This window comes from Phaenicophaeus curvirostris, chromosome 38 (assembly GCF_032191515.1).
Source record: "Phaenicophaeus curvirostris isolate KB17595 chromosome 38, BPBGC_Pcur_1.0, whole genome shotgun sequence".
In the NCBI taxonomy this organism is placed as follows: Eukaryota; Metazoa; Chordata; class Aves; order Cuculiformes; family Cuculidae; genus Phaenicophaeus; species Phaenicophaeus curvirostris.
In genome coordinates this window covers 1373027-1645424 of record NC_091429.1, presented here as the reverse complement: position 1 = coordinate 1645424, position 272398 = coordinate 1373027, and the positions used below count along the sequence as shown (strand labels likewise).

The 272398-nt window shown below is 55.1% G+C and overlaps 17 protein-coding genes and 1 long non-coding RNA gene across 31 annotated transcripts in view; 9 read left to right on the top strand and 9 right to left on the bottom strand.

The window, feature by feature from the left end:
* LOC138732776 (integrin alpha-7-like) overlaps nt 1-6803 on the top strand; it is a 17493-nt gene extending 10690 nt beyond the window's left edge. The window contains 14 exon segments of the mRNA XM_069879440.1: nt 23-192; nt 1270-1419; nt 1503-1615; nt 1698-1896; nt 2730-2813; nt 2896-2975; nt 3092-3169; nt 3249-3351; nt 3971-4147; nt 4231-4323; nt 5137-5250; nt 5351-5449; nt 5529-5654; nt 6447-6803. Coding sequence (XP_069735541.1) covers nt 23-192; nt 1270-1419; nt 1503-1615; nt 1698-1896; nt 2730-2813; nt 2896-2975; nt 3092-3169; nt 3249-3351; nt 3971-4147; nt 4231-4323; nt 5137-5250; nt 5351-5449; nt 5529-5654; nt 6447-6629 — 1769 coding nt within the window. The 3' untranslated portion in view covers nt 6630-6803.
* Nucleotides 6804-8306: 1503 nt separating this feature from the next.
* Nucleotides 8307-13318, top strand: MCRS1 (microspherule protein 1). The gene is made up of 14 exons (XM_069879414.1): nt 8307-8363; nt 8476-8605; nt 9612-9750; nt 9839-9997; nt 10283-10392; nt 10485-10593; nt 10694-10832; nt 11547-11622; nt 11767-11795; nt 11913-12005; nt 12279-12361; nt 12636-12723; nt 12815-12942; nt 13039-13318. Exons 2-14 carry the CDS (start codon nt 8496-8498, stop codon nt 13123-13125), a joined length of 1350 nt encoding a protein of 449 aa, XP_069735515.1. The 5' UTR covers nt 8307-8363; nt 8476-8495; the 3' UTR covers nt 13126-13318.
* Nucleotides 13319-13941: 623 nt separating this feature from the next.
* Nucleotides 13942-43032, bottom strand: SPATS2 (spermatogenesis associated serine rich 2). 2 transcript variants are annotated; one of them, XM_069879411.1, is made up of 13 exons: nt 42966-43032; nt 34354-34665; nt 28975-29054; nt 28596-28704; nt 27670-27719; nt 26338-26596; nt 25880-26089; nt 24512-24647; nt 19289-19347; nt 18581-18690; nt 16923-17025; nt 15975-16189; nt 13942-15008 (listed from the first exon to the last, which is right to left on the bottom strand). In XM_069879411.1, the coding sequence occupies exons 2-13, from the start codon at nt 34376-34378 to the stop codon at nt 14748-14750; spliced, it is 1617 nt and encodes a 538-aa protein (XP_069735512.1). In that variant the 5' UTR covers nt 34379-34665; nt 42966-43032; the 3' UTR covers nt 13942-14747. The 2 variants fall into 2 exon arrangements, with proteins under 2 accessions (XP_069735512.1, XP_069735511.1); XM_069879410.1 differs by having other exon boundaries at nt 25880-26092; nt 42966-43030.
* An 861-nt stretch (nt 43033-43893) lies between these two features.
* Nucleotides 43894-45376, bottom strand: DNAJC22 (DnaJ heat shock protein family (Hsp40) member C22). Its single transcript, XM_069879524.1, has 2 exons — nt 44591-45376; nt 43894-44103 (listed from the first exon to the last, which is right to left on the bottom strand). The coding sequence occupies exons 1-2, from the start codon at nt 45374-45376 to the stop codon at nt 43921-43923; spliced, it is 969 nt and encodes a 322-aa protein (XP_069735625.1). The 3' UTR covers nt 43894-43920.
* Nucleotides 45377-58383: 13007 nt separating this feature from the next.
* On the top strand, nt 58384-62653 carry C1QL4 (complement C1q like 4). Its single transcript, XM_069879509.1, has 2 exons — nt 58384-58943; nt 62420-62653. The coding sequence occupies exons 1-2, from the start codon at nt 58413-58415 to the stop codon at nt 62597-62599; spliced, it is 711 nt and encodes a 236-aa protein (XP_069735610.1). The 5' UTR covers nt 58384-58412; the 3' UTR covers nt 62600-62653.
* Nucleotides 62654-65019: 2366 nt separating this feature from the next.
* PRPH (peripherin) lies at nt 65020-69555 on the bottom strand. Its single transcript, XM_069879439.1, has 9 exons — nt 69191-69555; nt 67895-67955; nt 67239-67334; nt 67003-67164; nt 66269-66394; nt 65956-66176; nt 65352-65401; nt 65164-65240; nt 65020-65067 (listed from the first exon to the last, which is right to left on the bottom strand). The coding sequence occupies exons 1-9, from the start codon at nt 69553-69555 to the stop codon at nt 65020-65022; spliced, it is 1206 nt and encodes a 401-aa protein (XP_069735540.1).
* Nucleotides 69556-71375: 1820 nt separating this feature from the next.
* On the bottom strand, nt 71376-75477 carry LOC138732813 (tubulin alpha-1C chain). Its single transcript, XM_069879488.1, has 4 exons — nt 75383-75477; nt 74371-74593; nt 73361-73509; nt 71376-72365 (listed from the first exon to the last, which is right to left on the bottom strand). Exons 1-4 carry the CDS (start codon nt 75383-75385, stop codon nt 71391-71393), a joined length of 1350 nt encoding a protein of 449 aa, XP_069735589.1. The 5' UTR covers nt 75386-75477; the 3' UTR covers nt 71376-71390.
* A 5992-nt stretch (nt 75478-81469) lies between these two features.
* TUBA1A (tubulin alpha 1a) lies at nt 81470-85469 on the top strand. Its single transcript, XM_069879465.1, has 4 exons — nt 81470-81554; nt 82933-83155; nt 83581-83729; nt 84314-85469. The coding sequence occupies exons 1-4, from the start codon at nt 81552-81554 to the stop codon at nt 85292-85294; spliced, it is 1356 nt and encodes a 451-aa protein (XP_069735566.1). The 5' UTR covers nt 81470-81551; the 3' UTR covers nt 85295-85469.
* A 3157-nt stretch (nt 85470-88626) lies between these two features.
* On the top strand, nt 88627-93235 carry LOC138732802 (tubulin alpha-1B chain). The gene is made up of 4 exons (XM_069879475.1): nt 88627-88723; nt 90623-90845; nt 91215-91363; nt 92046-93235. Exons 1-4 carry the CDS (start codon nt 88721-88723, stop codon nt 93024-93026), a joined length of 1356 nt encoding a protein of 451 aa, XP_069735576.1. The 5' UTR covers nt 88627-88720; the 3' UTR covers nt 93027-93235.
* Nucleotides 93236-95382: 2147 nt separating this feature from the next.
* Nucleotides 95383-119214, bottom strand: LARP4 (La ribonucleoprotein 4). 7 transcript variants are annotated; one of them, XM_069879679.1, is made up of 16 exons: nt 119061-119214; nt 113296-113443; nt 111648-111806; nt 111253-111328; nt 110582-110718; nt 109772-109875; nt 108182-108292; nt 107820-107873; nt 106995-107204; nt 105382-105485; nt 102594-102827; nt 101813-101861; nt 101462-101620; nt 100791-100912; nt 99966-100128; nt 95383-99764 (listed from the first exon to the last, which is right to left on the bottom strand). In XM_069879679.1, exons 1-16 carry the CDS (start codon nt 119076-119078, stop codon nt 99426-99428), a joined length of 2187 nt encoding a protein of 728 aa, XP_069735780.1. In that variant the 5' UTR covers nt 119079-119214; the 3' UTR covers nt 95383-99425. The 7 variants fall into 7 exon arrangements, with proteins under 7 accessions (XP_069735780.1, XP_069735781.1, XP_069735778.1 ...); XM_069879680.1 differs by having other exon boundaries at nt 113296-113440; XM_069879677.1 differs by lacking the exon at nt 119061-119214 and adding an exon at nt 113641-113809.
* A 9265-nt stretch (nt 119215-128479) lies between these two features.
* LIMA1 (LIM domain and actin binding 1) lies at nt 128480-155335 on the top strand. 3 transcript variants are annotated; one of them, XM_069879404.1, is made up of 11 exons: nt 128480-128568; nt 132505-132640; nt 135065-135110; nt 137136-137552; nt 142849-142957; nt 144254-144414; nt 146876-146983; nt 148946-149003; nt 149607-149722; nt 152605-152738; nt 153132-155335. In XM_069879404.1, exons 2-11 carry the CDS (start codon nt 132522-132524, stop codon nt 154129-154131), a joined length of 2268 nt encoding a protein of 755 aa, XP_069735505.1. In that variant the 5' UTR covers nt 128480-128568; nt 132505-132521; the 3' UTR covers nt 154132-155335. The 3 variants fall into 3 exon arrangements, with proteins under 3 accessions (XP_069735505.1, XP_069735504.1, XP_069735506.1); XM_069879403.1 differs by having other exon boundaries at nt 142846-142957; XM_069879405.1 differs by lacking the exons at nt 128480-128568; nt 132505-132640; nt 135065-135110 and having other exon boundaries at nt 136792-137552; nt 142846-142957.
* Nucleotides 134724-251522, top strand: RACGAP1 (Rac GTPase activating protein 1). 2 transcript variants are annotated; one of them, XM_069879406.1, is made up of 17 exons: nt 134724-134728; nt 244445-244533; nt 245135-245337; nt 245697-245833; nt 246052-246121; nt 246339-246392; nt 247131-247208; nt 247345-247462; nt 247662-247792; nt 248020-248184; nt 248573-248668; nt 248901-249099; nt 249385-249490; nt 249701-249833; nt 249985-250120; nt 250383-250491; nt 250803-251522. In XM_069879406.1, the coding sequence occupies exons 2-17, from the start codon at nt 244449-244451 to the stop codon at nt 250876-250878; spliced, it is 1896 nt and encodes a 631-aa protein (XP_069735507.1). In that variant the 5' UTR covers nt 134724-134728; nt 244445-244448; the 3' UTR covers nt 250879-251522. The 2 variants fall into 2 exon arrangements, with proteins under 2 accessions (XP_069735507.1, XP_069735508.1); XM_069879407.1 differs by lacking the exon at nt 134724-134728 and adding an exon at nt 241871-241913.
* CERS5 (ceramide synthase 5) lies at nt 158702-179491 on the top strand. Of its 3 annotated transcripts, none has more exons than XR_011339320.1 (11): nt 158702-158894; nt 167213-167318; nt 168199-168329; nt 169198-169255; nt 169882-169932; nt 170452-170544; nt 172133-172261; nt 172545-172651; nt 174479-174635; nt 176080-176181; nt 178196-178315. XR_011339320.1 is itself a non-coding variant. In XM_069879416.1 (11 exons), exons 1-11 carry the CDS (start codon nt 158704-158706, stop codon nt 178346-178348), a joined length of 1206 nt encoding a protein of 401 aa, XP_069735517.1. In that variant the 5' UTR covers nt 158702-158703; the 3' UTR covers nt 178349-179491. The 3 variants fall into 3 exon arrangements, 2 of the variants coding, with proteins under 2 accessions (XP_069735517.1, XP_069735516.1); XM_069879416.1 differs by having other exon boundaries at nt 176152-176181; nt 178196-179491; XM_069879415.1 differs by lacking the exon at nt 176080-176181 and having other exon boundaries at nt 178196-179489.
* Nucleotides 180595-181472, bottom strand: COX14 (cytochrome c oxidase assembly factor COX14). Its single transcript, XM_069879507.1, has 2 exons — nt 181398-181472; nt 180595-180858 (listed from the first exon to the last, which is right to left on the bottom strand). The coding sequence occupies exon 2, from the start codon at nt 180848-180850 to the stop codon at nt 180695-180697; it is 156 nt and encodes a 51-aa protein (XP_069735608.1). The 5' UTR covers nt 180851-180858; nt 181398-181472; the 3' UTR covers nt 180595-180694.
* GPD1 (glycerol-3-phosphate dehydrogenase 1) lies at nt 184477-190097 on the bottom strand. The gene is made up of 8 exons (XM_069879417.1): nt 190034-190097; nt 189696-189873; nt 188808-188948; nt 188418-188556; nt 187395-187507; nt 186465-186698; nt 185908-186014; nt 184477-185587 (listed from the first exon to the last, which is right to left on the bottom strand). The coding sequence occupies exons 1-8, from the start codon at nt 190072-190074 to the stop codon at nt 185491-185493; spliced, it is 1050 nt and encodes a 349-aa protein (XP_069735518.1). The 5' UTR covers nt 190075-190097; the 3' UTR covers nt 184477-185490.
* On the bottom strand, nt 191522-198130 carry SMARCD1 (SWI/SNF related BAF chromatin remodeling complex subunit D1). Its single transcript, XM_069879412.1, has 13 exons — nt 197942-198130; nt 197659-197846; nt 196830-196872; nt 196620-196742; nt 196212-196334; nt 195609-195725; nt 195193-195294; nt 194947-195108; nt 194739-194836; nt 194206-194341; nt 193742-193864; nt 193397-193498; nt 191522-193205 (listed from the first exon to the last, which is right to left on the bottom strand). Exons 1-13 carry the CDS (start codon nt 198107-198109, stop codon nt 193152-193154), a joined length of 1539 nt encoding a protein of 512 aa, XP_069735513.1. The 5' UTR covers nt 198110-198130; the 3' UTR covers nt 191522-193151.
* ASIC1 (acid sensing ion channel subunit 1) lies at nt 204655-225216 on the bottom strand. Of its 2 annotated transcripts, XM_069879409.1 has the most exons (12): nt 225167-225216; nt 224372-224766; nt 223131-223326; nt 208386-208536; nt 207760-207887; nt 207401-207551; nt 207256-207312; nt 207022-207175; nt 206280-206371; nt 206017-206096; nt 205793-205897; nt 204655-205250 (listed from the first exon to the last, which is right to left on the bottom strand). In XM_069879409.1, the coding sequence occupies exons 2-12, from the start codon at nt 224734-224736 to the stop codon at nt 205146-205148; spliced, it is 1584 nt and encodes a 527-aa protein (XP_069735510.1). In that variant the 5' UTR covers nt 224737-224766; nt 225167-225216; the 3' UTR covers nt 204655-205145. The 2 variants fall into 2 exon arrangements, with proteins under 2 accessions (XP_069735510.1, XP_069735509.1); XM_069879408.1 differs by lacking the exons at nt 223131-223326; nt 224372-224766; nt 225167-225216 and adding an exon at nt 209259-209922.
* Nucleotides 251523-264906: 13384 nt separating the features above from the next.
* On the top strand, nt 264907-268554 carry LOC138732761 (uncharacterized). Its single transcript, XR_011339322.1, has 3 exons — nt 264907-265349; nt 265458-265565; nt 268462-268554. It is a non-coding gene; the product is annotated as an uncharacterized lncRNA (long non-coding RNA).
* The last annotated feature ends 3844 nt before the right edge of the window (nt 268555-272398 follow it).

The window sequence follows — 272398 nt, the reverse complement described above, 5'->3', positions numbered from 1 at the left end:
CGCCTGTCCCTGTCCCCCCCAGTGCTGGAGTACGTGCTGGACGCTGACAGCGAGCGCCGGCGGCTGGGCCACGCGCCCCGCGTCTCCTTCCTCGCCCGCCGGCCCTCGGACCCCGAGCACCAGTTCTCCGACACCGTGGAGCTGCCCCGGCAGCACGCACGAGCCTGCGTCAAAGCCACCTTCCAGCTCCACGTGGGTGGTCCTGACCCATCTCCATCCTCATCTCTGTCCCCATCCCATCCCTTTCCCTAACCTCATCTTCATCCCAGTCTCCATCCCTGTAGCCATCAGCAGCCTCATCCTCATCTCTGTCCCCATCTTCATCTCTGTCCCCATCCTCATCTTCATCCATCTCCATCCCCATCTTCATTTTCTCCCCATTCACGTCTCCATCCCCATTTCCTTCCCATCCTTGTCCTTGTCCCATCCCTGTCCCTGCCTCCAGTCCCCATCCTCATCCCTGTCCCCATCCCCATCTTCTTTTTCTCTCCATCCCTGTCCCCATCTTCATTTTCTCCCTGTCCCCATCTCCATCCTCATTCCTATTCCCATCCCCATTTTTATCTCACCCCAACCTTTCCCCATCCTCATCCCTATCCCCATCTTCATCCTTTTCCCCCGTCATCTTCATTTTCTCCCCATCCCTATCCCCGTTTCCATCCTCATCCCTATTCCCATCCCCATTTCTTCCCCATCCCTATCTCCATCTCCATCTCCACCTCCATCCTCATCCCTATCTCCATCTCCACCTCCATCCTCATCCATATCTCCATCTCCATCTCCATCCTCATCCCCATCTCCATCTCCATCTCCATCTCCATCCTCATCCCTATCTCCATCTCCACCTCCACCTCCATCTCCATCTCCATCCTCATCCCTATCTCCATCTCCATCTCCACCTCCACCTCCACCTCCACCTCCATCTCCATCCTCATCCCTATCTCCATCTCCATCTCCATCTCCAACTCCATCTCCACCTCCACCTCCACCTCCACCTCCATCCTCATCCCCATCTCCATCTCCATCTCCATCTCCATCTCCATCCTCATCCCTATCTCCATCTCCATCTCCATATCCACCTCCATCTCCATCTCCACCTCCATCCTTATCCCTATTTCTATCCCCATTTCCTCCCCATCCCTGTCCCCATCTCCATCCCCAACTTCATTTTCTCCCCATCCCCATGTTCTCCTCAGCCCTGTCCTTGTCCCCATCCCATCCTCTCCATCCCATCCATCCCACCCTCCTCACCTGTCCCCTTGCCCTCAGGACGGCATCCGTGACAAGCTGCGCCCTATCACCGTCACCCTCGCCTACGGCATCCGGGGCGCCGCGCCGGGGCGGCCGAGCCGGGGGGCCGCGCTGCCCCCCCTGAGCCCCGTGCTCAGCCCCCAGCAGCCCAGCAGCCACCGCAGCGAGGTGGGTGCCCATCGCGGGTTCCCCCTGCCAGGGGTCCAGGCTGCGTGGTCCCCGTCCCTGCAGCCACCCCCGTGTCCCCCCAGGTGCATTTCCTGAAACAAGGCTGCGGTGACGACAAGATCTGCCAAAGCAACCTCCAACTCAGCTTCCAGTTCTGCGCCCGCCTCGGTGATGCCGAATTCCAGCCCCTGCCCAGGTGACACCTCTGGGGGGTCTCGTCCCCACCCTACGTGGCTGTTGGGGACACCCAGGGGGGCTCACGGTGGCTCCGCTTGCAGGGGTGCCGATGGCACCGCCGTCTTCGCCATCAGCGACCAGAAGGACGTGGCCTTGGAGATCCAGGTCACCAACGAGCCCTCGGACCCCGAGTGGCCGCAGCGCGACGGGGACGATGCCCACGAGGCCCTGCTCACCGCCACCTTCCCACCCGAGCTGCCCTACTCCGCCATGCGGCCCTTCGACGGCAGGGTGGCACCGGTGGGGGACAGGGGGGCCTGGGGGCGCAGGGGGGTGGGATGGGATGGGATGGGATGGGATGGGATGGGATGGGATGGGATGGGATGGGATGGGATGGTCCTGGGGGTGCAGAGGGTTGGGGTCAGAGGGGACAGAATGATGGGGATGGTCTTCAGGATGCAGAAGGACGAGATGGTCCTCAGGATGGGGATGGAGGGGACAGAGGAATGGGGTGGTCCTCAGGATGCAGAGAGATGGGGATGGTCCTCAGGATGGGGATGGTCCTCAGGATGAGGACGGCAAAGGGATGGGGATGGTCCTGGGGGTGCAGAGGGATGGGGATGGTGGGGACAGAGGGATGGAATGGTCCTCAGGATGCAGAGGGTTGGGGATAGTCCTGGGGGTGCAGAAGGTTGCCAGTGGTTCTGGGGATGCTGAAGGGACAGAGATGGTCCTGGTGGTGTGGGATGGGGCTGGTTCTGGGGATGCAGGGAGCTGGGGATGGTCCCAAGGGTGCTGAGGGCAGAGGGACCGGAGCAAACTTGAGGATACAGAGACCTGGAGATGCTCCTGGAGGAGCAGGGAAGGTCCTGGGGGTGGTGGGGCTGTGGGATGGGGGCCAGATCTGGGGATGGAGAGGGATGGGGATGGAGGAGACAGAGGGATGGGGATGGAGGAGACGCGACGGGGATGATCCTGGAGATGCAGAGGGATGGGGACGGTTCTGGGGACACTGGAGGGACAGGGATGGTGCTGGAGGTGTGGGATGGGGGTGTGGGGGTGCAGAGTCGGGGGGTTCCTCCTGGGGCACAGGGGGCTGCGGTGCCATCGCGGGGCTCGCCCTGTGCCCGCAGGAGAAGCCGGTGTTCTGCCTCGCCAACCAGAACGGCTCGCAGGTGGAGTGCGAGCTGGGGAACCCCCTGAAACGCGGAGCCCAGGTGGGGCGCAGCTCCTCGCTCCCCACAACCCTCACCCCCAACCCAACCCTCACCCCTCACCCCTCACCCCCTGCCCCCCCAGGTTCGCTTCTACCTCATCCTCAGCACCCTCGGCGTCACCATCCAGACCACGGACCTGGCGGTGGAGCTGGCCTTGTCCACGTGAGCCTGGGGAGGGTCTTCACCATGGAGCCCCCGCTCTGCTCTCTGCTTTGGGGCACCCACAGGGGGAATTTGGGGTGATGCCCCCCCTAAATCCCCCTCCCACATCCTCCCAGGATCAGCGAGCAGCCGGGGCTGGAGCCGGTGGTGGCTCGTGCCCGCGTGGTCTTCGAGTTGCCCGTGTCTGTGACGGGGTGAGTGAGGGTGGGAAGGGATGGGGGGGTCTGGACCCCCCCTCCAGGAGCCGCCCTGACCCCCCAGGTCTCCCCACAGCGTGGCTGTGCCCCCCCGGCTCTTCTTCGGAGGGGTGGTGCGGGGCGAGAGCGCCATGCGGCGCGAGAGCCAGGTGGGCAGCGCCGTGCGCTTCGAGGTGACGGTGAGTGGTACCCGATGCTGAGCATCCCGGGGGATGCGGGATTCGGGGGGGCTCGGTCCCCTGCTCCCCTTCATCCCTGGGCTCCTGGGGATGCAGGATTTAGGGTTCTGGGTCCCCTTCCCACGTTGAACTGCTGAGGGTTGTGGGATTTGGGGGGCTAATTCCCCTGCTCCCCTTCATCCCTGGGTTCCTGGGGATGCAGGATTTGGGGTTCTGGGTTCCCTTCCCACCTTGGGCTGCTGAGGGCTGTGGGATTTGGGGGGCTCATTCCCCTGCTCCCCTTTGACCCCGGGCTCCTGGGGATGCAGGATTTGGGGTTCTGGGTCCCCTTCCCACCTTGAACCGCTGAGGGCTGTGGGATTTGGGGGGCTAATTCCCCTGCTCCCCTTCATCCCTGGGTTCCTGGGGATGCAGGATTTGGGGTTCTGGGTCCCCTTCCCACCTTGGGCTGCTGAGGGCTGTGGGATTTGGGGGGCTCATTCCCCTGCTCCCCTTCATCCCTGGGGTTCCTGGGGATGCAGGATTTGGGGTGCTGGGTCCCCTGCTCCCCTCCCCACCCTGGGCTGCTGGATGAAGGGGATTCCGTGCTGTCCCCCTCATTCCACCGTCCCCCCCCCAGGTCGCCAACCGGGGTCCCTCTCTGAAGACTTTGGGCTCCGCGTCCCTCACACTGCTCTGGCCCCACGAGCTCCGCAACGGCAAGTGGCTCCTGTACCCGCTGAGCCTGGAGCTGGCGGCGGGCGCGGGGCAGCGCGTGGCGTGCCAGCCCGCTGCCAACCCCCTGCGCCTGGCACTGGTACGAGCACCGGGACCTGTGGGGACACGGGGTTGGGGGGGCTGAGCTGCACCCCGAAATCCCCATCCTGCCCCCCCGTCCAGGAGCCACGAGGGGAGACGGACCCTGAGGTGCCCACACCAGGGTCCTGGTGGGTGCCGGCACCTGCGGAGAGGAGGAAGAGGAACGTCACGCTGGTGAGGGGTGAACCCATTCTTGGGGTGCCTCCCTACCCCTCTCCTGGGGTGCCCTTTCTCCTGGGGGCTCCCTGGGTCTGGATTCTCCCACTTCTGAGGTGCCCCTGCTTTTGGGGTGTCCCTGCTCCTGGGGGGCTCCTGTGCCTGAGATGCCCCCATTCCTGGGGAGCCCCCAATCTTGGGGTGCCCCTGTGCCTGAGATGCCCCCACTCCTGGGGAGCCCCCAGTCTTGGGGTTCTCCTGATCCTGAGATGCCCCCATTCCTGGGGAGCCCCCAATCTTGGGGTGCCCCTGTGCCTGAGATGCCCCCACTCCTGGGGAGCCCCCAGTCTTGGGGTTCTCCTGATCCTGAGATGCCCCCGTTCCTGGGGATTCCCTGCTCCTGGGGTTCTCCTGTGCCTGAGATGCCCCCTTTCCTGGGGACCCCTCAATCCTGGGGTGCCCTTGCTTCTGAGGTGCCCCTGCTCCTGTGCTTGGGGTGCCCCTATACCTGGGGTACCCCCGTTCTGGGGACCCCCCAATCCTGGGGGGCTCCTGTGCCTGAGATGCCCCCATTCCTGGGGTGTCCTTGCTTTTGGGGGGCTCCTGTGCCTGAGATGCCCCCATTCCTGGGGTGTCCTTGCTTTTGGGGGGCTCCTGTGCCTGAGATGCCCCCATTCTGAGAACCCCCAAATCCTGGGGTTGCCTTGCTTCGGAGATGCCCCTTCTCCTGGGCTGCTCCTGTGCTTGGGGCGCCCTTGTTCCTGGGGCTCCCCCCACCCCTCTTGGGGCCCCCAGCCCTGCTGACCCCCCCCCCTTTCTCCTGCTCCCCAGGACTGTGCCCAGGGCACCGCGCGCTGCCTCCCTTTCCGCTGCCCCCTGTCCAGCTTCGAGCGCGCGGCCGTGCTGACGGCCCGCGGGCGCCTCTGGAACAGCACCTTCCTGGAGGTAGGAGAGACGGGGGACACGGCTGGGACCCCCACAACGGGGACACGATAGGTGCCCCCCCTTATGGGGAAGGGGCTCACCTCACCCTTGGCACCACCAGGAGTACCTGGCCGTCACCTCGGTGGAGCTGATCGTCCGCGCCAGCGTCTCGGTGACCTCCTCCATCAAGAACCTGGTGTTGAAAGATGCCTCCACGCAGGTCTGGATCCTCCAGCCCCCTCGGAGCTCCCCAATAATCCCCCACCAGCATCCCCCTTGACCGCCCTCCCCTCCCCTAGATCTCCGTCTCCATCTACCTGGATCCCGGCGCGGCGGTGGCCGGCGGCGTGCCCTGGTGGGTCATCCTGCTGGCCGTGCTGGCCGGAGCCCTCGTCCTGGCCCTGCTGGTTGCCATCCTCTGGAAGGTGAGGGAGGGGACGGGGTCCCCAGGACATGCTGAGTGGTGACACCAGAGCCGTGTGGCCACACTGCGCCAATCCAGGCTGAACATGAGCCAGCAGCGTGGTTGATGGCCAACTGACCATGAGCCAGCAGGGGCCCAGGGGGCCAAGAAGGCCAAGGGCATCTTGGCTTGGATCAGACCCAGCGTGGCCAGCAGGGCCAGGGAGGTTCTTCTCCCTCTGGACTCGTCCCTGGGGAGACCGCTCCTCGAATCCTGGGGTCAGTTCTGGGCCCCTCAGCACAAGAAGGATGTTGAGGCTCTGGAGCGAGTCCAGAGAAGAGCAACGAAGCTGGGGAGGGGGCTGGAGAAGAAGAGGAGCGTCTGAGAGAGCTGGGGGGGTTTAGGCTGGAGAAGAGGAGGCTGAGGGAAGACCTCATTGCTCTCTGCAACTCCCTGAGAGGAGGTTGTGGAGAGGAGGGAGCTGGGCTCTTCTCCCAAGGGACAGGGGACAGGACGAGAGGGAATGGCTTCAAGCTCCACCAGGGGAGGGTCAGGCTGGACATCAGGAAAAATATTTCATGGAAAGGGTCATTGGGCCCTGTCCGAGGCTGCCCAGGGAGGGGGTTGAGTCGCCTTCCCTGGAGGGGTTTAAGGGATAGGTGGACGAGGTGCTGAGGGACATGGGTTAGTGATTGATGGGAATGGTTGGACTCGATGGTCCAGTGGGTCTTTCCCAACCTGGTGATTCTGTGATGACTTGGAGCCGATGCTGAAGCCGGGGTGCCGTGCCGTCCCTGACCGCCGCTCCCCACAGGTGGGCTTCTTCCGCCGTGCCCGCCGCGCGCCGCCGGCCGTGCCGCAGTACCACGCGGTGAAGATCCCACGGGAGGAGCGGCAGCAGTTCCGCGAGGGCAAGACGGGCACCATCCAGAGGAAGGAGTGGGCGGCCGGCCTCAGGGAGCAAAGCGACGGCCGCGTTGCCCCCAGCTCGGCGTAGCCAGGGGGACGCGGGACTCGGATTCTTCTCCTCGTCCCACAGAACCTCGAGCGGCACCGGGGGATGGAGACGCGTGTGCGGGCGCACGCCGGGAGCCGCAATGGGGCCCCACGGGGACTGCTGTGCCCCACGGCGATGTTGTCCCAATAAAAGGAGCAGCTCCTCTGTCACCAACATCAGGAGAAGAAGGTCCTTCACACCAAAGTGGTCTTAAGAAACGATGCCGATGAAAGGTTGTGGTTACGATGGTTATGAAACGATGGTTATGAAAGCAGAGATTTATACACTGAATTTATGCGTCTCTACACCTGGGTCGGGACAATCCGTGGTTTCAGTCCAGGATGGGGGATGATTGGGTGGAGAACAGTCCTGAGGACTCAGCGTGCCGGGCAATGAGAAGCTCGACATGAGCCGGCAACGTGCGCTCACAGCCCAGAAACCAACCTGGGCTGCATCAAAGCAACACGGCCAGCAGGGAGGGAGGGGATTCTGCCCCTCTGTGCCTCTCTGGTGGGACCTCAGCTGGAGGATCGGGTCCAGTTCTGGAATCCTCAACATAAGGAGGAGATGGAGCTGTTGGAACGGGTCTAGAGGAGGCTACAGAGATGATCCGAGGGCTGGGGAACCTTCCATACGAGGACAGGCTGAGAGAGTTGGGGTTGTTCAGCCTGGAGAAGGCTCTGAGGAGACCTTATAGAGACCTTCCAGACCTGAAAGGGGCTCCAAGAAAGCTGGGGAGGGGCTGTTCATAAAGGCTTGTGGTGATAGGACGAGGGGGAATGGGGATAAACTGGAGAGGGGCAGGTTTAGGCTCGATATAAGGAAGAATTTCTTCCCCATGAGGGTGGGGAGACACTGGAACAGGTTGCCCAGGGAAGTTGTGGCTGCCCCATCCCTGGAGGTGTCCGAGGCCAGGTTGGATGGGGCTTGGAGCCCCTGATCCAGTGGGAGGTGTCCCATTAATCGCCTTTCTCAGTTAATTATAACCGGTCCCCCCCACCCCATGCAAGCTCCCCAGTCCTTTATTGACGCTAAGCTCTGCAAAGCCGCCCCTGGCTCCATTTTCTTGCCCTCTGGCTTCATTTAAGGCCTCAGATAATGCCCACAATAAGGGGTATTTTGATTTCCCATCGTTCTGGCTCCTGAAGGGCCGTCTGGATGCTGTTTCTCTGCAGATTTGATGCTTCCCTGTGGTTCTGTGCCCCCAGTAGGGCAAAAGGAGAGGGCTCGGCTGTTCATTAACTCCCAGGACTGGATTAAAGACAGGGGAGGCAAAGCCACCACGATGGGAGATGTGGCCGCCATGATGGGGTGTGACCGCCATGATGGGGGTGGCATAGCCGCCATGATGGGGGGGGGGGGGCATAGCCGCCATGATGGGAGGGGTGGCGCGGCCGCCATGATGGTTGTGGCCGCGGCCGCCATGATGGTTGTGGCCGTTCCAACCACGCCTGCAGGGCTAACGGGGCCCCTGCCTCACCCCTACCCGTGGGTTCGGCTCGGCAGCTCCCGCCACGGCGGCAACGGCGGCCCGGAAAGGCGAGGAAGGGGGGAAGGGGCGGGGAGCGGGGCTCTGCCCTCAGTCAAGATGGCGGCGCCCTTAGCCAAGATGGCGCCGCGCTCTTCGCGGCGTCGGTGCCTCGTGATGCGGAAGTCCCCTCAACTTCCGGCGCGTTCCCGGAAGCGGCGCCGTCCATGGAGGCGGCGGGGCCGGAGCCGCCGCTGCTGCGGATGGTGAGGCCGCGGGTCGGCACCGGGCCGGGGGGATCCGAGACGCCCTGTTCCCCCTCTATTCCTTCCTATTCCCCCCCTATTCCTATTCCCCCCATCTCCCATGTCTCTGCAGCCTCGCTGCCCTCTGGCCTGATGGCGTCGGGCGCGACGAGCCGCTCGGAGGACGAGGAGTCGCTGGCGGGGCCGAAACGGGGCTCAAACCAGGCCTCGGGCGCCGTCCCCAAGCGCCGCAGCTCCTCCAGGTACTGGGGGGTGGGTGAAGGGACACAAAGGGGGTGACACCTTATCAATGACGTGGGTGAAGGCATCGAGGGCACCCTGAGCAAGTTTGGGGAGGACACTAAGCTGGGTGGAAGCTGGATCTGCTGGAGGGTCGGGAGGCTCCAAAGGGATCTGAACAGGCTGGATCCATGGGCTGAGACCAACGGCAGGAGGTTTAACAAGGCCAAATGCCGGGTCCTGCCCTTGGGGCACAACAACCCCGAGCAGCTCCAGCCTAGGAGAAGTCTGGCTGGAAAGTGCCTGGAGGAGAAGGACCTGGGGGGGTTGGTGGAACAGGAGCCAGCAGGGGCCCAGGTGGCCAAGAAGGCCAAGGGCATCTTGGCTCGGATCAGACCCGGCGTGGCCAGCAGGGCCAGGGAGGTTCTTCTCCCTCTGGCCTCGGCCCTGGGGAGACCGCTCCTCGAATCCTGGGGTCAGTTCTGGGCCCTCCCCACAAGAAGGATGTTGAGGCTCTGGAGTGAGTCCAGAGAAGAGCAAGGAAGCTGGGGAGGGGGCTGGAGAAGAAGAGGAGCAGCTGAGAGAGCTGGGGGTGTTTAGGCTGGAGAAGAGGAGGCTGAGGGGAGACCTCATTGCTCTCTGCAACTCCCTGAGAGGAGGTTGTGGAGAGGAGGGAGCTGGGCTCTTCTGCCAAGGGCCAGGGGGCAGGACGAGAGGGAATGGCCTCAAGCTCCACCAGGGGAGGGTCAGGATGGACATTAGGAAGAAATTTTTCCTGGAAAGGGTGATTGGTCCCTGTCCGAGGCTGCCCAGGGAGGGGGTTGAGTCCCCTTCCCTGGAGGGGTTTAAGGGCCGGGTGGACGAGGTGCTGAGGGACATGGGTTAGTGATTGATGGGAATGGTTGGACTCCATGATCCTGGGGGTCTTTTCCAACCTGGTGATTCTTCGATTCTATGATTCTATATGATTCTATGACCCCTCCCCGCTTCGGGGCTCCCTGAAACTCTGACCCCTCTCATTTCCTCCAGGTTCATCAAACGGAAGAAGTTTGATGATGAGCTGGTAGAGAGCAGCCTCGCCAAATCCTCCAGCCGTGCCAAGGGTGCCGGCAGCGTCGAGCCAGGGCGCTGCTCGGGCAGCGAGCCTTCCTCCAGCGAGAAGAAGAAGGTGAGGAGCCCATCGTGGACCTCTGGGACGGGGCTGAGGAGCTCAGGGAGCCCCCCCAAAAACCCTCCTGGTTTTTCACTCCACTCAGGTCTCCAAATCAGTGTCTGCACCCGTCGCGCCCAGCCCGGTGCCGACCGCTGGCCTGGCCAAGCGGATGAAGAAGAGCAAACAACCCCTGCAGGTGACCAAGGACCTGGGCCGCTGGAAACCCGCTGATGACCTCCTGCTAATTAATGCTGTGCTGCAGGTAACGACCTGGAGGGGGTGAGGTGGTGCTGGAGACCCTCGCTGGGGCAGAACCGCTGGGATTTCAGGGAGTTTCTTCATCTGGGGATTCTTGCTGGGACAAAACCTCTGGATTTTGGGGCTGTCCCCTCACCTGGTGGGGCTGGAGACACTCTCTGGGTTAGAACCACTGGGTTTTGGGGGTGTTTCCTCGCTGCTGGGGTGCTGCCCTCCCCCAGGGACCCTCGCTGGGGTAAACCCACTGATTTTTGGGGCCGTTTTCTTACCCTGGGGGGGGCTTTTCCAGACGAACGATTTAACCTCCGTGCACCTGGGGGTGAAGTTCAGCTGCCGCTTCAACCTGCGGGAGATCCAGGAGCGCTGGTACGCGCTGCTCTACGATCCCATCATCTCCAAGTGAGCACAGGGTGGGGTCCGGAGGGGACAGAGCCAGCTTGGGGGGGGTACAGGGGGGTCTCTAATGTCCCTTTGTCCCCATTCTCGTACAGGCTGGCCTGCCAGGCCATGCGGCAGCTGCACCCCGAGGCCATCGCTGCCATCCAGAGCAAAGTTCTCTTCAGCAAAGCCGAGGAGCGGCTGCTCAGCCAAGTGGGATCGGTACGAGGCAGCTAGAAGTGAGCTGGGGGGGGCTTGTCGGGAATTCAGGGGGCTGTTCTGGCTTCCATCCGTGTCCCTTTGTGTCCCCCCCGCCTCGCAGAGCAGCCAGCCCTCGCTCGACACCTTCCAGGAGCTGCTGCACAAACACCCCGACGTCTTCTACCCCTCGCGCACGGCCAAGGGGCTGCAGCTGCACTGGCAGCTCATGAAGCAGTACTACCTGCTGGCCGACCAGACCGGTGAGGCTGGGGACCCCTCTGTGTCCCCTCCGTGTCCCCGAGAGACCTCTCTGTCCCCTCCATGTCCCCAGGGGACGCCTCTGTCCCCCCCTGTCTCCCTATGTCCTTCCTCTGTCCCTCCCTGTGTCCTTGAGGGGCTTCTCTCTTCCCCCCGTCCCTCTGAGGGGCTTCTTGTTACCCTGAGGGTCCCTCGTGTCCCTTCCAGTGCCCCCCAAGTGCTCCCCTTGTCCCCACCCTGTCCCCTTCTGTCCCCCTAAAGGCTCCCCTGTCTCCCTGAGGGTCCCTCCTGTCCCTTCCAGTCCCCGCCAAGGGCTCCCCCTGTCCCCTTCTGTCCCCGTAAAGGCTCCCATCTCCCTGAGGGTCCCCCCCTTTTCCCTCTGTCCCCCCAGGGGGCTTCTTTTTCTCCCCCCTGTCTCCACTGAGGTTTCTCTGTCCCCACAGCCCCTCTGTCACCTCCAGTCCCCCCTCCTTGTCCCTACAAGGGACCCTCATGTCCCCACTATGTCCCCTCTCTGTTCCTTGTCCCCTCAAGAGGCTCCTCTGTCCCCCAGTCCCTCTTGTCCCCACAAGGCTCCCCCCTGTCCCCACAGTGGGCCCCCCAGTGTCCCCTTTTTCCCCTGAGGGGTCCCTCTGATCCCCCCTGTCCCCTCTGTGTCCCCCTGTGTCCCCCTTCCGTGTCCCCCAGCCCCTCACCCTGTCCTTTGCCTCTTCCAGTGCAGCCGCTTCCCAAGGGAGACCAAGTCCTGAATTTCTCAGATGCGGAGGAGATGCTCGATGACAGCAAACTCAAGTGAGGGGCTTTGGGGGGGGCCTGGGGTGGGGGGCGCTCTGGTGTGACAGCGAAGTCACCTGAGGGGGTTTTGGGGGGCTGCGGAGGGGGGACAGGGCCAGGCTGGGGGCGGCTCCATCTCATCCTGTGGCTTCTTCTCGGCAGGGACGTGCGAGACGAGGCGCTGGAGCACGGTGAGTCCGGCCTGGGATGGCAGGGAGTGGGCTGGGACCACCCCCGTCTGCGACAGGAGAGGGGGAGCCCCCCTAAACCCCCCCAAATCCCCCGACCCCCCTCTGCCCCCTCCCCAGAGCTGACGGTGGCCGATCGGCGGCAGAAGCGGGAGATCCGGCAGCTGGAGCAGGAGCTGCACAAGTGGCAGGTGCTGGTGGACAGCATCACAGGTCTGTCCCTCCCCTGTCCGTCTGTCCCCGAAACCCTCTGTCCGTCTCTCTTGCCGTCTGTCCACCCCTGTGTCCTTCTGTCCATCCCCAAAGCCATCCCTCTGTCTGTTCCCCTTGTCCCTCTGGATATTCCCAAAGCCGTCTGTCCTTCCCCACCCCTCTCTGTCCGTTCCCCTGTCCCTGAAGCCATCGATCCGTCCCTCTGTCCATCCCCCTGTCTGTCTGTCCGTCCCCAGCCCTTCTCTCTCTCTCTCTCCTCGCTCTTTCCCGCAGGGATGAGCTCCCCGGATTTCGACAGCCAGACGCTGGCCGTGCTGCGCGGCCGCATGGTGCGATACCTGATGCGCTCGCGAGAGGTGGGTCCCCCCCACCTTGTGTCCCCCCCCCAGCCCCCCAAAAACACCTCCCACCACTCCCCACGCCCCAAAACCACCTCCATTCCCCACCCCAGGCTCCCCACAGCCCCCCCACACCTTCATCTCTCTCCCAAAGCCCAACAAACACATCCCCCCCATCCCTGGGCTCCCTGCAGCCCCCCAACCCTTTCTTCTTTAGCCCCCCCAAACCTTCCTTGCTCCCCCCAGCCCCCCCCCAAATCTTTACCCCCCACCACCATCTTTGCCCCCCCAGATCACGCTGGGCAGAGCCACCAAGGACAACCAGATCGATGTGGACCTGGCGCTGGAGGGGCCGGCCTGGAAGATCTCCCGCAAACAGGGTAGGGATGGGGCTGGGGGGGCTCACAGGGTTCGGGGGGGGCTTCTATCCCGTGTCCCCCCCCCTTCCTTTCATCCCTTTTTTCCTTCCAGGTGTCATCAAATTGAAGAACAACGGCGAGTTCTTCATCGCTAACGAGGGCCGGCGCCCCATCTACATCGACGGGCGCCCCGTGCTGGGGGGCAACAAGTGGAAGCTGAACAACAACTCGGTGGTGGAGGTGAGAGGGGGGGTCTGGGGGGGGGTGCTGCTGGCCCCCCCCCAACTCACCTTTTCCCCCTGCCCTTCCCCTCACCCTTTGCCCCCTCCCCCTCAGATCGCCAGCCTTCGCTTCGTCTTCCTCATCAACCAGGACCTCATCGCCCTCATCAAGGCCGAGGCGGCTAAGCTGGCCCAGCAGTGACCACGGGAGGGGGGGGCTGTGCTCCTGGGACCCCCCCCCCAGCCCTGCAGCAGAGTGGGGGGGTCCCCACAACCCTCCTGTGCGGCGATGGGGACCCCCAACCCCTCCCTTCTCCCCCCAGCTCTGGGGCTGGGGGTATTTTCATCTAATAAAGGGGGAGGGCTGGGGAGGGCACAGCCCCCCAGGCTTAAAATGGCTTTTCTTGAAAAAGGGGGGGTTGGTCTGGGCCTGGGACCCCCCCCATTACGTCCTTGTCCCCCCATTTTGGGGCTGGGGGGCAGGGAGGGGTCCTGGGGTTGGTGGGCCAGTGGGAGCCAGGGTCAGTGGCCTATGGGGACCTGGGAGTCCTGGGGTTGGTGGCCTAGTGGGTCCTGGAGGTCCTGGGTTGGTGGCCCATTGGGACCCAGGGCCAGTGGCCTGTGGGGACCTGGGAGTCCTGGGGTTGGTGGCCCAGTGGGACCTGGGGATCCTGGGGTCGGTGGCCCAGTGGGTGCAGGTAGTCTCAGGATTCACAGCCCACCAGGAGCTGGGGGGCTCGGGATCGTGGCCCATGGGAACTTGGGGTCGGTGGCCCCGTCCTGGGTTGGTGGCCCAGTGGGATCTAGGCTCAGTGGCCTATGGGGACCTGGGAGGCCTGAGTGTGGTGGCCCATGGAGTCTTTGGCGGTCCTGGGTTGGTGGCCCACTGGGACCTGGGAGTGGTGGGGTTGGTGGCCCACTGGGAGCCAGGGGTCTCCGGGTTGGTTGCTCACAGGGACCCCACGGCCCCCGTCTGCGAGCAGAGCCAAGCGCCGGCAGCGAACGCTGGAGCTGGGAATGCTCAAAGTGGGGTTTCTTTTATTGAATTTGCTCAACCATCTAAAGAGAGAAACAAACCCCCCCCCGCAAGCTTCAACCCCCGGCACAGAAACCAGGGGGCAGCGAAGCCGGGAGCCCCCGGGGCTGCTCCAGCCTCTCTGAGCGCCAGAGCCGGGATTCACCGCACGGCAGAGCGCGACGCGTGGCTCACACCTCGTGCTTCCTCACGTGGCGCTGGAGACCGGCTGGTACAACCGGTACCTCCGGGAGCAGCTCGGCTACTGGCTATTGCTCTAAATTTAATTTAGGGATGAAGTGAGGAGCGGGGGGGAAAAGGAGAAGTGAGGGAAATGAAGAGATTCTCGACACAAAAACCAGCCAACAGGGCCCCACGGAGAAGAGGGAGCCAGGTTCTCGCCTGCCCGCAGCCCCAGGTTCGAGCTCCTCGCTGCCAGCACGAGGGGTGGGTCTGGAGGGGCCGGGATGGGCCAGCACCGGGCGCTGCTCGGGGGCTAAATCCAGAAGTGGGTGCCCGGAGAGGGCAGGCAGGAAGGGGATCGGCCAGTGCTGCCCACGATCCCGCAGAGAGAGGCGATTGTGAGAGAGAAAAGGAAGGAGCGAGGGAAAGGTGGCGGCACGGGGAGTCCAGACCCCGCTCAGCCGTGAGAGGAACACAAAGCGGCCCAAGGGAGGGAAGAGAGAAAAGAAAATGGCATGAGAACGGAGCAGTGTAAACGTTCCTTCGTTCGTATCATCCTAACTCGGAGCCTCCGACGGCCCGGGCCTCACCTGGGACTCGCGGCGCGAAGGGAGAGCCCGGGTGCCTCAGGAGTTGGCTCCCTCCTGCCGGCTGGCGCGAGGCTTCCGCTGCGGGAGCCCCTTGGTCTCTGTGCCGGAGGGCGAGGGGCCCGTGGGCTGAGTCTGGCTGGGGCCGGCGCCTGGGGACGAGGGCGGCTGCTGCCGGGCTGGGCCGGGCCTGGTTCTGTGCCGGTTGCCGCTGTTGTAGTGCCCGGAGGTGGCGGGGCCGGCGTGGCGCTGGCCCTGGGGCCTGTTCCCTGCTCCTGGTCTCCTGTTCCCCTGGGAAGCCTGGAAGAGAAGAGGGTGGGTGAGTGAGCGTGGGGTGGCAGAGGCAGCTCCGACCTCCTGGTCTGCATCCTCTTGCCAGCAAGAAGAGGGAAAACTTCCTGGGGGGAAACCTGGTTGGCTGGAGGGCCCAGAGAGTGGTGGGAAAGGGAGTTAACTCCAGCTGGAGGCCAGTTCCGAGTGGTGTCCCCAGGGCTCAGGGCTGGGTCCAGCCCTGTTCAATGTCTTTATCAATGACCTGGGTGAAGGCATCGAGGGCACCCTGAGCAAGTTTGGGGAGGACACTGAGCTGGGTGGAAGCTGGATCTGCTGGAGGGTCGGGAGGCTCCAAAGGAATCTGAACAGGCTGGATCCATGGGCTGAGACCAACGGCAGGAGGGTTAACGAGGCCAAATGGCGGGTCCTGCACTTGGGGCACAACAACCCTGAGCAGCTCCAGACTAGGAGAAGTCTGGCTGGAAAGTGCCTGGAGGAGAAGGACCTGGGGGTGTTGGTTGAACAGGAGCCAGCAGGGGCCCAGGTGGCCAAGAAGGCCAAGGGCATCTTGGCTTGGATCAGACACGGCGTGGCCAGCAGGGCCAGGGAGGTTCTTCTCCCTCTGGCCTCGGCCCTGGGGAGACCGCTCCTCGAATCCTGGGGTCAGTTCTGGGCCCTCCCCACAAGAAGGATGTTGAGGCTCTGGAGCGAGTCCAGAGAAGAGCAAGGAAGCTGGGGAGGGGGCTGGAGAAGAAGAGGAGCGGCTGAGAGAGCTGGGGGGGTTTAGGCTGGAGAAGAGGAGGCTGAGGGGAGACCTCATCGCTCTCTGCAACTCCCTGAGAGGAGGTTGTGGAGAGGAGGGAGCTGGGCTCTTCTCCCAAGGGACAGGGGACAGGACGAGAGGGAATGGCCTCAAGCTCCACCAGGGGAGGGTCAGGCTGGACATTAGGAACAAATTTTTCACAGAAAGGGTCTGTGCCAGGCTGTGGTTACCTCTCGGGCAGGCTGGGGAGCACGGCTGCCGGCGTTCCCCGTGGTTTGCTCCGTGGAGGCCGAGGGCTTCTTGCTGGCGGCGGTAAGGCTGGTGGCGGGCACAGAGGCACAGGCGGGCGCGGAGGGAGCGGGCGTCTCGCCGGGACGGCTCAGGGACGCGGCTGCAGCAGAGCCACAGCGAGACCGGCTGGAGTAGCTGTTCTTTGGATGGGAAACTGGAAGAGAAAGACCCCGAAATGTGCATTCTGGTAGCCAAGGGGAACCTGGGGGCCCTGGAGAGGAACGTGGGGAGCAGGCAAGGGGGTTCTCCTCCCACTGTGCTCTGCCCTAGGGAGGCCCCAGCCCAAGTCCTGTGTCCAGTTCTGGGCTCCCCAGCTCCACAAAGACCAGGAACGACTAGAGAGAGCCCAGCAAAGGGCACGGAGGTGAGAGGGGCTGGAGCAGCTGAGGAGGAGAAGGCAGAGAGAGGATCCCACCCATGCTGAGCCATCTCCAGGGCGTGGGGGGCAGGAGGAGGGGGATGGATTCTGCTCACTGGTGCCCAGCGACAGGACAAGGGGCACCGGGCACAAACTGCAGCCCGGGAAGTTCCACTTGGACATGAGAAAAAGCTGCTTTCCTGTGCAGGTGATGGATCTGTGGAACCGGCTGCCCAGGGAGGCGTGGAGTCTCCTTCTCTGGAGAGAATATGACCCTGCCTTAGCAGGGATGAGCTCCAGAGGGCCCTGCCAACCCTGATCAGTCAGATCCTCTCTCAGGGACCTTTGCTCAACAGCGAAGAGCAGGGGCACAGACTCCCTTTGGCCTAGGGCGGAGAGCCCACAGCAGCAGGGGAAGGGACGAAGGCTCCCGTTCCACCACTACCATGTTTCGAGGCACACACACAGGGTTTTGGCAACGGCAGGACTAGCAAAGCGGCGATGGATACCCTGGCACCACGCGGCTCACCTTGGCCGAAGGAGGCGATGCTCTTCTTCAGCGCATCGAGGTCGCAGGTGAAGCGCGCCACCCTGCCCAGGTCCTCATCGTATTTGCGCTCACTCACAAAGTGCTGGAAAAAAGTGAAATCACAGGTGTTAATTCAGAAATCGGGGGTGAAAGGCACCCGTCCCAACCCAGAAACAGGAATGTGAGCTGAGTGCTGCTTGGAAAAACCCTTGGGGAGAAGGTGAACGGCTGCAATGACACCTGGAAAGAGGAAATCAGGTGGTTTTCAGTGTGATTTGCCTACAGGAAAGCTGAGGAGGGGCTCTTGATCAGGGAGAGGATGAGGGGCAACGGTTCTGAGCTGAAAGAGAGGAGGTTGAGATGAGATCTTAGGGAGAAACGTTTTGCTGTGAGGGTGGGGAGGCCCTGGCCCAGGTTGCCCAGAGCAGGGGTGGCTGCCCCATCCCTAGAGGGGTTCAGGGCCAGGTTGGATGGGGCTTGGAGCCCCTGATCCAGTGGGAGGTGTCCCTGCCCAGGGCAGGGTTGGAACTGGATGGGCTTTGAGGTCCCTTCCAACGCAAACCATTCCAGGATTCGGATTCCATCATTTCCAGCTCTTACCCAGGCTCTAGCCGAGCTGTACATTGACCGGGTCCAAGAGCAGCTCGGCTCTAGCCATCTCAGAGCTGGAAAATCACCACGGCCCAGCCCTCTAGATGCTCCCAGGTTCCCAGCTGCACTAATCCTGCTGCGGGCTGAGCATCTGCACTGGAGTTTAGCGGATGCAACTTCGCACTGACCTCTCGTGGCAGCAGCTGGTGCGCTGGAGGTATTTTATGGGATATTAAAGTCCCTGGGGCACAGCGAGATGGCTCTCCCGATGTCAGGAAAAGGCAGATATCGGCCTGTGTCAGCTGGAGGTTTCACAAAGCTGTGGCCTCACCACGGTCCCTGCCCTCTGCTGGGTCCCAGTGAAAGCTGGGCTGCCCGCCTCAGAGTCCACGTTTGGATTAGTATTTTATAAATCTAATTATCTTAAATTAAGGCTCAGAGTGAGGTGTCCGGTGTCTTGTGTGTGGCTGCAGCGTGCAGAGCACCGAGGGGAAATTTGAGAAGCACGGACACAAGGAAAGGCTCGCACAGAACACCGAGCAGCACTCGGAGGTGTCAGAACCACTGGAGGTTCCAGAAACACTGGCTGCTGTCAAGAACTGTCAGAATTAACAGCGCTGGAAGCTGAAGTTGTTGAAGGCTGAGACTGCACTGTCCGGGAGCAAACCTTCTGCTAAAACCCACGCTGCCAACGCAGAACTGGCTGAATCCAGCAGATATGAATGGAATGAAGGGAAGAAGAACCAGGGAAGCAGTTCCAAGAGAATGAGGTCACTGCAGAAGGTCAGCAACCAAGAAAGCCAGTAGGGAATGGAGATCCCTGACCAGGATTGAGGGACGGGACGTGGTGTGGGTGTAAGGGGCGATCCAGGGCAGGGCTCCCTCCTCGGAGGCGCCAGCTCCAGCTGCTCTGCACGTCAGGTAAAGAAAAGGCTTATTTACTCAGCGGGCTGGCGACTCGCCTCCTTCGAGCAGGAACCGAGGGCCGGGCCCCGCTGACGTTGCACCCGCATAATTCCTGCACCACCACGTCTCGGGGAGATTAGGTTGGCTCAGACAGAGCTCACCTTTATGTCGGCTCGGAGCTCGACCAGCTGCTCCTCCGACATCCGCACCGCCACATCCGTCATCTTCTTCAAGGCTTCTGCCTTCTTCTGGCGGCTGACCAGAATTTCCACTGCAAACCAGACCACGGCTCAGGCGGCATCGGCACCGAGCCAGCCCCACCAGAGTTAAACCGGCCCCTTATTGGTAACCAACAGGTTCCTCGCTTGCCTCAACAGCCCCGGCTGCTCCCCGTGGCAGCGATTTCTGTCTCCTGGCACAGAAGGAGCCCGAGCTGACTGCACGAGGGGCACAGACGCAGCTTTGCTGCTCTCCCCAGGCTGCTTCCCTGCCACCCCTCAAACCCCTTAAACCCTTAAAGGGTTCCATGCTGCTTGGTGGGTGTCCTTGTGGATCACTGCCCGCCCTCACTGGGAAAAAGCCCTTTCCAGCTCACCGCAAATGCCAAGGTTTTCAGGAATGAGTGAAGGTCCCACCCTTTAAAGAGGGCACGGAGCAACGGCCTCGAAGAGGATGGGAACTGCCAGCTGTGAGAGCAGCAAACGTGACCCAGCTCGAGGCGTGTGGTCAGTTTTGTTCAGGGGTAGAGCCATGAATTTAAGAAAAGGGGGTAAATCACAGGAATCTGCTGCTGGGAGCTCTCTCTCCATGTGCAGCATCACCCACAGCTCCCCAGGCATGCACTTGTTGCGAGAAAGACGGAGCCTTACTTGCTTCTGCTTTCACTTTGTCCATCTCCGCCAGCAAAGCCACCTCTCGATCCATGAGGCTGGGGGAGAAATAGAGAAAAAGGGAAGAGATTTATTATTAAACAAAGAGGAGAAGGAGATCCCACTGCAAGGAGAGCGGCAGGAGGGTTTCCAGGCAGCAGGAGGGACCGGCAGATGGCAGCAGGAGCTCGTGTTGTGGCTCCCAGCTCTGGCTTTTGTTCTGGAAGCTGAGGAGTTGTGTGGTGGCATTAAACTTGCTCCGGCGTTCCCGACAACCCACCGGGTACATGGTCACCTTACTCCGATTAGGTCAGAGCCACCTTGGCAAGGGGAGCAGCAGCCGCGGTGCCAGGGGAAGCTGAGCTCCTCTGGACTTTATCACCAAAGAAAAACTGGGCACAGCGCTTCAGAGTCACTCGAAACACAGAACCAAGGAGCAGCGGGACAGGACGGGGATTCAAGAGAGCAGGAGTGGGGCGTTCAGGCCCCATCCCCTCCGAGTGTCATGCTGGGAAGGCATCTGACTGCAATGCTTTGCTCTTATGCCCTCATCCTCTCATTTCAGCCAACCAAACAGGCCTTCTAATCCCAAACCCCCAGTCCTGGTGCTTGGTGCTGCTTCTCAGGAAGTTTGTACCCCACAGATCCCCACGGGAACCTCACAAACCCTTCAGTCTGTACAGAAAGGATGAAGACACGGCCTCCAGCCGCCAGCTCACCTGCAGCCGCAGGGCTTCACCATCCAGGCCTCTCCGATGGCCTGGGGAGGCTTTGGCCTCAGTGGGAAACACAGGAGCGGGTCGGGAGCAGCAAAGCGGGTCGCAGGAAGCATCTCCCCTCACCAGCTTGCCTTGAGTGTGCCTGTTGCCATGAGACCACAGTTCCCGCGGGGAAGACGGCAGCTGCCTTTACGCAAGCAGAGCCGCAAGGCTACCGGCTGGCCAAATTTAGCAAATTGAGGCTATCGAGCACCTTCCAGAACGGCAGAGCAGCCAAGGAGCTCCCCGAAGGCCACGCCAAGAGAGCTCTTGCCCCTGGAGATGGGCACTTCAAGTAGCTCAGGTCACCAGGGAAGTAAGAGAGGAAATTTGAGTGATCTCACCCTAGCCGGGGGCAGGTACTGGTCAGGCTGTTCTTTACTGTAAAGAATCCTCGCAGACGCCCTCCCTGCAAACGCCGCTTTTGTGCTTCCCTCTCAGCTGCGCCTTCTGCACCCTCAGCCCCACTTGCTGCAGCTCAAATACATCCAGGCTGTTAACCGGGTTCATTCCAGTTTCTGCTCCCTAAAATAGTCCTTAGGAAGAAATACTTCACTATGATCATTTTTCCAGAGCAGGGGTGGCTGCCGCATCCCTGGAGGTGTTCGAGGCCAGGTTGGATGGGGCTTGGAGCCCCTGATCCAGTGGGAGGCATCCCTCCTGCTGGTGGCAGGGGGTTAGAACTGGATGGGCTTTGAAGTCCCTTTGAACCCAAACCATTCTGGGATTCTATGAAATAAAAAGCAAACTCCCCCTCCCACGCATCGGTTGGGTGACACAGCATCGACACGGAACGGGGCTGGGGTGCGGGGGGAGCCCCTCCACACCCACCACACACAGCTTTAGTGTGAAAGGTTTGCTTGAAAACAGGAAGAATTATTGATTCCCGAGACCATCTGAACGGGAAAGCAGAGCACATCTGAAATGCAAACTGGAACCGCCGCTCCCGCTCCTCCACGTGTCAGGGAGGGCTGAGGCAAGATCAATTTAAACAATTCCCTCTGAACAGCGGCTTTGACATTTGGCTTCTTCTGTTGATTTATCGCTCTGTCCATCTGCCTTTTCAGGGCAGGAATTGTTTCTGCTCGGAGCGCAGCGGGGGCCTGATCCAGGTCAGCTTCTCGCAGCCCAACTGCACAAATACAACAGCGTGTGTCAAAAGAGACGCTAATAAGACTTCACCTCCTTTCCAGCCATTCCCAGAGCGGAGCAGCCTGGCCCTGCAGGCAGGTTGAAGGGAGATACCCTAGTTGCCTCCCACCCAGCCCCACACCTGGAGCACGAACCGCTGGAGCTCGCAGAGATCCGGGTGTGAACGCAGCCTTAATGATTAATTCGAGTGCCTGAACAGCCTGGTGGCTCTGGTGCTGCAGAACGCGGTCGCGCCGCACCTTTCCCGCTGCCTCCTCCCTGAAGACGCAGAGCCAACACCCGCTTTCCGTGGGCCATTCCAGGCTCGTTCCGCCAGGCACGCACCTTGGCACAGCTCACAGGCCGCATCTCGCTCTGATTTAATTTACTCCGAGAGCTCAGCTGGAGGCCTTTACCCAATTTTACAGCTGGGCTGGCGGAGGAACAAAGGTCAAGTGGCTCTGCCTGGGGTGTGCGTGATGAGTGATTCCATCAGACCCCGGCGCTCCTCGTCCTGCACGGCTTCTCCTCAAACAAAATCGCTTCCTTCTGCTGGATCTGTTTGGATTCTGCCTCTCGCAAGCTCTCTGTGAGATGGGAACCCACACAGGATGGGATCCCACACAGGATGTGCAAGGACGAGAAAGGGGAAGCAGACGAACCGATAACCGAGATGAAATAAAGCTGAACATGCAGTCACGGCCCAAACATCCGAAGAGACGCACTCGGCTGCACGGCAGCTCAGTCAAGCAGGACTGTGCCTGCTTGGGAAAGAAAACGGCTGTTGGGGGTCACTTCCCTGGGGCTGGAAGGCAGGAATCTTGGAGACAGACTGCGACGCAGGGAGGTTGGAAGCAGGCCTGGCTGCTCTGCCACAGGGTGATGTGCAGCACAAGGCTCCCTGCAGCGAGACAGCTTGAACCCTGCACGCGGCACTGGAGCTGAATTCACCCTGCACCACTCGCAGAGGCTCGGGGGCTTTGGTTTCCTGATGGGCTGCTTTCCCTGTCAGCAGAAAGCAAGATATTCAGGACAATAAGGACTGTGAGGATTCCCTCGGTCAGGTTCCAGCTCAAAGGAATAAATCCTCTCAAAGTAGGAAGCCAAAGCAGCTGCTGATGCATGTGTGCTCCAAGAGGATGGATTCCAAAGACTGGGATACAGGCCAGGCACAACCCCAGCACTGGAGTCTCCTTCTCTGCCCTCGCCCACTGACAGAGCACGTTGGAGCGTGGGAGAAGATGAAGGGCAAGGACTCCAGGAGCCTCCCTGGTTCAAAGGGGATTGGGAGGGCAGCCCGGACAGGCAGAAGTTAAACCAGGCCAAGCGTTGCTACTCAAATATCTCGTTTCAGCTGAACAAACCTGCTCCTAAACCAGGTTCTCCTTTGGTAGGAAGCCAGCGGGAGAGGCAGCTCAGCAGGAAAACTGAACTATTGGATCCTGCCCAATTTAAAACCACACTAATTATTCTCTGGGTCGCAAGGGGAATTGGAAAAACAAAAACGCAACAAAAAATCGTGAAGGTACAACTGACACTTCACCTCCACAGTGACTGCGTCCCTCTCAGGAAAAGGAAAGTGAATCCACGGAGTCACCACGCATCGACCGCGCAGCCCCGGGATCCTGCTGGGCAGCTCCTCTATTTGGCATTTGCCAAAGGAGGTTCCTGGTGGCCCCATTCCAGCAGGCGCTTGCCTCCCCGCTCACGGAACCGCGTGTCCTGCTTCGCCCATTGCCGGCTCGGCTTATCGGAGCGAGAAACCAGACTCGAGTCTTTAACCTTCCCAAGCATGACGCACATGTTTTATAGGTGACAATATAAGTCGAAGGACGAGGAATTACTTAACCACACACGTTAGCCATGAGAATGACATTTTCCATAGCAGGGAGAGGCTTTTCCAGATGTTAGAACCACAGAGGGGCAGACAAAACTGAACAACAAACCCCACTGTATGCAGTGATGACACCGAATCAGTAGAGAAAGCCACTCACAAAGAAAGACATATTTCTAAACCCAAACCTGAGTCCCAGACACAAATTCCTCAGCTGCCGACGGGGTAAATCCCCTTACACTGCAGCTTTCCTAAAGGACCGGAGGTACCGGGAGCTCCACGTCCAGCTTTGGCTTGGAGACCCCCAACTCTCAGCACAAGAACACAGGGCAGAGCCCACTGATGCCTTGAACCCCATCCCTCTGGTTTGGTTTCACGTCCTCAAGATGTTTCAAAGTCACCTATGAAGAATTTAGCCTGTTTTTAGCACCAGACAGAATTCCACTGGCTTCAGGAGAGCCCTTCCTGGTGGCAAAGTTCAGCACAAGGACAAGCAGAGAAGCTTGTCCACGCTGAACAATGGCATCTGCTGAAGGTTTCAGCGCTCGGCTCCCTGCGTTCCCACCGCTAAACACTCCTGCTCTGAGGCCACAGCCAGTTTTTCCGACACAGACAGTTTCTGACACGGATCTGCACGGCTGCCAACTCCCTACTTCAACGCCTCGATGCAATAGCAGCACATTGGTTACTTGTCAAACGTTCCTGCAGGCACGGAGAGCTCGCTGCTTCTTATGAATATTTCTTTACCAAAGCAATCGTGTTTGTCTAACCAAGAACAATTCCTCAGTAATGGATTCAATCAGCGGGGACAGCGCGCGTACCTGAGGTTCGCCCTTTCGGAATCTCATCTTAAAGCACTTAGCCAAACCAATAAAGGCGTTCATTAAAACAAGACCCAATTAACTCAGAGGGAACATCACGCACAGTATTAAAGGTTTGTCTTCAAATGGAGGAGGCGATGCCGTGCAGGGTGATCTCTGATGTGTACTCACACCTTCAGAAGGATTCCTCTCTTCCACATTATATCGAGCCATGATTTGATGATTTAGAAACAAACATTTGTATTTAAGCGGACGCACGCTGCTGCCCCAAGCTCCCAGCAGGCCCCATCCACACAGAAACCCAGCTGACAACACGTTACCCGGCTGGCTCCTCGCGTTATCTGGGCTAAAGGGATTTTATGACAGTCAGGCCCACTGCCTTGTATCGACGCAGAGCTGCAGCTCATTGGAGACTTGATGGATGCACCCAAGCCCTGAACAGCACACGAGAATCCCACCACACGCGAGGGACGGCTGCTCAAACACAGGCCTCACAGAGCTGCCCACAGCGGCAGCTCCTAAACACTGTGGAGTGCAATTTAGACTCCAGTTTATTCTTTACAGACAGCGCTGGAGCAACCACCAGCAGGCTTTTAACCTAACTGAAGAGCTGGAGTCTTATTCCAGATGTACTGGTTTTAAGCCTTAATACCTGGATTTGTCCCCACGCTGAACTCACCTGCTCTGCAGCTCCGCAAAGGCCTGTTTCATCTTCTTGATGGACGCATCCATCTCTTCCTTCACCACCACCCGGTACCGAGCCAGCGAGACCGTGCAGCGCTGGAGATCCTTCACCGACTTTTCAATATTAGAACCTACCAAGAGACAGAGCAAACTCAACCAGCCACATCGAGGATAGCCAAACCCTCCCAGCAGGGCAAAATCCAGACAGCCCATTCCCTCTGATTTTAAACCCAGACACTGCTTGGGTTTACATTGCCCTTTCCCTTCCCCAGCAAGTTCAGCAGGGACAGCGTGAGAGATTTTCTTATCAGGGAAAGTTTCCCCAAGCCATGTTGAGTTTCTGTGAGCAGGGATGTTCCTCCACACCTTCAATTACTTGAGAGAAATCCAATGCACCTCAGAGTTGCTTTTGTGCTGGGGAGTGATGACAAGTGAAACACGGCCTGCTCCACAGACCCACACCGTATCGCTACATGGGATGAAAGGGATCTCGGAAACTAAAATTCAGGCTATTTCCTTAAACTGGGAGCTGAGAAGCCTGGTTATAGCTGCCAAGGTCAGTCCCTGCACGTCAGCTGACAGCAGGGAACATCACCCTGCCCAGAAAGTGGTAGCTGCTCCATCCCTGGAGGAGTTCAAAGCCAGGTTGGATGAACTTGAAGCCCCCTGACCCACGGGAGGTGTCCCTGCCCATGACAAGGGGTTGGAACTGGATGGCTTTGAGGTCCCTTCCAACCCAAACCATTCCAGTATTCTATGATTCTATCGCCCTGCCCACGCTCTCCCTGCCAGGCTACATCAACCACCACCCGTGAACTTCCATCACCCCATCTCCCTGCGCCGAGTACAACAACCGCCCTCACAGCCGGGGTCCCCGAGGTCCCTCCTGTCCCCATTTGTTATCGCAAGAACTCAGCTGTGGAGAAAGTACACGGAAGAGGGAAAAAAGAGGAGGCGGCTTGTCAGTTCTTGTAACAGGACTGGTCCCAAGTCCTGGCCTTGCGACAGATTCTCATAAAAGATGAGAAACAACCTAAAGGCTCCGTGATGGAGCCCTTAGAAGAATGGGATAAACGTATGCAGCGAGACTGGCTGCTGCCTCCCCGGCTTCGCTCACACATGGGTTTGCTGCTCCAGGCACTACATCTAAACTGCTGTCAAGATCCCCGCTGTGCACAGGGAAGAGGAGGAGCAGAGGGCGAGTCACTGGCCAGATAATAAGCAGCACGTTAGCTCGCATTAAAATCAAAGTCCGGTGCACCTCACGCTGTGTCTGACAGTGACACCACAGAAGAGACAGTGAGAATTTGGCCAGCAGCAACCTGCTCCAACATCGGAGAGCGTGCAGCCCCTCAGGCCTTACCCTGCTTCTTGTTTGTAGGTGAAACCGGAACATCTTCCAGCCGCGCGACAGACAGGGACGCAGGAGTTGTGTTGCTCGCTGCTGATCTGGACAGAGACCTGCTAGCGCTCCTCAGCTCAGGCCGCTGTCGGAGAGACGAGGGGCTCTGGGAAGGATGCATGGTGAGCGATTTTGTGTCAAAGCCTGCTATTCCATTCCCTAGGTCTGGCACTGCTGTAGAAAAGCAACTTGTTTAACGGGGAAGGAGAGGAGGACGGCAGAACGCTGACTGCCTCTTCACCACCACCAGCAAAACAATCAGAAACCAAGGCGAGCCGCTCTTTCCCAAAGAGCCATCCAAACAAATCAGTATTCCGAGCTGACCCAGCACAAAGAAGGGAGACAGAACAGCGGGAGGCAGCTCCTCTGCTTTTTAAACACCCGCTGCCCGTCTCCTGCGCCACTTCACACAGACTAACCTGTTCTATCAGGCATGTCCGGCACCGCAGACTCGCAATCCTCCAGCTCCTGGGCATCAATTGAAAGTGCATCCAAACCTTCGCTGAGCGAGTCCACAGACTCAGTGTCGTGGGCGCAGCCGTTGACATGGAAACCGTTCATTCCACCCTTCTCTGAGTTTGCCGCCTGCTCCTCTTCAGTGGACACCAATTTACTGGGGTCTGGGAGGCCAGGGCTCGATTCGGCTTGCGGTTTCGGTTTAGTTTTCTTCTTCTTGTTCTAAGGATTAGGCACCCGCACCACAAAGGGGATAAAAAACGTTCAGCTTAATTCCTGAAGGGAAAAATTAAGCTTACGCTCACTGGCTGAAAGTACGGAATTAAATGCTTTTCCAGCCAGTCTGGCTGTTGATCCCATTAATGGGAGGAGGGATTTGTTCAACAATGAGGATAGATACAACGGTATTAATGAGGCGTGAATTTATCCTCTCTGTGTGCCCAAAACATTGGTTAGGCTGGGAGACAGGGAGGTTGTGGCTGTGACCCTGGTGCGGAGCGGCTCCCAGGGCGCTGCCAGACCTCGCTCCGACAGAACTTCCCTCATTTCCCAGCACAGGGCCAGTCAGTCACATCGTTCCCTCTCCAGTTCACGTTGGTGCTTTTCACGTATTCAAAGGAGTCCTGTTGAATAATTATGATTTTGCTCTGGTCCTGGTGGATTTAGACGTTAGAATATCAAGTGCTGAAACTTTGCACATCTTTATTTAACCCTTTTGCCGAGGTCTGAGCGGAGAACCAGGCAAAACACTACAGAAAGCTTGTGTGTGACAAAGAAATCTATTTCCACAGAGCTCAGCATAAACCACAACTGTTCGGCTCCAAAGGTTACGGATGACAAATGGAACAGCGCGAGTCTCTGCACAGTGAATTACGGAGCTCTGTGGAAATAAATGGGCCTGATAGAGATTTACTTCAGTGTGAGGCTGCGTGCGGATTAGGGGTCCCGTACAGGGTCAGCGGAACAAAAGCGACTGCAGAGACACCAAGTCCAGACCCTTTTTTTTTTTTTTTTTCAGATGCCACATCCAACATGATGCATCTGACAACCAAATCGGATGTAAACGTGGCAGACGGTGATGTTTACAACTTGCACTGAAGGTACCGTGTAAATCTCTGCCCTGAGCAGCGAGGCACCCAATAACCCAGCGATCAGCCCCGCTCACACCAACTGACTCGTCTGCTATCTGGTTTCTCTTCCTCTCTAAACCCTCGGAATGCCAACTGTTCCCTGTGGTCTCAATCCTCACAGAAAAGAGATAAATGACTTAGCAAAGCATATTGAAAACATGTTACCTTCTTTTTGCCAGTCACAGTCCATTCTTTCAGCACTTCACTGGCGTTGCCTGCAATGAAATGCAGCTATGAGCGGTGGACACGGCACCCACCCCAATTCTTTCTCGGTCACCTGGAACATCTCCATATCTGCACCCACCTCTGACACTCCCTGCAGCTACCTTTCAGCTCTCTTGGTTGACATAATAAAAGGATGGGTTTCGTTTCTGCTTTGGGACACTCCCTCACCCCATAGTGCCAGCTCTTCCCAAGGGAAAATCTCTCCTCTTTAGCTCTGTCACACCAAGGTTTAGGAACCTGGCACTCTGCTGGCGCATGTTCTGAGCTCAAGAGGTTGTGCTCAGGTCAGATATCTGCTGGCCTTCCCTCCCCAGAGACAGGGACCGTGTCAGGATGCCTGCAGTCTGAGGAGGAGCTGTCACACCTTCTGCAGGCCGGAGGCAAAGCGTGGCTGGCAGTGATGGCCAGCATGGAAATCAGAGCCGCAAAGCGACAGGCACTGTCACCAGCAGCAGCCGGTTTTTCCAAGGTCAGAAGATCCATCTCCCGCAGCGCACCAGCCAGAACCAAGAGGAGGTTTGTGAGCCAGGTTTCAAAGTACAAACAGCGACCATTGGCGCTGAAGGCACTCCTGTTTCGTACACATGAACAAGAGTTTCTGTAACAGAGTACCAAACCTCCTTATCTAGGAAGCTATTGAATCTTTATCTCTGCCCTGACCCCTGGTTAACAAACACCAATGAAAACTTAGGAATCGAATCATGTGTTGGTTGCCTTTGTGGACAGAGTCTGGACTTGGATGCGCTGTGGAGCTGCACGGGCTTCTGCTCCCTGGTGTTCTTAGCATACGCAGCCTTTTCTGCGCATAAAAACAGCACATACGTGTCACGAAACCAAAGCCCCACCAGGAAACCACTCGCCGTTACCTTCCATAAATGCCTGCACTGTTTTGTCCACGCAGTTGTCAAAATGCTGCAGCACGAGGACGATCTCGTTGTTGCTCCTGTTGGGGACTATCGCACGCACGGCACTGATCTGGAGAGAAGTAAACAGGGAAACGTGTAAACCATCCGCTGTGTCCCGCACGGAGCCCACAGCCACCCTCCTGAAAGCAGTGACCGATGAATTCCTCATTGAACTTTAATGTGCCAGGACGATTTAGCCTGGATCAAATTTTGCCTTTGACAGAGCTGCAGTTTGCTTCTGGACAGAAACATCCTTCATCTCGGAGAGGAGATGAAGATGTAGCGCTCAGCAGCTCCTCCGCAGCATGCGGCGAGTTAAAGCCTCAGAAGACACATTTACCTTCTCCTTCATGTTTTCAAAGGTTCCTCCTTGGGCCATCACGGTGTTGGACTGCACATCAAAAATAAACCCAGACGGATCTGCAGAGACAGAGGAGAGGGAAGCGCTCTGAGCAACCGGGAGACGGTGGGAGAGACATGAAGCAAGAGGTCAGCACCGAGCTGTTCCCGTGCCAAGGAGAACATTTACATCCCACAGACGTGCAGCGTCTGCTGGCCGATTCCGCAACCCGGCTGGCAGGGGATCACTGGGAATCTGGGTGATATCCCAGCCTCGTTACGGACCAGGGTCCATTTAACCAGGCAACCCCAGCTGAGTCGGGTTTGCCAATGTCCCCCCTCAAGCTCATGAAGCAAATTGACTCCTCAGCTCCAGGCTGGTTTAAACCAACCAACAATGGGTCAAACCCACGCGTCTAAAACCTGGAACGCTGCAAAGCAGAAGATCACAGAAGCGGACCAGTGCCTCCATTCCCATATTCACCTTTTACCGAGCCCAGCAACAAAGAGTTAACAGAACCACCGAGCCTTCCAGTGGTGGTGAACAACTCCTCCGCAGGCAGATACAAATGGCAAGCAGACTGATGGATGGCTTTGAAGAGCCAGCAGGTTGTGTTCCCTGCCAGCCATAATCTCCGAGGTAATGCCGATATGTTCCAAAAGAGACCCATCATGGAGACAGGCATCACCGACGGGCTCGCTCCCCACCACGAGCAAAGGTCACATAAATCTGCAGGCCCGACTGTTCTTCGGTGTCACAAATTCGCCCTCGGTTTGCCTGCCAAGGGTCCTCGCAGGCTAAGTTTCAGGTTTGCTAATGAGAAGGGATAAAGCTGCTCGCCCCTCACCACAAGAAGAATATCGAGGCTCTGGAGTGAGTCCAGAGAAGAGCAACGAAGCTGGGGAGGGGGCTGGAGAAGAAGAGGAGCGGCTGAGAGAGCTGGGGGTGTTTAGCCTGGAGAAGAGGAGGCTGAGGGGAGACCTCATTGCTCTCTGCAACTCCCTGAGAGGAGGTTGTGGAGAGGAGGGAGCTGGGCTCTTCTCCCAAGGGACAGGGGACAGGACGAGAGGGAATGGCCTCAAGCTCCACCAGGGGAGGCTCAGGATGGACATTAGGAAGAAAAATTTCACAGAAAGGGTCATTGGGCAGAGGCAGAGGCTGCCCAGGGAGGGGGTTGAGTCGGGTGGACGGTGCTGAGGGACATGGTTTAGTGTTTGATAGGAATGGTTGGACTTGATGACCCGGTGGGTCTCTTTCAACCTGGTTATTCTATGATTCATGGATGTCTTTTACTATGGCAGAACACACTTCAAACCAGCATTGTAGCCACATTTGCTCTTGGAAAGCACACGCATCCCTGGGCAGAGGCAGAGGCCAGACCTGAGGGGGCTCCAAATGTCCCTGTTTGGCACCACCTCAGCCCAGAGAATTCCCACGCACGCGCAGCGCCACCGGCACAGTTCCCAGGCGGGCATTTTCATGAGCTTTGAGGACTCCAGCCCTCACAGAGTCAGAGACACACAGGACACCAGCTCTGCAAAGCTGCTGTGGGGTAAGGAGAGGCTGGAACGCTCTGTGGGGCTCAGCTGATATCTCGAGCTGCTGATTCATGTTCTTCCCCTCACCTCCTCTAAATAATTCGTACGTGGTTTGGAGACACACGATTGACTTCCGCGGCTCGCAGACATTGATGTAGCATTTAAACCACGATGCCTCCACGCCCGGTGACAGGATTGTGAGCATGATGGAAAGGTCAGCCTCTTATTACGGCTACAGCTGAGCAGGTGAATTCTCCCCTGCGCCACCCTTGCCTGTTTCAGCCCCATAAGCAAGATTTTCTCAGGTTTCCCAAGCTCACACAAGTTCCAGTTACTAACTTTCGAGCCCTCAATCTTGTAAATGGCTTCCAGGCTCCCATCACTGATAAGAATTCGCAATCTTTTATCAAAAATCTTCACCGCCAAGCAGCCACCGAGGAACCAGGTGCCAGGGAAGATGGAGTTCAGCTCCCCCGTGCAGCACATTCTCAACTACTCAATCCTAACCTTTTCCCACGTCTCCATTTGCACTTGGTCTTAGGGAGGACGTGTCAGGACGCAGCTCTGAGCTGCTTAGAATCCTGGAATGGTTTGGGTTGGAAGGAACCTCAAAGCCTATCCAGTTCCACCCTCTCACTGGATCAGGGGCTCCAAGCTCCATCCAACCTGGCCTTGAACACCTCCAGAGATGGGGCAGCCACCACTGCTCTGGGCAACCTGGGCCAGGGTCTCATCATTCTCACAGGAACTGATTCACGACAGGAGGAATTCACTCTGAGGTGAGCAAATTAAACCTTCCAGCCACCTGACTCCCAGCAGAAGTCAGAAGAGAGCGGAAGGGTGAGCCCTTGCATCAACACAGGCCCCTTAGAATCACAGAATCACTAGATTGGAGAAAGGTTTTTGGAAAGGCTCTGGGGTGCAGAGTCCCTGCTGCTTCGCTTTGTGCAGCCAAACCCCTCCTGTCCCATGTAGGAATTCGGTTTTCCATCCACTGAGATGGCTCCTCGATGCATCTAGATGAGGAGGAACCCGAGTGCTGCTTAATTCAGGAACCTGGCACACCTAAAACCACATCTGATGCCCGATGGGAACAAGATTGATGCAATTGCTTTGTATCCTGAGGTCACCAGGGATTCCCAAGCCTGGTGGCTGCTTTCACTTCAATCAATTAATCGAATCGGAAATGTGAGACTGCCCACATGTCATGTCGGGGGAAGAACAGCACCAAGAATCCTGGATCACTCCAGAGAGCAGCAAACCTGACCTACCAGACCACGAGGACCAGCTTTCCTCTGGATTTCCAAATGATCCCTTATAGAATATCAAGCTGCAACGAGCCACCCAGAGTAACCTTGACAGCACCTCCCGTAGGAGGACAGGCTGACAGAGTCAGGGATGTTCAGCCAGGAGAAGAGAAGGCTCCAGGGAGACCTTAGAGCAGCTTCCAGTACAGAAAGGTGTTCCAGGAAAGCTGGGGAGGGGCTCCTGATCAGGGACTGCAGTGAGAAGATGAGGGGGAACCGTTTTGAGCTGATAGAGAGGAGATTGAGATGAGATCTTGGGGAGAAATTCTTCACAATAAGGGTGAGGAGGTCCTGGCCCAGGTTGCCTAGAGCAGTGGTGGCTGCCCCACCCCTGGAGGGGTTCCAGGCCAGCTTGGATGGGGTTTGGAGCCCCTAATCCAGCAGGAGGTGTCCCTACCTATGGCAGTGGGTAGAACTGGATGGGCTTTGAGGTCCCTTCCAACCCAAACCACTTCACGATTCTTGATTCTATGACCAACGCGTGGCTGCAAGCGTCTGGATTCTGATTGCAGATGATGACACGACTGGTTTGCAGATGGAGCTGGTTTCTCCTCCGCTCCAAGTGCCAGGTTATTTACCACCAGTTTCATTCAGGAGCAGAGCACGGTTCTGTGCCCAGACTTTGCATAAGACTTAAAAATGCCCTTCTGGAGAGCTCCGGCTCTCACTCCGGTCCGTGCACTTCCAAGAAGAAACAAGTGGGCTTCTGGGTTGGTTTCCAACCTGCTGCATTATTCAAACCAGGTCGGCCTCGCTCCCTCTCCCAGCTCTTTGTTCGCTGCGGAGGGGCCAGGTTTAGCTTTCGGAAAGAAGAACCAAGGAGCCGTCCCTTACCTGGCCGAGGCACGCGCCTTCACAGAGCACTAGAAATCGTTTGGTGACCTCATTAATATTCCAGAGCAGCAGAAAAGCAGTAATTGAGAATTCAATCACAGCCCAAAGAGACGAGGGCACAGCCAGGAGGCTGCAGCTTTACCTTCCCCCTTTCCCTCGTGCCCCTCGGTGCCGCTGCGGTGCAGGCCATCAGCCTGTGGAACAAAGCTGGGTGGATGTTACATCCCTGGTGGCAGAGGAATTAAAGCTGCTCTGCATTCCTGCTCGGTGTCCGATATTGATGTCCAGGATCCCTTTACTTTTCCTCACAAACCCAGTGTTTGCCAGCACTTTCCAGTGGGTTCTCCCTGTGGCCCCCTCTGCCAAACAACCCCACGAGCGGCAGTCGCAACAGCTTCCTCGTTTAGCTGGGGATCTGCCAGACCCCCGATCTCTCTCACAGTAACAGCTTCCCATATTCTCCCCTCACTGTCCCCTTTCCAGCCCCATTAATTCTCCCCTGCTGTCTCATGGTGTGGTTTTCTCTCCCAGCGACTGCTGGGCTCCGTTTCCAGCCTCAGAGAGAAGTCCGTTTCTTAATGACTCGGACTGAGGCTCCCAAGAGCACAGATAGAAACACAGCGCTTTAAAAATCACTCCAAAATGATCCTATTCAGACATTTCCATAACGGCTACTAATTGCCATGGATCCTGCATGGGTCTGGCTGTCGGAGGACACCAGGCTCCTCAGGTAGAAACCGTTTCCATGCCAAAGCTGCTTGGAAAATATCATCTACAGAGAACAAAAGCTTCTCCTGAGGTAGAGGACATGAATTGTCAAACCCATTCGCTTTAAATTATTAATTAGGACTCAGTTCAAATAAAGAGAAAACCGTAACCCCCGCCCCAGCGCACGCACGCTTTGGAATTAATGTTTCACAGGCGACAAATGAGATCCCGTGCTGAAACCAGGTGCCTGACGCCGACACAGCTTTCCCACTTAACATGCGACAGCAGGAAAAGGAAAACCAGCCCGTGTGTTTGGAAACAAAGCAAGGGAAAAGCTCCCTGCAAACTCACTCGGTGCCCTCTGTGCCCACCTTGAAGGGAGAAGCTTTAAATGAGTCTGGCTGGGGTCACAATCCTAGGAGGGGAGGGCCTGAGCAGAGTGATCCCAGCGCAATTCCGTGGCTGGTTTCTTAACTGGATTCCTGGCAAGTAGTTGCCACAAGCAGCACAAACAAGTCCAAGGTAGATGCTTGTCCAGAGACCGTGGCATCCTCCAGGGACACCCTGTGGCTGGACAAGGGCTGCCTGGGAATAAGGCTTTGGGGAAAGAATTCCAGGCCCAGATAACACTCAAACCCACCTGAGCTGTGCCCAGCGAGGGGAAGCTGTACAATAAAACAGGTTGGCTCCCTAGCTCTTCAGTTTGTGGCCACTGTTCCTCTCTCCTGCTGTCTTGACTGTGACAGCAATGCAGTGTTAACATCGCACGGGCCCTCGTGGAATCAAAACTGTCCGGCAGGACAGCTGAGTGCTGCTCAAAATGCCACAAACCCCAGCAGGTTACACCCTGTCACCCGCAGAGTGACAATGAGCTGTCAAGTGACATCAGCAGCACTGAAAGGAGCATGCCAAGAGCAATTAACCCCTTCCCTAATTGCTAAACTCCGAATCCACAGTGCTGTTTGATTGCATCACGTGCAGATACACCTTACCTTTTGTATTCTGCTTTCTAGACATCTCAGCGCAGTTTGCTCTGATGTCCGGCTGTACGGGAAGGGGGGAAGAAAGAGTCCTCGGCCCTGCACAACGCAGCCAGCGGTTGCAATTCACACCCAGCCCCGTATCAGCGTGGGAAGCGGCAAAAGATCTGGATTGGGATGGCAAAATCCCAGCTGCGAGGGCAAGTGGGGTCTGAAGTTGTCAGCAATCTGCTGACAGCCGGCACAACGCTGCAGCTCCTGCCGCCCAAAAGCAGCTTCTTGTCACAAAGCCCGAGCGCAGCCACTGGTGTCGATCTTCAGGGTCTGGAAAAGAAAGAGGAATAAAAAGAAGGAGGGAAATAAGAGGATTGCTTCCCAGAGCCGTCCAGCTCCTGCTTTTTAAAAGTACAATTTGTGTTGCATTTAGAGGCCCAGTGAAACAACTAGCTGGAAAAAAGCAGCAGCGTTAAATATAAAGGAACAAGATCCCAACGACGTGGTGTGGTCTGAATGGGTTTAATGTAAAGCTGCCGTCACTTCAGAATGCAGGGAGGGTCAGAATCCGGCATAAAACTATTTACATAAACGTTTACAGACGCAGGAGCCGTCAGATGAAGCGGATGAGAGCGTGGGGCCCAGCGTGGCGACTCCAGGATCTGTGTTAATGCGTCCCGGGGAGGCAGAACCCACGCTGCTGCCAGCACCCAAACGCACCCATTGTCAGCGCTCGCTTCAGCTCCGCGTGGCACTGCGTACGTGGCTTTGCCCTGCGCCCCCAGCTCCTGCTTTCAGGAGGCAGCGAAAGCCAGGGCAGCCAGCCCCACGTCAAGCACGATGACAGGTTAAACAAAGAACAGCAGGATATGCAAGGTAGGGAAACAATGGAAACCCCGCTCTGAGCTGTGGAGCCTCAAGGAAAGACCTGGCCGCCCTACAAAACCTCACAACAGAGTGGGGCAAACACAAGAAACCCCATTTCCACGTGTAAAACGCAGGTAACCAAGAGGCAAAATGTTTCCACAAACATCAGGAGCCCTCGTGAATTTTAGAAAAGCCCACACACTCCTGGAAATGGAATGCTGGCACTGAGAAACACACACCAAATCTGCTCTCAAAATCACGAGAAGTTCAGCCCCGCTCACCCCGATCGGGATTGTTTTCAGGGATCTAGTTTGCGAGAGTGAGGAATGCAGCGAGGCTGCTGCCCGGCGACGCTGCCCCAGTGTCCACTTTAAACAGATGTTTCCTATCATTAGGGTTCTCCTTTTTAAGCCCCACAGTAGCTCTAAACTCATTCCTAGCCAGTGCCCCTCGCGATCTCAATCCAAGAGAGCCAACGCTCGCTGCCTGCCCAAAAACACTGTGCAAAAGGGATTTTACCTGCAAGCAGCGTCCTGCCCCGAGAGCTGGTTACAAACTCTGCCCCACAGCACTCCGAATCCAACGCCTTAATTCCCTGTGATGCCTCCAGGCACTAAATCCCACCTCACACAAACCCTGCCACGTGAAACTCTGCTCAGAAACACAGGAGCTGGAGAGTTTAGCGGCGGATGAGGCTGCGATATCGGACGCGAGCGGTGCAGGGAGGCTGCGGGCAGGCTAAGCAGAGAGCTCCGCCGGCCGAAGAGCTGCGGTTCGAGTGATTACACCGCAGTTTCACTTCCCTGCCAGCCTCCTGCGTGTTCCCTACCCGGAAAGGTGCGGCGGGCAGCGCAGACATCCAGCTCGGGGAGCGTCCAGCACCTCCCGCGGTGCTGATAACGCTGGGTTGCGGAGACAGAAAGGGCTCAGGAACTGACCTGTGATCCCGGAGCTGAGCGCCTGGGTCTCTACAGCTCAGGGTTTTAAAACCAAACGCACAATTGCGCTTTAGAGCCGGCTTTATAATCCCATTTATAGAAAAAGACAAGGATGTTTTAATCTGGAGGAAGAAGGAAAGACACCAGCACTGCTGGTAACATTGAGCTTGAGGAGGCTTTACCTGCACTCTCTCAAGTTGTCCCAAACTTAACAAAGGAACACTTTAACATCCCCAGAAAGCAAATCACACCAGAACAGCTCATTCCAAGAGTTTGGGAACACGCCGTGAAAAACTAAAGCTGCCAGGACAGAAGTTATTGGGAAATCTCAAAAAGCCTGAAAAACACTGCATCTTATTGCCCAAAATCACAGGTTTACCCACTTCAGAGAGGTAAAATAAAGAGTAATTAAGTCTTGAGGGGGAAAAACAACGGCTGCTTGGCAAAAAAATTCTAAGCACAAAAGGAATAAAATAACAGAGTGGAAACCAAACCCTGCCGGTATCCGAGGGTATAAACAGCAACAGCGCAATGAATGCTTCGTTCCAGTCTCCCGGTAAGAATCCAGGGCCAAGCAACCTTGGGTCAGAATCAGGGTCCAGGCTGCCACAGGCCCTGCCTGTGACTCCGTGTCTGGGAATTCCAGCGGGGCCATCAGCCGGGAGCCTCACGCAGAGCAGCACCAGGGGCTGTAAAACACACGAGCGGCTTTAAAACCCAAGTGGAAATGTCAAGGCTGGTAAAATAGCAAAGGTTAATGCGGGTTCAAATAAACTCGTTACTGGCAGGGAGCGCCTTCGGATTAAGGGCAATATACGGCTCACAGAGCGCTCAGATGTGTCTATGGAAACAGGGAAACATCCATGGGGAAACGTCGAGGGATCTACCTGCGGGATTACAATAAAATATCGTCACTGTAGCAGCACAGCCTCTTGCTGTGCCAGCTCCTGCTGCTTCCTCAGGAGCAACCGGTGCCTTCCCGGAGCCGCCGGCACTACAAACTGCTCCCAAATCACCCTCGGAACGCATGGGATTGTTAAATGCCTTAATATCAGCATGTTCCAAACAATTCCAAACGGGAGAAAACATTCAGAATTCTATAGAAAGTGAATTAAAAACGGAACGGCTCCCAAACCCCGCTGCACGCCAGTGTGCTGGGCTATTCCTGCTTTGTCTAGACAGGTAATTCCAGTCAACTTTCAGAGCTCAATAGCTCCCTGTTTGAAGGGGGAGAGGATAAACAGGGAGAAATGTGTCTGAATGTTGTAAATAGCCTACAGAAGACGCTTTGGTTGAGAAATATGGGGTTCAAGAGAACGAAACCTGCTTTTTGGGAGGGTTTTTCCTGGGGTTCTGAGAGCCCAGGCTGGTGGCTGGGTGGCTGTCCCAGAGCCGGAGCACAATTCCTGCTGTTTGGCAGCATCTGGCTAATTGGCTCTGGAGTTAAGTACTCCCTTAGCAGGCTATTTTAATCGCGTTGATCAAGCACGTAAGAGTCATCTCCGAGCACACACATCAGCCTTTCAGCAGGATCAATGATCCCATTTGGAATCATTCCCAAACAAAAATCCATTTTCCAAGACTCCGGTACCTCCGAGGTGCCGGGTGTTTTCCCACAACGCTGGATCCCCCTCCATGACGCACTCAAGCAAGAAGGGAATTAACTCAATTTTATAGCATGTCCTAAAAAAAAAAAAAAAATAAAGGCCACAATAACAGTGGGAACTCCGGAATTCCCTCTGCATCCCAGGCTAGAGGAGCTGGTTTCATCGCCCACTGCACGCAGGAACATCTCGATGTTCCCATCACCTTCACCAGGTGCTGCCAGCTTGTTTTTTCCCAGGTCTCTGTTGAATTCCTGGGGATTTTAGACAGTATTGAAACCCTGGGATTTGGGGGTTTTGGGCAAATCCCTGTGAAGCCGCAACAGACCCGAACGAGCCCATTCACCCTCCACAGCCATTTCTGCTCCCAGAAAAACCTTTTTTTGCCCTCAAAACAGCCCAGAGAATATCAGGCCAGCAGCTTTGTTACACTGCACCCATAAGGAAAGACACAAGCACAGCACAAACCACACCATAACTGGGTTTTACCTTTCTTTTTCCCTTTCAATCAAGCCCCTTGGCTTCCAGGAGCTCTTTCCAACCAACAACGGCCCAGCCGGAGCACACGGGGAAGCAACGTGGCCTCTTGGCCCCTCCGAGCGCAGCACTAACACCAGTTTCCCCAGCCAAATCCCAGCCTATACAGAGCTCCGGCTTTTCTCTATCCCACACGCATCCTTCCACAGCACCGGATGATGGATCGGAAAACTGGACAACACAAAGAACGACTGTAGGATTTAGGAAACCATTTCTTAATATTGCTCTGGGAGTTTGCGGGGGGGTTCAGTATTCCCTGGGGACCGAAGGGAACGTTCAACCTCCAGGATAATTAGCTGTCTATATTCCGCTTAAATCCAGGCATTTATTGTTCCTTCACCAAGCGCATTATGCAGAGCACGACCGGGCATCAGCTATTCTCAAACATCCACCACCGAGACGCTAATTGGGAGGGTTTGCAGCGCAGAGGGGTAAATCTGCCTATTCCAGAGGGCACAACCCCGCAAGGATGCTCCAAACCCTGCTCGGAGGGTGCACAAACACTCAACCAGGATCAAAGAGCCAACCACCAGGCTGTGTGTCCTTCAGGAGGGGTTGTGGACTGGGATTCCCGGTCGGACGCTGCTTTCCATGCTCACTTTCTAGAGCTCTCACACCAAACACCAATGCTCTCTTCCCTCTCTGCTCTACCTGACCTCCTCCAGGTCCTAAGTCTCCTGGATTTGGGGTTGTGTTCCAGCTGGATGGCAAAACGGGGTTCAGGTGAACAAAACCTGCTGGAGAATCCAATGGTCCCAGAGCCAGATAGCAGAGCAAAACAGCCCACACCCTCCTCCAGCAATTGCCGGGGCCTCAAGAACCTCAAACACTTCCAGAGATAGAATCATAGAATAACCAGGTTGGAAAAGACCCACCTGATCGAGTCCAACCATTCCTATCAAACACTAAAACACGTCCCTCAGCACCTCGTCCACCCGGCCCTTAAACCCCTCCAGGGAAGGGGACTCAACCCCCTCCCTGGGCAGCCTCGGACAGGGACCAATGACCCTTTCCATGAAAATTTTTTTCCTAATGTTCAGCCTAAACCTCCCCTGGTGGAGCTTGAGGCCATTCCCTCTCGTCCTGTCCCCTGTCCCTTGGGAGAAGAGCTCAGCTCCCTCCTCTCCACAACCTCCTTTCAGGGCCTTCTGATGGAAGCATCCAGCGGGAAACGCAGCCGTAACAGGCTCAAAGGGATGAAAATGGCTACCAGGCCGCAGCAGGACACGACGGCGGATCCTGCAAGCGGTCAGCTGGGAATTCTCTGTCCAAGTTTACTTCCCATCAATGAACCACAGCTCCGCAAGGAAGCATTTGCTTCCGTTTGGGCAACCGAGACTCCTCTGATGGCAAGAGAGGATTGATCAGACCACAAGTACAAACATAAAGGCACCCTCGGAAAGGGTTCAGTTCTGGGCCCTCCCCACAAGAAGGATGTTGAGGCTCTGGAGCGAGTCCAGAGAAGAGCAAGGAAGCTGGGGAGGGGGCTGGAGAAGAAGAGGAGCAGCTGAGAGAGCTGGGGGGGTTTAGGCTGGAGAAGAGGAGGCTGAGGGGAGACCTCATTGCTCTCTGCAACTCCCTGAGAGGAGGTTGTGGAGAGGAGGGAGCTGGGCTCTTCTCCCAAGGGACAGGGGCCAGGACGAGAGGGAATGGCCTCAAGCTCCACCAGGGGAGGGTCAGGCTGGACATTAGGAAAAAATATTTCACAGAAAGGGTGACTGGTCCCTGTCCGAGGCTGCCCAGGGAGGGGGTTGAGTCCCCTTCTCTGGAGGGGTTTAAGGGCCAGGTGGACGAGGTGCTGAGGGCCATGGGTTAGTGATTGATGGGAATGGTTGGACTCGATGATCTGGTGGGTCTTTTCCAACCTGGTGATTCTGTGATTCTATTCCTGACAGGATTTTCTCCCCTTTCCAAACCAACCTAAACCTTATCCTTCCCCTTCCTTCCCGTGGAACTGCGGTGTAGGGCGCGTTTCCACGGGGAACCAAGCTTCCCAACTTCTCTGCAACAGCTCCCTCTGCGGATACATAAACGCCTCCTTCTGCTCGCTTGGGATCACAAAACCAGAACGGCCTCGACGAGCGATGGGGGATGAGAGCAGGGAGCAGGCGGCGGGAGCCACCTCCTCGCTTTCTCCTAGAGAAAACCTCGAGCGGATAAGGGGGTGGGGGTGTCAAGCTCCCTCCTTGCAGCTCAGCCTGGTTTTCACCACTCCCGTTAGTTAATTATTTGTGTTACGGTAATACCTAAAGGCCGCAGAGCGAGATCTCCGAGTGTACCAGGAGAAGACTCCGACCCCTGGGATTTACGGGATGGATTGGGACGGGAGGAGCGCAGCGGAGGGAGGAAGGATGGCGGGAGGAAGCGCGCTGGGCTGTGTACGTGGACTGGCTGCGGCATAAATAATGGATTAACGCTCCTGACCCCACGCCCAGAGCCTGGCCCTGACTCACCCTGGGCTGCCCCGCTCCCCACACCCCACAAGAACCGCCCCCACTGCCCCAGCCCACCCCCTGGGACCCCCAAACCCCTGCCCACCGCCCCGCTCCCCAGTCAGGCTAGAATGATGGGAGGGGGGCACCCAGGCCTGCCCGCAGCCCCCCTCGCTGTCACCCTTCCCTCCCAAACCACGGTTCCTCCCTCCAGCACACGGCACCCCTCACCCCACACAGCACCCCTCCTGCCCCCCATTTCCCCACAGATACCACCCTAGGTTGTTCCCTCCTCCACAGAGCCCCCCTTCCCCTCACAAGGCCCCCCCTGACACCCACCCCAAGGCCCCTCAGCCCCTCTTTCCCCTCACAAGGCTAGTCTGGACCACCCCCTCCCCACACACGACCCCTCACAGGGGGGTCCTGACCCCCACCCACTCACAAGTCCCCACAGAAACCCCCTCTCCATCTCAAGCCCCTTCCTGGCCCCTCCACTTCTCACAAAGCCCTTCCTGACATGCACTCCAAGATCCCTCACAAGGCTTCTAAGCCCCCTCCTGCTTCACAAGGAAGCCCTGAACCCCCTCTCCCCACATACAACCCCTCACAAGGCCCCCCCCCCCGATCCCCTCCGCCCCACACAGTCTCTCCTGACCCCCTTCCCCACAGAAGACACCTCATCAGGCCTCTCACATCCTCACTCACAAAGCTCTTCCCGACGCCCCTCACCCCTCACAAGGCCCCTCAGCACCCCTTCCCGACACTGGGGTCCCCCATCAATGACTCACCCCCCACAAGGGCCCTCCTGAACCCCCCCCTCCCCACACAAGATCCCTCACAAGGCCTCACAGTCCCATCCCCCCACTTTAAGGCACCTCCTGACCCTTCCATATCTCACAAATCTGACCCCCCCCACCCCAAGGCCCGTCCCAACCATCCCCTCCCCACATAAGATCCTTCACAAAACCTCTCACACCCCTCACAAGGCCCCTCCTGACCCCCCTCCCCACATAAGACCCATCAGAAGGCCCTTCAGCCCCCTCTCCATCCTCACAAGGCCCCTCCTGATCCCCTCCTTCCCTTCACAAGGCCCCTCAGCCCCCCCTCCTCACAAAAGCCTCCCCCACCCAAGGCCCCTCTTGATCCCCACCCCAAGACCTCCCACCCCCTGTAAGACCCTTCCTGTCTCCCCCCCCCAGGGACCCACAGCGACCCCTCCCTACCTAGGGGCCCCTCCTGACAGCCCCCCCCACTGCCAAGGCCCCTCAGACCCCCCCGCCTCCTCACAGAAGACCCCCCCAATCCCTCATAAAGCCTCTCCTGGTCCCCCCCAGAAGGCTCCTCAGCCCCCCCCTCACAAGGCCTCTCAGCCCCCTCCTCCTAAGGCCACTCTCAAGCCCCCCCCCACCAAGGTGCCTCACCTCCCCCTCCTCAAAGGACCCCCCCACCCAAGGGCCTCTCTTGATCCTCACCCCAAGACCCCTCAATCCCCCTCACCACACAAGAGTCCCCCCTTCACAAGGCCTCTCAGGCCCCTCCTCACAAGCCCCCCCTGACCTCCCCACACAAGACCCCCCACTTCTCACAAGGTCCCCCCCACCTCCTCAAAAGACTCTCCCCACAAGGCCCCTTTTGACCCCCACCCCAAGACCCCTCAGCCCCTCCCAAGCCCCCCCTCCCCTCACAAGGCCCCTCCCCCTCCCCAAAAGATCCCCCCTCCCCACACAAGCCGCTTCTCAAGGCCCTTCAGCTCCACCTCCTCACAAGGCCCCTCCTGACCCCCCCCCCCAAGGCTTCTCAGCATCCCCCCCACTAAGATCCTCCCCCCTACCCCTCACGAGGCCTCTCAGGCCCCCCTTCACAACGCTCCCCCGACCCCCAACTCCTCAACAGACCCCCCTCGAGCCCCCTCCCCACATAAGGTCTCGCAGTCACCCTCACCCCTCCCCAAGGCCCTTCCTGACCCCCCCATCCCTCACAAGGCCCCTCCCCTCCTCAAAAGACGCCCCCTCCCCACACAAGAACCCTCCACCCCTCACGAGGCCCCTCAGCCCCCCCCTCACGAGGCTCCCCCCGACCTCCAACTCCTCAACCAACCCCCCGCGAGCCCCCTCCCCACACAAGGTCTCGCAGTCACCCCCACCCTTCCCCATGGCCCCTCTTGACGCCCACCCCAAGGTTTCTCAGCACCCCCCTCCCCACAAGCCCCCCCCTCGATGCCCCTCGCCCCCACAAGGCCCCCCACAGCTCACCGGCCCTGGCTCCGGTTCGGATCCCGCCGGGTCCAGGTGCCGCCGGCCCCCCCCTGCGCTTCAGGCCGCCGCGAAGCCCCGGCTGGGGAGGCGGGGCCTGGCGGCACCAGCCAATAAGGAGGCGCCCTGCGCTCGGCAGCCAATGGAGTCTCTGGGCCGCCGGGGCGAAGCAACCAATCAGAGAGCGCAGAGGGCCCCGCTTGGCCCGCCCCCTCGCTTTTAGCCAATCAGATGCGACCCAAGGGGCGGGGCCAAGCGCTCGCGGCCAATGAGATTGCAGAGCGCGGCGATGGGAGTCCAGCCAATAGCGAAGCGGCGTAACAGACACTGCGGAGGAAGCCACGCCTCCCCGCCGACTGCAGCCAATGGGAGGAGGCGATGCCGAGGCCACGCCCCCTCGCGAGGGGAGGGGCGAAAGGTGCCGAACGTGGACGGAAACTGCCGAGGGACGCCGCCCTGAGGCGGAAACACCCGAGCGCCTCCGGGAACGGCCGAAGCGAGGGGCGGCGGGGAGGCTGAGAGCGGGGAGAGGCGGGTTCGAGACCCCGCTCTGCCCTGAGCGCCTCCCTGCCCTGGGCTGTGGGGGCTGCAGCTCTGCAGGGTCCGCACAGATCGCTGTGTAACGGTTCCCGAACCCCCCATTCATTGCTTTAGAGACGCCCTTGTGCAGCGCATTCCCTGCAACACGCCATGCCCTCCACGCCGTCAACCCCCGCGACGCAACGTCAGATGGAATGGAGCAAAAGCAAGAGCAAAATCTCATGTTTACAAATACCAGCGCCCTCAGGGCAATGGGTGGTGTTGCCCCATGGATGCCCTCACCTCACGGTCACTCTCCCCCCATGGCCACTCTCCCCCATGGTCACTCTCCCCCCATGGTCACTCTCCCCCCATGGTCACTATCCCCCCATGGTCACTCTTGCCCCATGGCCACTTTCTTCTCCAGCAGCTGCTCTCACGCCGCCCCCGCTGCCCTCCTGGCCCTGGCCAGCTCCTCGTAGGCCTCTTGCAGCTCGATGAAGCGCCTCTCGGCCTCCTCCGCCTGCTGCCGGTTGTGGTCTGGGTGCCAAACCTTCACCAGCTCCCGGTAGCTCCGGTGCACGTCCTCGGCGGAGGAACCAGCCGGGATACCCAGGACCTGGGGACAAGAGGGGAACAGGAGGTGGAGACCCCGCTGAGCCTCCTTAGGGAACCCCAAAAAGGGGATTTGTCCCTCAAAAGACAAGGTATGGATCATAGAATCACAGAATCACCAGGTTGGAAAGAATCCACAGGATCATCGAGTCCAACCATTCCCATCAATCGCTAACCCATGTCCCTCAGCACCTCGTCCACCTTAAACCCCTCCAGGGAAGGGGACTCAACCCCCTCCCTGGGCAGCCTCTGCCACTGCCCAATCACCCTTTCCATGAAATTTTTTTTCCTAATATCCAGCCTGGAGGAGCTTGAGGCCATTCCCTCTCGTCCTGTCCCCTGTCCCTTGGGAGAAGAGCCCAGCTCCCTCCTCTCCACAACCTCCTCTCAGGGAGTTGCAGAGAGCAATGAGGTCTCCCCTCAGCCTCCTCTTCTCCAGCCTAAACCCCCCCAGCTCCCTCATCCTTTCAACATCATCCCCGGCGCCTCACCTCGTACGCCCAGCGCTGCCGCTGGCTCCAGCCTCTCGCTTTGAACCCGCTGCCAGTCTCGGGTGCCTCAGAGCCGCCCGCGATGCCCATCGCCCCTGCCACGAGCCGTATGGCGCGGAGCGGCAGGAGCAGGAGCTCGGTGGCGGCTCGGGCCAGGGCCAGCGCGGTGCCCAGCGCCTCGGCGGCGCCGCTGAGCCCGCGGTAGGCGAGCGGGGCGCCGAACGCCAAGCACGCCAAGCCTAGATGGTAAAGGCGAGCGGGCAGCCGGGGCGGTGGCACCGTCCGGCGGCTCTCGTAGCGCCGGTGCCGCTGGGCAGCGATGCTGGCGGCCAGGCTGGCGGGCAGCACGGCCAGCAGCCGCCCTTGGAAGAGGAGGGAGGCGAGGAAGGCTGCTGCCAAGACTCGGAGCGCCCGCGTGGCCTGGTTACCCACCGAGGCCACCAGCAAGACCCCCAGCGCCACGGCCAGCGGCTGCGCCACCAGCGCCGGCACCCACGGCAGCGCCAAAGCGGCCGCCAGCCCGAAATACGTCCCCACGGCCGCCTGCCCCGCGGCGCGGAGGGGGCTGAGGGGCGGCACGGAGCCAGCGCGCTCCCCGCGGGCCCCGTTGGCCTCGGCCACCCAGGCTGGGAGGTGCCAGGCGTCGCAGAGCCAGCCGCCCCCGAAGCCGCCCAGGGTCAGCAGCCAGAGCAGCGCGTGGCTGTCGCGGCCCAGGTAGAGGTGGTGCAGCCCCAGCGGCCCCCCCAGCGCCCACAGCCCGTAGGCCACCAGCAGCCGCTTGGCCATCGGCCCCCGGCGGCTCAGCTCGGCATCGGCGCCCTGCGGGGTGGATGGGGCCGTCAGGGACCCCCCCCCAGTCACAGGGACCCCCCGGTCACTGGGACCCCCACCCCATGTCGGAGATGTGCGGCCGCCTGCACACCCAGCCGGGGCCAGTGTGTGCCCACCCAGAGCCCCCACGCCCCCCCAGGTTCCCCTGAACCCACCCAGAGCCCCTTGAGTCCCCCAGGATCCCCTGAACCCACCCAGAGCCCCCTGAGCCCCCCCGGGATCCCCTGAACCCACCCAGAGCCCCCCCAGGATGCCTTGAGTACCCCAGGATCCCCTCAACCCACACAGAGCCCCCTGAACACCCCCTGCCAGGATCCCTTGAGTCCCCCAGGATCCTCTGAACCCACCCAGAGCCCCCTGAACCCCAACTCAGGATCCCTTCAGTCCCCCAGGATCACCTGAACCCACACAGAGCCCCCTGAGACCCCCCAGGATCCCCTGAACCCACCCAGAGCCCCTTGAGTCCCCCAGGATCCCCTGAACCCACCCAGAGCCCCCTGAGCCCCCCACCAGGATCCCCTGAACCCACCGAGAGCCCCCTGAACCACCCCAGGAACACCTGAACCCACCCAGAGCCCCCTGAACCCCCCCAGGGGCCCTTGAGTCCCCCAGGATCCCCTGAACCCACCCAGAGCCCCCTGAACCCCCCCAGGGTCCCTTGAGTCCCCCAGGATCCCCTGAACCCACCCAGAGCCCCCTGAACCCCAACCCAGGGTCCCTTGAGCCCACCTGGCTCCCACATGCCCACCCGGAGCCCCTGGAGCCCCCCAGGATCCCACACCCCCAGCCAGCACCCCATGAACCCCCCCAGAGCCCCCCTGAGCCCTCCAGGATCCTACATCTCTCTCCAGCACCTCATGAGCCCCCCCCAGAGCCCCCTGAGCCCCCCAGGATCCCACACCCCCAGCCAGCACCCCATGAACTCCCCCAGAGCCTCCTGAGCTCCCCTAGGATCCACACCCGCTCCCAGCACCCCCTGAGCCCACCCAGAGCCCCCTGAGCTCCCCCAGAATCCCATGACCCCCCCTCAGGTTCCCCCAGGCCCCCCCATCCCCCCCCAAGTCCCCTCTGAGCCTCCCAGCACCCCATGAGCCCCCCCAGGGTCCCCCCTTTCCATCCAGGATCCCCAGACCCCCCCAGTACCCCCCCCAGCACCCCATGAGCCCCCCCAGGGTCCCCCCTCTCCATTCAGGATCCCCAGACCTCCCCAGCACCCCCCCAGCACCCCATGAGCCCCCCCAGGGTCCCCCCTCTCCATTCAGGATCCCCAGACCCCCCCAGTACCCCCCCAGCACCCCATGAGCCCCCCCAGGGTCCCCCCTCTCCATTCAGGATCCCCAGACCCCCCATCCTCCCCCCCAGCACCCCATGAGCCCCCCCAGGGTCCCCCCTTTCCATTCAGGGTCCCCAGACCCCCCCCATACCCCCCAGCACCCCATAAGCCCTCCCAGCACCCCATGACCCCCTCCAGGCCCCCCCAACCCCCCCCCAGTCTCCTCTGAGCCCCCCAAAACCCCCCAATCTCCCCCCCAGTCCTCTCTGAGCCCCCCCAGCACCCTGTGACAGCCCCCCCCCGACCCCCCCATCTCCACCCAGGGTCCCCTGAGCCCTCCCAGCACCCCCTGACCCCCCCCACCGACCCCCCCATCCCCACCTGGGGTCCCCCTGACCCCCGTCTCCCCACGCCGCTGCCGCTGCCACCGTGTCCCCCCCCCCTCCAGACTTTGCCCCCCCCCGCCCCACGGGCAAAGGGCATCAGAGTCACCCTGGGGGGGGGGGGGGCTTTGGGGTCTGGGGGGGGGCACAGGGCACCCCCCACCTGCCCCCCCAGCCCCACACATCCATCTGGGGGGGGGTTGAGTGTGGGGTAGGGGCTGGGGGGGGGGCTGTGACCCCCCCCCCCCAACGAGATCCTGCCCCCCCCCCATCTGCTTTCAGGCCTTGTTTGCTCAGCGTGTTTGCTGGGATTAACGAACCTGCCCCCGCAAATTGGGCTCATCTATAATTAACGACCCCCCACCCCGAGAAGAGGGGGGGCTGTGATACCCTCCCCACCCCAGCTCTGCAACCCCAGGAGGAGCAGCTGGACTGGCTTTGGGGGTGCAACCCCCCCCCCCCCCACTGTCCTGATGCCCCATGGGGACCCCCAGCCCCCCCTTCCATAATTTGGGGGTGCAACCCCCCCCCACTGCTGCCCTAGGGATCAATGAGGACCCCCCAGCCCTCCCTTTCTATAATTTAGGGGTGCAAACTCCCCCATACTGCCCTGAGGCTCCATGGGGACCCCCCAGCCCCCCCTTCCATAATTTGGGGGTGCAAACCCCCCCACTGCTGCCCTAGGGATCAATGGGGACCCCCTAGCCCCCCCCTTTCCATAATTTGGGGGTGCAAACCCCCCCACTGCTGCCCTAGGGATCAATGGGGACCCCCCAGCCCCCCCCTTTCCATAATTTGGGGGTGCAACCCCCCCTCACTGCTGCCCTAGGGATGAATAGGGACGCCCAGCCCCCCCCTTTTTCATAATTTGGGGGTGCAGCCCCCCCATTCCCTTCTTTCCAGGGCTGGATGGGGACCCCTCAACTCCCCTGCATGATTTCGGGGTACAGCTGCCCCCTCACCGCTGCCCTGAGGCTCAATGGAGGCCCCCAGCCCCCCCTTTTCCATAATTTGGGGGTGCAGCCCCCCCCATTCCCTGCTTCCCAGGGCTGGATGCCCCCCCCCCTCAAGATTTGGGGTGCAATGCAGCAAATCCCCGGTTTCGGGGGTGTTGAGAGGCCGGCAGGGGGGGGGTCCCTGGGGTCCCCCCCGGGATGCTGAGCCCCCCCCCTCGCTGCCCATCAGACCGGCTGACAGCCCCCCCCTCCCCCCCCCTCGCTGACAGCGGCTCCCGGGGGACCCCACGCTCCGCTGCCCCCGCCCTAAAGGGGGGGTTAACCCCCCCCAACCTGCACCGAGCGGGGGGACCGGCCTCGGGGGGGGAGCACCCGACCCCCCACTGCAGCCCCAGGACCCTCGGGGGTCTCATTCTGATCGATTGGGGGGGACTGGGGGGGTCTCCTTCTGATTGATTGGGGGGGTCTCAACCTCATCAATACTGGGGGGCCAGGGGGTCTTATTCCTATCGATTGGGGGGGGCTCATCCCTATCGATGCAGGGGCAGGGGGCGTCTCATCCTGATCAATAGGAGGGAATGGTGGGGGTGTCTCATCCCTATCGATTAGGGGGAGCAGGAGGGTATCTTATTCTGATCGATTGGGGGGGGTCCCATCTCTATCTATTGGGGGGCGGGGGGGTCCTATCCCTATGGATTAGGGGAAGTGGGGGGGTGGCCATTCCTATCGATTAGGGTGAGTGGGGGGGCCCCATCCCTATTGATTAGGGGGAGCGGGGAGGTCCCATCCCTATTGATTAGGGGGAGCAGGGGCGTCCCATCCCTATCGATTAGGGGAAGTGGGGGGGGGGGGCATCCCTATTGATTAGGGGGAGCAGGGGTTCCCATCCCTATTGATTAGAGGGAGCTGGGGTGTCCTATCCCTATCGATTAGGGGGAGCAGGGGTTCCCATCCCTATCGATTAGGGGGAGTGGGGGGGTCCCATCCCTATCTATTGGGGGGGGCGGGGGGTCCTATCCCTATCGATTAGGGGGAGTGGAGGAGGACCCATCCCTATTGATTAGGGGGAGCGAGGGGGTCTCATCCCTATCGATTAGGGGGAGCGGGGGGGTCCCATCCCTATTGATTATGGGGAGAGGAGGGTCCTATCCCTATCGATTAGAGGGAGCGGGGGGGTCTCATCCCTATCGATTAGGGGGAGCAAGGGGGTCTCATCCCTATCGATTAGGGGGAGCGGAGTGGGTCTCATTCTGATCAATTTGAGGGTCTCATCCTGATCAATACTGGGGGGGGGGGTGTCTCATCCTGTACACACACAGCTGCCCCCCCTGGGTGCTACCACCACGACGCACACGCTTGCACACGCGTGTCACCACCATCCCACCACCAGCTGCCCCCCAGCTCCCTTTCCTCACCCCCCCCCCCCCCCAGGATCCGTGCGATGCACACGCGTGCACACGGCATGTAGCGCGCTCACGCGTGTCGCGTTGCCGTGTCACTTTTGCTGGTAATTAATGCGAGCGAGGGGCTGGGGGGTCCCCCCGGCCTCGTCCATCACTGCCAGCGCCGCGGACGCTCCCCACGCGTTTCTGGGGGGGCTCGGCCCCCCCCCCCCAGCCGGGGATGCACATTAATACATTAAAAATGTCAGCGGCGAGGCCCGGCTAATTGTCTGATTTAAATGTCTATTTGTCAGCGCCCGCCTCGCGGGGCCATGAGGAGAATCAGCAATGAGCCCCCAGCCTCGCCCAGGAGGAACAGGGTGGGGGGGGGGCCAGCACCCCACAGAGGGATCCCAGGGTGGGGGGCACCCAAGGAACCCCCAATATCCCACAGAGGGACCCCAGGGTGGGAGGCACCCAAGGAACCCCCAACATCCCATAGCTGGACCCCAGGGTGGGGGGCACCCAAGGAACCCCCAACATCCCATAGCTGGACCCCAGGGTGGGGGGCACCCAAGGAACCCCCAGCATCCCATAGCTGGACCGCAGGGTGGGGGGCACCCAAGGAACCCCTGGCACCCTATAGTGGGACCCCAGCGTGGGGGGCACCCAAAGAGGCCCCAGCCCCACCACAGTGAGACCCCAGGGGTGGGTGCTGATTGAGGGGCTGGGGGCTCATTGGGGGCTCATTGAGAGTGGGGGGCTCATTGGGGGCTGGGGGCTCATTGGGGCTTTATTGAGGGGGGGCTCCTTGAGGGCTGGGGACTCATTGGAGGGTGGGGGCTCATCGAGGGTTTATTGAGGGGGGAATCATTGAGGGTGGGGGGCTCCTTGGGGGCCCAATGTGGGGGTGACCGGGCTGGCACTGGTGCCCAAAGAAGGGGGGGACATTGCGGTGATCCCCCTAGTGCCCACTTGGCGCTGAGGGGTGCACCTGAATGGCCCTTGACACCCCCCTCCCCAGTTCTGAGGTGTCCTGGGCTCCATCCTGACCCATCCCACACCGGGGTCCCCCCCCAGGATGGGGGCGCCCCCCACCTCCCCCCACCAGCCCTGGGTGCTGTTTTCTTGTCAGCACTCAAGGACAATTTTGATGCAATTCCAGCCGCTCTGGTTTATTGCGAACGCGCCCTGGCTGGACGCGCAGCGCCCGGCCGCATCCAGCCCATCGATATTCATTTGGGCATCGCTCCCTCCCGGCACGCGCGGCCTGCGCTGACAACACGCAACCTGCCTGCAGCCCCGCATGCTGCGGGGGGGGCTGGTGCATGGGGGGAGCAGGGGGAGAGGAAGGGGGATGGCTCCAGGGCTCCAGGAATCATGCACTGGTGCTGGGTGCCATGCACTGGAGGCTAAGGACTGGGCATCAGCACTGGGTGCCATGCAGTGAGCACTGGGGACCATGCACTGGTGCTGGGTGCCATGCACTGGAAGCTAAGGACCATGCACCAGCACTGGGTGCCATGCAGTGAGCACTGGGGACCATGCACTGGGTGCCAAGGACCATGCACCAGCACTGGGTGCCATGCAGTGAGCACTGGGGCCCATGCACTGGTGCTGGGTGCCATGCAACAAGCACTGGGGACCATGCACTGGGAGCTAAGGACCATGCACCAGCGCTGGGTGCCAAGCAGGGAGCACTGGGGACCATGCACTGGTGCTGGGTGCCATGCAACGGGTACTGGGAACCATGCACTGGGTGCTAAGGACCATGCACCAGCACTGGGTGCCATGCAGGGAGCACTGGGTGCCATGCAGTGAGCACTGGGGACCGTGCACTGGGAGCTAAGGACCATGCACCAGCACCGGGTGCCATGCAGGGAGCACTGGGAACCATGCACTGGTGCTGGGTGCCATGCAACAAGCACTGGGGACCATGCACTGGGTGCTAAGGACCATGCACCAGCACTGGGTGCCATGCAGGGAGCACTGGGGACCATGCACTGGGTGCCATGCAGTGAGCACTGGGAACCATGCACTGGTGCTGGGTGCCATGCACTGGGTGCTAAGGACCATGCACCAGCACTGGGTGCCATGCAATGGGTACTGGGAACCATGCACTGGTGCTGGGTGCCATGCAATGAGCACTGGGGACCATGCGCTAGGTGCTAAGGACATTGCACCAGCACTGGGTGCCATGCAACGAGTATTGGGAACCATGCACTGGATGCCAAGAACCATGCACCAGCACTGGGTGCCATGCAGGGAGCACTGGGAACCATGCACTGGTGCTGGGTGCCATGCACTGGATGCTAAGGACTGGGCATCAGCACTGGGTGCCACGCAGTGAGCACTGGGAACCATGCACCAGCACTGGGTGCCATGCAACGGGTACTGGGAACCATGCACTGGGTGCTAAGGACCATGCACCAGCACTGGGTGCCAAGGACCATGCACCAGCACTGGGTGCCATGCAGTGAGCACTGGGGACCATGCACTGGGAGCTAAGGACCATGCACCAGCACTGGGTGCCAAGGACCATGCACCAGCACTGGGTGCCATGCAGTGAGCACTGGGAGCCATGCACTGGTGCTGAGTGCCATGCACTGGGTGCCAAAGACCATGCAGCAGGCACTGGGCATGCACTGGGGCCATCCTGGTGCAGGACGCCGCACGCTGCTGCGCCAACCGTCGGGTCCTCAGATGGCGAACGCGGAGTCACCGGGTGGCTGCACCGGAGCCCCCTCCCCGAGCCGGTGCAGCGGGGGCTGCGGGGCTGCAGCGCAATGCGTTTATTCATGCCCTGCGCCCCAGCACCGCGCTGCACCGCTCAGCACCCACAGCTGGGCCCAGAGCTGCTGCCGAGGCTGGGGGGGACACGTCTGTCCCAATCAGGGGGGCACAGCACCATCCCAGGTTCCTGCTGGACCCCCAGCGCCATCCCAGGTCCTGCTGGACCCTCAGAACCATCCCAGGTCCTGCTGGATCTCCAGCACCATCCCAGGCCCTGCTGGATCCCCAGCACCATCCCAGGTCCTGATGTATCCCCAGCACCATCCCAGGATCCTGCTGGACCCCCAGAACCATCCCAGGTCCTGCTGGATCTCCAGCACCATCCCAGGTCCTGCTGGATCCCCAGCATCACTCCAGGTCCTGCTGGATCCCCAGCACCACCCCAGGATCCTGCTGGACCCTCAACACCATCCCAGGATCCTGCTGGACCCCCAACATCACCCCAGGTCCTGCTGGACCCCCAACATCACCCCAGGTCCTGCTGGACCCCCAACACCATCCCAGGATCCTGGTGGATCCCCAGCACCATCCCGGGATCCTGCTGGACCCCCAGCGCTGGAGCCGAGGGCAGGATGCGACCCTCCCCCCGCCCCCCCCCCGCAGCTCCCTCTGGGCTCGACCTTTTCAGCTGCCCCCCCACCTCTGCCCCCCCCCCCCGCAGCCGGGACCCCCGCGCCCCCCTCCTCCCCCCTGAGCGCGCTAATTAGCACTCGGGCTTCCCCGGCAGCCTGGCTAATTAATCCGCTGTTGCTGCTCGTTAGGCTCAGTGCATGGGTCTGCATGGATCTACATGTATGTGCATGGGGGTATGTGCTCTCTGCATGGGTCTGCATGCGTGTGCATGGGTCTGCATGCGTGTGCATGCTCTCTGCATGGGTCTGCATGCGTGTGCATGGGTCTGCATGTGTGTGCATGGGTCTGCATGGAGGTGCATGCTCTCTGCATGGGTCTACATGCGTGTGCATGGGTCTGCATGGAGGTGCATGCTCTCTGCATGGGTCTACATGCGTGTGCATGGGTCTGCATGGAGGTGCATGCTCTCTGCATGGGTCTACATGCGTGTGCATGGGTCTGCATGCGTGTGCATGGGGGTACGTGCTCTCTGCATGGGTCTGCATGCGTGTGCATGCTCTGTGCATGGGTCTGCACGGTTGTGCATGCATGTATGTAGGTGTGCATGCTCAGAGTATACGTGTCCATGTGTGCACATGCTCTCTGCATGCGTCTGCATGCGTGTGCATGCTCAACACATGCATGCGCAGACGTGTGCTTGGCTCTGCGTGCTGCATTTGTGCGCAGAGATGGGGTACGGGGGGTTCAGGCACTCCTGGGGGTGGCATCCCCCCCCCCAGGTCCCCTCCGTGTCCCCGTGGGAGCCCGCGGGCGCTGCTGCGGCGCCGTAATTTGTTGCACAAACATTGCGGGGCTGGGGGGGCGGGCTGCGCATCGATCCCCGCATCCCGCGGCCATAAATCCATCCCGCAGCCCCGCGGATCGATCGGCGCCCGCCGGAGCGAGCGCGGCCCGCAGGCCCCACCGGGCCCATAAATTATCCAGCAGGATGGCACTGGGCGAGCATCGCCCCCGCTGCCCCCCCCTCCGGCCTGCGGGGGAGCGATTGCAGCACGCACACGCATGTGCATGTGTGCGGACACGCACTGAGCACGCACACGCATGCATGTACATACACTGAGCGCACACACACAGGTGCACTGAGCATGCAGACACATGCAGTGAGCATGCACACCCGCACAGACACATGCAGACATGTGTACTGAGCATGCACACCCGCACAGACACATGTGGATGCATGCAGTGAGCATGCACACCCACACAGACACATGCAGTGAGCATGCACACCCGCATAGACACATGCAGTGAGCATGCACACCCGCACAGACACGTGGATGCATGCAGTGAGCATGGAGACCCGCACAGACACATGCAGACACGTGTACTGAGCATGCACACTCGCACAGACACATGCAGTGAGCACGCACACCCGCACAGACACATGTGGATGCATGCAGTGAGCATGCACACCCGCACAGACACATGCAGACATGTGTACTGAGCATGCACACTCGCACAGACACATGCAGTGAGCACACACACCCGCACAGACACATGTGGATGCATGCAGTGAGCATGCAAACCAGCACAGACACATGCAGACACGTGTACTGAGCATGCACACTCGCACAGACACATGTGGATGCGTGCAGTGAGCATGCACACCTGCACAAACACACGCAGTGAGCATGCACAGCCACACAGACACACGCAGACACATGCAGTGAGCATGCAGACACATGCACTGAGCACGCACACCCTCACAGACACATGCAAACACATGCACTGAGCATGCACACCTGCACAGACACACGTACTGAGCATGCACACCCACACAGACACATGCACTGAGCATGCACACCCACACAGACACATGCAAACACACGCACTGAGCACGCACACCTGCACAGACACATGCACTGAGCATGCACACCCTCACAGACACATGCAGATGCCTGCACCGAGCATGCACACCTGCACAGACACATGCACTGAGCATGCACACCCACACAGACACATGCAAACACACGCACTGAGCACGCACACCTGCACAGACACACGTACTGAGCATGCACACTCACACAGACACATGTGGACACACCACATGCGTGCACCCCCGTGCACCGAAACACGCATCCCTTGCACACACACCCCAGTCTGTGCACCCTACGCCCTCCCTTGCACGCCTAAGGACCCCATGCACCCCGCACACACACACGCATCCCCTCCATGCTCTGACACACCCCCCCCGTGCACCCCCCCAATCTGTGCCCCCTGCACCCGCCCTTGCACACATCCACCCCCCTGCTCACACACAGCCCCCCTGGATCCCTTCCACACTTATCCCTCAGACCCCTTTCACACTCCTGTCCCCCTATCCTTTGCACACTGACCCCCACGCACCCTTTTCCCACTCACCCCTTCATCCCTTGCACACTCAGCCCCCAGCATCACCCCTCACCCCTCGCACATGCATTCCCTGAACCCCTTCACACCCTTGCACGTTCACTCCTTCCTCCCTTGCACACTCACCCCCACACCCCTTCCCCACTCAACCCCCAGAATCCCCCTGCACCCCTTGCACATGCATTCCTTGAACCCCCTCACATCCTTTTCCCACTCATCCCTTCCTCCCTTGCACACTCACCCCCACACCCCTTCCCCACTCAACCCCCAGAATCCCCCTGCACCCCTTGCACATGCATTCCTTGAACCCCCTCACACCCTTTTCCCACTCACCCCTTCATCCCTTGCACACACACCCCCTTCCCCCCTTGCACACTCACCCCCACACCCCTTTCCCACTCAGCATCCCCCTGCACCCCTTGAACATACATTCCTTGAACCCCTTCGCACCCTTTTCCCACTCACCCCTTCCACCCTTGCACATTCACCCCCTACACCCTTTTCCCACTTACTCCTGCACCCCTTGCACACTCAGCCCCTGGCATCCCCCCGCACCCCATGCACACGCATTCCTCGACCTCCCCTGCACCCCTTACACACTCCCCCCTTCCTCCTTTGCACACTCCCCCCACACACCCTTTCCCCCTCACTCCTGCACCCTTTGCACACTCAGCCCCCACCATCCCCCCTCACCCCTTGCACATGCATTCCTCAACCTCCCCTGCATCCCTTGCACACTCCCCCCTTCCTCCTTTGCACACTCACCCCCCAAACCCTTTTCCCACTCACTCTTGCACCCCTTGCACATTCACCCCTGCACCCCTTGCACGCTCAGCCCCCACCATCCCCCTCACCCCTTGCACACGCATTCCTTGGACCCCCTTGCACACTCCCCCCTTCCTCCTTTGCACACTCACCCCCCACACCCTTTTCCCACTCACTCCTGCCCCCCTTGCGCACTCAGCCCCCACCATCCCCCTCACCCCTCGCACTCGCATTCCTCGCCCCCCCCCGCACCCCTTGCACACTCACCCCCCCCCCTCCCCACCCCCCCCCGCTCCCCCCGTCCCGTCCCGCCCCCCCGGTGCCGTCGGGCGGGGCTGCGGGAGGAGCGGCGGCCCCGGCACGTGGCTCCCGGCGCCGCGGGCGGCAGGTACCGGGGGTACCGGGGGTACCGGGGGCACCGGGGGACACCGGAGGGTGGGGGGGGGGGTGGGATAGGATGGGATGGAGGGTGAGGAGGGGGCTCCCCGCGGGCACCGGGGATCCCGGCGGGGTCGGTACCGGGAGAGCCGCCCCGGGGCCGCTGCTCGTTGCCGGTGAGGAGCGCTCCCGGGGGACCGGGGGGGCTGTTCCCGGGGGAGGAGAGGGGCTGTTCCCGGGCAACTTGGCAACTTCCAGCCCGGTTCCATCGCGGTTCATCTCGTTCCATCCCGGCTCGGTCCCATCCCGGTTCCACATCTGCTCCACCCCGGCTCATCTCGTTCCATCCCGGTTCTCGATCTGCTCCGTAACGGCTCACCCCGTTTCTATACCTGCTTCATCCCGGTTCATCCCGTTTCTGTACCTGTTCCATCCCGGTTCATCCCGTTTCTGTACCTGCTTCATCCCGGTTCATCCCGTTTATGTACCTGCTCCATCCCGGTTCCATCCCGGTTCATCCCATTTCTCTATCTGCTCCATCCCGGCTCATCCCGGTTCTATCCCGGCTCGGCTCGTTCCCCTCCCGGCTCGGTCCCGGCTCCGGTTACATCACCAGCTCCAACCCCGGCTCCGGTCGCATCCTCGGCTCCGGTCCCGACTCCGACCCCGGTCCCGGCTGCTGCAGGAGCTCCGCTCTCCGCTCCGTCGGTGGCTTCGCTCCCGGTTCCATCAGCGGCTCCAGTCTCGTCCCCTTCAGCAGCGCAAGTCCCGGCTCCAGCCCCGCTCCCGGTCCCAACCTCGTCCTTCTCCTCTTCTCACTCTCCTCCCGGCTCCAGCCCCATCCTCATCCCTGTCCCCACATCCCCATCCCTGTCTCCACATCCTCATCCCTGTCCCCACATCCCCATCCCTGCTCCCATCCTCATCCCTGCTCCCATCCTCGTCCCTGTCCCCACACCCCCATCCCTGCTCCCGGCTCCACTCCCAGCCCTGTCACTGTGACCATCCTATTCCCCATCCTCATCTCTCTCCTTCTTCCCGTCTCCGTCCCCATCCTCGCTCCTGTTCCCCCTTCCAGCCCTGCTGCCGGCTCCATTCCCATTGCTGTGACCGTTCCCATCCTCATCCCCATCCTCACATCTTCATCCTCATCCCTGCTGCTGTGACCATTCTTACCCCCATCCTCGTCTCTGTCCCCACGTCTCTGTCCACATCCCTGCTCCTGTCCTCACTCCCAGCCCTCCTGCTGTGACTGTCCTCGTCCCCATCCTCTTTCTCATCCCTGGCCCCATCTCCATCCCCATCCCTGCTCCCGTCTTCGCTCCCAGCCCCGCAGCTGGATCTATTCCCAACCCTGCTGCTGTGACCCTTCCCTTCCTCATCCTCATCCCCGTCCCCAGCCCCTCTTCCAGCTTCATCCCCAGCCTCGCTGCTGTCTCCATCCCTGTTTCGGATCCCATTCCTGCTCCTGTCCCTGCTCCCAGCTCTGCTGCTTTCTCCATCCTCATTCCCAGTCCCACTCCCATCTCCATCCCTATTCCTGCTCCTGCCCCTGCTCCAAGCTCTGCTGTTGTCTCCATCCTCGCTCCCAGCCCCATTCCCGTCTCCATCCTCACTCCCAGCCCTATTCCCATCTCCATCCCCACTCCCAGCCCCGTCCCCATCTCCACCCTCACTCCCAGTCCCGTTCCCATCTCCATCCACGTTCCTTCTCCCAGCCCCACTGCCACCTCCATCCCTATTCCCACTCCTGTTCCCAGCCCCGTTCCCATCTCCATCCTCTCTCCCAGCCCCGTTCCCATCCCCATCCCTATTCCCACTCCTTCTCCCAGCCCCACCGTCACCTCCATCCCCATTCCCAGTCCCATTCCCGGCCCCATTCCCGTCTCCGGCCCCATCCCACCCCGTCCCCCGTCCCACCCCGTTCCCCACCGGGGCTCGAGGCTGGGTGGGCGGCCGCGTGCCGTCCACCCCCGCGGCGGCGTCACCATCGCGGCCAAGGGCGAGGAAGACCTGCTGGCGTTGGCCGCCTCCCGGCTGAGCCGCAGGAAGCGCGTGGCCGGCGCGGCCATCGGCGTGGCCATGGTCTTGGTTCTCCTGGTGGCCATCCCGCTGCTGGTCCACAGCTCCAAGGCGGCCGCGCACTACGAGATGCTGGGCAGCTGCCGCATGGTCTGCGACCCCTACCCAGGCCCCGAGCTCCCCGTCGCCTCCTCCTCCTCCTCGCCGCCCTTCTTGCCCGGTGCCAAGGGCGAACCGGGGCGCAAAGGCCGCGCCGGAGTGCGGGGACCCCCTGGACCCCCAGGACCGCGGGGGCCGCCGGGTGAACCGGGTCGTCCGGGGCCACCGGGACCGCCGGGACCGGGTCCCGGGGGGTACATCCCATCCTTCTACAGCCCCAAAATCGCTTTCTACGCGGGCCTGCGGAAGCCGCACGAGGGCTACGAGGTGCTGCGCTTTGACGACGTGGTCACCAACGTGGGCAACTACTACGAGCCCTCGAGCGGCAAGTTCACCTGCCCCCTGCCCGGCATCTACTTCTTCACCTACCACGTCCTCATGCGCGGAGGTGACGGCACCAGCATGTGGGCTGATCTCATGAAGAACGGGCAGGTACGGGACAGGACCCCCCTGGAGGCTCTTCCCAGTGCCCCCCACCCCGCTCCCCATCATCCCAGTCTGCCCAGCTGGTCCCTCGCCCCGGTCCAGTCTGGCTCCTCCAGCCCCGTTTCTCTGTCTCCATCCAGATCGCGGCTCTCCCTGCCTGCTCCCCCCCATCCCAACCTCCCCCCATCTGCTCCTCCATCCATCTCTCCATCCCAGTTTTCTCACCTCAGTTTTCCCATCCCAGTTTCCCCATCCCAGTCTCCCATCCATCCCAGTCTCTTCCCATCCCAGCGTTTTCCCATCCCAGTGTTTCCCCATCCCAGCATTTCCTCATCCCAGTTTTTCCCCATCCCAGTCTCCCCATCCCAGTGTTTCCCCATCCCAGTGTTTCCCCATCCCAGTGTTTCCCCATCCCTCCTGGAAACCTGGGATGGGAAGAAACCAGATGGGAACACCAAGATACCCTTAATTCCCCTTCTTGTTTCCTCCCATCCCAGTTTTCCCACTCTGGTTTCCCTTAATCACAATTCCCTCCATCCAGAATTCCGCCCCCCCCCAATTCCCATTCCCTCCCATCCCTCATTCCCCATCCCTGCTCCTCCCATCCCAGTTTCCCCATCCCAGTGTTTCCCCATCCCTCCTGGAAACCTGGGATGGGAAGAAACCAGATGGGAACACCAAGATACCCCTAATTCCCCTTCTTGTTTCCTCTCATCCCAGTTTCCCCACTCTGCTTACCCTTCATCTCAGTTCCCTCATCCCTGTTCCTCCCATCCCCATTCCCACCCCCCAGATCCAACTACCCCCCCTCCAATTCTCATTCTTTCCTCCCCACCCCTCTCCTCCCATCCCAATTTCTCCATCCTGCTTCCTCTAGCTTGATTTTCCCATCTTGTTTCCTCCCATCCCAGTTTTCCCATTCTGGTTTCCCTTAATCCCAGTTCCCCCTATCCCCAGTTCCCCCTCAATTCCCACATTCCATTTCCCCCACTGGATTTCCCCCCCCCCCACAATTCCCATTCCCCCCCCATCCCTCATTCCCCATCCCTGCTCCTCCCATCCCGGTTTCCCCTGGTTCGGTTTTCCCATCCCAGTTTTCCCATTCTGGTTTCCCTTAATCTCAATTCCCCCATCCCAGTTCCTTCCCTTTCCAATCCCCCCCCCATTTCCCACATTCCATTCCCCTATCCAACCCCCCCCCAATTCCCATCCTCTCCCCCCACCTCAGACCATGAGAGGCATCCCTGTATCCACCCCCCTCTCAGCCTTGGGGACAATCGGGGGGGCTGGATGTGCCCCCCCCCCTTTGGGACACCCACCAGCATTAGGGGGGACACAGGTGGTGCCCCCCCTTTTGGGCTGGGGGGGGACACAGGGCGGTGCCCCCACCCCCCCCCTTTGTTCACCAAGCGCATCCCGGTTCGCTTCCCATTTATTACGGGAGAACCAGGGATCAATCCTGCGCAGCCCCTGCCCCCCCCCCCCAAACTATCCCTGCACAACCCCCTCGGGGCATCCCCCCCCCCGCCCCGGGGTCCCCCAGGGCTCCCCCCACCCTGAATCTGGTCCCCAGCGGGTCCTGAGCACCCTGAGAGCCCCCCAAGGGTGCAGGGAGGGGGGGCCGTGTCCTGGGGGGGGGCTGGGGGGCTGGGGGGGCTGTCCCTGTCCCCCCCCCCATCACCCCGGGAGCAGCTGAGGGGAAGGGGGGCGCTGACGCCCTGATCCTGCTCTGCTGCAGGTGGGGGCCGTGACCTTGAGCGGGATGGATGAGGGGCCGGGATTCCTGAGCAGCTCAGCACCCCCATCCCAGCAGCTCAGCACCCCCATTCCTAGCAGGGTCTGAGTGGATTTGGGGGGGTCCTGAGCAGCTCAGCACCCCTATTCCCAACCAGGGGATCCAAAGCAGCTCAGCACCCCCCATCCCAGCAGGGTCTGAGTGGATTTGAGGGGGTCCTGAGCAGCTCAGCACCCCCATCCCAGCACCTCAGCACCCTCATTCCTAGCTAAGGGGTCCTGAGCAGCTCAGCACCCCTATCCCAGCAGCTCATTACCCCCTTTCCCAGCGGCTCAGCACCCTAATTCCCAGCCTGGGGGTCCAAAGCATCTTGGAACCCCCATTCCCAACCAGGGGGTCCTGAGCAGCTCAGCACCCCCCTTCCTAACCAGGAGCTCCAAAGCAACTCAGCACCCCCTTTCCCAGCATCTCAGCATCCCCATTCCTAGCAAAGGGATCCAGAGCAGCTCAGCACCCCCATCCCCAACCAGGGGGTCCAAGCAGCTCAGCACCCCCATCCCAGCACCTCAGCACCCTCATTCCTAGCCAAGGGGTCCTGAGCTGCTCAGCATCCCTATTCCAGCAGCTCAGCACCCCCTTTCCCAGCAGCTCAGCACCCCCATTCCAAACCAGGGGGTCCTGAGCAGCTCAGCACCCCCCTTCCTAACCAGGAGCTCCAAAGCAGCTCAGCACCCCCATTCCTAGCATCTCAGCACCCCCATTCCAAACCAGGGGGTCCTGAGCAGCTCAGCACCCCCCTTCCTAACCAGGACCTCCAAAGCAGCTCAGCACCCCCATCCCAGCATCTCAGCGCCCCCATTCCCAGCCAGGGGATCCAGAGCAGCTCAGCACCCGTATCTCAGCAGCTCAGCACCCCCATTCCCAGCCAGAGGATCTAGAGCAGCTTAGCACCATCATCCCAGCCAGGGGATCCAGAGCAGCTCAGCACCCCCATTCCCAGCATCTCAGCGCTCCCATTCCCAGCCGGGGCCATCCAGAGCTGCTCAGCACCCCCATTCCAAACCAGGGGGTCCTGAGCAGCTCAGCACCCCCCTTCCTAACCAGGAGCTCCAAAGCAGCTCAGCACCCCCATTCCCAGCCAAAGGATCCAGAGCAGCTCAGCACCCCCATCCCAGCAGCTCAGCACCCCCATTCCCAGCCAGGGGATCCAGAGCTGCTCAGCACCCCCATTCCAAACCAGGCGGTCCTGAGCAGCTCAGCACCCCCCTTCCCAACCAGGACCTCCAAAGAAGCTCAGCACCCCCATTCCTAGCAAAGGGATCCAAAGCATCTCAGCACCCCCATTCCCAGCCAAAGGATCCAGAGCAGCTCAGCACCCCCATTCCCAGCCAGAGGATCTAGAGCAGCTTAGCACCATCATCCCAGCCAGAGGATCCAGAGCAGCTCAGCACCCCTATCCCAGCAGCTCAGCGCCCCCATCCCAGCATCTCAGCATCCCCATTCCCAGCCAGAGGATCTAGAGCAGCTCAGCACCCCTATCTCAGCAGCTCAGCACCCCCATTCCCAACAAGTGGCTGGGGGATCCAGAGCAGCTCAGCACCCTCATCCCAGCCAGGGGGTCCTGAGCAGCTCAGCACCCCCATCCCAGCCCCGCTCGCAGTCTCCCCTTGGGGACACGGTGCCATAGGGCTGGGGGGTGTGGAGTGGGGTGTGGGGGTGTCCTGAGATCCGTGCCCCCCCTCTCCAGGTTCGGGCCAGCGCCATCGCGCAGGATGCGGACCAGAACTACGACTACGCCAGCAACAGCGTCATCCTGCACCTGGACGTGGGCGACGAGGTCTTCGTGAAGCTGGACGGGGGCAAAGTGCACGGCGGCAACACCAACAAGTACAGCACCTTCTCCGGCTTCATCATCTACCCCGACTGACCCCCCCAAAAAAACGGGATGGGGGGGTCCCCAACTCCCGCTGGGGTCCCCAACTCCAGAGCTGCAGCCCCACACCCCCTCCCGCTGCCTCCCCCACCTCGCATGCCAGCACCCCCCAAAGGGCACCCCGGAAAGAATTGGGGTGTCCCAGTGCTGTCCCCACCCGAGGCACCCCCCCCAAGAGAAATTGGTGCTGTCCCCACCCTTGGGGCACCCTGAAAGAGAATTGGGGTGTCCCAGTGCTGGGCCCACCCTTGGGGCAACGTCAAAGAAATTGGGGTGTCCCATTGATGTCCCCCACCCAGAGAACCCCCAAAAAGAAATTGGGGTGTCCCAGTGCTGTCCCCACCCTTGGGGCACCCCCAAAGGAATCGGGGTGTCCTAGCGCTGTCCCCCACCCAGTACACCCCCCAAAAGAAATTGGGGTGTCCCAGCGCTGTCCCCACCCTTGGGACACCCCCAAAGGAATCGGGGTGTCCTAGTGCTGTCCCCCACCCAGTACACCCCCCAAAAGAAATTGGGGTGTCCCAGTGCTTTCCCCACCCTTGGGGCAGCCCCAAAAGAAATTGGGATGCCCCAAGAGAATCGGGGCATCCCAGTGCTGTCCCCCACCCAGGGAACTCCCCCCAAAAGAAATTGGGGTGTCCCATTGATGTCCCCCACCCAGAGCACCCCCAACAAAATAAATAAATAAATAAATCACCCTGGGTTTGGATGCGCAGCTGCCACCTTCGCCTTCCTGGGGGGGGGGGGGGGGACACTGGGGTGGGGGGCCCATTGTCACCGTCCCCCCTGCTATTAGGGACAGGGACCCCCCCCCCCCCCCCCAATATGTGTGGGCAGGGGCACAGCCCCCACCCTGCCACGGGACCCCCCCCCCCCCTTGCCGGGAGTGTTGGGGGGTCCCTGGGATGGGGATGGAGCTGCAGGACACTGTGTCCCCCCCAATCCCTGTGCCCCCCCCCATCCCTGTGTCCCCCCCATCCCATCCCTGTCCCCCCCAATCCCTGTGTCCCCCCCAGTCCCAGTCTCCGGTACCCGGTTCTGTGCTGCCACCTCGTGGCCATGTCTGGTACTACAAGAGGCGGGGGGGATGTACAGCATGGGGACCCCCAGGATGGGCTTGGAGGATGGGGGGGGGGGGGGGGGGGCGGGTTGAGAGGACCCCCCCGTTGCCCACCCAGCCCCTAAAGGAGGTGCAAGTAGGATTTGTGCAGCGTCTGTCCCCATCTATATCATGCCCCCCCCCGCCATGGGTGGGGGTCCTGGCTGTCCTCCGGGGAGGGGGGTGTGTGTTTGGGGTTGGGGGGGGGGGGCTCCTCTGTTAGCACTCCAATCACAGAGACACATTATGGGGGGAGGATACTGAGACCCCCCCCAGCTGGGCATATCCCCTTCCCCATGGTGACCCCCACTTCCCAGCCCCCCCCCCCGACCCCAAATGCCCCCCCCCCAGATTCCTGACCCCCCCCAACCCCCCCCAATGTCCCTCTCTGCCCCTAAATACCCTGAAGGGAGAACTTGGGGAGGACACAGGGATGTGCACAAGCCCCCCCTGCACCACAGTGCACCCCCCCCATCTCCATCACAGCACCCCAGTAGGTGCCCCCCCCCCCCCAAATGCATGAACATATACAGCCCCAGGTGACCCCCCCATGCACCTCGGTGCCCCCCCACCCCAGTGCACACAGAAAGCCCTCCAGGTGACCCCCCCCTTCCACCCAGGTGCCCCCCCAGCTCCTCCCTGCCCCCCCGCGCAGTGACTCAGACCCAGCCTCACCCCAGTCTTTATTCATCACTCAAGCAGGAGGGGGGGGACAGCCCCCAGAGCCCCCCCCCCCCCAAACTCTTCACACCCCCCAAAGGGGCTGGGGAGGAGGGGGAAGGGTCCTTAGAGACCCTGGGGACAGCTGGTGCACCCCCCCGCCCCAGATCAGTGAGGGGGGAGCAGGGACCCCCCCAAGCCTGGGGGGTATAGGGTGTTGCCAGAGGAAGAGAAGGAAAGAGGAATAAATGGGAATAAAGAGGAATAAATGGGAATATTAGGGGAATAAAATGGGAATAAATTGGAATAAAGAGGAATAAAATAGGAATACATGGGAATAAAGAAGAATACATGGGAATAAAAGGACAATAAATAGGAATAAAAAGGAATAAAAAGGAATAAATTGGAGTAAAAGGACAATAAATAGGAATAAAAAGGAATAAATTGGAGTAAAAGGACAATAAATAGGAATAAAAAGGAATAAATTGGAGTAAAAGGACAATAAATAGGAATATTGGGGGAATATCGGGGGGGTCAAGGCACCAGGTTGCCCCGCAGCATCGCGCCGCTGGCCGCAGGGATGGGGGAGCAGCCGTCACCCCCCCAGTTCCGTGACCCCCCCAGGACGCAGGGGGGTCCCCTCAGGTCCCCTCCGTCACTTCCCTGGCTCCGCTCGCTCCTTGGGCACCTCGGTCACCACCTGCTGCAGGGGGAGAATGGGGGGGTCAGCCCCACGGTGGGATTGAACCCCCCCCCCCCCAAAAAAAAGAAGTAAGGACCCCCCCATCTCCATCCTCACCTTCCCATCCTGTGTCTCAATAGTTTTGATGAGAACCACCCTCCGTGCTGGGGTCTCCGCGGGCTGCGAATCCATCACTGGGGGGGGTTAGAGATGCTGTGAGCCCCCTCCCAGGGGGGAAGACACCCCCTTTGCCCCCCCAAAAGGGAGGAAAGACCCCCCCCAGCACTCCCCCCCCCCCCCCTCACCTGAGCTCCTGATGCTGAAGGAGGTGGTGGGGTACAGAGGGACCGTGATCCTGGGGAAATTCCAAAGGGGGGAAAAAATAAATCCCCAAACCAGATTAAAAAAAAAAAAAAAAGCCAAACAAAAAATAACCAAACAGGAGAAACTCTCATAAATCAGGAGAAAATCCCAAGAAAAGCAGAAGAACCCCACGCCCCCCAGAAAAAGGCAGGAGAAACCACCCCTAAAGCCAGAAGAAAGTCCTGTAAAGCAGGAGAAACTCCAAAAATAAAGGAGAAACTAAAAAAAAAAAAAAAAAAAGCAGGAGAAACTCCCATACCAACCAGGAGAAATCCCCATAATCCAGGAGAAATCCCCATAATCCAGGACAAACTCCCCCAAAACCGGGAGAAATTCCCATAATCCAGGAGAAACTCCCCCAAAACCAGGAGAAATCCCCATAGTCCAGGAGAAACTCCCCCAAAACCGGGAGAAATTCCCATAATCCAGGAGAAACTCCCCCAAGACCAGGAGAAATTCCCATAATTCAGGAGAACCTTCCCCAAAACCAGGAGAACCCCAACCGAGGGGACCTTCTCCCCACCCCGCGGCACAGAGCAGCCTCACCGGCTCTCCTCGCCCTCCAGCAGCTTGCGGTACGTGGCGATCTCGATGTCCAGGGCCATCTTGACGTTGAGAAGGTCCTGGTACTCGCGCAGGTGCCTCGCCATCTCCTCCTTCATCTGCTGGATCTCCTGCTCCAGCCGCCCCACCACGTCCTGGTAGCCCCCGACCTCCTCCCCAAACTCAGCCTCCATCTCCCGCATCTGCCGCTGCAGCGCCTCGTTCTGCGGGGGGAGACGGCGCCGCGTGGGGCTGGATTTGGGGGTCCAGTGGCTGGAAAGCTCCCCCCCGGACCCTCATATCTCCTGGGTCTCACCATGCCCTTCAGCCCGTCCACCTCGCAGGTGAGACTCTGGATCTGCCGCCGCGACTCGTTCATCTCCTGCTTGGCCAGGCGAACCGCCTCGTGGTTGCGGTTGGCCGCATCCGAGAGGTCGGCGAACTGCGAGGGTTGGGGGAGTCAAGGCTGCATCCCTCGTCCCAGTGCATCCCAGCGCATCCCATGGTCCCCACCCTGATGCATCCCTCATCCCTGAGCATCCCAGAGCATCCCATGGTCCCCACCCTGATGCATCCCTCATCCTAGAGCATCCCAGAGCATCCAACGGTCCCCACCCTGATGCATCCCCCATCCCAGAGCATCCCAGGGCATCCCATGGTCCCCACCCTGATGCATCCCTCATCCCTGAGCATCCCAGAGCATCCCAGCGCATCCTATGGTCCCCACCCTGATGCATCCCTCATCCCAGAGCATCCCAGAGCATCCCGTGGTCCCCACCCTGATGCATCCCTCATCCAAGGACATCCCACGATTCCCAGTGCATTCCATGGTCCTCATCCCAGTATGGCCCCTGATCCCGGTGCATCCCCCAGTCCCCATCCTAGCGCACCCCTCATCCCAGCGCATCCCCAAATTCCCATCCCAGTGCATCCCACGGTCACCATCGCGCTGCATCCCCCATCCCAGTGCACCCCCCAGTCCCCACGCCAGGACATCCCTCATCCCAGGCCCCCCTCTGGTCCCCATCCCAGTCCTCCCAGTGCCGGTACCTTGGACTTGTACCACTCCTCGGCCTCCTGCAGGTTCTTGACGGCGATGCTCTCGTACTGGGTGCGGATCTCCCGCAGCGCAGCCGTCAGCTCCGGCTTGCACACCTCCACCTCCACCGGCACCGCGGGGCCCGGGGCGCTCACCTCCAGGTCCCGCAGCTCCTGCGCGGGCGCACGGGACCATCACGGCACGTGGACCCAACCCGCTGCTCTCCACCCCACCAGAGACCCTCTACCTCCTCATGGAGCTTCTTGAGGAAGCCGATCTCGTCCATCAGCAGCTCCACCTTGCGCTCCAGCTCCAGGCGGGACAGCGTGGCGTGGTCCACGTCCTGCGGGGAGAGGTTGGGATGAGCTGAGGGGCAGCGCAGAGGGGACACAGCCCCCCTGGGATCCCCTCAGGTGGTGCAGGACGGGGAATACTTGGAATCATGGAATCCTGGGATGGTTTGGAAGAGAATAGACCTCAAAGTCCATTCAGTTCCACTCCTGCCATGGGCAGGGACACCTCCCACTGCATCAGGGGCTCCGAGCCCCATCCAACCTGGCCTTGAACCCCTCCAGGGATGAGGCACCCTGCGTGAAATCCTCAAAATGAAGAATTTCTTCCCACGTTCTCATCTCAATCTCCCCTCTTCCAGCTCAAAACCTTTCCTCCTCGTCCTCTCCCTGCCCTTCCCAATCAAGAGCCCCTCCCCAGCTCTCCTGGAGCCCCTTTCAGCACTGGAAGCTGCTCTAACGTCTCCCTAGAACCTTCTCTTCTCCAGCCTCTCAGCCCATCCTTGTACAGGAGGTTCTCCAGCCCTCAGATCATCTCTGTGGCCTCCTCTGGCCTCGCTCCAACAGCTCCATGTCCTCCTGCACAGACACCCCCCACCCCAGCCCCCCTCACCTTGCGGAACAGCACCAGGCTCTTCTCCGCATCCTCCCGCTTCTGCATCTCATCCTCCAGCCTGTGGAACACGAGATATGATGGGGGAGGGGACAGGGTGCAGCCCCCCCCCCTCACTGCAGACACATGGGGATGGAGGAAGAGGAACCCCCACCCCAAGCCTGAGCCACCCCCCATCTCAGCCCCTAAGGGTCTGCAGACCCCCCAGAGCCCTGTGATGGGATGCTCTGCCCCCCCACCCCCAGGGGTTCAGCCCTGTCCTGGATCCAGCTCCCCCCTCCCAGTGCTCGTCCCAGTCCCCCCCAGTGCCCCACCCACCGCAGAGCCCTGCTCTCCCAGTTCACCCCAGTTCACACAATGCCCCCCTCCCCACTGGTCCCAGTGCGACCCTCGAGCCCCACCCCAACATTCCCAGGGCACCCCCATCCCCACCCTGCTGCAGCCCTGCTCCCACCCCAGCGCATCCCAGGGCACCCCCTGCTCCCCACCCCAAAGTTCTCCACCACATTTCCCAGTCCCTGTCGCCCCCACATCCCCCAGTGCAGCCCCCATCCCCATCTCAGAGCATCCCCTGGTCCCCACCCCGCTGCATCCCAAATCCCAGGGATCCTGATCCCCGTCTCTGTTCATCCCGCATCCCAGTGCATCCTCCGGTCCCCACCCCGCTGCATCCCGTATCCCAGTTCATCCCGCTGTCCCCACCCCGTGGCATCCTGCATCCCAGTTCATCCCGCGGTCCCCACCCCGCTGCATCCCGCATCGCGGGGCATCCCGGTGCATCCCCTGCTCCCCACCCCGCTGCATCCCTCATCCCAGCGCATCCTCTGGTCCCCATCCCACTGCATCCTGCATCCCGGGGCATCTCCCGGTCCCCACCCCGCTGCATCCCGGGACATCCTGCTGCACCCCCTGCTTCCCACCCCCCTGTATCCCTCTTCACGGTGCATCCCGCATCCCGGTGCATCCCTCGGTCCCTATCCCGCTGCATCCCTCATCCCAGCGCATCCCCTGGTCCCCACCCCGCCTCCTCCCAGTGCATCCCCCCGTCCCCATCCCGCTGCATCCTGCATCCCAGTGCATCCTCCGGTCCCCATCCCGCTGCATCCTGCATCCCAGTGCATCCTCCGGTCCCCATCCCGCTACATCCCTCATCCCAGTGCATCCTCCGGTCCCCACCCTACTGCATCCCGCCTCCCAGTGCATCCCCCGGTCCCCACCCCTCCGCATCCGTTATCCCGGTGCCCCCCCCCTCCCGGTACACCCCTCCCCCGGCCCCCCCCGGCGCTGCGGGCGCACCGGTGCCGCAGGGCGGCCAGCTCAGCCGCCAGCCCGTCCCTCTCGGCCTGCAGCCGGTCCCGGTCGCAGCTCAGGAGCTGCAGCCGCTCCCGCAGCCCCCGCAGCTCCCCCTGCACCAACCCGGCGGCGCGGGGCGGGGGGCCGGGCCGGTTCAGGGCTGCTCGCAGAGCCCCGTTTTGCCGTTCCAGCGCTCGCACCCGCTCCAAGAAAGCGGCGAAACGATCGTTGAGAGCCGCCAGCTCCTCCCGTTCCGCCGCCCGAGCGGCCGCCGCCCCCGACAGCCGCCCCGAGGCCACGGGGATGGGCGGCGGCGGAGCCCGGAGGGGAGCTCGGCGAGGGCCCCCAGCGACCCCGCCGCGGCTCATGGTCAAACCGGGGAAGGCGGCGGCCGCTGCCGGGACCGGTTGTTTATAACGGGAGGCGGCTCCGCCCCGCCCGGGGGCACCCGGGGCTGCGGGAGCGAGGGGAGGGGTCTCCGGGGCGGAGGGGGCGGGGGGACAGAGGGGGCTGCAAGAACCCCCCCCTTGGGAGGGGCCGGGGGTCCCAATTGGGATGGGAGGACACGGGGGGGTTGCGGGAATTACCCCATCGGGAGGGGCCGGGGACCCCGGTTGGGATGGGGGGGCAGGAGGGGCTGGGGGGGGACAGGGGCTGCAGGAATTGTCACCTCGGGAGGTGCCAGGAACCCCACTTGGGATGCGGGGAGATAGGGGGCTGCAGGGGAATGGGGGGGGGCAGGAACCCCACTTGGGATGCGGGGAGATAGGGGGCTGCAGGGGAAGGGGGGGGCCAGGAACCCCACTTGGGATGCAGGAACCCCACTTGGGGTGTGAGCAGAGAGATAGGGGGCTGCAGGGGAAGGGGGTGCCAGGAACCCCACTTGGGATGCGGGGAGATAGGGGGCTGCAGGGGAATGGGGGGGCAGGAACCCCACTTGGGATGCGGGGAGATAGGGGGCTGCAGGGGAATGGGGGGGGTGAGGAACCCCACTTGGGATGTGGGGAGATAGGGGGCTGCAGGGGAATGGGGGGGGCAGGGATTGCCCCATCGGGAGGGGCTGAGGACCCCGCTCGGGATGCGGGGAGGGGCCGGGGACCCCAATTGGGATGGAGGAGGGGACGAGGGGCTGGGGGGGGGGGGGCAGCGGGCTGAGGACCCCACTCGGGTTGCACAGCAGGAGCTGCAGGGGGACAGGGGGCTGTGTTCCCCTTGGGGAGAAGCCGGGGACCCCAGTGAGGATGCAGGGGGAATGGAATCTGCAGGAATTCCCCTCTCAGAGTGGGGGGGCTGCAGGGTCCCCCCCTCATTGGTGCAGGTAGAGGAGCTCAGTAACATGGGGGCGGTGGGAACAAGGGGTGCAGCCCCCCAACTTGGTCAGGGTCTCCCCTCGCTAGGATGCAGGAGAGGGGCTGGGGGCCCTGTGGGGTGCAGGGCAGCACCGGGGGGGTTATGGGGTTCCCCCCCTCCAAGATGCATGGGGAGATTGGAGTGCAGGGCTCAGCACAGCCCCCCTCGGGGTCCCATCCTGCCTGGGGAGCACCCAGGGAGCACCCAGGGTGGGGGGAGCCCTGTGTCCCCCCTTTTTGTAGAGGCAGCAGTGACTCGGCTCTGCCCGAGCTGCCATGCGCAGGGGGGTGATGGGCTTTGCCCCCCCCCCCGACTCCCCCTTCCCGGACAGCCAGGGCGGCGCTTACAGGAAGGGGTCAGCGGGATGCAAGGGGGGGGGTCCCTCCTCCCCAGGACCACCCCCCCCCACCATCCCTCACGCTGCAGAGCATCAGCTCCGTGCCAGGAGCAGTGCGACACCACGTAGAGAACGTCTGCACCAGCCGTGCCCGGGGTCGGATCCTGCCCACAAGCAGGGGATGGAGCCGAGGGTGGCTGCGGGGGCAGGCGAGGACGGGGGGGGGGCTGTTCCCAAAGATCCTCGCTCCCTTGTGACAGGGACAACAAGGGGGGGGGACATGAACCCCCCCCCAGCTCACAGCACAGGACTCAGTGAAGGGATTCCAGCCCCTGCCAGCTGGCAGCGATGCTGGGCAGGGAGCCCAGGCCAGCTCAGCACCACCAGGTCCCCCCCCCACCACCTCCAATCAGGACATCTCCCCCCAGGTCACCACCATGCAGATGGCATCGGGACAATAAACGAGGCCAGCATGGAAAGAGCAATTTTAATGAGCGGCAAAGAAGAGCCAAGGCACTAGAATTCCTCCCCGTCCTCCTCCCCATCCACGCTGTCGGCCCCCACCTCCTCGTAATCCTTCTCCAGAGCCGCCATGTCCTCCCGCGCCTCCGAGAACTCGCCCTCCTCCATGCCCTCCCCCACGTACCAGTGCACGAACGCCCGCTTGGCGTACATCAGGTCAAACTTGTGGTCCAGGCGGGCCCAGGCCTCGGCGATGGCCGTGGTGTTGCTCAGCATGCACACCGCGCGCTGCACCTTGGCCAGGTCCCCCCCGGGCACCACCGTGGGCGGCTGGTAGTTGATCCCCACCTTGAAACCAGTAGGGCACCAGTCCACAAACTGGATGCTGCGCTTGGTTTTGATGGTGGCGATGGCGGCGTTGACATCCTTGGGCACCACGTCCCCGCGGTACAGCAGGCAGCACGCCATGTACTTGCCGTGCCGCGGGTCGCACTTCACCATCTGGTTGGCCGGCTCGAAGCAGGCGTTGGTGATCTCGGCCACCGAGAGCTGCTCGTGGTAAGCCTTCTCGGCAGAGATCACCGGCGCGTAGGTGGCCAGCGGGAAGTGGATGCGCGGGTACGGCACCAGGTTGGTCTGGAACTCCGTCAGGTCGACGTTGAGGGCCCCGTCGAAGCGCAGCGAGGCCGTGATGGACGACACGATCTGGCCGATCAACCTGTTGAGGTTGGTGTAGGTGGGCCTCTCGATGTCCAGGTTGCGGCGGCAGATGTCGTAGATGGCTTCGTTGTCCACCATGAAGGCGCAGTCGGAGTGCTCCAGGGTGGTGTGGGTGGTGAGGATGGAGTTGTAGGGCTCCACCACGGCCGTGGACACCTGCGGGGCCGGGTAGATGGAGAACTCCAGCTTGGACTTCTTGCCGTAGTCGACCGAGAGGCGCTCCATGAGCAGCGAGGTGAAGCCGGAGCCGGTGCCGCCCCCGAAGCTGTGGAAGACCAGGAAGCCCTGCAGCCCCGTGCACTGGTCAGCCTGGAAGGAGGGAAGAGAAAACACGATGGGTCCATCAGGAACTCAAACTGGAGCTGCTGCTGAGTTGCCCAGGAAGGCCAATTGCCCCTTGGCAAAGGGTCTGGGGACACTCGGCACATTCCTGGTGCAGGATCTGACCATGGCAGTTGCTGTGGGGAAGAGGAAATCCCTGTTTCTTTATAGAAGGGGTCAGACCACCCAGAGCCCCATCCTGGGGCACCCATCGAGTTCACACATTGGAAGATGCTTCCCAGTGAAGTCGCCATCCCTGGAGGGATTGAAAAGCCACGTGGATGTGGCACTTGGGGACATGGATGAATGGTAGACTTGGCAGTGTTTGATTTACCGTTGGACTCAGTGATCTTGGGTCTTCTCCAACCTAAATGGTTCTGGGAGGTCTGCAGACACCATAACCCACGTGGCGATGGAGCCGTTGCTGCCTCCAGAGCCATGGAAACCTCACAGCCCCATGCAGTGACCCACTGGGAAGAGTCTCCAGCAGGTTCCCAAGCCATCAGCCGTGCCTTTGCATCCTCATCCTCGCCAGGATGGGTGCAGCTGGAGCCACCAGGCCCACGCAAGCCCACGGGCAACCAGCTCAGCCTTTGATGTGCCAGGAGCTCCCCGAGCGGAGCCGGCGGCACAGCTGGTCCAGCCAGCCCCGGCGCCAGCCCCGGCGTGGGAACCACAGGTTCAAAGAGCTTGGGGAGCCGCACCAGTCAAACCAGTGGTGCATCAGCACCCAAACCAGTGGTGCACAAACCCCTTGGGCATGGGGCTTCGCATCCTCCTCCCCAAAAGAGGGCTGGGGCCGCGCTGAGCCCGGGGCACCGACGCCGTGCGGGCACTGGGGACAGCCCAGACCTTCCCCCATGCATGGGGCAGCCCCACCTTCTGCCCCACAGCGCTGACAGGGCAAGAAGGACCTGCTGATCACCTCCCCAGGGACACCCCGCGGATGAAGCCACCCCACGGGACCCCCATGGGATGCCCACCAGCTTGCGGATGCGGTCGAGGACCAGGTCGATGATCTCCTTGCCGATGGTGTAGTGCCCGCGGGCGTAGTTGTTGGCGGCATCTTCCTTGCCCGTGATCAGCTGCTCCGGGTGGAAGAGCTGCCGGTACGTCCCGGTGCGAACCTCGTCTGCAGGGAGAGCCCCCCAGTAACACCAGGAACCCCATTAGCCCCCAGCACCCCATTAAAACTGGGAACCCCATTAGCACTGGGAGCCTTCATTAGCCCCCAGCACCCCATCAGTACTGGGAACCTCGTTAGTACCCAGCACCCCATCAGCACTGGGAACCCCATTAGCACTGGGAGCCTCATTAGCCCCCAGCACCCCATTAATACTGGGAACCCCATTAGCACTGGGAGCCTTCATTAGCCCCCAGCACCCCATCAGTACTGGGAACCTCGTTAGTACCCAGCACCCCATCAGCACTGGGAACCCCATTAGCACTGGGAGCCTTCGTTAGCCTCCAGCACCCCATTAATACTGGGAACCCCATTAGCACTGGGAGCCTTCATTAGCCTCCAGCACCCCATCAGTACTGGAAGCCTCGTTAGTCCCCAGCACCCCATCAGCACTGGGAACCCCATCAGCACTGGGAGCCTTCATTAGCCCCCAACACCCCATCAGCACTGGGAACCCCATTAGCACTAGGAGCCTCGTTATCCCCCAGCACCCCATTAATACTGGGAGCCCCATTAATACTGGGAGCCCCATTAGCACTGGGAGCCCCATCAGCCCCCAGCACCCTATTAATACCGGGAACCCCATTAGCCCCCAGCACCTCATTAATACTGGAAGCCCCATTAGCAACAGGCACCCCATTAATACTGGGAACCCCTTTGCCCCCAGCACCCCCTCAACACTGGGAGCCCCATTAGGACTGTGAACCCCGTCAGCCCCCAGCACCCCAGCTACACTCACAGCCCCACTAGCCCCCTGCACCCTGGGAGCCCCCATTAACCCCTGCCAGCCCGCAGCCCCCCCGCGCTCACCGATCACCGTGGGCTCCAGGTCCACGAAGACGGCCCGCGGCACGTGTTTGCCGGCGCCGGTCTCGCTGAAGAAGGTGTTGAAGGAGTCGTCTCCCCCGCCGATGGTCTTGTCGCTGGGCATCTGCCCATCGGGCTGGATGCCGTGCTCCAGGCAGTACAGCTCCCAGCAGGCGTTCCCGATCTGCACGCCCGCTTGGCCCACATGGATGGAGATGCACTCACGCTGCGGGGGGGGACACGGAGGGGTCACCACTGCCCCACAGCCCCATGGGGGCCCCCAGCCCCACGGGGTGTCCTATACACGCAAGAAGCCTTCGCAACGTCGAACCACAGACCCTCGTGCTTCCTTGAATATGGGGTGTGCGGGGGACACCTGGCACCCCCCGTGACCCACAGGGTCCCCCAGCCTCACAGGGCATCCTGAGCATGGGATTTGGGGGGGACACACCTGGTGCCCTCCGTGCTCCCTAGCCCCACAGGGTTCCAGAGCATCACAGGGCATCCTGAGCATGGGATCTGGGTGGACACACCTGGTGTCCTCCGTGCTCTCCAGCCCCACAGGGTCCCAGAGCATCACGGGGTATCCTGAACATGGGATTTGGGGGGGACACACCTGGTGTCCTCCGTGCTCTCCAGCCCCACAGGGTCCCAGAGCATCACAGGGCATCCTGAACATGGGATTTGGGGGGGACACACCTGGTGTCCTCCGTGCTCTCCAGTCCCACAGGGTCCCCCCGCCTCACGGGACATCCTGAACACACCAAGGGCTTTCCCCCTCCTTGGATATGGGGCTGGGGGGGGGCAAGCTAGTACTCCCCTTGCCCCACAGCTCCAGGGGGACTCCCAGCCCCATAGGGTGTCATGAAAATGGGATTGGGGGGGAGGGAGACACAGACCTAGCCCCCCACCCCCCCCAGCCCCACGTGCTGCCCTGGACATGAGGGGGGTGACACCGACCTGACACCCACCTCCTAACCCCCAGCCCCATGGGGCTCCCCCCCCCAGCCCTCACCATAGCCGCTCACTGCCCGACCCGTCACGGAGCCGCTGAGGAGGGAGGCGAGGGGAGCCCCGAGGGGCCCCCCCTGCAATAAACCCGGGGGGGCGGTGCTATTTTCCTAGGGGGGCGTGGTCTGAAGGGGGCGTGGCCTCTGAGTACCCACCTCCATTCATTTTGGCCACGCCTCCTCCATATGACCACTCCCCCTTTCTATGACCACGCATCCTTCCCTTCTGACCACGCCCCCTTCCCCTCTGGCCACACCCCCTTCCACTCTGACCACGCCCCTTTTCTGTGACCACGCCCCCTTCCCCCTCTGACCACGCCCCCTCGATTGTGATTGGTCGGTTCGAAAGCGGGCGAGGACGCGTGGGCGGTGACGTCACCAGAGAGGAATGTGCGGGGGGGTGGGCTGGGGGGGAGGGGGAGGGGGAGGATCAGGAGGGGCTGGGGGGGGCATTAAAGGGACATTAGAGGGGTTTGGGGGGGCATTGGAGGGGTGTTAGGAGGGGCTTGAGGGGCATTAGAGGGGCTCTGGAGGGGTTTTGGGGAACATTGAAGGGGCTTCTGGGGGTTATTAGAGGATTTAGGGGGCATTGGAGGGGCTTTGGGGGTCATTAGAGGAGCTAGGGAGCATTAAAGAGGCTTTGGAGGGGCTTTTGGGGTCCTGGGGGCATTGGAGGGGCTTTGGGGGGTCAGAAGATCTGGGGGGCTTTAGAGGGGCTTTAGAAGGACATTAGAAGGACATTGGAGGGGGCTTGGGGGGCATTAGAGGGGGATTGGAGGGGCTTGGGGGGCATTGGAGGGGCTTTGGGGGTCGAGGAGCTGGGGTATTGGAAGGGCATTGGAGGGGGCTTGGGGGGCATTAGAGGGGCATTGGAGGGGCTTGGGGGGCATTGGAGGGGTTTTGGGGGTCATTAGAGGAGCTGGGGGGTATTGGAAGGGCTTTGGGGGGCTTTTGGGGGGCATTGGAGGGGTTTTGCAGGGCTTTGGGGGGCATTAGAGGGGCTTTGGGGGGTCATTAGAGGAGCTGGGGGGCATTAGAGGGGCTTTGGAGGGGCTTTTAGGGCACGGGGGCATTAGAGGAGCTTGGGGGGGGGCTGTAGAAAGGGAAGAGTGGGGGGGGTCCCTGTACCACGGCCCAGCTGGGCTGGGGGTCCCAGGGGTCCAATGGGCCCATTCCCATCCTTTTCCATCCCATCCCCTTCCCCATCCCCTTCCCCTTCCCCATCCCCATTCAATCCCATTCCCATCACCATCCCATCCCATCTCTGTTGGGGGGTGGGGGGGGGCTGTGAGAAGGTGGAGGGGGGGGCTGTGGGGAGGAGAGGGAGCTGGGGGGGGCCGGAGGGAGAGGAGGGGGCTAGGGGGGTGCTGGAGGGAGGGGAGGGGGCTGGAGGAGGGGCTGGAGGGAGCTGGAGGGGGGGCTGGAGGGGGGGAGGGGGCTGGGGGGGCCTGGAGGGAGGGGAGGGGGCTGGGGGGGGGCTGCAGCACCGCTGGCAGCTCCGCATTGCGGCAAAGGCTGCAAGAAAAGAGCAGGGCGGTGGCTGGCGGGGGGGGGCGATGAAGCAGAGAGACATCAGTCCTTAGGGGGGGGCACACCCACCTGCTCCATCCGACCCCCCCAAAACACCCCCTGACCCTTGGGGTGCCCAGGGAATGGGGGGGGGGACACAGGGAGGGGGGGGACAATAGGGGTGCCCAGGTAATTTGGGGGACACAAGGGAGGGGGGGCAAGGAGAGGGGGGTGTCCACCATTCCCAGTATCCCTGGTGAGGAGCGGGACCCCCCCCTTTTGACACCCCCCCCCCCAATTCCTGTCTCCCCGTTTCGATGCACCCGACACATCGATGGTGGCGGGGATGGACAGACAGACAGACACAGGCAGACACAGAAGGGCAGATGTGGCTGGACAGACAGACAGACGTGGACAGACAGGCCCAGACAGGCACACGGACACGCACAGACAGACAGACAGACACATTCTGCAGGCAAACAGGTTAAAAATAGCAGCCCCCCCCCACCGCCAGCTCCAGCCCTGGTGCCTGGGTTGCCCCCCCCCCTCCTCCTCAGGCACCACTATGGGGCTGGGACCCCTGTTTTTTTGGGGGGGTGGCGGGTGAGGCCCAGCTATGGGGTGCGGGACCCCCAAAAAGGACCTAAACTTTGGGGGGGGGGGGGAACTTGGCTGGGAAATGGGGGGGCAGAGAGGGACTCCAGCTCTTGGAGACCCCCTGAGATGCCCACCTGCTGGATGGGGATGCTGGGGCTCCGGGGGGGGTGGGAAAGGGGGGATCCTGGGGGGGGGGACACGGCCCTGGAGATGGTGGGGGGGGGGGATGCGGGGGGCAGCAACCGTCACCGGGAGCCGTTGCTACCAACAGAAAACACAGCACGGGCAGCTGGGAAAGAATGGGGGGGGGGGGCTGGGAGGCAAGGGGGGGGCGCTGGGGAGCTGGGACAGACCCTCACCCCCCCCCTCACTGCACAAATGGGGGGCCCAGGGGTCATATGCACCCCCCTGGACAGCACAGTGGGGGGACCCAGCCCCACTTTTTTGCACACACACACCCCCCCGCAATCTCACCAGGCCTTTGGGATGGAAATTGTGATTGGGGGGGGGGTCCCAGGCTGTCTCCTAGCAACCGGTCTCCTAGCAACCCCAGTGGTTGCCTGGCAGCAGTCGGTGAGGGGGCAAGCGGCCTCCTATAGTGAATGAGATGAGGGGGGCTGAGGGGGGGGCACCCAGAGCCCCCCCCACCCTGCACCCCGCATTGCCCTGGGAGGGGGCTCTGAGCCATCCGTCACCCCTTGAGGCACCCCCTGCCCCCAGCTTGGGGAGATTGGGGGGGGGTAGGGGATCCCCCCCCAGGTTGGAGAGGGGTCCCTGAAGGAGGGGAAGGGGGGATGCTGTGGGGCCCCCCTCACCTCAGGTTTTGGGGACCCCCTGGGCACACACCCAGACCCTCAGACTGGGAGCTCAGGGGCTGGGGGGAAACAAAGGTGGTGTGGGGGGGGGTCCCATATGAGGTGTGGGGCTGGGGGGCTGAGCTGCTTTGGGGGTCAGGGTCTCCCTGACCCCCCCTTTTGTGATGAGAACCCCCCGAATCGCCTGGTTTTCTCCGTTTGGCATCACCGGGGCCACCGGGTTCTTTGTTCTGGTGGGCGATGCCCGCATCCCAGCCCTTCTTTGTCTGCAGCCCCGAAACCCCCCCCGGAGCCGAGCCCCTCGCTGCACCCCCCAAGTGGGGCTGGGGGACAGGGCTGTGGGGCTGGGGACAGGGCTGTGGGGCTGGGGACAGGGATGTGGGGCTGGGGACAGGGATATGGGGCTGGGGACAGGGATGTGGGGCTGGGGGACAGGGCTGTGGGGCTAGGGACAGGGCTGTGGGGCTGGGGACAGGGATGTGGGGGCTCAGGACAGGGATGTGGGGCTGGGGACAGGGCTGTGGGGCTAGGGACAGGGCTGTGGGGCTGGGGACAGGGATGTGGGGCTCAGGACAGGGATGTGGGGCTCAGGACAGGGATATGGGGCCAGGGACAGGGATATGGGGCTAGGGACAGGGACATGGGGCTGGCAGTGGGGACGTGGGGCTGAGGGGAGGATGTGGGGGGATGTGGGGCAGGCAGTGGGGCTGGGGACAGGGACATGGAGCTGGGGACAGGGATATGGGGCTGGGGACAGGGGCTGTGGGGCTGGGGACAGGGACATGGGGCTGGGGACAGGGCTGTGGGGCTGTGGGGCTGGGAGCTGCCTCAAATTCTGCGTAATGGGGGAAATGCAGGGGGAAAAAATAATGTGATTTCTCAGCACAGGGGGGTGCTGGGATCCTCGGCCCCCACAGCTCCGTCTGTGCCGTGGGGGTCACCCCTCGGTAGGGACCGAGACCCCCAGACCCCCCCCCACAGCCTCTGGACCATCCCCAGCCACCATGGGGCTTCGTCCTTGTGTCCCCCCCATCCCCTACCATCATGGGGCTTTGTCCCTACTGTCCCCAACCACCGTGGGGCTTTGTCCTTGTGCCTACAAGGACAAAACTACAAAACTACACATTTTATACCTTCCTTGCTGAAGCAAGCCATTGTTTTACAAGCTGATTTGACGATTCTTCATTAGCAACAAGTAACCGTTGGTTACAATACATTATTCTATTTTATCATGAGAAATAGCTGAGTGAGCATTTCAGTCTCCAAATGGATAGACTACTAAGTAACAAGTCAAGGACTACTGAGGAAAGCTTCCCGTGAGAAATGAGAGGAGTAGAAGGTAGAACAACTCTATTGTTGCAAAAAGAAACCTTGAAGACAGTGTGTCAGTTACAGCAGCTGCTTCTTCTGCAAAGTTAGCTTGAATTCTGGTGCAAAAGCTGTGAGGCCTTATGCTAAGGTGCCTTTATTTCATTTAGCATAAGCTGCTCAGTGCTTGGGGTGCTCAGGAAATGTCCTCTGGTTCGCAACCATCCATCACCCCCAACCACCTCCCTGTCCCCATCCCCAAGGCCACTGTCCCCGAGCGTGGCGATGCCCCAGTGCCCTGCTTCCCAGCCACGTCTTGGCCCCCGTCCCCGCGTGGCCCCATGCCCGGTCTGGCCCTTGCCCCGTCCTGCCAGCTCCTCTTTGTCCTCAGGACCCCCCCGTGGGGCCACCAGGCCACAAACCATCGTCAGTTGGGAACAGCGGTGGGGACACAAGGGACAAAGCCCCAGGGCAGTTGGGGACAGCATGGGGGGGACACAAGGGACAAAGCCCCAAGGTGGTTGGGAACAGCAGGGGGGCACATGGGGGACAAAGCCCCAAGGTGTTTGGGGACAGTAGAGACAAAGCCCCAAGGTGGTTGGGGACATGGGGGACAAAGCCCCAAGGTGGTTGGGGAGAGGAGGGGGGGGACATAGGGGACAAAGCCCCGAGGTGGTTGGGGACATGGGGGACAAAGCCCCAAGGTGGTTGGGGACAGGGGGGGGGGGGACATGGGGGACAAAGTCCCAAAGTGGTTGGGGACAGTGGGGAGGCACAGGGGACAAAGAGACAAGGCTGGCGATGGGGACCAGGGCGTGGCTGGGGACAGGGATGTAGGAAACATGGGGACAGGGATGTGACTGGGATGCAGACCAGGGCGTGACAGGGATGGGGACGGGGACAGGGACAGAACGGGGAGCCAGGGCGGTGGCACTTGGCCAGACTGGGGACCGTGACACAGCTGGGGATGGGAACCAGGGCGGGGCTGGGGGACAGGGGTAGTGGCACAACTGGGGGATGGGGACCAGAGTGTGACCAAGGGATGGGGACAGGGACAGAACCGGGAGCCAGGGCGGTGGCACAAGCGGGATGAGAGCCAGGGCGTGGCTGAGGATGGGGACAGGGACAATGGGGAGCAGTGGCACTGGCCAGACTGGGAACGGTGGCACAAGCAGGGATGGGGACAGGGACAAAACCGAGGCTGGGGACAAAACCGGGTCTGGGGACAAAACCGAGGCTGGGGACAGGGACAAAACAGGGTCTGGAGACAGGGATGGGGCTGGGGACAGGGCTGGGGACAGGGATGGGGTTGGGGCTGGGGATAAGGCTGGGGCTGGGGACAAAACCAAGGATGGGGACAGGGATGGGGGGTCTGGAGACCGGGATGGGGTTGGGGACAGGGATGGGGCTGGGGACAGGGACAGGGACAAAACCAGGTCTGGGGACAGGGATGGGGTTGGGGACAAAAACGGGGTTGGGGACAGGAACAAAACTGGGGCTGGGGACAGGGATGGGTCTGGGGACAGGGATGGGTCTGGGGACAGGGATGGAGCTGGGGACAGGGATGGGGTTGGGGCTGGGGACAAAACCGAGGATGGGGACAGGGATGGGTCTGGGGACAGGGATGGAGCTGGGGACAGGGACAAAACCAGGTCTGGGGACAGGGATGGGGCTGGGGTTGGGGACAAACCCGGCTCTGGGGCAGGACGAGTGTCGGGGCGGGTCGGTGCCTGCCGCAGCCCGCACCCCCCCCCGCCCCGCCCGCCTTTGTCTGCGGCCCCGGGGGGGCCATTACCTCATCCCCCCCCGCCAATGGCCGCGGCCGCCGCCCCCCCGGCCGCCCCGCCCCCCGGGCGCTATAAAGCCCCGCACCGAGCCCCGCGCTCCGCCGCGACTCTTACATCGACCGCCTCAGCGTCGGGCTGTGAGACCCCGGACCGCCGACATGGTGAGGGGGGGGGACGGGGAGGGGGCTCCCGGGCATCGCCCTCCACCCTCAGCCCCCGCTTCCCATCCTCCGGGCCGCCCGGTGCCTCCTCATCCCTCCCCGGTCCCCATCCTCCGGTCCTCGTCGTTATCCCCTCTCCCCAGCCTCCCGTACCGCCCTTCTCCCACCCTCCTCTCCCCATCCTCGGGGTCCCCCCCTTTCCCCGGTCCCCGCCCCCTCCCGTTACCTCCCGGTCCCCATCCCCCAGGCTCCCCCATCCCCGGTCTCCGTTTCTCTTCACTCCCCATCCCCGGGTCCCCCCCATCCCCGGTCCCCGCCTTTCTCCTCGCTTCCCGTACCCCGGGCCCCGCCCCTCCCCGGTCTCCTCCGTTTCTCCTCGCTCTGAACCCCCCCAGCCCCCCCCCCCCCCCCGTTCTCTCCGTTCCAACCCCAGGAAGAGCGGAGCCCGCACCGGGCGTGGCTCCCGTTAAACGGGACTGGATGGGTCCCCCTGGTGCTGAGCCCCGAGCCCGCACTGGGCGTGGCCCCCGTTAAAACGGGGGGGGATCAAACCCCTGGTGGTGGGGGGGGGGGGGCAGCACCGGGAGTCGTTCCCGTTAAACCGGTCAGGATGGATCCCCGGGGCTGAGCACCGGGAGTCGTTCCCGTTAAACCGGTCGGGATGGGTTCCTGGGGCCGAGTCCCGAGCCCTTACTGGGCGTGGCACCAGTTTAACCAGCCAGGATCGGGCCCCCCCACCCGTTAAACCAGGCAGACAGACAGACAGACACCCCCCCCACCCCCCCCTCCCGGTGCTGAGCTCTCAGCCCGCACTGGGCGCGGCCCCGGTTTAACGGGGCAGGAGGAGGCTCCGCGGTGCTGAGCTCCCTCTGCCTCGCTGAGAACAAAAAAAGGGATGAATCCCAGTCCCACACTGGGTGTGGCTCAATGGGGACCCGAGGCGGCAGGATGAGCCCCTTGGTGCTGAGCCCTCCCCCCCACCGAGCAGGATGGGACCCTCGGGGCTCCCTGTCTTGTCCTGCGTGTGGTCCTGGTCCCTTGGGGCAGGATGAGTGCCTGGTGCTGAGCTCACCATCCCATAATAGGCAGGGACTCAGCACCCTCAGGGGGTGCAGGATGAGACCCCAGGAGCTGAGCACCCCCACGCACTGGGTGTGGCCGTGGAGCGCCCTCTCCTCCGCAGCCCTCGGAGCCTGGAACAATAGGATGAGGCTGAGCAGGATGCGGCCCCTGGCATGAGCTGGTCTCATCCAGCCCTGGGGAGGGATCCCTGCAGGCTCATCCCTGGAGGCAGCATCCCCCGAGGTCCTGGAGGGGGGGAACGGGACAACTGGGGGAGCCCGGGGGGGTGACGCAGCACCGTGTTCTGTCCCCGCAGCGTGAGTGCATCTCCATCCATGTGGGCCAAGCGGGCGTGCAGATCGGGAACGCCTGCTGGGAGCTGTACTGCCTGGAGCACGGCATCCAGCCCGATGGGCAGATGCCCAGCGACAAGACCATCGGCGGGGGAGACGACTCCTTCAACACCTTCTTCAGCGAGACCGGCGCCGGCAAACACGTGCCGCGGGCCGTCTTCGTGGACCTGGAGCCCACGGTGATCGGTGAGCGCGGGGGGGCTGCGGGCTGGCAGGGGTTAATGGGGGCTCCCAGGGTGCAGGGGGCTAGTGGGGCTGTGAGTGTAGCTGGGGTGCTGGGGGCTGACGGGGTTCACAGTCCTAATGGGGCTCCCAGTGTTGAGGGGGTGCTGGGGGCAAAGGGGTTCCCAGTATTAATGGGGTGCCTGTTGCTAATGGGGCTTCCAGTATTAATGAGGTGCTGTGGGCTAATGGGGTTCCCGGTATTAATAGGGTGCTGGGGGCTGATGGGGCTCCCAGTACTGATGGGGTGCTGGGGACTAATGAGGTTCCCAGTACTGATGGGGTGTTGGAGGCTAATGAAGGCTCCCAGTGCTAATGGGGTTCCCAGTATTAATGGGGTGCTGGGGGCTAATGGGGTTCCTGGTGTTACCGGGGGGCTCTCCCTGCAGACGAGGTTCGCACCGGGACATACCGGCAGCTCTTCCACCCGGAGCAGCTGATCACGGGCAAGGAAGATGCCGCCAACAACTACGCCCGTGGGCACTACACCATCGGCAAGGAGATCATCGACCTGGTCCTCGACCGCATCCGCAAGCTGGTAGGGACGGGGGAGTCACGGGTGCTGAGCCAAGGACAAAGCCGCTGTTCTTGGTCTCGCCCTCCCCATCCAGACTCACCCGGCTGGATTTAATTTATTAATTAATGTTAATCCTATTCTGCAGCGGCTGCTATTGGCTGGGCCCCGGCGCAGCTGCGGGGTTGGAGCAGCTCCATGGCGCCGCAGCCCCCGGCGCTGCTGAGCTGTGCAATTCCTTCTTTGTTCCTGCTTGGCTCTCGCTGCGGCTGAGTCCAGCTGCGTGCAGTTGGGGATGGGCATCCTGTGGCCCCAAAACCCCTGTGTCCCCCCCAAAAAAACTATATCCCTTCTGCTGCCAGTGGAACCCAGCCCCTATGCTGGTTCTTCTAGCCGCTCTCCTCCCCAAGGGGGTTCCCTGGAGGATTCACTGTCCCCATGAGTCAATGTCCAAATGATGAGGTCATGGCCACCCTGTTACCGGCCTGGTGGCTTCTGCTCTGCTGCTGGAGATCCCCCAAAGGTCCTCATGGGGAGCACGGAGAGGAAGGAGGAATTTCTGCTGATGCCTGGAGTAAATGTGTCCCCCTCTTCTCTCTCCTCACCAGGCTGACCAGTGCACGGGGCTGCAGGGCTTCCTGGTCTTCCACAGCTTCGGGGGCGGCACCGGCTCCGGCTTCACCTCGCTGCTCATGGAGCGCCTCTCGGTCGACTACGGCAAGAAGTCCAAGCTGGAGTTCTCCATCTACCCGGCCCCGCAGGTGTCCACGGCCGTGGTGGAGCCCTACAACTCCATCCTCACCACCCACACCACCCTGGAGCACTCCGACTGCGCCTTCATGGTGGACAACGAAGCCATCTACGACATCTGCCGCCGCAACCTGGACATCGAGAGGCCCACCTACACCAACCTCAACAGGTTGATCGGCCAGATCGTGTCGTCCATCACGGCCTCGCTGCGCTTCGATGGGGCCCTCAACGTCGACCTGACGGAGTTCCAGACCAACCTGGTGCCGTACCCGCGCATCCACTTCCCGCTGGCCACCTACGCGCCGGTGATCTCTGCCGAGAAGGCTTACCACGAGCAGCTCTCGGTGGCCGAGATCACCAACGCCTGCTTCGAGCCGGCCAACCAGATGGTGAAGTGCGACCCGCGGCACGGCAAGTACATGGCGTGCTGCCTGCTGTACCGCGGGGACGTGGTGCCCAAGGATGTCAACGCCGCCATCGCCACCATCAAAACCAAGCGCACCATCCAGTTTGTGGACTGGTGCCCTACTGGTTTCAAGGTGGGGATCAACTACCAGCCGCCCACGGTGGTGCCCGGGGGGGACCTGGCCAAGGTGCAGCGCGCGGTGTGCATGCTGAGCAACACCACGGCCATCGCCGAGGCCTGGGCCCGCCTGGACCACAAGTTTGACCTGATGTACGCCAAGCGGGCGTTCGTGCACTGGTACGTGGGGGAGGGCATGGAGGAGGGCGAGTTCTCGGAGGCGCGGGAGGACATGGCGGCTCTGGAGAAGGATTACGAGGAGGTGGGGGTGGATTCTGTGGAAGGGGAAGGAGAAGAGGAAGGAGAGGAGTACTAAACTCCTTCCCGAGGGTGCTGCTCTCTGGGGAAACATAACCTAGTTGAGACCCCCCCCCTTGAGGGTCCGTAGCAGTGTGTGCGCCACGGTCTGTCCTGTCTGTGCTTCAGTGGAAGAGTCTGTCATGGGCCCACCCGTCCTCTTCTGTGGGTCCAAATAAAAAGCATTCCCTTTCTCCCTGGCTCTGGTGTCTTCACTCTGTGCTGCGTTTTCGTGCCGTGATGTCCCTCCAGCCCGAGGCCGAGGCTGGTGGGGTCCCTGCCTGCACCCAGGGGCTGCACCCTGGTCCTGAGCATCTCCCTGGGGTGGTGCTGAGCCCCCTGCAGCACCCCCAGAATGGTCCACCTGCCCCATCCTGCTGCTGTGGTGCGCCCCCCCCTCTTTTTGTGTACCCCCCCCTTGCCATGGTTCTACAGGGGGGGTTCTGGTGGGGTGGGGGGACCATGACCAGGAGCTGATGAGCAACTTGGGGGGCTTTTAACTCCTCTTGGGAAGGGTTGAGGGCTCTGTCCCCCCCCACCTTGCAAGGGGGGGGTTCTTCTCCCCCTGCTATGCTTGGGAGGGGGCTGCATTGCCCTTGAGGGGGGTCCCTGGGGCTTTGTGGCCCTTTCATCCAGGGGTGGGTGGGGGTCTCCCCCCTCCTCAACCCCCCATGCTGTGTCCTGATGTCTCTCCATCCCCTATCGCGGGGTAGAGGAGCAGGCCTGGCCCCCCAAGTTATGGGGAGGGGGGGGGATATGCAGCAGCCCCCCCGGCCCTGCCAGGGTGTGGGGAGCACCCAGGGTGCCTCCCCCCTCCGCCCTCGCTGCTCCTGTGGATCCAGTCAGGGATAAATAATGAAGGGAAAGATGAACACGGAGTGAAACCTGAGCGGGTGCTGCAGTGAGGGGCACAGAGTACTGAGGGGGAGGGGGGGGCACCCTGGGACCCACACCCCCCATCTTGGGACCCTGCAGCCCTCGGGGACAGAAATTTTGTTTTGCAGTGGGATGGTGACCAGCGGGGCTGGGAATGGTTCTGCTCCGACCACTGTGTTGGTATTCCATGAAGCTGGCCCCAAGGGCCAACTGGGACCCCCCCACACACACCTGAGGGGAGGTGTGGGGGCTCGGGCAGAGAGAACCCCATCGTGGTGGGAGAAACCCTCATCTCTGTGGGAAAGAACTCCCGTCCCAGTGGGAATGAGCCCCCCTTCCAGTGGGATCAAAGTCTCATCCTGATGGGAATGAGCCCTGATCCTGGATGGATGAGCCCCCATCCCAGTGGGAATAAGCCCCCCATCCTGGTAGGAAAGAACCTTCATCCCAGCAAGAGCAAAGCCCCTTCCTGGTGGGATCGAACCCCACCCCACGAAGAGTGAAACCCCATCCTGGGATTGAGCCCTATCCCAGTAGGATCAAACCCCCATCCTGATGAGAATGAAGCCCATCCCATAAGGAGTGAACTCTTGTCTTGATGGGAATGAAACTCATCACGGTGGGATCAAACCCCATCCCAGTAGGATTGAACCCCCATCCTGGTGGGATCGAGCCCCACCCCATGAGGAGTGAACCCCATCCTGGTGGGTTTGAACCCCATCCCATGAGGAGTGAACCCCGTCCTGGTGGCATCAAACCCCATCCCATGAGGAGTGAACCCCCATCCTGGTGGGATCGAGCCCCATCCCATGAGGAGTGAACCCCATCCTGGTGGGATCGAGCCCCATCCCATGAGGAGTGAACCCCATCCTGGTGGGAATGAACCCCATCCCATGAGGAGTGAACCCCATCCTGATGGGTTTGAACCCCATCCTGGTGGGAATGAACCCCATCCCATGAGGAATGAACCCCCATCCTGGTGGGATCAAACCCCATCCCATGAGGAGTGAACCCCATCCTGATGGGTTTGAACCCCATCCTGGTGGGAATGACCCCCATCCCATGAGGAATGAACCCCCATCCCGGTGGGAACGCCGTCCATCCCGGCAGCAGCGGAGGTGCCGTGTCGGCCATGTGGCGCCCGGGCGAGGCAAATGGCGGGCGGCCACGTCACCGGCCGCATTGCAGCTGCGGCGGCGGCTGCTGCACCAGCCCTGAGGGGGGGTCAAGGCTTTGGGGTGCCCCCCCCGGCTGTGTTGGGGGGTCTTGGGGGGGGAGCGGGGTGGCCTTTAGCGCATGGCAATATGCGGTGCTGAAGGGACCTCTTGGTTAGCCACAAAGCTCTTGGCACAAGCGGAAGGCGGATTATGGGGAGCAAAGAGCTTCAGGGATTAGAGAGGGGGAGGCTGGGCCCCCCCGAGCCCCCCCCCCCCCCGAGCCAGGCACCTCATGGCCTCACAGCCAGGCAGGGAGCAGCACCCAGCAAGGTGCAAGACCCAGCGCATCCCCCATTTTTTCGGGGGGGGGTGCACAAGGGTGGTGGGAGCTCAGTGCTGTGGATGTGGCTGAGACAAAGCTCAGTTCAGGGAGTGGGGGGGCTGCACCCCCAACCCCCCCAGGTGTAGATTCAGTGGGGTGCAGGGACACAGAGCCCCCCAATCTCGGCAGGGGGGGCACCTGCAGATTCGGGGGTGTGTGTGCATAGGGTACAGGTGGGCTGGGGGTGCTTGGGGGGTGCAGATAGGGTGGGAGGGATGCCAAAAGGGGGGGTTCCCCAGGCTGCAGATGGACCGGGGGGGGGCTTTTAGGGTGGAGACGAGCTGGGGGCGGTGGTAGGGAGGGGGCCCTGGGGTGCACATGGGAGGGGGGTGTTAGGGAGGGGGGTGTTGGGGTGCAGATGGGGGGGGTCTGGTGCTAGGGAGGAGCTCCTGAGGCACGGATGGGGAGGTGCTGGGGGGCTCCCCATGCTGCAAATGGGCTGGGGGGGGCTCTTGGGGTGCAGATAAGTGGGGGGGGGGGCACCCTGGGGTGCAGATGGGGTGGGGGGGGAGGGCGGTGCAGATGGACCGGGGGTGGGATCTGGCTTCAGAAGCCGATTACTGACCGCGGGGTGGGGGGGGATTTGGGAGTTGGGCCCCCCCCACACCATGTCGCAGTTTTCCTCTGCAGAGAAGCCGCACCGGGTGGGAGGGGCAGGATGGGGGGGGCGGGGAGCGGCTGACACCCCCCCAGCAAACATTTTCTTGGGGGGGGGCTGAGCATCACAGAGGGGGGGTGTTCATCCCCTGTACCCCCTCTTTGCGGGGTGGGGGGCTTCTGAAACCCCCCGAAAAGCCCCGCAATGTTGGGGGGGGGAAGAAAGGGGGGAGCTCCTCATTATTCGCAGCCAATCAAGGCGGGGGGGCAGGGATGGGCGGGTGCGGCGGCCAATGGGGATGTGGGGCGGGGGTGGGGTGGGGGGGGTCCGCCCCCCCGGTTTGTATAAAGAGGGTGGGGCCAGCGGGGGTGGCTTTAGCCTGGTACTTGCGTCGATTCCTTGCTTGTCGGGACGAGTAACCGAGCTGCAGCCATGGTGAGGGGGGGGGCCTGCAGCGGGGGGGGGGGGGGGTCGGAGGGTGGGGGGAGTTGCAAAATGGGGGGGCTGGGGGGTGCAAAATTGAGAGGGGCTGGAGCTGCGAGCTGGGGAGGGGCAGGGGATGGGAGGAAAGGGGGGGGTTGCAAAATGGGGGGGTTGGAGCTGTGGGGGGGGCTGGAAAATGGGGGTGTTTGGAGCTGGGGGGTTGGAGGATGGGTGAAAATAGGGGGCTGGAGCTGGGGAGAAGCCCCAAATTGGGGGGTGGGGGGGCTAGAGCTGTTGGGGGGCTGGAGGAAGGAAATGGGGGTGAAAAGGGGCTGGAGCTCGGGGGGGACGGAGGATGGGGGGGCTGTAAAATGGGGGGGCAGAAGGTGGAAGGAAATGGGGGGCTTGGAGCTGAGGGGCTGTAAAATGGTGGGGGGGGAAGGAGTGGAGGGAGCGGAGACCTGGGGCGGGGGGGGGATAGGGGTTCGGGGGGGGGACAGTAGGGAACGTGGGGATCGAAGAGGGGGAGATGGGGGGTTACAGGAGGAGGGGGGTGGTCAGAGCATGGACTGGGGGTGTCAGTCTTGCTGGGGGGGGGAGGGAGGGGGAGCAGCACGTGGTCCTGGGTCCCATCACCCGCCCCCCCCCCCCCCCCCCCCCCGCTCTTCCCCTTTGGGACCGCCCAGCCCCGACCGTTACGGTTCCCGCGCGCGGGAAAGTCTGAGGGGAAGTGGGGGAGGGGTGCTGCCCATCCCCCACCCCTGCAACGCTGGCTCCCTCAGATCCAGCCCTGAACCCCCAAATCCAGCCCTGAGACCCCATCCACCCCCCGCCCCAGCTCTGAACCCCCAAATCTAGCCTTGAGCTCTCAAATCCTGCCCTGAACCCCCAACCTCAGGCACCCCTATGCGACTAGATCCCCCAAATCCAGCCCTGAGACCCCGATCTTGGTCCCCACCAGCCCTAAATCCCCAAATCCAGCCCTGAGACCCCCCAGTCTCAAGCGCCACCAGCCCTAAACCCCCAAATCTAGCCTTGAGCTCTCAAATCCTGCCCTGAACCCCCAACCTCAGGCACCTCCACGCCACTAGATCCCCCCAAATCCAGCCCTGAGGCCCCAGTCTCGGGCACCACCAACCCTAACCCCCCAAATCCAGCCCTGAGACCCCAATCTCGGGCACCCCTCCACCACTGGCTCCCCGCAGTCCAGCCCTGAACCCCCAAATCCAACGATGACTTGCCAAATCCTATTGAACCCCCAACCTCCCACCCCCCTGTGCCACCAGCTCCCCCAAGTTCAGCCCTGAACCCCAAAATCCACCCCTCAGACCCCAAGTTTGGGCACCTCCAGTGCCCCCCACCCTCCCGACACCCACCCCACAGGGCTCGTCCCCCTCTGTGGCTTTTGGGGGGGCCCCACATGAGCTGCCACATCCCTCCCTCCCGCGCGGGAGGAATGCGCGGGAGCAGGTGCCGCGGTTCAGGGCGCGGCTGGAATGTGCTGGAAGGGTGGGGGGCAGAGGGGACCCCCCGAGGGGGGGGTGACGCCATCAGCCAGGCTGGCGCAGTCGCTTCCCCTCTGCTGCGCCCTCTGCTTCCTCCTCCTCCTCTTCCTCCTCCTGCGGCGCCGCCTCGCCCTGCGCGCAAAATGTCCTCCCCGAGCGCCATTTGGGAATGATGGAGGGCAAGACAGGGTGGGGGTGGACCCCAAAACCCTCAGAGCTGGACCTAAACATGTGCCCCCTTCCCTGGGGGGCTTAAATTGTGGGCTCCCCCCGTGCTGCTTAGCTAGGAATTCGTGGTCGCGTGGTGCCAGGTGCTGCTCCCAGCCAAGGTGCAACCGGTGTTCTGGAGGGGGGCTGATCCGAGCCAAACCTGACACCCCAACTTCTGTGTCCCCCCGCCCTGCAGCGTGAGTGCATCTCCATCCATGTGGGCCAAGCGGGCGTGCAGATCGGGAACGCCTGCTGGGAGCTGTACTGCCTGGAGCACGGCATCCAGCCCGATGGGCAGATGCCCAGCGACAAGACCATCGGCGGGGGAGACGACTCCTTCAACACCTTCTTCAGCGAGACCGGCGCCGGCAAACACGTGCCGCGGGCTGTCTTCGTGGACCTGGAGCCCACGGTGATCGGTGAGCGCGGGGGGGCTGCGGGCTGGCAGGGGTTAATGGGGGCTCCCAGTATTAATGGGGAGCTGGGAGGCTAAAGGAGCTCCTGTTGCTAATGGGGTTCCCAGTGTAGATGGGGTACTGGGAGCTAATTGGGTTCCCAGTGCTAACGGGGTGCCTGTTGCTAATGGGGTTCCCAGTATTAATGGGGTGCTGGGGGCTAACAGGGTTCCCAGTCCTAATGGGGCTCCCAGTGTTAATGGGATGCTGGGAGCTAAAGAGGTTCCTGGTGTTAACAAGGTGCCTAGTACTAATGAGGCTCTGAGTATTAATTGACTCCTGGGGGCTAACGGAGCTCCCGATGTTAATGGGGCTCCTGGGCTCTCCCTGCAGACGAGGTTCGCACCGGGACGTACCGGCAGCTCTTCCACCCGGAGCAGCTGATCACGGGCAAGGAAGATGCCGCCAACAACTACGCCCGCGGGCACTACACCATCGGCAAGGAGATCATCGACCTGGTCCTCGACCGCATCCGCAAGCTGGTGGGTGCAAACCCCAGATGGGGCTGGTGCCACCACAGCCACTGGGAAGGGAGGAACCCTCTGGTGGGACCTGGGTGGCAAGGAGGAGCCAGGCTGGGGCTCCCTGTGGGGTCTGGATCCTGTGAGTGGAGATCAGGATCAGCCCCTTCCCATCCCTGTGGGCTGAGTCTGCATCCTGGGGGTCTTGCAAGCCCAGGATCCACATCCTGGGAGCGAGATGGGGTTTAGAGGAGGCTGGCTTGATTCTGCTCTTAGGGAAAGCCTTATTTGACCCAATTTTTAAGGGTCATGTAAGGTTTCTCCATGATCTGGACTCTGATCCTTCTTGATCGACAGCTTATGAGCTGTACAGAGTGTTTAACTCATGTGGGGCTGGGGAGAGTGGTGCCTGCAGAGCTTGATGAGTGCCAGCTTCCTCCCTGGGTGGGAATGAGCCAGTTGTCCCTCAGTCCCTGGGGGAAAGGCCCCTTTCCTGAGGGCCGGTTGTGACAGTGCCCAAGGTTCCTGGGCTGGAAGTAAAGCTGAAGTGCTTGGGAAGGTCCTGCTCCTGCCAGCGTCGCCAAGACCAGAGTCCCCAAAGGCTGTAGATCTTCAGGAAACACTGCCCTTCCCAGGCAACTCAGCAGCAGCTCCAGTTTGAGTTCCTGATGGACCCATCGTGTTTTCTCTTCCCTCCTCCCAGGCTGACCAGTGCACGGGGCTGCAGGGCTTCCTGGTCTTCCACAGCTTCGGGGGCGGCACCGGCTCCGGCTTCACCTCGCTGCTCATGGAGCGCCTCTCGGTCGACTACGGCAAGAAGTCCAAGCTGGAGTTCTCCATCTACCCGGCCCCGCAGGTGTCCACGGCCGTGGTGGAGCCCTACAACTCCATCCTCACCACCCACACCACCCTGGAGCACTCCGACTGCGCCTTCATGGTGGACAACGAAGCCATCTACGACATCTGCCGCCGCAACCTGGACATCGAGAGGCCCACCTACACCAACCTCAACCGCCTCATCAGCCAGATCGTGTCGTCCATCACGGCCTCGCTGCGCTTCGATGGGGCCCTCAACGTCGACCTGACGGAGTTCCAGACCAACCTGGTGCCGTACCCGCGCATCCACTTCCCGCTGGCCACCTACGCGCCGGTGATCTCTGCCGAGAAGGCTTACCACGAGCAGCTCTCGGTGGCCGAGATCACCAACGCCTGCTTTGAGCCGGCCAACCAGATGGTGAAGTGCGACCCGCGGCACGGCAAGTACATGGCGTGCTGCCTGCTGTACCGCGGGGACGTGGTGCCCAAGGATGTCAACGCTGCCATCGCCACCATCAAAACCAAGCGCAGCATCCAGTTCGTGGACTGGTGCCCTACTGGTTTCAAGGTGGGGATCAACTACCAGCCGCCCACGGTGGTGCCCGGGGGGGACCTGGCCAAGGTGCAGCGCGCGGTGTGCATGCTGAGCAACACCACGGCCATCGCCGAGGCCTGGGCCCGCCTGGACCACAAGTTTGACCTGATGTACGCCAAGCGGGCGTTCGTGCACTGGTACGTGGGGGAGGGCATGGAGGAGGGCGAGTTCTCGGAGGCGCGGGAGGACATGGCGGCTCTGGAGAAGGATTATGAGGAGGTGGGGGTGGATTCTGTGGAAGGGGAAGGAGAAGAGGAAGGAGAGGAGTATTAAACGCTGAGCTCCTTGTGTTGCTGTAGCATGTCCACAAAATGTCCGCTTCAAACACTTCAGCTTTTTGTGCACTGGGGGGGGTTCAGCCCTGTCGGCCCGGCTGGAGGGGTGGGGGGCGCTGCCCTGGCTGGGCTCCTGCTCTCTCCAATGTGATCTCGTTGGTTTTCCATGTGTCTGCACCATGTCTGTGAATAAAAGGCTTTAAGAGACGCTGCCTCTGGGGTGGTTGCAAACCCTCTGTGTCAGCGCCTGTTTTTGCTGCAGCCGCCTGGCCCCATCCCCTGGGAACAGAGTGTCCCTATTGTCTGTGCCCAGTGACAGGAGGGGGAAGGCAGCGCTCCTGCTCTGAGCTGCCTCTGTCCCCTTCTTCCCTTCCTCCCTAGGAGCAAGATGCTCCTCTCCTGGGAGTGCTACAGCGGGAGGGGCTCTGCCTAGGGCCCTTGCGTGCTGCTGCTCTCCTCCGGGGGTTGCATTTCATAGAATCACCAGGTTGGAAAAGAACCATTGGATCATCGAGTCCAACCATTCCCATCAATCACTAATCCATGTCCCTCACCACCTCGTCCACCCGGCCCTTAAACCCCTCCCTGGGCAGCCTGTTGCAGTGTCCCATGCCCCTTTCTGTGAAATGAGGTCTCCCCTCAGCTCTCTCAGCCGCTCCTCTTCTCCAGCCCCCTCATCAGCTTCGTTGCTCTTCTCTGGACTCACTCCAGAGCCTCAACATCCTTCTGCTGAGGGGCCCAGCACTGACCCCAGGATTTGAGGTGCTGCTGCCCCTGGGTCCCTCTCCGAGCATCCCTGGGGGCCTCTGGCTTCTCCTGCCCCGCTGGCAGCCCCTACAAACCTGCATCTTGGGTGCTGGGGCCCCTCCTGAGCGACCTTGGCTGCTTCCTCTGGGTTCTGCTGCCCTCCTGGCTCCCTCCCGGAGCTGCCTCTAGGGTGCTGCCCCCCACCAGGGGCGCCCCAACCGCTCTGGGTGCCCCCCCCGCGCTCTCCCAAGCCGGCCCTGCGGATTAACCCCGTCCCCGCGTTGATCCCGTCCTCGCTCCTAATCCCTGAGGCCGCGCTGCGGCCGCTGCCCCCGTGGGAAGAGGCCGGCGGGCGCGGGGCTCGCCCTCAGCCAATGGGAACGCGCCGCATCGCCCTCGGCCAATCAGCGGCGCCTCATTCACCGCCGCAGCCAATGGGAGACGAGGGGCGGGGATATAAAGTAGAGGGGCGGGGCCTCCATTCATAGTGGGGCGGGGCCCATTCATTGAGGGGCGGGGCCTCCATTCATTGAGGGGCGGGGCCCATTCATCCCGCGGCGCCTCCCGCGCTCCCGGCGGTTCCCAGCTCGGTTCCGGCCCCCGCTCTCTCCCGGCCCTCTGGGACACCGGCCCGGCCCTGCTGGCGCTGCGGGAGCGGCTCTCCCACCCGTTTAGGGATCCCCAGAACCTGCCAGGGGCCACCAGGACCCCTCAGCTTTACCCCAGAGCCCCTTCAGGGACCACCCCGACCGTTCTAGGGACTCCCAAGACCACCCTATGACCCCCCCGGACTACTTTAGGGACCCTGAGGACCCCCTCAACTAACCCCGGGACCCCTTAGAGGCCCCAGAACCCCTTTTGGACTCCCCCCCGGACCTGTTTAGGGAACATTAGTCCCTATTTGGGGACACCAGAACCTCTCTAGAGCCCCCCAAGAATCACCAAAACCCATTTAGGGACCTCCAGGAACCCTCTAGTACCCCAAGGATCTCTTTCGGGACCCCCAGGACCCTTCTAAGACCTCCAGGTCCAATTTAAGGACCCCAAAGACCTCTCTAGAACCCCCTGGACCCATTTAGGGACCCCTCTAGAGACCCTCGGGACCCTATAGCGACACCCAGGACTCCATTTGGATCCATCTAGGAGCCCCAGGACCCTCTTATAGTGCCCTGGGGATCATTGTAGACACCCCCAAGATTCCTTTAGGGATACAAAGATCCCCTAAAAGGACCCGTAGGCCCCTTCCAGGGACCCCCAGGAGCGCATGAAGCTTCTATACAACTCCAAGAACCCCTTTAGAAAACCCCAGGACCTCTCTGGAGTCCCCCAGGACCCATCTGGGTACCCCCAGACGTCTTTCTGGTGCCCCAGGCTCCTTCTTGGGCTCCCTTGACTGCTCTAGGACCCCAAGGATCCCTTTAGGAAACCCCAGGATCCCTCCCTCTAGTGCCCCCTGGTCCCTTCTTTGGCCCCCAAGGAGCCCCAGGGGCAAACCCCAAAGGTGCTGGGGCCACAGAGCATTGAGCTCTGGGGAAAGAACATCACGTGTTCAGAGAAAAAGGGCAACAGAGGCAAAAACTTTGGGGTTTTTTTTGTTGTTTTGGTGGTTTTTTTTCTTTTAAATCAGCTTTATTTTTTCTACCTTTATTTTTCAATTTCCCATAGCACCTTGGCAATGTCAAAAACAAATACAAATACATGTATTATCATTTTAACATTTAAAGCATGAACCTACTTCACACAAATTTCGGTTTTGACAGGTTCGACAACAGGAAGATACCAGAACAGACAAAGTCTAGAAGCCAGATAGGTTGCTTTTTTCTCTCCTTTCACTGAAGCCCTAAACTTTAAAGAGAGACCAGAAATGCCAAGGGGAAGCTGGATTCATCTGGGAGGAACGAGATGGCTGTAGGAACTTGAGCTCAATATATTATCTGAATATTTTGTATTCTATAAAAATTAGAACAAAACCCATTTATGCACAGTCTGTTTACATTTGAAGTTGCTTCTTTTTTTTTTTTTCTTTTTTGGAAACGGTATCCACAACTGAAGCTCCATAAAAATAAACCTCTGGTTCTTAAATATAAAATTTTAAAGTTGTTACAGGTTCGTTTGCAGGTGGATTTTTTTTTTTTTCAGAAATAAGTTGCTTTAAACTCCATTTCAAGTCCTCCCCCAACTGTACATTAAAAAGAGACTCGATGAACACCCCCGAGCGCCTTTGCTAAAGGCACCGAAGAGAAGAGCCAACTCAACTACAACAAATCAAAATGATGTACCCTCCTAAAGGAAGCTCAAAACTAGCTAGAATATATACACACAAAGAAAGAGCATGAGAAATCATTCAGATTAATGGCAACAATCTTATGTTTCCGAAGGAAATATCAAAATTAGAAACAAAAATTCTATTGCATATCTGTAGTAATCAAGGATTTACAAAAAAAAAAACAACAAAACAACAAAACCCAACAAAAAAACAACTTATTGGAAGCGATTCCCACCCCCCCGAACCCCGAAGTGCATCTCTTGTTGCATCATCTGTAAGAGAATGGCGTGGTTTATTTAAAATATCCTCTGTACACAGCAGATTTTCTCCCCCAGGCAAACGTTCCCGCGGGTAACAGTAAAAATCGCAGACATTTTCAAGACAATTAAGCCGCTATCGACAAGGTAGTAAGGCCATAGCTATGGAACTACAGTAAAGCATCAATTAAGTCACTTATTTGCTACTGATCTGCCACAGGATCATCATCATCTTCTGGTTAATAGAGTGGGTTACTTTTTTTTTTTTATTATTTTTACTCTTTTTTTTTTTAAATCTACTGCTAAAACTGCACCATCAGACCGTGCCAGGCTAATTTTTTCTTTAAAAAACAAAGATAGCAGGAATGTAAGATACTAGAAAACTAACTTAAGTCAAGAAATCAAAAGAAAAAAAAAGAAACTTTTTTTTTTTTTGCACTTTTAATTTTACTATCACATGCAAATAATGATTGATTTCTCTTTTCGCTTCCCCCGAAAGAAGGACAAGAGAGCAGCCCCATCTTTTCCAGGCACAGTAATTTGGAAAAGAGCTTCACTGGGGGAGTTTGGTTTTCACAGCCTATTTTAATCGGTTATTTCCCCTCCCACAGAAAATAGAAAGGGAAAATCCAAAGCCCCCAGTCCAAAATGGCAGAGGGAGGGGGGAGAAGGGAAGCACTAATGGTAAATCCTCACACGCAGGTATTAAATAAATAATTACGAGTGCCCCGAAGCCCTCAGGGTTACAGATTTCTTTGCGGACGCTGCACAAGGGCCACGAGTTGCTGCTGGGAAACGCGCCCCCGGGCCCAACGAAGCCTCCGTTCCTTCCCCCAGCCAAGTTCTCCCCATCCCAAGAGGAGAAAAACTCCCCACGTGATAGAAGAAGTTTCATTTCACAACTGTTGAAACCTCAGATTCCCTTCCCAGCACTACGAGGTGACGCTGCAGGGTAAGTGGATGCTGCGTGGAGCAGAGTTAACGAGATACCTTGATCAGGGAGGTCAGAAAGCAGCAGCAGCAGCGATTCCTTACCGAGTGACTCAATCTCTGACAGCCAAGAGCTCAAAGCATCCATCGGTACCTCAACGCGGATCCGAATTCACAGCACGGTGCCCACCCACCCCCCCAAAACGTCTGCAACGGCCTCACAGGTTCCTCTCATCCAGTTTGACCGCAATTAATTGTTTCTAGCCTTGAAAATGATTCAAGACGAGCCCCGAATTCATCGCGTTTCAGAACCTCAACACTTCTAAACCCAGTACAGGTCGTTTCAAAGTGAATAATGATTTTGGTTTTCTTTATATATATGTATATAATATATATAACATGCGTAGAAATGAACAGTTAACTGCATAAATACATCCTATCGTGTTATGAATCAAACCAAAGCGATTGCCAAGCTGAATAATAAGTTAGAGAAATGACAACTCTGCCTTTATATATATATTTATAAAAATAGATATGAGTGTTCTCAAAGCAGTTGATAGAGAATGCCTACCGAGTCCAAAGCCGCCAAGGGTTTATCTGGCTAAGAAATCAGAAGATGAGAACGTTCACAGTTATTCAAACTGCCACTTACATTCATTCTAACAGCAACGCTAGCGTTATATCACTAAGATGGTTACGGTAGAGATCACAATTGAGTTTTCCAGTGTTCACAACTTACGACTTCAGATTTCTACACCTGCTATTCACTAAAAACAGAAAAGAAAAAAAAAAAGAAAAAGAAAGGTGTGATTCTTACCACTGGAAGCTACCTTTCCCTAAGGTTTCACACAGAACTTTGAAACCTGACGTGCTGATTTTGGCAGATTAATTCATGGATTTTCCTATTTTGGTTGTTAATCACCTTCAACCGAATCATTTCGAGGCAATACCACTGCAAATTCTCTCAGCACACAGCTAGGCAAGACGCTGCCTCTCAAGTAGCTTCTCTGAACATGAGTTTTGCTTAACCCTTTCTCTCTAGTTCACTTAAAACAGTTAAAAGAAGTCAAGTCGCTACTAAAGCGGCTGTAAAAGGAGTTCCAGGAGACAAACCCCAGCTCCGGGCACACAGCACGAGCTACCCTGCTCCGAGATAGGTCAGTGTATGGAAATCCAGCCACGTCTCTGAGATGTCGGCTTGACCCTGGCACAACTCCACACCCAGAGCTTCCCCCTGCAAGGCCAAATTTCACATCTGCAACTGGAATTCCAGGCTCTTTACCTGTGAAGCAAAGATCCTGCCCTGTGTAGCCACCCAGCAACCCCGCGCTGGGCCTGCCTCCAGCAAACACACCACAACAAATGCATAAAAGTCTGCAAAAAAGAGATCAGAGAAAGGAACAAGCAAGAAAAAAAAGAACAAAAACGAAACTAAGAAGTTGCCCTCAAAAGGAGGCGAGGACAAATTAAAGATTCTGACGTCCTCCCTTCTGCCTCCTTCCAATTGTGTCCAGAAGACCATTTTTGCTGTCCATGTGCTCTGACCTACAAGCGGGTATTCCCATCAATATAATCATGTAAAAAGCTTGCTGAATGCATCATTAGTGAAGTCAAGAGACTATCGTGTCCACCCCGCGCTGGAAACACGGGGCTCACTACAGCGGAACATTCAGGTTTCTCATCAGTGACTGCATCGTGACAACAAGATCCAGCTGCACTCACTCCACTTTCACGCCAACCCCACACCTCAGACGCGCTGCGATGCGAGGCCAGACACCCCACCTGCCAAGCCAAGTGTTAAATAGGTTAAAAAAAGTTCTAATTGTACAGAAATGCTCTTTTTTTTTTTTTTTCCAAAAATAATATTCTCTTATCCTTTTCTCCTCCTCTGCCGAGGGACAGGTTAATTTGTCAAAACGCTACTTTCGCAATCCCAAAACTGATTTCAAACAGGAAACCCTCTGCAAATTAAAAACAAAAATACAAAAATTATAATCTCTATATTTATAGTGATTGGAATCCTCCAGCATTTGCGAAATAACTTTCCGAGATGAATTTTGGGACCCTCCACATCTTCTCCACGCAAGCCACGCTCCGGTTCAGTGTTCCCCTTCACAAACGCTTCTTTCCTCAGTCTCCTTTGCTGCTTCTTAGTCCACAGCTCAAATTCAATCGCGAACAAGCGGTGGGATAAGAGTTACTTTGGTGAGCGGGGTGGCACGTACTGCTCCTTGCCGACACGTCGAGGTGCTCCCTGAGGCGACGATCTGCGTCCAAACTGGCGCCTCTGTTCCCTGATTTTCCCAGCAGCTCCCCCCCTGGGAGGCCCGTTGCCTCGGAACCCCGAGAAATCCTTCATTCGGCCTTCAGCCCTGTCGTGCGGCTTCTCCGAAGCCTTCTCCGCGGCGCCGTTCTCTTCGCTTTTGGCAGGGGGAACTATGTTGGTGCGATGCTCCCGAAGCGGCTGAACGGGGATTGGAGGAGGCTCCTTCGGGGGCTTCTGGCAAACTTCAGCGTAACTCAGCTTGCGCGGCTCCTTCAGGACATCAAGGGAGAAAAGCACAGTTTAAAGAAAGGAATAACCACGCTCTGCTCCTTCAGATCATCCCAGGAACAGCAGCGAGATGTACGGCGAGCGATCGCACCACAGCCACGGTAAACTGCACAAAAGAAGGTCCCAAAATGCTCCCTCAGCCCATCTAAGAGCACCCCTCACGCTCCCTGCTCCGGGCCTTACCTGCATCGACGAAGCAGGAGCCGCACTTGCATTAGCAGAAGGTGAAGTGGTGTTTGTCCTTGGTGGCTTCGCAGCACTGACAGGACAGACGGACACTGGCGGGGAAGCCAGAACATCTTTCTGAGCAGTTACTTCTTCTGGTTTGCTGTCTGGCTGCACTGTGCTGTCAAACCCAGAACAATTTAACATTAAAATCTCCTTGCACAGAAATTAAGGTGTGAGAAAGAGTTTTCTGACCACTCCTTGAATCCTGGGGTCAGTTCTGGGCCCTCCCCACAAGAAGGATGTTGAGGCTCTGGAGCGAGTCCAGAGAAGAGCAAGGAAGCTGGGGAGGGGGCTGGAGAAGAAGAGGAGCGGCTGAGAGAGCTGGGGGGGTTTAGCCTGGAGAAGAGGAGGCTGAGGGGAGACCTCATTGCTCTCTGCAACTCCCTGAGAGGAGGTTGTGGAGAGGAGGGAAGAAAAAGTCTCTCACGGAAAGGGTCCCTGTCCGAGGCTGCCCAGGGAGGGGGTTGAGTCCCCTTCCCTGGAGGGGTTTAAGGGCTGGGTGGACGAGGTGCTGAGGGACATGGGTTAGTGATTGATGGGAATGGTTGGACTCAATGATCCAGTGGGTCTCTTCCAACCTGGTGATTCTATGATTCTATGTCACTACTGCATTTTTTGCATAACAGGGTGGTGTAGCCACTTCCACCACAACACATTATTTGGATCTAGTGGCCCCCAGAGAAGCTGCCCACACTGACAGAGCAGAAACAGCAAACACCAGCTGGAGTTTTTGCTAGAACATCCCAATTCTAATACCCTTGATGCGCGTAAGCCGAGTACCTCAGCACCACAGCTTCAGTGTGGCTTGGTGAACTTGTACTCGTCACCGGCTGCTGGACAGGACTGTCCATCGGTTCTTCCTGAGCAGGAGCCGGAGAGCTGGGCAGCAGATCTTTGCTTTCCTGGACAGAAAACAGAAGTTGCAAAATAGGGAAAGATCAAAGATGTGTTTTAATTGCTCCTTAATTTTGCAGTTCAAGAAGGAGGGCATTATCAAAGTCCTGATTATAAAAATTCTACTTCTTTTAGAGCATCACCTCCAAAGGTATCACCCTTTCTATAGGCAAAACAAATAATGGGTAAAAGGCAAAGCGAGGCCGCATCACCCCTATTACCAAAGCCTCGTTCCATCAGCTCAAACAGATCTGTCTGGAACAGCCCCTGCTGACCCTACACACAAACTGCTCCTCCTCCAACAGCCAATGCTCCCTGTTTTATTCCAAAAGAGCAGCAAGCTTACAACAACGTAATTACAGAAACTTCAGCTAAATAGCCACCAAAAGCCAAGGAAAACCAAGACCAAAAGGACAGCAAATACATTAAACACACACAGCATGACTTTTGGGTTTAAAGCATCCCAGCGTGGAGCCCTAACATGAACTAGATCTTTAAGCAGGGAGAAAGGAGATGCAGGCAGCGCACACGCGCTACTATGATATAAAAGCTGGTACCTTCTCTTTGCAGACTCCTTTAACGATATCGGACATCCTGCTCTCCAGCACAGGCTCTCCTGCGATTTTTGCTGTGCTGCCAGGCAAAGGTGGGAAATTTGATGCTAGCAAGTCAAACTTTGGTGTCTGAGTCTTTGTTTCTGCTGAAGGCTGAGGTCTCTAGAGAAGGAAAACGTCCATTAACGGAGCTGGAACACCCAGCATGAAAAGCAAGGGGCACGGAAATTCCTAGAAACACTCAATATCCACAACGTGATCTGAGAATGTAAGGACTCTGCCTGTCCTTCAGTAAATGCAAGGCTGACACACTGCACTTTGTGTGACTCTGCAATAAAAGGAAGCAGAACTTACTGAAACCCGTTCATCTTCTCGCCTCCTCCGACCTCGGAAAACGTTCCTCCTTTAAAGGCAAAACAGAGCCAGTCAGTGCATTCATCCAGTTGAAGAGCACACTCATCCATACAAAGGGGTGCCCTGTGACAGAGGATTTACAGCAGCTTCCCAATGCTTCCCAAAATACAGTTCTGGGAGGTTCTCCACCTTCAGGAAGGGCCAAAACTCTTGGAACATGGTCCATAGTGGGAAGAAGTTCTCTTTTTCCCTCCCCTGGACGGGGTAACCTAGAGCACCGTACCTGAACATGGATAATTGGACTGTTATATTAGTGTCCTACAGTTTTATAGTAATCAATTTATCCATCCAAGTTCACAAATATCATTCTTGGTCTCTATTTTTAAATGCCCAAACCCTGAACTAACAGACAAAAGACAACACCAGTTGATCTTACAGCTTTTAGGAGCACAAAATTCTCCAGCTGAGGATTTGCTCATTATTTACAGTGATACCATCTTTACTTCAGCAACTGCTTTCATTCTGGGAACAGAGCAGTTATTTTGAAATAAAGATACCTCGCTACCTCACCACAAGGTGTTTGTGAGGACCATGAATGAACGTATAGTCAAGCAGGAAACGTTCACGCTCCCAGTTTAGTATTTATCATTTATTTAAAAGCCATTTTTGCCCTGGTCAGTCTTTACAGGAACATATATTGCATCACGAGTTGTCTGAACTCCAAGACCACGTCCCACTGCGTTAAAGCAAAAAGCAAAAAGAAGGACACGCAGTTCTTTACCTGCCCCTGCCAATGCCATAATCTCCATTCTGCTCCATCTGTGTGGCTGAAGAATCCTTCTGGGAATAACCTTGCTCTTGGTGCCCAGTTAGGGGACTGCCGTGTCGCTCCATCACAAAATTCCTTGAGTTGGTTCTGTTCAGAGGTCCTTCCCCCGCTGGCACGGCGCCGACGGAGGCCGGACCCTCTGCTGCGTGCTCCGAGCTGCTCGACGAGCGGAAGTGAGGCTTCACGCTGCAGAACACAGAGCAGAGCTGGGGAACCCAGAGCTGGGGAACAAGATGCAAACCTACCACCAACTACAGGTAATTCGGAGCTGACAAGAAGGGGGGAGCTCAGTGAGCACTGGAGCTCCAGCAGAGAACTCGTTTCCTACACAGGTTTGGAAAGAACAACGGAATTCTTCTTTACCACCATTTATTCTAGTTTTCTTGCAACCTTCCCTCCTTATCAAGTGTTGCCACTTGAAGAAAACATCAAAATTGCTGCCCAACAGACACTAAAGCAGGGGAAAAAAAAAACAACTACCCTCCCAAAACCTAGAGGTGGTAGAAGATCCAGAAGAACCCAGAAGGATTCTTTGTCTCTCTGAGCCTGCAGAGAAGCACAGGGAGATTGGTCTGGAGAACTAAGCTAAGCCCCAGGAACAAACTTGTCTGCCTGCAAGCAAAAAATTGAACCGAAACAAGAAGCTGGTGACTGCAAGGACTGAAGAGAACAGGGAAGATGAGGCTGGAGTAGCCAAGAAGGTCAGGGTCTCAGCCTCACTGTTCCTGTTATCAAACACCCACAATGCTGACCCTGCAGCTTACAACATCCCAGACATTTTACCCACTTATTGATCATTCAGCATTAAAGGATTCTGTAACAAAGACTCAGCCTGCCCTTCCCACAAGGGTGTTGCAACAAGTCAGGGCAAAATAAATATGACTGGCTTGAACAAATGTTTAGCTACAGAGAAAAACCCAATACTTAAATATCAACTGCCTGAAAGACAAAAACAAATCGCTAGGCCAGAAACCTGAAAGCAGCAGCTGGACGAACCTCTCTGAACAAACTCTTCTGCTGTTCAAGAGAAAATGCACTAAACAAAGATTAATTCACACTTCACAGCTTCAAGAAGCATCAAGTTGGTTTCGAGACGCCAATAAGGTTACATTTTCCACGAGCAAAACCCACAGGGAGGTGGAAAGCAAATCAGACACTTGCATTTTGTTCAAATCATTCTTTAAACAGATGATTCTCGAGACATCGTTCAGCCCTCAGATCTCATAATCTTACCCGTCACTGAGAAGGCCACAATCTTGTCTGGGCAGAAGAGCAAAGCAGAAAAGATGGGGAAAGATGAGGAAGAAAAAAAAAGCAGAGGGAAGGAGAGATGATGAGAGAGAGCAAAGAAAAAAGAAGGAAAAGCAAGAAGTGCAGGCCGCCCAGACAATCGATTGTTGGACCTGATCTCTCTTAGCGCGATACTTGATCATCACTGGGCCGAACCTGAGGCTGTGTCTCGCCGTAACCTCCTCACTCTCCTGTTTGCAAAGGAATCTGGAGCATAACTAACATCTGCTTCCAGAATAGGGAGGTTTATTACTGCAAACCCAGAGCTCTGCAGCGGCACAAAGGCTAAGCAAGACCGGCAGGAAAGACAGGACAGCAGAGACTGAGCAGCAGAACCTGCCCACGCTTGACCCAAAAGCTTTAACTTCACAGCAACTGAAGTTTCACAAGTTAAAGTCTTAACTTCACCAAGAGTCTCAAAAGCTTAAAGATTATACAGATGTTTTCTACAAGGAGGCAGTGAATATGTGGTCATTTCCAGATGTTAAAATTTGGGTACATACAACTCTCATACAGTTTCAGCATCCAGACTTCTCAGAAGATGCAGATGCCTCAGAGCTTTATAAGGTTTAAAGTCTGGGCACAATTTAAGGCAAAAAAACCAAAAAACCAAGCCCTTTATAAGAAGGTCTTGGCTGGGAACTGAGCTGCTGTAAGCAAGTCAGCTGCCTCATCTCCGAGCAGTCGCACTGCCAGCCTTCCCGGACTCTGCTGAGTCACCACAGAGCAAATTTCAAAGTTCACCTTTTGCCAACGGCCACAAACCTTCACTGCATCTCAAACCACTCACGGTACCAGCACTTGTCAGCGATGCCCAAGCTACCAGCCCGCCCAGGCTGAATACAGCGCGACAGCCTGCAGAATAAAACCATTCCCACCCACACAAAGGGATTACGGCTCCGTTGCATTTACAGAGCACCCTTCCAACAAATATAAAGCTGCTTCCTCCTCCCTGGTGTTTATATCCTTACAGTAATCAGAGAAGAGGGAGATAAAGCAAATAAATCAGAGTAACCGACTCAGCAGCAGGCGGTTGTAACAGAGCAGCCAGGGCACACGATTCAGCTGCATAAACCGAATGGCTCTCTGCAAGACTAAATCAAACAACAGGAAAAGCTTATATTTGTGCTGCACGATTTTATAATCTGCACACAGCAAACATAAGAAGGGTTACCTTAACGGGAGGTCATTATTTGTCTGCAGAAACTCCTCTGAGGCTGCTAGAGGCGATACTTCTGCTCTCTCCAGCATATATGCCTTATTTTAGCATCTTAAGCTTGATTTTAGCTTTACTTTATGAATCAAGTAGTAAAACATCACAGAGATTTGATAAACAAAATAAATAACCCAGTCCCATCGCAAAGCACAGCATATGACAAGGGCAAGGAACACATCAGGATCCCAACACCACGAGTTCTCAGATCACAAAAGGTGTGAAGAGCAGTCTTACCGATTTCTGTGGAATGGGCGACCTATACTCAAAGAAGCAGCATTTGTTTTATACGATCCTGGTGTGTTAAAGCCATTCACAAATCCACCGTTCGGGAAGGGGGCCTGCAACAGACAACAGTCTCAATTGCTGAGAAAAGAGAAACCTTTGCAGTGTTACGAGATCAGCTTCGGCATTATTCACCTGCTCTGTGTGTGCTACCACATCCCACGTGCTGTAAACTCGCTATGGAAGCAAAATCCCCACCAGGGTCACAGCCTGCACAGCTACTTGAGCATCAGAGTCCTCCTGCTGCTGGAAGAGTTACAAGGCTACAAAGCTCTTTCAACACCATCAGCTACTGGATAATGGAATTCAACACAAAATTTCTTGAAATAGATGGCAGCCAACGGTGAGAGATAAAGCCATGGCTGTCAGAGAGGCTGCATCGAGCCCGTTCAGACTAGACATCTGGAAAAATTTCTTCACCAAAAGGGTTCTCACGCCCTGGCAGGGGCTGCCCAGGGAGGTGGTGGAGTCTCCATCCCTGAAGGTGTTTAAAGGACAGGGTGGATGGGGTGTTCACGGAGCTGGTTAGTAGTGGACAGACATGGTTGGACTCAACCTCAGAGGTCTTTTCTAGTCAAGCGATTCTATGATTCTATAACATGAGGCATCACAAAACAGAGGAGCCCCATTAGAAAAAACTGTGCATTCTACGACTAAAAAGCCCTCCATGATCACAGAACCATAGAATGGTTTGGGTTGGAAGGGAACCCCAAAGCCCATCCAGTTCCACACCCCCTGCCATGGGCAGGGACACCTCCCACTGGATCAGGGGCTCCAAGCCCCATCCAACCTGGCCTTGAACCCCTCCAGGGATGGGGCAGCCACCCCTGCTCTGGGCAACCTGGGCCAGGGCCTCCCTGACGGAAGAAAATATGGGACAACACGCAGTGATCAATATGATCCAAGTGAAGCCATTTAATCGAAGTTCACTACACATTTTATACCTTACTTGCTGAAGCAAGCCATTGTTTTACAAGCTGATTTGACGATTCTTCATTAGTAACAAGTAATCGTTGGTTACAATACATTATTATATTTTCCCATGAGAAACAGCTATGTGAGCATTTCAGTCTACAAATTGATAGACTACAAAGTAACAAGTCAAGGACTACTGAGGAAAGCTTCCCGTGAGAAATGAGAGGAGTAGAAGGTAGAAAACCTCTCTATTGTTGCAAAGAAAAACCTTGAAGACAGTGTGTCAGTTACAGCAGCTGCTTCTTCTGCAAAGTTAGCTTGAATTCTGGTGCAAAAGCTGTGAGGCCTTATGCTAAGGTGCCTTTATTTCATTTAGCATAAGCTGCTCAGTGCTTGGGGTGCTCAGGAAATGTCCTCTGGTTCGCAACCATCCATCACCTCCCCACAGGAAAACATTTCTTCCTAAGATCTCATCTCAATCTACCCTCTTTCAGCTTAAAACCATTTCCCCTCATCCCATCCCTGATTGAGGGCCCCTCCTCAGCTTTCCTGGAGCCCCTCTCAGTACTGGAAGCTGCAATAAAGTCTCTCAGAAGCCTTCTGTTCTCCAAGCTCTCTCTCTCTCCTCCTTTTCATCAGCCGTTACTCACCAGTGGTGTTTCAAAGTAAGGTGCGGGATTTGGAGACCACGTCTGAGGCACGATGCTGTAAATTGAGTACTGCTGAGGACTATATACAGGCTGCATGAAGAGCGGCGAGGCAAACTGTGCTTGGGCCTGCACTGGCTGCGTGTAGACACTGGAATCTACTACCCGGTAACCATTCTTAGCGAAAAAAGTGTTGATGGCTTTTATCCTTGCCTGCAAGACATCAAATCACATCACGTATATTAGCTGGGAGAAGAAAGAAAGCACAAAAGGAAATCTTTCTTGCCTCCTGGAATGACAGCAACAGGGATGCGAGGAGGAAGCAGGCTGGTTATTGTTTACCAATAGACACTCTGATAAAAATCAGTAATGATTATATTCCTACAGCACGCTAAAGGGATGAGGGCACGTGCTGCTTGTGCTCAAGAATCTGTCAAGTTTAAGATAAACATTTCTTCCTACAGCAGGAACTGCCCAGACTCCAATTCTGGCAGCTCCTCTTGGTCCAAGTGGCTCCATTCAGCTGTATTTAGAGAGTAACAAGCTCCAGCTAGAGACTTGCAATGCCCAGAGTTCCTCTCCCGAGTTCTGCAGACCCAGATTCTGGGGAAGGGGAGAAGGGAAGATGGAACAGGAATGTATTTCATACCTCAAGGGAAGCAGCAAACACCAGCAGCCATTTAATGCTTTTCCAAAGGTGCCCATGACCTCATTTAAGCTAACGGCTACAGAGCAAGCGCGATGGCCAGTCCCACCGCTGATTCCTTCGTTTCCCCCCATACACACAGCGCATCATTCAAACAGAAACCTCCCATCAAGCAGCCTTACCATTACTGGCTTGCCCTGAAAAGTTTTCACTTCTTCCCTTAAGTATTTAAACGCCTGCAAGTACAAAAAGGATGAATGTTAAGAGTATCTTGATCCAACCGTACTTTTCAGAGGATATTAAATGGTTTAATACTGCTGTGTAGCAATGTGCTTCCCCATCAGCCCAGATAAAGTCAATAACGCATCAAACCCAGGACACACGATGCCTGTTACGGCCAGAGAGCTTGACTCAAGGGGCAAATGAGAGAACTAAAATCCTACAAGCTCTGAGCTTTTACCTCTATTAACTAGAATATGCCAATAACCTCTTAAAATAACAAAGGAGAGATCAGTAAAGTGCAGTTGAAGGCAGCCTCACTCACCTGTTGCGCATCCGTATCCGACTGGAATGTAACGTACCAGTTGTTGTTGTGAGCAAACTCACAGCTGATCACTTTGGGGCAGTTCTCATTTTTGAAGAGAGCTTTAACCTCCTAGGGGAGAGAATAAGGTGGGCAGTGAGGGGGGACCCAGCTCCAAGCTGCAAATAGAACACTACGCCAAGCACAGTTCACCCTTCAGCTCCTCAGCTGCAATCTTCCCTTGACCAGGGATGTTCTTTTAACTCCCTTGATGAATCTGCCAGGCACCAAGTTCTCCTCTACTTCTTTCTGAACCCAAGCTCCTCAAATAAAAAGTAGCAGGCCCAAACAGTTAAAAACCCCCAAAACTAAACCCAAAATCAGTGTAGAACTGGTGAGATAGCTACTTGAAAGAGGTAGTAAAAATGTGGGTTTAGATTGGGAGAGTCAGCCAGAAAAAAAAATGATTCCACAAAATATTTCTAAATCATGGCAAACTGGCAGCTTCATAATAATCAGATTTTAAAGCGAAGGAAAAGCAGCTGCTCAGCGTTTGCATAAGAACTCATTAAAAATGCCAGGAGACAAACACCCTGTGTTACAACTTTAAAAAAAAAAAAAAAAAAAGACCTAAATCATTCTGTTCGCCAAATATCAGCAGGAATTTTATTATCCTCCCTTCTCTGAAGATAATGAGCTCAGCTTGCACTGGGTCACAATGAACAAGAAATGGTTGGTAAAGTTTCTTGCTGCCAAAACAACATCTGACTGCAAGTAAAGTTACTTCTGTGACAAAAATTCAGCCTGAATTCCAAGCTATGCCCTGGGACAATTTATTTTTGGATCTCAAAAGAGACTAGTTCAAACCTCCTTCCAGAAAAGCTCAGTGAGCACAATTTTTGGTTGGGGAAAAAAAAAAGCTCACTTGAAAGAATTTTGATAAATTGGTGAATAATGGGAAGGGACAAAGAATGAGAATCACAGAATCCTGAAATGGCTGAGGTTGGAAGGGACCTCAAAGCCCATCCAGTTCCACCCCTGCCACGGGCAGGGACATCTCCCACTGGATCAAGGGCTCCAAGCCCCATCCAACCTGGCCTCAAACCCCTCCAGGGATGGGGCAGCCACCCCTGCTCTGGGAAACCTGGGCCAGGGCCTCCCCACCCTCACTGTGAAGAATTTCTTTCGATTGACTAATCTAAATATTGCCCTTTCCAATTTAAAACCATCCTCCCTCATCCTATTGCTCCAGGCCCTCGTAAAAAAGTCCCTCCCCAGCTTTCCTAGAGCCCCCTTTATGTACTGGAAGCTGCTCTAAGGTCTCCCTGGAGCCTTTTCTTCTCCAGGCTGAACAACCCCAACTCTCTCAGCGTGCCCTCATAGCTGAGGTGCTCCAGCCCTTGGATCATCTTCATGGCCCTCCTACAAGTTTTTGCTTTGGCTTTTTTGTCAATACATCCAGGCAGAAAAAACTCCTTACGTAGCTTACAAGAAAAATATCTGTGTTTAATCAAATCCAATACCAGTTGACCTTTCAAGCAATGCTTTCTGGTGCTGCTTGAAGCACCACTGGGGATACCAATGGGCTTCTGTTTCTCTCTGCTTTTTTACCTCAATAGGTGTTGTTTCGGGGATCTCGCGGAGAATGATAATACATCGTTTGTGGTTTGGTCTCACTTTCTCCCCTCTCTCATCCACTTGTACCATAGGAGAAGCTAAAATTAAAAGACAAACAGCAGTTTAACACTGGATACCGTGCACTGTGAAACATGTCAGCAACACCAGGGTTCATTACCCAGTGTGGAACTAGGAGGGGCTGCTCAAGGAACCAGGTTTCCTGACCCAGGGGAGCAGGATTTGCTCCACCAGCCACACTCTGTTTGCTCCTCAGAACATCTGAACCGTTGGCCTGATGTCACCTCCACCTACAGCTCAGATATCCAAAACACTCCATCCCAAAGTCAATACCCAATATTCAATCTAAACCTCCCCTGGCACAACTTGAGGCCATTTCCTCTCATCCTATCATTTGTTCCTTTGGAGAAGAGGCCAACACTTGCCTGGCTCCAACCTCCTTTCTGGAAGCTGCAGAGAGCTATGAGGACTCCTCTCAGCCTCCTCTTCTCCAGACTAACACCCACCCCAGGTCCCTCAACTGCTCCCAGAACGACTAGGCTCCAAACCCTCACATGATATCCCCAAGCAGCCTCTTTCCGGGGCAGATTTACGCAGATTTCTATAAACCAGCTAAAGCTGAAGTTCAGGAGTCTAGAACAGTCACTTAGAAACACCTCTGCACACCCAGGTTCCCGTCACCATTGACCAGAACAACGCACCACGACCAGCACAGAGACCAGCGCGTTTCTCTCAAGCACAGGATTCTTTGTTCTATCTATACAGACACCAAACACCCAGACTTACATCTCAAAACTTCAAGAATAAGGTCCATATCAGTCGTCAGCTTCTTAATACCCTCCATGTTGGCGATTGTCCATATCGGAACAAACTGGTCACTGTCCATTTGAGACATCAAGTAGAGATCCTTTGAGAGGTTCTCACTGAAAAGACACAAGTTCTTTATTTTATAAAAACCCTGATCTTTACTTACAGAAGCCTCAAAACTGTGGCATTACTGGAGGCTTAGACGTTCCCCAATAGCATTCACAGCCAGAACATGTTCAGATTTTTCTCTCCTGGCCAAAATCTGAGCAGATCAACACAAAGTAGATCATTAAAAAGATCATTAAAAAACTTAATGATAAGTTACGGTGCTCTACGTGCTTGCAAGAAGGATCTTGCCCAAGAGACCTCCTGTGGTACCCTACAGCTAAATGAACTCAAAGCTAAATGACCTCAACACTCGACAGTTGTGAAGCACACAAATCATTCATTATGGGACAAGGAGGCAGAAACAGGATTGAAACAGCTGAAAGACACCATAGGGTTTCTACAGCAAACTTTGATTTGTATCACAAACAACTCAAAGTTAAGACTTTGATGAAAATGATAGCACAAAAAGCCAAGAAAAGAGAAAAGATTTGTCAATGACTTTACTAACAGGTCTATACGATGCTGAGGTAATGGCAACGTACCGGGAGAAGCAAAATTCAAGTTGTTTTTTCAAGCATTCTCTAATGTCTTCCGTGGTCACAGCCGAGCTGCTTTCACCTGGAATTCACCACAACCACCATCAGGTCCCAGTTTCACGGTAAGAACACAACGCAAGAACACATTTCATTGTAGGATAAAAGCACGACTCCCTTCTGGGTAAGCCATGAGGGAAAAGGTCACTCGAGAGAAGCTTAGAGACCTCCACTCCAGACAGTCTCGAAGTGACTCCCATCACACAGCTTTCACCTACGTGGCCAAGTTCTACAGCAGGTTTGGATTTTAACTACACGTGGAACATTTCAAAGCTCGTCAAGTCTGATGTGATTAAACAGAAGACTCCAGCTACTGGCAGCAATGTTTTAACGTGGATACTCACCAGACACTTCATAGATTTGGTATCCGAGATCTTCAGCTGCCAGGACAATTCCATTTGCAGATGCTTCATCGACTCCTGTGCCATTTCTTGGGGCTTCACAGTTGGGGGAATACATCACTTCATACTGCTTGCAGCTCTCCTCCGAGATCTCTACGTTACCTGGCAAAAGGACACTTCATCACCAGAAAACCTGCTAGGAGCTTCAGAATATTCTCCACTTGAAAAGTTTTGGCTACCTACAGTAAACCAAATCCTCAAGGATTGAAAGTGCCCAGGCCAAGTACACCTTTCTTAGACTTCTGGTCTCTACTTTGTATCAGACAGCACCTTCTACCTCGCCGATCTCAGAAAGACCTTCTTATAGGCACTAGCATCTCAGGGATAAATAATTAATTGGATCATGAAATTCTAAGGCCCCCAAAAGCAGCTGACGACGTAAAAACCAAGACTTTCCCTCTGAAATTTGAAATATTTAAACAAGGTTCCTAAAAACTAAAGCACTACAATAGTTTACACCACCTCCTCAACACATTACATGATTCTTACTTACATAAAGGACTGGGGATTATCTGGTAATTGTTCTAAACCAACTCCCTACGTTAGGATCTGCTTAAAAGCACGAACAACCTCTATGCAAAAATTGCCTTTAACTTCCCAGGAGTGAAGCGCTGCCAGGATTGCTTCATGTTGTTGCAAAGCAGCACATGAGTTTCCACCCGTCAATGCACAAACTCCATACTCTCTCTCCACTTCTGCTGACTTATCAGAAGCTTTTGACAGGGCCCCCACAAACCCAATCCTCACCTCTGCCGCAGAGCAACCGCAGCTGGGCTGTCGGCTTCCTATCAAGTCTAATAAAAACAGCACAGCTGAACCATTTGAATATACAGTTCTGCACAACAGGACTGCCATGAGGTGAGAAAGGAAAACGAGCACTGAATGGGAACACAGACTCAACTGAACCCGCAGATGCTCGGTGGTTTCTGCTCCAGCACAAAGGCTGCTGCCTAACAGTTTTGGCAGCACCTCAGTGCTCTCCCAGGATCGCAGGTGCCCTCAGACCTTATCTTCCTGTTCACAGGGTCAATTCTGCATCCCTCTTAGCGCGTTACATAGTCATCACCGGGCCACTGGGATCCTGTTGCCTGCTGAAGCGTTCCAGCCTAGCACAGCTCTGGACACCTCCTTGAATCCCCAGCTCACTGCTCATCATCTCTGTAAACCGCCTGCCACTTTCATAGAATCACCAGGTTGGAAGAGATCCACCGGATCATCGAGTCCAACCATTCCCATCAATCACTAACCCATGTCCCTCAGCACCTCGTCCACCCGGCCCTTAAACCCCTCCAGGGAAGGGGACTCAACGCCCTCCCTGGGCAGCCTCTGCCACTGCCCAACGCCCCTTTCCATGAATTTTTTTTTCCTAATGTCCAGCCTGACCCTCCCCTGGCGGAGCTTGAGGCCGTTCCCTCTCGTCCTGTCCCCTTTCTCGTGTTCATTTCACCCTCACTGTTACCTCGGCACAAACAGCTCCAAGGAGAAGAGCAAGAGGCTGCTTCTCACTGCTGAAGGTTCACAGAGAAGCCTCAGCACTACCCAGCAAGGGACGCGTTCTGGCGAGTGCTAACCACGGCCCGCGATGTCTCACCCTCAGAATGAGTCCCCGGGGCAGCCGCCGAGTCCTGCCACGAGTGCTCCGTGCCATTTGTGGGCGGCACAGCCTCTCCGCTCCCTTGGGGTACTTCTTGCCACACTTTGGCGTTAGGGTTTAAGCCAGCACCTTTCGATGTTACCTGCTAGAGAGACCAAGACAGTTTCATTAGGAACGTGAAGCCAAAGCTGCTTTAGAAGCCAAGCCAGACAACAGAGGTGAATTTATTGACTTTCTAGAGTTCCGCATCTCGAGGGTCTAAGCAGCAAGTAAATGCCTATGTGATTTGTCATTAATCAAAATGGGAAAATCCTTGGTGTTTGCCAAGTATTTCATTTCTACCTCCATTGGAAGTGTTGCCTTCAACCTCTCTGTTGACATCCGACAACATCAGCAGAGGCAGCGACTAGCCGGCAAGGACTCTGGGAACTCACAAGCTTTTAAAGACTTGACTGTCATAATGCTCCAGTCCCCTTTCACCAGAGAGGGAAATTTTCCCTCCTCCAGACCCCTTCCTGGAAAGGAAGGTAAAAAAACATATTTCAAGGAAAAGAAACTAATGACTTGTGGTATCGGTGACATCCAAACCAAGCAAGCATCATCGGTGCTGCACCAGGATTCCTCACGGATTTACCTGACCCAGTTTCCCCATGAGTTTCCCTACACCTCACACACCCCAGCGTGTGCTGGACCTGTAGCTGAGGAGGTTAACAGCTCTCAAGTGCCAAGACAAAGACAAACACGGCCTGCTGAGGGGGACAGGAGCATCACACACTAAAACCAGGCAACAAGGACCAGAAGCGGAGTCAGAGGGAAAAGAGCGAGGCAGACAGAAGGAACTGCTGGACTCCAGCCTGGAGCCCCACACAAACATCCATCTCTACAGCAAAGACAGCCCCCTCCAAGGTCCCTTTCCAAGAGATGCTTGGAGGTGTTTGGGGAAAGAGTCAACAACTCAGCAAAGACAAAGCACAAGCATCATAATGGCTTTTGCCCTATCGTGATAAACCCAATCTCTTCCATGTTGGTAAAATGATGCTTTTGTAAAAGTTCTCCTCCCAAGAATTCCCAAACACCACAAGCCCCGAGCGCTGCTTCCTCTACCCAGGCTCCTTCCACCACCAAGCAGCAATCTGCATCGTTCACGCCATCTGCTTGAATTTCAAAGGCGAAAGCCATTAACCCCAGTGCGTATCTCAAATTCACAAACAGGGAAGTCTGATATTTTTGAGGCTGCCTCCCAGGTTCTGAAATGACGGAGTCGTTCCTGCCAGGCCTCAAACAAAGCAAAAGGATAAGGAAGCAGTTGCAACAGGGGCAGAGATAATTCCTCTGCCAAGGTCACACCAAGCTCCGAAGCTTTTGGCTCCAAGGACAAACCCAAATTCAGCAACAAAAAGCCTCCAAACATCGGAGAGGTTCAAGATGATTGTGAGAGAATGCAAAACAAACATCACAGCTTCTGCAAGGCTCTCTTTGGGATTCAACCCTCCCTCCCTGCCCCGCGCAACTGAGTTAATCCATGCAGCAATAGAGCTTTCCCCCATCCTTAAGGCAAGCAGCACAACACAGCTGGAAACAAAAAGAACTGGAAACAGCTCTGTATGAAAGCACACGTGCACAGTCCCCTCCTTAGTTCTCAGGATGGATAACCTCCAACAAAACCTTGGAACAACATCCTGGTCACCTACCCTCTTTCAGCATAAAATCATTCCCCCTCATCCTATCCCTGCACTCTCTGATCAAGAGCCCCACCCCAGCTTTCCTGTAGGTCTCCTTTGAGTATCATCGATGTAGTTTAAGTTCAAGATGTAACTCTGCTTAGCAGCCAGCGGCTCTTTCGCCTCATGGCCAGTTCTAGCACATGCTCAAGAGCGGAAAACCAGCAGTGCCCATCTCCTCAAATTTACTTTCTATCAAAGCAAGAAAGAAAAGACGCCTCCAGGAGGTGACTCATTATTTTACACAAATAAACCCTACCTTACGTCTTTGAGGTTGGCGTTTAGCTCAATCTGAAAGTAATTTTAAGGAATAAGGACGATAAAGTGAAACTGAAACACGTCAGGGAGATAACCTCAGCTCTGGAGGTGATCAGGAGCGAAAAGCAACTCTGAAGTGGCAGATGATGTTTCTCACTGTAGAAAATACTGAGCAACACATGGTACTGGGGAAGGAAGCTCAGAAATCCCAGGACCAAGTAAAAAGCGCTTAGAAACTGAAGCAGGTTCTGGCTGATGAAGCCATGAATGATCTATTAATGCAACAGGTGAAACCCGCGCCTGGAAAAGCGTGTGGGCTCCTTCCTCTCTGCACTAGAAACACCTCATGACACATCACACAGTTCTGCAAGACCCAGCCCTGATGTCAAGGCTCTTAATAGCAAGATACCACAGGCTCCGAGAGGATAAAGAGTCCCTGATTTAAACAAGCTTTTGAAAATCCCACACGCTGCACTCCCGGGGCAGCCCCGCTCCGTCCTGGCACTCGGCTCTTCTGAAGAGAAGGCCAAAAAATCAATTTGTGCTTATTTAACCACAGCTAACGAAGCCCAAGCCCGTTCGATTGGCTGCGCAAGAACCCGCCCAGCTGCTATCGGGAACTTTCATGACGAGGTTAAAGCTTTACAGAGTGACAAAGGTTAGGAACACTCGCTGGGATCGGCGCGCTGACAAAGCTGTCCTCTGCAGCACAGCTTCCCTCCAGTCTACATCACAAACACGGATCAACGATTCTTCTCCTTCAATTCCTCAAAACTGAGCATCGAAGCATCTGGCTCCTCTTGAAAGGCTGGCAAAGAATATTTTTCTTACAACAGTCTAAATTACATTTAACAGACTCAATTCAGCCAAGAAAAATTGAAGTACTCACATTTTCATTTAAACCATTCGATTTTCATGTTCATCCCAATTACCCTGCAACCAAACTCTTAACACTGGGCTTGTGACAAACTGATTCTCTGAAAGGAAACCCAGAAGATAATTTAATAAAACTCATGAGGTGAGAATCTGAACGTTTCCAGAAGTGGAAAAGCAGAGGGGAAACCCTCAAACGTCAGCAAATCTCTGGGAGGTGAAGCCTTGTGCTGGTGGGAACCCAGGAGGCAGGGAACCCCACATCCACAGTGGATTTGGGGGCACGGCAGCGCGGTTCCTTGTCACCTCTTCAAGGCCAACTCAGGCTGCGAAGGAAACCAAACCGGAGAGCGTGCTGATGTCCAAGCAAAAGCACAAAGAACTCACAGGGGATGGACCACGGGGTATCACGTAACCACAGGTCCACGCTCAGAACATCCCACGTAAAACAGACCTGAATTTCAGTGGTGTGGAGAGGCAGCTCAGCTGAATGCAGCCCAGTCTTCCTGGGCCAGAACTCTAGAGCGCTTCTCATCCCTGTGAATGCTCTGCTGCTCCATGAGGAGCTGCTGCCACCCTCCCTGGGCCACCAGCACCTCTCACTCCTGTGGCAACAGCGTGGAATTTGTCACCTGGAGGGAAGCAGGAACCCAGTAAAAGAGGACAGAAATACCCAGTGCTTCACACGGGTCTGGTTTTCCAGCTAGGAAACATCGCTGGCAAACACCAGGGCAGCGTTCCAGCCATCAAAATACAAAAATTCCCATTTTCACAATAAATCTCTAATGTAATGAATGAAGAACACGCACCTGCCTGACCAAAACCCAAAGCAAGCCATTCCCAATTAATTTTTTCACAATGCATTTAATATTCAGTTAATTATCATTAACAGCCTGCTGGCCCTTGCTGCATATGAAGAACAAGACCTATCCCAAACACAAAACCAGCACAAGTCTTGCACCGCTCCCTTGCTGCAAATAGTTTTGTGAGCTAGAAGATATTCAAGGAGAACAGAATCCCACGGTGTGGAGGAATTGATTCCCAGTCACCACACGCACGCTTGAGTCTAACGCAGCGCTGGCAGCGAATGCAAGTCAGCTCATCTTCTTGAAAGCCACAAGGCTGCCAACACATCCCTGTCCTGCACCTTATTCGCACACAGCCCCGAAGATCCCAAGGTAAAAGCTGCTGTCTGCTTCCAAGCGCCCGACTGCAGCGTTTCAGAACATCTGGCCTCAAGTCCCTTGGCCTGGTAGTGAAAAGACACCTACAGAAAGTCGAGATTGTCCTCAAGGAAACATTATTGATGCTTCCCAAACACAGACCACAGAAACTAACAGGCAGCGTTAGCAGTGGGAGAGAACGGAGATGAAACACTGGAACCAGAGTCAGGTCCGTGATTTAAAGAAATTCACTGAGGCCACAGGCGTGTGGCCTGTTTGAAGGCCCCTAATCTGCTCCAGCTCCCCCTGAGGAGCCCTGACCCCAGCCCCACCTGCAGCCTAACTGCTCGGGATCACCGCTGCGGGTTCCAGCCCCAGCATCGCGTGCCGCTGTTCAAGGGGCCAGTGTGGCTCCTCCAGGCACAGGGCTGCCTGCTCGCAGCTCCACGCTGCGGCTCCCACTGGCTCAGGCACCTCCTCTTCAAATCAAGGATTAAAACTGAACTCTTGGGACCCACCGTTCCGCATCTTATCCAACTCACAGTGTAAGACAAAGTAACCCTCAAACCAGACCTGAGGAAGAGAAAGCGTTTCCCAAACCTTTTCATTCCAAGGCTCCTAACCACAGAATGTGAGCTGGTATCCGTGTCGGAGACTGCACTGGGACTGGACACACCGTTAACGGCCCTCAGCTCTCCTTGGCGAGTTCTGAATTATCCCAGCAGTGTTTGCTCCTTGCGTTTTTTGGATCAAACGCAGCGCAGAGTTCACTGCAGCTACGCTGCTGCCAGGGTTTGTCTGGCAAACGCTGAAGCTGCTGCTCCGAACTCCACAAAACGCCGCGAGGTGAGAGGGCAAAGAGACAGCCGGGGCAGCCCTGACCAGCACGCAGGAGGGACAAGGAGACCCGGGGGGGACGGACAGATGGACACACATGGACACCAGGGGACGGGGACACAGACACGGGGGGAACACCGAAGGGGAGCAAGGGGGAACCACATGGGCAATGGGGGGTAGGGGAAGGGGGGCCGCATCGGGGGGGGGACGAGGGGTTTATCAGGTATGGGGAGTGGGAAAGGAGGAAGAGCAGGAGGAGACCCAGACAAACAGACACTGGGGAAGGGAGATCACGGAAACGGGGAGCGGGAGAGGGACGTGGATACCGGGTGGGACACAGCCACCGGGAAGGGGGAGGGTGTGCAGACACACGGACACTAGGAGGGAAGGCAGGTGTGTGTGTGGAGGGGGGGGACACACGGACGCCAGGTGGGGGGGAGAGGCTGGACACACGGACAGCAGGAGGAGCGCTGGCCCCCGCCGCCCGGTGACCTCCAGGCCGAGGACGGGCCGGCTCGGCCGCCGGGCTCCTCCTCCCCTGCTCCAGCCGTACACCCCTCTTTCCCCACCAAACTCGACTATTTCATTAACATAATTAACGCGTTTCCCGCCCCCGCCACGCACGGGCCGCGCCGAGCGCTCCCGCGGGGCCCGGTCCACCCCACCCCCCACCGGCCCCGCCGCCCCCGGGCCCCGCGTAACCTTCACGGCGGCTCCCGGGAAGGTCACGGCGGTGCCTCTCACCCCGGCGGAACCTTCCAGAGCGCCGGGCCGCCCCCCCTCCCCGCCGCCCCCGGATTTGCTGTGTCAGCCCCGTCCCCACCCCTCGGCGCGGCCCTTCCCGCCGCATGGCCCGGCCAGGCCCCGCCGTCCCGCTTCCCCCGCTGCCGCCGCCGCCGCCGCTCCGCACCTCCACGAAGAGCAGCATGGTGCCGTCCGCGGCCAGCCCGGCGGGGCCGCGATGGGGGCGGCGATCGGCGCTGCCCGGCGGCGGCCGCGCCAGCGCCAGCGGGGAGGACACCCGGGCGCCGCCTCCTCGCCCGCCTCCGCCTCTTCCGGGGCCGCGCGCCGAGCGCTTCCGGGGCTGCGGCCGAGCGCTTCCGGTTCGCGCCGGGGAGCCGGGCCGGGCCGGACCATTCCGTGCGTGGAGGGGAGGGGGGAAGGGGAGAGGAATGGGTGGATCCGGCCAGCAGGGGGCGCGGCGAGTGCGGCGCGACGCGGAGAGCGACCTCCCCCCACCGCGTGGGTGGAATTGGGCTGCGCCGCGCTACCCACGGCCAAAGAGTCATAGAGTCACAGGATCAACAGGGTGGGAAAGACCCACCGGATCACCGAGTCCAACCATTCCTCAGCACCTCGTCCACCCGGCCCTTAAACCCCTCCAGGGAAGGGGACTCAACCCCCTCCCTGGGCAGCCTCTGCCACTGCCCAAGGACCCTTTCTGTGAAAAATTTTCTCTGTGTTCAGCCTGACCCTCCCCTGGTGGAGCTTGAGGCCATTCCCTCTCGTCCTGTCCCCTGGCCCTTGGCAGAAGAGCCCAGCTCCCTCCTCTCCACAACCTCCTCTCAGGGAGTTGCAGAGAGCAATGAGGTCTCCCCTCAGCCTCCTCTGAAGGGATGGGATGGGAAAGGGATTTGAGAACATCGAGTGCAGCCATCCCTGGGCACCACTAAACTGTGATTGAAGCTGGTGAAGGGGCTGGAGAACAAGAGGAGCGGTTGAGGGAACTGGGGTTGTTTAGCCTGGAGAAGAGGAGGCTGAGGGGAGACCTCATTGCTCTCTCCAACTCCCTGAGAGGAGGTTGTGGAGAGGAGGGAGCTGGGCTCTTCTCCCAAGTGATGGGACAGGACAAGGGGGAACAGCCTCAAGCTGCACTAGGGGAGGTTCAGGCTAGATATCAGAAAGACATTTTTCACAGAAAGGGGCATCAGGCACTGGCAGAGGCTGCCCAGGGATGTGGTTGAGTCACCATCGCTGGAAGTATTTAGAAAGGGGGTAGATGAGGTGCTGAGGGACATGGGTTAGTGATTGATGGGAATGGTTGGACTCGATGGTCCAGTGGGTCTTTTCCAACCTGGTGATTCTATGATTCTATGATTTGTCCCAGGGCATCACTAAACCATCCCAGGGAATCACTAAACCGTCCCAGGGCACCACTAAACCATCCCTAGGCACCTCAGCTGTCCATCTTGTAAACCCCTCCAGGGATGGGGACTCCACCACTGCCCTGGGCAGCTTCTGCCAGTGCCCTTTGTGGGAAGGAATTCTTCCCAATATCCAGTAAACCTGCCCTGGCACAACTTCAGGCCATTTCCTCAAGAGAGAAGACTGTAGAGCAGCCTTCGCGTACTGAAAGGGGCTGCAGGAAAGCTGGGGAGGGGCTCTTTATCGGGGAGTGCAGGGACAGGACGAGGGGGAATGGGGTTTGAGCTGAAAGAGGGGAGATTGAGATGAGATCTTAGGAAGAAATGTTCTCCTGTGAGGGTGGGGAGGCCCTGGCCCAGGCTGCCCAGAGAAGCTGCGGTTGCCCCATCCCTGGAGGGGTTCAAGGGCAGGTTGGATGGGGCTTGGAGCACCACTTCTCTGGGGAGCCTCTTCCAGTACCTCCTGCACTTTTCTGTGCAGTTTTTCCTGCTATCAAATCGAAACCTCCCCTGGCACAACTCAAGGCCGTGTCCTCTTGTCTTATCGCTTGTTACTTGGGAAAAGAGACCAGCGCACACCTCACTACAACCTCCTTTTAGGTGGCTGCAGAGAGCGACGAGGGCTCCCCTCAGCTTCCTCTTCTCCAGACTAAACACCCCCAGAAGCCGTGTGCTCCAGCCCCTTCCCCAGCCTCCTCTGGACACGAAGAAAGAATCGATGCACACACTGAGACGAGATGTCGTGTTGTGAGAACAAACGATGGGCGCGACAGAAAGCTCATTTGCTTTGTGGGATGGGACTGCAGAAGGATTTGTTATAGGTGAAATTATCTGATATGAGCGGGTGCCAGTAAAAACTGGGATTTCCTGCCACTGAACCTTCCCCTGCTCTATTTGCTTTTGCTTGCTTCGGGCACACCTTCTGAATTTCTCCTTATTCCTAGCAGAAGACAGGGATCTGGTGGCACATTGAGCCTCAGGGGGACCTCACCTGCTAGTCCAGAGCAGTGAGCATCGTGGCAGCCGGGATGGGGCAGGGGAAAAGTGAGGACCATGACTTGTCCTTCTAAAAGAGCCTTTCCCAGCCGTGGGAGCCAACAGGACGTTTTCAGCACTCGCTGAATTCACAAGAGGAAACTCCACCTCGAGGTAGCGCCAAGGGCACAGCACCAGGAATTCGTCCCTAGGAGGCTGAATGTTATACCCACCAGGCAGACGGAGGAAGGCGAGAGAGCAACAACACCTATTGTGGTCAGAAGCCTGGAGCAGCTCCGCTGGCAAAGTGATTAATGACCTCCGGGTGTGAGCTGGAGCCGCACGCCCAACAGCCCTGAGGTTTTGGTTACTCCCTAGCAAAGTGGGAAACGCTGCTCCCTCCCTTATTGTGCTGAGGGAAGCATCCAGCTTCCCTTTTCCTGGTATTTTCCGTCTGTTCTACCCACACTGGAATGGCCCTCAGCCGAACACCCCCCCCACACGGAGAGGCAAGGATATATTCTCCCTGGCTCTGAGGAAGTCCCTGTGCGGCACACGCTCTCCCTGGCTGTGAGGCTGACCATCAATCCATCTGAAGGCCTCCAAGGCTGGTACCTGAGACAGGGATGATGTTCTGGACTCCCTAAACCACGACACGCTGCCCCATGAAGAAACAGACCTGATGCCAGCACACCTGGACCGCCTTTTGTGGCTAAATCTGGTTCCTACGCCCTTTCTGCCGTCACCGTTATCAGTGAGGAATAAATATATTGAAACACTGACTAAATATTGAGCTGGCAGCACTATCTCTGCCTCAGCTCCTGCACGCTGGCCTGTCAGGCAGCCGGGAGGAGCTGTTTGGCTCACAGGGTGTTCCCCACGCCGAGCTCTGCAGGCGCTGGCTGGGCCTCCTTGGTGGCTCGGTAAATCTGTCAGAAAGGGCTGGTCTCAGCAGGCCTGTTGGAAAACATCTGGCTTTAATTCTTCTAGAAAGCCATGAGATTCATTTGGACACCAAACCACTTTCCTTTCATCTCTCTGGAGGACCAAGGCCGTGGCAGTGTCGCTGACTTTCCGCCTGCTATTATCCGATGGAAGAAAGAGGTCATGGAGGAGCCGGGGCCGCACTCTTGGCAGGAGGAGAGATCTTGGGAGAGGGTGGCAGCTCACAACTGACACTTCCTGGCTCTTCTCCCTCCCCTGAGTTCTTTTCAAATTATTTCAAGGCATACATTTCTCTGCCAACATGTCTTAGACCTGATTTCTCCCTGAATTCACTGGGCTGAGAACCCAAATGCTTGCAGGACAGACAGACGGCACGGCACGCTGTCCTGAGGAGGCAAGAGAGTGTCTGGAGGGAGAAGCTGTGTCTATGTAGAAATCCCTTGGCTGAGGACGCCGAAGGCTTTGTGGATGGGCTGGGATGCTGGGAAGAAGCCTGTGAGAATCCGGAACATCAGCAGAAGAGTTTCCTCGACAACTCTTGATCAATAATTCTCACATCAATAAATGACGACCCTAGCAAGGAGACGGTGTTTTGACCTCTGTCTTACTGTGCACCAGAAGAGACCTAAAAGCAAGAAGGCTGCATATTGGAAGGATCAGCCACACCAACACGTGATCCCACAACGCCTGTAACCACAGCGAAGTTTTATGCAAAACCAGCGCAACTCTTGGCTCTGCTTCTAGGTGTGAGCTCAGCAGAGATCGCGCAGTTGCATTTGCACAAACTTCCATCCATGATGTAGTAAAAGATTTATTTTCCAGGTAAAACTCAGTCCCACTATCACAGGAGAGGTGCCCGGGGCAGCCTTGGAACTGAGGAGCAGCAATCACTGGGTCCTTTTCCAAGACACTTCAGCATGAGGCAAACAGCGCAGAGCTAGGGGCAGACGGGCAACAGGACAGAACAATCAATTTTCCATGTCAGACTCTGGCTACACCCAAGGATTTGGCAGTGTGGAAGTGTATATATTGCAGCAATAATATTGAATACACCAGCTCCTCTCATCTGCCAACCCTCCTTCCCGGCTACCGGACAACTCTCTTGAAAGGGCCACAGTTAAAAGGATTTACCTTTCTATTTAAAGTGCCTGTATTAAACCGTCCAGGCAGAGGACACGGTGCACGATGAGAACAAGGTGCCCTGTGACTTCACAACCCATTGCCCAGTGCTGGAAAGGGGCATAATCCTGCTGTGTGGCACGAGCGTGGTGATTCTCCACCTCTATAACACTCTTATGGACACCACCTGGAGCTCCTGTGTCCAGTTCTGGAGTCCCCAACATAAGAAGGAGATGGAACTGTTGGAATGGGTCCAGGGGAGGCCACAAAGATGATCCGAGGGCTGGAGAACCTCTTGCCTGGAGCCTGGAGCGATAGGACAAGGGGGAAAGGCTTTACATTGGAAGGGGGAAGTTTTGCATTAGACATTAGGAGGAAATTCTTCACGATGAGGGTGGGGAGGCCCTGGCCCAGGTTGCCCAGAGCAGGGGTGGCTGCTCCATCCCTGGAGATGCTCAAGGCCAGGTTGGATGGGGCTTGGAACCCCCTGATTTGGTGGTGGGTGACCCTGCCCATGGCAGGGGGTGGAACTGGATGGCCTTTGAGGTTCCTTCCAACACAAACCATTCTACGATCCTCTGAAATTCCTCTTTTGGTGCTCATAAGCCTCCCTTCTTGTCACACTGAGATTACTTGTAGGTCAGCCAGGAAACCCATCAGGGGACGAAGCTATAGGGAGGTGATCTCCAATGGCACGGTGCAGGATAGCTGATGTATCCCTCTGTCTCATCCCTTATTGTCTCATCCAGGACTAAGACTTCCTGGCAGAGAGGAGGAGCCGGTGAATCATGCAGACGGAGGAGAAGCTGGAGCAGGAAAAGGAGCTGCCAGGCTGAGTCAGCCTGGCTTCCCTCTTGACCCTTGAACAGCCAGGGCGGTGAGGGATGTTAACGTTTAACTCCATCAAAAATCCCTCTTTACTAAAAGTCATCTGCAAGTCCTCTGCTTCGAGCAGATGTTTTGCCTCAGCAGGAGCTTTGCCAGGGACAGCACCTCCCTGGCCAGGGCAGCAACTGTGCTTTTCGAAAGGCGATGAAGTCCAAAGGGCCTGACAACAACCGACACCAGGAATAAGGAAAAGCTCATGGGCTGTTTGGGAAGTAACGTTATCACTGAAGAGCCACTCAGTGCTCTCCTCTCTTTCTCCACCTCTCATTCTTCTTCTCAAGGGCATTTAAATCCTGACATGGCTGCCTTGTTAAGAAAGAGCATGTCCTACCTAAAAGACAGGGCTGGGACCCTCGACTTTAACCCCAGCTCTGGTTGCTCAACAGCCATTTCAGATTCCTGTTCCTCACTTTGGCCCTTGTAAAGTGGGCATGGTGCTTCCTGACCCTCTGTGATTCACCTAATGAGCGCTAATTAGGAAGATCCAAAACCAAATCAGTGGCTATGAAATACTCGTTAGATAAGTGCCCAGTGGAGCCTTTTGGAGGGGAACCAGGGTTTATATGCTCCAAGGGCTCCAGCTGCTGATGCCAAGAACAGCCAGCAGCTGCCAGGAAAGGGCTCTGCAAGAACTACTCAGCAGTCTGGCTTTGTCCCACAGAGGACACACCTACTGCAGGGAATCTATTCATTCTTTCTATTTATTGTCTTTTAACAACCCTAAATGTGTAGAACAGGGAAGAAATCCATAACTGTGTTCAATAGGCAGATCCAGTATCTGTCTCAGACCCCAAGGGGGCTGAAAGAGAATGAATTCTGTAATTCAAGAGAAAGAAGCAACTGTGCGTGTCCAAGACTGAAAGAGTCACAGCGAGCAACCACAGTGGTTAAAGTTACCTGCAGACAAAAAGGGGCTCACGGTGCACCAGGGAGAGATCGGCCTGTCCCAGTCATGGTGCTGGGAAACGGTGCTGCCGTGCGGAGGAACAGGCCTTATCCTCTTGCTTTGTGGAACGGTGGCTTTTCCTAGAGCTAAAAGTTTCTGTTCTTCAGCCCCAAAGCCACCATATGGAATCATAGAATGGGATGGGTTGGAAGGGACCTCAAAGCCCATCCAGTCCCACCTCCCCTGCCATGGGCAGGGACACCTCCCACTGGATCAGGGGCTCCAAGCAACATCCAACCTGGCCTCGAACCCCTCCAGGGATGGGGCAGCCACCACTGCTCCAGGGCCTCCCCACCCTCACAGTGAAGAATTTCTTCCTAATATCTAATCTAAAACTTCCCCCTTCCAGTTTAAAGCCATTCCCCCTTGTCCTGTCACTCCAGGCCCTCAGTGATGCCTCCTCAGTAGAATTATGCCATGAGACTTCGATGATTGTTGTGTTTTTTCTTTTGCCTTGGCTTTATGAAAAAACAAAAAAGGGAATGCAAGGACTGACAGAGTATGTTTGGAAATGGAAGTAGAATTCCAGTGTAATCACTGATTAAACAAAGCAGCAGCGCTGAGGGAGGGGTGACCCACAGTTCACTGCTTGGGTGGAGATCTCAACACAAAAAAAAAAGCCATGTGGGTGTCGGAGCATCGCTCTTCAAACTGGGTGTTTCTCCAGCAGCTGCCTTCCCAGTCTGCTGGTGCTGGACCTCTCTGGAGGAAGCTCAGCAGCCCCAGCAACCGGTGAAGTCATAGAATCATGGAATCGTAGAATCACCAGGTTGGAAAAGACATTCCCAAAGGGAATATCAAGAAGATTGGAGATGTTTCTTTGGATTCTCCTCTCCGGTCCAGATCGACCAGGGGAGCTGCATTTTGCTGCTCCAGGAGTGGCACTAGGAAAGGTGCCATCCTGTGAACGCACCATAAACGTGTTAATAATTACACCTGGGATTGTTTTCCTGGAACAGGCTGTTCGTATATGATTGACTCACCACCCTTGGTACCTGCAGCTCACAACTCCTAGCAAACCAGCACAAAACACGTATTAAATCAGTGCTGAGTTGAGAGCTGGCGTTGAATCTGGAGTCCTCAGCATAGGAAGGACATGGATCTGCTGGAGCGAGTCCAGAGGAGGCCACAAAGGTGATCTGAGGGCTGGAGAACCTCCTGTACGAGGACAGGCTGAGAGAGTTGGGCTTGTTCAGCCTGGAGAAGGCTCTGAGGAGACCTTAGAACAGCCTGAAAGGGGCTCCAGGAAAGCCCAGCAGGGAGGGCTTTGACCAGGGAGTGCAGGGATAGCATTTTATGATGTCTTGGACAGTGTAGGATGTCCAAAGCCACAGCAGACACCTCTGCTTCAGCAATGGAACCAAACTTGAAATGTCCTGCTCATATAACCCAGATAAACAGGCAGTTCCCTGGACAGGTCACGCATTTAATGCCAGCAGCATCACTTTACCTGCTGTCACAACGGCATCACGGCTGCTCCACCCGGACGGTCTCCAGCACGTGGATCCCTCTCCCAGCTGTTTAAGCTCCGGAGCCTGTAATTTCCAGTGCGTGTTCTCTGGGCCATTATCCAGGCTTTTGACTGCAACGAGTCCATTTCACCTGTCAACACAGGAGATTGCTGAGATATGAACGCCTGCAGATTAATTTTAACTCATCATTTCCTGTCGTAATGGTCAGGGATCTGGTGGAGGCTCATGAGCTGCTCCGCAATGTGGAACACGGGGCTTGGGAATCTGGGGCAGCTCAGAGCAGATGTGAGCTGTGGGTTAGACAAAGGCCACATTAAACCCCAGGCCGAGCGACAGCACTGAGGACGCACAAATATTTTTTTTTTTAATCTTGGCAATCTGGTACTTTACACATTAGGAAGAATAACATGGAAACGAAAAGAACCCCCCTGCGCCTCCAGTTCCTCCTGAAAATACGCCGTTCAGACAAACACCTTGAGGAGCTGCTGTGCAGCCTGGAAAGCGAGCACTGATGTCTTGCTGATGCTGAACACCACACTTCCCATACCTCAGGAATTCTGGCTGTGAAGTCTGGCTGCTGACAGTCTTTTTTCTTGTTCTCAGACAAACCAAGCCTGCAGAAGACCCCATTGCCTAGCACGGGGTCCTTCCCCTCGGCACGTCGCCCCTTCCCACAACCCAGCACCTTCTGGACACCAGGGAACCACAGAGAACAAGGTCCTGTGCTCTACCCTGGCTTCCCTGGACTCGGAGAAGCCTTGTGGGACCCCCAAGCCCCAGCCGACCCTCACAATGCCCAGGGCTGTGCGCACGGATGGGCAGGACACAGCAGCATGGGGAGCAGCCCAGAAGAGGCCCCTCTGCACCCCTATGACAGAATCATAGAACGGTTTGGGTTGGAAGTGACCTCAAAGCCCATCCAGTCCCACCTCCCACTGGATCGGGGGCTCCAAGCCCCATCCAACCTGGCCTTGAACCCCTCCAGGGACGGGGCAGCCACCCCTGCTCTGGGCAACCTGGGCCTTCCCACCCTCAGCATAAAACATTTCTTCCTAATACCCAGTCTAAATCTCTCTTCTTTTAGTCTAAAACCATCAACCCTTGTCCCATTGCTGCAGACCCTGTTAAAAGGTTTCTCCTCATCTTTCCTATAAGCTTCCTTCCAGTCCTGGAAGCTGCTGTAAGGTCTCCCTGGAGCCCTCTCATCTCCAGCCTGAACAACCCCAACTCTCCCAGCCTGGTCCTTGTACAGGAGGTTCTCTAGCCCTCAGATCATCTCCGTGGCCTCCTCTGGCCTCGCTCCACCAGCTCCAAGCCCTCCCTGAGCTGAGGCCTCCACAACTGGACCCAGAGCTCCAGGTTGGGCCTCACAGAGCGGAGCAGAGGGGCACAACCCCCTCCCTCCCTGCTCCTCCTGCTGCTTGGGGTGCAGCCCAGTCCACGGCTGGTTCCCGAGCTATGATTACCCTTTCCCAGCCCATGTGGGGCTCCATCACTCCCACCCCCTTCTCCTGGAATCAGCTCCCAATCCTTCCCCCCCCCCCCCCAACTTTCCCAGCCCACACTGGGCCTCGCACCACCCTCAGCACGAGACCGGGGGGGGGAGGGGAGCGCTCTGCGCATGCGCGGGGGCCGGGGGGGCGTGGTCTCTGCGCTGGAGGCGTGTCCACGCGCCTTATATAGACCGTGGGCACGCACAGGGGGCGTGGGCACGCACAGGGGGCGTGGCCAAAGGGGTCGAGAGGCGCGCAGTCGCGTGCAGGGGGCGTGGCCATGAGCATGAAAAGGGGGCGTGGTTAGGGGAACGAGGTGGGCGTGGCCACGGGGAAGGGGGCGTGGCCAGAGCCGCTGTCTCCCGCCGGCGCCGCGCGGAGGGGCAGTCGCCGCGGCGGCCGCGACAGGTGCGCGCGGGACCCGCCTCCTCCGCAGGTGCGTGGGGCGCGCGCTCCCGGGGCTGGAGCCGGGGTGGGAGGGGGGGTGTGGGGGTGTGTGTGTCGGGGCAGGGAGGTGAGAGCACCGGGACAGCCCCGCAACAGCCCCAGGGGGGCTGTTGCGGGGCTGTCCCGGTGCTCTCACCTCCAGCTTCCCCTCCCCGGGCCCGGGTCTCACCCCACCGGGAGCCCCACGAACCCCCGTTCGGCTCCCGCAGGAAGGTGGTGGCGAAGCGCTTCGCCTCGGGATCCTGCCTGACCCTCCCCGTAAACTCGTCGTAAAGTTATTGGAGGCGGATTTGATGCTGAATCCCTGCCCTCCGCCTCCTTAATGCCCCGCGCGGCTCCGCGGTCCCCCTCGTCCTCCCCCATCTCTGCTTGAGTTGGTGTCTAACCCATCTCTGCCTGCTTGGGGTCTCAGTTAAATGTTAATAGAATCATAGAATAATCAGGTTGGAAGAGACCCACCGGATCATCGAGTCCAACCATTCCCATCAATCACTAACCCATGGCCCTCAGCACCTCGTCCACCCGGCCCTTAAACCCCTCCAGGGAAGGGGACTCAACCCCCTCTGGACCAATGACCTTTGCCATGAAATTTGTTCCTAATGTCCAGCCTGACCCTCCCCTGGTGGAGCTTGAGGCCATTCCCTCTCGTCCTGTCCCCTGTCCCTTGGGAGAAGAGCCCAGCTCCCTCCTCTCCACACCCTCCTCTCAGGGAGTTGCAGAGAGCAATGAGGTCTCCCCTCAGCCTCCTCTTCTCCAGGCTGAACACCCCCAGCTCTTTCAGCCGCTCCTCTTCTTCTCCAGCCCCCTCCCCAGCTTCCTTGCTCTTCTCTGGACTCACTCCAGAGCCTCAACATCCTTCTTGTGCTGAGGGGCCCAGAACTGACCCCACAATAAAGGACTGAAATGACTTGGAATAGTCACAGGATAGTTTGGATTGGAAGGAACCATAGAGCCTGTCTGGTCCAACCCCCCTGCAGTGAGCAGGGGCATCTTAGACCAAATGGGGTTGCTCAGAGCCCCGTTCCAACCCTGAATATTTCCAGGGAAGGGGCATTCCCAGCTTCTTTGGGCCGGTATCTCCCCAGCCTTGTTCAGATTTAGAAGGAGCAGCAAAAATGTGCAGAGAAGCTCAAGCGTGAATGTATGGGAAAGTGCTAAGAATGTGGAATGGTGTTAAGAATGCGGGAGCGCAGGTTTGGGGGCATCTTAGAGTTCTGTTTTACCTCCTTTCTGTGACAGAAATTCCAAATACGCTGCTCGGCTTTCCATGTGAGCATTAGGAAAAAAAAATTCATGGAAAGGGTCGTTGGGCAGTGGCAGAGGCTGCCCAGGGAGGGGGTTGAGTCCCCTTCCCTGGAGGGGTTTAAGGTGTATGAGGTGCTGAGGGACATGGGTTAGTGATTGATGGGAATGGTTGGACTCGATGATCCGGTGGGTCTCTTCCAACCTGGTGATTCTGTGATTGCAGCAGTGGCTGCTGCCTTTCCAGAGATGCGTTCTGAAGCAGGCCAGATTGTTTTCCTGGACCTGGGGCTGTAATGGGGAAACCAGTGGGAAAACAGAACAGCACCACCACAGGGAGATGATGTGTCCACAAAGAGAGGTCTCTACAAGCTGCGATGGATGCTCAGGCATCAAAGATGGTCTTATTTTCTGCACAATTAACCTAGGTGCTGCTGTTCTCAGTATTTCAGCAGAGCTGCCCTTCCGCCTATGGTGCAAGTCAATGAGCAACCTGTGCTCCGTGCCAAGGGAGGCGTCCAGCGCCGGCCTCGCTGCCGCTCCCTGGGCAGGACGGGCTCTGCTCTGAAACCACAAAACAGGGCTCCAGGTGACCTCCTTTTGCCTCAAGATAATCATGGAACGGTTTGTGTTGAAAGGGACTGTAAAGCTCATCCAATTCCAGCCCCCTGCTGTGGGCAGGGACACCTCCCACTGGATTAGGGGGCTCAAAGCCCCATCCAACCTGGCCTTGAGCACCTCCAGGGATGGGTGATAAATCATAAACCAGTTTAAACTGTACCATTACGTGGCTATGTTCTCTTTTAACACAGACTTCTGCTTTTCAGGAGTGTATTCTCTCCATTATCTCTACTTATGCGTTCCATGGTTTTATTAAATTAGTTGGTAAACACTTACCTCTAGGCATCGACACCAGGGACTGTGTCCTGCAAGCACAGAAACATAGATCTGTTTCCATGTGCAGTACGCGTGTTGAAAATGGAGAACGCTGAGCACTCCTATATTGTAATCAGCTCCTTTTTCTTTGTGGGTTATAATTTAAGCAGTTGGCAAAGACTGGTGGTTGTTTTAAACTAGCCAAATGGAAAGCATCCGTCTCTTAGCGCAGCTGGGACAAAAGCTCATGGGTTAATGGCAGCGGGTGGCTTGGGGATACAAAATATTTTCGGGAAAGCATGGGTTTTGGGAAGTAATTCTGCAGCTTGAGTTACTTTTGGTGATTGGAAGAGGCAGTGGATGCTTCTCGGGGAGTGCTGGAAGGAGGAGATGCGAGTCTGAGGCTGGGAGCGTGGATAAGGAGTTTTGAGGCGTTTCAATATCACAACACAAGAGCATCACTTTCGTTTGCTGCGATAGTTGAACTTGTGTATCTAAAAGTCACTATCTTGATAAAGCCTGTGCTGGCACAGCACGTTATTCTCTTCGTTCCGTCAGGAGTCCTGCTCATCCACCACGGCTGCAGCGTGCTCCTCTGCCTCCTGTTTTCTCTCTGCGCAGCAGCAGGGTGCAGCACCAGAGAGGCTCCTCCGCTTCCAGCACCCAGCGGGCACCTCGCAGACCCAGAGCTCCCTTTTCACGCTGAAAGTCACCGGGACACACGACTCCCGTGGGTTCTGCTTGCTGCAGTGGAATCCTTTCAGATGGAGGCGTTACGGAATCCCAAGTCTTTGCTGGTTTTGAGCAGCCGCATTATCTGCCTACGAGGCTGTTGGAAATGTGGTCTTTGCTATGTTTGTTTGTTGATAGCGAGTTGTCTTCAGCTGCTTCCACTGCCTCATGGTCAGGTCAGGCTCCTGGAGTTCTGTGGCCTAACGATGTGAGTCAATTAAAGCAATCGAGGGAAAATGAGCTGCCTGTGTTAGCTCAGGCCAGTTAGTGCACTCGCTGCAGTCATTGTGTGATGTGAGACCAGGGATGAAAAAAAGAGAGGAGAAAAGGAAAGGCGTTGCCCTACAAGCTTTATTTTTGCCTTATCAGAGAACTCTTTAAATTAATCTTTCCTCCTTTCCTCCTCCACAAAATAGAACTCAATGTGTAAAAAAAGAATCTGATATAGTCTTGTTGGCTTAGGTGGTGAAAAGTTGTACCCAATCTCTTCCCCGTTTCCAGCAGGACGGGGTGGTTTGAGCTGTTCCTTTAGGCAGCGGAGAGGTCCTGCTGCGTGAAGTTCACGGCTACTGTGAGCAGGCAGCTTGTTTTGGCTCCCCGAGGAAACCGCTGCTGCATTAGGAATGAGCGCCTCGAGAGTGAATGAAAAATGTTTGCATGGGAATTACACCCTCTTAGGTTTCATAACCTGCTTACATAAATGCCAGCGCGTTTGGTTTAGAAACCAGAACAAGACAGGGCACCTGAGAGCTTCCTGAAGCCCCTGCGTGTGCAGGAATAGAGTGTTTCATGTTAGCATCTTTAATCACCGCTTGCTGGTGACCCCTGCTCAGGCGTGGGGCTCGTTCCCTCGTGGCTGGTGTTTATCGGGGGCACCATCTCAATGGCATCTGCAGAGGAAATTCGAATTTTAATCTGATGCTTTTTTTTAAAGTCAGTTGATGGAGCAGATCTGAATGATCAGGACTAGAACCTGGGAGCATCTGAATGGTGACTTAGAATGGAATCCCTTTGTGAAACTCCCTTTCTGCTCACAGAATTCGTGGTGCTGATGCTTTGCTTTCTTCCTGAGCAGGTGTTTGGGGTGATAAGATGGAGCCTTCCCCGTTTAATAGAAGACAATGGACTTCCCAGTCTTTGAAAATCACTGCGAAAGAGCTTTCTCTGGTCAACAAGAATAAATCATCAGCTCTCGTGGAGAGGTTCTCCAAGTAAGTGCAGTGGGGCTGCTGGACGCGGCTGTGCCTGGGCTGGGAACCGGTACCTGGGGCGCCGACTACTGCACTGACAGTTGGTTTGCTTCTTAAAAAGATCAGAGCTCTGCAGGCACTTCAGTTTCTGCTTTAATACGTGCTGGGCAAGAGTTGTTTTAGTTGCTGCGCTTGTTTTAGCAGTCCGAATTAGAATATCTTTTATTTCTGCTGTCAGAAAATAAAGCAGAATGGTTTCTGTCAAATGACAAACAGCAGAGAGTTGGTGTTGGAGGGGGTTAGTCTTGGATTGCTCTATCCTAGGGAGAAGCTGCTTGCTTTGACCGCTCTCCTTAAGGTAATTTATTCACTCGTTGAAGCTTGATTACAGGACCTGGTCATCTTGCTAAATGTCGATAATCCTTTGAAAAGGGTTTACTGGGAGTAATCCAAACTGCAATTCCTTAATCGAGTAGGGGCCCTCAGCATAAGCTCTGTTAGTTCCTTAGAAAGACACAGTCCTGCTCACTGGCTTGACACTCACAGCGAGGAACATAATTTTTCTACGTTGCTGTTAATTAAACATTTGTATCTGAAAAAGTTAGGTTTCGTTCCATCATCCAGTGTTGATATTATCAATTTTGCTGGTCACAGACATGCAAATTGCCTCGCAAAGGGCTGCGTGGCAGAGCGAGCACTGCCTGGGGCTCTTTGGTTCCCATCCTTGCCCAGTGGGGTATTTGACTTCCACCCCCGGGTCTCTCTTTGTTGCTTCTTCCAGGATTGATCACTCTTATTCCATAAAATTACTCTTGCAGTGTGTCTTGCTCAAATCTTGGAGCCTTTGTAGTACAGAGATACAGGTTAACGGGTTTGTGTTGGTTAAAGAGGGGCAGCTCAGTCCTTTAGCAGCTTCCAGCCTGTATGGTAAACGCAGCTCGTAGAGCAGAAGGAGTAAGGATGTGATTTGTCTGCTCTTCAGCGTAACAGGAGAGATCTACATAGGAACACACTGCTCAGCAGGAAAAAAACTGTAATTCCTGTAAAGAAAAACTGAGTAATAGAGCCGGTACCTACACATCAGCATCTTTTTTCTTAGAAGGAACTGAGCCCAAATCATCCCTTCAGTTATAGGTTTGATACCAGCAGTAATTAAATGTGAAGCTGATGAGTGTTACGATATTAGTGTCTCATTTACTGTGTGTACTGTACAGAAGTAGATTTGCATGGATAAGAAAGACAGCAACGCTGTTTGTCCAAGCAGATGTTGAGTTTCTCCCGTTTGAAAAACACTTAGAAATGGCAGAACTGCTGAGTCCCCACCTGGAGTCCTGTGTCCAGTTCTGGAATTCTCAAAATAAGGAGGAGATGGAACTGTTGGAACGGTCCAGGGGAAGCCACAGAGATAATCTGGTGGCTGGAGAACCTCTGCTATGAAGGCAGGCTGAGAAGTTGGGCTTCTCCAGCCTGGAGAAGAGAAGGCTCCAGGGAGACCTTAGAGCAGCTTCCAGTGCTGAAAGGGGCTCTGGGAAAGCTGGGGAGGGGCTTTTACAAGGGTTTGGAGTGACAGAACGAGGGAGGATGGCTTAAAATTGGAAGGGGGAAGATTTAGGTTAGACCTTAGGAAGAAAATCTTCACAATGAGGTGTTCAAGGCCAAGTTGGATGTTGCTTGGAGCCCCTGATCCAGTGGGAGGTTTCCCTGCCAGGGGAGCTGGGACAGGATAGGCTTTGAGGTCCCTTCCAACCCAAACCGTTCTACGATTCTTTGAAAATTGGTCCCATCTGACTGCTTTGTGCATTTTGGCAGCAGAGTGCAGCTTCCCCTGTGCTGTCAGCGATCGGCACGGTCTGCGTGCTCCTCGCTGGGGAGGGGTGTGCAGATTGCTGAGAGTTTTCTATAGCTTCTTAAAGGACTTTGATTCATGATCCGGAGTGGCTTATCTTGCGAAGGCTGCGATTACCGCTTCCACTGCTGGGCTGCTTCAGCTGCTCGTGGAGCAACTGCTGAATGGGTGCAGTTTACAACCCAGCGTGGTGAAATAAACTGGCACTTCTGTAGGTTTTCTGCGTATGCCAAGCTGTAATTTGTTACGGTTCGGCAGCTGCTGTATAAATAGCCGAGTTATTCCTGCGAGGGGGCACAGCAGACAGCCGGGTGGCAGGAACAATACAGCTATTCCGAGGTAAATGGTCTGTGTTTCAGCATTAGAGTGCTTAGATAATGAAAAATATTAATGTATGCTATTATTGTAAACTGGATGACTTAACATTTCCATCACTTTGCATTGTTCTGGTACTATTTTTTTTCCAGACTCTGGTTACGTTGGGTAGGTCTGGGAAGTGCACAGAGTCTGTGGTGGGGGAAATAGTCATGTTGTCTTCAAGAGCTTTCAGTATTTTAAAAAGTGTCAGTGGTTTTTAATCTCTTTCCTCTTTCTCAAAGGTATCAGAAAGCAGCTGAGGAGGCCACTGCTGACAAAAGAAGAAGCGTAAGTATTTGATTCCCAGGCAATAGGCACCAGCCTGTGATTGGGATGGATGTTGCTGTGACAGTGGGTTTTTGGAATATCCAGGTTGCTGCCACGTGTCCTACAGAACACTTGGCTTAGGCGTAGAGTTTGCTTTTGCCTCCTTCCCTCTGTCCTTTCCCAGTGGCAACGAAAGGAAAAAAAAACAAGTGCCTTGCCCAGAGCCACGTGTTGAAGCACCAATTTGCTCCTAAGCAAAAGGCAAAATGAGTTAACCACAACCCATGAATATCCACCTCATGTTCTTAGCTGGAGGGCATTGTAGGTGCCTCTCCCTTTCTTAACTGAATTTAAAAGCCTGCTTAGAAGCAGCTCCCAGCCTCTCTGAAATCCAGGTGATCTGAGTGTGCCTGTGGTAGCTGTAGGAGCCAATAAGGGGCATGTCTGGAGTGGCTTAGGGGGTTCAAAATGCCCCTGGATGTGGGATAGCCCCATCCTTTTGGCTCTGTTATAGCCTCGCATCCCTCTTGTCAACCCTGCTTTCTGGTCTGGGGTCAGGGGCCCAGGCTGCAATACCAGGCGCTGAGTTCGCAGGTCACTCTATGAGCATATGTGCAGTTCGATTTTTACTTTAAAAAGGGGCAGCATTTTCAGGATGTGTCAGTGAGTCTGGGTTAGACCACGGCGCCTTCATCTCTTTCGTGCTATGAAGCCACGCTGAGAGATTTGGAGCCCTTCACCCTGGGGAAGAGAAGGATCCAGGGAGGTCTTAGAGCAGCTTCCAGTACTGAAAGGGGTTCCGGGAAAGCTGGGGAGGGACATAGAGTGATAGGACAGGGGGGAATGGCTTTAAATTGGGAGGGGGAAGATTTAGGTTAGACTTTAGGGAGGGATTGTTTGTGATAAGGGTGGGGAGGCCCTGGCCCAGGTTGCCCTGAGCAGGGGTGGCTGCCCCATCGCTGGAGGGGTTCAAGGCCAGGCTGGATGGGGCTTGGAGCCCCTGATCCAGTGGGAGGTGTCGCTGCCCATGGTGGGACAGTGCTTTGTTTTAGGCACAGTCAGCGAGCATCTCGTCCCTGTGGAAGTCTAGGTGAATTCAAGTTAATTTGCAAAGCGGCGTTCAAAATGTGACCAGCAGAGTAATAGGGTGAGAGACTTAAATCCGAATATAGCTGCTAATCCTGTTTAATTCCTGTAAGCCTTGCAGACCTGTTCCACTTGCTGCGAGTTGGATACGCAGTGGTCTCCGTAAGAAAGAGGCAGCAAAAATACAGTGGCAGCAGGAAATAGCTGGGAGTGAGTCAACCCGGGGCTGGTTTGTTGATGTGGGGAGAGGGGAAACTCCTCTGGAAAGCACTCAGATGCCAGGTATTGCCACTGAGGCAGCGCCCGTGACTTGTGTGCGTGCATCCTGCTGGGAGCTTGCTGCGTGGTGGGGGAGACAGGGAAAATTCCAGCACATGATGGGGCGTTTATAAATGGGAGCAAAAACACAATTGATGGTGGTGCTCAGCTGGAGCCTTAACCTGTAAAGTATTGGAGAGGGATCTCTGGTGGCTCAAACACTGCTGGGAGGCAAGAGTGGAGAGCCAGGACTCCCAAGGAGAGGTGGTTTCTGAAAGCTCCTCTAGAGTTTTTGGGAAGGCTGGGAATTGCTGTCTCCTGCCACATCTGGCGCCCCAGCTGGCCCCTCTGGTGCCATCGTCTTCCTGTTGTGGGACTGGAGACCCTTGTCTGGATGTTGGTTCCCTTCCCTTGGAGTGTGGATTCAAGCCTTTTGTCTGTCATTTAACTCTTTAGGGCTCGGCTCCCTTTTCCCTTATAAGGCCATCCTGTTTGCTCACTTCCTGCTGCAGCTCCTGACTTTTTCTCTTCTCCCCCCTCCTTCCTTCCCTATCCTGGATGCTTTCTCCATGCGGCACAGTTGTAACTATTCACAGCTGGCTGAAAGAGCTCAGGACTGAGCCTTTAACTTCCTTTCCCTTCGAAAGGAAGCGCTTTAATGCTTCACCACGCGTAAAAGTGGAATTGACTTCTTCTTTGTAGACCACAGAAACTCTTCCTCCTCATTTTAAACGGGGAAATCTGAGCGTCTTGAAGAAGAAGTGGGAGAATCCGGTGCTGGAAACGGGGGCTCGGAAGGAAACGCAACGCAGCGGCTGTGCTGAGGTTGGCTACAAAGCCGGCAGCTCCGCTTCGTCCCGGGACACGGAGCAGAACCCAGAGGTCAGTGTCCCTACAGGCACCTCTGTCCAACCGCAGTGTTCTGGGAGGGACAGCGGGAAGGTTCGAAGCTGCTCACCAGAGAGCGGCGACATGGAAAACGGTCCCAGAGAGCCCAGAGAGGTGGAGAAGCCCGAAGCCGGCGAGAACACGGACTCTTCGGCGAAGATTGAGAAATACAACGTCCCGCTAAACAAGCTCAAGATGATGTTTGAAAGGGGCGAAGCGTCTGCCAGCAAGGTAAGGATCCATCCCATCAAATCTCGAGAGGAACGAAAGCTCTGCTGCCTCTCCGGCACTGGGACGAGTCCTGGGAGGGAGTAGCTCCCAACTATTGCCTCTGCAAATATTATATCCCTTGTTTTAGCGGAGACAGCGTTTCTGGTGTTAATAACTTATTTGAGCTGTAGAATGTGTGCAGAGTGCTTGGAGCTGGGGCTGTTTGTGAGCGCCTGAAGTGAATTTGCTTGTGAAAGGGTACGAGTTAATGGAGAAAAATCAGCGTGGAATATATTAAGAGTTGCTGAAGTGAGCTGGGCGATCTGGGGTGGAAGCATTTGCCGGAGTTCAGAAAGGTTTTATGTACGAATCGGTGCGTGAATCACAATCTGTGAAGAGACAGAGAGCTGTACGTTCCATGAAATACTCCCGTCCCTTCCTTGCTCTTCTCTCATCGTGGTATCTTAACCCATGTTTCTTATCAGAGAAAAGAAAAACCAATCCCTCACGGGGAAAACCAAGCATAGACGCTGCCAAGCCCCTGCTTTCACCAGTTTTGACTTGCAAATGCACAGGGCTTGCATTTTCCTAGGGCTGCTCATGAAATCTGATCCGGCATGTGGAGCGCAGACTGCGTGTCCCGGGGGAGAATTGCCAAACGAGAAAATGAGTTGCATATGTTGGGGACTTGCAACACAGTCCAGAGGCCTTGATGCGGGTGGATTTTCCAGTTTTCTCATAGTTTCCTAGACTTCTGGCTTTGTTTTCCCGTGGGTGGTTTTCTTGCAGTAAAACAAACACATTTTGTACAGGAGTTGTTGGAATATGTAACAATTAAGGGCTTCCGAGGAGCTCGTCTTGTGTTGCAGGGAGTTTTGGGTCTGTAGGCAGTCATTTCCCAATTTAGATTTTTGTAGCCTTTGTCATCCTGCCGGAGCTGCCCTTATCCCACCCATCGAAAGGGTGGAGGGGATCTCCTGATAGCGCTTCTCTGAACTCTCGCTGTGGGATTAATCAGCTTGAATTCCACAGGAAGGTACCGAGTTGCAGATGGGCTCAGAGTTACTTTATCTCAGCCTGGGCAATAGATTGTTTTGGAGCTGACTGAGACTGGAACCGATATTTCTGTCAAGCTTAATAATTTAAATATTGTTGAAAACCGATTGAACAGAGAAAAATACCATGTAAAAGGTGTGAAACCATTCAGATTAGGTTCAAATTATGTTCTGATTCTAGGTTCATGTGGTTGCTCTTTAGTTGTAGAAGGGGAAATGCATGAAGTGCTCTAAAATTTCAGTGTACAGGAGGGTGTCTTTGTGATCAGAAAGCGCGATGGTAAGATTTCTGGTTCTGGGAATTGATCTGAGGGGTGGGGTTGATGTCCAATGATGATAATCAAGTGCTGTGGGGACACAGGCCTTTCCCACCAAGGTAGGAAGCAGCTGCAGCGATGGGGTCGGTTTGGCTGACGGCAGTTGCCGATTCCACGTGTGCTTTTCCTGAGCTCTGTCCGGTTGAAGCGCAAGCCAGGCCGTTTCCCTTGGCATTTACTTTAGCCTTTAGGTGTAGGTGCTGTCAGAGCTTTGCTGGGAAAACATCTGCACGAGCTCAGCAGCGATGTGGCTGTAACTCTGGCAATAAGGATGAAATGGCTTGCCTGGTCGCTGGGCAAGTCTCTGGCAAGAATCCAGATTAGAGCCTGGATTTTCTGACTCAGTCACTCGCTCTAAACTAAAACCTATTCTCATTTTCAGGGTTATATGCAAAGCCTCCTAGTTTATTCATTTATTCACTTAGATTGTGCTCTGTCTTTGGCCCTTTGGGTCCAAAGCAGGTCTGGTTTATTGCTTCTTGAAGGAAAAATGCTCTGATGGCATTTGGGGTGGGGGCTCTGAGCTGGGTCAGTGCTGAGTAAAAGCTGAATTTCAGGTCTTTTATTGATTTTAAAGAATTATTATGGAATCACAGAATCATTATGGTTGGAAAAGACCTCTAAGATCATCCAGGCTGATCATCACTTCTCCCCGCAAGTGACAGCGAGAGCAAACACAAAGAAGTTCAGAAGAAAAGAAAGAACAAGGGGATCTACGGTGTTTCTTACAAAGTTGTATCCAGGCTTGTTTGTGGTTTTCCTTCAACGCTGACCTTACTGTCCCGTGTAGCCCAGCTTCTATTGCAGAGTCACACTCAGCACAGTCAGTATGGACTGAAAGAGGTGTGACTTTGATTTGGTCTTCTACCCTCTTTCAGCATAAAATCATTCCCCCTCATCCTCTCCCTGCCCTCCCTGATCAAGAGCCCCTCCCCAGCTTTCCTGGAGCCCCTTTCAGTCCTGGAAGCTGCTCTAAGGTCTCCCTGGAGCCTTTTCTTCTCCAGGCTTAAGATGTTCTTCAGGTGAAGTTGTAACACCTGTAGATGTCTGAGGTGGTGAAAAGGAGAGGAGCTCACAGGACTGTGGAGGCAATTCGGTTAACAGCTGGAGTACTCGTTAACTCAGTCTGGTTTAGCTGGTCAGGAGATGGCAGCCTCTGGTAACTGACCTGCTGCGGTGGAAAGCTCTTGCAGTTGGAACTCACCAGGTCCTGCCAAGTTGAGCAGAAGAGTCTGTTTCTGACGAGCGTTGAATCCTTCACTGCTGGTGAAAACATGGAGGGTTTGTTTCCTTGGAAAACAGCCTGGATTTTGTGTATCCATCTAGATGAGGAGTTGGACCCTGATCGGGGAATTCCTGTTGGTGGCGCTGACTTGACACATATCATAACTATTTGGCAACACGTTTGCCCTTTGCCAACTGTTACTTAGAGGTTTAATTTGTTTCAGAGTTAATTCCAGTTATAATTGAGAATTCTTTTAATTCTCAACGCGGTGGCAGTTCAGCGTGGTGTTACTGGAGAAAGCCTAGAGGGAAAATAAATAGAAATTAGATTCTGAAGCAGAGAATGAGAAGAGGCAAACCAAGCAAGTTTCCCATCTCTCTTTCTAACTCTCTTTCTGGTGGAGAGTGCTAACGGGCTCTTTCAGCGAGGTTGGAATCCCAGATGCTGGATCTGTTACTTGATTTAAGACCGTTGTTTCCCTAGTTGTGAAAGCTTCCTTGTGCGCTCTGCTGCTTAAACATCCTTGTTCTTTTCAGTTGTAGCTTTGTCGCTCCCGCTCTGTGCAAGAAAATGCTTGTGGGGCTTTCTTAAAGAAACAAACCGAAACCCAGGGCAATGTTAAAATAGGGGTTTAAGTGGGCTCATAAACGTGTTTTTGCCTTCTGCATCCTTGAAGGGTCTTGTCTTCAAGTGTACTCTGCCCATAAGGATCATCTTTGCGTGCTAGTCAAAAGCCAGACCCTTTAAATGATGAAACGCTGAGTTGTGAGAGCCTCAGATGGGTGGGCTCGTGGTGATGTGAAAGGAGACACAGGCTGAGTCAGAGTCATCTCGGGATCATTTGCAGAGAATGCAGAATCTGCAGGTTCTCACAAGCGTGCAGACACTCCCAACCTGAACCTATCAGCACACCCTGGGACGGAAAAGACTTGTCACAGTGAAGCTCCTTTCCAGTAAGAAAAATTACCAAAATCTTAAACCACAGAAATAGAAACTGTTTCCCACGCTAATGGAAAAACAGGTTTTCCAGCTGCCTTTTCCTTTCCTGGTGAAGTGGCTGGTTTGTATGCCAAAGCAGGCGGATTTTTCACAGGGATTGTCTTACCAGGCAGTTCTGTTACATTAAAACCATGGAATTTCCTTTGGTTTGGTGACCAGCAAATAAGAAGCTTCACGGGGAGTGGGAAGGCAGAATGTGTGGTTGGAGCATCTTGCCAAACCTGCCTTTTTCCTTGCAGTAGCCTCAACCTTACTTTCCAGCCGTCTCAGTGATTTAACTCCTCCTAGGGATGGAACAGAGATCGATTGCCTTCCTGTAGTTTGAAGGTTGACTTTCAGCTGTGAAAACATCCGATCTTGATGAAATCAAATTAAACCCTGCCCTTCATGAGCATTTATCACAGCTGCTGAAGTTTCTACTCATGGTTTCTTTTCTTGTGTGTTAGATTTTGGGGAGTTGGCCTCAACAAACGGATATGGAATTGGAGTGAGGCAGCTGGAGCGTTGGTGTGGAGGTGCTATGAACACCTTGTCCAGCGCTGCAGCCTTGCAGATAGCGATTAGCCTGGTGATCTCAGAATATAGCACTCTACTGCTTAAGCTTCAGCCCTATCAGACCTAATTAGGGAATTGGCCCAGCAGGTTGACTGTATCCTGTGCTGTATCAAAAGAAACGTGGCCAGCAGGCCGAGGGAGGAGGTTCTCCCTCTCTTCTCTGCTCTCGTGAGACCACACTTGGAGTATTGTCTCCAGTTCTGGAATCCCCAGCTTAAGAAGGATATGGAACAGGTCCAGAGGAGCCCATGGAGATGATCCAAAGGCTGGAGCACCTCTGGTATGAGGCCAGGCTGTGAGAGTTGGGGTTCTTCAGCCTGGAGAACAGAGGGCTCTGGGGAGACCTTACAGCATCCTTCTAGTACCTGAAGGGAGCTACAAGAAAACTGGGGAAGGACTTTTTACAAAGGCGTGGAGTGATAGGATGAGGGAGAATGGCTTTGAATTGGAAGGAAGAAGGTTTAGATTAGACATCAGGGAGAAAGTCTTTGCAATGAGGGTGGGGAGGCCCTGGCCCGAGTTGCCCCGGGAAGTGGTGGCTGCCCCATCCCTGGAGGAGTTCAAGGCCAGGCTGGATGGGGCTTGGAGCCCCTGATCCAGTGGGAGGTGTCCCTCCTCATGGATGGGCTTTGAGGTCCCTTCCAACCCAAACTGTGATTTGTTACCAAATGCACGTTCTGTTTCAATCGAAACAAGTAACTTCAGGTAACTTTTATTACCACATATTTATGCTTCTTTCTGTAGCTGAAAATCAGTGCTGGTTTGTGATAACTTACTCCTTTCACTTATTCTCTGTTTTCTAAATCTATATAAAATGCTTTTGAACCTAATTTCAAAAGAAATTGTATGAAATGCAAAATTCTCAACCAGAGTTTTGTATTTGCAGTGGTAAAGACATGAAACCCTGATCTTTGTGGCTCTCTGACCTTTCAGCAAAGATAACGAGTCACGGGGCATCTACCAACCTCTTTTCTTAAATATTTTGTAGGTGCCAGAGGGTCAGGTATTCTGTGATCAAACTTTATATTGGTTAAATAAGATGTCACCTGCTCGACTTGTTTATTCCAGTAAAGCAGATTTGCTAGTGACACCTGTGCATCTTAACGGATTATCGGGGACAACCATGGCTGGCTGGGTGGTTGATGAGCGAGTCGTGTCTCCAGCAGGTCCCCAGGGAGCAGAGGAAGGTAGCAGGCAGCTGGAGGATTTCTGAAAATAGCCTCTCTTCGGAGGACCTTGATGTTGGCCAAGGAGAAAAGAGCCACAGCGCAGCAGGTCAGTAAACCTCATGGTTTGTTGTTTGGTTTTGGTAGGGGTTTTTTAGTTTATAAAATAAACCTCCTTTGTACAATGTGCTGGAAATCCCTTTGCCTTGCAGAAATGGCAGGAGGTGCAGCCATCTTCCATCTGTGAAGTCCGTGAGAGCGTCGAGTTTAATGAATTAAGTCTTGCTGTGAAATTTAAACCATTATCCTCTTAAGCCCGGAAAACCCAGGCGTATGAGATAACCAGCAAGCTAAGGAATAGAACCTGTTTTGTCCCTAGGACAACCCTAGAACTACTTCTACTCAGACTAACGTAGAAAGCAGTGAACAGATAAGGCATGATGCCTTCTTCCTTCTTGTTTTAATTCTCATCCCTCCTGCCTTGTCCAGACGTGGGTGACCGCAGCTAGCCTTGTGACTTGAGCAAATAATGTATTTTTATATGATTGGAGACTCTTTTCCAACAAAGCGTTCAGTCTTTTATGTTTTCCCCCTATGGCAAATATTCTGTCTCACTAGTGATGCACGTTGTGTTCTTCTTTGAGCAATGCTGGAGAGAGTGGCAAGAACTCACATTTGTTTCTTGTCCCTAAGAGGGATCTCACTGATTCATAAAAGGTTTTAGTCATTTGAGGGTACTTGCTAGTGAAAGGTTGTATTTTTATTGTTCTTTATTGAATAATTAAGCTGTCGCCAGTTGTATCCTGGGCCACATCAAAAGAAGTGTTGCCAGCAGGTTGAGGGAGGTAATTCTCTGCCTCTACTCTGCTCTTGTGAGACCCCACCCGGAATCCTGTGTCCTGTTCTGGAATCCCCGACGTAAGATGGAGATGGAACTGTTGGAATGGTCCAGAGGAGGCCACAGAGATGATCCGAGGGCTGGAGCACCTCTGCTATGAGGCCAGGCTGAGAGAGTTGGGGTTCTTCAGCCTGGAGAAGAGAAGGCTCCAGGGAGACCTTAGAGCAGCTTCCAGTAATGAAAGGGGCTCCAGGAAAACTGGAGAGGGACTTTTTACAAGGGCCTGGAGTGATAGGACAAGGGGGAAAGGCTTTGAATTGGAAGGGGGAAGATTTAGATTAGACATTAGGATGAAATTCTTCACGATGAGGGTGGGGAGGCCCTGGCCCAGGTTGCCCAGAGCAGGGGTGGCTGCTCCATCCCTGGAGGGGTTCAAGGCCAGGTTGGATGGGGCTTGGAACAACCTGATCCAGTGTTGAGGGGATGCGATTTGTAAATCTTTCTGTAGATGGGTTTACTGGTGTTCCTGAAAGTTGCACTTTACTCATGTAGTTCTTTTTTTTCCAGGATATCTTGTCGATACCAGTCCAGTGCTCAGTCCAGAGAAGACAGAGACCAAGAAAAGCCTGGACATGCCTCGTTTAACAGAAACCTCAATAAAGGACAGGCTGGCAAAGTATCAGGCAGCTGTGTCCAAGCACGGCAGCTCCCCAGGCCTCACCATCATGGTAAGTTTGTCCTTTGGCTTGTCTAGAAGAGAATTTTTGTCCCAACCTGAGACTGGAAAGAAGATCTTAAAGAAAATGGGCTTTTGAGGATAATGCGATCTTCTTTTGAAAATAACTTTGTGCCCATAGGAGTCCTTTCTCATCAAAAGGTGCCTTTACTGCGGGAAGAAATAAGTGTTTGTGTCTTCCTGAAGTAGTCTTGAAAGGAAAGGAATGAATTGCTGGCACCCTTTCTCTTTCTGCATATCTGTAGCTCTCTGCACGTTTGTTGTTGTTAAAAAAACCCAAACTCGATTCTGTATTGTAAATTGGCTGTAAACTAGGGGAAACTGAGGCACGGTAAAAGGGAGTGACTTTCAATGCCATCCAGTGCATAGAACCTGGATTTCTTGGTCTGCAGCTTTGGGATCTCCAATCAGTTTTCCTCTTTTTTGCTTTTCACCTCCCTTCAAGTCTTTTCATCCATTATCCGAATCCAATTAGACTCTTGCAGTGAATGAACCTCTGTGAGTTTTGCAGCTATTTGATCAGGAGATGAGCAATAAATGAATCCTGGTAAACTGTTACAGCTGAAGAGACTGCAAGAATCTAAGCTGTTGTTAAAATATGTTTAAGCACATCTGGAACTGCCCGATCCTTTTGCTTAACCATGGGAACTTATATTGCTTAAGTAGGACTTTATTAACCAGAGTGATAAGTTTTAAGAGAATAGACTTTAAGTTTTCCCAGTCTTAAGCTGGGTAGCTTGCGCTGGAAATAAAAGCTGGAAATGATGGTTCTAAGCTTTGGAAGAGTCTGTGCTTTCTGGGTGTCCTTATAGAGAGGCAAAAGTCCCTACCAAGCTTCTGAGCTCAGATTTCTGGGTTTTCTGTGCAGTGTGGGTAAGACTTCTCTGCATGAATGGAAAGTAACTGCAGCCAGTGCAACAAATCTGATTAACTGCTAATTACTGATTTTCGCATCCTGTTTCTCACCTGGATTCAGTTTGCTAGACTGCCTTTTCCATTTTGTGGTAGCTGATCCATTAAATTATGTCCTCGTGGTGGAGATTTACCATAGGTTCCTCTGGAGATTCCTGTTTGCAGATCCCCAAGCTCTCGATCTGAGCATCAGTCCAGCCTGATGCTCTGGGGATGTTTGGCAGAATCTCTTTTGGTTACGTCCTGGCACGTGGACAGGGCAGGATGTAAGATGGAGCCAACTAGGGTTTCTGAGGCTAATGTTTGCAGTACTTCTGTGTTCCAAGAGCAGCCATCGCTCTTGGATGTTCTCCTTCCCTGCTGACAAAGCAACCAGGGCTCTTTTGATATGGTAGTGTGGTATTTGTACTTCCCTTCTCTTCAACTCTGTCACAGCTGCTCTACAAAGGGAAGCCATAATCTGTCTTGGGAACAAGTATTTTAAGGGTGTTGTGGTGTAATTGCCGGATAGTCCCTGTTACAGTTGGTTAGAGCAAGGGGGAGAAGCTGGTTTTGTGCGATGCAGATGGTGCAGGGAGGGAGGGAGAGACCGTGGGCAGCATCTTTAGCGATCTATGCCTTAAAATAAGGGTGAGGCCCTGGCCCAGGTTGCCCAGAGCAGGGGTGGCTGCCCCATCCCTGGAGGGGTTCAAGGCCAGGTTGGATGGGGCTTGGAGCCCCTGATCCACTGGGAGGTGTCCCTGCCCACTGCAGGGGATGGAGCTGGATGGGCTTAGAGATCCCTCCCAATCCAAACAATTCCATGATTCTATGATTAAAATCCTACCATTCCGTACCTGGTAGACACAGTTGGGTTTGCGTAGACTTGTTTACAACATCTGGTGAGATGCTGAGGCTGGCATTGGGCTGTTTCTCTTTCATGTTGCGGAGGAGATGCCTTGTGAAAGGCACGAGTCTGTCTCCAATTATCTTGTATCCTGTGGCAATGAAAAAAACACGAGGTTTCACTGGATTTTGTTTAAGTCTGAAAGATTCTCTTGTGGAAATCCTAAACAAGTCAGTTTGTCAAGAAGAAAAGCCTCGGTGAATAACAGAATTGGTACTGAAGCAAGGGTAGGGGTTGTACTGATGTCAAATGGCATTTTTCAGTGCTTTCAATAGTGCTCGTCTTGAACTACACGTAACTTCAAATGAAAAGTTAACATTTCTGGAAAAGGAAGATGGGGATTGAGCTAGGGAAACGAGAGCTGATTTTAAACAGGAATCTTGAGAGTAGAGAAAAGGAGTTGCTTGGGAAAATGCTGGCATTACCTCCACAAATCATAATAAAATTCTACAGCCCCTCCTTTTTTTCTTCATTAGGATGTATAGCTTACCAAGTTTGTACATATTTTTATGCCTCTAGTTCTCACTGTATATCCTTTAATTATCACTGTATATACTTGGAAGACAGTTTAAGGAAGAGTTTTTAAGACAAATAGACAGCAAATACTTTCCTAGGTGAAAAGAACCTGTCACCTTTCAAGTACTTTATTCTACAGAATGAGATTCAAGGCAGCGAGAGTGAACTCAAATATTACAGATCTGAGCAGAAGGAGAATGTGCCACCAAGTCCTGAGGATTCAGTTTCCCATCAGGATGGGGAGAAGGTAAGGTGCTCGCGCTGGTGATGATAGAGATCTTCGCTTTAAGTGAAAATTGAACAAGCATAGCCAATTAACTTGTTCCGTATGAATATGAGCAGCAGATATGGGATCCAGTGGGAGGTGTCCCTGCCCGTGGCCGGGGGTTGGAACTGGATGATCTTTAAGGTCCCTTCCAACCCAAACCATTCCATGATTCTGTGATTCATTCTATGATCCTAGGGGGTTCCCTCTAACTCAGGGCATTCTATGGTTCTACAGAATCTAAACTCTTTTGTCATCATGGACATGTGGTGGGATGAATCCCATGACTGGAGTGTGGCTATTGACAGCTACAGGCTGTTCGGAAGGGACAGACTAGGAAGGAGAGGTGGAGGTGTTGCCCTCTATCTCAGAAAAGGGATAGAAACAAAAAAAAAACCACCACCACACACACAAAATCGCCATTGAGAAGCTTTCTGTGATGCAAGTAAAAGGAGTTTGTCAGTGTTTCTTCTGTATTTAGTGGCTAAGTTTTGATTGAGGTAACTGAGAATGGGTTTGTTCCTGGGTTTGAGCTCCAGCTGTAAATGGAGACTGAATTGCTCTGTGAATCAGAGATGATAAAGCATGCTTGAGCGTTTGTATCCCAAACCGGGGACAGCAGATGAGATGAAAGTAGCTGGATAATAATTGGAGTACTGTGTATCCTAACCATACCGAGCACGTGGCAGCCTAATGCCGGGAGGCTTTTAGAGCTTTCCAGCCTCTGTGGGCAAAGGGCCAGGCTGGTGCTTTCAGCTGCTCCTGGCTGACAGCTGAGCAGCTCCACGTTCAGCCCTCGGGGTGGCTTTTTGGTGAGAGGTGAGTTCACAGAAAACACCTGCAAAGTCAGCTCACGTCCCTGCTGGGGAGCAGAGGATTTGAGGACAATTTCTTGCATTCAGCCGTAGCTGGGAAGTTTCTTGTTGAGGTGCCCCAGGTGCGGGAAAGAACCTGCACCGAGAGCACCATTGTTTGAGTGCCAGGATTGTCCTTTAGAAAGGACTCGAGAAACCTCAGAAATGAGCCTAATTAAGACTACTAGCAGAAAGTGTCAGAAACAGGAATCCTCTAGCAAAGGGGCAATGGAAGGAACTTTATTGACCTCCTCTGTTTTTCATACCAAATCTAAAGGATTTAGTAGCCAAATATGTGGCTCTGTAACAGCCTGCAGATGCACATCCCTGTGTACTCATGCAGCAGTTTTTCAGTAGACCAGAGTATGTTAATGTGTCTCTCTCCCTTCCTCATTACCTCATTAATTTGCAAACTTCAGTTGCTTGCAGTGGGCCTTTCAATCATTAAAGTAAATTAGTGATGATTTGCAGTTAATCTTGTTACAGCACTTCAGTTTCTCAGTGTAGCTGCTTACAACTATTTGATTGAATAGCAACAATGCCAGGTTTAATCAAGAAATACACATCAAGAGCTTTATCTTCAACATGTGTGGTATCTGAAATTGGTTTATACTCAGCCTTTCAAAGAAGTTGGGTTGTTTTTTTTTTTTTTTTAAAATATGCTTCTGTTTCTGAAGGAGAGTGAACAGGAGCGGCTCAGGTGTGATTGTTGAAAACCTGGGAAGGTCCATGGATGACAACTACGAGGACTTCTGCAGGCTAATAAATAGCAGCATGCAAGCTGCAGGTGTTTGGGAAAACAAAAATGCAATGTTTGGGTGTGTGAACACTATGGCAGATGATCATAATATTGCCAGAGCTGTGAAATGATGCAGATGTCTACCTTGTAGTGAGGACAGATGCTCTTGGCAGTCAGTTAGACTCTGTCTTGTGCCTTACAGAACTCCAAAATACCTTGAGGTGTAGCTCAGCGTGGCCAGTCTCTTCCTGTTCCAGTGCTGGCTGTGTCAGTGCCTGCTGTGCTGCTCAGGCTCTCATTATTCAGGCTTCAGAAGGTCAGAAGTGCTCAGTGTCTCATGTTCCCTTGCAGGGTTCTGCAGGGGAAAACAGCTTGTCTTCCCATGCTGCTCTTCTGGAGGATGGCAATGGTAAGCACGCGGTCTCTGCTTCAGCCACAGTAAAGTACGTGGCCAAGGAAAAGCACTCTGCCTAGTCAAGCGTAGGATCCTGAAATCAGTCCTGTCAAACGATGAGTTTGATCCTATAAAAACCTGTCTGGTACTAAAAATGTGTCCTGTGCCTGACTCATAGCTCGTAAGAATTTCTTTCAGGTTTAGAAGTTCATTTGCAGCTGTAATTCTAAGACACCTGTAACTCTTGTTTGCTCTTATTGAAGGCTTTTAAGTGCAGCATTTGGACTTCAACTCATAGCTCTGGTGGCTTCTGTACCCGTCAGGAGGCTGAGGAGGTCCTTGTTAGCACCCTTTGCAGAAATAAAGAACAGTTCCTGGAAGTTAGATGTTGGATGCCCGTGTATTAATTTCCATTACATATCAATTTATCTCTCCTGGTAAATGGGAAAAGTAGGATGATCATGTTTAAATATTGAGATCTAAAGGTTTAACAGCAGATGCTCAGCAGAAAAAGTGGTAGTCCTCAGCTGGCAGAGTTGCTATTCGGTCTTATAAGCATGAGTTTTCATGGTTTTAAAGTAATTGTGATTGTGTTTTCTTCTTCCTCTGCCCCCTTAGTTGGACAAAATTTGGAGAATGAGACAGAAGTGCAGAAACCGGTCGGCGTGAAGCAGCAAAACTTTGGTTCTAAACCAACTGGGCAGACAGAGGCATCTCTGCCAAAAGCAGTGAAGGTAGGGCAGGTATTTGTTCTCAAACACTGGTGACTTAAACCCAACTGACTTCTGTGTTTAATATTGAAAAGCCTTGATGCAACCTGTGGGGTCGCAAGGGTCTGACGGCAGATGTGTCCATATCTGACCTGTCTTCGTCAGGCTGTGCTCACGAGGGAACCGTAATTTGATTGGGAAGCACGTGAAAACTGCTCGGTTATCAAAAATGAATTAGTGGCTTGCTGGGAGCTGCCCTGCTGCTGTCCCAGCAGCCTGGCCCTGAGGCAGAGGCTGTTTCTCTGCAGTGTGGGAAAAGGGGCTTGAGCAGGGGATGGTATTGGGGCTTGTCTATGGCTCTTGTCAGCACTCCTGGAGGCTGGTGCTGTGCTCCTTATACTCGAAGCATTTAGGAGGCTGGGTCTTGGCTTTCTAGCCTCCTCTTCCAGCTGTTCCCAAGGCGACTGCAATCAGTAGCAACTGTACAGTAAGGACACCGCAGCGCTGACTCCCCAAAGACCGAATCTGATGTTCTGATTAACCAGTCCTTAATGTCCCATTTTCCTTAGTGGGAGCACAGCAGATGGAGAACTTCTTGGAGAGAAGCGTATTTGCTAATCTTATTAGATGCACAAAGGGCAGTGCTGAACATTTGGATCACGCTGTACTTTCTTGTCACGTGTGCTGTCTGGACTTAGGATGCCTGTTCCCTGGGCTGCCACAGGCTTCCTGGCTCGCTCCTGAGGAAACAACTGTGCTCTTGTTGTTTTCCCCATCTTGGAGAGGAGCAGCACAGGCCTCACTAAGACCAGTGAGATGCAGCTTCCCAGTGTGCTGAGTTTAAATGCCAGTAGGTGAAATTACAGCTGTGTGTAACATCTGTGTATCTCAGTCCATTACAGCACACAAGCTACAGGCAGGCTGCATGTCCTGGTGTTCTCCGCTCTCTTTATATTGTTAGAACCACTTTAGTCCTCTACCTTGTTGCTGCTTTAGATGCTGCGCTGCCAAGATAGAAACCCAGATGCTGTTTATTCATGTGAGGTTCCTATTTGTCTCTTCCAGCTTCTGTTTTCTGCTCTTGGTTCCTAACCTCTACTCCTGCCTTCTGCTTCCCTCCTAATGTGAACTCAACTCTCAGCTTTCTCTCGAGCTTGTTACGCTTCTCGGGCCTCACCTTCCTCCTGTAGCTCCTATTTGTAGTGTGCCTGGAAAGAAGTTTGTCTCTTCACACCCCAAAGCGTCTCTCCATCAGACATAGGGCTCCTTGGTGGACAAGTAAGTTCCTCCTCATGGATGGGGATACGCATTGCAGAAAGCGTGAGCCAGCACCGTAACGTCATCTTACAAAACTCAGCTGTTGGGGAGAGTTACTTTTGGATGGGCAAGCAAATTGTTGTTGCCTTTGCTTCCTGTGGAAAGCAAGGATGGTGAGATTTTTCTTTGAATTGGTAAAATCTCCTGTTTTGAGATTTCATTTAGTGACTCTCAATGTTCAGGTTTCATGCGCAGTTTTAGCAGCTCGAGAGCTTTTTGTTCAGAAGGAACTTGCGTTGATCAAGCTGTCACCGTAATTAGAACTTTAATCTACTGTAACCTCAAGCAATGCCTTAACTAAATTGAAATGCCTGTAAACTGGACTCGAACTGGCAGCACACATGGTTGTGACAAAGCAGCTTCAGCTGGCTCTGTCTTCCACAGTCTGTCCCCCATGCAGTGTAACTTTCCTTGCTAACCATTGTTTCTGGTCTGTTATAAATAAATTGCTGTAATTGTGTTTTCCTGTGACCTTCCTGTTTTTTTCTTCAGCCATCGTATTTTTCCATAAAGCTCTTTACTAACCACGCAGCAGGTAATTTGTTATCAAAGAACAGCTATGGTACCGATGTGGCTGTGCAGACCCTCAGTTTGGAGCCTCAGCCCTCTCTGACCCTGCTGCCACAGTGGCTCTGGTCAATGCGCAGCCTGAGAGTGCCAGTTTTTCAACTGCAAGCCATTTAATTTTGCCTTTAAAGTGTTTTAACTATTGTCCAAGCTTAATTGATTCCAAGAAGTGAATGGCATCAAGTGACCTTTTTTCCTGGACAAGGTACTTGCTTCCTTGATGCTCTCAGAAACAAAACGTGAAGCCGTTGCCAATACTGCGCAGTGGTGGCACTTGGCTCCTTCATGCTTCAGTTTACCCTTACGCTAAACTCTCAGGAAATTCTCTTAGTGAGTAGGTAAACAATTTTAGCTGTTTACCCTCAAAGCTCTGCCCTTTGTAAATCTTGAGGGCTGCGTGTTCTGAAAACTGAGAATAGTTCCTTTGCGACAGAACTGGAACATGTTACAAACAAAGTCCATGCTGAGTCTGTTTTCTCCCCTCTAAGAGAGGCTTTTAGCCAAAGCAGATAATTTCAAACCTTGATGCTGAGGTTCTGCTCCTTCCCCCTCCCACCCTCTACCTTTTATTTTGAGGTTAGTTAAGCTCTTTTTCTGTGCTGCTTGTGTAATTGTGGTGCTGACTGCAATCTACCTGAATTCTTTTCCATTTTCCTATGAAGGAAAACTGAGGTTGCAGAAATAGATGGGGCAGCATTTGGGAACTGGCTCAACGTTCTAAATGAGTTCCAGTATTTCATTGTTACTTCTCAGCCATTGCTCAACTTGTGGTGCTTCAGCTGTGGAATTCACTGGGGCTAAATCGTGGCTCGCTGTCAAGCCGCAACAGTCCTCTGGGCCTGCTGTAGCCTCTCCCTCGCTCGCTGCCCACCAGACCCCATTCTAATGTGATGAGCACCGAGTTGCAGAAATAGAATAGCTGTAATTTTTCTGCGCTCTCTGGAAGCTGCGCGTGAACCCAAGCCAAGTCCCCTCTCGGCTGATTCATTTTCCAGTTAACTCACTTTCCCTTCTTCCCGTAGAAGTTTCAGCTGCCCATGAAGGAAACCTGCGTGGGGTGTCAGAAGACTGTGTACCCCATGGAAAGGCTCTTTGCCAACCAGCAGGTGTTTCACGTCAGCTGTTTCCGCTGCTCCTATTGCAACAGTAAACTCAGGTAAAGGTGCTACTCGGTTTGGCTGCTGTCTAGGAAATGAGGCATTCATAGTAAGATGTTTGGGCTTAGCTGAGCTGAAGGCAAGCGTAATCTGTCAGACTGGGGAGGAGCAGTAACACGGAGCTTTGCTAGTGCCTTTTGTACTTGATGCAGTCTGGTTTTAAACTCTTAATACAATTTTATGGGAGGATGAATATAATATTCAACTTTGTAGAGAGTGCCTGATGTTTGAAGAGTGGGCCAGGCAGACTCGTGCGAGTTGTAAGCTTGTCTTTTCAAAGCGTTTTTGGAAGACTGAAATCGGATCTGTTTAGTAAGATAACTAAAATCTACACCCACCTTGGTGGCTCAGATGCAGGATGCTAACATTTGATTTTGTATTTCCCTGAACAGTCTTGGGACGTATGCATCCCTGCGAGGAAATATTTATTGCAAGCCTCACTTCAATCAGCTTTTTAAATCTAAAGGCAATTACGATGAAGGCTTTGGACACAAACAGCACAAGGAATTATGGGCAGGCAAAACTGAATGTGAGGAATCCCCAGAGAAAACTGCCCACGGTGTAAATGCGGCAGAAAGTCCACAAAGCCCAGGAGTAGAGGATGCTCCAATTGCAAAAGTAGGAGTTCTGGCAGCAAGTATGGAAGCAAAGGCTTCAGCTTTACCTGAAAGAGAAGAGAGACCAGCAGAGACAAAAAAGCTCAGGATTGCCTGGCCGCCTCCATCTGACCAAAGTACTCAAGGAAGTGCCTTGGATGAGGGCATCAAAGTATTGAAACCCAAATGGCCTCCAGAAGAAGAGACTTCCAAGCCAGATCTGCTGGAGGATGTGGATCTGGATCTCAAAAAGCTAAGAAGATCTTCCTCGCTGAAGGAAAGAAGTCGTCCCTTTACAGTAGCAGCCTCATTTAGAACAATATCTGTTAAAGGCCATAAAGCAGAGAATTCATCTTCTCCTTCTAAGGCAGAGAGAGACGTGTCGAAAAGAAGTGAAGAACTGGAGAGAGAGATTGTGGTAGAGAAAAAGCAAAAGGAAAAGAAGTCTGAGAATAGGAACATCCAAAGTGCTGAAGAGAAGAATGTAGAGGAAGAACAGGAATCATCCGGTAGCAAAACAGTAGAGCACAGCTTTGTAGAAAATGGCCAGGTAAATGCAGAGACAGATGAGGAAGGACCTGCTATGGAAGAGCAGATGCCAAATGAAGAATTTCTTGAACCAAATTCTCCGAAACATTCCAGTGTAGCCAATGTTGTGACTGCTAAGGAGTTGTCTCCTAACCAGAATCGCAAATCCCAGGATGTTGGCTTCTGGGAGGGTGAAGATATGGAAGATCTGTCTGTGGAAGAACAGATCAAAAGGAATCGTTACTACGAAGAAGATGATGAAGAATAAATCAGCCTTTTACTAGAAAACTCGCTGCAAGGTGCTTGGCCTTTTTGAATTGGTGTTTTTAGCTTTAACAAACATCTGTCCTCCATGAAAGTGATGCTATACTGCACAGGGACAGTAAGGGAATGCAACAAATTATCTCAACTGGAACCACACTCTGGACGCCTGCAGAGAGTCTATTTAGGTGCATGGGAAGGAGTATCTGGCTGTGGGATGGCTTCAACCTCTGTCCACAGCACGAGAGCAGAGCTGCTCTCTGCTCCTGCTGTCTTATCCTTTTTGAGCTTCAATATGTGCTTCACTAATCATTTCTGGAATCCCACTGTACTCCCAGCAGTGGTGTGAAACAGCCTTCCTGTGAAACGCTACTTGACCACTACAAATGCTACTGCAGCGCTTAGGGACCAATATCAAAGGGACTTTCTGGCCTGCTTTAAAAATGGTGACTTAATGCACTTTAATACATGTAAAGGGCACAACTGGGATTTCTTTTAATAATGAAAATGTTTATGTGCTTAGTATCCAACAACTGTGGCATCTTAAACTGAGTGCAATGTGATTTTTTTTTTTTTTTCTTTCTCAGAACTGCCTGTGATCAATTAAAAACTCCCTCCTCTATTTTGTGCACCCGGAGCAGTGTGCCTGTTGCTGGAACAGAGGTATTTTAGTGCTTACCCAGAAGCTGTGCTGACTGAGAGATCTCTGGGAAGACAAGTCAACAGTTTCGCAGTAGCCTGCAGGGCATTACTTTTACATTCCATATGCATTTGAAGTGGGGGGTTGTTTTGTTTTCATTTTTTACTTGGAGTTCATCATTCATTTTAAACTGCAAACAATATTTTTAAGGCTGTTTTGACAACTTTGAAATCCTGCTTGTACCGAGCTGCCATGAATCTTTTCATTTATGGCTATGAAATTACGCTGCGTTGCAAAAAAATCTCTGGAATAAAACCACGTGAACAGTGAAACTTCTTGATTTCTCGCATTGAAGCTTCGTACCTTTTTAAACTTGACTTCGGATATTTTGCAAATAATGCAATCTTGAACAGGGGAGGAGGATGCCCTTTTTTATTAGCTTTTTATTTGTACTGTATACCCATGAGAATTAGCTCTTAAGTGTACTTGAGGTGTAAAATAATCTGCTTTCTTAACATTCCTACTAACTACAAAACCTTCAATAAAGTTTGGACGTTTGCATTAAAGTTTATCTGAAGCCTGGATTTGTACTTATTTCGCAAAGAGGCAGCATTTTAAAAAGACCAGGGGGAAAAAATAGGTGAGATGCCAGTGTTCCTGCTTGAAGCTGGGGTCCCCACTAGGTGCCGCTGTGTGCCTGCTGTATCCCTGGCTACCTCTCGCAAGGAGAAAGATAGTAAAAGAAATCAAGAACTGCTGGTATTTTCATAGAATCGCAACATGGGTTGGGTTGGAAGGGACCTCAAAGCCCATCCAGTTCCAACCCTCCTGCCCTGGGCAGGGACACCTCCCACTGGATCAGGGGCTCCAAGCCCCATCCAACCTGGCCTTGAACACCTCTATGGGAGTTTATCTCATTTAAATCTCCCCTCTTGCAGTTCAAAACCATTCCCTTCATCCTCTCCTTGCACTCTCAGAACAAGAGCCCCTCCCCAGATTTCCTTGCGCCTCTTTCAGTACAGGAGGGCTGCTCTAAGGTCTCCCTGGAGCCTTCTCTTTAATTGAAAGGACTGACTGCAAATCCAGCTGGATTCAATTTGTATGAGGGATTTTGAGCCTTGGGAAGCAGGTTGGATATTGCTTGGAGCCCCTGATCCAGTGGGAGGTGTCCCTGCCTGTGGCAGGGGAGTTGGAACTCTGCGGGCTTTGAGATCCCTTCCAACTCAAACCATTCTATGAAAAAAAAAACCAAACCCAAAACGTGAGCAGGTCTCGAACTCGCCTGTCCTTGCATCTATTCTTTATCATAGTATTCAAGTGCTTAATGGGCCATTTAATTTGCTCTCCACTGGATAGATGCCAAAAGCGCTATTATGTGAAAGACAGATCATTGGCTGCAACGTACAAGGAACCTGAGGCCAAGCACCTTTAGGGTTTGAGAACCTTTCTTGAGGAGCTTACAGAAAGGCCAGGCTGTTGCTTGGTAACCCTGGTCCCAAGGCTGCCAAACCCTAACACAAATTTCTCGGAATGTTTGAAAAGCTATAAGGTATATCTTAAATGTTGCCAACCAGTGTAACTCTTGCTGGTTTGTGCTTAAATGTTAAACCACATTGCTATTTGTAAAAGTGATCATAGAATTCCAGAGTGGTGGGGGTTGGAAGGTACCTCTGGAGCTTGTTTGGTCCAACTTCCTTACTAAAGCAGGGTCGCCTCCAGCAGATTGCACAGGAGTGTGTCCAGTTGGGCTTGAATATCTCCCGGGAAGACAATTCCACAACTTCTCTGGGCAGCCAGTTCCAGGGATCAGTTTCTCTCACAGGAATGAAGTTTTTCCTCATGTTCAAGTGGAACTTCCCATGTTCCTGTCTGTGCTCAGTGCCCCTTGTCCTGGTGCTGGGCACCACTGAGGAGAGCCTGGAACCCTTCTCCTGCCCCCTTCCTATTTGATGTGGATCAGCACTGATGAGATTCTCTTCTCTTCTCTTCTCTTCTCTTCTCTTCTCTTCTCTTCTCTTCTCTTCTCTTCTCTTCTCTTCTCTTCTCTTCTCTTCTCTTCTCTTCTCTTCTCTTCTCTTCTCTTCTCTTCTCTTCTCTTCTCTTCTCTTCTCTTCTCTTCTCTTCTCTTCAACACACCCAGGGCTCTCAGCCTCTCCACCTAAGAGAGATGCTCCAAGTCCCCTTCACTTCATGCCTTCCAGTAGTTCCTGGTCTTTCTTGAGCTGGGGAGCCCACAGCTGAACACACAGCTCCAGATGTGGCCTCCCTAGGGCAGAGCAGAGCTATTTTGTCTACAAAACCCCTGAAATATGAATTTGAGATGCCAAAATATTGCTCAACAGAATCTCACTGATGCATCGTGTCCTGGACCTGTTAAATCTCATTTTTTTTCAAACCAATTTGCTAAGGTGCCATAGATGGGGTTCAGAGCAGACAGGATGGCAACCACAGCTGATAGAGGAACAAAACATCATAATGTTGCTCTTGAATGTTATTTTTCAGGCTTGAGAGCACTGTCAAATAACCCTCTTCTGATTCCCAAAGCTTGCTGGGTGTATTTGTGAAGGCAAAGTCCTTTTTTCTGGGTAATAACGAAAGCTTCTGCTTTTCAGTCAGTCTGGAATTCCTTGCCTGACATCAATGCCTGCTGAGCCTCCTGAATAACCCGAGAATAACCCCCATGAAAGCCACACCAGCCTCTAGGTTCCTACCCACTTGGGATCAAGGCATTCTCCCAAGGGGAAGAAGCCCTAAAAGTGGGGATTCAGTGAAGCCTTTTATTGTATTTACAGCGTAAACCACTATAGCTCTCGGTGTATGGACGTTGTATTCGATCCTGGAATGGGTTAGGTTGGCAGGGACCTCCAAACCCACCCCGTTCCACCCGTCGCCAAGGGCAGCGACACCTCCCAGTGGATCAGGGGGCTCAAAGTCCCACTCAGCCTGCGGGAAGAAGCCCTAAAAGGGGGGATTCAGCGAAGCCTGATCCTTGTATTTTCTTTCCCGGCGTCCCCACCGTGCCCTGAGGCAGGCAGCGCTCTGCCAGCCCCCCAGGTCCTTTTCCACGGGTGAGAAGCTTGTGAGGGGCAGCGCTCCCCCCTCAGCCAGCGCCTTCCCGCCTCACGCTCCCCCCTCAGCCAGCGCCTTCCCGCCACGCCCTGAGGCGAGGGCTCTCGCGCCGCGGGGAGCCAGCCCGCGCTAAAAGGCGGGGGCGGGGCCACGATAAGCCACGCCCACTCTTAACACGCCAACCTACCGTGTGCGCTGGGGGGCGTGGCCAAGCAGCCAATCCCCGCCCACATCCCACGGCGTTTACGCGGGGAGGGGGCGTGGCCATTAAAAGCCACGCCCACACACAAGGCGCGTCAACCTACTGCCTCGGCGGCGGGCGTGGCTTCATTTAGCCACGCCCCCTTTCTTTGCTTAGTCCAAGGGGTCGTGGCCAAATAAAGCCTCTCCTATTCCCAGTATCGTCGGAGGCGTAGCTAAACGAAGCACCGCCTATTCATGGTATAGTAGGATGAGTAGGCGTGGCTAAAACCCAGACCCATTCACTGTGTGGTATGAGGAGGCGGCGTGGCTAAAGCAAGCACCGCCCCTTCACAGTATAATCGGAAAAGGGGCGTGGCTAAAGGAAGCACCACCCCTTCGCAGTATAATCAGAAGGGGCGTGACTAAAGGAAGCCCCGCCCCTTCGTTGTAAATCTGAGAAGGGGGCGTGGCTAAACGGAAGCCACGCCCACTCATTGAATAGCGGAGGGGGCGTGGTTAAACAGCACCCGGTGTTAAACAATGCAGTGGGGGCGTGGCTAAAACGAGGCCCCGCCCACTCGCACCGCCCCCCGCGCATGCGCCGTCGCGCCGCCCGCCGGGAGCTGCGGTGGCCGCCTCCGCTGCGGCCGCCGGCGGGGGGGGGGGGCGGAGGCGGCGGGGGGGAAGATGGCGGCGGCCGCGGCGGCGGCGCTGCGGGCCTGGTTCTGGAACGAGCGGTTCTGGCTGCCGCACAACGTGACGTGGGCGGATTTAGCCGGGGAAGCGGGCCCCGGGTTGCGGTACCCGCGGGCGGGACACGTCCTCTCCGCCTTCCCGCTGGCCCTCGGCATCTTCGCCGTCAGGCTGCTCTTCGAGAGGTGAGCGCGGCGCGGGTCTCTTAGCAACGGGGACCGCGGGGCTCAGGGGAGGAGGGAGGGAGGAGGTGGGAGATGCCAAGAGGCGGGGGGGGCTCGGTAGGAGGAGAGGGATCTCGGCTGGGAGAAGGGTGGGGGGCTCTATCGGGAATGGGGGGGTTTGGGAGGGCGAGGTGTGGCCTGGTGGGGAGGGTTGGGGGTTCTGATGGAAGCGGGGGGGGCAGAAGGATGGAGGGGGGTGGCTTGACCGCGCTAGGGGGTGCTCAGGAGGAGTGGGGAGCTCGGCCGGGATCCCCAAACGCCTCTCGGGCAGCACCGAGGCCCTTGTTCGGGGGCTGAGTTGGGATCCGCGCCTGTGGTGTCCCCCAAGGCTCTTTCAAGTCTCTGGACCCCGAGGGGCTCCCCTCTTTTCTCTCTGGACCCTGAAGAGGCTCCCCTCTCCTCTCTCTGGACCCCGAGGGGTCTCCACTCTCTGAACCCCGAGAGGTCTCCCCTCTCTGCTTTCTGAACCCCGAGTGGCTCCCCTCTCCTCTCTCTGGACCCCGAAGAGGCTCCCCTCTCCTCTCTCTGGACCCCGAAGAGGCTCCCCTCTCCCCTCTCTGGACCCCGAAGAGGCTCCCCTCTCCCCTCTCTGGACCCCGAAGAGGCTCCCCTCTCCCCTCTCTGGACCCCGAAGAGGCTCCCCTCTCTGGACCCGAGGGGCTCCCCTCTCCCCTCTCTGGACCCCGAGGGGCTCCCCTCTCCGCTCTCTGGACCCCGAAGAGGCTCCCCTCTCCGCTCTCTGGACCCCGAAGAGGCTCCCCTCTCCTCTCTCTGGACCCCGAAGGGGCTCCCCTCTCCTCTCTCTGGACCCCGAGGGGGCTCCCCTCTCCTCTCTCTGGACCCCGAGGGGGCTCCCCTCTCCTCTCTCTGGACCCCGAGGGGGCTCCCCTCTCCTCTCTCTGGACCCCGAGGGGGCTCCCCTCTCCTCTCTCTGGACCCCGAGGGGGCTCCCCTCTCCTCTCTCTGGACCCCGAGGGGGCTCCCCTCTCCTCTCTCTGGACCCCGAAGAGGCTCCCCTCTCCTCTCTCTGGACCCCGAGGGGCTCCCCTCTCCTCTCTCTGGACCCCAAAGAGGCTCCCCTCTCCTCTCTCTGGACCCCAAAGAGGCTCCCCTCTCCGCTCTCTGGACCCCAAAGAGGCTCCCCTCTCCGCTCTCTGGACCCCGAGGAGCTCCCCTCTCCTCTCTCCGGACCCCGAAGAGGCTCCCCTCTCCGCTCTCCGGACCCCGAAGAGGCTCCCCTCTCCGCTCTCCGGACCCCGAAGAGGCTCCCCTCTCCGCTCTCCGGACCCCGAAGAGGCTCCCCTCTCCGCTCTCCGGACCCCGAAGAGGCTCCCCTCTCCGCTCTCCGGACCCCGAAGAGGCTCCCCTCTCCGCTCTCCGGACCCCGAAGAGGCTCCCCTCTCCGCTCTCCGGACCCCCAAGAGGCTCCCCTCTCCGCTCTCCGGACCCCGAAGAGGCTCCCCTCTCCCCTCTCCGGACCCCGAAGAGGCTCCCCTCTCCCCTCTCCGGACCCCGAAGAGGCTCCCCTCTCCCCGAAGAGGCTCCCCTCTCCCCTCTCCGGACCCCGAAGAGGCTCCCCTCTCCCCTCTCCGGACCCCGAAGAGGCTCCCCTCTCCCCTCTCCGGACCCCGAAGAGGCTCCCCTCTCCCCTCTCCGGACCCCGAAGAGGCTCCCCTCTCCCCTCTCCGGACCCCGAAGAGGCTCCCCTCTCCCCTCTCCGGACCCCGAAGAGGCTCCCCTCTCCCCTCTCCGGACCCCGAAGAGGCTCCCCTCTCCCCTCTCCGGACCCCGAAGAGGCTCCCCTCTCCCCTCTCCGGACCCCGAAGAGGCTCCCCTCTCCGCTCTCCGGACCCCGAAGAGGCTCCCCTCTCCCCTCTCCGGACCCCGAAGAGGCTCCCCTCTCCGCTCTCCGGACCCCGAAGAGGCTCCCCTCTCCCCTCTCCGGACCCCGAAGAGGCTCCCCTCTCCCCTCTCCGGACCCCGAAGAGGCTCCCCTCTCCGCTCTCCGGACCCCGAGGGGCTCCCCTCTCCGCTCTCCGGACCCCGAGGGGCTCCCCTCTCCCCTCTCCGGACCCCGAAGAGGCTCCCCTCTCCCCTCTCCGGACCCCGAAGAGGCTCCCCTCTCCCCTCTCCGGACCCCGAAGAGGCTCCCCTCTCCTCTCTCCGGACGCCGAGGGGCTCCCCTCTCCGCTCTCCGGACCCCGAGGGGGCTCCCCTCTCCCCTCTCTGGACCCCGAGGGGGCTCCCCTCTCCCCTCTCTGGACCCCGAGGGGCTCCCCTCTCCCCTCTCTGGACCCCGAGGGGCTCCCCTCTCCCCTCTCTGGACCCCGAAGAGGCTCCCCTCTCCCCTCTCTGGACCCCGAAGAGGCTCCCCTCTCCGCTCTCTGGACGCCGAGGGGCTCCCCTCTCCGCTCTCTGGACCCCGAGGGGCTCCCCTCTCCTCTCTCTGGACCCCGAGGGGCTCTTTTCTCCCTGGGGCCCAGCAGAGGCCCGGCTGGAGCAGCAGAAGGCAGCTGGCAGCTGCTGCTCCGTGTTGGTTTGCTTGTGTGGCTGGGCTCTGCCTTTATTGCACTTTCCTTGCGAGTGCCTGGATGAGGAAATGGGATTTGTTCCCCTGGCCCTGGTGTATTATTAAACAGTCGGTGGATCCCGTGCATCCCAGGCTTGATGGAAGCGCGTGCCGATCATCCTGTCTGCCCATAAACATGGAATACGGCGGCGGTCCTTCACCTGAGCATCCATCGCCGGAGGATACGAGCTCTTCACACACGCAGAGGTTTATCCTCTCCGCGATGTGGGTTCCTTACGGCCACACACCGAGCAGGCTCTGCGGATGACAGAGATCCTAATTAGCAAAGCAGCTTATTTAGGTGGAACGCTAGGTGAAGCAGACTAAGGCACCTTGTATTCCTGCTTATATAGTTTATTAAAGATTGATTTAATCTTCAGTTTTCTCATTAAAAGGACAGAAGTATTTCTAGGCATGTAAAGGGCTGCAGGACTAATGCGAGTAGGAGTCGAGTTGGTTTTGTTCTGTGGCTTTTTGTAAGAAGAGCCGCAAAACAGTTCTGTAAGAAATTAATTTTCTTGTGCCTCCAGGAACTGAGAAGAGGGGACTGGGGTGAAGTAAAAAGACAGCTGAAGTGTGGAGAAAAATGAAGCAAGTCAGCACAGTAAGAGAGAAATTTGAGAGGCTCTTTTTTTAATTCCGTCTTATCTTTCGGCCCTCAAAAACCAAAAAAATAAGCCAAACCAAAAGAAGGTTCAGAAAAGAAGAAATTATTTCCAGAAAAATTAGGAAGAAATTCTTTACAATGAGTGTGAGGAGACCCTGGCCTAGGGTGCCCAGAGCAGGGCTGGCTGCCCCATCCCTGGAGGGGTTCAAGGCCAGGCTGGATGGGGCTTGGAGCCCCTGATCCAGTGGGAGGTGGAACTGGATGGGCTTTGAGGTGCCTTCCAACCCAAACTTTGCTATGAAACCTCCTGTTGGCTGCGAGCAGCGCAGAGGACCCGGGAACACACGTGGCAGTGCCAGAATCTCAGCTCAGCTCAGCTTGCTGCTGCTGCTCTGGGCCAAGTGGTCACCCTTGCCAGCAGAGAAGGGAAGGAAGTCAGGAGAGAGAGCGATAACGCCGAGAGGGATGTTGTAGGAAGGTCTCCTCACTTTCCACACCCTGTTTAGTCCAGGTGTCTTTGAGGAAAGAGTGCCAAAACTTCTCCTTTCCCTGGAGTACGAGATGTTAGGAGAGATACGGTGCATCCCGCTGTGCTGTAACACAGCCCTGGAGCGGTTACTTAATCCTGGTAGTGTCTACCTGGTTTGTGAGATTGTGGTGGTAATTGAGGGAGGAGTCAAATAACAAATTAGTTCTTCCACCTACACAGTAAAACCTAGGACCCAGGGCCTGGCTCCTGCGAGGGCTGTTCCTGTTTTTCATCCGTGTCTGTCTCCGTGGTGGCATCCCGAAGTGAAAGTAGATTGCGACAGCAGCTGCCAGGGCAGCTTCTTGTCTCTTTGTTTTAAAAGACCATATTCTTTAAGAAATTCTTTTCTCTTTCCTCCTGCTGCTTTGAACGTGTTCTGAAAGTTCAGATTTGTCTTAAAATCCCGTTGTGCGCAGAGCCTGATTCAGGCTTTGGAAGCCTGTGTCAGACGTCTTTCTCAACACTCATTTGGCAGTCGGACTTGATGACTCAGAACTTGAATTCTACCCTTTTGCAGCTCTTTTGTTTTAACTTCTCTTCAATTCTTTCTCTTTCCGTCTCCTTTTGCTGTAGATCTTCAGCGTGAGGCCAGGCTTTGGTGACACTTGTAGCGCTGACACATATTTCTATTAGCAAAATTCCTATAAATCAACCTTTGCATCACGGTGTGGGTAGAATATTCCTTAAACTGACTGTCTGTGGGATGTGTGTGACTGCAGAGATGAGGAGAGACTTGTGGAGGAAGGTAAAGTCCTGGCTCAGTGGTAGAGGGTGGATTGTTTTACAGCCAAGCTACAAAAGGACTTCTGCCCACAGCTTTGATTTTCTTGGTTATACTTGCTGTTATTTCTCCCTACACATCTTGTTCCACTGCAGCCACAAATTAATTCCCAGGTATCTGTGAAAACCTGAAGCTCGTTATTCATAGGATGTGTTTATAATTTCAGTGGGATGCCCTTCAGTAACAGATACGTTTGATGCTCTGCAGGTCTGGGGAGGAATCTGCAGCTTGTGCTCAAGCTGGGGGGGAGAAAAGAGTGGTTTGGGATGTTGCTCCATCAGATCTGCCTGGAAAAATAGGGACAATTGTGGAATGAGATGGTTTTATCTTAATATTCTGGCAAGACAAGTGCTTGCTTTGAGTGCATGCTTCATAAATCTGACTGTTTTGCAGATTATTCCTTTTCAGAGCTGTAATAGGGAGTCACCAGGCAGACTTGGGTGCTCTGTAAAGAAGGATTCTGCCTTGCGTTTGTGAAGTACAATATGCCTGAGAAATATGTGTTATAAAAATGAATCTGTGTACTCGAAAATCGGTGCTGGTCCCTCTATCTTAGTAGTAACTAGCGTAACAAAGGCAGCTTGGTAGGTATGAGTTAAACCCGTGAGCAGATAACCGTTCAGAAAGGTGTAATAGAAGTATTGAAGTGAGGATAATTCTGTGCTGGGAAGGCGTGGCAGTCCAGTGGCCTCGGGACTAGTTGCTGCAGTTCAGATTTCTGTGGAATCATAAAATAATTTAGATTAAAAGGTACTTCTGGAGGTCACCTTGGCCAATCCTCTCCTCAGAGCAAGGCCTGTGTTTTAGTCAAGTCAGGTTGCTGGTGGTCTTGTGCTGCTCAGTTATTTCCTACCCCCAAGAACGGAAATCCTGCTGTCTGGGCAGCTTTTTTTGGGTGCTGAGCTGCTAGTGCTACACAGATTTTTTTATTTTTTTTTTTTTCCTCTGTGAGATGCGGTGCGAAAGTCACACATGTGAAAAACCTGTTCCGGGGCCAATAAATTTGAGATGCCGCAGATGTTACCAGTGTGTCTCTTCCTTAACAGACACCTAAAGGAAGTAGCATGTCATGGTGTTTTTCTGATTGACAACTGGATTGATCGTTTGCTTCATGTTCCACCTGCAAGGCAGTAACTGAGCAAGGTGGTTGGATTGTGACTGTTGCACCGTGTCCTGAGCGTGTGCCAGCCGTACCCAGCCCACGTGAATCCACAGGGAGCCCTGCAGAAGGACAGGAGTTCATAGAATCACAGAATCACCAGGTTGGAAAGGACCCATTGGATCATCGAGTCCAACCGTTCCCATCAATCACTAACCCATGGCCCTCAGCACCTCGTCCACCCGGCCCTTAAACCCCTCCAGGGAAGGGGACTCAACCCCCTCCCTGGGCAGCCTCGGACAGGGACCAAGGACCCTTTCTGTGAAAAATTTTTTCCTAATGTTCAGCCTAAGTTCTGTTGCAAGAAGCCATTCCTTGTGGAGTTAGAGAAGCTGCGTTATAGCATTGGCTTAGACTTCCTTAAAAATACTGAAATCCACTGATACCATCCTTTTTCCTTCCTGTTTCTGTGGCCGGGGCGGCCTCCCTCGTCTCCATCGTTATTGATGTCTCTGCTTCTGTGCACACAGAAGTGTTTGCAGGTTTTTGTGGCTTCCTCTTCGGCCACCCGCGTGCTGGACTGAGTCCTGTGCTGTGTCTGTAGCCTGAGGCTTAGTCTTGATTTTGATCTTTTCCCCTTGATCTCTGAAAATGCCTCTGTTTTTTAACTCAGGCTGTGAACGAAGGAAGCTCTCAGTAATAATTTCATGCAAAGTTTTGAGTTTGGCTTGGGTTTGGTTTTTTTTATCCGTGTACGAGGAGATGCTGTTTCTTCTTTTCTTGATGCTTCAAGTTTTGGATTCTAGAGTAATACCAAAACTTTCTATGGATCAAGGTGAGCTTTCTTACCCACGCAGTCAAAGAATCGTAGAATGCCAGGTTGGAAGGGACCTCGAGGATCATCTGGTCATTCCTTCTCTTCTTTACTTGTTCTTAAAACAAAGGAAGACTCTCCTAAATAATAAGGACATTGATCTGTTGGAGCAAGACCAGAGGAGGCCATGGAGATGATATGAGACCAGGCTGAGAGTTGCGGTTGTTGAGCCTGGAGAAGCGAAGGCTCCAGGGACACCTTAGAGCAGCTTCCAGTACTGAAAGGGGCTCCAGGAAAGCTGGATTTAAATTTAAATTATTTAAATGAGATACTAGGATGAAATCTTTTCCTGTGAGGGTGGGGAGGCCCTGGCCCAGGTTGCCCAGAGCAGAGGTGGCTGCCCCATCCCTGGAGGGGTTCAAGGCCAGGTTGGATGGGGCTTGGAGCCCCTGATCCAGTGGGAGGTGTCCCTGCCCATGGGCTTGGAACTGGATGGGCTTTGAGGTCCCTTCCAACCCAAAGCATCCTGTGATTCTATAATAAACTAATTGAATGTGCAGATTTTTAGGGTTTTCAGGTTTCCTCACTGACCCAAACTTTTTCAGGGTTTTTCAGAGCAGGATTTTTTTGATCGAGCTGTGAGCGCTGTGTCCCAGACAAAGAAATAAAAACATCTGGCATCCTGTAATTGCACATGGGTAGTTATTTGCTGTTGTTGTGGTACATCCTGTAGGAAAGAAGAGTATAACGGTGGACGCCTTTGTAGGGTGGCAGCCAATAATTTTGTAACATCAGAAAATGGTCTCTGGCTGGTGGTTGTAGAGGAAGCAGGGAGCCCTTCGAGCCAGGCTGGAAGGAAATCACCTTTTCCTTTTTATTTTAAAGCTCTGACGGTTGAAATGAACAGGATGGAGAGAGAAACCGGGCAGGACAGCGAACCTGAGGCCACTACGTCTGAGTTATTTAGTGTTTTCTGAGAGCAGAGGGAGTTCCTTTGGGATTAGTCAGGAGCTGGTCTGTGATTCCTCAAGGGGAAAACCCCACAACCTGCGTGTATTCTTCAGCACAGTCGTTGCTGGCTGTTACTAAGGCACTAACGATGTGCTCCCGAGAGTGATTGCTGTTGGAACACTTGTGGTCATGGATTTTCATCTCCTTTTAAACACAAAGAGAAATTGTAACGAATGTAGTGGATGGCAAAAAGCAGCATTTTCTGCTTGATGGCACTGAGTCCACTAGGTGGAATATGCATGCGTAATTCCTTGTCTTCAGTTGTCCCTGAAACCATCTGTTTTGAAGCAAAATAGATTTAATGGTGCAAATCGTAGAACATTAAATGGTTTGAGTTGGAAAGGACCTCAAAGCTCATCCAGTTCCAAACTCCTTGCCACAGACAGGGACACCTCCCACTGGATCAGCGGCTCCAAGCCCTATCCAACCTGGCCTGGAACCCCTCCAGGGATGGGGCAGCTGCCACTACTCTGGTCAACCTGGGCCAGGACTTCCCTGATCTTAAGATCTCATCTAAATCTTTCTTCTTTCAGCTTAAAACCATTCCCTTCGTCCTCTCCCTGTGCTCCCTGATCAAGACCCCCTCCCCAGCTTTCCTGCAGCCCCTTTCAGTATTGGAAGCTGCTCTAAGGTCTCCCTGGAGCCTTCTCTTCTCCAGGTTGAACAACCCCAACTCTCCGAGCCTGTCCTCACAGCAGAGGGGCTCCAGGCCTCAGATCATCTCCGTGGCCTTCTCTGGACTCGCTCCTGTCCAAAGCCTTTTTGGACAGGTTTTGCAGTTGCTTACGAGTCAGGATCTGTGTGATTTAGGCAGAGGAGGGACAGTTATGTCTTGTTTTAACCTGCCTCTTTCTTTGCAACTCTTTCAGGTTTATTGCCAAGCCCTGTGCCATAAACCTTGGCATTCAGGACAGCGGCCCTCACAGAGCCCAGCCCAACGCGATTCTAGAGAAAGTGTTTACATCCATCACCAAGGTGAGTCAGGCTTCCAGTCCTGCTAGAAACAGAGGCCAGTAAGAGTGCAGGACAGGGGCTTTTTGCTTCCACTTCTCTCGTTTGAGCAAAATACATTTAGAACGAAAGAATCACAGAATAACCAGGTTGGAAGAGACCCACCGGATCATCGAGTCCAACCGTTCCTATCAAACACTAAACCATATCCCTCAGCACCTCGTCCACCCGTGCCTTAAACACCTCCAGGGAAGGTGACTCAACCCCCTCCCTGGGCAGCCTCTGCCAGTGCCCAATGACCCTTTCTGTAAAGAATTTTTTCCTATGGTTTGGGTTTGGGTTGGAAGGGACCTCAAAGCCCATCCAGTTCCACCCCACTGCCATGGTCCAGGGCATCTCCCACAGGATCTGGGGGCTTAAAGAGCCATCCAGCCTGGCTCTGAACACCTCAGATATCAAGTGTGTTAAATCTACTTGTAAAGGCTCCCTAGCCTTGCAGGGAATAGCAGCCCCTAAGTGTATTCAGCCTTGATATTCCTGAGTTCTGGACTGTTTGAGCTGATGTGCAAGTTTTAACAGGTAGAACAGGATGTTTTAAAAGCTTCTCCCTGCCAATGAAGAAACAGAACAATTGCATTCTTGTCCTAATGTGCTATCAAATGGGGAAATAGATGAGAAAATGTTGAACCAAAAGCATTCTGAATAATTAAGTCATTAGTGGCTTACGAAGGTGAAACTTGAATGAATGTTCATGATGGGTTGAATGGTGATGGGTTCCTGCTTGATGCCTTTCTGGTGCGTGGGGTTTGTTATCTGCATCATTTCTATCACAGTGTGGAGGGGATCTCAGCCTGAAAGCAGTTTGAGAAGTAGGAGAAATGACACTTGTTTCATTTTCCTTCAGTATCCAGATGGAAAAAGGTTAGAAGGCTTGTCAAAGCAGCTGGACTGGGATGTTCGAAAGGTCCAGCGCTGGTTTCGTCATCGGAGGAACCAGGACAAACCCACCACCCTCACTAAATTTTGTGAGAGCATGTATGTTTGTGCAGAGGCCAAGATGTGGCTTCATCTCAAAGCTCTGGCTGTATGTTCTCTTTTCTAACTGAAACTGGGTTCAGCGGCTGATTTAAACGGGTGTTTTGGGGTTGGCTGGTGGAAGAGAAATTCTTATATAAGCAAATGAAAGACCTTAGAAGGGCTCTTTAGAATTTGGTATTATAAAATCATAGAATTATAGAATGGTTTGGGTTGGAAGGGACCTTAAAGCCCATCCAGTTCCACCCTGCCATGGGCAGGGACACCTCCTACTGGATCTGTTCCTAGCCAGAAGGACCTCATGGCTTTCCCAGTGATGTGTATCCTTGTATACAGACGCTTCCTGGATTCCTTTTCTGTTCATTTTGGTTCATTCCTTTGCTCTGTGTTTCTCTCTGAAGGCTTGCAATGACTTCAGTTAGTGTAGTGCCATCTGGATATTTTTTTTCCTGACTTGTTACTTCTTCTGTGCTCGTTTCTTTCCTTTCCAGTAACTTTCTTCATATTAATTCTTCCCTCCAGTATGGTTTTGTCTACTTAAAGCCACAAGGTAAGAAGGACAAATACATGTCTTAGGATACCTTCTGGATAACACTGATTTTTCTTGTTGTTTATTAAAGCAAATGAAAGATGCATGTTTGCTCTGAACTTTATTTCAAACTTGGCTCTTGATGCAAACTCGTGTGTGGTGTGAAAACACTTAGATAGGTTTGTCCTGACATGAAATGCTTAAAAATGATGGGTGAAAGTTTTTCAGGTGTCAGAAGTTGGTTATGTCAACTGTTCTAGTTTTGATTACAAATGTTAACCAGAAGCTATTTCTATTTTAGAAGTTTAATTTTTACTTCTTCTTTTTTTTTTTCTCCAGGTGGAGATTTACATTTTATTTAAGTATATTTTTTTATGGAATCAGGTTTCTCTGGACGGTGAGTTGGTCTGTTACCCCTACCCCCCTGGTTGTTCTGGGTGGTGTGCAGCTGCGTTATGGCTGTCCTGCTGGATTACAGGGGGGTGACAGCCAGTGTCACCTCTTCAGTGCTTTCATCCAGCTTAAAATAAGGGGGGTCTGGTGGTGCTGGTCATCTTTATGCTCCCTTATTTGAGATCCTGGGGTTTCTGATTAAGGACCTTCTTCACTCTATAGGAAAACTTCTGTACAGATCTGTCCTTGTGGAAATAGAATCCTGGAATGGTTTGGGTTGGAAAGGGCCTCAAAGCCCATCCACCTCCCACTGGATCAGGGGCTCCAAGCCCCGTCCATCCTGGCCTTGAACACCTCCAGGGATGAGGCAGCTACCACTTGTCTGGGCAGCCTGGGCCAGGGCCTCCCCACCCTCTCAGGAAAACATTTCTTCCTAAAATCTTGTCTCAATCTCCCCTCTTTCAACTGAAAACCTCTCCCTGCACTCCCTGATCAAGAGCCTCTCCCCAGCTTTCCTGGAGCCCCTTTCAGTCCTGGAAGCTGCTCTAAGGTCTCCCCAGAGCCTTCTCTTCTCCAGGCTGAACAACCCCAAGAACAACCCAGAAGAATAACTGCTGTTTTTCCCTTTAGGCACCCTGGTTTTGGGACACACGACAGTGCTGGTACAACTACCCTTTCGAGGTAGGAGAGAAACAATTTCTAGATTCCAGCTTTCAGGTTTTATTTTTTTGTTAACAGCAGCAGATTGAAATGTGGTAGAGTTCAGTGCTTCTCATTATTCCACGCAGTAGATGCTGCCCAGGCTGCATGGTGGCGAATAAGCTTTTTGGAAGGCACAGAGATGGCATTTACTCCTTATGTCTTCAGGTCCTGGTTAGGTTTGTCAGCAGCAGCATTTCCTCAGAAAGAGCGAACTCAGTTCATATTTGTTTTATCATAGAATGGTTTGGGTTGGAAGGGACCTCTAAATCTTACTACTTTTGAATAAAGCTCAAACACACAAGTATATTTGTGTGACTAAGCCTAGAGCAAGGTTTCTGTCACTTAAGCTTGTTTTGACTAAACCTTAATTCTGGATCTTTTCATTTGTGCCTTGGCACTCTGGAGGAACAGAGTGGGAAGGAAGGAAGGAAAGAAGTTGATTTTAATGTAAAATTTTGAAGTTCTTTGTCTTCTAACTGTGCTATCTTTGTTTTCCAGCCTCTAACATCCAGGCTTTATTACTACTATATCTCGGAGCTGGCCTTCTATTGGTCTCTCATGTTTTCTCAGTTTACAGACATTAAACGGAAGGTGAGATGAACCAAAATTGCATGAACCACTTTGCTAAATACATGGGACTAACAGAAAATGGGATTGTATCTGGCCAGGAGAGCTAAAGCACAGCAATAACTGTATTTATTTCTGTATTCCCATCTTTGTGTAGCCCACTTCTGTCTGTAATCACTCCCTTTCTTGGGGAACAGGGAGGAGCCAGCTTGATGTGCAGCCTGGGAGATCCTTAAGAGAGCCCCTTTTGCCTTCCAGGGCACAGAGGGGAAGGAACAGAATCGCTTGATGCTTTCCAGTTAAAAGTTACCGAGTTATTGCATAAAATTAGATTTGCAAGAAAGCATGAAAATGAGATGCCCAAAGAATTGTAGAATTACAGAATCCTTAAGTTTGGGAAAGGCTTCTAAGCTCACCCAGTCCAACCATCAGCCCAACCCCACTGTGCCTGCTTAAACCATGTCCTGAAGTGCCACATCTACATTTTTTGAACCCCTCCAGGGATGGACACTCCACCACTGCCCTGCGCAGCCTCTGCCAGTGCTTCACCACTCTGTCAGTAAACAGATTTTCCCTAATATCCCATCTAAACTCTCCCTGGCACAACTTGAGGCCATAAAGCAGCTCCTTGCTGAGCCAGGTGAGAAAATGGCAAACACTAAAGCAATAGTAAATGTTTTTTTGTAAGTAATTTTTCACCTGTGTGTGTAGCAGAATGAGGACTGCTCGCAATTGCCTGAGTCTAACTCCGTTGCGCTGCGTTCTAGGATTTCATTTATTGTTGCTGTTGAGAAACAGTTCACGGTAAATCATGGTTTATTGCTCCTGTTTTACAAACTGCAAAGTAACAAATTATCCCAATCCTTGCATTGACTGTTCAAAATGAAAAGTTTGCCTGTTTTTTTTTTTTTTTCCTGTACTGAAATATTAGCAGGTGAGGCATTACAGGATATCTCAGAGTGGTTAACAGCATCTGTTATAGTGATTATAGAACCACAGAATGGCTGGAGTTGGAAGAGACCTCAAAGCCCATCCAGTTCCACCCCTGCCATGGGCAGGGACACCTCCCACTGGATCAGGGGCTCCAAGCCCCATCCAACCTGGCCTTGAACCCCTCCAGGGACAGGGCAACCTGGACCAGGGTGTCACCATCCTCCCAGGAAAACATTTCTTCCTGAGATGTCATCTCCATCTCCCCTCTTTCAGCTGAAAACCATTCCCCCTCATCCTCTCCCTGATCAAGAACCTCTCCCCGGCTTTCCTGGAGCCCCTTTCGGTCCTGGAAGGATCCTTCTCTTCTCCAGTTGAGGACTCCAGAACTCCTCAATCCTGTCACTCTTTTCGCTGGGATCTGCAGGGAGACTTATCTTTACCTTGCACCAAAGTCTGCGCTGTGCCTGTGTGCAGTTCTGAGCCCACAGGGGCACAGATCCTGGGAAGCACCTTTCTGCAGCCTTGGTTGATGTGATGAGCTGTGCTTTATATGAAGTGGAGTCAAGCCTGAATTGAAGTAATCCTGTTACCTTAGTCAGTTTTGTGGCTCTGTTCCAAACTTTTCTATTTTTTTGAGAGCCAAAGAGTCTTCATTCATTTATTTTTTTCCTGTTTCCAGGACTTCCTGATCATGTTCGTCCATCATTTGGCTACAATTGGACTCATTACATTCTCTTACATGAATAACATGGTGCGGGTTGGAACTCTGGTGCTGTGCCTCCACGATGCATCAGATTTCCTTTTAGAGGTGAGTTCTTTCAAATCTTTGCGTATCTAATGCTAGTGTGATCTCAGGGGAGCCAGCTGACTTTCCCTTTCTTGATAAACTGCATTAAATACACCATAAAACTCTTGCTGCTGATCCTGCCTTGTCAGCTTTTCCTCAGAACTGCTTTAGCGCAGAGAATAATCCCCAAATGTTCCCAACTCCTTACAAATGTGATGGTTTGAGGGTTTTTGAAGCTCTACAGCCTGGTAATTACATGAGCGCACAAAGGGAATAATACTCTTATGTTTCTTGTCTCTTCCAGGCTGCAAAGCTAGCCAATTATGCCAAGTACCAACGTCTCTGTGATGCCTTCTTCATGCTCTTTGGTGTCGTATTCATTGTCACACGGTTGGGCATTTACCCTTTCTGGTAAGCACCTTGAGCTGTAAGGTCTGCTTTGTTCTTTCAGTCCTTTAAGCAGAGCCTTTGTATTTCCTTCTCGCAAGCATTCCAGCCTGCCCCTCGAGGCAGCCTGGAGCTGCAGACAACCCCAACGCTGTTTTGAGCAGTGCGTTCACAGGGCACGTGAAGAAACCTCTCTGCAGTCAGCTGAGGGAGTGTGAAAAGTGCTCGGAATCCTAATTGCACGGCTGGCCCCTCTCCTCTCACTGCAAAGTGATGACTGTGCTGCTTAGCTGGAGCCGACGCAGCTGCTTTCTGCTCTGAAAGACTTGAAGGGTTCTTTGCTGCTCCCAAGAAGTGTTGGAAATAGTTACAAATGAGGCATCTCTCTTGAGGTTAATTTGATCTTCGAGTATGTGGCTTAGTCATCATTACAGTTTCTGATTGCCTAGAACAGTCCTGTCCTGTCCTTGTGTCGTGACTGTTCAGAGCCTGAAATAGGTCTTGGGTTTCTTGGGAGGTAAAACCCTGCCTAAATGCCTTATAGCTAATCATCCTTTAATGAGATTCCTGCTCCCCTCGGCCAGGCTCGAGGAGGCTCTTCTGTTGATGAGCTGTTATCCACTTCTTGCGAGTGTGGTGAGAATTTGGTTACACCTGATTGTTACTCAGTTTCTTCAGTTTTACTGCCTATATTCATTTCCTAGGCAGTGGGCAGCCTGCCTTCCTGTTCTTTTTTGGGTGCCTTGACAGGGGGTGGAAACAATGCGTAATGCTTCGGTATTGGGGTTGCAATTAAAGCTCTTTGCTTTGTTTTCCAGTAAATGCATTAAAGGAGTCTGGATAAGGAAGAGCTTTCATTCTTGTGTCTTCATAGGCTCCTTCCAGTGAGAGATGAGATGGTTGTCATTGGTTTTATTGCTGTTGTCTCTCGTGAGGTGATGCTCTTGCATCACGCTATCGCTCGGCAGTCTAAATCTTTCATGTTTGTTCCACTGGCTGTAATGTAATTCCTCAGCTTTGTTGAGAGAAGTGGCGAGCTGGCAGCAGTGCTGCAGACCCTGTGCTGTTCCACTTTGTATGTTCCCTTCCCTAATTAGTGGTATAAAGCATCAACAGACCTCTGGAACTGCATTTTAATCATTCATCAACCAGCTGTGAACGAGCTGTTTCTGTAGCTGTGTTTTAGGGGAGCTGGGTGGTTCAGCGTTGTTTTTCTTTTCTGTTGAAGTATTAAAAGCTGTGTGAAATTACTGACTTTAGCACTCTCCCCATACCTCCCTACTTCATAAAATCTAAAGTGTTTATTAAATTACTTAAGTACTGGCAATAACTCCCAGTGACAAGAACAGCAAAACAGTAATGAAAGCAGCACAAAGCTTTGTCCATAAAGCAGTTTCTGGTCCTCCAGCTTGGCAGGAGGAATGTCTAAAAAGGGAAGGCTGGGATCAGAATGCCATCCTGATCCGTAAATACGAGCGAAGGCTGCTTGAACCTGAGTCTGTTAACAGTTGTTTTGATGACCAGTGCAGCTCAACATCACTTCCTGTAAAGTTATTATGGAACGTTCGTGCTTTTGAGAAGGAAATTGGCAGCAGATCCATATGTGTGACCAAACTGCAGAACGTTCAAGCCTCCTCCTGTTTGTTGCTGAGTTCAAATGTTTCTCATTAGCTGTAGCTTCTCCTGACACTGACAAGAGAGCAGCCCCACCGCTGCTCCGACAGGAGCAAAGCAACAGATGCTTAAATGGGATACAAACGGTTGTGCATCTGGCCAGTCATCTTGATTTTCGAGCTGGAAGCCGTGTTAGCAGCACAGCCGGTCTGTGACGCGTTTCTGCATCTCTTTTAGGATTTTGAACACAACCCTGTTTGAGAGCTGGGAGCTGATCGGTCCTTACCCTTCGTGGTGGCTCTTCAATGGCTTGTTGGTAACCCTGCAGATCTTGCATATTATCTGGTCCTATCTCATTGTTCGCACCGCCTACAAGGCCCTGATGCGGGGAAAGGTAAGGTTGCTGGGGAGTGCTTGAGGCCCTCTTTCCTACAAGCCCTGGGAAACTGTTTTGCGGAATCAAACTCTCTAACTCCGTTAAGGGTTATAGAGCAGGTATGCGTTTATTCGCCGGTGGGTGCGAGGGGCTAATCCTCCTAACTTGCACACCGTATGGTCTAACAAGCAGATAGTTATAGTGTAAAGACAGGCCTATTTATAAATGCCTATTACATATTCATGACCTTTCCCCGCTTCTTATTATAATTAGATTCAAGAAGCTTCTCCCATGGTGGTGTCGTGGTCTGGGGCTCAGGGCTGGAGTAGCCTTCATCTTCCTCGTGAATCGTCCCTGAGCCCAATCTGTGCGCAGGCGCGTTCTCACCCTGGTCGAGCTCCAGGACTGCAGAGATAGGTGCAGTCACCTTTCTGCTGTTGTGCACGTTTCAGCTTTCCCTTATCAGTGAATGTCTGCGAATGAGCTCCTCCCTTATCAACAGCCAGGGGCTTCAAGGCCTTTACTAGCAGACAGTGTGTGTTACAGTGAGCTAAGCCTTCTAAGTTTTTCTAACTTTTCCCCCTATATCATATGCCTGCACATCCCAAACCATCATGAGAAACTGGGCCCTGCAGGGAGGGCTGGTGCTGCTTCTCACGGGGCTTGTGCCAGGAGGGCTTTATGGGTGTTTTTACTTTGGTTGCTCTGCAGCCTCGAGTTGTCAGGCGTCTAGAAAGGCAGGGATGCTTTCCTCTCAGTTCTGGTCATGCAGTGAAATAACACCATTTTCCACGTACATTCAGCTGGTGTAGTAATAGTGATGATGACAGACTTATGTAGGTCATTTGGAGTTTAAGGTGGTACCAGGCTCTTTTTCTGAACAATCATAATGGACACGGATCTGTTGGAGCGAGTCCAGAGGAGGCTGCGGAGATGATCCAAGGGCTGGAGCACCTCCCACACAAGGCCAGGCTGAGAGAGTTGGGGTTGTTCAGCATGGAGAAGGCTCCGGGGAGACCTTAGAGCAGCTTCCAGTATGGAAAGGGGCTGGAGGAAAGCTGGGGAGGGGCTCTTGGTCAGGGAGCACAGGGAGAGGATGAAGGGAACGGTTTTAAGCTGAAAGAGGGGAGACTGAGATGAGACCTCAAGAGCTCAACATTATTTTGTGTTTGACTTCTTAGCTGCCCCTACACAGAGAGTGTAACCTTGAAAAATATTTATCCTGTCGCTTTCTGTGGCAGTGGCTGTCAGGGGGAGGCTGTTGCAGAGCACACATGTAGCTTTTCATCTGTTCCCTACAGCTGCTACTGCAAATGTCGTATTTTCTGTCTGCACAGCTGTTTCTGTATCCCGAGCTCTACATCTTGGAATGGTTGGACTCGATGATCTGGTGGGTCTCTTCCAACCTGGTTATTCTATGATTCTATGATCTTTCTCCTTTCCTTGGTTCTCTCCTGCCCAGGTGACCTAGCCAGAGAGAAGACTCTAGGCTCTGTCTTCCTCATTCTTTTCTCACTCCTTTTCTCTGTGCCAGATCGGAGCTGGACGGTTTCACCCTTTGCATGTAAGTGTGACCTGTGCTTCTGTTTGCTCGCTCAAACACGTCTGTATCAAGGCTGAGACAAAAGCTGAGCTGCTTTCTTGGTGCTTTGGATGGCTGCTGCCTTCTCTTAAAGTTTTCCTCTGCCAGTGCTGTTTCTGACATGCTGAAATGGAGGGTTTTCCAAAGGTCAAAGCAGTGTCCTGGGGTTTGTTCTTATCTGCTGTCAGCCGGCTGTACGGCCTTCACCTTTCTGCTTTTATACGCCCACAGATGCCAATATCCATCCCTAGTGCTCGTTAATGCTCTGCTGAGTGGAAAAAAGAAAGGAGAAGCGTGGGGCTTTTAGGAAAAAAGAACAGTCGCTTGTCCCTTGGGAACAAGGAAATGTTGGGAAAATTTTGAGAGATTTCTGCTTCCTTCCAATGACTTTTTGACCCTCCAACGTAGCAGGAGCGTGGGCTCAGATATTGGAAGCTTTGGCAACAGAAAGAAGCCAACGCATCTGTCAGGCCTGTCGATTCCAATCCTGGAGATCATTAACTTTACCTGGCGTTCTGCCAGATCATCCTTTCACTTCAAAAACTTCCTCTCCGCTGCTGTTCAAAAGCCCTGACCCTGCTTCAGAGCAAACCTAACAGGATGAAATCCTGAAACCCTTGGGAAGGTGCTAGCCGCAAAGTGCTTGCTCACGGAGCAGATGAGGGCTGTTAATTGCAGAGGTGTGAGTGCCTGCCTTGGGGTTACGGAATTCACGCAGCCGCTGCTCGGCACTGCTGAGCTCATGGCTTTGGCACCCACCACCGGCCAAGGTGCCTGTTTGCACTTAGGGCTGGGCTTAGGATCCCTTTCTTCCCCTCCTGGGGTGTCTGGCTCTGCGGTGCTGGTGCAGTGCCCTCCCGTGGCACTCGGAGCCGCCGGCAGCAACGGGCACCTGCATCTGCTTCCCAAGGCTCAAAATCCCACATACAAATTGAGTCCAGCTGGATTCGCAGTTAGTCCTTTTAACTAAAGAGAAGGCTCCAGGGAGACCTTAGAGCTGCTTCCAGTACTAAAACGGGTGCCAGGAAATCTGGGGAGGGGCTCTTGATTGGGGAGTGCAGGGAGAGGATGAGAGGGAACGGTTTTGAATTGAAAGAGGGGAGATTGAGATGAGATCTTGGGAAGAAATTTCTTGTGAGGCCCAGGTTGCCCAGAGCAGTGGTGTCTGCCCCATCCCTGGAGGGGTTCAAGGCTGGGTTGGATGAGACTTGGAGCCCCTGATCCAGTGGGAGGTGTCCCTGCCTGTGGGCTTGAAACTGGATGAGCTTTGAGGTCCTTTCCAACCCAAACCATTCCGTGATTCTAAAGGCACAGCTCTGTAAAGCAGATCCAGGTCTTTGGGCTGAGATGCTCCTTCGGTTCCAGAGTGGGTGTTTGCTGGATTGTTTGCCTGTCTTTGTTTTATGGCCCACTGTCCAAACAAGCTTCTGCTCATGAATGAGTTCTCATCTATGAACAACAGGCTGTGAAAATGGGAGGCGCTTTGTTCAAACAGTAATTTGATAAATATAGCTGGTTAATTTTTAAAATATCAAAGCCGCTCCCTGTAGGACAAAATGTTCTCTCTCAAACCAATACATACATGAGTTTTGACCATTGTACCTGCTGATGATCATGGCATAAGAGGGTTTTTTTGATTCAAAACCAATCTGTTGTTTGGAAGAGCAGCCTTTAACCAATCCAGAATGCAGATCTTGGAAGACAGGAACAACCAGAGATCTATGGTATCCTCTGGTCTGGTGAGAGCAGAACAGCATAGAGTATTTGGAGCATGTATCTTGTGTTTCCAGTTGTCTTTTTCAATGTCTGTGCCTTGCATTCTGTACGTGATGACAGGTTCTTCATCATGACTTTGACGTCATCCAGTGTAGAAAGTCATTGTACCTGAGTCGAGCTGGTTGATCCCATGGACACAACCTTCTAACGACTGCTTTCTTGGATTTTCTCAACTTCCCTTCTCCCTTTTCCGGTACTGAATCTCATTTGAAATGTTTAGGTATCAAAAGACGACCGCAGTGATGTGGAGAGCAGCTCTGAAGAGGAGGACGTGACTTCCAACAGCACAAAAGGAGTTTTCAGCACTTCAAGCAACGGCTCCAACCGCATCAATGGCCACGTGGCCAGCGGCCAGTGGACAGAAGAGGAGTAAAGCTGTGGCTTGGCCTTGAGTGAACATGAACTTATCTTTAAATATCTAGATGTGTTGAACTCCACATTCCCAAGTGATCTTTAATCAAGAGACCCCTTCCCCAGAAACCTCCAGCAAATCCGAAATGAGCACAATCCAGACCAGTCGGAGGCTTTGCGCAGCAGAAGGGATAAAGCCAACGACTCAGCCTAAAACAGAGCTGCAAATTTCACTTCAAGCCATTTTGTACGTAAATCTTTGTCCCGTCGATATTTGCAGAGGTTTCTTTGTGACAAACTGGTTTTTACTCGGATCAACTCAAGGCGGAACGCGTTTGGAGCAGGGTTACGGTGCTGCTTCCGTGCTGGTTGGCTCCCAGGTTCAACACATCTCCTTGATGCACTCCAGAAGCCACTTAAGAGCACAGAGAATGCAGGGTCCCGTGGCTCCGTGTCCAGCCTCCCCTGGCTGCAACAGAGACTCTGTCCTCCTGCGAGCGCTCTGGGCTGTGGCCAAGCCCAGACTGGACTGTGCTACGACAGAAACATCGTTCTAACGCGCCGCTGGCATGCTACACGTGAAGGTTATAGCTTGAATCTCCGCTGTCACGAGGGACCAGGCCAGCGTTCCCTGCCTACTTTGGTGCTGCAAGCCCCTCTGAAGTCTCGACTGCAGCCTTCTGAAACGGGGAGGGGGGTGGTTTATTCCCCCGAGACAACTCTCACAATTCAGGCCTCTTAAATTGCCTTTTTTTTTTTTTTCCTGTTGCAAGTTGTGGGTTTGAAGACTCTTGTGGACCTCCTGGATGCAGCTGGCTGAGCTGGGACCGGAGCACAGATCAGCGCTGATGGACTGAGTTTAACTTTCCCTAAAAAGAAAATATTTCAGTCCTGCCTGTCTGTACTCCAAGAAAACCGAACGTTGCTGCTCTGACTTTGCAGCTGGGTGGAGGTATCACCAGGCTGGAAAGGCAGTCACGCCGTAGGCTTTGCTTCTTTGTTTTACTCAATGGTACCTGGGGGGTGATGGAGATGTGTGTCAGTGATGACCAGCATCGTGGAAACTTCTTGAGTTGTTACCATTTTATACCATTGTTTACTCTTATCTCTGATTAAAAGATGCTTCAGTAACTTGGCTGACGTGCTTGAGGAAATAAAACCAAGGACAAGGTGCGTTTCTCCTGGAGAAACCGGCTGCTCCTGGCTTGGATGGGCGCAGTCTTTGCTGGGTAAAAACCTGGCTGGATGCTGGGTCAAAGAGTTGTGGGGAATGGGGTTAAATCCTCTGGTGTCTGGGCATAAGTGGTGTCCCCAGGGCTCGGTGTTGGAGCCAGTTGTGTGTAACATCTTTGTGATCTGGGCGAGGGAATCGAGTGCTTCCTTGGATAATTTGCAGATGGACACCAGGCTGGGTGGAAGTTTTGATCTGCTGGAGGGCAGGAGGCTCTGCAGAGGGATCGGGGCAGGCTGGATCCATGGGCCACGGCCAACGGGATGGGGTTCAACCAGGCCAAGGGCCGAGTCCAGCACCTGGGCCACAAGAACCCCACGCGGCTCCGGGCTTGGGGAAGAGCGGCTGGAAAGCTGCTTGGCAGAAAAAGACCTGGGGGTGCTGGTCAACGGTGGCTGAATATGAGCCAGCAGTGGCCAAGAGGCCACCAGCATCCTGGCTGGGATCAGCCACGGGGTGGCCAGCAGGAGCAGGGAAGGGATCATCCCTCAGCGCTCTGCACTGGGGAGGCTGCACTGCGAATCCTGGGTTATGGGCTCTCACTCCAAGACTTTGAGGGGCTGGAGCGTGTCTGGAGAAGGGAACTGAGCTGGGAAAGGGGCTGGAGATCAGGGGTTGTGGCTGAGGGACCTGGAGGGGGTTGGTCTGGAGAAGAGGAGGCTGAAGGGAGACCTCATTGCTCTCTGCAGCTCCTGGAAAGGTTGGAGTCAAGCAGGTGTTGGGCTTTTCTCCCAAGTAACAGGTAAGGGGATGAGAGGAATGGGCCTCAAGTTGCACCAAGGGAGGTTTAGATTGGATATTGGGGAAAAATTCCAAAGCTGTGGGGCTGTGCTTAGGACCAGAGTTCAGTAGTAGAGCTGGCAGTGCTGGGTGGAGGGTTGGACTTGATGATCTGAATGGTCTTTTGCAACCTCAAACACCCCATGACTCCATGTGCCCCCTTTTCTGTGGCTTTGAGGAACCAGACAGACACAAGTCCAAGGGCTGTGTCTGTGAAGCCCCTTTGGAAGCCAATCGCAGCCCCGCTCGGACTAGCACAGACGTTCTAACATGGATTTTATTGTGCTCCATCTCCCCTCGCAGCCTGTGGAGGCCCAGCAGCCGTTTCCCGTCTCCCCCCAGCGTCCTGGGCTGCCCTCAGGTGTTGGGGCCACCCGCCTGCCGCTCCTGGCGGCGCTGGAGGAGGCGATAGGCGCGAACGCCGCACAGGTACCCGCCGTAGAGCGTCAGCAGCATCATGGAGCCCGAGAAGGCCTTGTAGCCGAAGTCAGCCAGCTGCTTGCCAGACACCATGGCTGTGCCTGCAGCAGAAGGTTGGTGGTCAGCCAGGATCATCTCCCCCCATGCCTGTACCTGCTCCTTCCAGCGCCCCATCCCATAGGAACTTCCCTCCCCATCCCCAAAGCTGCTTTCTCCTGCACCCCATCCTGCTGGGATCACCCCCCACCCAGGTACCTGCTCCCTCCAGTGCCCCATTCCTGCTGGCATCCCCCTTATCGTCCTTCCTGTTCCCGCTGGGATCTCACCCCAATCCCTGGGCCCCCCTACAACCCATCCCACTGGGATCCCCCTCAATCCCCACTCCCATTCCCACTGGGATTCCCCACCCCATCACCGCTCCCATTCCTGCTAGGATCCCCCTTCATTCCCACTGGGATCCTCCCCATCCCTGCTCCCATTCCCACTGGGATCCCCCTTCATTCCCACTGGGATCCGCCCCCCTCCCCGCTCCCATTCCCACTGGGATCCCCCACTCCCCGCTCCCATTCCCACTGGGATCCCCCGCTCCCATTCCCACTGGGATCCCCCCCATCCCCATTGGGATCCCCCCTCCTCGTGCCTGGTCACCGGTACCACCAGCGCTCCCTTCCACCGCCCTGCACTTCCGGCCAGCGCCCCACCCACTTCCTGTCACGTGGCGACGCGCCCGCCGCGCTGCCTCCTGGGACTTGTAGTTCCTGGCGAGGGCGGCAGCGCCCTCTGGCGCCGCTCCTTCTGCTCCTCGGCGCGTGCAGCCGCCCCGGGCTCCGCTTTGGGGCTCCTCACTCAGACCTTGAGGGGCTGGAGCGCGTCCAGAGGAGGGAACGGAGCTGGGGAAGGGGCTGGAGAACAGGAATTCTGGGCAGATGAGGGGCCTTGGGGGGGTTTGGCCTGGCGGATCGGGGCAGGCTGGATCCATGGGCCGAGGCCAGCGGGATGGGGTTCAACCAGGCCAAGGGCCGAGTCCAGCACCTGGGCCACGAGAACCCCACACGGCTCCGGGCTTGGGGAAGAGCGGCTGGAACAATGCCTGATGGAAAAGGACCTGGGGTGCTGGTCAATGGTGGCTGAATATGAGCCAGCGGTGGCCAAGAGGCCACCAGCATCCTGGCTGGGGTCAGCCACGGGGTGGCCAGCAGCAGCAGGGAAGGGATCGTCCCTCAGCGCTCGGCACTGGGGAGGCTGCACCGCCAATCCTGGGTTGTTTTGGGCCCCTCACTCCAAGACTTTGAGGGGCTGGAGCGTGTCTGGAGAAGGGAACGGAGCTGGGAAAGGGGCTGGAGATCAGGGGTTGTGGCTGAGGGACCTGGGGGGGGTTTGGTCTGGAGAAGAGGAGGCTGAAGGGAGACCTCATTGCTCTCTGCAGCTCCTGGAAAGGTTGGAGTCAAGCAGGTGTTGGGCTTTTCTCCCAAGTAACAAGTGATGGGATGAGAGGAAAGGGCCTCAAGTTGTGCCACGGGAGGTTTAGATTGGATATTGGGGAAAAATTCTTTCATGGAAAGGGCTCTTGGGCACTGGAAGAAGCTGCCCAGGGCACCCCGTCCCGGGAGAGCTTTAAAAGCCATGGGGATGAAGTGCTCAGGGATGTGGTTTAGTAGTGGATTTAATTGGACTCGATGATCTCAAAGGTCTTTTCCAACGAAACAATTCTATGATTTCTGAGCCCCCTTCCAGAGGAGGCTGTGCTCCTCCTAGAGCACTGGGGCAGCCGCTGGCACCCAGCGGTGCTGTCAGAGCTCCTTCCTGGTGGTTGAATTCTGCTGTCACAACCCTGCTCTGCTCCGAGGGTTCTGTCAAGCCCTGGGGCTGCAGTTTTCCGTCCCCCCCCTCGCCCCTGTCCTCTTCCCAGGCTGCTGCACAGCAGCAGCTCCCCGGGCTGCGCAGCCCTGCAGCGCCGGGATGTGCTGAGGCTGCAGAACATAACTCCAAATGGCAAAGGGAAGACTTTTTATAGCTCAGGAACTCTAGCACTAGCGTGAAGCAAGGGCTGGCTAAAAGCAAGAGAATTGGAGAATCATAGATTGCCCCGAGATGGAAGGGAACCCCCAAGGCCCATCGAGTGTGACCCCTGTCCCTACACAGGACAGCCCCAGCGTTCACACCGTGTGTCTGAGGGTGTTAGCCAAGCGTGTCTGGAATATTGACAGGTTTGGTTCCATGACTGTGTCTATGGGGAGCTGTTCCAGTGCTCCACCACCCTTGGCGTGAAGAACCTTTACCTAATGTCCTCCCTAATCCTCCCCTGGCGCGTCTTTCTGTCATTCCCTTGGCTCCAGACAGAAGAGATCAGCACCTGCTCCTCTTCCTCCCCTTGTGAGGAAGCTGCAGACTGTGATGAGGTCTCCCCTCAATCTCCTCTTCTCCAGGCTGAACAGACCAATAGAATCACCAGGTTGGAAAATACCTCTTGGATCAACAAGTCCAACCATCATCTGCCACTAAACCATGTCCCTGAGCACTTCGTCTGCCTGTCTTTTAAAAGAAGGATGCACCAAGCACTGATACAGCAGAAATGTAAGTCTGAAACTCAATTCCAGACCCTGTTGCAGGTGCTGGCAGGAGCTGCATCAAGGGAGAAGAGCTGGAAGTCCCTCTCGCCTAGATAAGCCTCATGTCCAAATACTTGAGCTGGAATTCCTGAAGCACATCAAGACAAAAGGAACTGGAAGTTGTGCCAACCCTACAGGAACGTGCTGGACTTGCTTTTTCTTCCCTCCAACCTCAATGAAGTTCCTCATTAGAGGAATCCCATGCTGGCTACTTTCTGTATGATATCTTGGTTGAATTTAAAGGTCGTAGGGTGCACGGTGAGAAAGCGTAGCTAATAAAAGGCACAGAAACAACTGCTGTGCCAGCAGATTGAATTCCCCGAGCAAGGGGCTGAGCAGAGAGCTAGCGGTCCTGGAAAGGTCACTCAGTACGAGACGCATTTCAAAGGAAGACAGGGACAAGGCAAGCCTGGGAAAAGCAGCTGGGAAGAGATCAGAGAGGGGGAGGCCTGGGTACGCGGGGTGGCCGAGCTCCACCTGGAAGAGTCAGGATTCTGTACCCAGTTCAACATTGCAACCTCAACCCTCTTTTTGGCCCTGCAGCCAAACTCTGACACTGGAACCACCGCTGAGAAACAGCAAGTGGGACACTGTGCTGCGTTGTGGCTGCTGAACAGTGGAATTCCTGCTGTTTCTGGGACAGCACACGGGTGCGGAGCCTGGAGGGAGCTGAGAGTGCCCTGTTCTGCGCTCTTAGCAGGCACCAACCCAAAGACAACGATGCACCGGAACCACAGAGCGTGTCTCCCCCACTCCTCTCCAAGTTTATTATTAATGTAAAGGTTCATAAAGTACACTGCTGCTCAGGGACCCAAAGAGGACCCAAGAACAAGGGTGGACAGCAGCAGCTCCGGCTCACGGACAGGGATCAGTGAACCGCTGGACACGCTGACCTGAGCAAACATGAGCAGAGCGAGCCAACTTCAGAGGACCAGAGAGGGACGTGGCACCTGGCTGGACAAGGGGCAAGTTCCAAAGGCACAGCAGGAGACCTCTGTCCTCTCCTGTGATGTTGGAGGTCTCGTTATTCCTCTTGTGGATCAAATCCATTGCTGCCCCTTGTGCTTGGGGGCAGTTTCCATGAGGGGCAAAGGAAAAATATGGAACCTGCTTTCTCAGCTCCTATAAAGCCACCCGTAGAAGCAAAGAGCAGGCTGAGGCACAGAGTGGAGCAAACCAGGGAGAAGGCAAAAAGCTGCTGTGGATCATTTGTCTAAAAGCAACGTGACCCGACTGCTTTGTCAGGTTTGCTGCCAAGGGCTGCCCAGCCTGCCAGCTGCTCAGAAAGACTTTGGGGCAGTTGGTCCCTGCATTGCTGAAGCGAACCAGAGGACAAACTGATGTGAGGGAGAAAGGCTGTCCGGAGGCAGTGGGCACGGAATTAGCACAGGCAAATCTGTGACAACAGGCGAGTTTCCCTGTGTGCAGGGGCCAGGTTTGATTGCAAGAGCAAAAAACCTAAATAAACAAGCTCTAACGTCTCACCCTGGGGCTGCCCTCACACACGGAGCGTTGGCTGGAGAAGCAGCCCCTGGCAGGGTGGTGAAAAATCCTGTTTTCTGTGCTGGTGCTTCTTAGAAAGCAGGGTGATTCTCAGCCCCTTCGAAAGTCCTGAGGAGCTTTGCTTACGCTGCTGAAGCCTGGCAGGGAGCTGTGCCCTCTCCGTGAGGCAGTTAAGCCAAAAGCAGCAGCAACAAGCAGGAGAGGGCTGGTTCCATGCAAAGTGGCCCCATGGGACTAACAATGAAGCTTGTCCTTCCAGGCAGAGTCTTCCTGTATTGATCAAGATGACCTGGCGGAGTCCTTCCAAGAACTTAATCCATCACCGCAAGAGAAAGCCAAAGGAGGAAGGTGCTCGGCCCTGCTCAGGACAGACCCTAGACAGCAGCAGAAGCTAAACAAGCCCTTCAAAGAGAGACAGGGAGACTAGCAGGTACCTCTGTGCGGATGCCAGGCTCGGGCTGCCGGTGTCCAGGGCTGAGAAAGGGAACCTCTACCCTTGCAGCACTCTGCAAAGGCTCCCAGGAAATCCGGAGTCCTTACAAAGCTGTAGCAGCAGCAAGTTGGTGCAGTCAGCTCTCTGCTCACCTTGGCAGGATGGGTGGCTTTGCAGGCAGAGCCTGCTTACATGTGCTCAGGGTGGTTCTGGAGACACCTGATGATATCTGTAGTGGGTTTGCCCTCGTAGCAGATCTGATACACGGCTGTGAAGAGGGGGAACCTGCGGGCAGACGAACACAGTCACCCCTCAGCTGGAGGAGTCAGGGCACCTCAGCTTCCACTGCGATGTGCAGGAGCTGGTGGGACAGCAGAACTGCCCCTCGTCCCACAGGCCGTTCCTACCCAGCTGCTTAGACACGGGCAGTGCAGAGACTGACCTGAACAGCTGAGATGCTGAGGGTGGGTTTCCCCCTCCCTACAATTGCAGGAAAAACCCCAGCCCCACCCCAAATGAATCCTAGAATCACCAGGTTGGAAGAGACCCACCGGATCATCGAGTGATGCAACATAATGAGCGACAAGGGAGATGAGAGCACTCACTTCTCCACTGCGTTCTTGCTTTTAAGGATGCGATGCAGCTCTGCAGACGTCGGGGGACCCTGCAGCTTCTGCCCATTCAGCAGTTCCTTCTCTAGCTGCTCAATAGACTGAAAAATCCCAACGGTGAGGGAGCTGGACTCTGCAACCCTCCCACTGCCCCATGTTCCTTCTCTGGAGCCAGATTGTAGCACTTGGTGAGTGAAAGCAGGTTGCTGTGGGATCATCTTGCTGCCAGCTCAGCAGGTTAGTGCAGATATAGAGTCACGGAATCGTGGAATGGTTTGGGTTGTAAGAGACCTCAAAGCCCATCCAGTTCCAAGCCCATGGGCAGGGACACCTCCCACTGGATCAGGGGCTCCAAGCCCCATCCAGCCTGGCCTTGAACCCCTCCAGGGATGGGGCAGCCACCCCTGCTCTGGGCAACCTGGGCCAGGGCCTCCCCACCCTCACAGGAAAACATTTCTTCCTAAGATCTCACTTAAATCTTCCCTCTCAGCTGAAAACCATCCCCCCTCATAACAGTATCAATGTTGCCTGCTCCCAGCTCTGCTGCTTACCTTCCCAGTCTTGGCAAAAGCCTCAGCCACCTTCCTGTTGCGGCCACCGTAGCAGGTAGTGATGAGGTCCGCGACCCCACAGCTCTCCAGGAAGGTGGAGGAGTTAACTGGGCCTTTACAAAACAGTTTGGCAAAGGCAATCATCTCCATCAGTCCCAGACGGATCACGGCAGCTTTTGTGTTGTCTCCATAGCCGAGCCCGTCACAGAAACCAGCTCCTACAGCCACAATGTTCTGGAAAACAACAGCAGAATGGGGGGGATCTGTTCGAAATGGAGCTCAGGGCTTTGCTGTGTCCATGAATCATAGAATCATAGAATCACCAGGTTGGAGAAGACCCACTGGATCACTGAGTCCAACCATTCCCATCAAACACTAACCCATGTCCCTCAGCACCTCGTCCACCCATCCCTTAAACCCCTCCAGGGAAGGGGACTCAACCCCCTCCCTGGGCAGCCTCTGCCACTGCCCACTGACCCTTTCCATGAAAAATTTTTAACTTATGTTGAGCCTGACCCTCCCCTGGTGGAGCTTGAGGCCATTCCCTCTCGTCCTGTCCCCTGTCCCTTGGGAGAAGAGCCCAGCTCCCTCCTCTCCACAACCTCCTCTCAGGGAGTTGGAGAGAGCAATGAGGTCTCCCCTCAGCCTCCTCTTCTCCAGGCTAAACACCCCCAGCTCTCTCAGCCTCTGATCCCAAGCACAAGGCTCCTGCCTGCCTCTGTCTCTGCCAGTGATTTTCAGACCCTCAGAGCAGCTGAAGAGGACTCATCCGCAGCTCCCTTTGACCCAGCGGTCTCGGTGAGCCACAGGGCAGCACCCCATGGGGTTCATTCAGCTGGCAGCCTCCTTCCCAGAGCTCCCTTCTCAGCCCTGGAGAACTGCAGGCTCTGCTTACCGAGACCTACAACCCCCAGCAAGCGGCTCACCCACCTTGAGAGCCCCACAGATCTCCACGGTGTCGGCGTCCTGCACCACCGTCACGCGGAAGTTGGGTGTCTGCATCAGCTCCTTCAGCGTCTGCCCGTGCTGCACGTTCTTGCAGCCTGATGGGACAAAGAGAGGAGGAAGGTGATGGGGGAAAGCCTAGGACAGCGATGCTCTCCTGCCTGGTGTCACATTCCTGCAGCACAATGAGGAGAACCTATTGCCCAGCTGATGGACGTTGCTAAACATTTGCAGGACCATAAAGTGCCAAGCACACTTTTCCTTGCAAATAAGCAAGGTTTAACCTTGGAATTCTCAGAAGGCAGGGACAATCCCTACTGTTTTGTCAAGCAAGGCACAACTGATGTGCCAGCAGATGAAAGGCATCTTCGGAGGATGCAAATTTGGGGTTGGAGGCTGCTGTTCTCCTTGTTCCTGCAGTGTCCTTTGTGCTCAGAGTGACAGCTCGCTTTGCGCACACCTCCAGACTAGGCAGCCTCTGGCACAGTGAGTTTGCTTTTGTTTAAAATACAGACATTTTAAATCCCACAAACTCCAACCCAGCAAAGCATTTTGTGGGGTTTGGCTGCTGCGCATGGATCTCAAACAGCGTGGAGGACTTTAGGAACAGGCACCAGATGAACTTTCAAGCAGCCCCGGCTGACGGTATCATGAGATCCAGGTGAGCATCCCTGGAAGCCCAAGGAAATGAAGGTAAAAACTCTATTTCTCAGGGTCCTCTTGGTGTCCACCCCTTCAATTTGTGCCAGGCAGACTGTCTGATGCTCACAGTCCACGCTGGCAGGAACTTTTAGACACACAACTCTGTTTGTAATGAAGTGAGTGATCACATCGTAGACCTTGGGAATGAATTCCTCCAGCTCCTCTGGAGTCTCGCTGCCTCCGCAGGGAACAAACGCCAGCTCCCCGAAGGCAGCAGCACTTTAAGCTGCACCATGGTCACCCCTTTGCCTCTTCCTACTCATTAGAAATGAAGGCTGCTAACGAGCAGGGATGTTGGCTCCTTACCGATGGTCGTCTCACAGAACTTCTCTTCTGCCACTTCATTAGCGATGTTGGCCCCCATGAGTACGCTCATCTCTATTCCCAGTTTCTCGTGGATGATGTCCGAGATCAGCCTCAGCCCATCCGGTCCTTCATCCACGCCCTGGGACACAGCCAGGGACACAGATGAGCACCTTTCCCCGCTGGACACCTGCCCCACCTGCCCCAATCCCAACGAACTCGCGGTGCTGAGCTGCGCCACGTTCCTCACAGCGCTGGGAATCGCCCTTCTCTGTCTCTGAATCCCCACAAAGACTCTGCCCCCACTTCCCACTCTCACTCCCATAACCCTGGAGCCCAGATTCTGCTCCAAAACCCCAGGAACCCCTTTGCAGCCTCTTTGATCAGCGACACCTTGATCAGCGACACCCCAACAGCATCTTTCTTCACGTGGCCCTTGAGCTGGTCGCAGACTTTGCCGATAAACTGATGGGGCACCACGAACAGGAGGATGTCGGCCCCGGCGCAGGCTTTCAGCAGGTCTGCCTCTGCTACCTGCGGAGAACACGACTCATCAGCGATTTGGGTGCCTGGAGCTGTGCAGGGAACGTGTCCTGAATCCACAGGGAGCAGGAGCTTGGGAGCAGCTACTGGGGGCTTCCCTGGGAGGGAAGAGAGGGCACAGGGGTAAATTTAGACTGGAAATAAGGAAGAAATCTTTCACAATAAAACACCAGCACAGGTTGCCCAGGGAGGCAGTGGATGCCTCATCCCTGGAAACATCCAAAGTCAGGCTGGATGGGTCTTTGAGCAACCTGACCTGGTTGAAGATGCCCCTGCACCTGCAGAGCTTGGACTGGCTGACCTGTAAAAGTTCCTTTTAACCTGAAGCGTTCTCTGATTCCATAAAACCACTGACCTGTGGTCCCCTTCCAGGGCTGGAGCAGAGCAGGGCAGGGCAAAAGCAGCCCAAGCGGGTCCCCCAAGGGCGGTGCAAGGAGCTGGGGTCATTCTGGTGAGCTCAGAATGCAGCTGAGGGGCTGGCGCTGCCAGCTCAGACACAGCCACATGGCCTCAAGCCCAGCCTGCGGGATGCCGGAGCCGGGGCAAAGGTGGGCAGCGAGAGCAGCCGGGGCTGCAGTTTCTCCAAGCGCAGACCAAGGTCACCGGGAGCAAGCCCGGTGCATCCCCTGCTTTGAACACCCTGGAGCTCCAGCGGCTTCCAGCACGGCCATTTATTACCTTGCACCAGAGAGCCGAGCTGCCAGCACCAGAGCTCGCGCTCAGCAGAGCCGCACTCACCACGTTGGGGGGCAGCTTGTGCCCTGGCAGGTACTTCACATTCTCGTGCTCCGTGTTGATGATCTCCGTGAGCCGGCGCCCGTTCACGTCCTCCTCCAGCACCCACATGTCCACCCGGCTCTCGAAGGTGTTGAGCCGCTCGGCGTTGCTGCCGGCGATCTTGGCGATGGCCGAGCCCCTGCGTGGGCAAAGCAGAGCCGGGGGCAACGGGCACTGAGGCCACCAGTAAACCCAGCGCGGCCACAGGGCGCTTGCACGGGGGTTCTGGTGACCACGCAGCACGAGGGAGGACGGGATCCGTGCTGTGCTCACGCGGCTGGGAGGCGGCAGGTGCTCACCAGTTGCCGGAGCCCACGACGCAGACTTTCTTGCCACCCATGGTGCCGGGAGCCGGGGCGCCGTGCGGCACCGAGCCCACAGCTGGTATTTCAAGGCTGCCTGGAGCAGGGGCGGCTCCGTCCCGCCTCCCGCTCCGCCTCGCCCCGGGGGAACCGGGTACCCGTGCCCCGGGGCGGCCGAACTGCGCTGCAAGGCCAACTGCTCCCCAAGGCCAAGGAGAAACAGCTCAGATCCCAAAGGCTGGCAGCCACACGTCCTGCTTCTGCCAAGCCTCTCTCACCCATTTCCTGCCTAAAAGCTTTTTATTTAAGTGCCGCTTCCCCTATCCCAGTGAAGAAATATGAGCAACGAAGCTGGTGAGGGGGCTGGAGAAGAAGAGGAGCGGCTGAGAGAGCTGGGGGGGTTTAGGCTGGAGAAGAGGAGGCTGAGGGGAGACCTCATTGCTCTCTGCAACTCCCTGAGAGGAGGTTGTGGAGAGGAGGGAGCTGGGCTCTTCTCCCAAGGGCCAGGACGAGAGGGAACAGCCTCAAGCTCCACCAGGGGAGGGTCAGGCTGGACATTTGGAGAAAATTTTTCCTGGAAAGGGTCATTGGGCAGTGGCAGAGGCTGCCCAGGGAGGGGGTTGAGTCCCCTTCCCTGGAGGGGTTTAAGGGCCGGGTGGACGAGGTGCTGAGGGACATGGGTTAGTGATTGATGGGAATGGTTGGACTCGATGATCCTGTGGGTCTTCTCCAACCTGGTGATTCTATGAAACTGCTCCTTCTCGACCTGGATGAGCTCTCCCTTGCAACAAGGGCTTAGAGGTTTTGCATAAACCTTCACAGTTCTGCTTTTATAAACAAGGCAGGCTGAGGACAGCAATGCCCCCTCCTCTGCACGGCTTTAAACCCTTGTATGTGATAGTTCCCTCATAATTAGGCCTCAAATTTCCTGTGAGGGTGGGGAGGCCCTGGCCCAGGTTGCCCAGAGCAGGGGTAGCTGCCTCATCCCTGGAGGGGTTCAAGGCCAGGTTGGATGGGGCTTGGAGCCCCTGAGCCAGTGGGAGGTGTCCCTGCCCATGGCAGGGGTGGGACTGGGTGGGCTTTGGGGTCCCTTCCAACACAAACCATTCCAGGATTCTATGACTCCCACGGGGCTTGTCAGAGGCCGTCACCCTTCAAGGCAGCAGTGTGGCAACAGGGCTCTGAAGATTTTATCAGCAGCTTGGCCCCTGGCTTCCCAGTTTTGCTCAAGTTAATTTGTTTACCACGAAAGCATTTTGCCAGGGCTCAGCAGACTCTGCGAGCCAGGCCCTTACATGAAAGGCTCTCTATAAAAGGCCAAAATATTCAGAACATTTTCTCTCCACATCCTTAACTCACTTGGCTTTGTTAAAAAAGCAAAGTGGAAATAATCCTATCCCTTCCCAGGGAGGAAACATGAAGTGTCACCCACTAGGCAGCTGCGAAGAGAAAGCGTGCTGTCAGCACAGAAGGAGGGAGGACAGCTTCCTTCACAGGAGGCTTTTATTAAAACTGGGTGACGTCTACAAGGATACAGTACAAAAAAAAAAAAATTTGGTCCATGGAAAAAAACAGAATATTCAGTTCAGAAAAGCAGTTACTCTGCACCAGCTACGCTCGCCTACGCGGTACTCGGCGCCCTTCACGTGCGAGTACCCTGAGGAGTCAGGGGGCTGCTCTGTCAGCGCCAAGACCTTCCCCCCAGTACCACAGCGCTAATTCATTGGGGGGCAAAGGAGAAAGGGGGTCTGGTCTGTGAGTCTATCACTCGCAGACAGGTAGGAACGAAGACACAAAGAACAGGGCCACCCAGGCTCCCAGATAGTGACCTTCCCAACCACACCGGAGCTGGGGGTGGGATAAGGAGGGTCTGTCAGTAACATAACCTTGCAGCTACTCCAGGAGAACGTGACCGACATTCAAGTCCATTTGCATTATGGTCCCGAGCAGAAATACCAAAATCTAGGTTGAGAGAAGCTGTTCTTGTACACCTGACTAGTTCACTTGTAATTCATTCCATGAATTCCATGTGGGCTGCCACTCCCCACAGCAGAGAAAATGTAGTTGTACATTCCCGACTCATGTGGGCCTCGTGGCAGCTCCAGAATCTAAAACTTGACTAAAATCCATGGGTGCTTCAGCATGGAACCACCTGCTAATGCGCATAAGCTGGGAGCTAAGTCCATTCCTAAGGACTGTCCTGTTATGCCCACAAACCCACACGAAGGCGCCTCTGGTCTCCACAGCAACGAGACAGGATCATCGTCCTAAAGAATGAGCCTACACACAATTCCACCGAGAGCTGCTGCATTCCTTGTTCCTGCTACAGGGAAAACATGCAGCCGGATGGCTCGCTGGAACCGCACGAGGAGGTCTTTAGACGAGCAGAGAAGTCTCGCTGCTCCAATGCTTCCACATCCCTGCAGCCAGTCAGCGCCTCACCTCCCCTGCGATCCCAGCCTAGGCCAGTCTGTCAACAAACACAAAGGGAACAAGGCAGAGAAACGGGAACGAGGGAAGAAGCAATTCTCTATGCAGTCCAGTAACTCCCTCGAGTTGGGGAGTGACCGATGAGGCAGCCCAGTGCAGCAGCACCCTCGGAGCGAGGGAGTCAGGGCAGGGAGGTAATTCAGCTCACGGCATCCTGCCCCCTATGGCACCTGGCACCTTGCTACGACACGAGGCAGAGGAGAGACCAACGACACAGCAGATCCGAGTTCCACGCGTGCCACGACAAGATGCCAGCTGGGGAGGAATGGGCTGTGGTTCCTGAACTTGAGAAAGCCTCCAAGGCAGCAGTCGGACTGGCTACTGGGGACACTACAGGCAGTGTGGAGTCAAGGGGAGGCTCTCTCGGAAGCCTTGGGACTGACAAGGCAACAGTCACGAAGAAAATCAGGTAGAAATGTGTGCTCGTTGGAGCCCGTCCGCTTGCCACACCCCAGAAGATCTTGGGTACCCTGGAGTTCCCCCAACAGGGACAATACCAGGATGAATAACGATGCAGGCCTTGCTGCTGGAGTGGGATTCGGTGAGCCCTAACAGAGTACTCAGCAGCTTGCTGTCTCCACGAAAAAAGCTGTGATGTCTTCTGGCTGGGAAGGAGCGGAGCTGCCTATGTGTTACGGATTCCCAGAGCCTGCTCCAATTCCTGCCGTCTTTGCTGCACCTGCAAGAGAAGTCAGAATCGCAGCGTTAATGTACTCAGATGCTGCAGCACCACAGCATTCCCAGCTGGGAAAGGGTGAACTCTGCAAGCGAAGCTGGGCACTGCTGATTTTCACCGTCGGGAAGAAGTGATGGGCACAAAGGGAACACTCCCTTTGGCATGGAGAGCAAGCACGGCTCGGGGACACTAACCTTGGAGTAGAAGTATCTGCACACAGCTTCCTGAGCCCATGGCTGGAAGTAGAACTCAGCTCTACGCTCCTCTTCGGGATTCCCAACAACATCCGTCATCGTCTGGAGAGCACAAAGGACAGAACAGTTCAGGGAGAGCAAAAAGCTCTGGTTGTGCTGAGCAACCCGCCCCCAGCACTTTTCCTCAGACATTTCAGTACGGTCAGGTCAGGTTTTTAACGCTTGACTCCAATCTGAGTCCTGCTTTCTGAGCAGGAAACTGTCTCTGTCTCTCTCTGTAGGAGCTGGTTATAATGAGGGAAGCGTGTGGCTGGATCCACCTTCTGCACAAGACAAAGCCTTTACCTTTAGATCCCGGCACTGGGACTGCAGCCAGTCATTGATGAAGCCCTGAGGATCTCGGGCAAAGCTCAGCATGAACTCCCGCTGGGTCTTCAGCTGGTTAATGGTCTCTATTGTCTCATGGATCTGAAGGAGAGAAGCACAGGGACTGAACTGTTGAACAGGGGGAGAAGGCAAACAGAAACATCAGGAAGAGTTCTTACAAAGATGAGTTCTTACACCGCCCGGTTGGCTTGTACCTATCTGACAGGATTTAATTCCTTGTTTCCTGCTCTAAATATTCCAGATTTTCCCACTAACCATTCACATCCAGGTAAAGCCGCCTGTTCGTAAGCACTAACCCCGCTCCAGCTTCTCAATGTAAAACAGAGCGAAGTGGAGCTGCCATCCTGTTCTGGGCTCCCCTACTCCAGAGACACATTCCCACCCAGCAACGGGGAGGGCAGAATTGAAGGAGAAAATCCTACCTTGTTATCCAGAGCAGCAATTTCCTGCTGACTGGCGGTGGACAGCAGGAAGGAATTCATCTGAGTTTTCAAGGTATCATCCACCTCCACGTCGATGTCATAGCAAGCTGTTTTCTTCTGGTCGTTTGGGTCCACGCTGGGGACATCCAGAAGAAAGAAGTCGAAGTAAGAGAGCAGCTCAAGAAAACACCAAACCGCAGCTCCGCTAGGATGACACGAGATATGAACTGCAGGCAGGGACAAGCCAAGCAAGCGTTACACCAAGTAGCAAAGCTCCACAGAGCACAAGGCAGGTGATTGCTGCAAGCAGATTCCTATCTCCAGAAACCTAATGCAAAGAACAGCAGGAAGGTGGGAGTCCCTCGTGGAAAAAGAGGAATCTGGTACACAGAAGAGGCGGCTGTTGTTGTACGAAGAAACAGTGAGAGGCAGCACAGGACTGCTGCTGAAAACCAGACGGTATGGCATTGTCCTCCTGCACCAGACTCATCCATCCCTTCCACTCTTCTTCCTAGAAACATGAGCAGTCTTACCTGATGACGTGATTAATGATGATGGGTTCTGGGGGCATAAGCAAGGCATGGAGTCTTTGTGGGATTTCAGAGAACTTCATCCGCTGAGATTCAAATATCTGTGACAGAAACACAGGGCTAAGGAAAGGAACGGGAGCTCAGCGCCAGCAATCGCTGGCTGCCAGCAAAGAAAAACCAATCCAGCTGCTTGTTCTGGCCACGCTATTACCTGCTGGAGGTATTTGTCACAGATGACGTATTCCCGCTCGTGGGGGTCCTGGAGCTTGTGGGTCTTGATATATTGCCACAACGCCTGGATGATCACTGGCCGGGTCTGAGTGTGAATCCCCAAGAGACGAGCCAAGCGGGGATCCAGTTTGAACTGGGGAGGCTGAAATAAAAAGCAGAGGGAGGTGACAAGGCCACAGACGCAGCTAATGGAACACGACCTGCACAGCTATTCCCGGTGTCTCACCTGGTAATCCAGCATCAGCAGGACAGTACAGCGCACGTTGACATCTCCCGGCCTCTTCACCTGGAAGCCGTCTGTCTCCTGAGTTGTAGCAGTCCGGTGCCACTGAACAGGAGAGGGCATTTAGAAGCATCCACATGCTTGATTCTCTTTGCTCCTGCTGCTTGGCACCCAACAAGCTCGCCAGTAAATCCCACCCACCTAAAGTTCACCTTATTCCCACTTACAAGAGTGAATACGTTTGTTCAGACCCCCGGCAAGCCAGAAGAAGAGCTAAGATAAGAATCCAAGAGCTCCTGGCTCCCAGCCGCTCATTCAAACCTTAAGTATCCCCACCTCTAAAGTTACAAGGACAGACAAACCCCGTCTGCTTAAACACCAACCCCTTTTTAGAGGTAACACAGCAAAAAGCAGCTCACCTCTACCAGGTGATTGTCAGGGCCATACAGGTCTTTATCAAGTTCAATGACCAGAGATTTAAAGAAGGATGAGAACTTTCTTTTCTGCTTGGTGGCATCGTATTTGGACAAAGCAGACTGCAAGCAACACAGGAAGGAAAAGTGTTAGGATGGCAAGTCTCAGCACATAAGCACAGGCACCACGGGCGACTAAAGCATTCCCTGAAGTTCTGAACACCTGAATTCACCAATACGTGCTTGAAAAATCAAGTTCCAGAGTCAGGAAGTGAAAGCCTGGAGCTAAAGACGAGCTTGCAGGAATTAAATTGCTCAGCAGTTACAGACAATGCAGGTGCCCTGCTTCTCAGAGCCAGGGTACACGCGTGCCACTGCTCTGTTCTCACCATTAATTCTCATAGCTATAAGAACTTTGTATAACTCATGTCTTGCCACCCATCGGTCTCCAAGTTGGGCTCTCGGTCTCTCCACCATCAGACTCCTTGGAAAACAGAGATGAAGGAGGATATCAAGCCCCTAGCTATGTTCTCAGACACTAAGAAACTGGTTTCATCTCCAATTCCAGATCCACAGAATCACCTCTGTGGCTGGCTATCTCCCACTTACATCTTCCAGCAGCCGTCCTTCAACCCGAAGCTCCCAAGAGGCGACTGTTCCTTCGCCATCCTCTGCATCCGACTTGGCTGGATTGAAGGTATTGGAGATAAAAATACGTAGCTTTCGTTTTTGCTATGAGAAAAAGCATTGGCTCAATGTTAATTCTGAAACAAAGAGCTGACTACCTGGATTACGCTTTGCTAAAACTAAGTGCGACGTTTCTAGCTGCCTCATATTCCCCCTCTCCCGGGGCAGACAGCAAGGATTCTGGTTCCACTCCTTAGTTTCCCTTGGAGTATTAAGATTCCTGACACACCCTGTTAACAGGGACACAAGCCAAACTTCTGTGTCCTCCAGCTGTTTTGACTGAAGTAAGAGCCTCCAAACCACACTGAGGATAACCACGTGCACTCCTACCTTAATGGGACGCTTCAGAGCCTCCTGGATGTCCAGGCGTTTCCTCATGATTGTCTGGTCCAATTTCCTTTCGAAGGCCAGCAAATCCATGTAGGCCTGAGACTCCGGTACAAGCTCACGGATCTACAGCCAATCAAGAATGGAAATCACTTTTCAGCTCCCCGGCACCGCTCCGCACCAGCACAGGCTACAACCTTGTTCACCACTCACCCTCTGAGGTAGAATTTTGTCAGCCATCTTCTTCTTTTTAGTGCTGTCGAGGGAGAAGATGCAGAGGCGAGCGTTAAAATCACAGCCCTATTTCTTTCTGCTAATTACTCTCCAGCCTCGACCAGCTGCATACTGACTTTTTGAGAACATGCATTTTAAAGCGAGGGATGAGGCACCAGCATCACTGAGGGATCGTGCTGTACTGTCAAAACATAAATATTTGGCCTGGCAGAGAAGGTCCTGGGGGTGCGGGTCGATAGCAGCTGAACACGAGCCAGCAGTGGCCCAGGTGGCCAAGAAGGCCAGCAGCATCCTCATCCAGAATGCCCTGGGATATCCCTGCTGCCTGGGGATGCTCTGGGATACCCTAAGGAGTCACTGATGCCCAGGAATGTTCTGAGACTTGGAACACCCAGGATGTCCCTGCTGTCTGGGGATGCTCCAACACTCAGGATGTCCCCAATGCCGAGGGATCCTGACATCTGGGATGCCCCAGGATGTCACCAGAGCCCGGGACGCCCTCACTGCCTGAGGATACTCTGGCACCGGGGATATCTAGGGTGTCCCCAATGCCTGGGATGCCCCCGCTGCCCAGGGACACCCACACTGCCTAGGAACGCTCTGATATCTGGGACACCCCAGGATGTCGCTGATGCCCAGAATGTCCTTGCTGCCCAGGGATGCTCCCACACCTACAACCCCCGGAACGCCCCCACCGCCCCGGGATTCTCTGACATCCAGGATGTCCAGAACGCTCTGTTGCCCAGGGATACCTGGGACGCCCCCGCTACCCCGGGTGCCCCCGCTACCCGGAGATGCCGCCCCTTACTTGTGGTTGCGGTTGGGCACGGCCTGCGACTGCACCTGCTGGAGCTGCTGCGGCGCCGGCCTCTTGCGGGCCTGGTCCAGGCCGCCCTGCGCCATCCCGGGCCGCACCGCGGGGCTCCCGCCGTAGCCCGGCGGGCCCATGGAGGGGCCCTGCGGTGCCAACCGGCTGCCCGGCAACATCCCTGGGCGCTGCGGAGACAAGAAACACCGATCCAGAGCCCGGCGGGAGGAGCCGGCCCCGGCCCCGGCGACCCCGCCCCGCCGGCCCCTCCTCCCCCGCTCACCGGGTACGCGGCTCCCGGCAGCGGCGAGCGGTACAGGCCTTGTCCCGGAGCCGGGCCCATGCGAACCGGTCCTCCCGGAGCGCCCGGTCCGAGCGCAGCGGCTCCAGCAGCGGCTCCGCCGCCGCCGCCGCTCGGAGTCACCGACTGGAATCCCGCCCGCGCCGCCATCTTCTCCAGCACAAAGGGGGAGCGCGCCGGAAGTGCCCCGCACCATAGAGACGGCGCAGCGCTAGAGAGGCACCGCCCACGCCTGCGCCCCCTGACCGCCGGAGGACCGCCTGGGAGAACTCTGGAGCCATGGGACCATGGGGAATGGGGCGGGGGCAGGGGAATGGGGGGCAATGGGGCCATGGGGAATGGGGGGGCAGGGGAATGGGGGGCAATGGGGATGGGGGGGCAGGGAAATGGGGGGCAATGGGGCCATGGGGTATGGGGGGGCAGGGGGATGGGGGGCAATGGGGGCAGGGGAATGGGGGGCAATGGGGCCGTGGGGTATGGGGGGGCAGGGGAATGGGGGGCAATGGGGATGGGGGGCAAGGAGATGGGGGGCAATGGGACCATGGGGTATGGGGGGGCAGGGGGATGGGGGGCAATGGGGGCAGGGGAATGGGGGGCAATGGGGCCATGGGGTATGGGGGGGGCAGGGGGATGGGGGGCAGTGGGGGCAGGGGAATGGGGGGCAATGGGGCCGTGGGGTATGGGGGGGGCAGGGGGATGGGGGGCAATGGGGCCATGGGGTTCCCTGTTCCCTGGAGCACTTAGTCTTTGTGGGTGCTTAATGAGGAACAAATCCAGCAAGAACTTTGGCTTTGAAAAGCAAAGCCAAGTGAGCAATCACACCCCAAGTATTTAATAACCAGGCAGTGATGATCGTGGGTCATCTTGGAGGTTTTTCTGTCTGGTGTGTGGGGTTGTTGCCCAAGAGAAGTGAGGATGTATTGTTACCTTTTCCACCAGATACATGGAATCATAGAATCATGGAATGGTTTGGGGTGAAAGGGACCTCAAAGTCCATCCAGTTCCAACCCCCCTGCCCACCTCCCACTGGCTCAGGGGCTCCAAGCCCCAACCAACCTGCCCTTGAACACCCCTGCTCTGGGCAACCTGGGCCAGGGCCTCCCCACCCTCCCAGGAAAACCTTTGTCCCGAAGATCTCATCTCAATCTCCCCTCTTTTAGCTTAAAACCCTTCCCCTTCATCCTCTCCCTGCGCCCCCTGATCAAGAGCCCCTCCCCAACTTTCTTCTAGGCATTTCTTCTTCCTGATGGAAAACACAAAGCTCTGAGCACCACTAACTGTTGTCTCAGCATCCCTGTGTCCGTGCAGTTAATTTAATGCCACCTCCGACAGGCTTGGAGCCCAGCAGCCTGATGAAATATTCATGGGGAGGAAAAGCAGTGGAACTTATCTGCTCCGTATTGTTCAGATGCAAGTTCAGCTGAGACTTAAAACCTGGCAGGAGCCTTTTGGGCAGGCTGGAAAGCTGCCTGGCCCTCCTGTGAAGGACACGGAGGGAGGGCAGGAGGAAGGAGAGAGTAAGCTGGGGCCGAGCTGCAAAGCAGAGCGAGGGAAGTGAGGTTTGGAGAGCTGCACGGCTTGGTGCAGGCTCATTGCTTGGAATCATAGAATCACAGAATCACCAGGTAGGAAGAGACCCACCGGATCATCGAGTCCAACCATTCCCATCAATCACTAACCCATGTCCCTCAGCACCTCGTCCACCCGGCCCTTAAACCCCTCCAGGGAAGGGGACTCAACCCCCTCCCTGGGCAGCCTCGGACAGGGACCAATGACCTTTTCTCTGAAATATTTGTTCCTGACGTCCAGCCTGACCCTCCCCTGGTGGAGCTTGAGGCCATTCCCTCTCGTCCTGTCCCCTGTCCCTTGGGAGAAGAGCCCAGCTCCCTCCTCTCCACAACCTCCTCTCAGGGAGTTGCAGAGAGCAATGAGGTCTCCCCTCAGCCTCCTCTTCTCCAGCCTAAACCCCCCCAGCTCTCTCAGCCGCTCCTCTTCTTCTCCAGCCCCCTCCCCAGCTTCCTTGCTCTTCTCTGGACTCGCTCCAGAGCCTCAACATCCTTCTTGTGGGGAGGGGCCAGAACTGACCCCAGGATTCGAGGAGCGGTCTCCCCAGGGCCGAGGCCAGAGGGAGAAGAACCTCCCTGGCCCTGCTGGCCACGCCGGGTCTGATCCAAGCCAAGATGCCCTTGGCCTTCTTGGCCCCCTGGGCCCCTGCTGGCTCCTGTTCCACCAACACCCCCAGGTCCTTCTCCTCCAGGCACTTTCCAGCCAGACTTCTCCTAGGCTGGAGCTGCTCAGGGTTGTTGTGCCCCATGTGCAGGACCCGACATTTGGCCTCGTTAACCCTCCTCCCGTTGGTCTCGGCCCGCAGGAGCCGAGCTGTGTGTGACCCCAGCCTGCTGGCCCCAGGGCTGCTCCCTGAGCTGTCCTCTCTGTCTCTTGACACTGCGCTTTGCAAGAAACACAAGGAGAAAATAACCCAGGCTTCCTTGGCTCGGTGTCTCCTTACGCTTTGTCCTTTCTCTTTTTCTCTGCCCTGCGGGTTTTGTTCCTGCGATTCTCCGAGTGCGAACGGTTTGTGAAACGCTACCCTGTGCACCTTTATTCCCCTGCACCTGCTGGCACAATACAGCTCCTCTAAAACCTTCCTCCCCAGCTGGTACGGCTCTGGCTCCAGGCAGCCGATCGGCATCCAGGGCTGTGTAATTATATCTCAGTGCCTGTTTCTGCTGGCAGCTCGAGCACGGAGCGAGTGGTAACCGGGAATTATTGCCAGGGAAGAGAAGAGGTGATGCTATCTCTGCCGTGGTTCTATGCGCGTCGCATGATTAATCCTCGCTCTGTAGGCTTGCGGCTACACAATCTGCGAGATAAACACGGCAGCAGCGCGCGAGCAGGTGCTTCCCGGCATCCCAGGCCTGGGTGTGACACCCCAGCCTCGCGTGGAGCGTCGGGGATGCTTCCCGTGAAAGGGAATTAGCTCCTTGTCTCGTGCACGGTGCGGGTCTCGCACCGCCCGGTGACAGACGTGGATGCGCACACGCTGCCTGCACCACACACCTTGCAGGCTGCCAGCCCCGAGTCTGAAAATGTGCAGATTTTCCATTTCTTATCACTGAGCTGCTCATGCTCGTGCACTGGCTGCCTGCCCAGAAGCCAAGAAGGTAGCTTCTTGGGGAGCCTTCCATCCCACCCCTGAAAACCCTTCCAGCTCACCCAGGGAGGTGCTTCTATTCACCCACAAGGACTCTTCCATCCTACCCATGAAGACCCTTCCATCTCACCCATGGAGGTGCTTCTATCCCACCCATGAGGACCCTTCCATCCCACTCAAGGGTATCGTGGTGGCTGGGCTGCCTCTGGGCTCCAGATTCCTCCTCTGCGAGCCCATTTCTGCCTGTGGCTCACAGACATCATAGAATCACCAGGTTGGAAAGGACCCACTGGATCATCGAGTCCAACCATTCCCATCAATCACTAACCCATGGCCCTCAGCACCTCGTCCACCCGGCCCTTGAACCTCTCCAGGGAAGGGGACTCAACCCCCTCCCTGGGCAGCCTCTGCCAGTGGCCAATCACCCCTTTCTGTGAAAAATTTTTTCCTAATGTCCAGCCTGACCCTCCCCTGGTGGAGCTTGAGGCCATTCCCTCTCGTCCTGTCCCCTGTCCCTTGGGAGAAGAGCCCAGCTCCCTCCTCTCCACAACCTCCTCTCAGGGAGTTGCAGAGAGCAATGAGGTCTCCCCTCAGCCTCCTCTTCTCCAGGCTGAACCCCCCCAGCTCTCTCAGCCGCTCCTCTTCTTCTCCAGCCCCTCATGCCCACGGCGGCCGTGCTGAAGCTGGGGATTCACCCGTGTGCCGTGAGGCTGTGACAGGCAGATGGGTGACGAGCTCCCAGCACAGTCCTGCAGGTTGATGGAGCTGTGGAAGAGGGGATGCCTTGCAGAGATGGGGTCACTGCCTCTCCGTGCAACTGGAGCTGCTGTGGAGGGAGCAGGCGTGGTCCAGCTGCTCTGGCTACTCGTGGTGCCTGGCTGCAATTAATTTAGGTTCATTAACTCCCTTCTGGGCTTAGCTATCTTCTCTTGTTCCTATTCAAAGCCCACCCTGTGGCCTTTGCAGCGCTGGCTCTGGCAGGGAAGGACCAGAATAGCAGCGAGACTCTTCTGTTTAAATGCAAAACCCCCATCTGCCATTTCCAGGAGCAAGGGAGATGTGGCTGGAGCCAAGTGACCCAAGGGAGTTTGGCATTTCACTATTCCCTGCCCACTCACTGTTATTCAGTCTCCGTGGGGTCCTCAGGGCTGTTTTGGATGCCGGGTGATGGATCTGGCATGTTGCTTTTGCTCTTTGGAGCTGGAAATTTTTAGGACAAGAAACATGCTTGTGTATGGCTCGTCCTGCAACCGCTCTTAACTTGGTTAAATCAAACCCAGGTGGGAAACCAGCCGGTGACTCATTTCTGCTGAAGCTCAGGTGTCTGTCCCAAACCCCAGAGGTGTCAGAGCTGGCAAAGATGAGCAGCTTTGTGTTAATTCTCCTCTCCCTGCTTGAGAGCAAAAGCCAGGTCTCACCCTGCAGCCCCAAGTCTCCCTTGGGACGCGTTCCCATGGCAGCGCAGGACCAGGCAGGGATGCTCGAGCTCGCTTGGGTACCCAGAGCAGTGGCCGGGGTGGCCCAGCACTCACTGAAGGGATGCTCGAATGGGGCTCTATCTCGACCAAAGCTTTATCTCCTCCTTCCTCCTTTTGGCCTTGGCTCCAGGATTTCAGTGAACAGGCAGATGGGCTGAGAGAGTTTGGGTTGTTCAATCCGAAGAAGAGAAGGCTCCGGGGAGACCTTAGAGCATCTTCCAGTGCTGAAAGGGGCTCCAGGAAAGCTGGGGAGGGGGTCTTGATCAGGGAGGGCAGGGAGAGGAGGAAGAGAATGATTTTGAGCTGAAAGAGGGAAGATTTAAATGAGATACTAGGAAGAAATGTTTTGCTGTGAGGGTGGGGAGGTCCAGATTGCCCAGAGCAGGGGTGGCTGCCCCATCCCTGGAGGGTTCAAGGCCAGGCTGGATGGGGCTTGGAGCCCCTGAGCCAGCGGGAGGTGTCCCTGCCCATGGTAGAGTGGAACTAGATGGGCTTTGAGGTCCCTTCCAACCCAAACGATTCCAGGATTCTCCGATTCTCTGATCCTGGGATGACGCCATCCTCACCAGCCTCCTTGGGGAATGCTTCCAGCGCGAGAGAAAGTCTCAGTGTTCATGAGTTATATCATTCTTTATATCATCGTTAAGAGTAGCAGGTATTGATGTACAATGCATCTGTCATCTTATTGTGCTTCCTATGAAAATGTGTGTACATAGTACAGATACCAGAGAGAATTCAACACTTTATACACTTGAAGGCATTCAGAGATCAGTAACAGAAATAAAAATGGCACAAGAACAAGGCCTAAATGCTACAGGATGGGTATCTACACTGATATGATGCATATATAGAGATATATATATATATGTACACATATATATATAGTCATATATATTATATATAAGAAATATAAAATGCATATGACAGAATAGAAACGAACAAAAAAAGTTTATGCTTCAACAGGTGAGCGACAAGGTCAAATCCCAGCCCCATCTTTAAAAGCTTAAATGGGAAAGAGGAAGAAAGAAAATAAATAAATGAAATGCAATGAAACAGTAGGAAAAATCCATAAGAAAATTTATGGATGTGGCCGACCCGTCGTCTTTGGGCGATCGCTGGATTACAAAGGACTGACCCCCAGGTCCTAATTTTGGTCAGGAAGCAAAGAATCCTCATAATAATGACAATAACCAAACCCAAACCGCCGGTTTAGAAATAATAATCACTAAAAAGACTTATTGCAAAAGCTCTTAAAGATAAGAAGCACTTTAGCCCTGGGAGGGCTCTGGCTGGGGGGGGGGGCCTGGCAGGGGCTGGGGGCTAGCGATTCCCACCGGCCTTGGAGCAGGTGCTGGGGCTCCTGTGGACCTGGCTAGCGGACACTTGGCTAGTGGACACTTGGCTAGCGCTGGCCAGCAGGTCCCTGCGTGCCGGGGGGCGGCTGTCCCGGGGCAGTGAGCTGGGAGAAGGTGCCAGGGTCGGCAGCACCCAGCGGGGTTCAGCGGGGTGGGAGGCACCTGTGCTGTGGGGTGGCCATCAACCTACGAACCCTCTTGGTCTTGGGGCTCCTCCACTCACCCGGCCCGAGCGGCGCCACGGGGCCGAGCTGGGCCAGCGGCTGCAGCTGAGTGAGGGGCCACAAGGTTTCCTTCCACCTTTATCCCCGAGGATGGCTCTTTTTTGGGGGAACCCCAGGTTCTCTGGGGATGGGAGGGGCCGTGGGGCAGGGCTGGCGCCGGCCAGGCTGTGTGAACCCAGGAGAGTCAAGCAAAGAGACCCCAGCGTCCCTTGAGCCGACGCGGCCGAGGGCAAGTGTGGTGGGGTCTTCGGTGCCAGCTCCCCTGGTGCTGGCGGGCGGCTAGCGAGCTCGGTGGCTGGGCACGGCTGCCCTGGTGCCAGGGTGCCAAGGAAGACTTTTTGGAGAGGTGGCCGTGCGCCGTCACGCACGTGGAGTGGCCAGGAGCACCCAGGCTGCCGGTCACCACCGTCGGCGGGCACGGCGAGGCTCTCCCGGCACGGCCAAACCCGCTCCCGTGCCCACCGGGAACCCCCCGGGGCTCCCCGATGGAACCTCCTGCCAGGCACAAGGGGCCCAGCGAGCGCCGACCGAGGCGTTGGAGCGCGATGGGCATGGAGACAATGGACAGACAGACGGACAGGGCTGTGGATAGAGACTGCGGCCCAGTGGCTGCTTCTTCTTGGCTTCTGGGTTTCTAGTTAAAAAGGCCGAGGGGAGCCGAGGGGAGGAGACGGGGCAGGCCCGTAACCCGCCCCGCTGTGCGTGTCGCTCCCCGTGCCGCGAGGATGGCTGGGCTGGAGCGTCCTTGAGTCCGCGCAGGGACGAGGCGGACCTGCTGCCGCGGGGGCTGCGCGCCAGGTTCGAGCGTGACCCGACCCGACCACTCGCCCCAAAATCCGAGGCCGTTGCTCTTGTCCATGTCCCACTGTGGCGAGGAGCAAGGTCCCCTAGATGCGTCTCTCCGCTGGCGCTCGCAGGGAGAAGGGCAGCTCTCCGCAGGGCTTTGGTAGCTCAGGTTGTACATCCAGGTGTCGGTTAGCAGGTGAAGTCCTCAAAGGTGCCCCGGGCCGGGTGATGAGGTAGGATGTTGGCTGCGTACGTCATGCCTGCTGGGTGGCCCCGTATGCTTTCGCAGGGATTCTGTGGATAGATGGTGGGAGCACTGGTTTCACCCAGACCCCCTCAGCAAGCGGGCGCTGTCTCCCTGCAGCATCTCTGCCTGCTGCCTCTGCTCCTTTCCCAACCATTCCCCAAATCGTAGAATCATAGAATCACCAGGTTGGAAGAGACCCATCGGATCATCGAGTCCAACCATTCCCATCAATCACTAACCCATGTCCCTCAGCACCTCGTCCACCCGGCCCTTAAACCCCTCCAGGGAAGGTCACTCAACCCCCTCCCTGGGCAGCCTCTGCCACTGCCCAAGGACCCTTTCTGTGAAATATTTTTTCCTAATGTCCAGCCTAAACCTCCCCTGGTGGAGCTTGAGGCCATTCCCTCTCGTCCTGTCCCCTGTCCCTTGGGAGAAGAGCCCAGCTCCCTCCTCTCCACAACCTCCTCTCAGGGAGTTGGGGAGAGCAACGAGGTCTCCCCTCAAAATAGCGACCCCCACCCCACATCTGGGGCAGCCTTTGTGCTGCGCGACGGGAGCAGCATCTCCTGTAGCCCCCCCCGGCACTTACGTGGCGTTTCACGTCATCCATGCTCAGCGCGACCCCCTTGTCTGTGTTGTTCCTCTTGTGGTTCTTGCGGCACTTGCCTCGCCGGCACAGCCGGTGCTTTATCACCTGTGAAAACCCGATTTCTGCTCTGTGGAGGCTCCTGGGCAGCTCTGACCCACATCCTGCACCAGCATTTCAGTGCTCCAGGGTCACCTGGGGCTCCCTGGCAGCCGGGGGACACTCACCTCGTAGGCGTAATCGAACAGCTCCAGTACCGTGAGGATACTGGCCCCAATGAACAGTCCCATCTGCCCTCCGATGTCACCTGCAAGGAGATGGAAGGTGTCAGAGGGGCTCAAGTCTCTTGCCCGGTGGCAGAGAGAGCAGAGATAAGGCAGAACTTATCACCGCTGTGACCAGTGCCAGGTGAAGAGGAGCCCTGGGAACAGGGTGTTGGAGGATGCTGCTGGGAGCTTCCACGGGGACCCCAGCACAGCCCGGTACTCACCCAGCAAGCCGGCCACCTCATATGCCTTCTTCTGCTCAATCGTCTCGTAGTTCAGGGCTTCAAAGAAGATATCCAGCACCAGGATGTTCTCCCTGTGCAGGATGGAGACGGCGTCAGGCTGAGGTTTGGGATGGAAGGACAAGATGCCCCTTCCCTTATGAGGAGCGGCTGAGGGAGCTGGGGGGGTTTAGCCTGGAGAAGAGGAGGCTGAGGGGAGACCTCATTGCTCTCTGCAACTCCCTGAGAGGAGGTTGTGGAGAGGAGGGAGCTGGGCTCTTCTCCCAAGGGACAGGATGGCCTCATCATCCCTCATTCCTTGAGGGAATGGCTTCAAGCTCCACCAGGGGAGCATCAGGCTGAACATTAGATAAAAATATTTCATGGAAAGGGTCATTGGGGAGTGGCAGAGGCTGCCCAGGGAGGGGGTTGAGTCCCCTTCCCTGGAGGGGTTTAAGGGCCGGGTGGGCGAGGTGCTGAGGGACATGGGTTAGTGATTGATGGGAATGGTTGGACTCGGTGACCCAGTGGGTCTCTTCCAACCTCATGATTCTAAGATTCTTTGATCCTATGATTCAAGGTCAGGTTGGATGAAGCTCTGAGCAACTTGATCTGGTTGAAGATGTCCCTGCTCACTGCATGGGGGTTGGACTAGATGACCTTCATGGTCCCTTACAACCCAAACCATTCTATGATTCTATGATGATTCTATGATTCTATAAGATGCTGCCTCGTCGCGTGTTACCCAATATACTGCTCCGACTTGTTGTACTTCTTGGCCAGGTACTTGGCGGAGGCCTTGCTGGGGATCTTCACCATGGAGAGCTCTTTGCCGTAGCGGGTCACGTTGCAGGGCATCTCGCAGATGCAGTACTCGTTGTCCTTCTCCACCAGGAAATCTGAGCAGGGAGAGAGGGAGATGGAGGGACGAAGAAACCTAACAGCTCCAGCTCCATCCCACAAAGCCCGAGCGCCTCACCTAACGCAGGGTCTGCGCACTCCTTGTACTGCTCCGGGGTGCAGTAAGGGGCATCTCCTGGAGGAGAGAGAAGCAGGTTTTCCTGCTGGGACGGTGTCGGCAGGCCGAGCGCGGCGGGTCGGACGCTGCCGCGCGTGGGGCTCACCTGGCATGTGCACCATGCGGCAGTTGCAGTTCTCCACCAGGTAGCGGGTCTCGCAGTCGATGCGGCAGGCGGTGATGCTGTAGGTGTCGTAAAACTCCGAGTCGCCCGCCACGGCCTTGCAGTCACCCCAGGGAGGTGGCAGATAGATGAGCTGGGAGGGGGGAGAAGGTGCGTATGAGGAGAGAAACCCACCGTCCCCCCAGCACCCTCGCTGCGTGTGTCCCCAGCACCGCGTCCCCCTCTCTATCCCACATCAGGAGGGGGGACGGGGCCCCAGGGAGGGGGCTCAGCATCCCCCAGCAGCTCAAACCCCCAGCGCTGGGTAGGAGAGAGCATCCCAAACCCGCTCCAGAGCCTACCCGCTGCTCCTGGCAGGACACGAAGGTCTGGAAGCCGGGTGCCACCCCGAAGCCCAGCTGGTCGATCAGCGGGGGCTCATCCTGGCTGTGGATCTGCACTTTGATCCCGGCTTCAAACGAGGTCTCGTCTGCAGCAGAGAGAAGCGGGGTGAGCGCGGGGCTGTGCCCTGCTCCGCGGGGCTGCCCCCAGCCAGCCCAAGAGGGTCCAAAACGCCTGCCTCCCACCCTTCCCCTGGGGAAATCCATTAGTTCATGTGTCTATCCATCTGTCCATCTGTCTGCTATGCCTCGTCCTCGTCCCCTCCGCCTCTGACCCTCCTGCTCCAGCACTCGGGGAGAGAAGCGTTTGCCTCTGTTTAGCGTTTGCCTCTATTTATCGTTTGCCTCTATTTATCGTTTGCCTCTATTTATAAACAAGTGATGGCTGCTTGTCTAAACCGATGGGGAGTTGCCATGGCGAAGAGCAAAGACAAGGAGAAGAAAGGAAAGAAAAGGACCTGAAGTGATGAGAAACGCAAAGAGGGAAGAGGAGGGAGCCTGCAGGAGGTGAACATGCGAGGAGGGGGGCTGGGAAGCACCCCAAGAGCTGCTGGCGAGCGAGCAGAGCTGCTGGGGTGCTGGGTTACCTGTTTCCCCCCACACTGGCAGGTACTCGTCCTGCTGAATGTCCAGCATAATCTCCAGGCCGTTGCCAGTGCCCCCCTTCATGGTGATGAGCCGCGGCTTCCCGTCCTGCCCCGCGTTGAAGGTGTAGCACTTCCCGTAGCGCGTGAAGACCTGGGGGAGAGGACGAGGGGCTGAGGCTGGGGCTCCTCCGCTGGTACCAAACTGCTGCCGGCACCGCAGCCTGGAGCCAGGAGGGCCCCACCAGCCCCAAAGCACACAGCCTCCTGCAGCCTGGGGGCACGATACAGCCCAGGCTCCTGCCCAGCAGGGTGTATCTTGCTGTTGGAACTGCTCGGTTTTGCCCTGGCAGGGGAGGAGACGTTCCCCACCAAGGCACAGGGTCGGCACGGACTCCGAGGAGGCGCTTTGCAGCTTTACAGCACCTCAACCTCACTGCAGCCCCAGCTCCACAAGACTCAGCCCTGCTCAGCATCTCCTCCAAGACCTCCTCTCTCCCTGCAGAGGACGTGGCTGCATGGAACCCCGTTCCCTCATCCCTCCTTGACCATTCCAGCTAAAACCTCTGTCAGCCCATACGTCTCCACGCTGCTGAGCTGCTGCCAGCCCAGGCGAGGGGAATGTGGGCTTGTAGACCACACGGTGCCCTGTGAGTGGTGGTGATGCTGGGATGGAGATGCCGGGCAACTCCTCTACAAGCACAGCCCCGGGGCTGCTCTCCAGGTCCTTCCAGTGAGTCTCCACAGTCGGTGCCATCCCCAACTCCAGCAAGATGCCTGGGTGGATGGGGCTGAAATATCAGCCTGTCCCAGCTGGCAAGGAGAACATCGCCTGCTGCTCCTGCTCCCTGCACCTGGGGCTTTGGGGCTACTCACCGCCGCGAAGTCTCCGGGGCCGCACTGCTCGCCCCGGTAGCTGCAGCTCAGCAGCATGTCCTCCAGCTGGTGGCAAGTGCGGTTAAAAAACCCGTATAAATTTAGTGGCTCATCCTCATCCCCGGGGCCAGGCTGGGCTGGGGTGAAGCCCAGCTCCATCCCGGGCTCGTAGTTGACCAGAGGGGCCAGGTAGAGCAGGTCCTCCCGGCTGAGCTGTGAGAGACGCACACGGTTGATGTTGCAGAAGGTGACGGCGGGGAAGGTCATCGCGGGGCTGTCCTCCTCGCTGAGCAGGGTGAGGTGGTGGTACTCCAGGTAGTAGGCGATGCGGTCAGCCACCTGGTAGAGGAAGAGGGAGAGGGAGAGGAGGAAGGCCAGTGCCCACAGCGCCTGCCGGGCACCCAGGCTGCCCTCCACGAAGATGTGGCTCAGCCCGTGCAGCGTGCAGCTGCTGGCAAAGGCCACTAAGTCTGTGGCTGCCCCTGCGTCTTCCTCCTCCTCTTCCTCCTCCTCCTGCCCATACAGGTGCTCGTCTGGTCCATCCTCTCCTCTCTCGGCGACCGCAGCGTCTCTTGGTCCTTCCTCGCTGGAGAAGGAGATGGTGCAAAATATCTGGAGAGGCATCGTCCGGCGTGGGGGTCCCGGCTGGAGGTCCTGGCTCCGGTTGGGGGGGTCCTGGCTGCCGTCCTGCCCCAGCCTGGGGGGCTCTGATGGGGGGTGGGTTCCTTGGGGCGTGGGCGAGGGCAGGGAAGGAGGGAAGGGCAAGTTCAGAGAAGAACGGAGAAAGGAAAAGGAGCAAGAGGTGAGCGGGAGCGAGGGAGAGGAGCAGAGGGATGCTCAGAGGGGATGGAGAGAGGAGGGTATATGAGGAGAAGGGAGGAGGAGAGGAGGAGCGAGGGGCGGTTCTGTGGGTTTCCCAGGTCCCCAGGGTCCTGCTGGCTGTGGCTGGCAGGATGGAGTGGAGACATCGCTGGCTCCAGAAGCATCGACCTTTGGGACCTCCTGATGCTCCTGAGGAGCCTGAGGGGCTGCCAGGTGGGGCGAAGACGGGGGTGCAGGGGGGTGCACAGGTTCCCAGTGTGCTCTGTACCCACGCCGCGTCCTCTGTCCTCACCGCGGGGCAGCACAGTCCTGGCAGCTCCACTGGCTGCTCCAGCCAGGCCCTCCCCGCTGCTTTCCAGGCTGTTTCCTCAGCTGCCATATGCCGGGCTCTCCGGAATCTTCATCAGGACACGCAGAGCCAGAGGTTCTCCCCAAATGCCGCTGTCCTGCTGCGGTGCCACCCAGGTGAGGGAAGAAGGATGCTCTGGTGTCTCCAGGCTCTCATCCAGCCTCTGCAGCCCCCAGTCGTGCAGCATCCTTGCCCCGTGCCGCGGGGCAAGTGCACGGAGGCATCGGTACGGGCGACATCCCAAGCGATGCGAGGTCCATCCTCCTCCAAGCCTGTTTTAAGCAGGATGTAGGTGCTACCAGGGTTCAGGTGATGCCTCCTCCTGCAGAACCCAACCAGCGCACACGTCTGCCCCCATGCTTCTGATCCCTCTGGGGCACTGGAAGCTTCTCCAGAAATGGGGTCCAGGCTTTGTGCTGCTGGGGTCGGGGGTCCGGGGAGGGCAGCCCTGCTGCAGGGTGATGGGCTGGAGCGGGAGGTTGCGCTGGCTGGAGGGAGCAAAGGCATCTCCTCCCTGCAGCCCTGCTGCAGCACAGCCCCTTCTTGCCGTTTGCTTTTCTCCTGCACTCAGCACTTCGTAAAAGCATCCGATGTGACCACAGAGCAATCTCCAGCCCCATCCCAGCACCGCAGCCACCATCTCCAGCCAGAAGGGAAGGGGAGCAGCTAAATCCAGCATCGCTCTGATGCACAAGAGCTGGATGGGAGGTTTTGATGAACGCTCGAGTGCGATGAGCCCACGAGTTCTGCTGCTTTGCCTTCTTCCCCACATGCACTGCAGGATCCCCCAGGTCCCTGAGCACAACCCGGTTCACAGACATGAGCAACACCCAACCAGGTGAACAAACGCAAGCAGGAAACTTGTACAAACTGGAACTGATACCGAAGCAAAATTATCTGCTCTTCCCAAGCAAGTGATGCTGGTGTAACGGAAAGAACGTGCTCTGGGGATGATCCCTGCCAGGGATGGCTTAGCCAAATCGATGACCAATGGCTTATCCCTCGAGGAGCTGCTCTGGGGCTCCCCAAGCTCAATATTCCTAATAGGACCATTGTGAGAGGGATGCTGGCAGTTGCCACAAGGCTGGGGACACCTAGGAGAAAGGGTGGGTGACCTCAGGGACGAGCGCCCGAGCCACGGGATGAAAGTTCGTGAAGCTGTGAGCAAGGTCACAGCTTTTGGGAGCAACTCAGAGAGTCTGAGCTGGAAACTCATCCTGGGAAATGGGAGCAGGGAGGCAGATTGGGTGACCGGGAGTCAGCGAGCCATGGGGACCAGGTCACATCCCAGACTTTTGCCTTTGATTGAGATGAGCTGCAGCTGCACCGTGGGCAGGGCTGGGCTAGAAAGGCATCAGGGCTTCACCTGGGGGGGGGTTTGGAGCACTGGGGTCAGTCCTAGGGGGACAAGCTGGGCTGATTGCAAGCAGACTGGTGCCAGAGGATGCTTTTTTGCAGCGAGCGAGCAGGTACGAGCTGGCTGAGGTCAGAGTGGGATTTCTGGTGTTCCCCAGCTCCTGGGCAGGGAGTTTCTGCACAATATCTGTAGGAGGGAGAGGAAAGAAATTGGAAAAGAACCCCGGAGGGGTTTGTTCAGCACTGGTAGGGCAGCAAGAGGTGAGCGGCTCTGCCCCACTGGACAGTCCCTGATGGCGTAAGTGAGGGGCTGGTCTGATCCTGTGGGGTGGGGAGGTTTAATGTGTCTTCTTGGGAGCAATTGCAGCAGGGAGAGGGAGATGTTGTAATGAAAACTCTCCATCATCAGCTGGGGCCATTAACCTGCCTCGCTCGGCTTAAACAGCTTGTGGAGAGTGCAGGGGCTGTTCCAGGGGCTCCGGTTACCACCGCCTGTCCCCAAGCTGACACTTGAGCTGGTGTGAAGGTGACTGGGAAGAGCTACAGCCAGGAGGACGCTGGCACCAAGGGGAGCACCTCCTGACCCCCCAGCTGGGGACAAACCATGTCCCCACATTGCGAGCAGGGGGTGCCGTCCCGGTTTGTGCAAGTTTTGGAGGAGCTGGAGGAGTCCTTGGGCTCGTTCCAGCTCCTCCCTCAGCAGGAGTTATTTTTACCCTCTCTCAGGTAAAGCTTTGCCGGGGGAGAGGGACGGGGGATGCTATAATTAACTGTGACATCAACCCCGGTGGTGGCGGCGGCGCGTGCTGGGATGATGCCACCACACCCCGACCCGACACAGGGGAGCGAGGATGCTCGACGCCCTCCTCCCTATTCCAGTGAGGGATGCAGGATGCTGAAAAGACACTGGGTTTTCCTCATTCCAGCGTAGCGTTTGCCCGCTGTCCTGGGATGATTCGGACCCGCTGGCTGCTTTACAGCTCATCACGGGCTCGGGAAAGGAGGTTCCCTGGAGCAGGGGAGCATGGAGGCAGCTGGGGGGGTGGAGAAGGGGGGGGAGAGGGAGGCAGGAGGGGGATTTGACGGCAGCAACAGCACATTTCACAGCCTGTCACGCTTTAATGGCAGAGGAGATCAAAGCCGGGATGGAGTTATTCATAGAGATAAACCAATCCCCGAGGAGGCGAGGAGAAAACAACATTGCAAGCTCTGTTATCCCAGGCCTGCAAGGAGCAACCCAGCCCCGGGGAGGCTGGTGCGGAAAGCGCCTCAGGAGCCAAACGCGTTCGGTTTTGTAAAGAGGATCTGCCTTTCTCCACTGAGATCATAGAATAACCAGGTTGGAAGAGACCCACCGGATCATCGAGTCCAACCATGGCGATGGAGCTGGGCTGCCTGCATCTTCCCCGGGCTGGCAGAGGTTGCAGCTGGTGGGAAGGGATGAGATGGGGTAAAACCACAGCCAGGAGGAGGATTTAGGGAATAGAGGTTTGCTGGGCACCTTGCAGCTGGTGCATTGCAATGCTGGGGGCAAAACATCAGGTTTGAAGCAACCCAACGAGGTGCTTTGCAGCTCCCGCACCTGCCGAGGCAGTTGGTGGGGGCACCTGCGGTGCCTCCGTTGCCGCTTGGAGCAGGATGAGCTGCTTCAGGACGGCTCTGGGGCTGCAAATCCCCTTGCCAACCCCGGGGAGAGGCAGAGTCAGGGCAGCCGAGCAAGGTGGGATTGCCCGGGATGCCGGGATCTCTGCCGGGACTAATCCTGGGACCCCTTATCAGATGCTGCCACCTTGCCTCCCCTCGCTCCGCCAGCCAAGCCGGGCGCAGCTTGTGTTATCCAGCCCTTTATCCCCTAGATTAGACGCTTCACAGTGGATTAGCATGTCACATTCTAATGCAGAAAAAATGATGATTAAAAAGGAGTTTTTTTTCCCTCTGTATTATTCCCCACCTCCGCCTCCTCTCCACCCCATCCCCGTGGGCTGGGGCAGCCCAGCCCCAGCTCTGGGGACCAGTGATGCTGCAGCACTGGGGGATGCAGGAGCCCCATGGGAAGCCAAATATCTCTTGGTGGGACTGTGCATGCTCCGTCCCAGCTACTTTTGGTGGCGAGGCCAGGTGCTCCAGCGCTATCAGCACCTGCAGACCCAGCATCTGCAGTGCAGGAGTTTAATAAAAAGCCCATTACGGTGAGTAATGCGCTAAGTGGACTTCATTAGGGACCTGGGCCTCCCTGGCACCCATTGTTCCATATGATTTCATATCGGACGAGCCTCGTCTCCTCTCCAAATGCTTCCATTTAAACTCCATCAATCTTTCAAAGCTTCCCTAGGCCACGGCTGCTGAGCGCATCCCCGCCAGCCCAGCTGGGTGGTGATGCCCTGGGCACAGAGGATGCTGCAGCCTCACTGGTTTGGGGGCTTGGAGGGGCTCAGCTGTGATCCCCACAGCTCTGTGGGTGCTTGAGTGGGGACCTGCACCAGGCCCTTTGCTGCGCATCCACCAGAACAACTCCTCCAGCTATTTTATCCTTCTTAGAGTCATAAAATCACCAGGTTGGAAGAAATCCACTGGATCATCGAGTCCAACCATTCCCATCAATCACTAACCCATGTCCCGCAGCACCTCGTCCACCCGGCCCTTAAACCCCTCCAGGGAAGGGGACTCAACCCCCTCCCTGGGCAGCCTCTGCCAGGGACCAATCACCCTTTCTGGGAAATATTTGTTCCTAATGTTGAGCCTGAGCCTCCCCTGGTGGAGCTTGAGGCCATTCCCTCTCGTCCTGTCCCTTGGGAGAAGAGCCCAGCTCCCTCCTCTCCACAACCTCCTCTCAGGCAGTTGCAGAGAGCAATGAGGTCTCCCCTCAGCCTCCTCTTCTCAAGGCTGAACCCCCCCAGCTCTCTCAGCCGCTCCTCTTCTTCTCCAGCCCCTTCCCCAGCTTCCTTGCTCTTCTCTGGACTCACTCCAGAGCCTCAACATCCTTCTTGTGGGGAGGGCCCAGAACTGACCCCAGGATTCGAGGAGCGGTCTCCCCAGGGCCGAGGCCAGAGGGAGAAGAACCTCCCTGGCCCTGCTGGCCACGCCGGGTCTGATCCAAGCCAAGATGCCCTTGGCCTTCTTGGCCACCTGGGCCCCTGCTGGCTCCTGTTCCACCAACACCCCCAGGTCCTTCTCCTCCAGGCACTTTCCAGCCAGACTTCTCCTAGGCTGGAGCTGCTCAGGGTTGTTGTGCCCCAAGTGCAGGACCCGCCGTTTGGCCTCGTTAACCCTCCTGCCGTTGGTTTCAGCCCATGGATCCAGCCTGTTCAGATCCCTTTGGAGCCTCCCGACCCTCCAGCAGATCCAGCTTCCACCCAGCTCAGTGTCATCCGCAAACTTGCTCAGGGTGCGCTCGGTGCCTTCATCCAGGTCATTGATAAAGACACTGAACAGGGCTGGAGCCATCACTGAGCCTTATTTATTCTCCTATGATTGAAGCAGTTTGTGAAGCTGAGAGCTTTCTGGGTATGTCACCGCTGGTGCTGCCCCTTTGGGTTCTGGAGGGGTCACTGGGACCGTGCTGGCTCTGCCTTGCTGGGATGCAGAAGATGCTGCTGAGGTGCCGATAACTCCCACAAACCCAGGATTATTTTGCATGGACATTTATCCCCGTGCCTTGCTGTGTTTCCTGCCGATCACGAATTACCCAGAAGGAGGTTGCAATTTTTTCCGACATCCTTCACTATCGCTTAGGCAGATCCGAGCCGACGGTTTTATTGGTGGAAAGGAAAAAAAAATGATATTCCGATCTGGTTTTCTTGCCGCGTTCGCTCGCTCTGGCTCTGCGCGCATCACGGTTTTCAAATCTAATCTAATCCAAGCAGGGTGGTTACGCAGCCCTGGTGCGAGGCTGCTGGGGATGAGCCTCACCATCACTTCACCAGGTGCGATGCTGCCTGGAGAGCAAGGAGAAAGGGGCTTAAAATCCCTGAGGAAGCAGAAGGAGAGTGGGAAGTCTCTGCCCCAGCCCTGTCCTGGGTTCCAGCTCAGTCCTTATGGTAAAAGTCTGGATGCTAATGCACCAAACCTTCCTTGAACTCAAAAAGTTCCACCCTCCCCGCAAAAAAAATAAATAAAAGGTTATAATATCCAAGTGTCAGGGCCTGTATAAATAAATAAGAGCCTGAGATGGCGAGGAGCAACTTGAGTCATGGTTGTTTCGGGAATTGCAGTGCTGCCTGCTGCTCCGAGAGCCCCGGCTCCGGCCAAGAGCTCTGCAGGCGATAAAACAAAGGCGTCTATAAAAAGCCAGATGAATTAAAACTGAGGCAAATGGCCTTGAGACAGTTAATTTCCTGAATCTCCCTGGGGAGATTTTGGCTCTGCACACTCGGGGGACCTGGTTCCTCTGTCCCTGGCTCCTTCCAGCTTGATTTGGGGAGAGAGAGGGGGGGAAACAGCACCAGGAGGCTTGCTGGGTCGATACTTTGCAATATTTGCAGTCAGCCCGGGTCTTGGATAAAGACCAGAGAGGGAACACTGGAAAAAAAACCCATATGCTGCTGGTCATCTGTGCTGTTTCCAGCCCGTGGCTCCTGCTGGGACCAGTGCCAGGGGGCACATGTGCACGGGGAACCCCATCCGCAGCTGTGACATCCTCGCTTCCCTTGCAGCCCGACAGCACTCGAAAGCCTCCTCATCTCTTCCAGCAGCCACAGATGCCATTAAACCTTATTAATAATAATTAATAATTCATTTATTACCGATTCTTTATGTGCAAAGGCATCTCGAGAGGAGCAGGAATGGCCTGAGGTGCAGCTGAGCCGCTCTGAGCGCTTGGCGTGACAGCTCTGCGTGTGCAAAGTGCTTTGGGGGTGCACGATGATCCTGGGCGTGCAAAGTGCTCTGGGCATGCACGATGTGTCCGGGTGTGCAAAGTGCTTTGGGGGTGCACGATGGCTCTAGGTGTGCAAAGCCCTTTGGGTGTGCACTATGATCCTGGGCGTGCAAAGGGCTCTGGGCGTGCACGATGCGTCTGGGTGTGCAAAGCCCTTTGGGTGTGCACGATGCATCTGGGTATGCAAAGTGCTTTGGGGGTGCACGATGATCCTGGGTGTGCAGAGTTCTCTGGGCGTGCACGATGCGTCCGGGTGTGCAAAGTTCTTTGGGGGTGCACGATGGCTCTGGGCGTGCACGATGCCTCTAGGTGTGCAAAGCCCTTTGGGCGTGCACGATGATCCTGGGTGTGCGAAGTTTTTTGGGGTGCATGGTGCATCTGGGTGTGCAAAGCACTTTGGGGGTGCGTGGTGGCCCTGGATGTGCAGAGTGCTTTGGGTGCGCACGATGGATCCGGGTGTGCAAAGCGCTTTGGGTGTGCACGACAGCCCTGGGTGTGCACCACGCTCCTGTGCTGCTTCGTGCCGTGGCTCTTGGTGTGGCTGGTGCTGGTGTCGGTGCTGGACATCGCCCCTGGGCAGGGCCAGGGACAGTATGACCCCCAGGCGGGCCTGATCCTGATCCTGCGTGTCCTTCTCTCTCCTTTCCTAGCTGCCCACTGTGGCAGGTGGGAGGGGTGTCGCTCAGCACTTGGAGGTTCAAGGTGCTGAATGATTTACCTGCTCCGTTTCAGAGCTGCTAATGAAGCAACTACGAGGCACAGGCACGTGTCGGCCTCCTGCCATGCCATGTCCAGCATCGATGTCCTTGGTTGGCTTGTTCCTGACCCCCTTCTGTGCTTCCTGAGCCAAAATTATTGTAGGTTCAGTGGCAGCGACAGCTCCGGGCTCGCACCAGCATCACCGTCCCGCTGCAGGGGTATGAAATGCATCGGGCTTTGAATGAGAGGTGGCGTCTCCGTGTTGGTGTCGGAGCAGGGTGAGCGGAGCCCCAGGATCCCCCATCCTCCTGCCTGCAGCCACATCTGGGAAAGCTTGGATGAAGCTGGGGAAAGGAGGCAGCTGAGGAGCAACTCGCCAGCATCCCCGCTCTGCGCCTGAGGGCTAAACAGCTCACGGCTGCTTTCTGGATGATTTGCTTTGAGCAAAATACCAGGATACTTGAAAGCCTCTGAGCTGTCGATGAACCGACGGAGTCAGGGTGCTCTCAGCCTGCCGAGCTTCCCAGGAAAGCGGTGTCACCGCCGGCGAGCGGCTGTGGGCCCTTCCGTGACTGCGCTCCTGTCCGCGACTGCTCCTCTGCTCCATCACCTCCAATTATTTTGCACCAGGCAGCCCGTGTCCCACTGGGTTTGCTTCGTTCATCTGGAAAATGATGCATCCTCTGGGGTCAAACGATGCTGCTGCTCGACAGCAGAAAGAGGCTGATGCAGAGGGTGAGCGGGGAGGTTGTGGGTGATACAGGTGGGGACGTCGCGGCCGAGCCCTGGGGAGAACCGCTGGGATGCCCGAGGTGACTCTCCACTTGGAAAGAATGCAAGCGGTTTCAAACGCCTATAAGTTATTTAGAAGCCCGAGTGTCGCTTTAAAAAGTGATTTACATAAATCACTTGAGTGTCTTACAGAATTTGTAAATGCGTTGGCTCCGCGCTGGGAGCTGCTGCGCTCAGCGTGCCAGGACGATGCTGGTCGGGACCAGCAGCTGCCCTGGTGCCTACGTGTGGTCCCCAGGTTGTTCTTCCAGACCCAGACGGGTCCATACGGTTTGTTCATTAACTGCCTAAAGCTCCAGGAAATATCTGGGTATCAGTAATTCCCGCGCCCCCTCCCTCCAGCTGGGTTGGAGATGCTTTTCACTCTGGCTCTATGATTATCCACTAATGCTGCGCCGCGGGGGAGCTCCGCTCGCCGCACGGCTCTGGGGCTTGTGATTGCCACAGCTCCTCGTGGGGCCGTGGGGTGCCACGAGCCGGGCGCCTGGGTCCATCCAGGTGCTGGGATGTGGGTCCCGTGGGGCTCAGGATCCAGGGAGCGCAGCAGATCCCCTTGTTGAGTACCCTGAGCCTGAGTGTGCCCCGTCACCCCCCTCCCTCTGAGCTCTCGTGGATGCTGGAGGACACCCTGGCACCCAACGAGGAGGTTTGGATGATACAAGGGGCTTATTGCAGGGGGAAAAAGCCTCCCAATGTGCACCAGACTGAGTGAGGAGGGCTAAGTCGAGGGTTCAGAGGGGTACAGAGAGGCAGGCAGGGGGGGTTTAGCGAGGTCTGAAGGACACAGTAGGATCTGGTGGGGCACTGGGGTTCAGAAATGCGGTGGGGAGGCTCAGTGGGGTACAATAAGATGCTCTGTGTCTGTTCTCCAAGCCAGCAGCTCCTGCATCGCTCTGGTGCCAGGGGAGAGGATGAGCGTGGTTGTGGTTTGCTGGAACTGCTCCAGACCTTTCCCGTTCCCTGCCTCGCTCTTCCTCCTTGCCCTCAGTATTTCCAGGGTAGAGGGTGCAGAATCCAATGCGAAAGGCAGGAGCATGATCTCCACGTCAAACTCAATTCTCCCTAGCGCCAGCTCAGCCCCGGAGCCTCGTGGAAATGCTCCAGAGGTCTTAATCCTCCGCAGTTTATTGAGGCTGTCCCGTGCGCTCTGCCCCAAGGCTCCCAGCTCCCGCGCCAGGCTCAGCCTCACTGCCCTGAAGCAGGATGGTGACACGGAGCTGGGGACACGGTGACACGGAGCTGGGGACACGGTGGCACGGAGCTGGGGACACGGGTCTCCCAGCAGCAGGGTGTGAGAAGGAAAAGCTGTAAATGCACATTGCACTGTCCCCACTGCCTCTCCTGACACCCCGAGAAGGGATTTCACAAGCATTGGGCACTGAATTGAGGTTTAGTGCTGGTTTTACACTATTTTAAAGGACGGGTGGATGAGGTGCTGAGGAACATGGGTTAGTGATTGATGGGAATGGTTGGACTCGATGATCTACTGGGTCTTTTCCAACCTGGTGATTCTGTGATTCTATGAATTCCCACCCCATGGGTCATCCTGGGGCGAGGAGAGGAAGCTTCCCCTCTGGGCTTCTCCTTTCTCTCTGGGATGGAAAGAGAACTAATAGGGATTAGAGCCCAGAGAGAGGATGCCTGGGCCCTTTCCTTGCTGGGTGAGGAGCAGATCCATGGAGGATGTGCAGGGCTCCACAGGAGGGAGAGGAAACGCAAGCTGGGAGCTGGTGGAGCTGCGCATTCCCGCAACAGAATGAGGGCTCAAACTCATAAATAATGAAGTAGCAAGCGTGAAACATCGATTTCTGCTGCTAATGAGCACATTGGGGAGCATGGTCCTGAACCTGAGGTGATGGGGAGGGTGATTCCCCCTTTTCTACAAGGGAAAACAGGGTAGATGTCCCCTACCAGCCCCAACCTTGTGGATATGAGGCTCAGTCCAGGTGATGGGGACATCCCTAGCCCATGTCCCTCAGGGCTGCAGAAACTGAGCCTTGAGGGGTGTCAGGACTTGCTCTCAGCCTTGGGTTTGCCCCTCTGGGCTTTGAGGCTGGGAAGCAGAGGTGGCTGTGTCTCTCTGTATCCTCTTCTCCGTTCCAAACTGCTGCAGAGGGGGAGCCTTGGTGGACACTGAACGTCCCTGTGGTCCTGGAGGGGCTGTGAAGAACCAGGGCAGAGCTAGAGTGGGCCAGTTGTGTCACCTGGGTCTCCTTAAAGGGTTCAGTCCTGAATAAGGGACTGATCCAAGCCCGTTCAGCTCCACCTCTGTCCCTGGGGCATCACTGCATCCAGCACACGGCGGTGACTGGGGAGCACTGGCCAGACTGGGAGGTGATGGGGAGAGATGAACAGCGCCAGGGACCCTCTGATGTGACCTGGTGATGATGTAGGATGACAGAGGAGGTGGGAAAAGCCTGCATAATCCCAGGATTGGCTTCCCCATCCCATCCTGGCTGCAGGGCGATGCTGCGTGCTGGCAAGGAGGGTGCTGAGACCCATCCCACCACCTCCCTGGGATGCTCCTGGGTGGGTGCATCTCAGAGGGCACCCAGCCAGTGCTCCCGTTACGGGAGGGACCTTGGGCTGCTGTAGCTGCCCCCCGCGATGCTCTCCCACTATTTGATGATGTTCTCCCACCATCTGGCAGCGCGAGAGGGGACGCAGGCAGGAGGAAGCTCCCGCCGCCTTATTGAAACCCTGGATATTTCGGTTACGGCAGCCTCTCATTTGCATTCGCTGCGTTTCCCCGGAGCCCTCCCTTCTGCCGGGGACAGATAACGCAGCTCTGGTGTGTTGGGGGCCGCGGCGCTGGCGGCAGAGCCGAGGTTCTTCCCATCACCGGCATCAGCATGCAGCCAGCATCACCCAGGCAGCCGCTCACCCCACAGCCATCCCCATCATCCCCCCTCATCGGCTGCGGCGCTGGAGTGAAGTGGTTGCAAAGGGGACTTGGCGCAGGGAGAGGAGTGACACGCATTCCTGCCTGCATGCAGGCAGCTCCCCAACCCCAAAACCCTCCCTGGCAAGGCCCCTCGCTGGACACGGCACCTCCCCTACATCAGCAGGAGAAGAGGAATCATAGAGTCACAGAATAACCAGGTTGGAGAAGACCCACCAGATCATCGAGTCCAACCATTCCCATCAATCACTAACCCATGGCCCTCAGCACCTCGTCCACCCGGCCCTTAAACCCCTCCAGGGAAGGGGACTCAACCCCCTCCCTGGGCAGCCTCGGACAGGGACCAATGACCCTTTCTGGGAAATATTTTTTCCTGATGTCCAGCCTGACCCTCCCCTGGTGGAGCTTGAGGCCATTCCCTCTCGTCCTGTCCCCTGTCCCTTGGGAGAAGAGCCCAGCTCCCTCCTCTCCACAACCTCCTCTCAGGGAGTTGCACAGAGCAATGAGGTCTCCCCTCAGCCTCCTCTTCTCCAGCCTAAACACCCCCAGCTCTCTCAGCCGTCCCTAATGTTCAGCACTGGCTGCAAAAGCACCTGCCTCAGGCATCCTGCAATCCTGGATGGAGCAAGGGGCTTAGCAAAACGCACAGGGCAGTGGGACCCCCCTGGGGGCAGGTGATAGCGCAGCCCTGGAGGATTGTCCCCGGCACCCACCAGCCTTGACCAGCCCCACCAGGTCCAGAGCATCACCGAGCCCAGCAGGTGTGATCCGAGCTGGGAGAGGGAGCAGCAAGACAGCAGGAATTAACCAGTCCAACCATCCCCTTTCAAAGCTTTTATAAGCCCCAAGACCTCAGTGCAGGGATGGACAAAGGTTTCTTAAATATCTCAGCAAAACTGGGGGGCTGCCAGGACCCTGTGTGCAGCCCCTCATGCTCGGACCTGCCCGTGCAAGGCAAGGGGAATCCAAACAGCAGCATAAATACAGCACAGACCCAGCTTTTTCTAATCAAATCCATTAAATCATCCCAACCTGCTCGCAAGGAATAATCCAGACAGGAATAACAAGCCAGCTGCGAGTCTATTTTGCCTTTGCAAGGGTGGATGCGGAAAGGGTATTCGGAGCCCAGCAGATCAAGGATGGGGGTCCCCGAGGATGCTTCAGCACGGAAAATACAACCGGTCACTGGGAAGAAACCAGCATCGAAACTGGCCGGTGGCCACCAGCCCCATCTGAGAGGATCCAGCCCTCCAGGCTGCAACTGCCTCCATTTAACTAATAAAACACCTGACAGCTGACAACAGAGGATTGCTCTGTGGAAAGAAACTGTCAAGGGAACTGAATGCAGGTGATTAAAATCACCCAAATTGTGCTGGGACACCCAGCTCGTGCCTTGGCGTGTTCAACACCTTCATCCTCGCTTGGAATGGGAAGCGAGTGGGACATCCTAAGGCTGGGGATGAGGACGGGGAGCCCGACCAGCACCGAGCCTCACGCTCCACGCCGGAGCCGCCTCGGGAACAGCCACCCCGGCTGCCAAATTTACCAGGCAGCACCCGAATAGCCAGCACTGTTTCATTCCCAGCTGGATCGGGAGAGGCAGCCGCAGGGGGATAAAGGCTTTATTGTGCGCTGCATCCAAACACCAGCGCAAGACGCAACCTGTGTGTGGGGCGCACGGCTGTGCTGCCGGGATCTGCTTTCCCCAAGGGATCGCGAGGCTCTCAGGGGTCCCCACCAGCCATCGCCGCCGCTCTCCCTGCTTTTCCACTGGTGCCTCCTCACGGCGCAGCCGTTTCCAGCATGATGTTTCCAGCCTTGCATACACAACCCTGCTTTGCAGAGCCCAAGGGATCCCGGGGAGCTTTTCCCGTGTGGGAGCACCCCGTGCAGCCACATCGAGCTGCGACCACTCAAGGCAACATCTGCACCATGAAAACCCAGCAGCAACCCCTGGAATTTCCTTAATCAAGATCCTGCTGGACCTTTCTGAGCTGAAAGGAGGCTACAGGCAGACAAACAAGCTCCTTTCATGGGGGAAACATGGCACTGGGCTGGGGCCACGGGGGCACTCACCACTTTGAAGTCTTCAGGGGTGCACGGCTCCCCACGGAAGAAGCAGGACAGCAGCATCTCTCGGATGTCGTGGCCAGCCCGGTCATAAAACTCCAGCATGTTGAAAGGTTTGGGCTTGAAGTTTCGGAAGTTTGCCTTGTCCTGCAGGATTTCTAGCTGCTTCTCATCCGCGGTCTGGGTGTCCGGGATCTCATATCTTAGGGGAAAGAGCAGGGAGAGGATCAGGCCTGGCTGGAGCAGCTGTTCCCACTGGTGAAAACCATTGGGTCTTTGCATGAGCTGCTTCTCCCCTGACCCCATCGTGAGCTCAGCAAAGTCCCAGGCGTTTTGCTTGTAGCATTTTCAGAGCATTCAGCAGCACAAACTGGCCAGGAGGCACATGAGAGGTGGCAGGAGGATGGGTGAGGAGGTGAAGCTGGGGAGCAGCCACGTACCAAACCCATCCCGCTTGCCCCAGAGCTGGTCCCGCTGCACTGGTCCTGCTTGAGGCCAACCTAGATGCCTACCCTGTAACTTTGGTAGCCACACGCTGCAGGTGGTGGCCTCACTGAGATGTGGGCTGGATGTGGCTCTCTGCCCCCGCTCTCCTGGATACGTTCCCCTGCCTGGGGCATGAGCTGGGGCAGCAGTGAAGGGAATAGGCAGGGAATGCACCTTGGTGCCAGCATCGGGCTCGTGGCAGTGGCTTGGAAGCACCACGGAGCTGCTCCATCCATGGACATGGGTTGGGAAGGGTGGATGAGGGTCTTCTCCATGGACCCTGCCATCACAGGGTCCTCCAGCTCAAGGGATTGCGTCCTTCTATGGTCCCAGCGTGTGGGTGATGCTTCCCCTTCTGGCATCCCTGGCCTAGCCATGTCCACCCAGGAGGGTTGGAGCAGCCCTGTAGCATCCCAAGGTCGCCCTGGCATTGCTGCACGTGCTGTACACCAGGGACAGGAGTCACACGTGCTGAAACCGTCCAGGACAGCCCCAGCACGGAAGCCACGTGCTCAGGAGCAGTAGCAGGACCTGGTGGCTCCTTGCTCTCAGCTGCTGGCGCTGCCGCACAGCGGCTGCATCCAGCTGCAGAGCTGAACTAACTGGGGATCCGCTTCCTCGTGGAGACTAAGGAGATGCCGCCCACGCCAGTCCCAGAAAGGCACCTCCCTGGCGCAGGGCTGGTGGGGTGGCTGGGGCCGCACGCTGTAGCCCGTCCTGGCATGCGGAGATGTCACCTCAGGCGTCCTCTGAGCACCCACCTGTTATTGAGCAGGGCGAGGAGCTCCCCGGCGTGGTACAGGTCGTTCTTGGTCACCCGGCTGAAACGAAACTCGTTGAGGTTGCAGAAGGTGACGGCGGGGAAGGTGAGCCTGGTGGCCGCCACCTCGTCCAGCTTGGTGACGTGGGGGTAGAGGAAATAGTACTGGATGCGGTTGGTGCAGACGAGGGCGAGCAGCGCCAGCGAGCCCAGGAAGCACAGCGCCCAGACCACGCGCTTCAGCGACAGCCGCTCGTATGAGAAGATGTGCGAGAGCCCGTGGAGGGTGGAGCTGCTGGCGAAGGCCTGGATGCTCACCGGGTGCCCGCTGTCCACCTCCTCCTCATCCACCTTCAGGTCCATCATGGTCCGTGCTGGCGCGCTGGGGTGGCCGCTCTGCTGAGAAGCGAGCCTGTGGGTGCCCGGTGCCGCGGCAGCCTTGGGGATGCTGCCTGTGCCCAGCCCATCGCGTCGCCGTGCAGCGATGCCGGGGGTGCACCTGGCACCCCTCGCGTGGGGCAGATGCTTTTTGCCTCCTCCTCTTCCCCACAAGCTTATCTATTTCTATATGAACACACACACATGTGTGTGTAGCTATAGGTATTTTTGGGTGCAGCCTCTTGCCTTTCCTCCCCTCGTGCCTCCTCTCCACCCTCCCCATCCCATGGCAGGATGAGGGTGCCGTGCCCCCAGCACCCGCTGTATCCACCTCTCCCCTCCCACCTCCCTTCCAGTTCCCATCCACCTCCCCCAAATGGTGCATCGACCAACAGATGAAGGAATTGAAGATGCAAACCTGGAATCAGGGCTGATGGCCGGAGCTGGTGCCGAGCTCGTTCTGCTCCGCGACGGAGGCTGCTGCCGCTGCGATGGGGATGCTGGGCTTGGGAAGAGCCTTCCTCCACCTCTTGCCGCTGGGTGGGAAGGCAGCGCGAGCACGGAGGGTGCGAGAGGCACCGGCAGCAGCGGGCGAACCGGAAAAGAAGGGGGGGGGAATAAAAATAGCCTCGGCGGTACCTTGGTGCAAGCGTGGGAGCGAGGATGCGCTGGGGCCTCGCTCAGCACCGCACAAGGGGACCAGAGGCGACCATCGCTGGAGGAGAGGCAGCTGCTGGGTGCGAGGAGAAAAGAGGGGGAGAAGGAAGGCGAGCAGGAGGCTGCTTCCTTGCCAAACACATGGATACCTCCCCCTGTGGCTATCTGGGAGCTGGTGATATCTTCAGATGCATAATCCGCATGAAGTCATTGTCTGCGCGCTGGTGGGGCTGGAGGCCGCCGAGGAGGTGCCGCAGGCCGGTGGGCAGCGAGGAGGAGGAGGAGGAGGAGGAGGAGGAGGCGAAGAAGAAGAAGGAGGAGGAGGAGGAAGAGGGAGAGGCGGAGGAGCAGGGCGCTCCAGCGATTGCAAGCTGCTGGCAGGGGCTGTTGGTGCTGCTGGCGTGTGCATGTGGGGAATGTGTGTGTGTGTGCGTGTGCGTGCGTGTGCGACTCCCCATCCCCCAGCGCCTTCCAGTGATGCTCCGGCTCCTCGCTCCACCGGAGCCCCTCCAGCCCCCCAGTACAGCCCTGGCCAGGCTCTCCCCTCGCAGGCTTCACCCATGGGTGGCCCCAGCACCAGGGTGGGTGCTCACAGACACCTGACTTGGTCCTTTTTCAGGAGAACCGTAGGTGGATGCGATCCAGCCCTTTCTGGCCACCTGCTCAGGATGGTAGCAGGGCACCGTGGTGCCTCGAGCATCTATCCCGGGCTGGATGGGCGCAGACCCGCTCCTCGCCACCTGCCAGCGTGGTCCCACGCACACAGTGCTCGCCACGATGGGTGCAGGACCACGCCAGAGGTGCTGGGCTCCTGCTGGGCTCCTGCTCCTGCCCCTTTCTCAGCTATTTGCCTTCCAACAGTTATAGAGGCACCAGAAAGGTGCTCTGGTCCCCAGGATGCTCCCCACCGCCCCAGGTAGGAGGCACGGGGTGCTGGGTGCTCTCCTCTTCCCAGGGAGAGTCAGAGGGTTGCAGAGAGCTGCTCAGCTTCCCCCCAGCACCAGTGCATCTCCAGCTCTGCTTCACCTCCCCGTGACCACCACCGGCGCCTGCCCGCTGCTCCCAGTAAGGTGACTGCAGTCAAATGGAAAAGGAGGTTTCAATGTCCTTGACAAGTGTGATATTGGAAAGGGACAGCCAGACCCCAGGGTCTTCCCACAAGCTGAGTCCATGCCCCAAGGTGCCTTTGCAGCAAACTGTCCCCCCCTGAACTGCAGCTGATGGGAGCCTGGGCACGAGCCCCTTGTCTCCAGATCCCACATCTTGGACACACTTGGGTTGGTGCTTATCTGGAGCATCTTCCCAGACTGGATCCTTGGCCATTCCTTGTGGGGTTTTGCAGTGGGACCTGCAGGGGGGCGAATGGGGCTCAGGATCACCCCCTGAGGTTGTAATTCCCCGTTGCTCACTGCTGGACACAGGGACGACCCTGCCAGTGCTTGGAAACATAGCTGCAAGGCTGGGAGAGCGGCGTGAGCATTTCCAGTAGGCACCAGCTCTGCTTTCACCTTCCCCACTCGGTTCTGCAGCGAGTCGGGGTTGCTCCTTGCCTGGCTGACAGCTGCCTGCTGATAGCTGTCTCTCCATTAGGGCTCCTGATAGAAGCCTGAAGGATGTGCTGCTTGGATAAGGGATAAGAACATTTAAAAAGGGGTTGTTTTTTAGCTCCTCACCCCTTTTTTTTTCTTCCTTCCTTCCAGATGACAAGTCATTCTCTGCAGTGGTTTTATTGACAGTAAATCCACCGGCAGCAGCAGGGCTGCACGCAGGGAGGGTTTGGGTTTCAGGCCGGAGCGGATGCGCACACGGATGTACTTGCAAACCCTTGATTTCCAAGAAACCCCAGTCAAGTGGCTCTGCACCTCCAAGCCACCCTGGCTGGAAACCACGTTTCCCAGAGGTCTCGGGGGGCAGGTAGGGTCCCTGAACACCCCAGGACCCTTTCCTCTTGGAGCATCCAAGCAGTGGAGGAAACTTCCTCACCGCTGGCCTGCGGCCAGGAAAGATGCAGCTGCATCCTTGGAGTGGAGTGGAGCGTGGGGAGCGCAAGCATTTCCGTGTTATTTTGCAGAAAAGCCACGTGAGGGTCGTATTAATTCCTGCTGGGAGAGGGGGGCTAGCTGAGGGCTGTGGGATGGGTGAGGAGTTAACAATTAGTCCCAGGTGATAATTGGGAACAGCAGGACAGCAGGCACCAAGGCTTAAAGGCGGGGAGGGGTGGGCTGAGACCTAGGGGGAATGGGATATGAAGAGGAAGAGGTGAGCTGCTGTGGCCGTATCCTTCTGGTGCAAAAAAGGTGCTCAGCCCTTGGCTTGGCTTGGATCCAGTAGCCTCAGCTTCCCCTTAGACATGCCTATGGATCCAATTAGATTGAAAAAAGTAATTAAGGGAAGGTGCTGCAGCGTTGAGGCTCCCAGGGCAGGCTCCAGCAGACAGGCAGGCACCACTGTGCCTTGGGCACACCTCGGGAGCTTGAGCCAAGGGATCGCTCCAGCCTTGCAGCAATTTTCTCACCTTCCAAGCGGTGTTTGTCCCCGCTCCACCATGTGCACCTCTGTTATGGGAACAAACTTCCATCCTGCTTTTTGGAAGAGCATCCGCAGGGTAGGAGAGCATCCGCAGGGTAAGAGAGCATCCCCAGGGTAGGAGAGCATCCCCAGGGCAAGGATGGGTTTGCAAGGAGATGGAAGAGGTGCCTTTCCCTGCTTTTCTGGGGTTATGCCCTGCTTACGGTTCCCTCTGTTGAGGCAGCCCTGGCTTGCAAATTGCTTTGCTATCTGCACCCGCCACCCAGCTGCTGCGCAGGACGCAATTTAATTCATAATGGTCTATTAAGTGCTGTGGGTGCTGGAGGTGCTGGGCAGTGCTGCTTCTCTTCCCAGGCTGCGATGGCTCTGGAGGTGACTGGCCCTGCAATCTCCAGGATTGCATCATGGATTTAAGGTGAGAGTTTTAATTAAAAGGCCGCTTTCTGCTGGCTGCGGGGGCCTTGGTGGCGGCTTTTTGGTGTTCAACCACTCCCTGGGAGGACGATGCTGTTGTTCCCCCTGCACTGTGTGCCTGGAGTTGCTCTAACCCTTGATGTCGGTGGGTTTTGCGAGGCTGGTGCAGTGTTCACCCTCACAGCCCTTCCAGGCCAGAAATTCTGGGGTGGGGAATTCAAGTGCCCTTTGAACTTGGGCTGAGTGACACATAAAATATATCTTCTCAGTCGATCTCTGCTAATGGGTTGCAAATTGCTTCCATCAGCTCCGGTATTACAGATTACTCATTTGAAATTGCTTCCAGGGGCCCATTTTGGGGCCAAACGCTTCCTAGCTTGGGGAAATAACCATCAGTATCGTTAGTAAAAGTAAATTGCATTCATCTAAAGCACTCTGGGACCTTACTAGGACTTTTCACGTGCGCTTTCCTCGCTGGTGGAGGAGCTCTGGCATCAGGGGGCTGTGGGATCTGTGTGGGGCTGGGTGTCACTTCTCCCAGCCCTGACAGCCAGTCCTTCTTGTCCATCTCCATCACTCAGGGCTGCTCCAGGCTTTCCTCCAGCTCAGAACCAAGAGCAGCTCCGTTGCCTCCACGTACCTCCTGGTAGAGGTCCAGGGCTTCTTTATTCACGAGCACATCATTAATTATCTGCTGGAAGCCAAAGCCTCAGCATCTTGGTGAGCCTAACGAGGCTATTAGCAGAGCTGGTGCTTGCCGTGCTGGCTCTGGCTGGACTGGAGCACGTTGCCATCCCAGTTCTGCAAACAGAGGAACAGTTAAGTCTTGTTCACTGCTCAGTTTGTGCTTGTGGCTATAAGACAGACATTGAGGGGCTGGAGCGTGTCTGGAGAAGGGCGACAGAGCTGGGGAAGGGGCTGGAGCCCGTTGTGGGACTGGCTGAGGGACCTGGGGGAGGTTGCTGTGGAGAAGAGGAGGCTGAGAGGATTCCTCGTAGCATTCTGGAGCTCTGGGGGTGGAACCAGGTGTGTGCTGGTCTCTTCTCCCAGGTAACGAGTGGTAAAATGAGCAGCAATGACCTCAGATTGTGCCGGGGGGGTTTAGACTGGATATTAGGAAAAAATTCTTCATGGAAAGGGTTGGCAAGCACTGGCAATGGAAGTGGTGGAGTCCCCGTCCCTGGAGGTGTTTAAAAGCTGTAGGGATGTGGTGCTTGGTTTGGTGGTGGAGCTGGCAGTGCTGGGTGAAGGGTTGGACGTGATGATCTTAAAGGTCTTTTCCAACCTAAACAATTCTGTGATTCAATGGTTTTTTGGCTCCTATTTGCTCTTGCCGTTTCAACCATGCCTCGCTATCTCTGAGACCCTTTCCAAGGGGAACCACTGTCTCTAAATCCTGAGAAATGAGCCCAGCAAGAGCAGCTTGGTGAGACTGAGGGGTTTCTAAATCAAGCACGTCCCCATCACCCAAGCGGCGATAGATGCGAAGGGTCGAAGATGGGGGTGGAGGGTCAAACCACAGTGCTGGAGCTGCTGCTCGCAGGAGTTACCATCAGGGTTATCCAGAGTAAAAATGCAACTCTTCTTAAAATCAGCAGTTTGCTGCCTCCCTGCTCTGAGCTGCTGGGTCGCTCACCCCTGTGTGGAGCGTCTCCATCTGATTTATGCCGCGTTGTGCTCTGCTCTCGCTTGCACCCGCTTGGCTCTCCCGGCGTGAGAAGCAGCCAGTCCATTAAACACTGAGTCATCCTCAGCGGCATTTAATTTTGTGAGGGGCAGCAGTTTGGATAATTAAAGGCCTCTGTGGCCAAAGCTGGCGGCTGCGGGAAGCAGGGTTGACAGGGAAGGCGAGGACACCCGGCAGCACCGATTAATCGGGTGCCACCACCACTGCACTAAGCTCCTCTCCCCCTTGCATTTTGGGTGTTTTATTAACCTTTTCCTGCCTCAGACAAGGGTTTCCTTGGTCAGGAGAGTGTGATGATGCTCTGCCTGGATTAACCACGTCCTGATGGGATCTCCCATGGGCAGATATTCTATCTGGAGGCCTCGGCTTATTAAAAGGACAAGCTGTTCAGGGAGCTGGTAATAAAGCCATGAAAGCTTTTATGAACCAGGGTTGAAGGCACTAATATCGTTGTGCTCTGCGTGGGTGAGAAATTAGACAAGAGTTCCTTGGTGCTGATGTTTTTTTTCCCCTCCCCGCTATTCATCTTTCTCAACAATTATCTTTTATTTTGATATCTTTCTATTTAAATGTTCCGAGCAGCGTTTGGGATAAAAAGGAGGCTGAATTGCTTAACAACCAGGCACCTTGCTGTGAGGGTGTGGGGGACCTGGAGACGCGGAGAGCAATGGGGAAGGTGGCTCAGGCTCTCCTGTAGTTTTGGGGATGGGAATTGTCCCCAAGGGCCAGGAGAAGAGCTGTATCGCTCTATCTACCTTCCACTAACATTGCATGCCTGATCTGAAGAGCTGGGATTTCCTCCAGCCATTCCTCTTGCTGCTCATCGCCCTCAGATCTGGGTGCTCCTCACCCGTTACGGGGCTGCTTGTTTTTTTACGGTCCCTTCAGGGCTGTCTCTGTTCTCTTGCTGTCCTGGAAGTCTTGCAATCGATCAGCCACAGCTTTCCAGAGTTGCGAACGGCACGTCACAAACCCAAGGCGGATGGAAACCCTGCGGAAAGTCACTGAGCCGAGCGTGTGGCTTCATTAGCTTAAGCAATTAGTGTGAGGCAATGCAAACCCACTGGCTAACTGCTCAATGACTGCCCTGAAATGCTTTCCCTGTGCACCGATTCCTCCTTGGCTGGCTCCTGCCATCCTCACATCTACCCTGTGCCCAGTAAAAGCATCTCATCAGGGACAGATGCAGCCCAGGGGCTGCTCCCTTGTACTGAAGGCTCTGAAGATGCTCAGGTTGGGTGGGAGCCATATCTGGAGGTGTGGGGCAGAGACCGAACAAACTCATTTCATGGGATGCTGGGCTGTGGCCATGTCAAGCACGGGATCTATGCGGCTGCTTGTGGTCCTGCAGCACTGCCTGAGGCCATCCCTCCTGGCTCCTTGCTCTCTTTGCCACTCTGATTTCGATATCAGACGCTGAAGCTGTTTCGGATCTACATGACAAGGAACACCCTGAGCCGTCGGTGGTCACGCTGGCGTTTCCTGCAAAGGCAGAGATCTTGCCGCAGGCGCAGGTCACAAGTGGGTACCAGCATTGCCTGGGTGCACACGGGGGTGAGATACAGGGATGTGCGACACGTGGAGCAACAGGATCCTCCAGCTCCTCCCTGAGCAAGGATCCAACTCACTCCCCTGTGCTGCCCTGCTCATGCCATACCACTACCCTGGCTTGGATGAGAAACGGTGTGGCCAGCAGGTCCAGGGAGGTTCTTCTCCCTCTGGACTTGGCCCTGGTGAGACCACTCCTCGAATCCTGGGGTCAGTTCTGGGCCCCTCACCACAAGAAGGAGGTTGAGGCTCTGGAGCGAGTCCAGAGAAGAGCAACGAAGCTGGGGAGGGGGTTGGAGAAGAAGAGGAGCGGCTGAGAGAGCTGGGGGTGTTTAGGCTGGAGAAGAGGAGGCTGAGGGGAGACCTCATTGCTCTGTGCAACTCCCTGAGAGGAGGTTGTGGAGAGGAGGGAGCTGGGCTCTTCTCCCAAGGGACAGGGGACAGGACGAGACGGAATGGCCTCAAGCTCCACCAGGGGAGGTTCAGGCTGAACATTAGGAAAAATTTTTTCACTGCAAGGGTCATTGGGCAGTGGCAGAGGCTGCCCAGGGAGGGGGTTGAGTCCCCTTCCCTGGAGGGGTTTAAGGGCCGGGTGGACGAGGTGCTGAGGGCCATGGGTTAGTGATTGATGGGAATGGCTGGACTCGATGACCCAGTGGGTCTCTTCCAACCTGGTGATTCTGTGATTCTCTGATTCTCTGCCTGCGTTACCCTGGCTTTGCTAGCGGCTGCTTGTCCCTGTGTCCTTGTCACTGCCACACAACCGGTTCAGATCACATTTTCTTTTATTCTCTCTGACACTGGTTGTGGTCACAACGAAACTCATCTCATTAAGGAAATGCTGAGGATAGCTGGAAGGGAAAATGGATCCCCCCATCTGGTAAACGCCAGGTCGGGCCAGTGGCCCGCGCTCGCCGTGGTCTCGAGCGCTGCGGAGCCGCGATGGAGAAGGCGGCTCGTGCCCTGGGTGTGCAAACACGCTCCAGCAGCCTGAGCGATGGTGCAGGAGCCAAAGGGTTAACCCTGCCGGCGTGCAAACATCCTCCAAACAGCACCGATGGGAGCAGAGAACCTCTTCGCTCTCTGAAAGCTGGCAAACAAATTAAAGCAATGTTGCAACTAATGCGTTTCTTTGCAGCAGAGAGGAGGAAAAGCGCTGCTCAAAGGCTTGAGGAGACAAAGGCGGCGCAGATGGGTGCTGGGGGACCCTGCGAGCGCCACGTGCTCGGCGCTGCTTTGCTCAGAGCCAAGCTGAGATTTGCTGCTCCAGCTCCGTGATGGTGGCTGGAATAACCTGGGGAGGATTTATGGGAACCACGCTGGGGCCAAAGAGGGAATCTGCCTGGGAGTTACTCCAGAATTGCTGCTCCTTGATGTTTGTGTCCCCTTTCTCCAGGAGGAACAGTGTTTTGTAGGCAGGCGATATCGCACGATGTGCTCCAGGCATATAGATCAGCTTGTCTTCTTCCCAGCAGCCGCTTGATGCACAGCAGCCCAACATCTCCAAAACCGAGGTCCCACTTGGCTTCTTGTGCTCTTATTTGCCTTGAAAAGAAATTAAGCAGAGAGATGCGAATCCCGTAAATGAAGCTGGTGGCTGTGGGGGCCCTGGTGGAGCCAGGTCCAGGGCTACTGGGTGCCTGGGGAAGGAGGAAGGTTGGCAGGAGTTTAGTGGGTGGTGAAAGGGCTGGTGGAGCTGGACCCACAGCTGTAGTCAGAAAGCTGCTGCTGGTCCACAGCATGGCCTTATCGTTGTCCCTCATTTACAGAATTGCCATGTTTTTTGTGATTTTTTTGTTGTTTTTTTTTTATGATAAGCAGGAGGGGTTGCTACCCTCCCCTGGCAACCCAACCCACGTAAGGAGCAGATGGAGCCCATCTTGAATGTGCAATCTCAGCAAAAGCAAAGCCAATAAGTGAGTTAATTATCAGCACGTTTAGTGAGAGCTGGGGATTCCCAAGGGATCATAGAGATGGAGCAGCCCTTTGCTCACCAGCTGCAGGAGCTGCATGTGCTGGAGGGGCCAAGGGACCTGGCTGGCTACTGTGGAAGCTGAGCTGCCCTCCTTGGGGATTATTCGCCTGCACAAACGCTTGGTGGAGCGAATCAGAGCTCTGCAAATGTTATCGCTGTCATATCCGTCCCTTCCCCTGGGGTTTTCCTGGCTGTGACTTGGGTGGCGTACTCCTGGGGTGGCTGCAAAGCGCCAAGCAGTGCCTGCTGTCCACAAGGCGGTTGTGACTCTGACTGTGAAAATACAAATGTACCTGAGGGCACAGCATCTTTTGCCTTTGTCTCGCTACTGAGCAAAGGTAGGAGAGAAAGTGTAGCAGCTCCTAAACAGTCTGAAAGTGTTGGGGCACAACAACTCTATGCAGTGCTACAGACTAGAAGTCTGTCTAGAAAGCTGCCTGGAGGAGAAGGACCTAGGGGTGTTGGTTGACAGCGACTGACCATGAGCCAGCAGGGGCCCAGGTGGCCAAGAAGGCCAATGGCATCTTGGCTCGGATCAGACACGGCGTGGCCAGCAGGGCCAGGGAGGTTCTTCTCCCTCTGGACTCGGCACTGAGGAGACCGCTCCTCGAATCCTGGGGTCAGTTCTGGGCCCCTCCCCACAAGAAGGATGTTGAGGCTCTGGAGCGAGTGCAGAGAAGAGCAACGAAGCTGGGGAGGGGGCTGGAGAAGAAGAGGAGCGGCTGAGAGAGCTGGGGGTGTTTAGGCTGGAGAAGAGGAGGCTGAGGGGAGACCTCATTGCTCTCTGCAACTCCCTCTTCTCCCAAGGGACAGGGGACAGGACGAGAGGGAATGGCCTCAAGCTCCACCAGGGGAGGGTCAGGCTGGACATTAGGAAAAAATTTCTCCTGGAAAGGGTCATTGGGCAGTGGAACTGGCTGCCTGGGGCAGGGGTTGAGTCCCCTGCCCTGGAGGGGTTTAAGGGATGGGTGGACGAGGTGCTGAGGGACATGGGTTAGTGATTGATGGGAATGGTTGGACTTGTTGATCCGGTGGGTCTTTTCCAACCTGGTGATTCTATGATTCTATGACTTTTAATTGGGCTTGAGAGAGCACTAGCTAGCCCGTTACCTGGTGCTTTTGGGGGAGCTTTGCTGTGTGCCCCTAGCCGTGCAATGCCTACCCAGTGATGCTAGGATCTTCCCAGCCACAACACTTGCCTGGAGGCAGCGTGCTTGCCTTCCCAGCTCTAACACCTACCTGGAAGCAGCGTGCTTGCCTCCGGCAGCCAGAGGATGTGGATGTGCTGGTTAGCTCTCCTTGGTGCTTCCGCTCTGCTCCCCTTCAGCTGAGCTAATAAAGTTTGGACTCGTTAAATCCACAAACTGTTTCAAACTCAATTGCCCTGGGCAGGCTCACAGCTCCCGTCCACTCCTCGCCTTGTGTATCTGCCTGGGAGATAAGGATGGCGGTGGCTTTAATTCCTCACTTATGCATCGACTGCCAATTCTCCTGCCCGCTCACCCTTGATAAATATTGCACAAAGATTTGGCTGCCAGCGTGCTGGAGATAAAGGTCCAGTCCCGCCAGATCTCCTTCCTCTGTGCCTTTTGTCTCGTTTTGTGTTCAATTTGTTAAACGACCCACCTGCTGCAAGAGAGGCTCTCCCCATCTCTGTTCCTGCTTTGGATTATTGCTAAAGCTCTGAATGAGCTTCCTTGTCCCCTGCGCCCAGCCTGGAGTGGCAATTGAGGACTAAAAAAAGGCGCTGTCATTTCCAGGCCTTGAATTGTCATTGATTAGGAGATCGATAGTGGAGCCTGACTTGGCTCGGTGCTCTCATGGGCCTGGCAGGATCCTCCTTGCTGCTGTTGTGTGGGTGCTGAGGTGCTGCTGTGTTTGTCCATGAGCCCGTCCTGGGAGCAGAGCCCAAAGCAGGGTTTGAGGACACTCCTGTGCAACTAGCCTACAAAAGAGAGAGCACCCTTAGCAAGTTTGCAGATGACACTAAGCTGGGTGGAAGCTGGGTCTGCTGGAGCGTCGGGAGGCTCCAAAGGGGTCTGAACAGGCTGGATCCATGGGCTGAGACCAACGGCAGGAGGGTTAACGAGGCCAAACGGCGGGTCCTGCCCTTGGGGCACAACAACCCTGAGCAGCTCCAGCCTAGGAGAAGTCTGGCTGGAAAGTGCCTGGAGGAGAAGGACCTGGGGGGGTTGGTTGAACAGGAGCCAGCAGGGGCCCAGGGGGCCAAGAAGGCCAAGGGCATCTTGGCTTGGATCAGACCTGGCGTGGCCAGCAGGGCCAGGGAGGTTCTTCTCCCTCTGGCCTCGGCCCTGGGGAGACCGCTCCTCGAATCCTGGGGTCAGTTCTGGCCCCTCACCACAAGAAGGATGTTGAGGAATTCAGGAACAAATATTTCACAGAAAGGGTGATTGGTCCCTGGCAGAGGCTGCCCAGGGAGGGGGTTGAGTCCCCTTCCCTGGAGGGGTTTAAGGGACGGGTGGACGAGGTGCTGAGGGACATGGTTTAGTGATTGATGGTAACGGTTGGACTGGATGATCCAGTGGGTCTCTTCCAACCTGGTTATTCTATGATTTAGAGGATCTGGCTGGGCTTAGCCTTGCTAAAAATCCTCTTCCCAGCCCTGTAGCCAGGCTGGATGAACACAGTTTGATGTGCTAAGAGAAGGGCTAGTGTTTGGGAGGCATCGCTGAGAGCTGTGCTGCCTCTTGCCCACCCATTGCAGCTGGGTTTGCTGGAACTGGCTCCCTTCAGCTCAAAAACCCTCCACGAGCTGAAAGCTGTTACCTGACGGAGCACAAATACCTTACAGACAGCACAACACTGATGGGAAGCAGTCGGGTTGTGCCCAGGGAGGATGCCAATTGCTGATGGTCTCTGTGAGACCATGCAGACAGAAGTCCTGATGCTGCAGCAATGAGTGTTGCTCCTGATCGAGCCTCAGATTTCAGGGTTGCCGTGGGCAGCTATTGATTGGGGTGGAGAGGGAGAAACCGATGAGGGAAGGTCGCGAGCAACCTTATCACTGTGTATAGAGCTGGTTGGCGGGATCTGTTAGAGCTGATATGCCCCCTTGGCATCCTAAGTGTCATCTCTCTTAAGATTAAATTAGAAGAGATAAGCGACGCTCAGATCTGAAAGTGCTTGAGCTCAAATGTGGCATGGATGTCTGTTATTTGTGCTGTCCTGCTGGAAGGGCACCTGTCCCAGGTAGCTTCAGATGCTATTAATATTTAGCTTACAGGTCTCTGGATTCTCCAGTTTTGGGGTGGCTCTTACAACACAGATTGATCGCTATCACTTCTAAATCCATACGAAATGTCATCTAAAGTGCAACAAATAATGGCCTGATTATCTGCTAGATCCTTTATGCTACTCCCTGGAGATAATAAGCTGCAATTTTCCCCCTGGGCCATACAGTAATCGCCCCAATTACTCCCAAGCAGTGGTTATTAAACTCATGGCACTGCTTCCATTTACAAAGCAAAAATAATTAAGCAGGTGTCTACGTTCACTCTTTGGCTGGGGGTGACTGAGATTATTTCTGCTTTGTTCAAGGAAAGAAACTCTCGGCGGCTATGGAAAACCTCCATGCCTTTTCTGCTCGGTGTGGCACAGTTCTGTCAAGAACGGTACAAAGGAGCCGCTGGATGATCAACCAAATAAAATGCAGTTGGTGTCTGTTAATGCTGGGGTTGGTATCCCAAAGGATGTAACCTCTATCTAGCTAGAACATCAGAGGGATTTAGGGAGACAGCATGGTTAGTGAAGCTGAAATGTGATGGGCATATGAAATCACAGCCTGGGCTCTTGCAGAAGTTGATGGTTTGGTTTGGTTTGGTTTGGTTTGGTTTGGTCTGGTTTGGTTTGGTTTGGTTTGGTTTGGTCGGTGGTGGGTATTGCCCACCTGCATGTAGGACACCTTGGCTCTATCAGCCTCCAGGCAGCGGGGACAACATCCCCTTAGCTCATCCCGGGTCAAACCTCCAGAGAGAGCCACACTGCAGCTGAGATTTTCAGGCTGCTGCTGTGTCTCTGGACACGTCTGCGTGCTTGCTCCTCACGCACGAGCGTGTTTCTGCACCCACACACGCAGCTAACATGCATGGGCTTGCTTGGGCTTGAAGGCTTCCAGTAGAAGAGTAGTGAAAGCAGGGAGAGGGATGCCCAGGACGGAGGGAGGCTGTGCTGGTGAATTATGCATGACACAGGGAGGAGAGCCGTTATCTGCTTGGACAAAGGCCTGTGCCAGGCAGCCTGGCTCTCCGCTGTACCTGTACCTTCCTTTCGCCTGCGCTTTATCTCTGCTCCCAGCTTGTAATTCAGCCCAAATATCAGAGGAAGCTGGAAGATTAATTTTCTCTGTTTGCATGGCAAAGGAGAAGGAACGCGCTCTCGCTCCAGACTCCCAGCTGCTTAATCTGCCGCCGAGGCCTGCCGAAGGAAAAGGCAAAAATTTATCAGCGTTGGCAAGTTGCTGGCACGGGGAGGGGTGTTCGGACCTGGCGGCTGCATGCTGGCCCCCCACAAGCAGAGCTTGGCGCGCTTGAGATGTTTGCGATTTTAGGGGGACGCTGGCAAAATGCAAAACCTTCCCCTCGCCCCGGTGTTAGGGCTGCCCTGCCTCCGAGCAAGACCTTCCAGTGTGGGAGTGCTCACAGCTGCGAGTTGCTCAAATATTTAAGAGCTGACAACTGTATTAATACAAAAACTTGATAAAGATCCCTTGAGTTTAAAGCAGGAAGCATCAACTCAGCTCTTACTTTCCAGCTCTCTCCCTTAGCGTACTCCCTGTCTTAAATGAAATCATAAATATCAGCCCACAAAGGTCCTCTGTCACCGCACACAGCTCCCGGCGACAAGAGGTCATTCATTAAAAGCCAGATGAAGGCAATAGAGACTCCCATTGTTTTTTAACAAGTTCAGGATGAGGCCATGGGTTCTCCGCTGACGTTACACCCTGTTTCACTGTGAGGAGCAGAGAGGATCGACCGCGTATCGCAGCAAACAGGTTTGGCCGATCCCATCCAAGTGCTCGTTCCCCTGATGCCAATCACTGCTGGAGGAATTAGTCTGGTTTCATGCAGAAAGGAGATCACAGCTGAACCCGGTTCGTTGTTCGGACCACCAGCACAACCGCAGCTCTTGTTGTACCCTCCTCGCAGACTGCGCTGCTGATGTGGTGAACGATATTTCGTCCAGACAAGCGATGGTTGAGGCCTCGCGGCTCCTGTTCCCACCCAACGGCATGGGCGTGATGCCATCTGCCGGCCTGCGGCTCGGGCCAGGAGCCAGAAATTGGAAATTAATGCCCCAAAATGTCCAGCTTCCTCCAGCTAAACCCAGGCTGCCCTCCCTGCTCAGCCGGCCGAGTATTTTCCTCATGCTACTAATTCATTTCTTTGTGAAACCGGTGCTGTATCATAGAATAACCAGGTTGGAAGAGACCCACTGGATCATCGAGTCCAACCATTCCTATCAAATGGGTAATTAATGCACCTAAGATAATTTTTTTCTGTCTCCCCCCTCAGAGAAATGTTGCTGTCTTAAACTTTCCAGGTCTGCTTTCTTTCCCCCCTCTTTCTTTTCTTTTTTTTTTTTTCTGAATGACTGTTCATGAAGACCAGCACGCTCTAACTGGTTTTGGATTAAAAGGAACTTAATAAAGGTTTCCCCTGAGCGCAAAGCTGCACAAATGGGTTTGCAATTCTGGAGTTAATTAGGCAGGAACCAGGCAAAGAGATTTCTGTTTGCGAAGCTCTATCAGAGGATGAGGCTGGGAGGGGAAGGTTTGGTTTTGCAGGGCTGCTCGCCAGCACAGCGAGGTGCCAGAGCAGATTTCTTTGCATTCCACCCCAAAAGATGGAGGTAAAGTGTCACCAGCAAGCCCATTAGCATTGCCTTAAGCAAAAATCATGGGGTCCACAAGTGCTACCCAGCAAGGGAGTCTTCAGTGGCTGGATGAGGAGAACAGGCTAAAGACCAACTGGAGCGACGCTGCAGGAGGAACTGGAGGAGAATTTCTGCTGCCTGAAAATGTGAAGTGCTTCCGCCAGTAATCGCCGGAATCATCAAATTAGCATAAATTCTATTAACGGTTTCCCAGATGAGACATTTCAAGGCTTCTCCCTCCCCTCCCCGACACAAACAAAAGAGAATACAATTACTTTGCAATAAAGCAGCTCCTGAAAAGGCCCTCAACCTTTATGCCTTTTCTGCTTCCTTGAATTAAAGCTACATGTGAAAGGTGCTTCTGACCTCTGAGCTTTCATCGTGCACCGGTCAGGAAGGAGGAAAGAAAAAATCTATAAAGCTTTTGGGAACCAGGGCTGGGACTGAGCAAGTGGCATGTGCCGTAGGGCATGGCTCGTTTGCCACGTCCGTGTTCCATCAGCAGGCGAGGGGGATTCTCAGAAGCCTTTTTTGAGGTACTTGGTCCCTGACACCCTTTGAGCTCCCCACCCATCATGTTTCAGAGGATTTGGAAGTACAGCATTTGAACACAGATGGAAGAAATCTCATTTGCCTAACACTGAAACCCAGTGCCGAACGCAGTAACTCACTACAAGCACCACGGGGGCAATAAACTAAAATAATATGCCTTTTTATTGGCACAAGATTACAGATGACAATTTGAAAGAGAAGAGAATTTGCTTATGAACAAAAGCCTCCTTAACTCTTAAGAATGACACTAAAACAACTCGCCTGCCGATAAATATGATCTGCCAATAGAGACATCTTAGCTGTGAAGACTTAATTACAGGGGAAAGACACCAAAACAGCTGAATCTCCTCAGAAACGGGTGTGCGAGGAGTGCTGGGGTGGGGTGTGCACACACGAGGGGCTCTCAACAGAGCCAGGTGGAACCAGTGGCCTCCAACTTAGAATCATAGAATCACCAGGTTGGAAGAGACCCACCGCATCATCGAGTCCAACCATTCCTATCAAACACTAAACCACGTCCCTCAGCACCTCATCCACCCGTGCCTTAACTTGCTTCCCAGAGTAGGGAAAATTGACCTTTTTGAATGATTTTCTGTGCCGCGAGGTCAAATATCAAGGGCGATGCCTTTCTCTTTCTTGGCCATTAATGCAGAGGATGAGTCGCGGCTCATCTGGGCTTCAGTTCCCCTATAAAACGTAGATAATTTTGACTATCTGCCTCAAGGAAGCCTCATTAATGTTTACTTTTCAGAGGACCATGAGGCTTTGTACAGTCTATTATGTATTAATTATTATTAAGTTAAAGCAGACTATATAACCTAAATAAAGCCATTATGACAGAGCAGCTGGATGTAAGAGAGCAATCTGCTTTACAAACTCCTTTTCCCACTTAGCAATTTTAAGCATTTAGTTCCGCTTTCTAATTGCTAATATCCATTCTTCAATTACCCGCTGTTTTGTTTCAGATTTCAAAGATTAAACCGCATTGTTATTTTATGATTATGCGAGTCTGCTTCTTGTAATTGTTGGGTTTGGGTTTGGTTGGTTCGCATATTAAATGTCTGCAAAGGGAAGACTCGTACGTGGCTTGAAATAGGGTTTTTTGGCACGTGGGACGGGTCGCCAGTGGTTATTTGATGTTTCGAAGATAAAAATTATAGAATAAATGGATGGTTTGGGTTAGAAGGGACCTCAAAGTCCATCCAGTTCAACCCCTCCAGGGATGGGGCAGTCCCCACTGCTCTGGGCAACCTGGGCCAGGGCCTCCCCACCCTCACAGGAAAACATGTATTTCTAAGATCTCAATCTCCCTTCTTTCAGCTGAAAACCATCACCCTTCATCCTCTCCCTGCTCTCCCTGACCAAGAGCCCCTCTCCAGCTCTCCTGGAGCCCCTTCAGCGGGGCTGGGCTGCATCCAGCTCCTTGTACAGGGATGATATCTCATCGTCTGGGTGATTAAAGCCCGCTCATGCCAGTGGAATCGCTTCAAATCACTGCGGGGCAGCCTGAAAGCGGTTTTTTACTCCCCAAAACAGCCCCCCCGGTGCCCACGGCCGCACTCGGGCCCTCAGAGAAGCAGCGGCCCTTCAGTTTCGGGGCCGGCATCAGCAGCCTGCCCTGTTGCTAAGCAACGCGGGATGCACCCAGCGAGCCCACAGTAAAGATGGCGCCCGGCTGGCTTCAGCGCGCGGCCGTCCGGGCCCGCCACCCGCCCTCGCGCTTGGGAGCGGAGCGGAGAGGCCGCGCCCTCAGCAGACATGGCGGCCGCCTTGGCTTCAGGGGCTCAAGGGAAGAGAGCCAATGAGCAGCCGGGGAGGGCGGGGCAGCGCGCTGCGATTGGCTGTCAGCGGGGATTCAAACCGGAGTGCGGGGCGGTTGGAGCCGCAGATCGCGCCGGGCCGGCGGCCCAGGTGAGGGCGCGGGCTGAGCGGCGGGGACCGGGCCCCGAGGGGCGAGGGGGGGACCGGGTCCCGGGGCCCCGAGGGGCGAGAGGGGGACCGGGTCCCGGGGCCCCGAGGGGCGAGAGGAGGAGGGGACCGGGCCCTGAGGGGCGAGAGGAGGAGGAGGAGGGGGGGACCAGGCTCTGAGGGGCGAGAGGAGGAGGGGACCGGGCCCCGGGGCTCCGAGGGGCGAGAGGAGGAGGAAGAGAGGAGACCGGGCCCCGAGGGGCGAGAGGAGGAGGAGGAGGAGGGGACCGGGCCCCGAGGGGCGAGAGGAGGAGGAGGAGGAGGAGGAGGGGACCGGGCCCCGAGGGGCGAGAGGAGGAGGAGGGGACCGGGCCCCGAGGGGCGAGAGGAGGAGGAGGAGGGGACCAGGGCTCGCCCACCAGGCCCACGGAGCTCTCCAGGGCTTCCTGGGCCGAAGGGAGGTGCCTCCCGGCCCCGGTTTGCTCGAGGGTCTCTTTGCCCGCTTCCTTCCCCTCCCTCTGCCCTCTAGTCGGGTTGATCACCGCGATTAATTAAGGTAATTAAGGCATGAAGCTCTTGAAGTGCCCCTCACCGTGAATTAAACAGACTCCCAAGGAGCAGAGGAAGCCTTTTAGCAGAGAGCTTTGCTGCATCTCGCAGGAGAAAGCCCCAAGGTGTCATAGAGTCATCAAATGCCCAGTTGGAAGGGACCTGAGGATCACCTGGTCCACCCCTTTTAGGTGATCTGTAGTTCAAGTGGGATCAGAATGTCTCCAGGAGCAACTTACCCATCACCCCTTGGCTTTTCTGTGTGACCCCTTGTAAAAAGGGAGTCTCCATCCTCTTGGCAGACACCTTTTTATGTACTGGTACACGGTAACGAAGTCTCCCCTAAACCCTCTCTCAAGGCTGAACAAACCCAGTTCTCCCAGCCTTACTTTAATGAGAAGTTTTCTAGCCGTCTGATCATCTTCGTGGCCCTTCTCTGCGTCCCCTCCAGCCTGTTCACATCTTTTTTTTGTATAGCAGGGACCAAAACTACTTGCAGCACTACAGGTGCAGCCTGGCAACTGCTGAGTGGGATAACGGCTTCCTATTTTTATTTATTTTTATCAAGAAGGCCTGGTGGTGCCCTTCTTGATGCACCCCAGAATCCTGTTGGCTGCTTTTGTTACTCAACAAATGTTGAGCCTGTTGTCCATCAAGACCCCCAGGTCCTTCTCCACAGAGCTGCTCCCCAGCCAGGTGAAACCCAGCCTGAGCCACACTCTAGGGTCATATAATATGAGTCCAAGTGCTTCAAAGCCCTCTATGGTGGATTGTTAACCACTGAAAGAGTTGTTCACCTGCCTAGTGCCTCTCCCAGCTACATCTGCAGCCACTTCTAAGTACAGATTCATTAGTCAGGGCTGTGCTGTGTGCCCCAGCAACCTCTTGCCTTAGTGGAGTAATTTCTGTGTTGCTGAGCTGGAGGCTTTCCTCTTCGTTGCTTCTGTTTATGCTGTTGTTGCTGCTGTTTGAGGAAAATGTGCTGACTGCCTGATTTTTAGCAGCTATTTGCAGTAGGAGCTGAAACTTAAAATGCAGCTAAATTTAAAACTGTATTAAAATTCCCCTGAACGTTGCTCCTATTTTTATCCTGTGAAGCTCTGAAAACTTGCAGATTTTTAGTGGCCTATATAGTACCAAGTCATTTGTAGACTGGGCATGAGCTGCGTTCTGCAGCCTTCCAGCAGGAAAACAGCTTGGGATCCCTCATCTCGCATCGGATTCTGAGCTGCTGTAGTATGCTGGAGGTTATTTGAAGCAATAAGGTGGAGAGTTGTGCTGCCTCAGTGACTCAGCCACTGCCCTGAGCTGCCTCTGCCGGTGCCTGAGAACCCTTTCAGGGAAGTAATTTTTCCTGATATCTAATCTGAACCTCCCCTGGCGCAACTTGAGGCCATTTCCTCTTGTCCTAGCGCCTATCAGTTGGGAAACCAGCACCCACCTTGCTACAACCTCCTTTCTGGTAGGTGTAGACAGTTGCCCCTCAGTCTCCTCCAGGCTAAACAGCCCCAAGTCCCTCAGCTGCTCTTCATATGACTTGTTTTCCAGCCCCTTCACCAGCTTCATTCCCCATCTCTGGATACGCTCCAGGCCCTCAATGTCTTTACTGAACCCAGAATTCAAGGTGTGGTGTCACCAACGCTGAGTACAGGGCAAGGATGACTTCTGTGCTCCTGCTGACCACGCTGCTTCTGGTACAGCCAGGATGCCATTCCCGTGCGCCCCTGGGACCCCAACATGACCCCTGGAATCCCAAAATCACCCCCGTGACCCCAATATTGCCTTGGGACCCCAACAGGATTCCAGGTGTACAGGCACACTGCAACATAACTCTTAATGTAGTTTTGTTTGGACAACTTCTAAAACTCCTTAAAAATTGAAAGCGATCTATTCTGAAGCTGATTCACTTGTCTTTGGAACAGTAACTAATTTTGGACGTGGGAAGAAAGGGCTGCGTTGTTTGTTTAGCTCTGGTTTCTTGGCAGGAAGATGGAGGCCACGATGCTGAACTTACGGAGTCTGTATGATCAACTGATGCGCCAGGTTGAAGTTTTAAGTGAAGGGAACGAATGCCGTAAGTTCTGTTTCTGAAGTGGGTTGTGCCGTGTTTGCAATAAAAACATAAACGTGCCAAGAAACATTACTAGCTGTTATTGAAGAATCTACTGATGATGTTATGGATAATAAGACTACTGGAAGTTGTCTGATTTCGCTGTCAAGAAATATGAAGTCACAGGCTGAACTTCTAGGCAGGGCCACATTCTGCTTGTAGCAAGCTGACTTGCTTGGTAAGATAAGGGATAATGGTTTTAAGCTGAAAAGGGAGAGATTTAGATTAGATGTTAGGAAGAAATTTTGTACTGTAAGGGTGGTGAGGCATGGGCACAGGTTGCCCAGAGAAGTAGTGGATGCCTCATCCCTCTTCTGTAACTTCATCCATGCAGTGTCTCGTGTTCTAGCTCTTCTGGTTGGTACTGACACGAAGGGCTTGGTCTGAAAAGCAGCAAGATCTCGTGAACATCTAGAGTGTGGGTGGGTTTGCTGAAAGGCTGGCTTCTCCTCTCTTCAGTCAAGAGCAGGTTTCATTAATAGATACCTCCTATCAGCAAAAAGAGAGATTGCTGCATCTCATCTGCTCGCCTGAGTAGCTAAAGATGTGTATGTCTTCTCTCCAGAATTTATTCAGTTAACAAAGAACTTTGAAGAGTATCGGAGAAAACTGCAGAAAGCAGAGCATGAGCTTGACAGGTACAAAGATCTCCTCATGAAAACGGAAGCCGAGCGTAGTGCTTTGGATGTGAAACTGAAACATGCTCGCAATCAAGTGGATGTGGAGATCAAGCGGAGGCAAAAAGCTGAAACGGACTGTGAAAAGCTGGTGAGTAATTCCGCTATTACCAGTTAGCTCTTTAGAGTGTGGAGACAAGGTGATTAAACAGCATTGATCTATGGAAAATAAGGACTGGCGCTCATGATAGCTCTTTTCCTGTGGAGGAAAGAACTCAACAACAGATTCGCCTGGCTCCTTGTAGTAGCCTTTTGCTTTGCTCTATAAAAAGGGGACTGGCTGCTGTTTGGAGCTGAGCTGCCGTTGCTTTTCAGAGCGTGGGGCTTTGCAGCACTGACGCAAGCTCTGACAGCATATCTGTGCGGTATCTCAAACCCTTCAGAGTGCTTCGTGCAGTAATTAAACACAGTTTATCCCGTGGCAGTTCCTGATGTTATCTACCTTTACAGGAGCGGCAAATGCAACTGATTCGAGAGCTGCTCATGTGTGATGCGTCTGGGAGTATTCAGCTGAGTGAAGAGCAGAAGTCTGCCCTTGCCTTCCTTAACAGGCCACAGGTTTCTACAGGGCCCCCAGGCAACAAAAGGTAGGTATCATATGTCTGTGCAATGTGTATCTGAGCAACCCAAGTGTCACACGTAAATTCAGGCTTGTACCTCTAAGATGGGTGCAGGATCTATCACGGAGTCTTGCTTTGTATTCCAATTTGAAATACGGCTCCTCTGAGTCAGTAAGATTGTTCTGGAAACCGTTGTTGACTGAAAGCCAAACTGATATAAGTTTCTTCTAATTTTTGATTTTTAGGCTGTCTACAATAGATGAATCTGGCTCAATTCTGTCAGACATCAGCTTTGACAAGACTGATGAGTCACTGGTAATGTAACTCCAAGTTCTAAGGTTTTCCACTGCTCCGAAACCTTCAGGGTGTGGGGTAATCTCTAGGGGCCCCTTGTATTTAGATTACTGGGATATTAAACCGGTAGCTGATTTTCATTTCTCTGATGTGCTATTGGCTAAAACTTAATGAAAGTCCTGCCCAGAGGCTGTATGGTATTTACACTGAGCTAACCAGTGTTCTGTATTTCCCACAGGACTGGGATTCCTCTGTGGTGAAAGCTGTCAGGCTGAAAAGGAGAGGGAAGCGGGTATGTTCAATTCTTCCTCTTCAAGTAGATTCCATTGTTAGCCTGAGCTGATACAACGTCACCATCTGTCATCTCGCAGCCACCTGTAATGATGGCTGAGCCACTAATCACGATCAAACTTCAGATGGATGTGCTTCTGCTAGAATTCAGACCTGCTATGTGGATTTAGGTTGAAAGTTAGTTCTGTTGTCTTTGTTTACTGAAAATGACTGAGGTGGAGTTCTGTGTATCTTGTTCTGTTATAGCCTGGAGTTTGCAAGAAAGCACTTGAAGATTATTAACAGCTACCAGATTAAGAAAAAAACATGTAGGAAGTTAATATTTTTCTATTCTGTCAAGGAGCCTGTGCTTGTTCTGGTTTGCTGTCAGTAAGCAGTAGGCACAGGTGGGAAGGGACAGCTGAAATCATCACTAGCAGAGTTGGGAAGAGTCTGGGATTTGCTTAGTTGTCCCTTTTTTCCTTTTCTTTTTCCTCCCCACCCTTTTTTTTTCCTCTTCTTTTTCCTCCCCCCCCTTTTTTTTTTCCTCTGGATTGGATTATAGAGCTAGCTAGAAAAAATATTTGAAAGAGCAGTATATTGTGGCCTCCTGGTAATCTTCGAGGTTGCCATGAAGAACAGGTACTGTAGAAGAACTTGATACATCTGTGGTGTGTGTTCAGCCCTAGTTATACTGAACGAGCGTAAATGTCAAGGTAACAGCTTTCTTGTCTCAGACGAAAATACTCTATCTTTTCAGAGATCTTCCAGGCAGTACATTGAAGGCCCACCAGGTCCTCAAAAGAAAACCAGATCAATTGGCTCTGCAGTGGATCAGGTATGGTGGTTCCAGCTGGTTTTGTGTGCATTCAAACTAGTTGGTCATATTGCCTGCCTGTTTCTAGAGCCAGCAAACTGGGAAATCCCATGTCCTGATGGTATTGCTGTCACTAACCACATATTTCTTATTACAGGGAAATGAATCCATAGTAGCAAAGACAACTCTCATGGTCCCCAATGATGGTGGCCCAATTGAAGCCATCTCTACCATCCAGACTGTGCCTTATAGTGTGAGAAGCCAGAGGAAGAGTGGTAGGTGTCATGTCTCTGTTTGTCCTAGTCCTGAAACAACTACTTTGTATTCCCGAGGTTATCCTGAATTGTTTCATTTGCCTCCCTCCAGGACCACAGCAGCTGCTTGTGGTTTATAATGTGCTTGCTTTGTAGGAAAGCTTATGCAGCAAGGGAGTTGATTCCATTCAGTTAACACTCCTCCACTTCTGTCTTCCAGGGCCCTTGCAGGCTTGGAGCAGCGAGTCAAGCATAGGCAGTAAGCAGCTGGAATCCAAATCTGAGTCTGATGCCCCTAGCACCCCAAGGAACAATGGGGGAGTGAGGCTACATGACTTCGTTTCGAAGACGGTAGGTCTATAGGCAGGAAGAACTTGAAAAAGTGCCTCATTCCATTTTAAAATGTGTGATATCCAGGTTCTGGTAAGAGGCTACCAACCATTAAGTGTCAGGTCAATATTAACTGCACCGGTTACCTGCATGAGTTGAGGAACAGGTTATCCTATTTGATTGTCCAGTTGAAGTCCTGCTCTGTTATTGCACTAATGTCTCCTCGTACGTGTGCTCTTGATCATTAGGTTATCAAGCCTGAATCGTGTGTTCCATGTGGAAAGAGAGTCAAGTTTGGAAAAATCTCTCTGAAGTGCAGAGACTGCCGTGTGGTCACTCATCCGGAGTGCCGGGAACGCTGTCCTCTTCCCTGTATCCCCACCTTGACAGGGACCCCTGTCAGGGTTGGAGAGGTGAGTCCGGGGTGTGAGCTTGAGGCAATACAGCTGCCAACAGAAACAGGCTAATTTTTAGTTTGCTTAGGCTCCAACAAATCTGCCTTCTCCAGGAGAGCTCTTGTTGCTCAGCGCTGCATAATAACACACAAACGAGCTTCCTAATGTATCATTCAGTAACCAGGGTAGTGGGTGGTAGCGATGCAATTTTGTGAGGGTGTTGAGTTGGGAACGTGGCAGCTTGGGGTAAGCAATCCTGCAGCATCGTGCTGATGGATGTAGTGTTGCTCTTCTCTGGGCTGGTGAAGAAACAACGTGTTTTAAGCCTAGATCTTGCTGAGAATTCCCGAGCGTTCTCTTTGTCTTGAAGGCTATCTTTATTATTTTTTCTCCTTCTGCCTCTTAGGGGACTTTGATGGACTTTGTCCCTTCTACGCCTCCGATGATCCCTTCCATCATAGTGCACTGTGTTAATGAGATCGAGCAGCGAGGGCTGCATGAGGTAAAAAGAAAATGAGGTGTGAAACTGCTAATGAAATGGGTTGCGGTGTTAAGGAAACGAATGTTAACCTAAGTATCTCTTATTTATGGTGTGTATAGTGCTGCTCGGTGGGTGACTGAGTGAGCAGCAGTGTCTTTAGACTGCTCAGGTGTGGAGAGAAAGTGAGAGTAGAAGAATGTCAGCTTCATAAGTGCAGCTGATGTTCTGTCTCTAAGTAATCCTTTGTTAACAGACAGGCCTTTACCGGATATCTGGCTGTGACAAGACAGTGAGGGAACTGAAAGAAAAGTTCCTTAGAGGAAAAAATACTCCTTTGCTCAGTAAAGTGGACGATATCCATGCTATCTGCAGCCTTCTCAAGGACTTCCTACGCGGCCTCAAAGAGCCCCTTCTCACTTTCCGGTTAAACAAGACTTTTATGGAAGCTGCAGGTAAGGAATTGCTAAATCTGACTCTCTCCTCATCTTGATGGCCAGTGGTTTATCTGTCGCATTAAGTGGCAGACAGTAGTGCTCTGTGGAACCCTTGTGCTCATAGCAATGTTGAGTATGTGCTGGGGAGATCTTCTGCCGTACTGTATTGGAAGAGGAAAGAAAGAAATTCTAGTTCTTGCAGCAGGATACAAAGTGGTCATGATGGCATGTGAAGTTTCTGGGACTATTACAGCTGTGCCTCTGGGACCACTTTATGAAGTCTAAACACTTCTTTTCCCCCAGAAATCCCGGATGAGGACAACAGTGTTGCTGCGATGTACCAAGCAATTGGTGAACTTCCTCAGGCCAATAGGGACACACTGGCTTTCCTCATGGTCCACCTGCAGAGGTATGTTCAAAGGGACTGGTAGATCTGAAAGAGGGATGTTGCCACTGATGCTTCCTCTAATTGACTCTTGTTACTGCTTGTGAGCTTAAATTTTTCATTCTGGAAGAAACTACTTATTCAGTGGCTGAGGTGGGTGTGTATGACAAGGGAGTTGTATGATAAGTGAAGGGGAGAAGCTACTCTTTTTTTTCTTTATTTTTTGAAATGCAGGGTAGCTTGGAGCCCAGAGACAAAAATGGACATTGCCAACTTGGCCAAAGTTTTTGGCCCCACCATAGTTGCCCACGCAGTACCTGATCCTGACCCTATGACACTGCTGCAAGACACGAAGCGGCAACCCAAGGTAGGTCAGCAAAAAGGTCTGGGTTGAGTGGATGTATCCCATTTAACAATTCCAAATGGATTGCTGGAAGGAGCTGAGGCGATGCCTCTATTGTCAGTGTGTCAAAGCTCTGTGCTGGTTTGTAACATCAGTTGCTCATGGGTGTCTCTAGGTTGTGGAGCGGCTTCTGCTGCTGCCTATGGACTACTGGAGCCAGTTGATGATGGTGGAGCAAGAAAATGTTGACCCAGCGCACGTAATTGAGAATGTCAATGCCTACTCCACTCCACAGACACCAGACTTGAAAGGTAACCCCTGGATTCTGCTCCATCGGCTGTGTAGCTGGATGAAAAATAATGACCCTCTATCAAAAGCTGCTTGTCAGGCTGTTGAGCTAGCCAGTCCTGCATGCTTTATGGAGGAACAGCGAGGAAAAGTGTGCCAGGAAATACCAGATTTGTCTAGTATTTTTGACAGATGCTAGGGAATGTCTCATGTTCTCTGCATGGTAATGAAAACTTCAGCTGTCCTCATGTTGCTCACTTCACTGCCTCTTTTTTTTTTTGACAGTCAGCATCCTCGGACCGCTCACTACTCCGGAGCATCAGCTCTCCAAAGTGCAGTCCTCTAGCTCCCTGTCCCAGAGAGTCCGCTCTACCTTCAGCAAAACCACCCCCAAGTAAGTGCCAAGGGATGCTATTACAGATACTTTGGAATGACTGCAGTGTGGTCTGGGTGTTCAAGGAGAACGAAAAACAGACTTTTGGACCCGGTTCTGGGAGCAGCCTGGATTACCCTGTCGACTCTCACTTAATCGGGGCTGTAGCAGCAGCGCAAGCTGCAAAATGGTTAACAAGCATCTTTTAGTTGGGGGAGAAACGCTTTGGGAGGTGGGTAAGATTTGGGTGAATAACCCCTAGGAAAAGGGAGGGTTTTTAGGCCTCTCTGTCACAAATCCAACCCTGATGTTTTCTACTTCTCTTCAACTAGATTTGGGAGCAAAAGCAAGTCAACAACCATGCTCGGGCATCAGGGCAACTTCTTTGCCTCTCCTGTGCTGAAATGAAGTGGACCTGAGTTAATGTTGTCCTAGTGTTTGCACGCCAATATGCACAAGTACAAGAAACGCAAGTTGTCTCCATGGCCCTTGGCAGCTTATGTAATAAGATCTTTTTTCCTATTATCTTTTGGCTTAACTAAGACTCCTAATGGGATTTTATTGTGCAATGTATCTTTATTATCTTTTGCTGTGCTGAATTTAGTATTGGTAAAGCAAGTAACTAGCAGGATTTATTCAAAGTTTTAATAAAAAAAAAAGCCCCATTGCTAGAAGACCTAGAACTTTTCAGTAGCATCTGGTCATCTACCCATATGAAGTGGAATGGTCGAACAAGGATTGCAAGTTAGTTTTTATTTTCAGAATTCCACAGGTTCTTCACACAGCAGTGATGCTCCGATGGAACTTTGTAAGAATCCAGTCTTTGAAACAGCATCCAGCTCTGGAATCCTCGACCGGCGCTGTGGTTGTGCAGGCTCTGATCCTGAGGATGGCAGTGTTGGATTGGTCTGATGCGATGGTGCAAATGGTTCTTGGTTTATTCAACTGCCTGAGGCACTGGGACTTCTAAAGAAACACCCTTAGATAGTGTTTACAAGGGGAAAGTTTTGTAGAGAACCATCTCTAGATACTAAGCTAAAGGATTCCTGGGTTGTCTACATGGGTTGTTAGAGCTGCTCATATTGGTGAAGGGAATGAGGGTAGTTGAATTGCAGCCTTGATTTTGGGAATCTCTGCTTTCCAGGACTGGGAAGTGTGCTGTGTGAAAAGACTTGTGGAATATGTACAAAGTTTATAAAGTGGTTGTTTTTATTGAGCTCTGGACAATTGTCTTGATCTCTGCAGTTCAGTAAATCATGATGCTCTATGTGAACTTTCCCCAGTAGAGACTAATGGCTCGACAGCCTTTGTGGCTCAGGATGTCCTTTATCTAGAGGAAATCCTACTTTTAAAAATCCTACTTTTAAGGGTGAGGATGATAGAACCCTGGCAGAGATTGCCCACAGAGGCTATGGAGTCTCCATCCTTGGAGATATTCAAAAGCTATCTGGACATAGTCATGGGCAACCTGCTCTAGGTGACCCTTCCTCATCAGGGGCTTGGACAAGAGGAGCTCTGGAGGCCCCTTTCAGTCTTAACTGTTCTCTGGTTCTGAACAAGGATATCGTACGGAGTGTTGTCAACACAAAGGGAATGCTGTGCATTTATCTCATTTTGGCTGTGGGTATCGTGTCACTGTTGAGCAGCGAGGGGACTGGATTGCATCTCCCACCCTGCAGCAGATACACTGGGCGCAGTACAGAGTCTAATTTATTGACTGATCCTGAAATAGAGAAAGCATTTTCTGGGTAGAGTCTGATTAAACAAGCTACTGCCTTCCCTTCACAAAATGGGACTGGGGTTTGGAGAAACCAGAAAGGAAACTGAGTGCATAGAGCAGCAGGCCCTGATCTCTCCCCTGGCGACCACTTCTGCACTGAAAAGAACATTGTTGGCATTAAATCTTTTGAAAAGCAGTGGGGTAAGGTGATAGAAGAGAAGGATACTGGGAACCAGAATGCAAATAAGTCATTGCTGTTATTGTTAAAAGGCCAAAAGCTCCATGTGACTCTATAAGACCTTGGCCTGGGCCCTCGTCAGGTGGTTTTGTCTGAATCTGTCCTTGCCTGCCGGAAACTTTGCTGGAGTTTGTTTAGCTTGGTTACCTGGCACAGCAGCTGCCTAGCAACAAGTACGCTGTTACCTAATTCATTTTTTAGCAATTGAATTTGCATGGTTTCGTGCGATTTGAGCTATAGGGACTGGCTGTGATAAATCTGATGAACTTCCTTTGGGATCGGTGCTGAGAGAGGGTCAATGTGCAGTCATGGAGCGAAGGTGGCCCCAGGGTGGTTAGAAACTCTTCAGTGTTCCCTTACTGGGCACTGAAGAACATTGATTTGGCAGCGACAAAACAATTTTTGGGGGTGAGAGATAAAAACATAGGTAAACCACAGGTATATCTGGATGTAACATGGAATTGTCTGTAAATATTCAAGCATAGAGAGTAATAGAAAATGCATCAAAAGAAAATAGCCCCACGTAGACCCTAAATCGAGGAGGAAAAAAACCAGCAACCTTATTTTCCTCCCAGCCAAGAAGAAAAGAACCCGTCAATATTGTTTTACCCCCTCGGGATGCTGATGAGTCACTGCAGCAGCGCAAGGGAAGAGGGGAGAATTTGTCATTAGAGGAGTAGATACTTTTGTCAACTGTGCTTGTTTTTTTTCCCCTATTACTGATGCCCTTTAATAGGAATTGAGTCATTTGGATATTAGTTGTTAGCGCTGCTGTAGCTGGATGAATGGTAAGTGATTGCTGCATCCTGATTAGACTCTGAAGCATTAATCGGACTACCAATAAGTTCTGATTCTTGAATCCTGATGTAAGCATGTCCTCTCTGCGCACTTTATCTTGCACGTGCTGCTTCTCCCTTGCCTGTGGTGGCTGGGATGGGTGACAAAGGGGTATTTAAACCCCATGGGGCAGGGGCTGAGCTGGGTTGTGGGCACTGCTAGCGGAACGGAGGAGAAATTAAGAGCTTAAATCCCTCAGGCCTTGGCAGTGGTTCTTGGCTCTTTCTCCTGCTAATATTAGGGCTGGTTTGAGGAAGATGACGGCTCTGAAATAGCTATTAATACCATACAAAGCCTGGATGGAAGTCAAAAAATAACAGCAAATGCAAAAACGCTGAACCCCACTGCCAAACAGGAAGGAGAGGCGAGGGTTGGTGTTGTGCAAGATAAACGGTGGGAAGGAAAAGCGAGAGAGACGCAGTAAGATGCAGAGAAGAAAAGTACAAATAGATTTGGAGATAGCTTGACAAGAATTCTTGGCTTCGAACCACTTATTTTATGTCAAATAATGCTGATTGAATTTTCTGAGCTGATTGAAAGGAAATCATGGTTGATTTTGCCCAGATGTTTCCCACATTTGGAAAAACACCTGTCTGTCCTACAGTTCCTCTGCTGCCTCCTCTGGAATGGAGAGGGCTTGATCCAGTGTGGTACTTTATCTCTTCATGCCTCGGGGATGAGTTTAGTCCTGGAATCCTCAACCCTGGAGGCCATGAAGATGATCCAAGGGCTGGACACCTCCTCTGTGAGAGAGTTGGGGTTGTTCAGCCTTGAGGAGAGAAGGCTGCGGAGAGACCTTAGAGCAGCTTCCAGTGCTGAAAGGAGCTCCAGGAAAGCTGGGGAGAAGCCCTTTACAAGGGTATGGAACGAGAACAAGGGGGAATGGCTTTAAAGTGGAAGGAGAAAGATTTAGGTTAGGCATGAGAAAGGAATTCTTCCTGATGAGAGCGAGGAGGCCCTGGCCCAGGTTTCCCAGGGAAGTTGTGGATCCCTCATTCCTGAAAGCGTTCAAGTCTGTGTTCTCCTCCAGCTCAGAAGCTAGTGGACAGGCAGAGGTTTGCAGTATCTTTACTAGACAAAACCAGGTAAGACTTCTAGAACAAGATCTTCTATCCTTCAAAGATGCTTGTTTTCTCCTACCATAAATTAAAACAAATGCTTTTAACCGCAGCCCTTTGCTTTTGTGATCTCTGCCAGCAGATGGCAGAGGATTTCCAGGGATGAGCTGGGAGACCCATCTCTCCAGCCTGGGAAGAAGCAGCCAGGCTCTCTTGCTGCTTCTTGATTTCTGCCTTGCAGCTGCAATGGTTTTGAACAGTTTTCCAGTTTCTCTCCCTGCCTCCTTATTTGGATGCAAAGACCAGTATTTGGAAATGTGGGGAGTTCCCTTGGATGTAAACAAGGAGGGAAAACGGAGCAGGATTTTAGAGAGCGTGAGCTGCCACTGTAGGGCATTCACTCTTCCTTATCGCTCAGTTGTAGAGGGCCCAGGACAGCAAGTTTTAAAAGGAAAAGGGAGATGTTTTTTTATGTAGTGTATACTGAAGCTGGGAGCACGATGTTGTGTTAAACCACCTTCTGCCCCACCAAAATATTTGACCTTGTTTTCAGATGCTTTGAACGTGCAGCAGAGAGCAGCCTCCCTGTGCATGCTCTGATTTTTACCCTCACTCTAATTACCTGATACTGGAACTTAGATCTGTTGAAGTCCTCCGGGTAGGTGGCCACGACCTTCCACTTGGGTGCGAGAGCATCCGATGCTGTGTAACCACCAGAGATTTGCTGCTGTGGGAGGACAGGGACCTGGCTGGAGGTGGCAGTGAATAGCTTCATTCCCAATGCTCCTGGCTTCCCCAGACTGGACAGGGAATGCTACGAAACTCTTTGTAACCTGCACTGAGAGCTGAGCAGCTCCTCGAGCATGCACAGAGAGCCAAAAAAAGGAGCTGTTAAGCATTCCAAAAGCTTTGGCTGAAGCACCTATTTCTCCTGAATTAATCTGCCTCCGAAAATACAAGGATTCAACTGTCTGTTTACAGCTTGGGGAGCCAAGGGCTTGATCAACCGCAAAGGCTTGATCAACCAGAGGAAAAATAAGTCTTGGGAAAAGAAAACATGATAGCGAGGGGTTCAGTTAACTGACCTCAGAAACGCAGCCCTCGCTGGCTATGTGGCCGCCTCACCCTCTCGCACGTACAAAGGGCACATCTGCCAAGCGCTGGAAGACGCTCCCATACCAACGAACTCCCCTGGGTCCCCAGGGAGGGCTTCTTATCTCCCAGAGCAAAGCCTTCCCTTCTATCAGCACTTTGAGAGACACTCAACTGTCTTCCAACTGCTCTGATGCGGCGATAAGCCCAGAGCCTTTGCTACTTGGTGCAGCTGGGAAGCTCCAGGGCAGCAGGGGCTGAGCGGCCGTGGAGAGCAGCACAAACTCTGCAGTTGGGACCCAGAGAGCTGTTAACTCCCCGGTTTGACCCAGCTCCTTCTTAGCCAGGAGCTCTACCCCTCATCCTGTCTCTCAAGAGACCTTGAGAGACAGTTCTACCTTGCAAGCACAGGCACTAAAAGCCTTAAGTGTTAATTTGGAAGGAAATAGTTCGAAGAGAGCCTGAATGTTTCTGCAAAGGGATCTCCACCGTGTTGGATATTCCTGAAAAATCCCCTTTTCCTCAGCTGCTGTGTTTTCCTTCTTTTGGGGCTTTGCTCTCTGAAAGGTCAGTGCCCCCTTGCTGAGAAGGATCCTCCCCTCGGCCAAAGTCAAAACCAAATAGTTAGATGATGGGATTTCCTGTGCGAGCAAAATGGGCTTTGACGACCCCCTGAACCTCTCAGCCTTGCAGGGTGATGCTTGTTTTCTTGGGTTTTAACTTGGAACCAATTCAGCAAAGTCTTTTTGTCCTAACTTTTATCTAAACACAAAACCAGAGGGGGAGAATGAAAATATACAGTGTCTTCTAGAAAAAGAAAACAAACTCTATCACCCTCTAATCCCGACTCTTCCACCATCAGCTTTCAGGAAACCAAGTGACAGGGGTGAAATTCTTGTATATAAACTGTAATTTCCAGCCTGGAAGAAGACGGCCCCCTGCTCACTTCTCCATCAAGTGGAGCTGGAGATGTTCATTGCTCAACAAGGCAAGTCCTATGGCCTCATCCTGTATGAGACATCTCACCAGGAGGGCAGGTTTTCACATGTGCTTTCACTCTCTCACAACCCCATCTCATAGTATCATCGATTCATGGAACGGGTTGGGTTGGAAGGGACCTCAAAGCCCATCCAGTGCCACCCTGCCTTGGACAGGGACACCTCACATGGGATCAGGGGGCTCCAAGCCCCATCCAGCCTGGTCTTGAACCCCTCCAGGGTTGGGGCAGCCACCACTTCTCTGGGCCAGGGCCTCCCCACCCTCACAGAAAAATATTTCTTTCTAAGACCTCATCTCAGTCTCTAATGTTGGATTAGACAATAAGAAGCATGTGGTAATTGTGTTGTTTGTAGCATCTTTGTAGCCCCTATCCGGGGACACAACTCAATACAACCGTGGTGGACGTTGGTTTTGTATCTACTGACTCCTGCTTGGCCAAAGCCTTCGTCAAGGGTACGTGGTACCAAGATGGCCCACTAAGGCTTTCTCTTCTTGTGGTTTCTTCCTTTTTTTTTCAGTTCAGAGTGCCTGAAGCACTGAGAAGGCTGTCAGAGCCTTCCCGAGTGGTTTATTTTTAGCATCAAGAGCAGCTCTGTGCCCCGAGTTGTGCCGTTAGGTGATGCGAAGACACTTGAAATCATAAAACTCCCTCTTCTCAACACAAGTGAGCTCTTCAACCTGCTCAGACTCTCTAGTGGCTTAATTCACTCCTTGTTATTGCATTTCAGTTGACGGGATTTTATCTGATGTTTCATTTTTGAGACCTTGCTTCCCACATAAGTGTTTATCGAGTCCCTCATCCTCATTTCTCTGAAGCACCGGAGTCCTGAAACCTCGTGCCCTTAAAGGCTTTAGACGAGTCCCGTGGCGCTCGCCTGATCCCAGCAGCGACTTTGGCCCCGCAATCGCTGACTGCGTGAAACGAGAAGCCCTGATTATTTTCACAGACGCCGCTCACGCGAAGGTCTCGCAGCATCTCAGCCCTTCGCTTATGGAAGTCGCCGCCTGTGCAGGCGGGAGGCGTTTCATCCGGAGCTGGAAGGCATCAGCCAAGCAGAATTTCCTTTGAGCTGCAGATAAGCAGATTCTGGTGATAGAGACGCCCCGCTCCAACAGACCCTGGGGCTTCCAGCTTTCAGAACAGCCCCCAGGGCCAAAGGGGAAGGAAGTCTTTAATATTGTGAACGTAGGACACAGAGAGAAAAACAACACTTGAAGATGCATCAGCCTTAAACGTACGCCCTGAGCTGTTAACCCGCTGCTGCCAAGGCTGAGCATCCTCGAAGCATCCTTGCTGCTTCAGGCACGCACGGCAAGGCTGAAGGTTTTCTGAGCCTGTGCATTATTTGCTAAGAATTCCTGAGGAATCAGCAGCAAAGAGGTGACTCATGGTGCAGGAAACCTTGATCTGCACGGAGAAAGCTGATCACAGGCTTGTGCATATTAAAAAAATCAAATTGTGTTTGTGTAGAGCCTGAATGGTCAGGTTGCAGAATGAAAATCTCTGCAAAAAATACCCAATTCCAGCCTCTAGACTGAACGCCACAGAGCCCAGTTTGCTTGGGGGTGAGCTGGGAAACATGTCAGGGTGCACACAAGGTCGCTTAGAAATGGGAGGTGTTCAAGGCCAGGTTGGATGAGGCTTTGAGCAACCTGTCCGTGGCAGGATGGATTGAAACTGGATGATCTTTTAGATCCCTTCCCACCCAAATCATTCTATGATTCTACGAAATTGGAGCTCTTTTCAGTATCAGCATCATTAAAAGAAGTGTAACAGCCTCCGCTTTCAGAGGGCAAAGGAAAGCACTGCTCTACGCTGCTCAAATACTATAGAAAATATGGGGGGTAATAAAGTTGTGGTCAAAACCAACAGAAGATCCAGGCATGCTCTTCGGCAGACTGGCTCATGAAAGAAAAATCTTAGAAAAATTGATAACAAATCAAAGTATGATAATCAGAAGCCAAGTGGTTCTGGAAAAGTGGCTGAGAAACGTTTCCTAATTTAATAGAAACATTTGGATTGGAAGGGACCGCGAAGGTCATCCAGTTCCAACCCCCCTGCAGGGAGCAGGGACGTCGTCAACCAGATCGGGTTGCTCAGAGCCTCGTCCAACCTAACCTTGAATGTTTCCAGGGATGGGGCAGCCACCACCTCTCTGGGCAGACTCCGTGGGAAGCGCTGATGAAAACCAGAGAAAAAGTTCTGCTGGGGTCACGGGTGCCGTAAATGCTCAGATCAGAGTCTGCGGAGGCAAAGACAATTCAGGGGTCTCCATCCCAGCTCCTAGGGACACAGAGGAGACTGTGGAAACACCTCATCTCAGGGCCAGATTCACTAATAACAGAATATCCAGTAACAACGACTTTATCCGAGGGTGCCTGGCTGAAGAAAAGCAGAAGAGGAAGACGACCTGCTATTCAAGGACCTCGTATTGCAAGGTCGTGCTAATTATTAGTGGGATGGGAGCTCTTCAGCTTCTCCTCGGTGATGTGTGTGTGTCACCCCAAGAAGTACAAAGGGACACCCACATCTTCATCCCCCCCCAGCCCACCAAAAGGTGTTAGAAGAGATGCTCTGCCCTCAGCTCCCAGAAACTGCCTCAAGATGGTGCTCCAGCCAATTTCCTGGGGTTTTAAAAGCCTTTTACGTGCATTACAGATGGTTTTCTGTGTAGATCTTTGCTTAATAGTAACAAAAGAGGGTGGACGGGGCTCAGTCCTTGCAGGGAGCCTCCATCAGCCCTTGCCAAGCCAATTCCTCCCTTTGAAAAGCTCTTCGCTTCCAGCTCATGGACTGGAAGCCCCCGAGCGGCTGCTGGGAATGAGTCACAAACAAGGTCCCCGTAGGAAAGGAGAACTATGGACTCTTAACCTTGATCACTCTGGGTAGGAAAAGTTTCTTTGTCCAGCTTGCTTTATAAATAACCCAGAAAGCAGCAGCTTTGTTTGCATGATCCCTGCTTGGCCGTACAGAGGAACCTCAGCAGAGCCTGGCCAGGAGATGTGTGCCTGGGCAGGGATTTTATTTAACTACTCACTGCGTGCAAAATACCCCAATAGGAGAAGCCCATGGAGCAGGATCTGTGACTCTGCAGCATGGGAGTGCTGTAGGCACAGCACTGAGGACTTTCCTGCTCCCTCTGGCCCCTGCGTCTTTCCAAAATTCATCCTCCATCCATGCTGCGTGGAGAGAAAACCATCAGCAGCCTCCCCTCGCTGCCCCGTGTTGTTGCTGAGCTGCTTCCTGAGTGCGAAAAAGGGTTAAAACCAGAAGCAATTTAGGACAAATGGAAAGACTTGAGGTCAAGGAGCAGAATGTTAATGGAGAGAGGGTGCAAGGGGACCTGTAGAGTCAGCTCTCACCACAAAGGCAACCCCAGGGACCATCTTCTAGCAATCATTTGCTGCTGGATGAGGAATCAGTGACACCAGATTGGGAAAGGTACTTCTTGTTTGCTTCCAGGCTGGAGGGGTGCCTGCCTTCCCCCTCTTGGAGCAGAGATGCTGTGGCTAGGAAGGAGCCAGGCTCATCCTGACCACTGTCCCTTAGAAGGTCCTTGCTGGTCCCATTCTCAGCACTGGAAACATAAGGGTCTCCCATGTCCCTGATGTGAGTAATATGGGGACAGAGAGCAGAATCAATCACAGAATCACCAGGTTGGAAATGACCTCTTGGATCATCGAGTCCAACCATTGCTATCTGCCACTAAACCATGTTCCTGAGCACCTCGTCTACCTCCAGGGATGGGGACCCAACCACCTTCCTGGGCAGCCTGCGTGAAGAGTTGATCTTTCCATTAATCACGAGGGGGTTTATCAATCCCTCTATCATTTACATCCATACAGTGGTTTTTTTTCCCTCTTGCAGGGCAGGAATAACTCTAGCTCTAGCTCTAGCTCTGGCTCTGGCTCTGGCTCTGGCTCTGGCTCTTCTTTTTATTAGAGGATCTGACCTGGAAGTGGAAAGAGATCTGCTGGAAAGGGACAAATATTCGAATGCACCAAGCAATGAAGCTGAGCAATCGCAGGATCCTGCAGGAATGGTTCAAACAGGCATCACCCAGGCACCGTTTGCCAGGAAACTTCCTAGAGCCTGAAAACGGGTCGGCTAACGAGCGCTGGAATCCTGTGAGCTGTAGTCATGGGACAGGCAGCGGACACGGAGAACTTTGCAAAGTATGTGGAAAAAGAGTAGAAGTGGAGGTTGAATAGAAACCCTGGACTCAGCACTTCGGGGTGTTTAGCCTGTTTCTCTCGTCACAAGCAGCTCTTCCCCAGGCAGCTTCGTGTCCTCTAAGGCTCGTTTGCAGAAAGCGAAGGACTCAAACAAATCTTTCCAATGAGATCCTTCCCTTACCCAACCCACTCTTCCTTCAGCCCTTATCTGCCCTTACCTGTCTCCACTAGGTCGCTTTAAAAGTCCCAGACACTTCCTTCCCTTGTTTGTCTTGGCCAGAAAGGGAAATGTCTTCTGTGTCAAAGGCTTAGAGCAAATTCCTGTCCGAGCGATTGAGTGCCCATGGCCTCAGTAAATCAAAATCCTGACTTGGGGATTTGCACAATCCATCAAACACTTTCTCTCCTGCCTGCACACAGGATTGAGTTGGGAGCGACAAAGCAACAAGGGGTTAAATCCCTTCTGCCTGGTGCAAGTGGGGCACTGGGAAGGAAGATCTGGGTTTCTAAGGGAGCAACCCGTTTCCTATTTTCATCCCAGGGTTTGGCTGCAAAGAAGAGCGAGGAGCTCTCTCCCTCGGTGAGCGCTTCAGCGGCAGCAGGTGCACAGCAAGAAGTTTGAAGCTCGCCACGGGGGGATGAACTAGCAAGCCACAAACCTACCACGCAGGCAGCACTTCGGTTGGAAGCTCCTTCCTCTGCAGATGAACACCTTGATCTCAGCTCCCCTCTCTCCTCCTTCTCACCGAAGCAGCCCTGTGCGGTCGCTCAGGAGCAGCGCACCTGACTGCGAGGTGCCCGGTGCCAGCAGCTGCTGAAACCGCAGCTTGGCTGAAGCCAACCTTCCTCTCCCTCGCTCAAGGGAAGGCTGCACGGCACGAAAACACAACCGAGGGCAGGCTGGGCTCACCTCAAACTCTCCTGGCAAACAGGAAGCTCTGAGAAAGGGTGGAAGAGCAAGGTTACGGGCTCTTGGGTAGCTCCGGGAACGTACCCCAGCCACCACCTGCAGTGAGGTGAAGGAATGCTACCCAGGTAAACACATATGGCTGGGTTTACCTGCTCAGCTGGTACACTGACACCTGTAGCCAAACCAGGGGATGAGTTGAGCGCTTGCATAGCCCTCCTTGAGCTTTGTCTTGAGGTGAAACGTTAAACTGATGCACCAGCTGCCAGAGCAGGAGCTCAGGTGCAAGCGGCTGCAGCCAGAGCTGCTGTTGTAGCCAGGGGGACAAACTGCTGAGGAGCCAAAAGATTAGTGGTCAACGAGTTTCCTCCATCCCAGCACTGTACTAGCTGGTGCCAGCAGTGGCCCAGGTGGCCAAGAAGGCCAAGGGCATCTTGGCTTGGATCAGACACCGCGTGGCCAGCAGGGCCAGGGAGGTTCTTCTCCCTCTGGCCTCGGCCCTGGGGAGACCGCTCCTCGAATCCTGGGGTCAGTTCTGGGCCCTCCCCACAAGAAGGATGTTGAGGCTCTGGAGCGAGTGCAGAGAAGAGCAAGGAAGCTGGTGAGGGGCTGGAGAAGAAGAGGAGCGGCTGAGAGAGCTGGGGGGGTTTAGGCTGGAGAAGAGGAGGCTGAGGGGAGACCTCATTGCTCTGTGCAACTCCCTGAGAGGAGGTTGTGGAGAGGAGGGAGCTGGGCTCTTCTCCCAAGGGCCAGGGGACAGGATGAGAGGGAATGGCCTCAAGCTCCACCAGGGGAGGGTCAGGCTGGACATCAGGAACAAATATTTCATGGAAAGGGTCATTGGTCCCTGGCAGAGGCTGCCCAGGGAGGGGGTTGAGTCCCCTTCCCTGGAGGGGTTTAAGGGCCGGGTGGATGAGATGCTGAGGGACATGGGTTAGTGATTGATGGGAATGGTTGGACTCGATGATCCAGTGGGTCTCTTCCAACCTGGTGATTCTATGATTCAAAGCCTCCCTGTCTTGGAGAGGGAAGGTCTTTCCTCCCCCCAAATGCACCTTCCACCTCTGAACTCCTCCAGGAATGTGGATCAAATCCATCTAGGAGGGATGGCCACCTTATGACACCCCTGGCAAAGGGGGCTCAGGCTCAGGTCTGTGAGGCTTCCTCATCAAAATTTGCGGTTGTAGCAGACAGGGGTTATCTCTCTCTAGGTATCCTGCAAGGGTGAGGAGGCTGCCCCATCCCTGGAGGTGTTTAAGGTCGGGTTGGATGAGGCTTGGAGCCCCTGATCCAGTGGGAGGTGTCCCTGGCCGTGGCAGAGGGTGGGACTGGATGGGCTTTGAGGTCCCTTCCAACCCAAACCATTCCGTGATTCTGAGTCCACCCTGCAGATGCTCCAACCTCTGGCGCTCAGTAGAGCCAAGGGCCACCCCAGGACCTGGTGGGATGATGGATTAGAAAAGGGGCTGTGAAATTTCTTACACATTTCCTGCAAGTTTTGAAGTCAGGCATCCCTATATGACATCCCATCCCTCCTCTTCACAGCTGCTTCTCATTTCCCAGCCACACTCTTCCTGTTTTGCTGGAATTATTCTTTTTTCCTTATATTTTTTGGGGAAAGGTGGAGTCTGTGCTCCACAGCTGTATGCAATTCTATATCCCATCACTATATATAGCCCCAGACAGGCCAAACAAATGAAGCAGGGCTGGGGTTAATAATCACATAAGGGGGTTCAGCTGTCTCTGAACTGTGATTTACTGGGACCCAGGCCAGGCAAGTTCCTCCTCACGCCCTTGCTGTGGAGTTGTCCGCAAGGGACCGGCCCTTTCAAAAGAAGGAAAAATGGTTTAGAAATACTTTTTTGCTAGTTTGAAACTTGAGAAGAAGTGAAATGATTCCAGCAGGTCTGCTGTTGGATGAGGTCTCTAGGGAGATGCTGGTGGGTCCTCATCTCCATCCCTAGAAGCTCAGAGCCAGGAAAATTGGTGAGTTTAACCCTTATTTTGTACTGAAGGTTGCGGTGGATCAATAATTGCTCATGGAAACATTGTGCGAGGAAAACAGTTGTTGGAGTTGCTCTCAGTGAGTGGGAAGGTCTGTTCTGGGCTGAGCAGCAGGTTGGTCTTTCAATCTGTGTCACTTCACATCAGGTGTCCAAAATGTTCTTGGCGTTGGGTATCCTGCCCGTGCGTTACTTGGAGACCAAGTGCAGTTGTCTCCTTTTTGACTTGTGTTCCGTATGTTGGGCGCTGCTCTGCGCTGTGCGGGGTCACCGTGTCCCCAGGGTCCTGTTCCAATGCAATGTGCTGATTTGCAGACTCTGTGTGCGTCCACGCAGCGTTTTCTGGGAGTGTCCCAGAATGTCCTTACCACGTGGTGTGAGCATTATTCATGTCTGTCTCTATGTTCCTCTGGGCTGGCCTACAGTTCCCCTGAAATTTCCAGATATTTTGACCTTTTTCCTCTCCGTGTCCACCCTCAACTGCAGCTGGGGGTGCCCCCTGAGGAGTGGGATGAATGGCAAATAAATGCTTGTGGAGTACGTGAAGATTTCTCCTTGAGAGCGTGTGTACATAGCTAGGGATTTCGGGAGCCCGCTGGAATGTGTAGAGATTGCTATTTTTTTTTATGATAGACCCTTGAAGAAGTGCTCTTGGAAATGCCAGTGCAGATTAGAGCTCTGAGGCTTAACGTTTGCACGAGGGCGGCAGTTCAAAGGAGCCAGGCACGTGCTTTCCTTCAGAGGATGGAGCACAGCACAACCTAAGCCATTCTGACTCCCTTTGCTGCACAAAATCCTTCTCCATCTGTCCTGCAGGGTAGGGTTCGAAGTTTATCTCTGGTACCTCTGATAGTCAGAACTTCTTTGGGACAGAACTTATTTTAAGTGGTCATCAAACCCTTCAGACACACCTCCCATCATGGACAACCTCAGAAACCTCCTTAGATCCACTATTATAACGCTTTCAGTGTTTGAGCTGCCACACAACATCAACGTCTTTTGGGTTCTCCAGCTGGTAGGATGAGAACTTTCCTGGCTGGTCACCTCTGCCTTTGAAACACAAAGATTTTAATCTTCCACCCTCTTTCCTCTCCCTCTTGGGAGTCTTTGGTCAGCCCTCTTAATTAGACAAGGTTCTCATTTCCTTAGGTGTGGAAATGTCTCTTTGTTCAACAAGGTGGTAGCCTCTTATCTCTGCCTGGCCTTAAACAACTCGGCTTTTGGGGATTCTCTGTGTCCTTACACCTGGCAGGGAAACATCCAACTAGGTAGAAGTTTGAGTTTTATATAAGTTATAAGAACTTGGCTGAGACCCAGAGGAGGCTTGATGATGATTGGGGGCCGGTTAACCCTCTCTGGAGAAGACACAGGTGGGGAAAACAAGAAGAAGAAGAAGAAGAATGGAATTCTCTGCCCGGTGATGCTTTCTCCCAGCCAACAAACACAAGTTTTATTAGCTCAAGCCTCTCGGATGCTGCATTCCAGCTTGGTAACATTTCGGTAACACATTGCAAACCTTTGACTCATAGAAACTTGGAAGCCTGGAGCCGGGGGAGGGGGAAGAGCGTCACATTCCCATTCCCGGGCAGGGTTTGGTTGGTGGATTTTTTTTTTTCTTTTTTTAAAGAAAGAACTGAAACTTCTCTCTGTTTAATGAAGAAAAAAAAAAAAGTGTTTGAGCCTGATGACTTTCACCGCTCGCATTGTGTTTGGGAGCGAGGGGCTGGAGGAGGAGGGTTTGTGCTGCCAAGGGAGGAACCCAGGGCAGCTGAACTCGCTTTTCTTCTGCAAGGGTTTTATTTTTTTTCTCCTCTCTCTCTGTGTTCCCAGGACAGGGTTGGCTTTCTAGGTTTGATAAAGCATTTCCTTCCATTGTCATTCTATACGGCCTCTGGGCCCTTCTCTGTCCCTCCCCTTTCCTCATCCCCCTCTCTTTCTCTCTCTTCCTGAACTTTAGTGAATCTTGAGATATAAAGAAAGCAGCTGCCTCTCTTAAGTGCATCTTGAACAATGAGACCTCATCTCCAAGGGCTTTAATTCCTCTGGATGCAAGGACAAAGCCAGGGTGAGTAGCCGGACGGTGACTCCGCTGGTCACGGCATCCACGGACGTGGCCGTTCCCGGTGGGTGCTCGTGTCCATCCCTGCAGCGCTGAGCTCCTCTCAGGCTCTGGAGGTATCGGATAGCACGAGAGCAGATGCTGTAAGCATTAAAACTCCAAACCCCCAACCAGTTCTGCATGAAAAGTGCTGACGCTGTCCCCATCGGACGCTGTGGTGCTGGAGGAAGCTTTGCCACCTAGATGTGAGCTGGGTTTGGGTCACCTGCTGGCTCCTCTCCTCTTGAGCCTGGGCAAAACCTGCCTCTCGGTGAGGTTGGAGGAATCCTCCTCTCAAAGAAAAACAAACATGATGCAATCAAGTGTGATTGAGGGGTGTGCAGCCCAGGGTGACGCTGAAAGAGGAGCTTGGAAAGGGGCTGGGTGGGAGATGCTTCCATGATCCAGAGGTTTGCGGTTCGGAGGTGGGCGCTGCATTGCGTGGATGCTGTGGACTTTCCCACCGGTGTCTGTGGTGTTTCTACAGCCTTGTAAGAGTTTTCCAGGCCATTTTAAACGGTGGAGCAAGAGATGGGAACTTGGGATTGGTGCAAGCACAGTGACTTGGGCAGCATGTGGCTGGTGGGGCTGGCAGCAGCCCATACTGGGACCACAGACAGAGGAGCAGCATGTGTTGTTGTAGCGGAGTATTTGCAGGAGTCTAGTTGTGCCTGAATGATTTGTTACGGTTGTTTTGCGCGCAAAAAGCAAGCGGCAAAACCGAGGGGGTCTCAGCAGCAGCGTGGTGTAAGTTAATGCAGGGAATCTGGGACAAGTGATGAAGCTGCTGCCTAACTTGCAAGTTCCAGCGTGGGGTCCTGGGTTTGCCCTCCCAGGAAACTGTAACCCTGTGAATACGTGGGAAGCAGTGAGGAAAACAAAGGCCTGTCCCTGATAAAGCTTTAAGATCTTCCTGAGGGACTGCACGCTGCAAAATAGCACGTTGTAAACCTGCCAGCTCCTCCTCTGGAGCAGTTTCTCAGGGCGCTTGCTCCATTCAAGGTGCCCCAAACAGCTCTGTGTTTCTGGAACTTGCCCCTGCTCTTTCTTGGCAGGCTTTTCCAAACACCTAAAATACCCTCATCCCATGCAATCTTCCTTCCAAGGAAAATGTTCACCTTTCAGAGGTGAAAAAGTCCCCTCTCTCCTTTGCATTGGCTCCTCTGGAGCTGGATACCTTGTGATGGGTTCCCTACCTCCACATTACTCAGAGCAACTGGGGGAAAACTGATGTGCAGAGTAAGTAGAGGTGATGCTTGGGGAAGTGTGGCTGGAAAGTGGAAAAGGACCTGTGGGTGCTCGTTGACAGTGGCTGAACATGATCCAGTGGTGGCCCTGGTGGCCAAGAAAGCCACCAGCACCCTGGCTTGGATCAGCCGCGGGGAGACCAGCAGGAGCAGGGAAGGGATCATGTCCCTGATGTTCAGCACTGGTGAGGCTGCACCTTGAATCCTGGGTTCAGGTTTGGGCTCTGCAGTACAAGGAGGACACTGAGGGGCTGGAATGTGTAAGGAGACGAGGAATGGAGCTGGGGAAGGGTTCGGAGAGCAAGTGTCATGAGGTGCTGCTGAGACAACTAGGATTATATAGCCTGGAGAAGAGAAGGCTGAGGGGAGACCTTCTCACTGTCTACAGTTGCCTCAAAGGAGCTTGTAGAGAGGTGGATGTTGTCCTGTTGAATCAAGTAACCAGTGATAGAATGAGAGGAAATGGTCAAGTTGTGCTTGGACTGGACATGAGGAAAAACTTCTTTACTGAAAGAGTTGTGAAGTACTGGCAGAGGCTGCCCAGGGCAGTGGTGGAGCCTCTGCACTTGGAGGGGTTAAAAAACTGTGTAGATGTGGCACTTCAGGACATGGTTTAGTAGGGACAGGGAGGTTGGGCTGATGTTTGGACTGGAGGAGCTTAGAGATCTTTTCTGACCTTAAGTCTGTGATTCTACCTCCATTTTACTCGGGGTAATTGGGGGTGATGAAAACTGATGTGCAGAATAAGTAGAGGTGATGGATGTGAGCTGTGAAGCAGTGTGGGAACCAGTATGGGCTGAGGACAGCAGTACTGGGTGTACTTTGGAATGAGAAACTCTGTGTGCTTAAGAAATATTGCTGTGTTATGGCACGTTCTGTAGCAGACGGTAACCACTGGAGTTTGCAAATGCAGAGGGGTAGGAAAAGCAGTGAGATGCTGCAGCCCCTGCTGTTGGAAGGGAAGGTGCTCCAGCAGTTCTGCTGCTTTTCCTAACTCTCAGCTGCCCCTTTGCTTCTGCTGCTGGGCTTGAGTGATTACAGCATGGTTAAACCGGGCCCTACGGGTTTATCTTGAACCCCAGTTGCTTGACATTGGATTAGGGATTTGGCTAACAAACAACACGAGGCCACAAGTGACACTGCTTATGCTCTGCGGAGCCGCGAAGCTGGAGGGATCAAACAGTCTTGGTGGGGAGTCCTTGAGGCTTCATGGCCAAAGATACTGGGGAAGTGGAATGAGTCCCAGGTTGAGGAGTTGATTGCACACGACTCAATCCAGCCCAGATGAGATGATGTTATCCAACAGCCCCCATGTCTCAGTACCTGTTCCCCCTCCCCGCTGCTTTTGAGCTTCTCTTATCTCCATCTGTCTCCTCAGTCTGCTCTGAGGTGCAACTCGGAGGAGATGTTATCTTAGCCTAAGAAATACTGCAGGGTGTCTGTGGGATGGGGCAAGCCTCCGTGCCATAATGATAAATAAATTCTCCTAAAACCTTTACTTTAGGTGAGTTTCCTAAATTTCTGTCTTCTGCCCTGGAATAGGAAAGAAAGTCTAGGATAACTACAACTAGGAAGGTTTCCAATGACTTTATTGGTTTCCTCCATCCCATGTATAGACTTGTCAGGTGGAATTCATCCAAGTGAAGGTGGATGAACCCCGCTGAGCTGCTCAGCCTTGGCTCTCTTTGCAGGCAGAGAAGAGGAGGAGGCTTTTCTGAGGTCTGTAGATATTTGATGTGCACTTCTGATCTGGATAAGCTGTATTCTTCAGGCTGTGGCTTTAGGAGAAACAGCTGATGACTTCAATGTGGAAAAGACAGGAAAACCAAAGAGAAGACAGCTGATAAACGGTAATTTGGACTAACAGGATAAACCTGGGCACAAGCAGTGTGATTTTGTATAAGAAAACACTGAAAAAATACAGCTGAGAACAGCGAAAGTAGATCTGATGCTGATTGCTGGATGTGTTCTAGCAGACAGACCCTGGACAGGATTTGGCAACCACCTGGGCCATCAGGAGGACGCGTTCCACTTCTCCAGTAAGTCCCAATGAGAAAAATACACAGGTCAAATTAACAGCTGTGTCCTTACTGTGCTTTTTAATCTTTTGACTCTTTTGGAAGAGAGGAATCTCGATGCTGCTGTTGTAGACACAGGGCACGTTTGCAGCGGGGGTCTGTTTTAGGAAACGATGCCTTGAAGATGCCATAGGAGGCTTTGAAAGGAGAAACCGACTAGTAGCGTTTCTGGTATAACATGGTAGTTGGAAAAGCAAGCATGTTCTTGGGCATTATAAACAGGGGATGATCAAAGAAGGTATAAAAGAACACTTTTATTACTTATTCCAGCCCTACTGAGACTTTCTGGGGCTCTGCGTTGGCTGGTGGAGCGTGGTGGGTTCTTACGCCATAGACAACCTGATGCTTGTCCTCAATTCTGCAATACAAATAGTTCAAAACATGACTGGAAGTTTTCTAGGAGACTTGCAGAATCTGTGGTCTGTGCAAAAATCCTCTAGAGAGTCTGTGTAGTCCATGATGTAGAAAATCTGAGCAGGCAAGATAAATTTTTGAGTGTTTTTCTCCTTAATATCCCCTTTGTGGTCCAACCCAACACCTTCAGCCTGGTACAGCTGTGCTGGTGCCGTCTGCTCTTATTCAGAGACCTCTGCTAAATCCAACAACGTTCAGCAGTGCTCTGGTGTCTCTGAAAATGGACCAGGAGCTGTAGGTAGAGACTGCTCAGGAATGGATGCCAGGACAGGCGGACATGAGAAGGGTCCCTCCAGGGAGGAACGGAGCCTTGCAGCATAAGGGAAGCAGTCGCATTCACCTTAAATCCCGCTGAGCTGAAGGAGCTGGATAAAACGGGGCTTTCGAGTAGCAGACTGTGGGAGGTGAAATGAGCATCTCCAGACTTGATGTTGAACAGGGCTCGGCTCTGCAGCAGGAGGAAACTTCCGAAGCTGTTGTGCTACTGCCTGGGACAGGCATTTTTCCAGCAGGAGCTGACATGTGTTAATATAAAACTAGATGAAACTTTCAGATTTAATGGAGCTTTTCAGTGCCATAATTGTTCTCTCTTGATTTTTTCCCAGAGGAGATGAGAACTTTACTGCCACTTCTACCCCTGCAAGACTTCCCCACCTCTGTGCCCATTGTCCCCTCCCTAGCAGCCTCCAGGAGCTCATCTGTGTTCTTGGCACTCGCACAAAGAGGAAATTGGCCAGCGTTTCCATATTAGCAATCAACTTTCCAGGGATGTTGCATGTATTTTCCAGCAAAAGATGGAACAGCATCAGTGACTCTTTTATCTGCCAGGCCAGGGCTGCAGCTCTGTACTCGGAAGGACCAGATATTGTTTCAAATTGTCCCACTTGATGTAGCTTCTTGGCATCTTGAGGGACTATCGGAGAATTTAGCATTCAGCATCCTGGCTTTATGGCCCCATTCCCTTGGGAAAGCCAAGCCTGGGGTTGCTTGCTGTGGGGTGTCGCACAGGGAAGGGAAACTGAGGCAGAGCACCTAGAAATGACTGTGTGGAGCAGCTGGTCAGTTGGGATTGAGGTGAAGTGTCTGATAGGGATAGGGAGTGATGGGTACCCAGCTGTGACCTTCTACCCAGCACCCCTTGATATCTTTCCCAGACAGACACAGCCACACATTGTGTTTGTGTTGTCAGGAAGATGGACTTTAAATCTCTATTAACTGGGCTTGGTTAATTCATCAGGAAGTTTACTTTAAAAGCAAATAAAGCCAGTGAGCAGCTAGAATGCCAGGAAAGAGGTAAACTCTTTTCTTTGAGGAAACCAAGCGGATGAGGCAAAATAAAAAAAACCCTCTCACCTGAGCTGCAAGCAGTTAGGCTCCATATCCTAAAAAAAATGCTATCTCCAAGGTCACAAGGTGCTTCTGGCTCTACTGTAAACCTGGGCTACCAGTCCATAGCTTCTGCTTGCCCCCAGCAGGCTGGGAGACAGGGAACACTACGGTCCAGCCTGCTCCTCCCTGATAACTACTCACCATCCTTTGTTCTTGAACCATATTTCTCACCCGGTCAAGCGTGCTCAGTGAGGTGGAGAAGAGCGTTCCCTTTCAAACACAAAGTCTTGGGACAACCCTGGCTTTTTTGTTTCTTTTTTTTCCTTTTCTGTGCTCGCTTTCATGCTGGGAGAGCGGTTTTTCCAGCCAACCTGCCTTTGGAAAAGCCCAGAGCACCTGATGTGCGGAACGAGCAACGCTAGAGGTTCAGGGCTGAGCCTGGAAGATCCTGGGCTGGACAGACAGACAGATGGACAGACAGCAGGCTGGAGGCTCTGTAAGCGGGCAGGTAGTCTCACTGGAGAGGAAAGATCTTGTTTTGGGGACAGAGCGTGATTTTGAAGGGAATATAAGGTTTCCAGTGTAGGATTGAGAGGTGGAGACACCAGGGGAGGCTCAGGCTGGACATTAGGAAAAAATATTTCATGGAAAGGGTCATTGGGCAGTGGCAGAGGCTGCCCAGGGAGGGGGTTGAGTCCCCTTCCCTGGAGGGGTTTAAGGGCCGGGTGGACGAGGTGCTGAGGGCCATGGGTTAGTGATTGATGGGAATGGTTGGACTCGATGATCTGATGGGTCTCTTCCAACCTGGTCATTCTATGATTCTGTGAAAGCCAAGAGTCGGGGATGCTGCAGGAGGCCTCCTCTTCCTATTCCAGGGTGGCAGTCCTTGGGATGGCAGCCCCCACCCGGGGACAAGGCCAGGAGGTTGCTGAATCCCTTCTATTTCCCTCCCATGCGCTGCGGGCCGCGTCGCTGCCAGGGGAAGAGGATGAGGGCCTTTTTCAAGGTTACAGGCCTCTTATTTTTGGACGAATTTCCCTCCTGCTGGAGCTGACCCAGGGCTCGGAGCTGTTGAAGTTTTGAAGTCCTTTGTTTGCTTAATTGAAGTGCTGTTTGTTTTTGATCACAGGCCTTAGATAGGAGCTTCCTCTGCAGGCAGGAAGCCGTGATTTCCTGTTCGCTCGCCCCGCCAACTCTCACTGCGCAGGAAACCTCGCGCTGCTGAGTGCTCGCTTTTCGTGCAACGTTTCTGGATGGTCGTATTGTGTAGTTGTTTGGTTTTCTCTTCCCCCCCAACCCCACAAGTGGTGCTGGGCCTTTGTAGGAAGGATGTGTAGAGGCAGCTCTGTGCTGGGCCGAGACCAACCTTGAGGTTTAACAAGGCCAGGACCTGCACTTGGGGCACAACAACCCTGAGCAGCTCCAGCCTAGGAGGAGTCTGGCTGGAAACTGCCTGGAGGAGAAGGACCTGGGGGTGTTGGTGGAACAGGAGCCAGCAGGGGCCCAGGGAGCCAAGAAGGCCAAGGGCATCTTGGCTTGGATCAGACCCGGCGTGGCCAGCAGGGCCAGGGAGGTTCTTCTCCCTCTGGCCTCGGCCCTGGGGAGACCGCTCCTCGAATCCTGGGGTCAGTTCTGGGCCCCTCCCCACAAGAAGGATGTTGAGGCTCTGGAGCGAGTGCAGAGAAGAGCAATGAAGCTGGGGAAGGGGCTGGAGAACAAGTCTAAGAGAGCT

Coding starts and splice junctions, on each gene's coding strand:
- ASIC1 (XM_069879408.1), bottom strand. CDS start 209,882: ATGCCTCTCCAGATATTTTGCACCATCTCCTTCTCCAGCGAGGAAGGA. Junction 207,313..207,400: donor CCGCATGGTGCACATGCCAG/GTGAGCCCCACG, acceptor TCTCTCCTCCAG/GAGATGCCCCTTACTGCACC. Junction 205,898..206,016: donor TGTTCGATTACGCCTACGAG/GTGAGTGTCCCC, acceptor GGGTTTTCACAG/GTGATAAAGCACCGGCTGTG.
- SPATS2 (XM_069879410.1), bottom strand. CDS start 34,378: ATGTCTAGAAAGCAGAATACAAAAG. Junction 29,055..34,353: donor TAGAAAGCAGAATACAAAAG/GTAAGGTGTATC, acceptor CTGTCTCTGCAG/ATCCGTCTGGGTTTATTTTT. Junction 16,190..16,922: donor CATCGCCTCCTTCGGCCAAG/GTGAGCCGCGTG, acceptor TTTCTCTTCCAG/TTTCCCATCCAAAGAACAGC.
- SMARCD1 (XM_069879412.1), bottom strand. CDS start 198,109: ATGGCGGCGCGGGCGGGATTCCAGTCGGTGACTCCGAGCGGCGGCGGC. Junction 194,837..194,946: donor GTGACAAATACCTCCAGCAG/GTAATAGCGTGG, acceptor TTTCTGTCACAG/ATATTTGAATCTCAGCGGAT. Junction 194,342..194,738: donor ATCATTAATCACGTCATCAG/GTAAGACTGCTC, acceptor GGATGTCCCCAG/CGTGGACCCAAACGACCAGA.
- RACGAP1 (XM_069879406.1), top strand. CDS start 244,449: ATGGAGGCCACGATGCTGAACTTACGGAGTCTGTATGATCAACTGATG. Junction 247,793..248,019: donor ATGACTTCGTTTCGAAGACG/GTAGGTCTATAG, acceptor CTTGATCATTAG/GTTATCAAGCCTGAATCGTG. Junction 250,492..250,802: donor TTCAGCAAAACCACCCCCAA/GTAAGTGCCAAG, acceptor CTCTTCAACTAG/ATTTGGGAGCAAAAGCAAGT.
- MCRS1 (XM_069879414.1), top strand. CDS start 8,496: ATGGCGTCGGGCGCGACGAGCCGCTCGGAGGACGAGGAGTCGCTGGCG. Junction 10,393..10,484: donor TACGATCCCATCATCTCCAA/GTGAGCACAGGG, acceptor ATTCTCGTACAG/GCTGGCCTGCCAGGCCATGC. Junction 12,006..12,278: donor GCTGGTGGACAGCATCACAG/GTCTGTCCCTCC, acceptor TCTTTCCCGCAG/GGATGAGCTCCCCGGATTTC.
- LIMA1 (XM_069879403.1), top strand. CDS start 132,522: ATGGAGCCTTCCCCGTTTAATAGAAGACAATGGACTTCCCAGTCTTTG. Junction 132,641..135,064: donor CTCGTGGAGAGGTTCTCCAA/GTAAGTGCAGTG, acceptor TCTTTCTCAAAG/GTATCAGAAAGCAGCTGAGG. Junction 149,723..152,604: donor CTCTGCCAAAAGCAGTGAAG/GTAGGGCAGGTA, acceptor TTCTTCCCGTAG/AAGTTTCAGCTGCCCATGAA.
- COX14 (XM_069879507.1), bottom strand. CDS start 180,850: ATGGTGTCTGGCAAGCAGCTGGCTGACTTCGGCTACAAGGCCTTCTCG.
- LOC138732813 (XM_069879488.1), bottom strand. Junction 73,510..74,370: donor CCTGGAGCCCACGGTGATCG/GTGAGCGCGGGG, acceptor CTCTCCCTGCAG/ACGAGGTTCGCACCGGGACG. Junction 72,366..73,360: donor TCGACCGCATCCGCAAGCTG/GTGGGCATCCCA, acceptor CCCTCCTTCCAG/GCTGACCAGTGCACGGGGCT.
- C1QL4 (XM_069879509.1), top strand. CDS start 58,413: ATGGTCTTGGTTCTCCTGGTGGCCATCCCGCTGCTGGTCCACAGCTCC. Junction 58,944..62,419: donor ATCTCATGAAGAACGGGCAG/GTACGGGACAGG, acceptor CCCCCTCTCCAG/GTTCGGGCCAGCGCCATCGC.
- LOC138732802 (XM_069879475.1), top strand. Junction 90,846..91,214: donor CCTGGAGCCCACGGTGATCG/GTGAGCGCGGGG, acceptor CTCTCCCTGCAG/ACGAGGTTCGCACCGGGACG. Junction 91,364..92,045: donor TCGACCGCATCCGCAAGCTG/GTGGGTGCAAAC, acceptor CCCTCCTCCCAG/GCTGACCAGTGCACGGGGCT.
- CERS5 (XM_069879416.1), top strand. CDS start 158,704: ATGGCGGCGGCCGCGGCGGCGGCGCTGCGGGCCTGGTTCTGGAACGAG. Junction 170,545..172,132: donor TTACAGACATTAAACGGAAG/GTGAGATGAACC, acceptor TCCTGTTTCCAG/GACTTCCTGATCATGTTCGT. Junction 176,182..178,195: donor GACGGTTTCACCCTTTGCAT/GTAAGTGTGACC, acceptor TGAAATGTTTAG/GTATCAAAAGACGACCGCAG.
- GPD1 (XM_069879417.1), bottom strand. CDS start 190,074: ATGGGTGGCAAGAAAGTCTGCGTCGTGGGCTCCGGCAACTG. Junction 188,557..188,807: donor TTGGGGTGTCGCTGATCAAG/GTGTCGCTGATC, acceptor GCTGTGTCCCAG/GGCGTGGATGAAGGACCGGA. Junction 186,699..187,394: donor AGATCTGTGGGGCTCTCAAG/GTGGGTGAGCCG, acceptor GTTGTTTTCCAG/AACATTGTGGCTGTAGGAGC.
- PRPH (XM_069879439.1), bottom strand. CDS start 69,555: ATGAGCCGCGGCGGGGTCGCTGGGGGCCCTCGCCGAGCTCCCCTCCGG. Junction 66,395..67,002: donor AGGAGTGGTACAAGTCCAAG/GTACCGGCACTG, acceptor CAACCCTCGCAG/TTCGCCGACCTCTCGGATGC. Junction 65,402..65,955: donor CTGGAGGGCGAGGAGAGCCG/GTGAGGCTGCTC, acceptor GAATTTCCCCAG/GATCACGGTCCCTCTGTACC.
- LARP4 (XM_069879677.1), bottom strand. CDS start 113,679: ATGTCAACAGAGAGGTTGAAGGCAACACTTCCAATGGAG. Junction 111,329..111,647: donor CCAAATCTATGAAGTGTCTG/GTGAGTATCCAC, acceptor GGTGAATTCCAG/GTGAAAGCAGCTCGGCTGTG. Junction 108,293..109,771: donor CCGAAACAACACCTATTGAG/GTAAAAAAGCAG, acceptor TCTCTCCCCTAG/GAGGTTAAAGCTCTCTTCAA.
- DNAJC22 (XM_069879524.1), bottom strand. CDS start 45,376: ATGGCCAAGCGGCTGCTGGTGGCCTACGGGCTGTGGGCGCTGGGGGGG. Junction 44,104..44,590: donor GGCAGCGCTGGGCGTACGAG/GTGAGGCGCCGG, acceptor TCTTGTCCCCAG/GTCCTGGGTATCCCGGCTGG.
- TUBA1A (XM_069879465.1), top strand. Junction 83,156..83,580: donor CCTGGAGCCCACGGTGATCG/GTGAGCGCGGGG, acceptor CTCTCCCTGCAG/ACGAGGTTCGCACCGGGACA. Junction 83,730..84,313: donor TCGACCGCATCCGCAAGCTG/GTAGGGACGGGG, acceptor TCTCCTCACCAG/GCTGACCAGTGCACGGGGCT.